The sequence below is a fragment of the Struthio camelus genome, chromosome 16, assembly GCF_040807025.1.
Source record: "Struthio camelus isolate bStrCam1 chromosome 16, bStrCam1.hap1, whole genome shotgun sequence".
Lineage (NCBI taxonomy): Eukaryota > Metazoa > Chordata > Aves > Struthioniformes > Struthionidae > Struthio > Struthio camelus.
Window position 1 is genome coordinate 12,144,088 of NC_090957.1, and position 243,793 is coordinate 12,387,880.

At 45.1% G+C, this 243,793-nt stretch overlaps 1 protein-coding gene and 1 long non-coding RNA gene across 3 annotated transcripts; both read left to right on the forward strand.

Annotated features, from left to right (window-relative positions):
- Positions 1 to 85,812: 85,812 nt before the first annotated feature.
- Positions 85,813 to 119,658, forward strand: LOC104146209 (uncharacterized). 2 transcript variants are annotated; one of them, XR_011134850.1, is made up of 6 exons: positions 85,813 to 85,975; positions 87,261 to 87,342; positions 111,585 to 111,686; positions 113,750 to 113,872; positions 117,789 to 117,920; positions 118,144 to 119,658. It is a non-coding gene; the product is annotated as an uncharacterized lncRNA (long non-coding RNA). The 2 variants fall into 2 exon arrangements; XR_694583.2 differs by lacking the exon at positions 117,789 to 117,920.
- A 3,284-nt stretch (positions 119,659 to 122,942) lies between these two features.
- On the forward strand, positions 122,943 to 243,536 carry CASTOR2 (cytosolic arginine sensor for mTORC1 subunit 2). The gene is made up of 9 exons (XM_009678153.2): positions 122,943 to 123,343; positions 186,579 to 186,649; positions 231,037 to 231,230; positions 232,057 to 232,189; positions 234,166 to 234,289; positions 234,905 to 235,015; positions 236,359 to 236,441; positions 238,080 to 238,174; positions 243,290 to 243,536. The coding sequence occupies exons 1-9, from the start codon at positions 123,231 to 123,233 to the stop codon at positions 243,353 to 243,355; spliced, it is 990 nt and encodes a 329-aa protein (XP_009676448.2). The 5' UTR covers positions 122,943 to 123,230; the 3' UTR covers positions 243,356 to 243,536.
- Positions 243,537 to 243,793: the final 257 nt, after the last annotated feature.

Here is a 243,793-nt window from a genome sequence, read left to right on the forward strand (position 1 = left end):
ATTGCCCATCTCCCTCCTGCTTGGGCTTAGCTGTGCAGCCCCACGGCCTCCCTTTGGTGCTGCCTCTGGCATCTGTCCCATCTCTCAGGGAGCCAGCTCAGCTCACTACACCAGTGGAAAACAAGCTTGTTTTTGCAGAGTTTTCTCCCATTTTAAACAGGCTGAAACAGTCAACAGAGGATCAGACAGGAGCACACACACAGGAGAGAGATGGAGCAGGATCACCTCTTTCGGCCATAAACACGCTCAGCCTCTCCCTCATCTCACCTCATGTGCATTTCTCATTACGTCCTTGCAGTTCAACCAAAACGGGTGCTGATGCTCAGGCACGCAAAGTCCGATGCTTACACACAGCAGCAAATAAAAGTCAAGCATCTACTGACAGTTCCAACCACGTGCGCAAGCTTTCTGAGGCATTAGGTGAAAATTAAGAGGTAAACACAGGTTAAGAAACATTTGATTTTATTCTCTTATACACGACAAGCCCGCAAGTGTTACGTAGTTGAAGTATATCATTTAATGGTGACTTGGCAGATAAGGCCCATGATGCAAATGCTTTCACTCTTAAACAGTGAAACACGTTTACTGCAACCGCCTAACAACTGCATCTCTTGTGTTAATGCAAGCTGAGCCACAAAATGAAAAAGCTGCAAAAGGAATGAATTGCAAAAAAAAACAAAAGGAGTTGTATTTACAATGGTTCTTGGTTCTAATTATTAGATTGCCTCTAGCACTAAAAGAACATTAAAAAAAGTTGTTTAAAAAGAAAAACTTTCTGCAGAAGTTAAGGCTACCTACTCAAAAACACTGGCCTTTGTATCAGAAACCATAACAGCAAGCTGTTGTTGTGCCAAGATTTTTTTACGTGTAAACAATTCGGTCACATTGTAAAAGCATCATTTTTCTTTTATAAATACGCATGCAAATTATTCATATTCTTACATAACAGCCAGCTCCATTCATTCATAACAGCCTGCCAAGATGGCTCGCTTTTATAAAGATATAGAACAAAAGAGAACAATAGTACATAATTGCTTTACAAATGGCTTTATAGAGTAATTATATCATTAGTCCTGAGTGGTTCCAGCTTCCAAGTGTTCTGCCACTAATCTTTTGAATACGTTTTTGTCAGGAGCTAAGTGGATATCACTGGGGAAAAAACTTGCATAGAGTAGCACACGTGCCTTTACACACGTGCCTCCAGTTGCTCTTAGCTATTGAAAAGGCATGATTTCCTCTCCCCACTGCCCTCAGGATAGCCAGAGGATGAACATCTGGCAGCTGCTGCTGCGTACCAGTTTCATAGTAACTATATTCCCAAAGCTTTATACCTTGAATTTCATTTGCCCTAACACAGCCACCTGCGGACAGAGGACTCCCTAACAGTCTGCCTGCCAAGACTTAAAACCTCAAGAGGTCAGTGGGAGACAGGGATTGAAACTTCCTGTTAGATCTGGATGCTCCCCATCCTTCATCAGTCCAGTCCCCAGCCCTCCGCAGTCATCCCTGCGGGGACGTCACAGCAGTCCTGGCGCCCAGATCTCTGCACCTTCCATTCCCCCTCTCCTTTGAGCTTCTGGATAAGGTCAATCATCTGCCACTGTCTGAGCGCATTTCAGAGGTTATAGTCAACACATCTGCAGCTACCGCAACCATCTGCTACCTGCTAGTCAACTACAACACACAGCAAAACATCTGATTAACCAAAAATAGCTAGCTAGTACGGGGCAGTACCTTTTAAAAGCAGCTAACAGTTGCAACTCTGAATAGAGCCTTTTCACAGGGTGAAATCAGTTCACACCTGCTACTTCTTTAAAGGATTGACTTTTAGGAAACCATTCTTTCCCTCCACTGCCAGCTATAAAGCAACACTTCAACATGAGTTATTTTTGTTTCTCAGCTCCCTTTTCCTTCTTCTGAACGTTATCCTTTCAGATTGACTTTTTGTAAGAAATAGTCCCTCTTTTGCTCACCAGAACAGATCTAAAGCTGCTGATACTACTGGTGACCTACAATGCACTCTAGTTTGCTTTGCTTCCCCCCTCTGACATGGGCCCCTTGGCATTGTCTCTGTATAGGTTACCCCTTTCTATAGGATGCAAACAGGACAAGAACAAACACCTTATTAACAACGTAGGTGCTGCTATTGTTTTTTTCTGAAAAAATATATTGTGTACAATTGTATAAGCTAGTCATCCCCGCTCGGAAAGCGAAACGCCCAAGTTCTCTTGCAGTTACTCAGCACAGAGTAGAAAACTTCTTCACAACCCAGTTCCAACTCCCGACGCTCTCTGTCAACGCTTACTCCCTTATTTCAGCATAAGAACAATATTAATCACATGCAGCTCACCATGACATAACAGCCAAACTTAATAAGCTACATTTTATAATCCCTTACTACAATTTATCAGGTATGCGATGCTCAGGGAGAATACGAATTGTTTGCTTAAAAAGAGAGAACAAGTATCACTTGCGTACAAATAGCTTCTGGAGTGAATACAGATATCATAGAATCACCGAGGCTGGAAAGCACCTCTGGAGGTGACCTTGTCCAACGCCCCTGCCCAAAGCAAGATCAGCTAGAACACGTTGCACAGGACCGTGTCTAGTCAATTCTTTTGATCACCCCCAAGGATGGAGACTCCACAACCTCTCTGGGCAACTTGTTCCAGTGTCTGGCCACCCTCATAGTAAAAAGCTAGTGATTTTTGTTTGTTTTTTTTTAAATATTTAAGTGGAAAGTCCTGTATTTCAATTTGTGCCCCTTGCCTCTTGTCCTGTCAGTGGGTACCACCAAGAAGGATCTGGCTCTGCTTTGCTCCCTCCCATCAAATATATGTATGCATTGGTAAGATCCCCCTGGAACCGTCTCTTCTCCAGGCTCAGCTGTCCCAGCCCTCTCAGCCTGTCCTCATATGATGGATGCTCCAAGCCTTGCATTGGAGAGGGCCACCTCATCTTAGTGGCCCTTCTCTGGACTCAGTCCAGCATGTCTTTCTCTCACACTGCAGAGCCCAGAACTGGACACAGCACTCCAGAAGCATCACACCAGCGCTGAGTAGAGGGAAGGGATCACATTCGTCAACCTGCTGGCAACACTGCTGTTAATGAAGCCCAGGGTGCAGCTGGCCGCCTTTCCTGTAGGGACACATCACTGGCTTATGGTCAACTTATTCTGCACTAGGACTCCATGAGCATACATGCAGGCCTCCTGCAGGATTTCTTGCTCATCAGGATGAGCCACAGCTGAGCTTAGAGGAGGCAATCCTTGAAAAATCAACTAGCTTTCCTGGACCTCTATTCCCTGAAAGGCTGTATGCTATAAGATTCTTCCAAGTAGGTCCCTGAACAGGCCAAAGCCCACTCTCCTGAAACCTAGAGCTGTGATCCTATTTGCCTTGTTCCCTTCTCTCAGGATCCTGAACTCCAGCATCTCAAAGTCACTGCGGCCAAGGCTGCTCCCACCTTCACATCCCCAATCAGTTCTTCCAGAGTACCTCCATTTGTTGGTTATTTGATCATCTGTGCCATAAAATTATCCTCAACGCACTCCAGAAACCTCCCAAATTTGTGGCTTGCTTTGTTGTCCCTCCAGCAGGTATCGAGGTGCTGAACGTCTCCCATGAGGGCCACAGCCTGTGAACTTAAGGCTTCTTCCCACTTGTCTGAAGGACGCCTCATCTTTACTTCTTCCTGATAAGTCTGTGGCAGACACCCACTAAATCACCCACATTGTTCTGCCCACTAGTCCTGACTCACAAGCTCTCAGCTGGCTCATCATCAGTCCTTGGGCAGAACTCCATGCCTTCTCACTGCTCCAGCACATAAAGGGCAACTCACCCTCCTCACCTTCTTGGCCCATCCTTCCTGAAGAACCTGTATCCACCCACCACAGCACTCCAGTTGTGTGAGCTATCCCACCACATCTCTGTGATCCCAGTGATTCACAGCCCAGGAAGCACACACCAACCTCTAATTCCTCCTGTTTGTTCCCCATGCTGCATAGGCACCCAGTCATGATGATCTCCCAGAAAAAGTGAGTTTCCCCCACCATGCTGTCCCTTCTCAGCACCTCCTCATTATTCTAAGTCATTTTTACAGCAATTAAATAAGACCCCTGGGGTATATCACTTTCAATCACTTTGATCACAAACTAAAAATACTTCACAAGCACTGCTTAATACAGCTTGTACCTGACAGGTATGAAGAGAGCCATTATACTGTCACATTCAATCCTCTAAAGCCATTAATGCAGCACAACATAACTATGTCAGAGGCTTACTAAGGCATGGGGGAAGGAAGAGCGGCATGCTTACGGTCAAGAAACCTTTCGGGGAGATGAGCTGAATCAGTTTGCACAGGTGCAGACAGCAATCTCAGAAATGCAGAACACACAACTCAGGTTAGAGACCTAACTGGGATTTTTTCAGCAAACTATTTTATAGACAAGGTATAAGAGGCAAGTAATTGTGCCTTCAGACCTCCTCACAACTCTGAGATAGCAACTGACCTAATTGGTATGTGAAGAGAAAGGTGTACATGTTGATATGTCTCAGCATATAAGGCTCGAGTCATAGAGAAAGAAACAGAGGAGTCAAGTATTTTCACAAGTAAAGCAAGCCCAATAGTTCAATCCCCATGCAGATTAGCCCTTTTAGAAGGTTTTAAAAAAGAACCCACACTGAACACTAGGAAAAAAAAAAAAAAAAAAAAGACTGAATGCTGTTGGGTCTACTCAAACCTCCTGCTTCACTGAAGAGAGCCAAAACTTTGTAAGCCCAGGATGTAAACCTATAGTCCCAGCAGTATTTGAAGACTTCTGGAGGTTACTAACCTCAGCAGATTGTGCTCTACTCTCAGTCTTAAGCCTGCAAAAAGTCTAAGGATCTGACTCAACAAAATCATGAGATAACCTAAAAAAAAAAGTAAACAAAAACTACAAAATGCTTTAACTGCTTTAGTGATTTGTATTCTTAAGCTTTTATCTCCAATTATCTGAAATTTGAAGTTATTTTGATAACGGTAGACAAATCAAACCATGCAAATTTAATATTTTTCTATCATTTGTTAGAAACATGTTGTTACTCATTCTTAGACTACAAATTCTTGATAGCGAAGAGTGTCTGCTCTGCCTTCTGATTTAGAAATTCATAAAAATGAAAACCAGCACGCAGAACATATCAAAACAAAATATTTGTTTGACCTGACACTTTTTTCCCTTAATTTAGGAAAAACCATTGACACTTTGAAGCTTTAATGACACCCTCCCCCCCCCTCAAAAAAAAAAACCCTCTGCAGACCAGCAGATTCCATTCCAAAGATCAATGGGTCTACATTAAGAGTTATTCTCTCAACTTATTGGCCCATGACTAATGGCTATGGAAGTACACCTAACAAAAGTGGGGCTGCCCTGTGTAATAGAAAGCATATATAACCAGAAAAATAGACCTTTAAATAGGTCTGCATTCTTAAATTCCATTTCTGGTTCCTGTACAGACACTTCACTTGTTATGTCTCAGGTTGCTTTTCCATAAAGTTACTTTTGCTGTTGATTTACTTTTTAAAGAACTTGAGGTTCCTAGAGAGAAAAACCAGCACAACCCTACTGAAGTCCAAGAAGCATTTGTCTGAAATAGGTTTGGCATTTCATGAAACGCCAAAAAAGAAAATTTTGGCTTGAACGTGACTCTGAACTAAATATTATTCTGGTTTATATAAAAAGTTTAAACCTCATTAGTTGATAGGGCACGTGGCTAGTTACATTTCTGTAAGTACTAGAAGAGCCAGGATGTTTTCACATGAAAGATTACCCTTTTCCTACACGCTTTTAATATACAGAAACAAGCAAGAACCCAACATACTGAGTGGCAGCCATACTGACAATAAGAAATGGCCCCACTGTTTTTGGGCAATTTTTTTTGTATTCCCCTAAGTGGTAAGATAATACACAGTCTTAACACGACCTCAAGTTGCTGCACATACTTTCACCACATCATAATTAAAAGATACTTGAGGAATCCCTGAAAAACATCTATCTAGCATTACAGTTTTTATTTTTTCCCCTGCTGAGAATACAGGCACAAACTGTATCACATAAGACTGGCTTTGCTATGAGAACAGTAGCTATGAAGTTACCCTTTACACCAAGTTACCTGGGGCTTATCCAGAGGAAAGGGAACAATGCAAAAGCTAAGAAATAACCTAGTTGGTAATTACAATTAACATTTAGCACTTGGAAGTCTTTACACTTAAGTGTTTTGAAAACACTAATTATTAAGGCAGGAAAAGGAAAATAAGCATCATGACATTATGTAAGCAAAAAAGTGTGCTGTGATATAATGATTGATGTGTACGTACCACCATTTATACGTGCTACTACCTGAACCTTTTCACGTGTGTATCCTGAATTGCATGGAGGATTAGAAATTATTCTCAACTGTTAATGACAGAGAGCATTTTTGTAATCTTCATCCTACCCAAGTTGCCAAATAAGGGCTTGTAACAGTAAGCAAAAAGTAAACCTTGTCTTAAGATAGACTTTAGTAAGCCTAGAATGAAGTTTCCTGAGGCTCTGCATTTGTCAGAGTGTAATATACTCTAACGGCCCAAATTTACACAAGGTTTTCAAAGTAAATGAGGCGACATGTAACTCTTTCCACATCAAAATGCTGTACGGAAATTTATGACAGAATTTGCACGGAACAATCAGCATTTCCAAAAATGGAAAACTATAGTTAGGGTCAAAATTGATATTTAATTATCCAAATAAATGCCACGAAATTAGGAAAGGCTAAGAAACCTAGAAAGCATTATAAATATAGAAACTAGTACTACTACTTTTCATCAAGTTATCGTTGTGTTCTGACGTCAGAACATCAAAAGAAAATTTTGGTATCAGCTTATTTTCCCTCAGGCAAAACTCTCAACTGAGAATTTCACAGAACACGGTTTGTTTCAGATAAAAGTGACCCATTCTCAATGAAACTGATGGAAGAAGAGAATTTCAGGTAGCTTTTTCATTCCTCTGATTGATCAAGGCATGTTTGATGATAAAGGAATCATCAAGGGGATAAAGGAATCATCCTTTTAAGACTTAGGCACTCATCTCTCCTAACCTAAATTAGCTCAACTTACCTCCTGTAAAGAGGCCTATTTCCTCCTGAATCTGTGCTTATTAGACCTCAGAAACACCTTCCTGGGCTATAACCCCAATAAGATACACAATGCAATTTAGGCTGCAAGTCCGCTGCAGAGTTTAGCCTCCCAAGTTCCCAAGGAGCTTCACCTAAATTCAGGTAATACTTAAACTTTCTAAGTGATAGAATTAAAACGGGATACTTCAAACAGCAAATGGAGTTTCCACCCACCGCTCTTCACAGAAGCCTTCTTAACAAGGTGGGAGCTCTGACACTAAGTGCAGTTATCAGTGTTTTGCTTGTTATCAATGTCTAAATTCCAACAAGATAGATACTTTATAAATACACTGAAGTATATCAGGATGGAACCAGAGATACTTACTATTCCTTCCACCTGGGAAGTCTTTTCCCTCTCAAGATTCCTTCAAAACAATTCATTTCCAAGCTTAAACACATGGTATGGCTTCCCTTCCTGTCATTTTACTATAGATGCTGAATTTGAAAATCCAAAAAAATCAATACTTCAAGCTTGTTCTCATTAGTTTTCACCCTGCCTGACACTCTAAACAGTCCTTTAAAGAGAGAAAAGAAAGGAGAATTGGTCTAACTTAAGGGAGTCACTATAGTAAGATTTGTGGTTTTTAACAGCTTACAGCCATAAGCTGGGAGACCACAACAGTTGAAGTCCACTCCTGTTTTTCTATAAGAGTGTCAGAGAAGCCCAAATCCCTTGCTGCCCCTCAGTTCCTACCCCCCACTGTCAGTCTGCTTGCGCTCAAGTTAATCGTGACACTGCAGAACAAGTGCATGCTTGAAGCACTTTGCATTAGCGATAGGATACTGAACTCCCACTCAACTCTACCTGCAGGTCAGCAGCGTCAGAAGATGTTGAGGGCACAAAAAAGCAGGCTGCTACAGCTTACACTGGTGAGAGATCAAATCAGATGATTATTTAGCAATAGAAGCTCTTGAATGAGAGCTATTTCTTGGTAGTGTTATTCACTCAGTACAGCAACGCTTCAGATCACTAAGTACTGAATTTGCCAAAGCACGCACAGGAGAGGACTACCCTTATATATATCCCTCGTTCCTTACACTCTTTCCCTAAGCATTTGCTACTTAGCATTCTTAAAGAGAAGATCCCGGGGCTTTTGTCTAACCTAACACAGATACTCACAAGTCCTAGGCCAGATCCATGAGAGTTTGGGATGCCAAGAGGGCTGTAGTTTTCACACCTCCACAGCCTCTTAAGTACAAAGACCAAGAAAGGATGAATTAAGCAAACCAAGTCCAACACTTTATTCCACATCATTCAAAATCTCTTTACGTATACTCCCACAACAGAAAGCTCCACTTGAAGCCATTTCACAGAGGAAACTCATAAAATCTCTCTTTCAATATCTTGTCAAAATCAGCATGCTCTGTGACTAGACGACTGTCAGGGTGATCTATAGCCCCCAGCTAGCACCGTAATATAAGCTAAATTGCCTGAGTCACAAGCAATGATAGAGTCATTCTACAGGAAATTGGAAATCAATTCTTGTCATCACTGTACATAACTCCTTTATCAGAGTTCCAGTTCACCAGTGTAATGCAAGGGAAAGAAGCTGGGAACTGACAATCACGACAAGTCTCACGCACACATATGTAAAGCACAGAAGTCCTACGGCTGGAACAGCACTTCGCATATGGTATGCGCCAAGTATGAGTAGCCTGGCTAGTAAGTGGTGGTCATGCACTGGTAAGCAGATAAACCTGTAAGCATGTTGCATCCTGTGGCGTTAAAAGGAAAGATGCACCTGAGGATTTGAGCCTGAAAACTGAGTCCACAGCCAGCACAGTGCTCTTTGTGTAACAAGCCCAGGTAGAAAGGGAGAGAAGTCCTTCTGCTGAACTGCAGGTACACAGAGAAGTCCTTCTGAATGGAACTGGGAGATCTGATCCTGATCAGTGCTTCAAAAACCAAGGTAGCAGAATCAGCATGAGCAAGCTTATTCACAAGTTTGGCAATTTGCAATGCTTTTAGTCAGGCCTCGGTTACTGGAATCATGTGTTAAGTCAACTTTTGTTACTAAGAGGGGAGATTTTAAAAAGAAAGAACTAGCTCAGTTCTAAAAGCTTAGGATGGAGGCAGGGGGAAAGACACTGCAATGTCCTATTATTCTTAGGGCACACAATCGCTTGTGGCAACGATGTTATTCTGCATATATAAAGTCAGTAGGACTGTAGTATGCCCCATTTTACCTAGACTAACCATCTAATTTCATTAAAGTGAAGTAGCAAATTTGTTTTAAACATACACAATTTTAAAAATATCCTCCTTGAAACACATTCTTTCATCTTTCTGAACTGTCTTGAGCAAAAACAAACTCAAGTTGCACTTCAAAATACATCCAGGAAAATCATAGCTGTTTCTTTAGACATACTCGCTTCCAACTGCTTAGCATTGAAAATCCGGGATGCAGGGATACGGCCAACACATGCAGGGTCCAGCACGGCATGTTTCTCAGCTTGATGCAGAAATCCTAACCTAAAATAAGGACTCCTACCTACAGGTTCAAATAAAAACTAATATGAGCCATTACATGCAAAGAGTGTCAGAAGGTTTTTTCCATCTCTCTAGCCTATTAGGGAAAAAACGTAGTTTCTTCACATAAGGAATGTTTGTTATTGCACAAACATTGAGGATTCCTCTCCACGAGGAACAAAAGGCACCACTGCTACTGAGCAGAACATAGACCATGAAGCAAAAAAATCCAACCACTCCAGCAAAGGACCAGCCCATTCCCTGCAGTCACCAGTAAGACTTAGAAAATGCTACAAAGGGTCTGTTCATCTCTGAAAGCCTGGTTCAACAGTCACTGCAACAACGTCTGGCATTAATCAAGCAAGCAGAGAGCCAACAGGCTATCAGGAAACAACCGAGAAACTAAATGCCATCATCTTGGGTTAATTAGCTGAACTCAGTTTACATAAGCCGCTGATCATTTTATCCTTGCAGCACTACAATTCAAAGTATAATGTTGTTTTTATTCCAACAGTTACATCTGGACAAGAACTCTTTCATAATGAACTTCTGAAGTGTATGAAAACTTTTCAGCTCTTCTCCACCATTCAGAAATATGACTGTTCCCTTCTTGTTTTTTAAACGTAGAGAACAGTTGGAAAATGAAAATGTTTGCACTAGTGGAATAAACAAATTTAAAATAGTAATCTTTGAAGAAAAAATTAAGCTTTTTAAAACAAATAAGTTAAAATCCATGATATTCCAGAAATACACACTTCCACTGAAAGTCTTATTTCAGTTTAAATACACTATCCATCCTTAATAATATTCCATCATTCACTAAACCATTACAAAATCAGTCTGGTAGATAGAAATTCAGTCAGATGTTTGTTTGTTTAACATCATTACACAGTTTTTAACCCATGAATCAAAGAAAAGGGGCTTTTAATTAAGGCATGCTGAACAAGAAGGGCATGAAATTAATTTTCAGAGTACAGCTACACAACGCATATCCCTCGGTGGCAAAGCCAGCATGAGAAATCCCTGCTCCGCTCCCACCTCTGCTTGCTTGTTCCCATTAAAATACTGCATTTTCCTGCTCTTCTCGCCAGTCCTGCTGATGTAACTGTGCTTTGGGATATAAATTTGGCATTGCAATAATCTGGGCTATCATTCTCTATCCTTGCAACAGTTTTTGAATCCTTTCCTCTGGAGTCAAACATCTCACTGAGAGCAGGCAGCAAACACCAACCTGGAAACAAAAATGACTTTATACGCAAAAAAACACTCCGTAGTCAGTGTCCATAAGGTATCATTGTGTTAATATTGTCCTGGTTCACTAAAGGCTGGTTGGTACATGGCTCTAACAAAATAGGCTGGTATGATGCAGCTTGTTCTTTACCAGCACTATATTAGTCCCCGGATTCCTAAAGTATGCCTATGAATACACTGGCTTTGAAAGGGCCAAGCCAGAAGTTCTCTCTAGTCCATTACCAATGTGACTCTGGGCCCACCACAGTGGAGAGAGGTATTTGCTACAATCTCAGATTTGGAAATATAGACCTTGCCTAGCAGTTCATGGTTTTTGTTACCGAGGCCTCTGGCTCAGTCTGCAAGTCCCCAAAAACATGACAACCCCCAGAGAAAAATGTGACATTCATATCACCAAGGAGGGGTGGTCAGCTCGGACTAGAAATTCTCTGCCAGCCGATATCTCATTCTCAAGGCATGCTCTTGCACCCACCAAAAGGGCATCTGTAGCTACCAACAGAAGCCAAGGTAAAGAACCAATAAACTATAGCAATCACGAGCAGATTGAGAAACCTGTAGAGGTCTGTAGACAACGAAGGATTAGAAGCCAACACCACAAGTAGGCAGAACTGCAATACTGTAAGCACCATTACTTACACTGAATAGTGTATTTGCAGAGTCATCCAAAATCCGTATCATCCTGCAGTACAGGGTCAGGGCATCACAGTCCACCTGGTGTGAATCCCTAACAGGACGTATCCCCGCGCGAGCTAGCTGGAGAGGCTCAATTGCAAATTTCTTAATCCAGAAGGATTAACCTCTATTAACTGAGCAAACACACCAGTCTGGCTAGCCAGGCAGCTGTTGCAGGCTTATAACTTGCTATATACCATCTTGTGACAACACAAAGGCAAAACAGTATTGCCTGCTAGCATGCATTACCGACACAGAAGGAAGGTATGAAAAGATCCAAAAAGTCTGACGGTGTTAAAAACAGCTCAAGCAACAGGGGGCTATGGCTTATGAAAAACTAACAGAAAAAGGAGCCAGTAGCGTTAACTATATTCACTGTCTGATCCAAAGCTCTCCAGCACTCCCTCTCCAAACTGAGGCTTGCTTTACGTTATCAGTTAAACAACCCAGGAGTGAACTAGGCCCTGAAGTTTTGCAAGTCATGAATCTTCTGTATAACTGCCATTATAGCCATGGGAAAATATTTTATAGCTGCAATAATCCCCTTTAAAGGATATTACAAAAGTTAACAGCCATGATTGAACAGTAACTGGTCCCAGCTTTGTTTCAATCCTTAATTTAGGCACTGTTTGTTAACTGCTAGTTACTGCTGAAGCACAATGAATTTTGCTTAGTAAATCATTTTAAAGAGTGTTTTTCCATATATTAAAAGGCCTGAAAGAGAGGTTATGAAAACCAATAAACTTAAAAGTATGGAAAGCTACAGAGAGACAATCTTTTTATCAATGCACAGCATTGTAGTGAGACACATCCCAACATGAAAAAGTAATTTGCATGTTTACCGATGCATTGTGGATATTTGTTCAAAGTCTTTAACATAAGCTGTTAGTTACGCAGCACTGATTCATTTAAGTTTTGATGATTTCTCAAAGTTTTAATTAGTTCTGAGAAAATGTTTTATGTAGAAGTCACAAGTCACCGTGAAATAGAGAACCTCCCCTCCCTTCTTCCCGTGATTCAAAACCTCAGGGGAAAAGTCCTACATGTTGGACTCGAGCAGAGAATGATAACGCTCCTTGAACAGAGAGCTGCAGCACTTCGCTGGCTGCCGCGCAGCACCCTGCATCTTTAGCTCCCAAAGTACCTTACAAAGGCAGCACGTCCATCCCCATTTTATAGATGGGCAACCCAAGCTGCTGAGACATTGGGTCATTTTCCCAAGGACCCAGGAAGAAACTAGCAACAAAGATTTTCTAGATGCAAGCACAGTCACCTGCAGGACCGAGTCCCACGAGAGCGGCAGGCAGGCTCGCAAGGCCCCTGCTCAAACCTGCGCCCCACAATGGCATCACTGCAGGAGCCGTGCCTGGTAGCAGCAGGGAGGCTCCCATACGTCTGTGGTTTGGTGCCAACATCTTCTGACCAGGACTGGGATTCCTCCTCTCTGCCAGCCACTAGTCCAGCTGCTGTGGCACCTGCCTTCATTGCTTTGCGCCTCCAGCTCAGAGCACAGAATATTAATGCAGCGCTGAGTCCTACGACGACCCAAAAACCAATCTATTGGAAATGGACGGTCTTCACTCAAGTTCTACCAGTAAAGGTTCGTTCTTCAGGTTCCCATTTTATCTCTAACATCTCACTGCCTTCGTTCTGGTGAAATCCTATTGATGGTATTGAATGTTGGGTTCAGCACATGTGATCTGCTAAGAAATGGACTTTCTGCAAGCCTCATTGTGTTATTTTTTCCTTATTCTCTTATTTTACGCAGGAAAGTAATTGGAGTACATACTTGTAGCAATTCAAAAGTAAGATGACTTGCACCTAACAAGATGAATTAAGTAGAGCAAAGCACTCAAATGCTTACAAGCCTAAATAAGTGCACTTCATATACCTGCTTTTAGAGTCTTCTACAAACCCTCTGACATCTGAGTACTATCTTTTCATTCTTGTTTCTCCATTTGCTTTTGTATTTCCATCTCCTATTTACAGATCGTATTAGGACTAGAGCCACAGAAAGGAGAAAAATAGCTTGTGTCTTGTCTGTAACCTGTTGACCGGGAAGCACAAGGAAAGTCTGGCAAGAAATCATGATGCTGCAAGAATTCCCTTTCTGCATCAAAACAATTGAAACATGCAAGTCTGAATAAGCAGCCCACCTTTCTGGACACTTATCTTAGCTGAACTAAACCTTTCTGTTTTGCCATCACTGTTAACAAAAATTATATTGTAATTATGCATATATTTTCACAGCTTAGATACTGATGCTAAAAAATCCTATACAAAGAGTAAACTCCCTGACAGACAAGATTAAAAGCAAATTAAAGGTTCTTTTAATAAGTCTCTAAAAAAACTTTTTCTAGTCTGGAAACACACATCTTATGCCAGCCGCAGTAGTGATTACTTATCAAGAATTGGCATGCTAGTTACATCGCTAATTATATATCAGTGACCTGAGTACGCAGGACTGAGGTAGAATCCCTCTTCTGCCACCTCTTTTCCCAAACCCAATGCAAAATCTCTTCTGTTCTTGTTCTTCCTGGATCTGTTCTGAAATCTCTTATTGCCTACTCATATAACATAAGCATTACTAACACAATTCTAGTTCTATTTGAACTACCTGTTCTGTAGTTTAACATGCAATTCTTGAACATTCGATTTCCAATCATGTACAGATTAGATTAGGCATTTCTCTGGCCTCTATTATTAGCATGTTCAAAATTTCAGGCACAACAGCGGCATACTTTCTTTTTCCCCACCCTCAATCAGGTAACAAAGTATTCCATTTAAAGGACTTATTTTCATACGCAATCGTTACATATCATGCAGCTGCTTGGAGGCACCTCACTTGCTCATAATAATCTTTCCTTCCAGCAAGTGACAAACTTAATTCAGATTACAGGCATAAGCAACACAATGTCATCATGGGCTTTAGTCTATCCTACAGTAATCACATCGCTTCAGTCTTTGCTTGTCATTTTACTATTTCAGGAACTCTGACACGGCATCACTATTCACCTAAAAGATCCTGAAGCGCTCATCTAATCCTGTTACGTCCGAGCTATATCACCATGATTACAGACATCTCTCAGCAGGCTTCAGCTATCGGTTCAAAAACATTCTGTAGGATTTTTACCTTAAACCAAATTCTCTTCTCATGTTTCCATAAGCAGCAAAAATATTGCTAGGATTCCCAGTAAGATATCACACACAATATGCATGCACAGGCAACATGTTAAAAAGTACTACTATTAAACTCCATTATGAAGTATTACTGTTATTCTTTAGGCCTATTTATTAGGCTGATCGTTATTCCTACAGCTCTACTCTACCAACCACATACAATTTAGGCTTTGAGTGAAATTTCAGTTTAGATTTCTGAATTTGATTTCAGCACAGATTCCACAGTAAACATACGAATGCGACAGAGCAAGCCCTCCACTTGCTAATGTAGCAAGACATTTATAAACTCAAGCTCAGCAATTCTTAACTTACAAAGCACTTGCAACAGAATACGTTATCTTTTCAAACTTAATTATTGATCACCATTATAATCTGGACTAGATAATTCTCTGTGGACCTGCTGCTTTCATCCTATCATTTTCGAAAAAGCCAAGCATCCAAAAGGTGAAAATCCCAACCCAAATACAAAAAGCAAAGGGATGAAAGCTGTTTGCCACCAGTTTGAATGAGCTCCAGAAAAAAAATATATGTATGTGATGCTTCTTCATTATCATAAAACACCTATAATTATTTAGTACCTGATTACGCATATGCAGCTTTTTACATTGCTCTAAAAGCAATATTAGGGCAAGTACTGAATGCCATTACAGGGCTCTCAAACTGCTAAAGAAAACACTATCTGCTACAGTCTAACGAGATGCGATGCTAGTTTAAAGCATTCATGTGCATTGGCTAGGAGCACAGAGATGGTCAGTTGCTGAAGTTTAGCTGATGAGTTACTTGCTAAGCCACAGGATCACTCAGGATCCTGTGAATAAATGCTAAGGGCTGACAGCTCCCCCACTGAACAATCAAGGTGGCTCATGGCCCTAGTTGCTTTGAATGCTTTTGATAATTGACCCTGGGTAGGAATTGTGCTCTGAGACGCTCTAAAAGACACCATGTTTTTTTCCTAATGTTTCTGTGGTGCAAAGAAATGCGTGCAGATTGCTTCCCCCTGCTGGGCCTTGACCATCTGCTGATGTTATACGCTTCCATGGGTCTTCAAGCATGTGGCTTTTGGATGATGCACTGAGGACTGCAGAGTACTTGCACAGGCTGGAGGGAAGAGTACCAAACCATTTTATGGGACACCTTCCCTCTCCATACATTGCAGGTGGAGTGCACATATCACAACAGTACAGAGCATTCAAAAGGTTAAGGTTATCGCAAATTCCTCCAAAGAACAGATTCTGTAGCACCAGGCGTTCTTCACCGAGGGTCTCGCTCTGCGGAGCAAGAAGCAGTTTTCTTTCCGCATCGCTGCGATTCATGGCCAGGAGTCCCAAGTGACACAGCACTGCAGGGCTAACATTGCTGATGTATCTAGCTAGAATGAAAGTTCAATAATAGCCATGTCAAAAGATTTTATTTACTACAGCAGGGACAATTTCCGTGAAACCACAGCACCATCATCTGGTAAAATGCCTGCACTGCTTTTTACCCTTATGTTATCACCAGATATTTTGAACAGGAATGTTAATATCTCAGTGTCTCATGGTGTTTTACATTATAATGTAGCAACTGTCCTGTAATTATAATTTGGAAAAAAGTAATTTGCTCAGTATTCCTTTTGCCATTTTACTATCATTCTCCCCATCTTTCTAGAACCAGTTCTGTTAATTGCTCCTTTTGTGTAAATCTCTCGGAAGGGGATTTTCAAAAGCAATAGATCTTTCACGGGAGTTCTGGAAAAATCCCTCATCCAGAAAAATACAAATAAATCCCTACCCAGCTTTGCTAGTACAGTGAGAAAGATGAGCATAAATCCAACTGTGACTCAAACACCGTCTGTTTACAGCCTAAGGAAAGAAATCTTTTGGAAAGGAAGACTGATGGCTGCTTTAGTGCATTTTACCTCTACTATTACTTAAAAATATTTCTTAACCACTAAGTAAGAGGGACACTGATGCTCACTGAAGATTTAATTCCGTCTCCCTTGCAGTCAAGCGGGATGTGACGACTCCATCCTCTGCCTCATTATCTGAGGCATCCTATGGACCGGCACGTGAGCACGTGAGCACAGAGCTCTTGGCCAGAGGAGTGAGCCAAAAGCCAGCAGCACTGGTTAGAAGCTGAGCAATGAGGAGATGAAACCCCTCAATTCCCCTCAGCACACGGAGGAAGCGGCACTCTCCTTCCAGCTTCTATAGCTTGTTCTGCCACCACATCGCAACCCTCCCTCCCCTCTTCCCCATTCAAACACATATCACAGGACAGAGAGGCAACCAGAGGATTTTCTCATCCTGCTCTAACAGAGCTTAGAGAAATTACTGCAACCCACCTTCCTGTCCTCAGCTCTAACAGCCTACACACCCAACTGCGTTCACTGCACTCTTACATTAACTCAAGAGTTAACCAAGATCAGCAGCTCCCTGCACGCAGCACAGTACACACTGTTACTGGCATTCAGTCACTCCCCCTTTGGAAAAAAAAAATATATATATGTATATACACCTTTGCAGCCCCACCACCTTGTCACCAAGGCCACCAGGCTCTTCCACACGCATTGCAAAGGCCACCTCCCATTTGCATTCACGACATCCATCAGGTTCCTAAACTTTGGTCCTCTGAGCCAGCCTCTCCCAGCATTGAGGTGCATACTGTGCTAGGGAAATGTAGTAGTCCAGGTCACCACTAGCTTAGTGATCCCCTTACTGTGCTAGGGTTTTCCAGTATACGCTTATTCTGCTGTATCCTTAGAATGCATGTATAGCACTAGGGTCCAAAATAGGTACATTTGAGGTGGGACGAGCAACAGCACTAAGTCTCTTTCACTACCATCAGTGGCAACCACACAACAACTCCTTGAAAATATATGAGCAAACTGAGACAAGGGGAGGGGGTTGTTTTCTTGTTTTTTGTTTTTAAATCAACTGAAGGATTTAGATGCAACCTCCAAGCATTAAAGTACTACCTGTTTACTAGCTGGTAGCTTGTAACAGCACACCACCACAATTTAAGTTATGAATGAGAGCAGGATTCAGGCCTGAAGACTTCCTAGTAAATGCATAAAAATTCAAACTATTCACATTTTCAGGTTTACCAGTAGCCTCCATTTTAACCTGCGAGTCCACCTGGATACCACCATTCTCCAAATAGAGCACAAAGCTCTACGTAGACATACGTCTTCTGCATTAAAAAGGAGAGGTGGATACACAGAGCCAGTACTGCACAGAGCTGTGCTACAACCTCAGGGAAGCTACACACAGGTTAGAATTAGTGTGGCCAGTCCTCTGGCCTTTCAAGTTGTCCAACGGGGCATAACCAACTGAAAGCCTTTTATAATACCAATCCAAATCCTGCAGCAGGCTTTTGGTATCTGTTTGGGACGCATCTGAAGTAATAGATCATCCTGGTTCAGGACTGCTTTTAAGAGCCTGATCTGGATTTCAAGCTGTTGCTGTTGAAACTTGCTTTACTTTCCTTACTTGAAGTGCCTTCCGAATTCCCAGGGCATAGGGAGCGCAGCACAGTGCAATATATATCAGGCAATATTAAAGCACCAGAGAACTCAACCCAGACATAGGCATTTGATGAACCTTAATCACAGAGGACCTGGACTGATGAACAGGGATTGCATGGCTAATGAAGTTGCAGTGGGGCATTTACCAGGTGATTTTTAAGTAAACATCATTGATTACCATGCTGCAAAACATAGCACCGCAGTGACTAATTCAGAAGTGGCTCCACTGATATGGCCACTGGAAAACAGCAAGGTGCCAAGGATAGCAACCTCATCAGCAACTGCAAGCACTGCAGTCTCTGCCCATCCATCAGAACTGCAACCTCCCAGCAGATTTAAGGCCCTTTCAATGAAGCAAAGCAAGGACTTGAGGATGGCTGTCTTCCTTCCTGGGTGAGCACACTCTGACAGCCAGGCTTTGGACTGCTACAGGGTGCATCTTTCATGCTCAAAAGGAGGTTTCACCTGCCTTAAAAGTTTTAACAAAGCCAATACACTTAAAGAAATTGTTTTCTCATTTTGGGAGACTAGCATTTTCTAACGCAGAACAACATCACTGAAAAATCTCCAGGCAGCTCCAGTTGTTACACTATTACTCCGGGCACCTTGTGTGAAAGTCATCATGTTTCTCAAACACGTTCAAAACACACATGGCTCTTCCCTCTTCTCTCCTTGGCCCCTCTGCTCTCGTGCAGTCTCCTCAGTCAGCAGGAGCTCAGTTCTTCCATGGCAGAGGAAGGAGAACTGGCTGTAATTTCTAACCGCAACACACTCCCCTGCCCCAGGAGGCTGCTCTTCACAACAGAAGGCGGTTTGCAGTTCCCCAGACAGAGTAAATGTTTGCAGTCAACTACAGTCTCACTCCCTTTCCCTAAAGAGCACAAGCTACTATCAAGTCAATTTTTTTTTCCCCTAATGGTTTGCAGGCTCTTTAGAACTGTTGCACAAGTGGGCCACAAGGTCCAGTTCACACATCAGTTTTTCAGTATGGATTTTTTTTCCCCCCTGGTCTCACCTAAATCAACTGAATTACGTTAAACTGAGTCACAAATGGATAGAAGTGGTAGAAGTGAACAATGTCCACAATGAAATCACAACCAGACCAGACCCAGGTAAAGTTACAAAGAACAAATTGCTGCACAGCTTTTAGCTTAGAAACTAGAAGTCCCAAAATAAAGTCAGTTAATCCCCTTAAGAATAAGCCCATTGCTGGAACAGACCACAAAAATATAGTGCCAAAAAAAATCAACAGCTGTATGCTTGGGTATTTCAATGGATGAACACTTTATTACATCCCAAAAATGTGTTACTACTTGCCAGTCACCAAAACACATTTAGTAACTGGGAACATTTAGCAATGCGTTTAATAGCAGGAACAAGACAACTATCTTGACACAGCAGAGCTCATTGTTTTAGGACAATTGACAAGACTCCAGTGATGCAGATTAAATGCAGCTGCAAGGCCCAAATGGACAAGATGGACAAAGTGTTGAGGAAAAGAAACAGAAGAATGTAAAATTCAGCAGTCGTGTTATTCGTGAAAGACTATTTAGTGAACATTTGAACATGCATCTTTGGTTATTAAAAGAGAAAAAGAAACTAGGTGTAAGATTTAAATAAAAATTCATGAAAATTAAACAAAGATGCAAAAAAGCTGCTATGCACTAATGGCTATTAAGAGATTCTCAATATCAAGAGATTACACTGAGTACCAGCCACAGTCGTGATGTTTCAACAATAAGTGAAGGATCAGTGATAACTGAGTTGCAGTGCTTCTTCTGGACAGATTTTAGAGTCTGCAGGCATTTATCTCAACTCACTAAAGCAAGTACAACTGTCTTTTGCTATATTAGAAACTGAAAAGCTGCCAGCAACACTTATGCATACTGCAGAAAACATTCTGCATGACTTCCATCTGGTATTCATCAGTCTAACTGGATGCAAGAATGGCATATGTTAGTGTTCTCCAACAGCCTAGAGAAAGTAATCATCTTGCCATTCTTAATGCAAATATCACTTTTTGTACAAGATATTTTTATTTAGTATATTTTAAAATATACTAAACTCTTAGATTGAAAGAAAGCTTCTTAGGCATTCCCAGTGGAAACACTAGGCCATCAGATAGCATTATGTCTAGTTCTTTCCATAGAGTAAGTCTATCTGCAAGCCCATGAGTCAGATAATCAGGCTACAGAGAAAGTTCCAGGTGTCCTTCACTGATGCAAACCATTTGGGGCTGGTGCTCTGCCCAGAGTAGACATTACCCTCTATGTGAATAAAAAACAAGATTCAAACACTTAGCTTTCCATGATGAGTAATGTTAAATTTGCTGCAAGCCTCAAAAAGCCACATAGCCCAGCTAAATCTTCCAAGATTGAGTCAATAAAAGTCCTGATTGCTTTATTTCTTTGTTAACCAGTACTTTCTACCATTATTGACCGTATAGACTACCCAGCCAACTTTTGTAAAAAGGGAGATGGTGGCATCTATGTGAAGTGAAATCCAGAGGTGCACACATTTGCTAAAACATGGACTGAACATTTGAGGGATTAACACCACTGCATTCACAAGAGCAAGGAAACGAATGATCTAGCTGAACTGTGAGATAACACGAGGGTTCAAATTTGTGACTGATAAACCACCATGACAAAGACAGAGCAAACTAAAGGCCAGTGAACTCATGGCAAGATCCCCTTCGACATAAACGGACACCGGATCAGGTGCCGGGCTCAGAGCGTGACACAGAGCCTGCTTTCTCAAGTTTCAACTAGCAGACGCGTAGCAGAGCTCTTGTTGCCAAGGAGGCACCAGCTTGGGTTTTGGAGGTTGTTTTTTTTTTTCTCCCTCATTTCTTATTGATTTTGAAACTACTGCTATTAAATAAATTAAACAACAAAAGAAACTCCAGACAACGTTGAAGACGACAAAGAAAGGAATTCAGCAACTATTAAAAACCAAAAAAAACCTCTTGGTGTTTTAGATTCAACTGAAAACAGCCTCTTTTTCTCCCTCAACTATTTTCTTTGAATCTGAAATCCCAGTCCTGTCCTCTGCATTCCACAGTATTAGACTCCTCAAAATTGAATGAGAAACACACAAATCCAAATACCAAGCTGGCAGCAAAATTGTACCAACTACAGGGAAATATAATAAAGCTTTCAACATCACCAGCCAAGAACAATCCAATAAGGATTATTTCTAGTGCTTTGCATTTCACAAGGAAGGAGAGTAATTTTTCGCCAGCAAGGCCAAAAAGCATAGTGTGAAGGGAGCACCAGCATGGAAAACCCGATCCAGATTGTCTTTTCTGGCCTCTCCTACTTTCCCCAGAGTTAATTGTGTATTTATCACTGTAGGATGTTCTTCAGACATTTAAACACAAATATTTGTCTCTGAAAACAGACTTTGCTGAGACACTAGACTGGTGAGAGAAAAGCCAATTTATCTAAGAGCATGCTGGCAGAGCCCAAAGTGTCACATAGCAGACACCTGAGCTCACTCTTTCTGTCTCATGTTATGAGCTCTTCATTCCCCATATCATTCCCATAACCCTTGTCACCTCTCCCAGGGGGATTCGTCTTTCTTGAATGAGAAATCAGAATGTTTTTCCACTGCCTTTTAGATAAGGTCCTACCCACACGTTGGACAATGATGGTGTTATAACTGAGCCTTGTCCCAGTTCTAAACAACATACGGAGAAATGTCCAGGAGAAAGACTGATATTTAACAATAGAATTGTTTAACAGAAAGGTCTCATAACAAAACGGGAACCTTGCAGTCACCTTGCTGCCACATGTGGGTGATGAACCCTGCTGAATCCAATCCAGTGGCAGAGGGGCTTGCCCGAGCTTGCCACCTGCAACCTTTTGGACAGGATGATTCTGCTACTGATGGTGAAGGTGCAATGCCTCCTGGGAAGGAGAAGCAGAGAAACTTACCTTCAGGTGCCCAACCTCCAAATCTACTGCTTGCTCAGTCAAGAACAATTGCAACAGGAAAAGGAGAGAGCTACAGATTAAGGACATGAGAGAACATAATCACCTAGTCTTACTGCTTAAAGCAGAACAGGAAGTTTCAGCAGTATATTCCTGCATAACTCCTGGTTGTACTTCACTGTTTCTTTTAGAAATAGGATAACTTGAACTCCTCGATGGAAAGCTCCTCTAGAGGAACATTGTTCTAAGGGTTAACTGATAAAATGATAAAATTTTACACCAAATTCCCAGTTTTATTACACTGAGCTTCAGAATCCCAGCCACTGAAAAATTAAGCCAACTATTGCAAGGAAACAGTGAAAGCCATTTTAGGAGCCATATAATGTGGCTATATTAATTACTAGTATCCATATTTCCTTAGCTTTTTACAGTAAAAACTTCAACCATGTCAAGTGTCCTCCAAAAGCACAGTCATCAAGAACTAATGCCTCTGAGAGAAAAGCACCACAACCTATAGAGAAGCAACTCCACTGCTGCCCTCAGTCATCCCAAGCAGCCCTGTTGACCAGAACCCAGGAAATGCAGATCTTGGCTCCCTGCTTTTCTCAGTTGCAAGAAGAATTCCCGCACGTTCTTACTTCCCATACTTGCAGATCATTTTATGCATGTGAGCTTGAGAGAAACAGCAGAAGGGTAATTTTCATACAAACATGGCAGTCTTCCATACATATACACCTTCTGTAACCCACTTCTATTTTTCATTCGCAGAAGAAATCAATACTGCCTATGTTTACTTTTACCATACTAATGTTTTGGAACAAAAGAAACAAGAGCTATTGATTTCATTTATAAGTGTCCATTATTCTGTTTTCAGCATGACATACTTCAGTAACATGAATAAAAACAGGAGCAATGTTTTATAGCAGAACTGTTGTAATGATTGGAAGACTAATCACGAATTATCGAGCTGCTAAGTACAAGCAAGCCAAAAACATAAAAACAGAAGATACAGCCTCAAGCTGCATATTTGGCCAATTTAATATACACACTATTTTTACTTCATAGTAGTATATATGTTCAGTAGTGTACTTTGTGGAAGTAATTAAGTCTTACTAATGGGAGACCTACCTCTGACTCTCTGCTGTTTTACCATCTACGTTTTATATCGAGCAAGTAATACCAAGCTAAAAAAACACTGCAAAAGTCTTTTTAACCTTGATAGTCATTCTCATTGTGAAAGTCAGAATAGATCAAGAATTGCCCCCATATTTCCAGTCTTGTCTCCCATCCAAACATATGGATTTAATGATTTACATGCCTATTTATAATTTATTGGCGAATTTGCAGCTCATATCATAAATATAGGCCTAGGCTGCAGGAAAAACAATGACTAACAGTTGAAAGAGAGCCTTCCAATTAGTCAACATGAAGCACGCCCATGCTCACCGCTTGGTGCTCAGGTGCCAAAGTCCAACAGGAAAGTCAGACATGAAATATGTCATCCAGAGAAATACATCCCTTTCAAATGGCAACAGCAGTTATACCAGAGACAGTGATTTTTCTCTCCGGGTACATACCAATAGGGAGACTTGTTTTTAAAGAAGTTCCCAAAGATTTGAACGCGCATTAAGGAGGCTGATGGCGGGGGGAGAAGCTGTGCTCCAAGTTGTGTTCTCACCACTGGGACACGCTGCTTTCTGCTTCAGAGGAAGCGTGCCAGGCTGTATTCTCTTTTACCCATTTCTGTGCGAGACAAACCCTTACAGCAACCAGGAGATCCTGCTCCCTAGAGGCAAGTTGCTGCTCATCAGCCTGCCTGTGTGAGATCGGGATCCTGCTCTGGCCACATACGCAGGTCAGCAGGACGCTGTAACGAGAAGATGCTGTTTCTCACAGATATTTCTCCTCTCAAGATGTGGCAGCCTTGCCAAACGCCATTCAAAATTTGCCTGGGTGCTATCTTTGGCATCACTGCCACAGGCTACTGGATCCTTGGATTAACAAGCTAGAAAATACAGGCACCTCCTCAATCAGGAAGCATTTGCAAGCTCTCCAAGCCAGGCTTGCTGAAAAGGCCTTTTGCGGCAAGACTGCTCAGCTCCATGATCCTTCTTCCAAGACACAGAGCAACTCCAGTCAAAATCCAGACCTTGGAAACGAAGAAAATTCTAGAGCTTGCTTATGCTCTGTAGGCTTACAGCAGCATAAGGCACTTTGCAACCCAAAATTTTAAAGACACAAAGCAGAGGCAGATTTACCTGAGGGCTAAGGGAACAGCAGTGTCTTGCCTTTTCTCTTCCTCCTCCTTATTGCTAGTAGCTAGCTAAGCACATGCTGCATCACATGGCACAGCCATGGTCAGGGGCTGTGCAACCATGCTGTTTAGATGAGGACCATGCCTGCCTCAGTTTCCAGGGGTGTACAGTCACAATTAACAGCTTGCTTTGGAAAAGCAAAGGGACCTTGGAAACAACACATCTGGACAGGGTCTCCCATATGAAACAGTCTCTTTTGTATGGAAGGAGTTGCACACGAGAGTACTCGGCATACTCTCTAGTAGCCCTGGTAACAGTTTCTTTGGATTTCAGTACAGGCCTTATTTAACCTCCTGTTTACAGTCCAGGGTTCATGAAGTTTGAGGTACAGCCTGGTCAGTTTTAAGCCAAGCCCTTTTTCATTATCTAGCCATGTGGCCAGGAAGAAGCAAAAGGAGAGAGATTTGATGAATACCAACAGCTATCTCCATTCAAATAAGTATGTTGTCTTGCTCTCTTTCTGAATACATTATGTTAAATCTACATGTAAATGAGAAATATATAAATAGAATTGGGCATTAACTGACATTAGACTTTTTTTTAAAAATGGGGAGGAGGTGGGGGATGCTGTTATTAAAGGAGTTAAATTCTAACATCTGTTTCTAATTCTACCAGCTTATTTGTCTGTTTATACCTACAGGCTTTCAAGACATCATTCAACACTGCTAATTAAAGCTGACAAGTTTTGTTCACTGCAATGCTTTCTTGTATCCCTGCAAGCCACTTACTCATGTCACTGCTGTCATTGTAGGTGACACAGCTTCCTGATGGAGAGATGACATTGGGCCAGAGTGCCCCCACAAGGGATGAGAAGAGGTTCACCTTGTTCCCTGTCAAGTAGCGGAAGGAAGAAGTGATGGATGGCAGTGACCATCACTGTCCGCAAGTCTTTGTCTCATCGCCCAGCTGGGTCATAATCCTCCAATTTTCTACTGTAGCCAGATTAAAACACAAATTCATGGCAATATTTTCTAGCATATTTCTAAAATGCCACAGAAACAGGACCCCAATTTAATAGCATGATTCTAATTATATTTGGAGAAGACATGCCATGTTATAGACACACAGACACATTCTGAAGTTACTTAGCAGTAACAATCCCAGCTGCAGTCATGCCCTAAGCTATTTGCGGTTCAGTAAAAACAGCACACTCAATTCAATAGAGTAGTATTACCTATGCAAGTGGTCTGGGCCTGTAAAAGCATTTGCAGAAGGGGCTGATTTAGTTCAGATACAATGATGCATCTTACAGAAGTCATCGCAAGGACGAACACCAAGAAGTTATTCATTGCTTCGTGGTCTGGATTTCAGCCTTCATAGATAGAGCCATAAACATTAAAAAAAAAAAAAAAAGGACAACAGGACAAGAAAACAAAACCCACCATGCCACCACCCACACACTGAAAACACTGGTGGAAGGTTAGACAGGCAGGCCAGGGACAGCCAGGAATACAACCCGTTTCTGAAGTCTTTCCATCGCGTAGGCTTTTCATTATAGCAAGCACAGTACCTCTAATGCAAGAGGCATAAGGGTGCTTGCTGGGATCAGCGCAGGGCTGAACACACAGACACTGAAAAAGGAGAAAATGCAGAGTGATAATGAGCCAATCAGTAACTGCGCACATCGCATCTCACTCATTTTGCCACACAGATTATTCTTTCCTCCAGGAGTTTCACAATCAGAGTAGCCCTTTTTTTCTTTTTGGAAATACCAATGTGCTTTCAAGTGTATGTTTAAAGCTCTTCCAGTCTGGAAGCAGCCTTTTGTTACGTACACACACGGTGCTTACTACCTGGGGGTCTGGCTCCCTGGGTGATGTGTCTAGACATCTCTGCAGTGCAAGTAACTGTGCAAGCTACCACTGCATTGAAATCCACTAGTTTTAGCATTAGGAGTAAATTCATGCCCCGGGTTGCCGTAATCAAATGCATCTGTTGCATGAAAATTATCCACTGCCAGTTTGAGCACAAAGCACAACATACCCAAATTATCTGTGCTGTCAAGATCAACTTGACCTCCTAAAAGACTATATTAAATACCACACAACCAAACAGTCATCAACAACAGTTACAGACATACCAACACCCATGAGATTTAAGCAGATCTAAAAGACCTCGCTTTTCCTCTCTGATGAGGGAAGGACTTAATTCTGAAATGGTTGTTTTGACAAGTAATATTCCAGCAACCACTGTACTACATATGCTAGGAACGTAAAAATTATGTCCTTCAAATACTCCCACAAAAACAGATTAAAGCACTTCTGGTTCTGAGAGGATTGAGAGAAACAGTCATAAATAACAAGAATTTAAGCCAATGTTTAGCTTCGTTTGTCTACAGCGACACTTTTAAAGTTCAATACACAAAAACATTATGACAGATATGCAAATCTGATATTTTCAGGCAGGAAAGGTGAATTCCCTCTACGAGAAAGGTTGCAGTCTGATCTTTAAAAGAAGCCGGCAGCTGCTTCCTGTCATCTCTCCTCCTCTCCTTGATTCAATAAGCAGATCCATATCTTCAAGAAAATGATTTTGTCTACACAAGGAAAAACAGAACAGATCTCTCCAGATTCTCCAAGAGTTCACCTTTGCTTTGTGGGGAAACTCTTTGGCACTTCACAGAAAGAGCACAGTTTTTGGAATATCAGGACACAAGCACATTTACTCTTCCCAGTCAAAGGAAAATAAAAATTCTTCAGCTATTTAGATACAAACATCAGCTCATTTTCTTTCAATAATATACAAGCAATTTCCCACTTGGTTTCAGAAACATTTTGTATTTGTTTCCTGCTTTATCAACTTCATCTAATGTAGCATTGATATTACTTTGCCATAGTGACTGGACTGAAAGGGGAGATGTTTTTGCACCTGCCACTTTTGCTCTACGGAATAAAAGCAAATATTCTTTTTCCTCACTCTTATAAGATGATTTTTGTATGGTCTTCTCTGGCCTCAGGTGCAAGATATGCCATTACCTAATATTGTTATGTTTCTCAGGTCCAAAGGCTAAAAGCACATAAATCCTATTTTTTGGAATAAATGTGTGTGTGTGTGTATTTTTTAAGCTCTGCTGATTTCTTATTCTGAGAGCCTCTGAATCACTCCTGCACAAATAAAAAAGGCTGTTAATTATCCAAAGATTTTGCTCACTGCAGTTTTTACATTGCTTCCTCAAAACTGGTGGAGCTGGGACGCTCTAATAGAATAACCTCCCCAAGCAAACCCAACCAGCAGCGCACCATCAGGAAGCAGAAGTACAGACGAGCCTGTTCTTCAGCTAAGAAGCAAAACTGAGCTCTCTAACCATCTTGGAAACTCAGGGTCATCAGGCTTGCACTGTGGCCAACCCAAACGAACAGGACCTAGCAGGCAAGCTGCACCAAACAAAGCCTCTGGAGCCTTAGTCTACAGACTTGTGGACACAGCACATTCAAACACAGGTCTCAGGTCACGCTGCTATGATTATACCCATTAAAGGGACAGGGGGGGAAAAAAAGTGTTATAGTTGTAGGAAAAAGTTCCTTGAAGAGATGATCTTGAACATTTAAAATACAGACTTAAACTTAAATACAATGTTATCAAAGAGGGAAAAAAACACACATAGGCAAGCTTTCAGTCTACAGCAGGCAACAGAAAACCAAAGCACTTCATTTTAGAAATGCTTTGGGGATGTCAATGCTCTGCATTTCCTTTTTAAATGTTGGGTTGCCTAATTTAAATGCAGCTGATATAGCACCCAAGCTCACTTCTGGATCACTAAGAAATTGGTCCGATTTGAAAATGTCAGGATCTGGTTAGCAATTCAAATGACCGCAGCGGTAATTACGCCTTTTCATGTTCCAGCGTGTTGCACTGCATCAAAACTGACACAAATGCCTGGTTTTATAATATCACAGCATGGAAATAAATGTCCAAAGCGATATGAAAATGTACTAGTAAGAGATTAATAACTGCTCTTCTAGGAAGAGAGATGGCTCTTTTCAACTAGTATATTAAAAAAATGAAAAAAATAAAAAAATAAAATCTTCTCTGATAGCATCTCTCCTTGAGGGGAATTGAATTACATTATCACTCATAAGCTATAATCACTTCTGTCAGCACCAGTCAGAATATTTGAAGGAAAGGGGAGGAGAAACAGAGAAGAGGCTGAGGGAAAAAATAGTGCAATCTTATAAATAAGTCCAGAGAGATACTACTTAAAGGTTCCCCTCCAGCATTTTGTTCTCTCCCACCCAGCGGAGTAGAACATACTTCAAGTGTTTTATTTTGATCATAAAGTGGAAGAATTATGTGGATAGGGAGCAATGCATCACGTGCGATGTGCTCTGCTCTACAGTCTTTGGTACCAATATGGCATTTTGAAATATGAGCCTAGAGTAATAGAGGTAAGGGAAACTTTTTCTTTCTCTGGGAGAAAGGAGGAAAAAAAGGTCTTTTGAAGTCTAATATGCCCACAAAAGTCTGTTTATGAAAAAGTAGGCAATGTCTTCAGTAGTTCTCTTGTATAGCAGCCAAATCGCATACCGGAGTTATTCAATTGCCTCCTAGCTTTGGGATGATTTTAACAGAGATAAACATTTAGTACATCTATCTGTCTTTTGCAGAATGTACGTGGGGTGGAGAGACCAGTGAGCACACGCCAGGAGCAGCTTCAGCCCTATTTTGTGTGTTGTGTGATCTAGCAGAGTACACTTCAGTCATACCCATGACAGCACAGCGTCCGCACCGGCTGCTACGTCCTCGCAGGTCGACCAGAGCCTCGGAGGCAGGCCCTCCTTCTCTCCGCAATCTCTTATTTTCCTCTGACCTACTATGAGGTATGGGCTGAGTCAGTGCATTTAGGCTCGACAGGAGGAACCCAAAGTTAAGATGGAGAGGTGACGTTGTGCTAGAACATGTTAAAGGGATGCCAAAAAAACACATCCTTTGATCTACAGGGGCAGTTAAAACTGATGATCTGCTAACAAGATGCTAGTCACTTGTGTCCAAAGAATTCCTTTCTTGTTCTTTCTGCTTTTTACTGACTGAAAAAAACTTTTTTTTTTTTTTTTACCCATACCTAGAACATTCCCTGAAATTCTGTAATTAACGGGAAGCACTGCAGCTCCCTTGGCATTTTATCCCATCATAACCAGGTATTGATCCCAAAAGGAGCAGTTTTGCAGTGCCCATGTCTCTGGTGCCTCTTTGCCATTTCTGAAACCTCGAGCCGGGATAAACGTTCTTGAAATTGCACCAAGATCGGATCAGAGAACTGATCGAGGTTCGGACAAAGCAGGAAAGCAGAGCAGAGGAGACTGCTAGTTAGGTCGTTTGTTGGGTGGCTTACATCAGCGTAAAGCTGCTGGCCCAGGAAAAAGGAGTGGTCAAAAGCAGAACCTCTCCTCCCATAGCAGTGCCAACTTAAGCCCCAGTAAAACCCTTCTCTGAGCGTAGCAGACAAACCAACAGTCAGGGAATTACTAGTCCCAGGTGGTTTCATGACCACTTACAAGAAAACAGGTTCCTCTGCATAGGCTCAATACCATGCAAGAGACAATCCTACACCGGAGCACTCAGATCTGTGCTAAGCATAGAAAACAATCCTAAAGGAAAATGAATGTTTAAGTCTACACCTTATAAAAGGACACCCTTCAGATGATAGATTTAGCACCAGAGAGATGCCTTCATTTCTGACACTGAGCCAAGACATGCTGTAAATCACAAAAGACAATTTCCCTATTTCTAGAATAGTTGTAAGCCTGTTTTTCTGCCTTAATGGTGTACTTACAGAAACGGATGGTACCAAGTATTCTCTTCCAACATAAGCCTGAAGTATTTTCCCTGTTGACCATCTGCGAAGCATAGCTTTCACCAAGACAAACAGTAACCAAAGTTAGTAAAGTTCCCCGACATGCAGGGATATCATAGCAAGAAAAGCCTCCAGCATGTCGCTCTTACAAGGTTTCGACACGCTTGCCCAGTATCTACTGACTGGCTCCCTGAAGCAGTCAATTAAGACCCTGCCAAATGACCACCATGTAGAAATCTAAGTAGCCTACAGTAGAAAGACAAGTAGCGATCCTAGAACAGTTCGCTTCCCTCCATATCAAGTACAAGGGCAGGCCTTCAAGAAGCACAATACTGCATTGAGAAACATGCCTTTTATTATTTGAACAGCAATAACAGTACATCCTTTAATACTTAATTAAAACAATGCAGCTTGAGAAAGTTTGCAGGAACCAGTTCATCTAACTCATTAAAATTAGCTGGTGAAGTTTAGTAGGTACACCTATTTTGAAAAGTGGGGGGGTATTTTAACCTGTGAAACTTCACACACGAGGTGCAAGAAATATGCTCACAGCCACACACTCGCATCGTGATCAAAACTTACAAACCATCACTACGACCACATATGATCGGACTTCAAAGAGCTCTGAAGATGTTAGGAAGTGACAAGCGTATGTGCGCTGGGGAAACGACAGCGCGTTGCAAGCCAGCCCACAGGCCCAAATACGTTCCAAAGGCTTCTCCGAGCTCCGGGTCCTCTGCCACTACACAAGCTCAGGTAAAATCTTCCCCCTCAAAACACACACACTTATTAACTACAAATGCAACTCCTTTGAGTATTTTGAATCCAGTTTCTATGTCACTGAGAAAATAGCTAACCCCAAGCCTCCTTTGTTTACGGGAATGGGAACAGTACAAAAGTGAGAAACGCCACGCGTACCGAGAGCGTTCAGGGATCTCTAAGTGCCATACAAAGCATGGATCAGTTTAGAGCAGCAGGAGAAACGGGCTGCCTAACGGGTTTCTCCCCAGCCAAGGGGGTGTTAACACACGCTATCATCCGAAGAACATTTTCCAATATTTTCACAAGGCAGATAAATTTTGTAGAGAACTGACTGCTAACTTCATAGCTCCTTCCAGACTTGGAATGGAGAGAACTACAGCCAAGATAGAAAACAAGGCTCCAGCCTAACAAGGCACAGCAGCTTAGGTACACGCTCAAACCAATCCTACCACTCCAACTCAGCAAGAAAATAAGGTCTTATTAGGATACAGCATCATACTGCCATGAAAACGTAACATCAGCTCTTGCATTTAAGAAAACACACCAGTCCCAAAATATGCCAAACAGTGACTGCACAGGGAAATTAATGAACTATTTATTACTCCCACTGCAATCCAAAACCAGTATTTTCATTCAGGCAAATCATATCTTATACACACTGCAAGCAGATTTCTTCTGTCCAAAAATCCAGGCCTTGTTCTACAGCTAAGATATCGTTGCATATTGATTGAAGATAAAGCAAGGAAGACTGGGGAACCAATGTGACGATGCAGGGGGAGGCATGCTCATCTGGCACAAAGTTTAGAGCATTTCTTGTCTTTACTGCCTGGGAAGTAAAGCAAAAAAAAAAAAAAGCAGCCTCATTTCTGCTAGGAATGTTTGTGTTTGAGTTGTGCTCAAAATTTTGCTCAGAAAATGAACGATCTACATGCTCTCTAAGTCGTCTTCTTCTATCTTTATTTTCAGATATAGAAGTGAAAATATTTAAATCTCAGTTCGTAAAAAATAGTCTCAACGTGTTTAAAAAAAGAGACTCTCCTACAGGTTAACATTCTTTTTCAATTTACACAGTAGTTCTCATTGATTTGTTTCTGTTTAATGCTTAAATTGTCACAATGAGAATCATCAAATTATTCCTCCCCATTTCAGTTCTTGAAAAGGTAGATTAAACATGAAGAGAGTACTAGAATATATTGCTCAATTACCTGGGAAGACTGGTCTCAGATCAATGCCTTATGTCTTGGCAGTTTCTAAAAGCTCTGCTCAGAAAAGGAGACTGAACAGGATAGAGTCAAAAATAAAATAAAATCAAAGCAATAGAAACTACATCTGAGAATACAATTTTAAATGGATTTCTTCACATCAGTATTGCAATTCAAATTCCTTACAAAGACATTCATGTAGGTATGAGAGAAGCAAGAGCATGAATTTATAAAGAGCAGACGATTTGGTCAAAGGGTCCTGTTCTGATCCCACTCCCACCTATTTTAGGCCACCTAAGCACGCTGAACTCAGCGGACTGCTAAGGTTTAATATAGGCCACTGCTTCTACACACAAGCAAAATTCTCTCTACTCCTTCACTGAAAAAGGATTGTCTCAGCCTAGAAGTGACTAAAAAAACACTATGAAGTTTGCAATTTATCTGCTGGTCCTTTCAGCTATATATGAACCTGAACATACACAGTATTACATAGGATTGTCATCTAGTCTAACAAATATGATCTCACCTGTCTAAGTACAGAGAGAAACGCATTGCTTACGTGAAAGATGCTCTTGCTATTGTTAAAGGGCCAAAATCTGAGGGCCTTCACTCAAGCAAACTGCCAGACTCAAGTCAGAACCTCAAGAGGCCAATTGTGCTCCCATTGTAATTAGCAAGAACATACTCAGGTAGGAACTACCGTTATTTTGCCATCAAAAAAACATTAAAAATTGTAATTTGAAATAACATATTCCCTTTAAAGGAGGCAATCGTGTCTACAGGAAAACCAAGCGAGAAGTGTTAAGGCTTAGACCATAAGCTTCTCGGAGCAGAGACTTTTCATACAAGCCACAGCTTAAGAAGGGCCTAGGCTATGACAGTCTCATAGGTGCAAGTTACAAATAATAATAGCAGTAGTAATAATAAAAAAAGCAAACAGATTGTATTCCCAGTGGAAGAACCTAGTCTAACAATTTACAATAAACACATGTTTGAAGTCAACTTCAAGTAATATGCTAACAAGCGTTTTTACGTGCATCTGTTCTATGCTCCCTGAGAATAGCGCCATCAAAACTGAATTCAAATGTTTCAAAGCCACAGAGAGCCTGAGCATGCCTGACTAATTAAAATTAGCCACATTGCTGAGGTTACAAGCTTACCCCGTTGGACATTGGTTAGTTCTGGCTAAGATCACTTTATCAAACAAAATAATGAATGCTTGGGTTCAAAAGGCATGCACAATACATTTATTTAACATAGTACTGCACTGAGGGAGATTTATGGAGTCATGTGAATTTTGGAAGACCCACCACAGCACTCCTCAGCCATAATGACAGAGACATAGCAACATGCGGTTAAAGTCAGGTTAACACCAGACCTTAGCTGAATTATGAATTAGGCTATTGCCTAATTCATTTGCCAATTTCAGTTGATATGAAAACAGCTTTCTATTCACTAGTATCAATTCGCTTTCATTTCATTTAAATTAAATTAATTTACATTTCACTTAAAATATTTAAATTCCGATAACTCTAAAAGTTTTCTCAGTTTAACTCTGTTTTGAACATATATTTCTGGGACTGTTGCATCTTCAAGTTCCTTACTTGAATTACAAATGTTTTCCTAAGTCAAACAAAAAAAGGGAGCAGAGAATCAGGAGGACTAGTTTCTAAACTGAAAATTCTTTGAGATACTGTAACAGGTTACAAGTTTTTCCAGCCTTCATTTTTGTATTTAAAATATAAAATTGGAAAATTAAAATCATGACACAGACTACAGACTAGGTTCCTCAGTCTGCACTATGCAGAAAACCAGACTAGCATATGGTAATGAATTACAATTCCGAATCTACCAGTGATGCTGTCCTAACAGACAGGAGATGTTGAGAGAGCTTAGAAAAGGTGTGCAATTATCATCAATTGTCACTGCACCAGCAGCTCCACTGCTCAGTGCAATTGGTTCCCTATCAGGACGGGCCTCCGGGCATCATTGCAATATAAATAAATGCTTAGGTGAGAAACTGACAGTTTTAAAGACCATTATTTCCTTTGCAAGGCATGGAAATCCATGCTAAAGCACTCCCAGTGGGATCAGTCCCTGCCTGAACACAAATTTATTATGTCTCTACTGTCCCACATGAATATCAGCAATTTTTTTTTTTTAGCGTATCAGCACTAACAAACTCTGAAACCTACTAAGTGAAAATAATCTCATGTCACAAAGTAAAAAAAAAAACCTCATTTTACTAGGCACTGATCTAATTACTATATGAATAAAGCTAATCCGTGTAATTACACAGTTTAAAAGTGCATGCTGTGGACCCACAGATCAGCACAGACAATACTTCCCTTGGTGCCAGCTGTGCTTCAGATCTGCTAGAGTTTTCTATAAGTTCCCTTTTTAGAATAATATTAAACACTTCTTTCAAATGCAATTATATAAGAACAATTGAGAAAAGTTCCCTACTGTTCGCCTTCCAATGAGAACAGGTAGCCGCCAAAAGCTTACACTTTTGAAGACGAAGCACAACAATTTCATGCTCTGGGGTATTATGTCAGCAAAAAAACTGGATTTAGAAATCCAAAGTCCCCTTCTATGGTCCTAAGGAAGCCAATAGTTGGTTTACAATACTACCATAACATGGATATTATCTCCACTGTGTAATATTTTAACATTAAGATGTAAATCTGCTAAAGGATCCTAACCAGAAGAATGCTGCTCAGGGAAGGGGAGCAGGGGGAAGCATCCCACAGGGTACCCAGCAGCTTTGACTGAATAACCAGGAGCAGATCCGATTGCACTACTGTCCCTTCCGTGGAGGGCATTTTAAGAGAAAGAAACAGAAGGGTCAGTGTGATGTCCTTTTTATGCCCTGGGGCAGGAAAAATCTGGTTTAAGACTTTCTAGAAATTCATTGTATATGATCTGGGAACTCTAGCTTTACCTTTAGCCAGTTAATCCAGTTTTGAGCTGAAGAATCAATGACAGTCTCTTGCACATAGGTTCAGCAGTAGAAAACTACTTTGACATTTCTGGCTGGGTACCCTGCCCTCAACAAATGCATTTGATGCTCATGTATAGCCTCTTGGCTCCTTGCTTCCACAGCCATCTGTCAGAATGGCAAACAGCCTGCTTACTAGGTGACACGCCAGTTTTACTAGGGCAGAGATGCCAAGAATAGGTGGTTTTAAATACACAGCCAACACATTAATTCACTGCCATCTTGCGTTCAAGTCCCTCCTCCACGATCTCATGAAGGCAAGAAGAGCCATACAAGAAGTCCATCTCAAGCCCTGACTCCTGACATTGTAGGTCATTAGCACATGCTTCAAAAAGAAATGAGCATCAAGTGCTGAACAATTACAACATAACCTGCCCATCAAAAGCCTGGAAACACCACAGCTGCGAACGTGCATATGGGCTTGTCTGCAGAAAGTGCTATAAACCCTGGAGTGAACCCTCTCATTTAAAAATGAAAATGCCTCAATGCTGTTTAACATGTACAACAAATTAAAGCCACTCCAGCTCTAATGTAGCACTTGTGTAGAGATGTTTAACACATTTAATTTAATACACAGTTGAAGTCAATTTGAAACAACTTTTCTGCGTTTCCGCAATGAAGATGAGATTTAAACTGAACTACTTTACTGCTAGAATATGATCAAAAGGAATATAAACACAACTAGTTCTTCTGTGGCTTCATCCCTGTGGTGGTTAAAACCTGAGAAAAAAGAAGTTTACCTTCGCATTTTTGTGGCTGTCCCTGTAAGTCTTCACACATCTCCCTCATCCTAATACAAACATCAAACAAGCTGCCTGCATGAGTGAAGACTTCGCAGTACGTCACAGGCAGGGAACCTTTTGGCTGGCAGGTCATGCAGCCCCCAGTGAGAAGAGGCGTGTGTTCCCAAAGCTCCCCCAGCCCATGGACGGGACCCAATTCCATTTAGCCACAAGGTGAATGAACCTTCAAGAGTGTTGGGAGGGACTGTGTAAATCACTTCCCACTCACATTTAAGGACTCAGCAAGGAAAAGAGCAGCAAAGAAGTTGCAGGCTGGAGAAATTGTAGCGAGAGGACTTGGCCCTTGTGCCAAGCTTCACGCCACTGCTCTACATGAAACGGTGGGCAACAAGGTGGAGAGCATCATCCATTGTATGTCTGCCTAGCCTCAAAAGCCATCTGACAGGCAGGCTCTATATTGCTGGCACAGGCAGAGCACGTATTAAAAATTAGCCTCGAGGCTAACAGCAACAACACAGGACAGATCAAATCACACAACATTAAAAAGTGAAGACGACGGTGTTCCAATACACACACCGGGTTCCTCTGAGGAGGTGAGATCCAGCCAGCTCACATAAATACAACTGACCTTTTTGGCAGAGAAGACATTTTTGTAAATATATTTGATTTCCCCAGCTACACGGCACACAGAGGTGCCAATTTTGAAAAACATTTGAACACTGAGCACAAAACAGGCTGCTTTCCAGCCCTGAATTAGGAGTTCTATCCTATTTGGACAAAGCCCATTTGAAAAAACTTTATTATCCTGCTCAGACCTCAGAAATGAGGTATCTTCTCTCTGCTCTCCCTTATATCTTCATCTTTGCTTCTCTCTCTCCCAACCTTTCCCCCCACACTCCAAACACCTCTCTTCTCAGATCACTTAGTACCAGACTTCCTGAATCCACTCACATTCATCAAGTCAGCAACAGCAGACTCCCACATCTCTCTGTTGCACCAGAAAAAGTGCTAATTGGAGCCCACAAAGTCAGAAACAGCAGCTGGTTTAAGTCCACTCAGCTCCATGAGGCCATGCTGATTAGGAGGATTTATCCCAGGAACAGAACAGTGCCAATTTGCACTAGCTGAGTCCATCCTGTTCTGCCAGCACTTGGAACCAGAGGATTTCATGTCAAGTGACCTCAGACTACTTAGCCTGAAGATTAGGTGCATTAGCAAACTATATGCCAATGTCCTGTTTGCTTCATAAGCCCATGCAGTAGTTGCCGTTATTTATGGATGTTTCAGCTCGTTGCTGCACACAGTTGAATGTTACTGACTGCACCTCTCGAATGTTTCAACAGAAAGCCACTTCCTCTCATAATTTATTTGCAGAAAAAAAAGTTGTGAAGAATACCTCTATATTTGCAGTTCTAGTCATGAAAAAAAGCATTTTAAGTCTTCCCACAATTGTTTTATGCTTTTGGGTGTCAGGATGAGTATACTAACTTACACCAGCCATTTATAACATCCTTTTGTTTCCATAGTATCACCTACGCTCTTGCCTTTAAGCAGCTACATGCAGGCCCTCCACAAGGTCCCTTGCCAGTGACAGAAAAGGGCCATGCACACGCCCTAACTGGGCAATTCAGTTCTCTTAGCAGAGCAGAGGAAGGAGAGGTCCCTACAAGGCACAGTGGTATCCATCTGCACCTGCTTTTGGCTGAGCTGCTAGAGCAGACAGGAGGGGAAAGTCTCTGGAAACGCTCAGATGGTTCAATAGCTAACCAGCGCCATTGGCAGGTAGCTTGAAATCAGTGAGGCTAATCTAATTTGCGTCCAGTACCAAACTGTGCTCCTGAGCCCCAGGATGAGGGAAGCAATCTGGCATATTTGTTTCCCTTTTGGCTCAAGCTCTGCTCCTGGTCCTTGGACAGGACAAACAGAGCTCACTTTCAGCTACCTCTGGCAAGAAACAAGCAAGTCGCAGGATCTTCTCTCATCTCTTAAAAAGATGAGGTGAAACTCCAAAGCATCTCTTCCAATACTGCCTCCCTAAGGAGGGAAGCACACACTCTCCAGGCCAGGATGTAATTTTCATTCAGTGTATGTGGTTGCTCAAGTCATGCAGTTTCCTGCAATATCTGTATTTATCTCCCAATTGAAAACTTACTGCACATTAAGCTAAATTCCTTCCATTCTTGCTATTTCTACACTATAATTACATTACAGATTTCATAAGCTAAAGCTGTGAAAAGCAACAATCCAGCTCTGTTTGAATGGGAGCAGATTACTCTTGCTCACAATTCTATAGAATGTGTTTATGTTTGCATGATTTGCAAACCGTTGCGGGGAAAGAGGATTACAGTAACCACCATGTTTGTCTGATTTTTAAAGTGCTTGTTTTTCCATCATGTAGCAGATAACATCTGTAGTCACCATGCCGTCTTACACTGAGCCTCCACGACAGATAATTATAGCAGAGAGAGACAAGATACGGCTTGTTGAAATATCTCTGCTGATGCATTTCCATACAAGCACAAAAGTCTCCTTTGCTGTTGCTTATAGGCAACTCTGTTAACTTAGTTTCTCAAGTCCCAGAGAAAAGAACTCCCACCACTTCCTCTGGAAAGCAGTTAAATTTTTAGAGGATTTTTCCCCAAAAAGAGTTGATATTTTCCTTCTTTCAAGCCCTTATGACAGGAAGCATCCCAATTCTAGGGAGCAATCGCAGAGTCACGAGTCAGGCAGAGGCCGAGCAAAGCGTGTTTCCAAGTCAAAATTCCACTTCCCTTTTTGTTGAGAACATCAGTTTGCTACATAAGATACACCTTTTTCCACCACCTGCAGCGCACTGATCTTTCAGTGACCCTCCTATTTGTCAACTAAAGCTCCAGAAACCCTGCTTAGCATCCTCGCTTCATGGAGTCATATCCTGCCCAGAAGCTTGGCAAGGCTGCTGCTTGGAGGCTCCCTCTGAAAAGGAAATTGCATGTGCATACTTAGGATGGAAAAAAAAAAAAAACACTCATTTCAAGGCAGCATAAGGCTTTGCAAAGCAATTGGGAAGTGCCTGTAATCACATTATCCAACCTAGAGATTTAAATGAAAAATAAACTCTACAGAGAACAAAATCCAGAATACTCATTTCTAGACAATTGTTTTGTTTTATAGAAGTTATTTTCTCCGAGTGATGCCCCTCAAAGAGGCTTAGTATTGCGCACACACACAAAAAACAAGCAATTTTGACAAGCAGAGTTTCCAGAACAAAGTTTACATTAGTGCTGCTAATGCAAAACACACAGAGACAGATTACACACAGCTGCATGTCACAGCCTGATTTGATAGCTTCTTTTTAGACCAAAGAGCACAAGCAAAGCTTATAGGCAGAATACAGAAGATGCTATACAAAACCAGGCATTAATATATCCATTAGCCACAGATAGGTGAGGAAGAAAAGTCACTCAGAAGGATGCATAAAGCAACACTGTTCAATACATTTAATAATGCAATTATGGAATTATAAGCTAAAACAGAGTATTAAAAAGGTAAACAAACATCTTTTAATTTAATATAAGCATTTTAAAAAGCTCTGCAAAGCAGGCAACGTGTACAATAAGCATCTCACTATTGTATCTAGTCTGTCTCTAAACACAGCATCCAGCAAAACAAGGGAACCACCAATTCCTGGTAGAAGCAGAAGCACGCGTTTCACACATCTCAAAAATTCAGAGAAATAAACTGCAAATTGCTCTGTTAATAGTGTGCCCATGTCCACAGCGATGCAGACTGGCAAAGGGCAGGGTGACAGAAGGCATTTTACCTCAGATCCCTGTTTTGAGACCGAGAAGGATCCCAAGCCATCGCACTGTTGTACACTGCAACACAGAGGGTAGCAGCTTTAATGACAACCCCAGGAACACCTGTGGGTCCATGAGCTAACAATGTTGTCTTTTCAAACAGTCAGACATGGGATTCTTGGCCTCCATGCCATACGTGCTCAGGGGTTTGAAATTCTCCTGAAACTTCTACATGCTAAGTTTAGACCATCTTTTTCACAGACCACACTGAGACATTCATGGTAAGTTATTCCCAAGAAAGCTGTTTTTCAAATATTCAGAAAAAGACTCGAGAAACAGAGGCAGTACTAAAAGTGAGAGCTTTGAACATCTTTCTCATACTCCTTAAAAACTAGGACCGATAATTTTCCCCTTCCTATGGGGTAACTGACAACACGTACAATGAAATACAAAACTTCCACTAGCATTACTGGGAGCAACCCAGGAGAAAGCTCCATTACTCAGTATGGGAACCCAGTACATCTCTTACCTTTTACTCTGCTCAGATCTTATTATGATGGTTTGGATTTTGCAGTCTCTTCTTCAAGGAAATTCTTAAATGTGAAGGGTGAAAAGCTAGCGATAAGATTAATATATAACACGGGAAAATGTTCCTTCTAAGTAACATCTCTAAGGACTACATTTTCACTTAGACACTTCATTCTTTCCTGTTGAGAACTTGAAAAATTTCACCTAAATATATCCAACCCCACTGGACACATTTGGGCTTGGAAATACCGTTTCAATAACCATAAAGCCATTAATACATTAGTAGAACTAGTATTACTACAGTAATATAGCACTGCCAAAAGTAATTGCACATTACTTAGTGTATAGTCCCTGCAAGAAATGTTCATATTACTATACAAATTGCCCTTTTAAAAATAAAAATTGAGCTTTTATTCCTCCTTCTAATGGCAACAGTACAGGCCCTTGGTGCATTTAAAAAGGTTTAAATCAACTCAACTTTCCCAGAGTTTAAGTGACTTCAAGATAGCCCCAGCAGCTGGGCAAGAAAATAGAAATTTAACAGCTATAATTACAAGTAACTTCATTAAAACAAATGAGCCTGGAAATAACTATCTATTCTAAGGAACATCAGCTTATAGGCAGCATCAGTACATCTATCCCAGACACCTAGGAACGGCCAAAAAGACCATCTCCCAAAGGAAGTTTCCCATATACGTAATCCCAAACTCATTCTGCATATAAAAAAAAATGGCATCATTAAAAAGAGAGGAAGCAGACTTAGCATTAGATAAAAACTAGGCTAGTTTTTGAAAAGAAGTTAAAGGAGGCAGGTGACCATTAAGATTAAAAGGAGGGTCAACATATAACAACTGTAACTACCTCTGAACATTACTAAAGGTAACACATTTTCTATTCACAGTTGCCATTTTGGGGGCAAAAAAAAAACCAATCTATAAAATACATATGTAGAACTCATTTAAACTCCCAGATTCATGGCTTCTATGATATAGAAAGGCCATTTAGGTCCAGCTCCAGCTATGAAAGCGTGTTAGTTTTTATCACTTCCATATTCTCAACTCACTTCAAAACCACTTTTCCAAACTATAAAGGCATCAACACAGAAACGAACAAGTCCTTCACAGAATCACAGAATCACAGAATCGTTTAGGTTGGAAGGGACCTCTGGAGATCATCTAGTCCAACCTCCCTGCTCAAGCAGGGTCACCTAGAGCATATTGCCCAGGATCACATCCAGACGGGTTTTGAATATCTCCAGCGAAGGAGACTCCACCACCTCTCTGGGCAACCTGTTCCAGTGCTCTGTCACCCTCACAGTGAAGAAGTTTTTTCTCAGGTTCAGATGGAACTTCCTGTGGTTCAGTTTCTGCCCATTGCCTCTTGTCCTGTTGCTGGGCACCACGGAGAAGAGGCTGGCCTCATCCTCTTGACACTCCCCCTTCAGATACTTGTACACGTTGATGAGATCCCCTCTCAATCTTCTCTTCTCCAGGCTGAACAGGCCCAGCTCTTGCAGTCTTTCTTCATAGGAGAGATGCTCCAGCCCTCTAATCATCTTGGTAGCCCTCCGCTGGACTCTCTCCAGGAGTGCCATGTCTCTCTTGTACTGGGGAGCCCAGAACTGGACACAGTACTCCAGGTGAGGCCTCACCAGGGCTGAATAGAGGGGCAGGATCACCTCCCTCGACCTGCTGGCAACACTCTGCCTAATGCACCCTAGGATCCCATTGGCCTTCTTGGCCACAAGGGCACACTGCTGGCTCATGTTTAACTTGTTGTCCACCAGCACTCCCAGGTCCTTCTCGGCAGAGCTACTTTCCAACAGGTCAGTCCCCAGCCTGTACTGGTGCATGGGATTATTCCTGCCTAGGTGCAGGACCTTGCACTTGCCTTTGTTGAACTTCATGAGGTTCCTCTCCGCCCACCTCTCCAGCCTGTCCAGGTCCCTCTGAATGGCAGCACAGTCTTCTGGTGTGTCAGCCACTCCCCCCAGTTTAGTATCATCAGCAAACTTGCTGAGGGTGCACTCTGTCCCTTCCTCCAGGTCATTGATGAATATATTGAACAAGACTGGGCCCAGGACTGACCCCTGGGGGACACCACTAGCCACAGGCCTCCAACTTGACTCTGCGCCATTCACCACAACCCTCTGAGCTCGGCCATCCAGCCAGTTCTCAAGCCACCTCACCGTCCACTCATCTAGCCCACACTTCCTGAGCTTACCTAGGAGGATGTGATGGGAGACAGTGTCAAAAGCCTTGCTGAAGTCCAGAAAGACAACATCCACTGCTCTGCCCTCATCTACCCAGCCAGTCATTCAGTCATAGAAGGCTATCAGGTTGGTCAAGCATGATTTCCCTTGGGTGAATCCATGCTGACTACTCCTGATCACCTTCTTGTCCTCCAGATGCTTAGTGATGACCTCCAGGATGAGCTGTTCCATCACCTTTCCCGGGATGGAGGTGAGGCTGACAGGCCTATAGTTTCCTGGCTCCTCCTTCTTGCCCTTTTTGAAGACTGGCGTGACATTGGCTTTCTTCCAGTCCTCAGGCACCTCTCCTGATCTCCAGGACCTTTCAAAGATGATGGAGAGAGGCCTAGCGATAACATCCGCCAGCTCCCTCAGCACTCGTGGGTGCATCCCATCGGGGCCCATGGATTTGTGGATGTCAAGTTTGGACAAAAGATCTCTAACCCGATCCTCCTCAACCAAGGGAGAGTCTTCCTTTCTCCAGACTTCCTCTCTTGTCTCCAAGGTCTGGAATTCCTCAGGACTGGCCTTAGCAGTGAAGACAGAAGCAAAGAAGGCATTCAATAACTCTGCCTTCTCTGTATCCTTTGTCACCAGGGCACCCGCCCCATTCAGCAGCGGGCCCACGTTTTCCCTAGTCTTCCTTTTGCTATTGATGTATTTGAAGAAGGCCTTCTTGTTGTCCTTGACATCCCTTGCCAGATTTAATTCCAACTGGGCCTTAGCCTTCCTTGTCGCATCCCTGCACACTCTGACAACGTCCCTGTATTCCTCCCAAGTGGCCTGTCCCCTTTTCCACATTCTGTACACTTCCTTCTTCTGCTGGAGTTTGGCCAGGAGTTCCTTGCTCATCCATGCAGGTCTCCTGCCCGCTTTGCTGAACTTCTTCCTCAGAGGGATGCACTGATCCTGAGCCTGGAGGAAGTGACGCTTGAATATTAACCAGCTCTCTTGGACCCCTCTTCCTTCTAGGGCCCTACCCCAGGAGATTCCCCTAAGTAGGTCCCCGAAGAGGCCAAAGTCAGCTCTCCTGAAGTCCAGCGTTGCAATCCTACTCATTGCCCTGCTCCCTCCTCGCAGGATCCTGAACTCCACCATCTCATGGTCACTGCAGCCAAGGCTGCCCCCAACCTTCACCTCTCCAACTAGACCTTCTTTGTTCGTTAGTACAAGGTCTAGCATTGCACCTCTCCTCGTTGGCGTCTCCACCACCTGGGTCAAGAAATTATCATCAATGCTCTGCAGGAACCTCTTTGACTGTTTGTGCCTAGCTGTGCTGTCTTCCCAACAGATGTCAGGGTGGTTGAAGTCTCCCATGAGAACCAGGGCCTGTGATCGTGAGGCTTCTTCCAGCTGTCTGTAGAAGGCCTCATCGACGACTTCCTCCTGATCAGGTGGCCTGTAGTAAACCCCCACAACAGTGTCACCCATGTTACCTTGCCCTTTAATCCTTACCCATAGGCTCTCAACTTGCTCTTCATCCACCCCGAGGCAGAGCTCCATACATTCTAGTTGCTCCCTCACATAAAGAGCAACTCCACCCCCTCGCCTTCCTGGCCTGTCTTTCCTAAAAAGCACATAGCCATCCATGACAGCATTCCAGTCATGTGAACTATCCCACCATGTCTCTGTCACTGCAATGAGATCATGGCCCTGCGACCGCACACAGATCTCTAACTCTTCCTGTTTATTCCCCATGCTGCGCGCATTGGTATACAGGCATTTGAGAGAGCCAGTCAAGCACACAGGCTTCCCAGAAGAGGTGCAAGAGGATCCTCCATAGCCATGTTGCATGCTGTCTCCCCTGGTTGTATGCACCCGCTGGAGGCATCCTGACTTGAACAGTGTTCTTCAGTCCTGTTCTGACAGATTGCCCGTTCTGCCATAAAATGAGCACTTTTTCCTGCTTCTCCTGCAGTCAACATTTTCAAAACTAAAGTCTTCAGAGTGGGAAATGGCTTTTTGGTTAACAGACCACACTAATGGGGCCGGGGAGAAGAAATCAGTAAAACTGTGCAAAGGAGACAGGACACCATGTGGTTGTTTGCAGAGGGACAGGGGGTTGTTTGCACCCTTTTCCTGGTGAAACAAAACACAAAAGGAAAAAGCCACAATGTTTAGAGGTTTAGGTGAGAAAGGAAGTTTCAGATGCTAGCTTACATTTCAAAGCACACCTAATTTAAATCACTGACAGAAAAGACACTGACAGCTAGAAAAAAGTTTCAATTCTCTTATTCTTTCAGCTGAAACAATTCAAGGAAACCAGCACAAGTTCTTCCAGATTTTGGTCTAAAATAATATTATTTTGGGAAGTAAATAATCCTTGTTCTTCCACTGCTATAGATTTTTTAGCTGTGCAAATAGCTCTCTTGAATCCTAGAACAGATGCTGTAAAGTAATAAGCTTCTCATTTTCAGAGCGCAGAACTGCTTCTGCAGCTTTGAACCTCCATTAAAATACATCCTTCTAACAGGCCCTGTCCTCAAGACCAAAAACTCAAGAATTCTGAATTACAGAGGCAGAGATCAACACCTATATACCACAGAAGTGAACGTCAACTTACTTTGTGAGATGGAGCACCAATATACTCCCCATAATGACATTCCAAATTTAAAGAAATATTCTTATTTATATGGCTGAAGTAGAAAAACCTATCCAAGCAGAAATCACTAACTGACCATCTTAAATCAACAAAGTTCTGTTTCTGTCATAGCCTCTCTCCAGTAAATAGAGGAACTGGTCTTCCTGTAGTCAGTATAAAGTAATTTTTCACATTTACCGTAAGCAAACAATACATGCTACAGTTAAATGGCAGTAGCATCCTCAAATGATGATTTCATTTGTCAGCAGAACACTGGGACCTAGAATCAATCTAAAGAGAATAAATTGTTAGCCTTTCCCACTTGAACAAAGCTAAAGAAATCCATTCCCAGCTCAGAAAATGAGACCCACGCAAGCCACTGTGGATGTTCAGGACATTGGCAGCAATGGCCCCACAAGTCAGCAGAGGACAACAGGTTCCCAGGGGCCACATGGCAGGTTGCTCTGGGGATCAAAGTCTGTCCCTCTCATCCCAGGAAACTCTCAGCAATTCAGGCACTGGACCCACATGGCCCTGACTTTCTCCACAGGTAGCCCCATTCTTCATCTTCCTCATTTCTGCACCCCAAACTCTCCTCCTGCAAGGATATCATGCTCCCCCAAGTAGAATATGGTTTAGCTATTTTAAAGCAGAATGAGTATTTCAGATCTATGTGTCCAAACAAATTGCTTAATTTTGTACAGACAAGGAAAATTTGAAGCGCTAGAAGATATTCAGCATTTGCAACAAAGATTCTTATGCTACGTTCTGTCTAACCCATACTCAGTATAGACCAGCACTTAAAAGGCTTTAACATCTTTTGAGTTATGAATCAAAAAGCTACTGTAGTGATCTTCTACCACGTTTTCAGGGCTTCGTTTCTCAGGCAACAGAACTTGCAAAAAAGGCAGATGAAGTAAAACAACGGCTTTTAATCCAGCTGAACACATGCCAAATCCACATCGCATCTTCAGGGACCCCTTGTAGCTAACATTTCACACAGGAAATAGGCATTTAAATACCAAACAAGAATGTTTAATGTTATAAAGGTGAGAAGAGTCACTCCTCAGGGCAAATATCAGTCCCTAACCACTATGGACCAGGGAAAGGAGTGTATTCTTGTACCTTATTTTAAGGAGGGCCACATGCTCTTTTGTGAGCAGGCTCAAGGGCGCTCCAGCCATGCTCCAAGCTAGTTGGAAAGCACGTAACCAACCATACTAGCCTAGCACTAAGCACCATCTAATAGTACTTATCTTTCAGCAAGGCTTCTTAGCTCAGCTTCAATGCGAGTTAACTCACTAAAACTGTTTCCAGCTCAGAGTTGATCCGCATGTGGTTTTCCCAGTCTCACTGCTTTTAGATAGATCTCTGATCCAGAAGAAGGAAGGGTAGGAAACCCTGGAAAGAATCCTTTGACAGAGCTAAACCTGCTGATGTACACACTGCTAGCAGACAAGAACTGTCTCATGGGTTGTACATGCTCTGTGTCTACCACTTTGATGCTGATGGCATTTAGAAATGCTGCACAAAGCACTGCAACAGGAGAAACTCCTCAATAACACAAAAATCTCTCCTCAGCCTCTCTAGTAAAAGCACACGTACTTGAACATGTTGTAGGCAGAGTAGGAAGCATTAGGAACTGACTTTCCAGATAGGTAAGCCACAGGTCTGATCCTATGATCACACTGAACCTTCTACCTTGGCTTGCATAAGACACATCAGAATTGCAAGCTCCAGAAAGCACAGTTTCAGGCTGTTGGCTGCAGTGCCAGAAAAGGTTAGTCTGCATTTCAGAGCACAGGCTTGAGCGCTTTCCTAGAAAGTCCCCTACATCCTGCAGGTGGATAGGAAGGAAGATTGCTCACTTAAGTGTGGGGTGTTTGTTTCCCTTCCCTTTCTTCTATATTAGCATACCACTCTAGTACCTTTTTTCTTTTCCTTGACAGCCTTTTCACAAAGAAAAACCTACAAAGGCTAAGCTTAAAAGTAGTTATCATTCTTTCATATATGCATTCACACTAAGGTAAGTGTTTTCCCATAACATAAGCTTCATACCAGCAGGAAAGCAGTATCACCATAGATTTAAGTGCTAGGAAGGCCAGTTGGTCTTCATAGCCTGGACACAAGGCAGAGCACTACTGATTCACTAGTGTATCATAAACAAAGCTTCAAATGCAGGCTCCAACACGATGATTAAAAATCCAGGATACTTGACTGACAGATTTAGGAGGAAAAAAAGACCCAAAAGGTTGAATGCTGGTCCTTGCCAGAGGTGGCGTAGGGCTTCCACGTAACAGAAGATGGGGAACTACCTCTGCAGACAGCAGCAACTCAGGTTTCTCTGTGAGCAGATAGCTTTTTTCATTGTTGTCAAAGTGACAGTTCCCCCACGCTACAGGAAAAAAAGCTCTATGTTTTAGAAGACTTCAAGAGATGGTCATTGAACCAGGTGACAATGAAGACATCACTATCTAGAACTCTAAGAAATGTCAAAGCACCCTGGAGAAAATTCAACTAAGAGTTTGCATTTCTAAAGATCCCAGAAGGGAAACATGCAGAGAGGATGCACGCTTAACACCTTCCATGAGGTAGATGTTGCAGCCCTAAGAGTTTGCAAACTTTCTCCATCCAAACAACTGATAGCAGTCATTTTTGGCAAAACAACTTTAGCCAAACATTTAAAAGCATGAACTTGCTAGATATATTTCTCTACTGAGCTACACGAAAACGCTAATCAAACACATTCCTCCAGATTGCAGTGAACTGTTATCTACATATGGTTTCTTGTTTGCTTACAGGAGCAAGAGCCCAGTTGTTAAGAGTTAGATTGACCAAAAGCGATGGTTTCTATACTCTCAACATCAGGATCAAAACTGAGATACATACACAAACACATGCAGACTACAAAGCAGCCACACTTACCACTTGCACATGGCGGAGCATGGAAAGAACAAATGGCAGTTTCCCAGCTGTAAAAGATTTCCCTTTTTAATTCATCAGCTCATTCAACTGCCACATTACTTAATTGCAGTTCATATTGAATACAATTAATCACAAACGTTTTACTTGACTAAATATGGAATAATTTGTAGCAATTTGATCCAGAAGACAATGATAAAGACTTTAATATGGCCTTTTTTGTTATTAGAAAGCACTTTTATGATAAAAAATAAAGTTTCTTGACTTTTAGTAATTCACCATTTGGTCCTAGTGATCTTAAATGAAAAATTCTTAGAGGTTTCAAAAGGCCTAAAATAGAGAAACATCTGCTAAAATTTAGGAGCAGCTGTTTAGTGAAGAAGTCCAATGCTAGAAAAGCCAGTACTTAAAGCTCCCTCTGCAATCAATAAAAATTCTATTAAAAATGTCATGGAACAGGGTGGAGAATTTGCCCAAGTTCAAAGGGATTTTTTGTTTTTAAAGCACTGGCATCTTTTGATCAAAACTTGGAGGGATTTTTTTAATTTAGCGTCACACAGGTGTTTCAGCCAAAGTCTAACTAGGCCATAGCTTGCTGCTTTTCTAAAGCAGTCAGAGTTGTTCTATTCCTAAGCAAAAAGACCCTCAAGGCATTTTACCCAGTTTCATTTTTGGTTCAGGCAGCCTGCTTAGACTAGATGACTAAATTTCAGTGATGAACAAAACAACTGTGCAAGCGTATTACCAACTTCAGGCTCTGTATAGAGTAGTTAAAGCACCTTACATGGCATTACTACATTGTTTTTATATCGGAAAAAAACTGAATGATATTGAGATAAAAGACTGACCATGTAAAACTAGCTTTTTTCTTTTTCTTTTTCTTTTTTTTTTTAAGTTAGACAATTATAGTCCTTGCCCATGGTTTTTGGCACTCCCCTTCAAAGTTGTTAATTTGCATTTTTAATTGAACTTGAATTGAAGGAGTTAGACAAATTTGACAGGTTTTCCAGCAATCAGGTGAGTGATGTTCCTGTTGCAAAGTAGATGGACTGGTCAAATGGAAAAGTTGCACTTGTTACGGTTTCTCAGAGCAATCTGAGCAAACCAGAAACAGTGAAGAGAAAACACAGGAAACATCAGCACAAAGGTCACATCTGCCTACCTAATGCTATCTAGTGACTGTAAATATAATGCATATGTGAAATATGATAAAGATAACTTTAATCCCCCATTTATACAGGCCAGGTTAAAAGCTGTATTTAACAAGGTAAAAGAATAAAAGGTATTATGCCCTTGCCAGGTATCCAAATTAACACCATTGGATCAAAGTTCCAGATCTTGTGACCTCAGTATTCGCTATATTGTTTGTACATCTCCAAGTACATCATCATTTAAAATACATCACTGCATGGTTGTCAGAATTTCAAAACCTGATCAAATTTGAAAAATTCTTTGCTTCTACTGGAAAAGGAAACAATAAGCATTAAAAACATAATTCAGGACCATAATGTTGGTACGCAAAACTTCAAGCCTCCCAAAAGATTTAGGTGGGTCTTGATTCATCAAAATTCTTCGGTTTGAGCTCCAGCTTGATCACATCAGGTTTCCAGAGGAAGAAGAGAACCACTTTAGCCCTTCTCAGTTAGCAAACTGGAATTGTGTGAGACAAAAAACTATTAAGAGTATATAGCCGGGGGGGGGGGGAGGGAGGAGAAACGCACACAGCAAATTGCATGCTGTTTCCAAGCTGAAAGTGAGCACAAGTCTTGTGGTCAGTCCCTGTGTGTCTTCACCAACAGGGCCATAGACTGGGCCCCTGCCTTCCATCTTCCCCATCTATTTGTCAAGAGGCATTCTGTAATATTAGGAAACATTTATGTTGCCTTCCTTATGTATTTTAGAAAAACACTGACCTAAAACGTTGAATGCATTTTAAGGAAAGACTAGTAAAACAGGTACAGTTTTTAGACACGTCCCTGTCTAAGAACTAGGGAGCTTCAAGGAGGACTGAATACAGAAGAGGCAGACAGAGGTAGTCAACCACACATATGTAATTCAGCTCTGGAGCTTCTTGCTGCAGGACACTGCAGGTGCTTGTAGCTTACACAGGTTCAAAAAGCAAGTAGATGAATGTGCATGTCTCAGGAAGGCTCAGAGACCAAAAAGACTGATAGAGCCACTTCTGAAGAAAGTCACTACATGCTTGCAATGTTCCTGTATGCTCCCCCAGGTATCCATCACCAGCCTGGGCTTGAGACAGAGCACAAATTCAACAGACCTTTTATCTCTCCTGGCACAGTCCCATTCTGGAGATCTCCCATCAGAGGAAACTTGGCAGACAAAAAAGAGCTAGGGACATGCAAGAGAAAGTATGCATCTCTTTGACTTTTCAGATTAACAGCAGGGGAACTGAAGGAACAATTTTTTTTTTTTTTTTCTCAATTTTGGTCAAATGAAAACAGCCTCTCACAATTAACCTTACTACTGTACAACGTGCGTCTGTGAGGACAAACACTACCCAAGATATTTGAGTGACTTTTAAAAGACTTTTATGGATATTCCACTCTCAAAGGATGCTGGACAAGATCAATGGACGCCAACAGAGATCATTATGTATGACTTACCTTGCCCATTTCCTTCCCTTTCTGCCTTTGAGGCTCTTTTAGTGCACTGAATGTCTTTCTGGGGAATTTCATTTAATATCTTGGCAGCATACTCAATTCCTCCTGTCAGATCCTTGAGGCAGTCCTATAAATAAAGGGCAAAATGCTTTATTACTAGAGTCAGCAAAAGAATTGTGCACAATGATGTCCTTACTCATACCACAACATTATTAAAATGTACATACTGTTTCTGTGGTTCTGGGAGTCAAGCAATTGTAACTTAATGGCTTCAGCTCCTTCTTCACTGGGATATGATACATGCAACATTTTGCATTTTGAATTCTCCTCCACATGAGCTGCCATCTCTGCCTCCTCCACTTCTGCTCACTCACTCAGGCCTACTTCTTGTTGCTCTCGCATAAACCTCCACACACCCTTGACTGATGTTTAATACTGCTTTGTAATTTTGTGCCAGAGGCTTCCAATTGCTAACTGTGCTCTTCAAGTTCTAGCAAGTGGCAGTCTGCTAGGACGTGCAGTGCTATATTACTGTTAGAGCATGCAACTCCCAATCACTCTTTGTATTTCCAGTTGCCCCTAACATGCAAGGGACCTGAAGAAGTCACTCGGGCTCCTGACTTCATGTCTACTGGAACATACACAGACAGTTGCTGCAGAACAGTAGCTTCATAAAACTTGGATCCAAAGTAAAGAGGAAGCAGGTCATTGCTAAATATAGTAATTTTAAAACAGCCTACTTCAAAAAGACTTCAAAGTACTTGCTAGCTTTAAAAAGCAATCCATTCAAGGATGACTTAGACACACATTGCAGCCAGACTCATAATTTTATCATGATGCTCATCCTATTTGTGTGCACTGTATCGATGGGCTTACATGATCACACAGGAATTTGAGTTTTCACTTTTTAAAAAAGAGGTGCTTCTAAAATGAAGAAAGCACTAAAATATGACCAGAAATGTACTATTTAACCATTTGGAAATTGTGCAAAACTAACATCAAGACCTTAACAAGTTTTGAAGTTGGCAGACTTGCTTGATGTATTTTCAACATGAACGTCTCCAAGTATTAGATGTATTCTCATATTGTAAAAAGACCAAATATTGTTATTAAAAGTTTGCAACTTGACATTGTCTGATAACACATCTACAGAGACTCTGAAAAGCATCAGCAGAATCTTACTCAGTTTTAAGGCAAAGTTTAAAAAAAAAAAAGAAGTTAAGGCTGAGTTTTTAGCAGCTCACCATCTTTCCAAGGACAAAGCATATACTCATCTACCTAGGAAAAAAGTTAGAAGCAACAATATTCTTGACACTCAAGAGGAGTATTACATTAAGAAATTCATTTTAAGTAGTTTATAGAAATCACTTGAGGCTTATAAAACTTTAGCAAAACATTATGTCCAGATAGCAATACTGTGCAGCAAACGCTCCTAACGGTTAACATGGAGTTTCTTCCGAGAGAAAGAGTAGGAAGAGACTTGCTCTGCACAGAGACCTTGTGAAGTTAATCCTTGGTACAGGGGAACGAGCTGAGATTATCAAATTTAGTTGAATTGATGACAGAGCAACATATGTTTAAACCAGAGTACAGCCTTCTAGAATGAGCAGTAATTCCACCAGGCCCTCTCCTTACAATGGAGAACACCCACAAAACAATGTATTTTCACTACACAAAAACAGCCTGCACACACCTCTCCATTTCTCTCTCATTCTAGTTGCTATCAGAAGTTGCAAATGGCAAAAGACGTGCTCATGTTCTTATTCTTGTCCTCTTGACTTTGCCAAAATTGTTAAACTGATGCCTTATAACAGAATTTTATGGGAGGAAAAACAAATTCAAGTGGTAATGAAGTCCTGCATCACTGACCAGAATATCTATATTTGAGTGAGGACATAGGGAAGACCCATTGGATTAAGTCCTGGGCCAGTTCCTTGGCATGAGGGGGACTGGATATAGATGCTTGCAATGGCATCCTACAGCCGCTGCCTTTTTGGCTTCTGCTCACAGACTCTTAACAGCAGAGCTGTGAGGAGATGTTTACATGCTTTTGCTGTGTTGTCTGCTGGCAGGGAAGAGAAAGCAGTGTTGCAAAAGGTAGACCTTCCAAAAGGCCCATAAAACATCTTTTCAGATGTACCATGCATTACTGAAATGATGCATCTACTTAGAAGAAAAATACTTAATGCTTAAAAGGCTCTCCTCCATTTGTGCCAGGTGGCTTCCTGGATTTTAGTGTAGTCGTTCTTCTCTGCCTGACAAGGAGAGTCAGTTCCACAGACCTGATACACAATAACAGGCCACAAAACACAGTATGCCTATCACTGTGGTCCACCTTCAGCAGCACAGTTGCCAGGCATCTCTTACAGCAAGTCTGACAAATTAAGCTTAATTCTCAACAGCAGAGATCCTGGTATTAAATCCAATACTGAACTAAACATCCCCTCTTAAAATGCTCGTGTAGGCCAGAATGAACATTTCAAACAGTAAATTGTCGCTGGCCTAGGTTCTTAACTGATGCAAATCAATGACTCCACTAAGCCTTATTCATTGCTAATAAAACTCATTCTCTTCACACCAGTCAGTTTTCTCAATATACGTAATAGCATTCAAATTCTAAATTTTTAATAGCACGCTTCCATGAGGAGTCCAGTTTTAAGAGTACTTCATTAAAGTGCAGTAACGTAGTTCAAGTAGCCTTCGCTTACGCACATGGACGGTTTTTGTCACACAAAGCCAAGGGCAGTAAGCACTATGTAGTAGTGAGCACTATGACCAGTAGTGTGATTTAGCCTATACTAAAGGCCAGAATCAAGAAAAACTCAACTATTGTAGTACTACAAATAGCAGCTGCCATCCATTATTGGAAATCAAAACGCAGGAAAATAAAAAGCACCATTACACATAGCTTTTGATTATCACAAGGCACACAGTAAACCTACATAAACTGACATTATTTGAATTGCATCCAGATTAGCTGCACATCTGCTACATAGATCTGTGGCACAAAGGCAAAGGACTGCCTATCTCAGAGCTAAAAGAAAGATCTTTGGAACGGGCATCTGCTGATGGCATGTAGAAACGCTGGTGTCATTTCTCTTAAATATGGAAACAGCATCGAGGTCTCAAGGAAAAAAAGTTTGAAACAGCTTCTTTGTCTGAAAAGCTAAAAAAATATTGTAGGTACAAACTAAGTTATGCATCCAAAACAAGATTCATTTAGCAATGACAAATGCAGGTATTATACACAAGCAAGCAGGATGTTCACACAGTGCTAAAATACATATATGCATAGGTACATATGTGAAAAATACATATGCGTGTGCATGTATATGTTCATATATTTGTGCGAGTGCGTGTATATATGGAAAAGCTTTCAGAGTCAGGAATTAAACTTGTAGTGTAGAGTGGACTGCAATTTAGATACTAAGTAAAAAAGAAAACCTGTTAAAATCGTGCACAAGCATTTTTAAATGCAGGCAGGCAGTAATGTTCCTACATGTCTTTGGAACTAGTCTCAATGTCAAATTCAGGGCTGGAATGTCATTGCTGCTGGCAGGGCACTACTGCGAGGACACTCATGTATGCAGTGGTCCCACTGACACTGTCAGGTGGTGTTTATCCATGATCCAAGTCTAGATGTCAAAGCAAAGCAGAAGGAGCCAGCAGGGAACATACCAGAGAAGAAAGGAGTAAAAAGGGAAGAATTAGCTACACAGATACTAAGAATTTTTCCCCCCCTTTCTTCCAAAGGGGAAGTTTTACAATAGAATCTGTGTTTATGAGAATAATCCTGATACAAAAGACTTGATGTTTAGGCTATAGGAACACTCAAGAAGCTAAATTGGAGGTGCTCTCCTACCAAAATATTTACTTTCAGCATCCGCAAAAGAAGTGAGCTATATCTTACCATTAGTGTATAAACCAGATTTTACTGTGTTCTGCTAAAACATAGATCCTTCTTGCCAGATGAAACCACCAGAATATACATTTAAATGCGTCCCAGTTTTTAAAGTGTGCTGACCTGCATGTTATTTCTACTCTCAAAATCTGTATGTACTTTTTATTTGAACCATGGGACAACTTTAAGGAGAAGAACAACAGATTAAGAGAGTAGATGTCTCTAAAACTGTTCTTGGAAAGCACTCAAGTACTTTCCCAAAGGCTTATTCTTTCACTGCACAAAGAAGCTAAACCCACGTTGCCAAAATGCACTCTGCTCTTCGGACAAGATGCACCAACGCGAACAGCAGTTTTACTACTGGGGAATTCAAAGCTTTCCAGGAAACCTGGATTCCAACTTCTGGTATTCCACAGAGTTGCTCCCCCTCCAAGGGACCTACAATAAATTATTTGATTTCTCTAGGACTTAGTTTCCCGTAAGTAGATAACAAGTTTCTTTGCTTCCCCTCTCTGCTTGCGATTTGGATTTTAAGGTGTTCGAGGTAGATTTTTAAATTACACTTGTGTAATGCTCCAGAATCCTGATCAATTCCCATTGATATAGGCTAATAAAACATATACAAAGCCTTCCCTATCAAAAAAGGAATTATAAATATATATTCATTGATCTAGTGGAGTACACTATGTTAAATTTCCATAGAGGAGTCAAGACAAGACTACTGTAAACATACTTCACTCTCAGGTAAAATATAACAATACATTAACTTGGCTAGTTTCCCCTTACCACGATCACACCAACCTTCCATAATTAGACATATACTGACAACCATAAGAGCTGAGATTAGCCTCAGTGTAGGGTGCATGCTTATGGGAACAAACTAAAGTACTATTAACCATTAAAACTGGCCAGAGAACAACTGGTAGAATTATCTATGCAAAACCAGTGCCATCTTGGGACAGTTTCTGTTCCTCCGTCTCTAAAATTCACTAGAGTATTCATTAAAGAGATGAAGGTGCATTAAATGAAGGCAGAAATTAGAGCTAATTTTAAATATGCACCGGTTTAATAGAACCTTGTAATCTGCTCAGGTGCATTACACTTGTGATTTCCTTAATGTTTCTTTAATGATTTCAGAAGGTAATTCTCTGTTGCACTGCAAACCAGGTCTGTTCAGACACATTCAAGTTTTCCCCACAGTGGGGTAAGCAAGTTATCAAGAGAACCAATTAGCTTGACCTTCTGTTTGCCCAGTAATGAGAAGTGCATCAAACAGGTCTCTCTTTTCATGTCCGAGTCTGTCAATTAAAGCTCAGGCTTTCTATTCATTGCACTGTCCTCAGGAATACTTACCACAAGCACAGTCAATACAAGCAATGCCCTATCCACTCACCTCTTCACTCTACCAGGTAATAGCTTCGAATTTTCTTCGGCAGAGGAAAACAGATAGCCATAAACGAAACTTCCTGTGCAAAAGCCATACAAGGTCCCTATGAATTCAGAGTTACTGAAACAAATTGAAAGCTACAGACTCAAACACCAATGGATCCTACAGCCAAGAACTACACTCAAAAGACTAACCACATGTATCCAGGAATGCAGGAATTGCTACATTTGAATTAGATCCCAATTTCTCCAGCACACTAATAGACAGAGCATCTTTTCACATTACCCCTCAGCTCACATTCCACCTCCTTTTACAAATAAAGCAAGCCATAAAATAAATCATACAAAATTGGTAACAAAGACCTGAGGACTAACAGGAGCAGGAACTCTGATGCTAACTATCCCTCACGTTACTCATACAAGCTTATAGTGGTCAAGGTTGCAGAATCACAGGGGGGAAGAAGCAGAGAACTTTCTTCTGTGTAGGCAGTTAGGTATTGTCTGCCTTATTCCTACTTTAAGATAACCCAAAAGCCATATGTGAAATTCCAGTAGTTTTTGCAAGATCCCTATATGACCACAGAAAAAAATGGATTTAAGATCTAAAGCAAAGGCCTTAGCTTTCCATACAAGATCTGAGGTTGTGAAATGTTTGTGGTATCTTATGGACAAGCCAAAAAGCCTTGTAACACAGCATACCTTGATAGTTTGTCATCTCCTCTGCTTGTTAAAAAAAATTTCTAGATCTGCTGGATTCAGAAATCTCTACTCATGTCCTACTGATGTCCAGTCATGCTTATTTTCCCAGCACTCCAGCTTTTCAACCCTGATTAATCTCCATTTCATAGGCATACAGTCAAAGTACAGAGAAGCCAAGAACCAGCTCTCCAAAGAGACTTGCTGTAATGAGGATCATCAGACACCTAACCTGTTCTCCCTAGTGCCATCTATCACCATGACCGAGGCTCTGCTTCATGGAAGTCAATGCCTCTAAACAGTGGCTGGTGCTCACAACCACCATCATGAGTTTAAACGCCATCTAAATATTTTGCAGAACAGAGCATATCTTGCATCTCCTTCTCCAAGAGTCTATCCTTCTCTTTTAGTTATTCATATACCTGGCCACACTTTCACAAGCTGTGCACTTGTTCTCCTGAAAAACCAATGAGCTGTCTTCCTTCCCTCTGAAACACAGCTGATAAATGCAGTCACATCTCTCATTCACTCAAAGCCCTAATGATTGGAGCACAGGCTCAAGATGTGGGAGATCCAGTTTCATTTTCCTCCTCTGCTTGAAGAGGTTCAAACTCACACCTTTGACCGCCCTACCAGCCAGGTTATAGCCTATTCTAACACAGGTGGTCTCTTTCTGCATTTTACACAGCGATTTCATAAGCATTAACAAGCTTGGAGCCAGGAAGTGACTCTAGCTTTCCCTGATCCCAGTGAGTGCCCAAGCCAGTGAACTAGAGTCATGCTTCCTCCGTGTATTTGTTCCCTCCAGTCCTGAAGGCCTTCAGATTTTTTATGCACAATGGCAGAGCTTCAGCATAAAGGTGAAGGCATATCTTCACCCAGTAGCTCAAAGCCTGGGAGCTAACAGTCAGTCCTGGGCAGAAGATGCAGATTTGACCATAAACAGACAGATGGGAGAAGTAAATTTTGGGTTTTCCATATGCAGGAGACTGTCCTAAATGTTAAGCAACATATAAGAGAACATCACCATCTTTCCATGTTCTCCATGTTCTTCCCCCCCCCACCCCAAACACAGCTCCTGCTGAGTTTTGCATCGAGTTTTAACTGATCTTGTAGTATTTGTTATTATGTTAAAAACATATGCCATGAGATATCCCTTGGAGGTTGAAAGGCTGCAAGCAGCTTAGCAGATGACTAATGAGATGCAGACAAAAGGTACTGAGCTACTCTCAAAGCAGTCTAGAGCACATGCACAAGTGGGACCTTGCAGAAACTCCCTTATGAAGACAGATGCCCACAGACTAACAGAGTGGATTTTCAGGAACACGCTTCTGGGCTTAGAAGCCTCAGTTCTGCATATATCCCACAGTGCAAGCACTTTAGCGCCTTGGGGGACTGTCTCTCAAGCAGTTCCTAAAAGACTTAAGAGATCAAAACAAAAAATTGAGTGCCAACCCCGGCACTTACTACACTACAGTAGTACACTACTTTTATTCCACATGCACATTGCTTCCTGAAAAACACACCACTGAAAAAGCAAACAAAGGCATTAACTTATATGAACTCAGCCAAATCACTTCTGTTTCCAACAGCTTCTGGCAGCAGGCAGTAGCTGATCAGATATTATTGACTATGTAGCAAGAATACATGTCAAGCTTTGGACAAAAATACCAGGCACTGGATTTCAACTGGTGTTCAACCAGTTGAATTGGTAGTGACACCTCGTGGGCAGAGCACTGTGTGGGAACCGAGTCTCTTTCCTAACTTGGCCTCAGACCTGCTTTTAAGCCTTAGGGAAGCCATCAGTTCCTCTTTCCTCTGACCTTTTCTCCAGTTGATAAATGGAGATAAAGATATCTCTGTGGTAGCATGCTTTGAGAACTACATAAAAGTAAGATTATGTTATTACTAAGGGGTAACCAGCATCTCATAGTACACACTCCTTCAAACCACTGGCGAGGAACCCCCAGCACTTGAATTGCCAAACAAAACAAAACCAGATAATTACCCAAGACAAGTAGCTGCCAGAAGGCACTTTTCTTCAGTCACAATTTCATGCAACTGCCACAAAATCTGTTGGTTTAAATGCTCTGTTTTCCTGATATTCAAAATGTGAGCCGACTCCATCCTTTGCTCTTTCGGGCATCACACCACCCAGAAGTTGATGCTGACTGCTCGGAGTCTGCTCGCGGCAGAATATACTACATGGTCAGAAGCAACCCTGAGCCCTTAAGCACTTTTGCTCAAGATATGAAAAGAAAAAGCCTAATTAACACCTTACAAGAGAAAAATAAAATAAGTCACTAAATAGAAAAAAAAACACAAGAACATTCTTGCTTTACAATTAGTGAGTAGTATCTCAGAGGAACATGTGGCAAGGGCACCTGTCAGCACTATACAACCTTCTCCCTCCTGGAGATTATCTGCATCATTTAATCAGAACAGACAACCAAGACAGCTAGGTCAGTGCGCTGTTAGATGACAGCGTTTGATAAGGCAACTACATTCACGTGGCATCGTGCAAGTTAATGTGATTAAAAAAAAAAATCAAAGGGAAGTTTTCTCTCAGTACTCATCCATTCAAAACTACTAACTACTTTTCAGTATTTGTATGGTGCAGGAAGGAAACAAAAGAGAAATTGGAAACAACTTTAAGATTATAATACTCATAACATTAGCTGCATAATCAAATGACAAAAATAACTAATTACATCAGTATTTCTTTTTTAGTGTCATAAATTAAGCACATTTCTGGCAGTCCTTCCTTGCCAGGAGAAAATCTTTTATTCATGAGCCTGCTTATTTTAAGGGTTGAATCTTTAGAGCCCATTAGAAAAACATCATCAACACATTTCGGTTTTTTTTTAATGCAAGGAAAGAAATGTGAAGCAAGCTGCTGTTCCCATTTTTCAAAATAAATCTGTTCTTCTCTCCCACAGTTGTATGCCAGTACACAAAACATTGATTTCAGCAGAGTTGCTTCTGATTTACATGGCTGCAGAAGCAGAGTCAGAAACCCAGAGCATACATAAAAATATTTCTGTAGTGCCTCCTTATGTTGCTGAGTCAGCGTGCATCTAACCAAGGACAGCAGAAGAATTTAAAGTGCTGTTATGCTGCAAGAGGAAAACATGCCTTGCTTCCCAGGCTAAGGATTATTACTCATTTGCCATGGTGCCCTAAGATCAAGACCCAAAGTGCTAGTTGCTGTACCTATCTCAAGACAGGAGATTTTCCAAGTATTTACAGCCTAAACAGATAAAAGCAAAACCAGAGTCAAGAAGCTGAGACAAAGCTCCAAAAAGGCTTCTTCAGGGTCTCCCAAAGTGTCTGTAATGGGCATAAGTGCAGCTTAGAGCCACAGCTCCAGACTTCATCTCCCTTGGGGCTCCTTTTGAATAGGACAATGTCTTGTGCTTCAGTCTGGCATCATCTTCCCGAATCGCCACATAGCTATATAGCCTTACCTTTTTTTACACGTTGCATCATTCTTCAAACATCTGACATTATTCTTTTCACTTATTTGTGGGGGCAAATCACCTTAATGAAAAACTAACTCTTCTTCACCTTGGGAAGTGCACACGAGGGCTTGCTGATGTTTTAGCTCTCTCCTTGTAATGAGAGACAAACAGGAAAGGAAAGGAGGAGAAACTCTTGATTTCATAGCCTTTGTGTATGGGGCTTTCCTGTAGGCAGGTAGTATTCCTCCACAAGTCCTTGCACTAAATGGATTCAGTGAGGCTTTGCACTTTATCAGGCACTTTCAAGAAGCGATTTTTTAGGCAGTCATGGAACTTCTGGCTAAAAACCACACACTCCAACTGGCTTGGGCACACTTAAAACATCCATTTCCAATACTTCTACTTCCAATATATCCAACTTGCACTGCAACCTCAAGGTACCAATGTCACAGACGTCACCACAAATAAAAACTAGAGTTTTAACTGGAAACAGTCCACTAAATCATGTATTTGACATATGCCTAAACGTGCATTTGAGTAGCTCCAGGCTGTCTTCCCTAGTATAATTAGCTGATGCATAAAAACAATTTCACTTAGAACTCAAACTGGGCTACAGGTATACACATTTCTCTAAGCTAGACTACTGTAACATCTCCTTCCACGTGGACAGCAGTGACAGCAATCTTTGCCACTGTGTTTTTCCTGTAACAGGAGAGGGGCGATGAAAATATTTGCTAGGACCATTTCTTAAAAGCACTAGCTAAACAGACCAGTCAGGAGGGTCTAGTTCACCCCTCTCTACCTCCTGATTCAGGTCAGGAGAGGCAGGCCCAACTTTACCCACATCTGACACAAGCAGTTCAACAGAAGAAGCTGCCACAGCTCCCCAAGGAGACATCCAAAGTTAATGGGAAAGTTCCACAGACATCAGTATCCAATTCTTCCCGTTTTGCTGCCTGACTTGAACAAAGAATATTATCTCTGCCTGATTAATGTCTACATACATGTAGAACAGAAACCCACGTTACCCTTTTGTAATTAGAAACTGTGCAACCACCTGCCAGACTGTCTGTGCTCCAGCAACTCAGCAGGTGCCTGCATAACTGAGGTGCAAAAATCACTGGAATGCTGCATGGGGTGACAAACTGCAGTAAATATCTTACAGGGAGGCAGTCTGTTTACTTACATCTAGGACATAAAACCCTAGATGTAATTCAAACAATACCTAGTGCCAGAGAAGAGAAGAGCAGACAGCAGCAGTGTTCTCCTTCTTTACTATTTTCTAGACTTATTTTCTACCTTATTTTAGTTAGGAGATAACATTTTAAAAAATACATATTTTTCAGTCTGCAGACACTATGCAGAGATAAACACTCTGTGGATGTTTACATATTTTATAAACAAACAGTAGAATTAAATACAGTTTTCCAGATTGACCCTTCACATAGGAGTGCTCAATTTGAGAAGCATTAGAGGAAGGGAGTCTCACTTTCGAGACACCTCTGGGGGAAGGATGTGAGCAGGAAGAGAATAAGGCTGTTTAATAAATCTCTGCAAAAAGCCTCAAACAAAAGGTTCAGAGTTCACCCACTGTAGTCCTGAAAGTGGACATGGACTTTTTGTCCACAAGGCATCTCGGAAACATCAGTGGGACCACTTATGTGCTTAAATGGCTTTTTTTTTTAAACCTGGAGCAAAGGCCAAAACTGCTGATTTCAGTGGGAGTGAGGAATTTCAATGAAGCAGGAAGAAATCTAGAATATTTGAAGAGCTGAATACCACTAAAAATATGGCCTGAATTCTTCAATTTTGCACTGAGCAAAAACGGCAGTAACTGCAGCAGATCTCTCAGCTTTTTCAAGATGCAAGATCCAACCTATTAGATGAGGCACTTACACCCACCTTGGCCACTTCAGGCAGCTCCATCCCTGCGCCAGGACTTGTGCTGGCAAGACCACACTGCTGCAGTGTGCCTACGTGAAGGGGAACCTGACCATTCACATAGTTACAGCAATGGTCTAAGGGAAATAAATGCAAGCAAAGCACCCAAAAAGGAGGTCAAAACCAGATCATCTCAAGTTAAAACATACACACTTGTAATCCAGAAAACCTAGATTTCAAGAAGCAAAACACACATCTAGACCAAGTCTTTCCTAAATTCAAAAATCAACAGTTACATAGCTAACTAGATACCTCCCCCAACTGTAGGACTCATTCTAGCTCTGCAACCAAGAAGCCAGACCTTCCACAGTTGATTTTTCTCCTCTTTCCTAAAGCCAAAGCTCTCCTCCTTCACACGTACACAATGTAAAGGCGTAGCTAAACAAAGGCTAAATCTAAGTTTCAAGAGAAAACTCAGTTTCCACTTCACCTGGACCTTCAAAGGCTATCCAGGTTCATTCCTATCAGAGTGCCTATTACAGCTAGGCAAGCTGGAACTGAAAACAAGTTCAGCTCAATTATTCCTAAGATTTAGTCATTAAGAATAAACATCTTCCTCTCCCACCACCCCAAACACACAAAGAGGAAAGAGGGTCTTCTAGTGTAATCCCCGATCAGCTTTTAAATTCTCCAGTTTTCTAGCGCTGCAAACCATCCTGCATCAAATGAACTACATCTCCACCTTCCACCAACACTCTAGACAGATTGACTTCTCTTCACAAGTACAACTGAGCCCAACTTTTATTTGTCCTTATTTTATAAAAAAACGTTAGCAAGGTTAAGCAAGAAAACGCTTTGAGGCAAAACAAAAGTTCAGTATAACTTTGTGCACTGATTTTCAGGCCATAAAACCTTATAAGAGCACTTGCTAGCAACAGAAATCAGAGTATACACTCTAAACTTTATCAGTGATTGAGGTACGTGCCTGATGCAGGTAATTTATTAGCAAGGAGCTCAAGACAGTAGCTACTTTACAATATCTTGAACCTAGATCACTGGTAATATCTTATACAATTCTCTATATTGGCACAACACTATCTGATTCTTTTTGCTAGGCATGGCATTTTCAGAAATAACAGTAGCAATATATCACTACTTTTGGCTAACGCTCAGTGCAGTTTTTTGGGCTTTCATTTTTTTAAAAACAGATTCTTTTCCCCATAGGAATCCAGCTTCTCTCTGAAGTCTAGGAAGCTAATAATTAAAACAGAATTCAATCAGCTGAAGCATATTAGGTATTTTCATCATACATGCAAGCACACATCCTCTTCTATTTGGGTACAGCAAGCAGAGAGAGAGTAGGAGCTGAACTCAGATTCCCGATGCTCAGCACCACCCATACGTTCCCACAATATATTGCACCTTTGTTCCCACTAGCTCACTAAGCAAAATTCATAGCAATTTCACTAGAAATTGGGTCAGACTCCACACCAAAAGTTGTCTGCAGTGAAAGGTGCACATCACTGTTGGCTGGCAACATTTGGCCCTAAACACCACTATCTACCAAAAAATTAGCAATCAAGGTGTTCATTCTGCAAGCATTGCCAAGTTTGACCTTTGGTTTCATTCTGCATCAGAACAAAAACTAGAAACAGGAAAAAAGGGCAGAAGAGAAGAAGCCTAGTCTTTAAATCCTCTTTGCAAGACACTGACCTGGAACACAGGAAATCCAATTTCACTAGCTGCTCTCACCCACCTGAAACAGGGCCTTGAATCAGCTTTTTGCACAGTTTGAGCAAGAGCCATTCCCCCAGCCTAGCAGCTCTTACTCTACATCGGACACTTTTTTTGAGAAAAGTCTAGCCTAAAGTCAAAAAATCCCCCCCCCCCCCCCCGACTGAAAACGGTTTTCCTGAAAAGTTACCAGCACATTCAAACAACAGATACACTCCATATGCAAAACACTTACATCCTTCGCATCACTCCAGCTACTGCACTTACAGGTGAGGGAAGTTATCAGCCCATAATCAGTCCATTGTCCTTTGTCACATCCATTTTTATTAAGCATCTATTGATCCAAAGCCCCGAGTTCCTCCTGTAGGTGGAAATACCCTCTCCTTTTTGGCTGAAGAGCAACTAGCCTATTTAGGACACTGACAGAGAAACAAAGAACGGCAATAATTTTGACTCATCTATTAGGTGCAAGAGGTTTGTCTTTGCAAACAGTCCAAGTGCAATGGATTGGCCACGTGAACAGGAATTTTCTCTGTACTGCTTTCAACTATTCAAGTTGGAGGTGATGAAGCACATCTGAATGGGGCAAGTAACAACACACACGAAGCCTGAAGGGGAAAGCAGGCAAACGTAAATTGAATGCTTGCAAGAGAAATAAGTGAACAGATTTTTTTTTGTAGCAATGCCTCCTGTACGATAATTGCAAATACAGTGTATTTGACTGAAAAAGGAAACCTGGAACAGTTGCCAGTCATACACATTTGCATCAGGTAAGTAGTGTTTCCCAATGCGGCTTCAACAATAACCTCAAGTACTATCTTATATCGCCCAGCATATCTTTCCCTGGCTAAGACAAACTCTAACCCAAACAACACTTCAGCTCTGCTGTGTGGAGCTGAAGTTCAAAAAAGGATGAGTAAACACTGAATTGGACAGAGGAAAAAGGTGTAATACAAAACAGATAGACCTGTATGTAACCTCACTGGTGGATGCTGATATCAGGAGCATTATTGTAAGTGATGTGCCACTCCAGGACAAACTTTGTAATAAAATACATGCATGACAAAAGAGAAAGCTCACTCCTATGAAAAGGTCCAAGCTCTCACCTCTTTGAAGAGGCGAGAAAACACACATGGAAGAAGGCGTTCAGTGCCTTGTTCAGCACAGGTGAAGAAAACTAAAGCTGAGTCTTACAGAAACCCTGAGGAACTGGAAGTACTGGCAGCATCACCACGGGCAATGGAAAGTTCACATGGCTTTAAAAGAGAAGCATGCAGACAGGACATCAGTTACTGGGTACTGTTAAAACTTAAGTAATAAGCTCCAACAAGGTGACAAGTTCACAGGTGTTAAAGGCTAGTTTCAGACACAGCCATTATTCAAACAGCTTTCTGCCACAGAGGGAAATTTATTAGGACTTTCAGTGCAATTGTAGCAATATGTAAATTGGACTATTAGAGCAAGGATATATGGGGTCGATGTGTGGTACAACTTACCAGCTAAGACCTGGAAATAGGAGGAAAAACTTATGTGATTACTTTGGCCAAGCACTCAGAAGGCCTTGGTTTAACAGATTAAGATGTACTCCACCCAAAAAAACCCTCCAAAATATCATCGCTCAATAATAAAGCATCAGTCTAAAGTACTGAGCTATGGAGTACAGTACATTGAAAACAGATTATTATACAGACAAACACAAAAGAGGAAAGAAACAGATGAGTATTACAGTCAAGAAACTACAAATTCTACCAGCAGTAGAATTTAGCCAGAGAAATTTATGAAACTATCAGATTCATGTTCCTAAATAGTCACTCTTTCATCTGTATTGATGTTCAGACAAGGAGAGCCATTTACACAGAGCAAGTGATTGTATGCTTGACAGAAACTGGTAGGCACAAAAACAGGTAGGCAATATTAGCCGGCATTACCTGACAGATTATTGGGCTTTTTATTTATTCTTTTAACAACTGCTCTATTTTTAAAAACTATCCTCTATGAAGAAAAAGAGCAAAATTCTCTTACAAAACAAGATCATTCTCAAGTTACTGAGAGCCGAAATGTACAGTCTGAGAAAATATGTTTAATGGCCTTCATATCTTAATGGGGATAAAATACACATACAGGAACTATTAGATTCTTCCCTATTATTAGTCAGGCACCTTATCAGATCTTTATTTGCATAGGTACCAAGTATTCTCATCTTCAAAGCAGTCTAGAAATGACCAGATATCTCACCTCCATATCTGCATTTGATCTTACATACAAGGTAAGTGCTGACTATGCCTGTCATACCCATATAGGAACAGGAAGGGCCCTGCATGCATAAGGTGCCACAAAACTGCATCTTGAACTGCATGAAGATACCCAACACCAGGCAACTGTAACCGCAAGGAAAACACACTGCAAAAAAAAAAAAAAAACCACAAGTGGGGGCTGCAAAACAGACATATCCAGATTACAGACCCAGCTTAAATCCTACAGAATAGCACTTCACAGGCAAAAACAGATCTTAACGTGGAGAAGTCATGCTGGAGTACTATCTAGACACCTAAATCAAAAGGGCCACCAGACTAAGTTGCAAGGAGAAAACATGGAGACATCTCACCAGTTCCTCCATGACTGTTGCCATGTCTACTTGATGCTTCCTTCAGCATTATCGATCTCACATTTCAGCTGGCCAGTTTTCATCCAGATTATTTGCAACTACAGCACAAAACAAATCCAGTGGAGTTTCACATCATCCAATATATTAATACTGCTGTTCACATCATTTCACAGCCTTAAACAAGGATGCCCACATGGGATCCTATCCCCACTACAGGAGAGGTAACCCTCAGGGCAGATGAGCAATCACCCAGAAATTTTCAAGTTTTCTAAGGAAGAAAACCAGACACGCTTGAGGGCTTTTAATCTATCCTTACCAGGGTCAAAGAGACATATCACTGTCCTGATATGTCCTGAAATCACATATTTCTAGTTCCATCTCCCATGAAGAACAGAAGGTTTATTTTGGATCTATATTTGATCCAGTCTTTAATGTCTTTACACTCAGAGAGGCACAAGAGAGCTGAAATAACATGGTAGAGCTCCCAAGCTAAATCAGGTAGGATCTAGTATGACGCAGAGGGAGAGAGAAATTGGTGTCTTGGGAGAGATGCTTACAACCACAGTATTGCTTTGGTATCCCAAGAACAAGTCAGAGGAAAACTTCAAAATATAAGCATCTACATTTTTACAAACAACTTACACTCGTTCTCCTGGCTTAAAAGCGGCCATCATAGAACAGAGCTTTTGATGCTTTCTAAAACATGGCTCTTTTAAGGTACTTCAAATGAAGCTGACTAAAAGAAAAAAAATTTGCAGCAGCTACTACTGAAAACTGAAAGTGGAACATAGGCCCCAATGACTGGCAGAAGTCAAAATAAAAATCAATCACAATAGTGAACTACCTTCCAGGTCTTCTTTGGAGAAATATAAGAGTTTAATCCAGACTGGGATATTTTGAGCAAATATACAGGCTTGCTTAAAGTCACCTTGACAGCAAAGAAAACTACTCCTGACTTCGGTATTTATAGTGAGATTTAGCATAACCAACCTAAATACGCAGGTTGAGAAAGTAATTTGTTCTATGAGCGGGTTCCTCTTTAGGGCCATATTCACACAGCCTAAATTCCACTTCCACGAAACATTATACTTCCTACTAGCTGAGTCAGAGTAGACCACGGCAACATAATGCATTTCAGCCCTATGAGTTGTTTTTCCAGAGGTATTTCCCTGCGTCTGGTCAGTGGCAACAGGGAAGTTACATGATTTCAATCCATCTCTCAAAAAAAGTTGTATCATTGGACTTCCAGGATCATCTTCTAAGCACTATGGGGCAATGATCATGACTCACCACTGCCTACCTACACTTCTAGTCTCCAAATGCCTTTTTTAAAGAAATGATTTCCCTAAACCACTGTCACCAAAACAAAAAAAAGCATAAATGCATATTCCCTTTAGAACACAATTAAGCAGAGCGCCTGTACCCTTCGACCCCAAGATCTCAGGAGTGAATCCTCAGAAATATCACAGCAGTCTTATCTGTTGTATCCCATGGCTGAATGACAGGGGAGAAATCATAACAATAAGCAGTACCTTCAATCAGTAGCACATTCCACAATCACAGATTGCTACTATGTCTGCAGAAGGATCTGAAATGCAAATGATCAAGAGGCCATTAGAGACATTAAATATTTAGCAGATGCGTGTTCATCTTGTTTTTATTGGGGGGGGGGGAAGAGACATTAATTTCAAAGAAATAGATAATGAAATACAGTGACCATATTCAGCCTTTCACAGAAGAGTTATGTCTTAAGAGTATTCTTATCATTTAATTTTTAGTGTTTCACATAGGTAAAAATATTAAAAATAACCAACCCCCATTCAGCCTTAACCTTAGCAACTTATTTGCATCAATGATTTTGCTTACAGAAAGTCAAAGAAATGGAAGGCTATCCCAGAGTCATCTCCCTATAGACTAACCTTCAGATGACCTTCCATTTAACTTGGACTGGCCACACACTCTCCTCAAAAGGAGAGAGCCTCCCATATTGTTCTGCTGCACAGCATCAGAACTGGATAAGGTGATCTTGCGATACAGATTCTCCACAACAAAGAAAAAGCATGGAAGCCTATTCCTCTTTAAAGGGCATACCTGCAGTTTACTGTGGTAGAGAAAAATAATCCTTCATTCATCAAACCATCTGACAAACATCTATGCATGTATGATAAAAACTGAGTGAACTTTCAGGGGATTGCTTTAATTTCCATATCCGGCCATCTTTATCATCAGCTCAATAAAGGTCCAAAAAATCTACTTGCCAAATAAAATTGGACCTATCAGCTTCTATTTTCAGTCTGCAGGCTTTGGGACTGTATTATTGTCACAGTCACATCATGTTATTTCTACCAAAACAGCTGGAGGTTTCAAGTGTAGGAAGCAATTATTATGAAAAGTGTCAAAGTGTCATTCTCCCCAAGTCAAATGCTTAACTTCGTGTTATAGCATTTGACAAGTATCCGTCTCTTAGCCTCCACCAGGAAAAAGAGAGAGAGTGCACGCGCATGCAAGAGGGCAACTCACAAGAGAAAAAAACAGTTTATCCACTGCTACGCAAGCAGAATTCGACACGGTTGACTGATGTCACAGTGGTGGTGCATTACTGGAGTTTTAATTGCTTTATGGAAGGTAGATTTAAGTCTGTGTGCATGAATGAGCTCACTGTTTGCCTTGGCCTAACAATACACAAACAAAGGCATCAGCTTAAAACAACATGCTAAATAATTACACATTCAATGAGTGGCACAAGCTATTGAAGAGGTGATAGTTATGAACTGTGTCAGAGAAGGGGGAGGAGTGGGAGGAGAGAAACAATGTCCTGCCTGTCAAACACACAACAAAAACAGACTTAGTCTCTGATATCTTCCAGGCCTGAAAGACTAAGCTCAACCACTTGCTACACAGTGTGGGTACAAAGAACCCCACACATGCCTGAAGCTTCCTGGCAGGGTATCTTCTCAGGATGTGCCTACATAAGAAAACAAAGGTGGGGCTGTAACCTCAAGTATGTATGTCTATTAGCTTAACCCATCTAGTGTGGGCAGTTGCGTCTGCAAGTGATAAAAGCACAAAACTAGCTAAAAGAACAAGTTTGTCAGGGTCCTGGCTACACAGTCCCAAAGGCAAGCAGACACCCCCCCTGCCACATCTTCCCTACTACTTGCTGGTTAATAGGTAGGTTCAACTAGCTCAGTGCACCTGAGCACGCTGCAAACCAGCCCTCCTGCAGGGTCACAGACAACCTTTGTGTCTTTTCCTGCCATCCATCTCTGCAGAACCACTGACACCATGGCTCATGCCAGAGTCAGTAGTACATTGGGATGGCTGTTTTCCTGGGTCATGGGCCCAAACCATTGATTCAGACCCCCTGCACGGATCCCAGCCCAGATGCAGAGCTCTAGGGATGGGTTTTCTTTCAGAAACCTGCCCAAGGTGGACAGCATATAGAAGAAGGAAGCCCATAGCAATATGGTAGCTTGGGAGCAAAAACCATCCCAACAGCCTGGGCTGCCAATGACTTTCTCCCATTACGTTTTCACTCCGTAAGGACCACATTATTAATTTCAAAGCTAACAATTTGTGAAGCAGTCAGGGGGAACTTCACCAACAAGTACTTCAATACTTTTAAGCTGGAGTCAAGACAAGAGAGTGATACAAAACATATGAGGTCCTGAATCCCAATTTCTGCTTTGAAGAGGGACTCCCCTGTTAGTATAGTATATTCTTCAGCTGCATATGGTATATTAAATTAATGGAAACTCTGAGCTTTAGCATATGCTTAATAGCTAGTCTGGTTTTGAGAGCAATGATATGACTTTCTTACTATATACAAAAAACACATATGGATGCATTTATGTCAAAAATTCCCATGCAGGCTTTGATATTGCTCAACATCACATATTGGCCATGGCTAAGCAGTGCTTTAGGCCATGCTGAGCAACTCAGAAGTAAGCTGGTAAGAAGTACTCCAGTTCCTTAGAATCTAGCCAAAAAAAATCTTAAAAGAAAACTCACAACCATCAGGCAGGAGAAAAAACATTCATCCACAATCTGTTCAAGTCCAGTGAGCCATTGCTACTTCCACAGTAGAGTCAAAACAATAGCCTATAACCCAGATCCCTCCCAGTTGTAAAGGGCTATGGGACACAGCAGGACAAAGGCAGTTTGAGTTGTGCTTTAGACTAATTACATAGCACTGACAGGTTGCCTAGACAAGTCTGGCTAACACTTGGTGACAAGATCTGAATCAAGAAACCTGGGTATAAACCCCAATTTGCCCCACCCAAAAGGGATAAGGGCAACATTTCCACATTTGGAAGGTGCTACATCCAGATGCAAGAATTAAATGTTGTTCTTAGTGCACCAAAATAACTGCCTTTAATGCAGAAACGTAACTGCTTACTCAAAGTTTAATCAGACATCACACACGGGGAAATCCCAGCAGCTCTGTAAGTCACAGCGTTCTGCCGCACAGACCCTGTATGCGAATGCGCCTGAAAGATCCCCATTAACTGTATTAAATTTGTGTTCCCAAACTCAGCAACTTCAGGCAGTTGCACATCAAACACTCAACCACAGGAACATGCTCCTGTTTTCCTCCCACGATACACACTGCTGAAGCAAAACACCGTTCCCGAATGCAGGACCGCCACGCCAAGGCAGTGCCCAGGGAGCAGCACACAGAACGGGATTTCTCAGCAAAGAGCTCTCCCATGAGCCAAGACTGACATCTGGCGGGCCTTGCACCACGGCACGCAGGATTTCTTTGTGTGGAGGAATGAAGCGAGCCTAGTCCTGGGGCCCCTTGCTGCCCTGCCAACACACCAAAAAGCTTTGGCCTGGACAGCCCTTTGCACAGACACACAGGCAGGGAAGAGGTGCCTCATGTCTGGGCTTTAGACCCAATACAGCATTGCAGCTTGGAAGGGAAGTGGGCAACGTTACCACGATCAGAAACGCTATGCTCACCTACCCAAATTCGCCAAGAGGCTAAAAAATTGTTCCAGGATAGGAATTTCTACTGCAGTGTCTAATGGCTGACTGCAGGCAAGTAATTTTGTCACCCTGGTACTTCTTTCCCCATGTGCATAAAATGGGCAGTTATTTACAAAGTAATCCCCCATCTACTGATGAACAGGATTACAAATACCATTTCTGAATGAATAAAAGCTATTTTCTGAGAATATACGATCTGGAACAGTTATTTTACAGAAGTGACTAATTTAGGAAGACAGTCATAATGGAAAACAATTAATCAGGTGTCAGCAGTGAGACAAGGCAGCAGGAAAGGCCAATGGAAGGTGGAGGCATCAGAGAGGAAGAGCCGCTAGCTCCCCCTTGACACAGACCTGACCCTGGTGCACCAAGACTGAACTTCTGCACATTTCATTGAGCAGTCAGAGTCTTATAAGCCCTGGTAAGCGTTTAAGGTCAAAAGGAGCCATTCGTCAGCAAAGGCTATGAGAGCTCAATATACACATTCGGTCTGATGAAGATCTCTAGAGAGCTCAGCAGAAGAAAAAGCTTCTTTTCTACAGGAAGTAAAGGAGCTGCATCACGCCACAGCACGAGTCAGTGGTCTTTGCTCTTAGGTCTCAGTCTGGGGCATCTTTATGGCATCGCTCCTACACAGCTCTTCAGGATTGCATATAGCAGAGGTCTTGCAGCAACTGTTGGGTTGTGAGCACATTTTAATAATCCCAGGAACTCACTCCCAGCCATTTCCCCTCAGCACCAACTTCAGCTGGACTCAGTTCTGTGTTTTTTGAGGAAAAATGCTCAGGACTCAGACACCTCAGTCTCAGGTGACACATTTCCCACTCCACTCCAGAAAAAGTAAGAGGAAGGGAGCAAAAGCAGAGAGAGGAGGGGGAGGGAGGCAGGGGAGGAGATGAAGTAATCACCATGTGCGGGGAGGTATCTCGGCTTCGCATTCTGCAGCTGTAGCTACAAGTCTGTTCAACTGCAGGAAAGGGAGTGCACAATAGTAGAGCATTACTGCCACCTTGTGCTACATGAGATCTCTACAGTCAAGGGTTATTTTTACAACAAAACCAAACATCAAGGCTTCTACTAATCCATCTAAAATAGAGGGTGAGCAAAATACTCCATTCTCACCTAGCAAAGGGCCTGCTGTTGCCTTTCAGCTGCATGCCTGGGTTGGAGAGAGCAGCTGGCTCTGCTCTCTCCCAAAGCCCAGGGAGCAGCTCCCTGCACGCTCCCAGACCAAGCAGAGGGACCCAGCCTTCCCACAGGACCTCTTCAGCAAACCACAGACACAGCATCTCAAGGTACCAGAGGTTCTCCCCAGTCCCATTTAACTGAGAGGCAGCATTATTCATGGCCACAAATACTTAACGTGGCATTGCTTCCACTGTCCTGACAGGAGGCAAACTGCCTATCATTTACGGTAATCAGAAGTTCTGATTCCAGTTGAAACTAAATCAAGTGATTAAACACCAGCAGTTCCTTTACAGGGACTGTTGGTTTGGCAACATTTGTGCTTGAGCACAGTTTGGATAAAGCCATATTCCTATGGAGAGATTTTTCTTACGCTGAGTTCCCAGAAAGATGTTTAGAGGATGATATTCCAGATTTCTGGCAGGTAGACACAGGTCCTTTATGGAGCAGACCCACAGAATTTATTATAGATTAAATTGAAGACTTTCTGCATAAGTTACATACAAAAGCCTATAAAACAATAATAGAAAAGACAGATATTCTACAGCATGTTTAAACCATCCCTGAATGCTTAACAGAGGAAAATTAGAAGAGTCCGGAGGAAAGAACAGGTTTTCCACAAGACCCACCTCCTGAAGAATGGATGTCTGGATGTAACAGTAACACATCTTCACTGAAACATTTGTCTCCGATACTTGACTGCTTTTTAAATGGTTTTTGCTATCTATTTCTATTGACTGCTTCCAAGATCGATTTCAAATAAAAACTAGTTAAATACATATTTGGGACTTTTCTCCCAAAGGAGTTTGGTGTTCACATAAAAGTTATACTTTTGTCCAAAAATGCCAAAATATTTTCACATACTTCAAATATCAGTTCAGGCACATGCTGTCAGAGATGGAAACAAATGCAACTGATGAACTAGAAAATAAAGGAGACACTATTTACACCTCTACATTCAGAGGAGATCTGATATTTCATTTCTGAACCATCCTGCAGCCTTGACTCCAAGCAGGGGGCTGGAAAGGGCCTTTAAAAACCAGCTTAATGGCTGTTCTCTGTGGTTCTTGCACTAGAAAATCTTTATCAGAAGAGGATCCCTAGAGGCTCCTCTTCCCAATGGCACAGACAAGCTGTACAGAATGTGAAAACCCCTCACATAAAATGCTGCCCATCTTATCTGACAAAAAAAAATTGTCTCTAACCAGAGTTGTTCCTTATCCAGACCTGATCCTGGCAGGCACCAGTTCTTTCATAAGACTAGGAAAGAAAACCTAAACCTAGAAACTTTCACAGGATGAATTGTTTGATGTTTTCCTTTCCTCCATTCCTCTTCCTTCTTCTGTGCTAGACTGACTTTCAGCAAGACAACTTGTTGTATATTGTACAAAGATCCATACAAAGAGGTAACTTTGCTTCATCTTCTTTTCACCTGTTTTTTCTCATCCACCCTTAATTTTTTATTCCTGTTTCTGCTACCAGCACTGCTCTTTCTCCACACATTGTTTCTGTACTTCAGAAAAAACAGCATCTAAGCATCTTAGGGTTATCAGGATGTGCTGACCAGGGAAACAATAATTCTAGTCCCTGATCAGCCTTGTTTCAAATAATGTGGGATTAAAAGACAAAAACCAATACACCCCTCACCCCCTCAGGCAGAACAGAGACTCAAAACGGAGCACCCCACATGCCCCAGACAGTAACGTGTGGCTCCAGAGACACGTGTGTCTGCCTTGCCTCAGTGCAATTCTGCTTTTATAAAACTTTTTCCAAAGCAGAGTGAAAAACATGAAACTATCCTACTTCAGCCAGGCTTCATCTTAAACCACCCAGCCACCCAAAGGCTATGAAAGGTTTTCTATCACTAGGAACTTATTTTAATATTTTGTTAAAAGATTTTTTTTTCCTTACTTTCTGCTTGGGACTAGCAGTAGGACAGATGTGGGCAAGGTCAGAGAGTTCAGGCAAGCGAGTTGCATAAGGCACGGCCAGAGCCATCGTGCCTCTCTGGCTGCAGCCCTGCCGTACAGATGAGCAGCCATTTTGCACTCACTTCAATTAAAGGCAGTCCCCAGCGCAACTCTTCCACAGCGAGCTCGCTGACAAAGATCCTGCATTCGTTTCCAACCTCGAAGCAGTTCTGACACAGCCTCCAAACAGCCTTTGTGCACGGGGGAGGAAGGGGGCTTCGCATTACTGTTCACATCCATCCTCTAGTGAACACATAAAGCATATGTGTTGTGACAGCTGCCCACGATGGGGCTTGGCTCTCTCGCTGAAGCTGTCGGCGCTCGTTGTTTTAGCTCCGGACTCCTCCGGTTCTGTCCCGGCACACAAGCCAAACCTGTGGCTGCAACACAGACATCAGGGAGTGACCAGCAGCCAGGCAGCAGTCTGGAAAAAAGCTTTTAATGAAAAATAGCACAAACATCCTAAAGAGACACAGTTTTTGGGCTGCTTTTAAATAATGGAATTATAATTTTACTCTTGCCAGCTGCTGAGGAGCAACTCTGACAAAGTGGTGACATCTCTGGCACAGCTATCTATCTGACAGGCAACTTTGCTGCGTTACGGGCTCCAACTTAGCTTTTTCATTATGGTTTTCAATTTTGTATTGTAGCTGTGTAGGCTCTATTCAGAAAGGTCACGCTCAGCTTAAAACATTTGTCTCCTAAAACAGGATAGGAATAATGAATATTATTTTAGTTGTGGATTAAGTGTGTTAATAGAATACCTCACCCTAATCCTGTTTTCTGAGCAGCATGGCTACTATCAATCTCAAAATGAACTGTATAATGAGAGCAATTTCATACAGCGTCAAGCTCCTACAGGGTTTATACAAACATCACAGACGTTGCAGCTAACATCCACAATTGATGATCTGATTAAGCTTGCTCTGAGTGGTAGTGGAACAAAGTATGAATTAATTACCGTCATAAGGGTGAAGGGTCGAAGGTGGTTAGAAGTTAAATCTATCATGTTTATCCAAATAAGTCAGGTAAATGAACACACTGAAATACTTTGGTGCTCAAAAACCAATTTGCTTCTGTAGAAAAGAAATCAAATTCTGGATACAAAACAGTAAACTAACACACATGAAGCAGATTTACATTGCAAGAAATACAACTTCCAATGCCCAGCTTTGGTTATTGCCATAAATTCATGAACAACTACCTGCATACAATGCTTAATTCCTTTTGAACGGTATCATGGGATACAGCAGTACACACTGAACTAGTTGGTGCAGGCAGCTGGGGAAAGGTGCTAAAGCTTGCACAGGCTTCCTTTGTCCAAACACCCCCAGTGATGCAGGTCATACTGTGATACTTGTAATTGCAATGCACTATTCCAGCCATTCCTGTCCCAGATAATTAGTGAAAACTTGTCCATCCCTGAGCATGTAGGGAGATAGGAGAGCTATAACCACTTAAGTGATACCAGTTGACATACAAATTCTAGGGTAATCATATTAGGGGCTGTCAAGCTATATTCCCCTGAACTCTGGCTAGCCACACTGAGTTAAAACCACCCTTACACTACTAAGGCAGGGAGCAGCACTGAGTGAGGATGGGGCATGGTTTAACATAGCCCTAAGCCCTGGGAATCTTCATGTCAGAAGCAAGGAACTGCGTCCAGACTTTCTAATGGAAGCATATTGAACCAAGGGGCCATTATGTTTTTCTAGAAAATCGCTATATCCTCCTATTATCAAACTTTGGATTGAAATTACCTTCAAGACAACTACTGTTTTCTGGATCACAGCCTTGCATATCATTGTCGGGAAACAAGATCCACCAAGATCCCAATAACTTATAACCTGTCTGGCTGCCACGCTCTATACAGGATAAAACATGAACACAGATGGTCATAGGGCTTGAGGTAGCCACACGTGGAACTATTTCATCAGCTGCCATGAGATCTGGTGGGTTACGTTTCCAGGAATCCCAACCCCAGCAGAGAAGAGAACCACTGAACTGTGACCTTCTTCGCAGGCCAGCCCCTCCCTCCCCACACACAAAAACAGGGCATGAAAGCAAACAGCAAGCACCAGCTTTTGCCCTCTTCCCCAGAAGCAGAAACCACTGAAGGACCAAAGAAGCAACAACCACACATCAGCCCCTATACCTACAGCCACCACCTGCCACTGACCCAGGTATTTTACTGTATACGTGGCCCAAATGATTTTGTTTTTCCATTTATACACACCCCTTAATCACAGATATAAATATTTAGCAATGAACTGAAAAATCTCTACAGCAAACATTTTAAAGAAAATTATTGCATATAAAATAGCATAGGAATAGGAAATAGGAATGCCTAGTAAGAGCAGATCACACAAACTATGCATTTTGCTCAAGAGAGCAAAGTGTGGAATGATGTTGGAGTAAACTTGCATCTAATATTTCATAATCCAGATTCATATCACTTTCCCCATTGTGAAGAAAAGCGAAATCTCCTATCCATTTTGGACAATCTGTGGGCATGCAACATCAAAAAACCATGCATAGGCCTTGTAGGTGTTGAGATCCAAGACCTCTGTAGACCTATATGTATTATCATTAATATATGAAAAACAACACACAAGAACCCCAAAAGCACATTTGCACAAATTGTTTTTAAAGCTGTGATAACTGGCAGTTTGGGGCTGGCTTTACTGTTTAAAGGTGCTGAGGTTAGTCTACTCTATGCACTACAGCACCAGAAACCACAGAGCTACAACAGGTGCTCAAGTCAGGACGGTCCCACTCAGATGCCAGATCCGAACTTGCAAAGGGATACAAAGCCATTACAATCTGATGCAGCACACAAGCTAATCAGCTCTACTTCCTCCCCTAGGACCAGCACAGATAGCACCATGGTGCTACTCTGCACTGGCTAGACATAGCGTGGTTGTCCAGAAGAAAGCAATTGTGAGAGCTTCTCAGACAAAAGGGCATTGCTCAACCCAGTCTTCCATCATCTGTGCTGCACTCTACTGCAATTCTCCTGCTGTTTAATTCAGAGCAAGCAAGCCAGCTGCAGACAGATAACGACAAGGAATGATTTAGAGTTCTTATTTTATATTTGTTCCAAGTTAACAGCAAATACACAGAGCAGGATCGTGCATTTGGGTACCATTCTTCCACAGGCAGCTTCTTCATCTCATAGCAGGATTAATATCGCAGTCACCTCTCCTAAGCACACAGAAGCAGCCAGCAAAGAGCTGGTTTCAACACCGCCTCCCAGCCCTACACTGAGACTATCAAAACATCTGCTAGGAAAAGGTAGTATCTGCAATAAAGTAAAACACTTTCCAAAAGAAAAAAAAAATACAGCACACACTTTAGGGCTGCTCCTTGCAGCACCAGGGAAAATAAGTTTTGCTTCAGCCAGGCTGTAGAGTGGCCTCATCCCCCTCCCAAAAATCTTTTTTTCAGTAAATAAAACCCTCCAAGATTGATTTATATGAAAAATTCTCCCATCCAAAAACCCCACAATTTCATATGCGGGTTTAAACCCCTCCTTCCAACCTCACACTGCCCAAAGCCCGTTTTCCCCCCTATACCTCACATAATACTTGTCAAGCAGCTTTCTGCGAGCACTTCCACTGGGGTGGTGTCCCTGGCATCAAACCTGCTAAAGCTGTCCCTGAACATGGGCTGCAAACCCCCATAGAGTTAAAGACACCAGGACACTAAGAGGTTGTAGTCTACCTGTCATGATGTCCAAGTTGTTCCCAGTTCAGACTCCTGCAACAACCCCGGGGCTCCCTGAGCCAGCACAGCTGCAACACAAAGGGCCCCATCCCTGCCTCAACTGGTCTCACCTGTGGTCCTTAAAGGATCCGCACACAATAGCATCCAGCAAACAAAAGCTCAAAAACTTCTATTTCTGTCCTGCCCTAAAGCTAGGCACATAGAGTTTTGCTTGGGATTTTCCCCAAGTAAAACCACAGCTATCTGAGGAGCAAAGCACAGGGCTAATCTAGCGAGTTCAAACCTGCTTCCAAACACATTTTGCTTCACACTTCAGTCCTTACAGCCTTGGCTAGCAATACTCCTACACCAGCAATTTTCACCCTGTGGTTCACACTTCTCTGGGGGGGGCAGAGAGGGAAATCATGACCTGTTGGTAAGACACCCACAAAAGGCAACTAAGAAAATCAGGTTTGTGCATGCTGTACAGAAACCCACACACGTGAAATTTCTGATGAGGTCCACAAATCCTTTGACATTTAGAGGGGAGGCTCCAAAAGCTGAGAGAGATTGGAAACTACTGTCCACCATGATAGTCCAATGTCAAAAGAGAGAAGTCACTGGCTTAAGTCTTGAGATCAAAGTTTTGACCAGCTCTGTCCCTCCTGCATAGTTACAGGCAGGACTTGTCACTGTTCTGTGCACCAGTTTCTCTACATGCAAAATAAGGATGAAGCACCTGCTTTTTAAGGAGATCTGAGACCTACCTATAAAAGGTTATTTGAAACACATATGTTGCTACAGCAGTGCATACTACTCTGCCTCTTAAGTTTTCCTCCATAAACCTCTGCTCAGCACATCAGCTCGTCACCTTGAATTCCTGCGTCTCCTATAATCAAACACTGGGATTCAGCACTGGATGCCAGAGAGCTATAAACCAGTTTGACTATATATCAATAATGGTTATCAAGTTGCTTTGGTGTTTACACACAAAAAAACACCATAATATTCTGCTAATTGCACCATAAACATTAATGTAATTGGTGACAGTCACACCATTCTGAGTCATACGTTTGCCATCAGTTGACACACAGAGCCCAGTAAACAGGATCACATAAAAACAGAGCAGGACTAGAACGCAGAAAGCATCAAAATAAAAAAAGTTTTGACTTCATTCTCCCCTGCTAGCATCACAAATCAAGGGAACTGGATGGGCTTTATGCACAGATCAACACTATGTCCTTCCCCTATCCATTGCATCAGCTGCTACTTCCACAGTGCAAGCAGTTCACTCCCAAATTTGCTCAAACACACACACTTTCAATATAAAAAGCTGTAGCTGAGCCTAACAGGTGAACAGGAAACAGGTCACAAGTTGCCTCAGCCAGGAAGAGCCCAGCCCACAGGTACCATTCACCTTTCAAAGACTGTGCCCAGGTTTGCCGGGCTTATCTGTACACAGAGACAAACCCAGCAGCATTCTCTTAAAGAGAAATAAGGACCTTGGCAAAACAAGCAAGGATGCAGAAGAGAAAGGAAGCACCAGGGAAAGCTTTTAAAACAACGAGACATCAGTTGCAGTTGAGATTGCAACTCCCATCCTAAGCGTTTTGGTTAAGTCTGGTATGCTGGACTGCTTGCTCAGCAAGATCAACAGTTGTGCAGTGTCCTAATTTAGGAATGCCACAATACAGTTGTGCCACATCTCCCACTGCTGTGGGCAGGGCAGTGAAGGTGCTTACACTGTTATAAGCAATCTCTTAAGGGAAACAGTTAGGGAAAAAAATAACACTGAGAAAAACAGCAGGCTTGTCACAGCATTCCCAGGAAACATTCAGACTTTAGTATTAAGTTTTTTTATCCTGAATTAGAATGAGTACTTAAAATTTTGAACACTTTATTTATGACAGAAATCAGAACTTCTTTCAAATGCATGATAATCAGATAGCTTTCATTCGGCTGCAGCACTGCAAAACCTACCATATTATGCAAAACCTAGTCCAGGAACAGGCAAAAGGAGTTATTGCCGAGACAGCATGCTTCTACCTCTGAACATCATTTCGCCACAAATGATGTAGATGAGTTTTCCGCGTTTGGTGAAACTGCAAGGATCAGCATATTTGAAATACAAGGCATTAACTTCACCCTGGGTAAACCACCTTTCTGATCAGTGTCCTCTTTACCTGAACCAAACCCTTGGAAAGCTGTATTGATAGAGGTCAGGAGTTGACCTGCAAGGCATTACAGAAGTACAACTCCCTTCTTACCAGACTACCACCTTCCTAGGTGCTTTGCAATGTACACTTTACCAGCTCATACAAACACCTAGCTAAGCTATTGGTTCAGCCTCCCAAACAGGTCGTCTTGCCATTAATGAGAATCGCTTTCACATGCGAGTGCCATGAAGTATGAAATCCTAATGGTACCTTGTGGGTGAAGTGTCTACTGTAGACTACTTAAAGCCATATGTAAATCTTCCATTTGAAAAACAAGTTACCCAAGTGCACAAAGTTATCTTTTTGCCTTGGGATAAAAGAAAAAGCAGCAGAAAGGGGAAGGCAAAAGTGCTCTACGCTTGCGTTTTGCTCATTTTGATCATTTGCACTTCATGGTAAAATCAACTTGTGCTGCTCCTGTTAGACTTTAAGAGTTCACACTTCCTTCCATCTAGCCACCAAATTCTTCTCTAATTGTCCTGTACTGCCCATCTCTGAACTAGTGCTCCTCTGGGACGGTTTCAGGATTCACAGGCTGGGACTGACTAATGCAAGAGATTTGTTTTGGGTGGGTTTTTGTTTGTTTAAATGTCTTTTTGAAGGAATGAAGCTGAATGTTTCACACAAGAGCAATGTGAATTCTATCTTTAAAATACCTCAAATGAGTTAAACTTGGACAGCCAAATATTCTTATTCAGCAAGCTTTCACCACAAGTTGGTAGGAAGCCAGAAAACAGGGAATGGATATCTGTGTTAGCAGCAAAATGACAACTTGGCTTGCTAAATCAACAACTGAGAGTTCTTCACAGCAGTTAGCATGATCAGCAACATCATGCTGCTATTAACATTTACAGTATTGCCAACACAAAATTTGAACAGGATTACAAAGCATATAGAAACTAAAAAATGCTTTTAAATATCGCATTGTGCTAACTTTATACTCAAGAACGAGAGAAAGCCGCAGGAAAGGGATACTGCCGTGTTTTTAAGTTACGGCACAAAGGTCACACAGCAAATACTGCTGTCACCTAGGTCTAACGAGGTACCATCCAGACACAGCGCTCTTACCACACTGATGATCTTACAGAATATTTGTTACACGCGTTTGCTGATTTTACTAGAGGAAGAAGCGTTTTCCTCAGAGGTTTCTCTGTTGCTCACCATTACTGTATAGTTTGTTGTATTCTATTTATAGCTACCAGAACATACTGCTTCATTAACGCAGAAAAATCCTTAATCATTGAAAAGGTCTAAAAAAAAAAAAAATATATATCCAACCAGGAGAGCCTAATAAAGCACCAGAAAGCTGTCAGGTAGAGGAAATAAAGGTGAGCTGGGCCTTAAGAAGAAGGTAACAGCACACCACAAAGCACAGCACTACTAACTCATGCTGTGTGGCAAAGGAAGAGCTGCAGTTGGGTGTTTTTTTGTTTGTTTGTTTTTTTAAAATCCTGCTCTCCTGGCAAAGGCAAATTTTTCCACATGTATTTTAGGCAAGTTTTTCCACATGTATTTTAGGCATCCCCTCTCATTTACCTCAGGCTGAAGCCTTCCTCTCCTGGATCAGCACAACAGATTGCAAGAAAGGTCTCTTACAACAAAAAGCCAGTAGAGAGGCTCTTGCAAACAGCCTCAGTATCCAAACCCCCAAAAACAGCCAGAGCTGGGGGGCAGAGCCCTCTTCTCCCCACACAGCAGACACGAGCAGCAGGTCCTAGCTAGGAGAGAAACCCCAGCAGAGCACCACAGAGCACACCAATGTCAGAGCGGGGAAGAGGCCCAAGCCTGGACCCCAGCACTCCCCACCACCATTACAAAGAAATAGTAGCAAAAAAGAGTCAGTTAACAACACCTCTGAGGGAAAGCAGGCCCCAAAGCCCCCCCTCGCTGCCTACCTTGCTGCAGCCACACAGGGCCCAAGGAGAGCATCATGGCTGATTCCCCCCCCCCCCCCCAGCTATTTGAGCCCATGAGGCAAACAGCCATAATGCCTTCCCCCAGGGCTTTTATAGGGCAGTTTAACAATAAGTGACTGCAAACACACCTCTCCTGTGTCACATTAAGCATCTATGCAGGGCAGGTGGGAGCAGTGAGCCTCTGCTGGAGAGGAAGGAAATGGCGTTGCCCTACTTACAGGGCTGTAGGGCTGGGTGGAGGGAAGGCGAGATGGCGGCGTGCTGGGGCAGTGTGGTCTGGGCGCCCCTTTCCACGGCAGTGCCGTGGGGTGCCGCTCCTGAGGGGAACGGGAGGGAGGCCTGCAGGGAGGAGGTGGCGTTGCCTGGGCCGAGGGGCTGCCTCTTCCTCTCCCCAAGGAGACTAAACCCCCTTGCACCTGCAAAATGGCTGCTTGGGGTGTTGTTGGGGGCCCCCTGTGGAGCAGATTGTGTCTCATCTCCTCGTGTCCTGACAGCAGAGGCACCGCCGCAGCGGCTGGAGTGGCAGAACCAGCCCAAAACTGACACCAGCTACGTAGGTAAGGGTGTTTTTTTGCCTTTTTTTTTTTTTTTAATGCCATGGGTAGCTTTAAGTATTCCTGCCTTGATAACCGCAATAAAAGGTCATGGCTGTCAGGGGAAGGCGAGGGTGTACGGCTGGCGCCGCTAGGCAGGAGCCTGCGAAGGCACGGAGATTAACGCCTCGCTCCACTGAGGAGCCCCAGGCGGACAAAGGCCCGTGGCCGCGCTTGGCTGCCGTGTGGGTCCGGGGTCCGCTCGCGGGTCTGGGGCTCCGGGATCCGCCGGTAACACAGCGAGCGGCTCCTGCGCCAGAGCCGCTCTGCCCCGCGTCGACGGCTTCGCGGGCAAGGCGTGCGTGTGCCGCTGGTTCAGGCCGAGTTCCTCTCGCCCAAGGGGCTTTTGTCGTTCCTCTAGCAGTCTTGCTCCACCAAACAGCACGGGCGTCTTCTAAAACACGCAGCTCAGTGGCTGGGTGCAGCCTAGATGCAAACAAGGAAGAAATGAACTGGGGTAGACACTATTACAGGGTTTTTTTGTCTTTTAATGCTTGAAATCCAATTATGTATGAAATGCTCAATTTGAGGGGTTGTTTAAGCAGCAGTGCAGGCAGTGTCTGCACCCAAGCAGCACAGCTGTTCCCGGTGTGACAGACTTCTCTTACACGTGGGTGCTGCTAGGCCTGATAATAACTCATAAGCTGTGCAGTAAGCGCTGGTCTCAGGCTTATAACCTGCAAAGACGTCTCTCGGCATCGATTAGACTGGTTTCCCGGAGGCGGGAGGTCAGATGCTCTTTCGTGACAGCCAGCAGCGCGTCTGTTGTGCGCGGAGGAAGCCCCGCAAAGAGCGCTGATCGTTTTCTAGTGCTCGCCCGACCTTTTCGCCGTGCCACGGTAAGTACTAGGGAGAAGTGAAAACGAGCACGGCAGCCAAAATAACCCCAGGTCGCCAGTGTGATTTCTTCGTGAGGCTTTTTTGACCTTCCTGTGCTGCTGCCTCTCGTGCCAGTCACCTGGCCTAATTCTACAGGCAAAACATGTCTGTGATCTGTGTTTCCCTTCTGCCCAGCCCTGGAAGGGATGTTTCACTAGCCCTTAGCCATTGTCATATCATCGTATATTAATTCTATTTTCCTGCTGTAAAATGCAAAATTAAAATAAACGGCCAGCAGGCAGACAGCACAAAAAGCTTTAGTGCCAGCAGGCAGACAGCACAAAAAGCTTTAGCTTTTCATAATATTTCAGTTAACTTTAGGAGAATCTACGTAATAGGGAAGGAGGCGCTGTGGAAATTACCTGTTTTCTCCATTGAAAATTCTTCTCCTCCTCTGTAGGGCACGGGTTATTTTTTCCGTGCCTACCGTGACTCCTGCCGTCCCTAGGCTGAGAATGCTGAACTGCGAACGACTTCCCAGCCCTTCGCGGGGTCCGGCAGGTCTGAGTGACGATCGCTTCCATTCTGAAGACAGCTGCAGCGAGGAATATGTGGCACTGCTAAAGATTCCTCTGGCTAATAATCTCTCCGTGTTTCTTCTATATATGGCAGAGTGATGTAGTTGTTTGTATGGTATGAGATGTTCTAGAGCTCGATGGCCCAGTGAAGAGGTGCAGCAGGGTAGACTTTTATTGTCTTCACGTGGAACACCTGTATTTAACCTATAGAATTGAAAAGATAGTCTTGGGGTTTCATGTAAGCTATTAAAATCACAACTTTCATCAGGAAAGCAACAGAAACTACCGTTGCTTGCACCGGTTGACAGCTTGCTGATTTATTCTAAACCGAGCACTGTTATTTCAGCGTACTTGTGAAACTCTGAAAATGTCTTTTTAAAGCTGTGTGCAAGAGTAGGCCAGTCCCCAGTGTGCTCATCTCTCCAGTTAGCTGGCTGTAAACCTGTTAAGCTGTTCAGCTGTTTCGTATCCATATTGGGAAAGAATCATGTGTTACTGACTCAAGCCTAGGGCTGAGGTGTGTAACTGCACTTCCAGGCACGCTCTTGGAAGAAGTATTATTGTACGGATTACTGTGGCATGCATTTCAACACATGGCATGGAAATGATTCTTCCATTAAGAAAAACGGTAAAAATTCTTACCATTAAGGAAAGCTACTGTGTAAGGAAACATCGAATGTATACAGCTGCTTTAACAGGAAAGCTTGCTCCGCTGTTGTTCTCTATCAGTTGAGAATGCTTTGGAAATTCATCTCTTCCAATAAATTCCACTAAACAAAGCTGTCAGCATAATTCACCTACCTGAGAATAATTCACCTTTCTCCCATGGCTGCGGTATAAACTACTGGGGTGACCTTTTATGAGCTAAGACATTATATATTTCTGATGCTACCCAGGTAATCGTGTGTGTAAGAGCAGCTGTTGTGTTTTAAATTGGTAGACTGAAGCTCCCATCCCATCACTTTGCTGGCCTAATACAAATGTTTCTGTTAATCACTTTAGCATAACACACCTTTAAAAATATTTGTAAATGCCTCCTCAAAGTCATTTTGCAGATAATATTAATTCACTTCACCGATAGGATATTTACTTTTTGTCTTCCATCATTTGGCAAGGTGTTCTATAGGACCTGGCAGTGTCAGTCAAGATGAATTCAACTTGCCCTCCTTTATTAAAAGGGTTTTGCATTGTATTATTTTGTTTTCAGAGCACAAGTGATACTTGTGTAAATTTGCAATCAGTCATGTTTTGTCATCTTTAGATAGGCCTGGCTGTTACTCTCCTCCAGGAATGGTCCTGTTGGCATCAATAGCTCAAGTGAAATACTGATTAGTTTGACTATCAGTAGAGGACTCTGAACTTTCATTTGAGTTCAGTGTTCTACTTTCCATCCAAGCGGTGTAGCAAAACTTCAGCCTTCCTTTCTCACGCATTATGTAGCCGTTGCGGATTAGAAGAAGTATATATCAAGCCATAGACGGGCCAGAAAAGAGCTTGCAAGGTCCTCTGATCTGTCTTCATCTTCCAGAGAAAAATCATCGCTACTCTAATCGCACGACATGGAAGATGATCCAAGCTCTGTAAGCACCCTCCACAGTCGGAAGGAGGAGTATCTACCAGAGACAATTCTCTGAGGTAGCTGTGGTATTTCTAATTATGAATTTTCTGTCTGTTTTGCCTAGGTTTCCTATGGTAATCACCTATTGTCTCTGTTACTTTCATGTCTCTGAAGATAAAGGTAGCTCTGCTATTTTGGGGCCAAGCCATGAATCCTCTGGCAAGCAGTTACCCACTGACTCAGTGCACTGGTAGTAAGGAGATTGCTTACCAGTGCAAGTAGAGGATTTGCAGTCTGGACATTTCACAAGTTACACTGTTTGACCTTTAGCTTGGGTGGTCTGACCAGTCTGCCTAACTCCCGTTTAGTGTGGACGAGCTGTGCAGTGCAGGATTATGCAAACGTTTATCCCCGAAACTGAGGGAGCGCATTAGTGAAACTGCATGCACAGCATTGGCTAATAACGTCACTTCTGCTGGTGATGGAGTCAATGACTTGAAAGGGATTATGTTTGTTGACACAGAGCACATCTGGCTGCCGTACAGCCGGGCACTCCAGAGGTCTAATTCTGTCCTGATTTACTCCCCATTCAGTTCATGGCTCTAACTCTTCCATATGTGCCACGTGTTGATAAATGTAATTCTTTTATCAGTGACTAAATCAGGACAGAACTTGGCCTTCTGTTTGTGCCTGCAGATTTTAACTTAACTTTAGTGATGCACTTAGCTTTAGGAGGCTGAGTATAAGCGCTTGCTGTGTCTCTAGATCTGAAATGTCAGTGCTTCTTGACCTGAATGCACAAATGTTTGGAACAGGGCCCTCTTCATTTCCCTTGCTGTATTTAAAGGATGTTTCTTTCTGTTTAAAAAGTTTAATTTGTAGGATAAAACAGCTGCACTGTAAACATACATATACTACTACTAATAATAATAACAACCCTTGACCACCCAGGAAAGTCTTTTTTTTTTTCCCCACAGTGTTGAACATCATGATTGCTCAGTGTCACAGCAGGAATGGAACTTTTTTTCTTGAGACAGGGCTTTTTGGAAGCCTTTCCAGTAGCAGTAATTGTTCTCAGGAGCTATGTTACCCATTTGAGACGTATTCATGGATCTGATAGAAAGCAGCAGCATAAACTGTTCTAATCCCCCTTCCCCCCTCCCCTCCCAAAAAATAAGCCCTCAGAGTGATAACACTTATAAACATGCATAAAACACCCTTCGCACATGCTCAAATAGGCAGTTCTTGTACTAAAGTTGTAATTAAATGTACCGTTCACCTGCATCACCATTCCCCACAAATACTAAAATACTTATGTATTTTTGAAGATGATAAACTCTCATATCATTATCCATCTCCTAGTCTGTGAGACATCTACAGCTTCTCTCAAACCATGTTACGTCCAACTTCATTGCACTAGTTCCTGCTGGCCAAACGTGAACAGGTATGAGTCGAGTTACAAAGGGTAAGTTACAACTCAGCTACCTACCTGTGGACTGCTCTTTACTGAATGTTGTGCGACTTAGCTGATTGATCTAGCTTGCCCTGTTACTGCACGAGCTCTAGTGCTGACCCAGGACTCCTGATAGGAACTCTCCAAAGCGTATCTATCTAGCAAAGTTGGGTGAACGCCATTAGATGAAATGAACTGAACCCAAATGACCCCCATGAAAAAAATAATATAAATCTCTGTGTATAAAGGTAAAAACATGGCCTAGAATTTTTAATTATTAAGGCAGGACATTGCAGCAATGTATCAATCATCTGTAGGCCTACTTGGAAAATTGTTTTCGGTAAATGCATACTGAAACACCAGAACACTGGTAAGCTTGCTGCAAAAAGAAGCTTCGTTAGAGGTGAAGAGACCAAGACAGTTGCGATTCTACCACAAAGACATTGTTCTGGACTTTTGGAATGGTTATTCTGTGTCTTGGGCTTACAAATAAATCATTCTGTTTAGTTCAGCTTTCAAAATTAAGTTATTTTTGGAAAATGTTTTATCATTTGTAGATATAATCAGTTTGGAGAAGGTAATGTCTTCATTCTGGTTTTATTTGTTTTTTACGATTACTGAAATTATTTCTCTTCTTTATGAGAGCCCTTGTAAGCTGCAAAAGGAAATGTAGCTAGGACATAACAAAAGAGCTACAATTACAAAGCAGCGTATCCACTTTCCTCCATACTTTGAGTGGTTTCTTTGTGCTTACTTATTCACCTTAGCGTATTTAATCTAAAGAAAGCTTTTGTTAAATCTTGTTTTGCGGGTATGAATTCACAGCTTTCCTGCCAGCCCAGGAAGTCAAGTGAAAATCTGATGGACTGGCAGGAGAGTGAGAGTGCTTTCAGCTAGACAGAGATAATTTATTGAATTTGGGGAGAATGTTTTGATAAATGTGTTCCACTTACTTGTACAGTTCCTATGGCAATGCTGCCCTTTTGGGCCCTCTGGTGTAGTAGAGAAGTGTAGCTATCAATTTTACAGAAGCAGCAGCTATTTTTGACAAATGAGTGAATTGACAGAATCACATAATAGTTGAGGTTGGAAAGGACCTCTGGAGATCATCTAGTCCAACCCCTCTGCTCAGAACAGAGTTAACTAGAGCAGGTTGCTTTACTGAATGAGTTAACTGAGTTGCAGGCTGCCCTGCTCGTTAGTGTAGTTTTCATCTTTCCTATTGTATTTTGATAGAATTCTTATTTGCTTCACTTTGGTAACCACAGGGCACTTTGTGTATTAGCTATTCTATTTATCTCTATATATTTATATATTATATATAAATATATGTATCAAAATATTTCTTATATTTCTGCTTATGAGTTACTGGTGCATCTCCTTTGCATGCATCTATTTATTTTTATTTCCATACAGAACTGAGATAATGGATCATGAATCTAGGAGAAATTTAATGGAACTCATCTGGAAAGCATGAACCAGAGGAGTATGAACCTTGAGGAGGTCTCAAACTTCTGAGTTTAGTTTAGGTGATGACAATGATTAACTCTTCTACCTCTTTGTTTTCCATCTGTAAAACAGGGATAGTTATGCTTATGCTTTTCTCCAAAAGCATTGAGTAGCTTAATCACTACATTGAATGTCAGCTGCTAATGTGGGTGTTGCATCATTATTTCTCCCATTGCAGCATTTTTTAGACTTTCATAAGGATCCCAGATTTGATAAATCATCTTTTTCAGATGGAGGATATTCTAGAAAGTCTTCAAAGCTTGATTTCTGTTTCTTAAGTTTTTGTTTTTGTAAAATGTTAGCAATGTACATATATGCTGTAACCTAATTTCTCCACTATAGTTTGCTTATGCTGAAGGGACTCATTCTTCAATGACCAGACTGGGCAAGCTTGCAAAGTAGTTTATACAGCTTGCTACTCTGAATGAAACATAGCTTCCTGTTATCTAAGAAAAGTAATGAGGACACACTGGAAGACTTGGAGCTTGCGCTTTTACCTATTCACTTTGTTCCAGCAGCATTTTGCTGCCCTTTGTTGGTTTTCTCTTGCTAACCGTCTTGTCATATATGCTTCCTACCATATCATCTCCATGCAACCAAAGAGCCCGCAAACCAGCTTCTGTCCCAGGAGATGCAAGGACATTCATTGGCCATACTTTAAAATCACCTGCCTCCTTCTGTTCAGCAACACACAAAAACTTTCGGTTGGAAGGAAGCACAGCATGGAGGTTTTGACTCAAATAAGAAAGAGAACCTAATGCATTCAAAGATCTCATTAATACAATAAGCTGTGAAGGTATGAGCTATAGAGGAAGGGGCAAATGGCTGTGCAAAATCATGAAGACAGGGCCCGAGTCTCCATCCCTCTACTCAGAGTTCAGTTGGTACGATTCCCTTGATCTCACGTGAGTTGTGTGTGTGTGAAATAGCGTAATAGAGCAGAAAATCCTGCAGAAGTTTCCAGTAAAATCTAAATGATCCTTAAATGATTGCTGTGGGCCTCCCCAACAAGTGTGGCAGTACACGTAGTAATGCTGCCCAATGCTATCCAATTTTAAATTGGATAGTTAACTAGAAATCTAACCAACCTTGTCTATTTGGAAAGTTATAATTCCCATGGCAGAGAAGGACTCAAATGACCAGAAGCTGTTTCCATGCATATAGCACTGAGCTTCTTTCAGCTGCCATCATTTTAAGTTCTCCTTTTGCTGCTCTTAAGGTCATACTTAACCAATACTTTCTTCCCTTTCCACTTCATAGACACACACATTAATTAAAATAATAATCCAACGAGCCTCTCCCCTGAGGTAAGTCATGATGTATTTTACAAGAGTGGGTTTGTTTGGGGTGACCAGAAATGATGCATATTCTCTTAGTTTTGAGATGATTATTTTGTTGAGAAATAGAACAGTTTTGTACAGCTCCCAGGTGTAATAGGCAGCCTCTATATGTCATCAAGGACAGAAGGGGCTGGAGCGGTTGCTTCCCCCTTCTGTTCTGACCTGCTTTTTCCCTGCTAATGGTTATTGTCTCTTAGACAGTAGGATTCCTTTAGAGAATCAAAATGAATTAGGCGAGTAGTTTAAATGCTTGGTTTCTAATGCCTTGGTTTATCTTCATCAAAAGTGCAGTTTAACCTAATGTTTACTTGCTAATACAAATTTTTTTTTTTTGGGGGGGGGGGGGGGAAGATGGCAATTAAATATGCTTGTGGCTATCTCTGTATTTGCATTACTTACTGTATCCTCCTGAATTAATATAGGCAAATATGCATAGTAAAAATAATTGGTTTGGTAAAAATGTAGTTGATCACACTGTTCAAAGAAAAGATCGTTTGGGCTCCTCTGCTCATGCTGAGGAAGAGCTAGCTTTCATAGGTGCAGTTTTGATGTGATCATTTTAACCCTTGTCTCTGTAGGCATCAGCGAACTGTGCTACTTTATTTCATTCCGGTCGAACTCGCAGCTGAATCCCGGTTGCTAGATCCTTTCTATCATTGTTAATAGGCAAAAAGACCATCCTACCTAGAGTAAATGTATGTGCACTGTAAAGCTGCTTTTGCCTGGGAATAATATGTTTGCAAGTGTCTTGTGTAATGAAAGTGACAGGTTGCTTTCAAGTAAGGCGGTCGGTAAGGGCTCATCAGCTCAGGGCAGTGCAGAAGGTAATGTGTTTTCTGCACAGATAACTAGAAAGGAAAATTGGCTGGATGCACTGCAGTGTGGATCTCTGCTTCCCTGCTTGGAGCAGAGATAAGTCTCCTGGCCTCTGCTGTGCCCAAATAAGCTGACAAACCTGATGAATGGAAAAGCCTCGTATCTCAGAGTCACAAAAAGCACCGAGGTGAACTTGGCAAACGTACCGTTCTGAATGCACTTGGATTATCAGCCGCAGCCGAGTAAATGGCTCGCCCTTCAAAATACGGCCTTCTGAATCAAAGCCAGCGATGTAGCCGTGGATGTATTGGAGTCAAACGGGTTATCTTGCCTTAGAAAAGTGATGTCACTAGCAAGATATATCTGTGATACTTACAGGGTTTGCATCTGTTCTTTAGAGAGGAATACTGCAAAGCTCTTGAGTGTTTAAAACTTCTTTCAGTTTTTGTTGAGGTTCTTGCCCTCTTCTCATGGCAGCAATTAAAGAACAGTGTTTCTCCTCAAAGTAACTATGCGCTCAAGAAAAGCAACATTGCCGGGTGCCTGTGTAGTCTTGCCAGCGTTCATGTTCCTGGGAGCACCTCTAGCCTCTCCTGCAGAGGCAGTAGTTTGCTGAGTGTGTATTATATTTGAGAAAAACTTGGAGCAGCAAGTGCATTCCCCTGCCTGCTCCACGGGGTACTCCAACAGGGAGCAGGAGGGGAGAGATGAGCAGGTGATGAACTACAGAGACAAAGCTGATCATTAGAAACATGCTTATACCTCTATAACGTAAGCACCCGTAAGTGTGCGGTGATACAGGTCATATGTATGAAGGAGGAGTAGGGGCTGGGAGCTTAACAGTCATTTGGGGTTTTGCTGTATGTTTGGGAAAGAAAATTTTCAAACTGGAAATTAAAAAGGAGCGAGGGGGTTAGCCCATTTTAATGCTTCCACTAAGGATAAGAAACTGATACCTGAGAGGCCTTTATACCTTTTATTTCCATTATTTATTTCTCTTTATTACTGTTTGTGTACGGTAGATACCAGTGAAGTAGCACAGAGTGTTTAAGGAAGACCTGATGCCAGCAGCCGTGCGGGAGCTTTGCAAAGGCTGCAGAAGGAAAGAACGGCGGCAGACAGGGCACTTGCGTCATCCTTCAAAGTATATAGAGTAGCATTGGTGTGCCCCTTATTGCCTTCTCATCCCCCTTCCTATCTTGAGCTCGGTACACCCCGCTAAACTCTTCCCCGTTTGCGTCTCATTGAATGTGTGCACTGCCCCTTGTTTCACGCGCTTTGCACAACCTTCTGCCTTTGCTCTGCCTGTTGCCCCTGCGTTAATCCCTGCAGTGGCGATAGTCTGAGGTATTACTCAAACTGTGGAAGCTGGGAGGAGAAAACCGGGGGCCTCGTACCCCTGGCTGTGCCGCTAGCTGCCAGGCAGGCTTCAGCGCTGCTAGTTCACAAGGCAAAGAGGGCAGTTTTGTGAGTTGCTCCCTCTGCTTCGGCATTGCCGTCTCTTTAAAGGAAACAAGTATTTTGCAGTTGTTCAGCCTTGTTCAAACAAACCGAAGAAGATTGGAGGTCAGTTCATTCAGACTGATTAAAATTCACAGGTGGGAGAGGTCAAGCTGCTCTCAAAGCAGGAGAGAGACGCTTGCTTTTTTTGACCTTTTTTTGATTTCAGCTGCTTTTGGCAAGGGAAGCTGGCCGATAACACAGGTGCCCAAGAACATGCCTCTGTCAAAATGAGGATCTTCCTCTTGGTGAGATTGTCTTCATTTGGTAAATTAAAACCTACCATTCACAACCCAGGGCATGGGAGGAGGTGGCCTCTTCTGTTAATGATTTTGTTGATTACAAGATCTTGGTGTTAATTGCGATGTGTATGACTGGTGCATTCCAGGCAAACAGTGTGTCTGTCATCAGAGCATCTGGGGAAAGGGAGTTGGCTGCTCTGCCAAGGGGTCACGCATTTTTTCTTCTTTCCTTGCTGAGATCTATTTTGTGTGTTCTATGTGCATGCACCTTAATCAATGTCAGCAGTCTTTAATTACAGTCAAATGATACTTACCACTTCCTAAATCAATGTGTTTTCTAAACTAAGTGCCTGCTTACAAGAAAAACTCCATGAGCAAAAAAAAAAAAAAAAAAAATCTCTGCTTTGCACTACAAGTCATCATCTCCACCACCTGGTGAAGTCTCACCTGGTCTTTCAGGCAAGTGGCCTTCAAAGGAAATAAAAACTATTTTCCTAACTCTGTGAAACAAAAAACTGATTTGAAGCCAAATGCTTTTCTGATCTCGGGAACCAAGAAGCGAACACAGTGCTGAAGTGTCTTTCAGAAGGCAGTTTTCAATACATATATTCAGTGGATGCAATGAACTGTGGTTGCACTTTGGCCAAATTCCTTTGCTGCTGAATGTATGTCTATATGGGGGATCAAGCGGAGGCTTGCAAAACGGGGTTTCATGACTATTAGTTCCAGTGCTGTGCTCTTGGCTGCCCTGCAGCAGCTGACTCTAGTTATCCGTAACAGTGTTTGTGTAGTGCAGTTCTCCCTGCTCGCTGGTGTTTTCGGGTGTATAGCATGTTACTTACGTATATGTGCACCCTGTTTTAACTGGAAGATTACAGGCTCTAATCACTGTGAAAAAAGTAACTGGTTTAGGCTGAAACAATGCTAGCAAGCAATGTGTAGATATTGTAAATTAACATAATCTGTTACTTACAAATATGAAGTTTATTGCTTACAATGTTATGGTCACTCCTCTAAGTTGTTCTTCTTTGGAAATCCTTTCCCATGAGCTGATAAATATTTTAAAATTCAGGGATGGCTTTGGATGTTTGAGATGTTTACTTTAGGTAACTGTTTCCTCTGTAAACTGAAGGAGCGTGAGCCTGAACAAATGCAATGCTTGTTCTGAAAGTGCAAACGCTTTCCCATCTCCCACAGCATCTACTGTGCTCTTTATAGGATGCTCTGCAGCACAAAGATAAACGTGATGATAGTTTTGAAAAAGCACCAGAATGTAGCAAGGATTGGCTAATATTTTTCACTCAAACTAGCGTAGTTCAAAGGGAGGTTTTTTGCAAAGAAGTGGAAGGAAAAATGACTTCTCAGTATCTCTGAGTTTTAAAATTCTGCAATATGGAAAAAAACAGCTTATTGAAACTCTGTAGCCCTTATTTACACTACTAAATAATTTCAAAACATGACTTCTGAATTGAAGCTGGCTAGGTTTAAAGAAAATAAAAAATGGATTGCCAACAAAAAAAATCACTATTTTAGCTTTTAATTTGCTATTCTGCTTTGAACCATATCCAATGGAGAATTAGTTTAAAACATATTGGTCAATTGTTTTTTCAAACTAATTTAAAAATCACTGAATTTAAACGTACTTGGGTGTCCCATGTTTAGGCTCCATGCAGCATATGGAGAATTATTTCTTGGTTTGTAGTTAAAACTGGTAGTTCAGTTCTCTGTGCCTTTGGACACTAACTTGTACCTAAAGAAAGCAGATGTACCATCTTGCCAGACCGGATCGGTAATGTTAGAACCCTATATAGTGCTGTCCCTCTGCGCTGGGGAACTGAATACAGGCGAGGGTAAAGGGTTTTGTTTGTCTTCTGGTGCGACCCAGAAGGAAGGTTGCATTATCTTCACGTGTGGATGATTCTGTAGGGTTTTCTTGCCCTATACCAGCTTTTCCAAAATAATTCTAGTTTCAGAGTATAACGTAATGTTGCCTAGATTAACAAGGGACAGTGTGTGTGAACCCTTTCCAAAAAATTAGTTTATTTTTCTACATTTTTCCTGACCAGCACTTGTCAGAGCATAAGGTGACATTTGTGCATGAGGCTTTCTCCCTCCCAAGGTGCTCAGGGCAGCTGCAAGTAGTTAAACTACATGATAAAATACGTGCTTAATAAGGTGTGCATGTGTATATATGCATACGTGTATGAACAAAATGAAGGCATGGAAAAAAGGGAGAAAGTACTGAGGTTTTTGACCAATATATAAGGAAGTCATTAACTGTTCTCCATGCCCTTTGTGGCTGTAACATCCTCCCACCTTGCCCTGGCCGTATATTACATATGATCAGGGGTTTCTGATGTAGCACTGCAGCCTCTTCCCTGTTTGTTATGACTGGATCCAGCTCTGGGACGTCACTCAGCAATAGTCTTTGCTTAGAGTTAAAGCTGCTGAAACAGTTTGCCTGGCAAAACATACAGTAGGGTGCTGCCATCAAAAAGCTGGTAAGTAAGCAGTTAGCGAAACATCATTGCAAGTTACTGTCTGCTGACAGCTCATGACAATCTGACGCTTTTCAAATGCACATTTTAGAAGCGTGCTTAATCCTAGCACGCAAAGGCTATAGGAACAGCTCAACTTAACCTTTACAAACAAGCGCATGCTGTGAATTACAGCAGTGAGGTGTTGTAAGGCTAGTGGTGTGACTTCTAAGGCAAGTAACAGTGGAGGGAGGCCTGATAGGCTTAGTGTGTGCAAAGAACTTACTGAGAGGGGCAAAGGGGGAGAGGTGATTAAATTGTCCTGCCTGTAAGAAACACTAGCTGCCCCCCCGCTAGCTGAATCCTAAGCGCAGATTAATACAGCTAGCCGTAAACGCTGGGGATTTCAGAAAAACTTTGTCAGGTATAAATCAGAGAGAGAAGCGGTTCTCTACAAGTTAGTTGTTCAAATTGTTTCATTTGGGGAGTATTTTGTCCTGCTGCAATCCCTGCAGCTCTGTGCAGGTTTAAAACGTCGGGAAGCGCGAGGCAGCGTGTGCATGGTGCTGCAGGGGGTGAGCGGGGCTGCGTGCCTAACCTAGGGGAGTTTGCAAGTCAGGCCTGTAAATACATGAAGCCATACTGCAGCCTGCCCTATCTGACAAAATTTCGGGGACCAAAGCTGCAGGACGTGTTGCTGAATAGAGCCCTGCTTATGTGCCACATCTCCTCTTGCTGCCCTGGAGTATCGTAGAGGGATTAGGATCTCTGGTCAAGCAGCTGTGTACAGCCATTCATCCCTGCTGCGTGGTATTTTAGTTCACTAGCAGGAGTTCATGATTCATGTTAATGTGAAATATATGCTTGCTAATGTAAGTCATCCGACTTGTGCCAAATGCAGGGTCAATACCATTATCACTAATGCTATGAGGGGAAATGCTGCTAATGTGATGAATAATCTTATAATGAATAGTCTTTAATAGCCTCTGGTTTTGTATCTCATCCAAAAGGCAGGCTGGTTTCCTGATAAATTAAAGGACTGCCTCCTTCCTGTGAAGGAGGTATTACAGAAGTTTGTAATTTGCTTACCCAATATTAAGCCAGCTTCCTTAAAAATTCTAGATCAGAAACCTTCACTCTTGCATCTCCTGCCCCTTACCTGACTGCTCAGGGTGCTCTTTCCTACCGCACCACTCGTTCTCCCTCTCCTTTCTGTAATGCAGTGGCCATCAGCAAGGATCTGCAGAATTGAGAGCAAGCTTAAAATGAAATAAAATGTTCCCTAGCTGGAAGCTAACATGCATTCGCATCATCTGTGAGTCGCGCAGAGGGAAAAGCAAAGTATCTTGAATAGTGACTTATATCACTGCCCGCTCTTGAAGCACTGAGAAAGTGGAGATTTAGGCTGAGGAAAGCATTATGTGCCTTACTGCAAGTTGACTAGATAGTGCTACATTTGTATTTGATGAATTTACGTATTACCTTGCTTACTAGTACAAAACTAGTATACATTGGCTATTCTGAGAAAGTCCCTCCCTCCAGATAATTTGAGAATTAATTTGTGTCAGACAATGCTTAAGCCATTGTTGTCTCATGGTAGTTTGTATCTACAAGATACTAAAAATGTCTTTAATGAGGCCCATAATAAAACTAATGGATTACAATGACTTTCTGAATTTTGCTCCTGGGTGGAGAACAGAAGTGAATTGGAAGTTAGAGGCTGGAATTTAACTGTTCTTTGTCACTCGCTAGGATTGGCATGACCTCCTCATATGCAGGTTGTAAAGGGGGGGGGGGGAGGGGGGGAAGATCAACAGCAGGGAGACTGCTGAGCGAGACTGGGAGTTTAAATAGAAGAGGTTCAGATCTATTTGTGTCTACCCTTAGGAATCAATGTTTTGCTTCATTAGTGTCTACTGACCCTCATTTTGTCCCTCTACAGAGATGGTCTCTGCCAGGTTGGGATCTGGAATTCACAACAAATATCACTGCATCATCCTGAGGCAGAGAGAGGATCTCCTCCAGGTTTGAGAAAGAAGTGAACAAAAACTGTTTTGAATGGGAATTGTTCCTCAACAGGAACTGGTGCAAGTCCTGCTCTGAATTCCACTCTAATTTAATAAACCTTAAAGCAAACAGACAGGATGTTGTGGATACCAAACATTTACATGGCTTCAAAAAGCAATTGGACAAATTTATTAAGGAAAAACTAATCAAGAACTAGTGAATCCAAGGTATCACTGTTAGTTTTGGAAGCCACTCGGGCTGCGGAAAGCTGGAAAGATTCTGGGATGTGATGCCATGGTTCCCCTCCTCCTGCATTTTCTAGGACTGACCAAGTCTCAGGGTACCAGACTAGCCGTACAGGTCTGCAGAAGAAGCATGATAGGTAGATGCATAACTTGTACTCAAAATGCTGTCTGTTTTTTTTAATATTGCCTAGCTTTTACCTCAACCCATACAAACTTTTATCATTCCCTTGTTCTTAGGGGAAAAAAAAAAAATTTGTGCCAGTGTGCTTTGAGTCAGCTCACTTCTCTGCAGGATGGATTTTTTTGTTCACCCCTTTCAGGATCCGTAAGAGATAGCCAAAATAAACTTCAGATCTTACTGTCTGCTCCAGTAGGTCTTTTGTTATGTTAGTTAGGAATGAGACTAATTGAAATCTTTGTCAGTTCAATTCTTAATGAGAGGCCCTGTGTGACTGATTATTTTTAATAGTTGCTTTATGACCCTCTGGGAAAAATTTAATTTCTTAACTACATTTATAGCAAAAGGTCTCCATGTGAGCTCCAAGAATTTGTAAGATTTGAGTCCTAGATCTAAAAATTAATTTTTCTAAGGTAGAGTAATTTTATTACAGTGATGATCTTGTCGTTATCTTAGTGGTTTTTTTCCTGAACCCACAACAGTGCTTTTCTAAGATTCTGAAGCGAGCTTTGCTAAACACTAATCATAGCAGAGCCTCTTTCCTTTTCTTTAGTGCCAAATAAAACCTAGCTGTAAGCTATAGAGACTCATAGACTCATCAGTGCCTGGGCAGAGAGGCAATCCATTTTTATCTTCTGCTCTATATATTCCTTAATGTCTGAACAAGCTTCAGCAAGCTAACTCGCCACAGGAGTGCTCATCTGAATTTATGTGAGGAACTGTTTGAAGTAGAACCGAGGTACTGGGAACCAGGTGTATCTCCAGGGGAGAAGTGCTGATGCCTGCACAGCACCTCTATTCAGCAAACTGCCCCAGTCAGCCAGTGCTACTAGAAAACAATTTTCCCCTCACCCATCAGATTATGCATGTGCCTTACATCAAAATGGTATCTGAGGCTGCTATGGCAACCTTCCATGAGATCAGATTGGATGTGGAACAATATCCAAGTTCTTTCCACTCAATTAAGAAGGATTATGGACTAAGGTTGGATGTTTTCCAGATTCCTTGAACTCCACCTTACTTTGTCAAGAGTCCCCTTGATTTGAAGGCAAAGAGATTATTCCACTTCAGTCCCTACAGAATTTTGTTCTTTCACCCGAGCAACACATTCCTAGATAAAGTTCAGGGGGTCCTTTCTGGGCTAGTTTGCATGATACAAAGGAAGTGCATAAAACAGGTGTATTTAATGGTTCATGATTTTTGTATGTTAGTGGTAAAACCTGAATAATGGATAACCTGCATCATCTTGGTGCATCATCAGGATGCACCTCAGCCAGGTTGGCTATTGGTGATCCGGGCTGCCAATCCATGGTCTCTTCCTGCCTACCATGGTATCATGCCAGTAATAACATAGAGACTACTCCTGCTTAATTGCTTAAGAAGCACAGGGGATTCTCCTTCTCTTCTACCTGGCCTGAACGGCTTGAGACACTGTGAAGCCCTTCCTACTGGGTGGCTGTGGTGGGAGCATACCTTCTCTGTTATAGCAGTGGCTGTGTGCTTTGTCGGGCTCCTCTCTGCACATGCTGTTTTGTTAGGTTTCTCTCTTCTCTTCCTAGTGGTAGCATGGCAATGCCCTGATCATAGTCTAGGACTATGCTGGAATATTGGGCAAAATCAGATTTCTTCATGATAAGGGGGCTACTTATGGGAGAATGGAGGCTCAACAGTTCCTGCCCGAAACCAAATGTGCTTTCACTGTCCATACTATTTATTACTTGATAGAATTTGATAAAGAGTGCAAACAGGAGGGTACCTCAGTTCTCTCCTGCAAAGGCAGAAATGATCCCACCAGAACTACCATGTGTGTTTCCAGGGTAATGAGAATTTAGTGCTGATTCTGGTGGAAATCCAAGGGAGAGAGCTAATATGATGCAAGGAAGGGGAGAACCGAGGAGAGCTGCCACTAACTGGAATGGAAAGAAAGGAGTGAATTAGGTATTGAGAGAAGACTGCAGCTTCGAGTAGAAGAGCTGTAAAAGCCAGAGGCTGCAAGTCTTCTGCAGGCAGCAGTAGATCTAGAAGCGTGAATGAGAGTAAGTGTAAATTCATTAGGTGGATTATATGCTATGAAGGACTCGAAAGTGAATATTCTCACTGGGATGGATTCTCTACCGAGGGGATGAAGTTGATTGTGTTGTACTGCCTGATTCCTCACAGAATAGGACCTCCTCGCTTCCAGGGCTTAAGGCTTTAGCGTGTACAAAAGACATAACGGAAAAGATTTGCTTGACTGGGGAACATGCAAGGACTGGGGAACATGCAAGAACTGGGATCAACTTCTAGTGGAAACTTTGCAGCATGGAGATAACTCATGCCTACCTCTTTCTCTGTGCATTAGCCAAGAATATTTGCCTCTACAAGCAGACGTCTGTGTGCTTATTAATACACAAGGCTAAGGTGGCATTTCATCCTTGCTGTCTATGCCCCCTTCTCTCTGAGTGAAGGGACCAAGTGTCACAAAGGCATTTAGAGAATTCCTTCTTTTTAAATAAGGGAAGGATGCAGGGGGGAAGGCCTTCGTAAATTTAATAACTGAGTAAGAAGAATCTCAGATAAGCCACAGTGGGAAGTGAAAGGTGCTGAAGCATATGTGATGTTCACAGCATGAAGAGTGAATAATATTTGTTCCCCTGCTAAGCCAAAACTAATCTGGAGGTCAAGCGTTCACGGATTTGGTAGCAGTTCTCCATGCAAGGCTGTAACTCTAATAGAAATTTTCTTTTAACTCATGTGAGAGTTAGGTGGAAGGATATGGAGTTTGAAGCCTTGCTGATGACTCAGCTGCACAGGGAATAGATGGCTCAGTGCTGCATGTGGGTAGATTTTGATCTAGTTTCCACTTACCTTGTCCACAGAGAATTCACATTCCCAATAAGGAACTACAGCTAAATGAAACTACTGTTCTTCTTTGTGCTCTCCCATCGTTCTGTAAATATGTTTTGTTTGTTTTTCGCCTAGTCATCTAAAAATCTCTTCAACGTTTGGCGCAAAACTTGAGCATTTAGCTGTTCAGTAACTTTATTTATAAATTGTGCTGTCATAGCAGCGGCTGATCCATTGTGCTTGGACACATGACATTTATGTTCCTGATTAACTTAAGAACATAAATGACTGAAGGATGACTTCAGCTCTTCCATAATGGAAAAACTCAGATTTTGTATTTATATGTACTAGTGCACCGCGATTCCCCTACCATATATATTTTGCATTATGGATTTCAGGGGGAAAAAAGCAAAAAAGAAAACATGTTATTTTTTCTGCAATCCATTGCTCTCCAGCACTGTGGGCATCTGTGGGAAGTTCTGTATATGCAACGCTTGTTTTGGAAACCTACTTCCCTTTCAGAGTCAGAGCTTAAACGCTGTGGACTTTCTGTGCATGTTGCTTGCTGAGATTTTTCAGTGGCTGCAAGTTGTCGTTCATGTTATGTGCATAGATTGTGATTTTTTTTTTTTTCCTCCAATGACCGCTGTGTCAACCTAGATTTTTCTGTAAGTGGTGGTATATGAGTTCTTTTTTGACAAGCATGTTATACAAATTGGAGCAAGTGAAATACTATCTAAAGGTTGAATATTGTAAATGACTTTTTGTAGCCTGTCCTTTTCATTATTAAGTGAAAGGTATGAAAGGGTTGTATTGCCCCTTTTGGAGCAGGGGTTAATCAATTTTCTTCTGCGTATATGTGTGTGTGTGAGTATCTGTGTATTTTACTAGCAGAGTGATTGAAATGTGAAGGTGTAGGCAAGTGTAATCTCTACTGGCTCTTAATTCTTGGGCCCTGTACAAGCAGGTGGGCAACCAGAGCTTGCCTTGGTTAGGAGTTACGTGTTTGTACACGTGCACGCTGCTTTTTGCTTTCTGATGCAGCACTAGCAAAAGCTTGCCAGTCGTCCCATTGCTGCCTGTAAGCGCCTGATAAGGAGGAGGAAGCACTAGAAGATAAAGAGCTGGAAGCCGCCACAGTTTTCAGCCTTGAGCGTTTGAAAGGGCAGCCAAGTCTTACCTTGAAAATTGAGCGCTATTTTCTTGTAATACTTCTTGGAGAGGGAGGACCTTAGGAAAATGATGCTCTTCTCCGTCTCGACACTTCAATGCAGTTCCTTGTTCAAAAAATATGTACACTGTAGGTAACATATGATAAGCTCAAGACTTTTTGCTTGGGCTTCTTATATGACCCGGTTTATGGACTGAAAATAACATAGTCTCATATAATTTGCTGAGATATGTGATCGTCTAGATATTTGGCTCGTTAAAATGTTTTTAGAGCAAGAGAGCACTTGGTCAAGTGGAGAACTGGACAGTTGCACAGCAAAGTTCAGCTACGTGCTGCCAGGAATAGCAAGCAAGTTTGGGGATTGGAGCCCCTGGGTCTGCTTTGCTGTTAGCATTTCTTGACCACTGGAAGAAGGGTGTTGGGGGGGCCCTGGTTAAACAAGGTGCAGTGCAAGGGGTCCCAAGCACTGCGCTTCTTTGCACTTTGTCTTTCAAAACACAGGAAAGTCAATACGCAGCCTGTCCTCTTGCTCACTGTTTGGCATGTTACAAGAGAGATTAATTCTTTGTTTTCCCATTTAATTCAGTCTACTAAGCGAAATCCAATTAAACTCAGTGGAGGCTGTGAGGCCCAAGTTCAGTGTAACACAATATTAAAACATCAACGAGGTCTGTGAACCTTTTCAGAAATGTCTGCTGATGTAATTATTTGTAAGCTTGTCACAAAAAACTGGCACCGTTAGGTCAGCAGATGTTCTACTCTTTTTATTACAGGCAGTTACTATCAGTCTGTCAATACAGATATAATCTATTCACAGAGGCTTGGGAATCTGTACTAGTTCAGGGGTAGTTACGTTTTCCACGTGCCAGAGACTGACCGCGTCGCCAAGCAGCTTGTTGTACTACGTAGCACAAATACAAGGAGAGCAAATATTCTCCCTTCCTTTAGTTCTTGCTTCTGTTTCTTATGTATTTTCTCCGAACCATGGGTTAGGTAGTAGTGTAGATAGTTCTCGGCTTGGGCCAAGTGTAAAACAGCACTACAGAGAACAAAAATAAAGTTGGACTTGGGCAGCCGAGCCTGAGCCCTGATGGGGATGGACGGATGGTGGCATGTCAGGATGTTGCGTCTGGGACAGTCCCCGAGCTGAAGAAATTTTCATCAGCACACTTACTCATGTCACAGAAAGACTGTTTATCTCAGGTTCCACTGGGATTTGCCCAAACCAGTACAAATACCCATTTTTTGTTTTTAAATCAAATAGGGACAGGCCTGCCACAGGGGCATGGCTACGCTATTTGTGTCTACGAGCTGAGATAGTAATGTCCCATCATGTTAATACAGTTAGGGGTGAGAAAGGGGTGCCAGATACTTTTCTTTTCCTTGATTTAGGAAAGGAAACAGCAATTCTGCTTCTTTAAAAATATATTAATGTGTTTATTGGAGAACAGGCTGATGAAAGCTGCTTGGAAGTGTCAAGCAGTAGCTAACTGCCTGGGAGGAGGCTTTCATCACCTATTTGGAACTTAAAAATGTGTTTCAATTCCACTTTGGGAAAAAATTAAAGACTGACAAAAAGGATCCATGAGCACTGATAAAGGAAGAAGTGCCATGAATCATTTTTGCAGACCAGTGGGAATATTATCACATTATTTTTAAAAGCCAGCCTGCCATTTTGCTTCAGATCTCTGCTCTACAAGTGCCTTATTGGCCCTGCATTTACTTGGGGAAGAAAGGGAAACACTAATAGGTCGGATAAAGCGTTATGTCTCTCAGAGAGCAATAAAGGAAAGAAGAAATCATCCCTGTTTGTCTCCGAAGCTAGGGGGAGATCGGGAGTTCAAGGTCAGCCATGGATGCCGGCTGAAAGATGAACGACTCGGAGCGGGTTGGGAGAGGGCGTTTACTGCGGTGCTCAGGTTCAGGCTGGGCAGTCACAGTCATCTGTCTTTCGCAGGCCTCCTGGACAGCCACGGTGAGGCCAAGGTCACTGGAAACTGCTTGGGTGATAGAGGTTTTCCTCCCAGGAAAAGGCAGGGAGCTGCTGAATAGGAGAATGAATGGGGCACTGCTTGGGAGCAGGAAGATGGGAGGGAAGAGTCAAGTGAGCTTTTCTCAGCAGAAAGTTTAGCAGTGCCCCTTCACAGCAAAGGTGCTTTCAATGCTGAATTGTAGAAGGCACAAAAAGGGAAAACTTAACAAGGCTTTCAAACTGAAATCAATGTAGTTTGCGTCAGGGTAGGTGCAAGTCTTCTGTTAAGCTGGCCCTGTATGCCCCGTTAACATGCTACATTTTCTTAGCTAGCCAGACCTGGAAACCACAAGTTCTCCTAAAGCTGACACATGCTAGGTGTATATGATATATTCTGAAAATCAAGCCAACACCTCCAAAAAAAAAAAAAAAAAAAAGATTAAAAACCCTAATACCGCTACTAACCTAGCTTATGTACAATGGAAAACAAACAATGAGGATAGTTTTGGTGCACACTTACAATTACTGCCCTCTTACATTTTTAATCTATTCCATTTTTAAAATGTATTATCTTGAACATCTGCTTTAAAGACATTTGGAGTCTCCACATGTGAATTCAAACCAATGAGATCAAAGGAAGAAAAACACATTAAAAAAGAGTGTTCACTAGTGCACTTTCATACCACATCTTATAGCTAAGAATTACTTGTACACTCAAATGAAACTGAGAATCCCAGGTTTTCTGGATGTTCCAGAAAACATTAATGTTACGTTTTGCCTAAGCCTGATTCCTCAGTCCCGATATACATCTGAAAGTTCATGCAATGAAATCAGTGGAAGAGAAGGAGCGCCAAATACATTCTTGCTCTTTCCTAACACTGATTTTTGTGGCCATTTCATGATTGTTCCCTTAAAAAGTGAAGTTACAGAAATCGGCATATTTTTCTGCCAGGGAAAATTCTTTGTGGTTTAGCCACTGCAGAATTAACTGTTCTAGCATAGCTTTTCCTTCTTCAATCCTTAATTCAAAATTAAAGTGACTTTTATTTTGTAGGACTATATCTGGAGCTATTCTGAATAACTAAAGTACACTGGAATGAATGTTGTGAAATAATTATACTGTAGTAGCTGTGTAGCTCTGTTTCCCCTAGGTCTAGAGAAGGCCTTAGTGCCTTCAGCATCTATGGAACTCTTTAAATAAATCAACAGATCGTTTCTCTGCCTTGAAATTCTGCAAAAATGAGTCTGAAAATCATATGGGGTTACGTATACAGGAGTTATTTTCCATCTATAGATTAGGAAAATGATGTATATTTAAAAAAAGCCTTAAAGTAAATTACTTGTAAGTGATCTTTAAACAAAAAGGCCATAATTAAGAGTATGATCTAGAAATATTTTCTATTAGAGATCAGAAAATATTCTTGATGTTCTATAAAACCCTTTGTCATCTTTCCTTCCCAGCTTATACATACTGACTCTGAGTAACAGATGATCTCTGGGTATCAGAGAGCTCATCCCAGATGATCTCTGGGATCATCTGAGTAACAGATGATAAATCCTGGGTTTTTGGTGAGTGGACAACAGCCCCAAATACCCCATTTCTGAGGGTTTTATGTTAAGCCTTCTGGAAGATGTTTGTTGTCTTTCATTGCTCCTTCAAAAATAACTTTTCAATCCCTACAGACTGCAGTTCCTCTGACCGCTTTTAGGCACGTGCCTCGGTTTGTGTGTTCAACAGAAATGTAAGGTGCATGTGTAGGTCCCTTTAGTATCAGCAAGACTTTAAGAAGGGGTTAACGCTAAGCATATGCTGAGAGTGGTGGTAGGCAAATGCTGATGGTTGCCGCTGTCGGGGTTTGGACACTGTTGCTCAGAGCCGTCTGTGGCACTTCTTGGCCAGAAGCTTCTGCTAATCCACTGCAAAGGCAGCAGAGCCACAAGTGGGCCGCATCCTGAGCCAGAGTTAGAAACTAAGCAATTAATCTGGAGCAGCAGTTCAAGTTAAGACGTGCAGGGGTGATGTGCAGCAGCTCTAGAGCCAGCACAGAGGTGATAACCCCTCTGGCAAAGCCCCTGGCAGGACAGCCGGGGCGGTCACATCTTCCCTAGTTGGGACAGATGGGCAGTGCTCATCTTCCAAGGCTCTTCACGCGCCTCGGCTTGCATCTCCGGCTCCTCCTTCCCATTGCCTGCACCAGAGTATGTGATTAAACTCAGTGCCTGCACAGTTTGTTTTGCTAGCATCAGGGAAGCTCAACCTATATGAAGAAAAACTATTTGTTTAAAAGGCTCTTTAATGAAAGATGACTGCAATAATTGCAGGCTGTTAAATTTGCACATTTGAAGGTTAATTCATGTACTGCACTCGAACACAGCCAAATATCCAGGACAGACGATTCTGTTTTTAGAAACACATTGGTTATGACAAAACAAACAAGTGAATATAGATGAAAAAGCAAAAGCCCACCTGATTCTAGTGCTATAAAAATCTCAGTGCCGTACAGTAGAGGACCACAAGCCAGTTTAACTCTTGCTTGACTTCTGGAAGCTGACAGCAGTAAGTCTCTGCAGAACAAGTCTTAGGCACTAGCAGCTCACTAAGACGAATCCAAATCAGGTCTCTATGTCTGAGCTACTATTTTTTTTTTCTGGATGCGAAACTTGTGTGCCATCTTTTGATAAAAACAGAATGTGGACAAGTCAAACAATTGGATGCATGTCCAAGGTGGTTGTTCCAATAGGACTTCTTTAAGGCTTTCACTCTGAAAACCAAAAGCTATATGTTTAAAAAAAAAGAGAGAGAGAAAAACATGTAGCACATCAGGGGGAGGGAACATGTTTCTTGCAAATATATACACATGTGTCTATATGCAGGGACCTAGCTGTGAAATGCTGACCTTTTCTTTCCCCCTGCAAAGTACTGGCAGTACTAGCTTCTTCATTTCCTTTTTTGCTGTTTTCTGTAGGAGCTGCAGCAGTGTGGCCTGGCTGCTACTTTGTAGTTTATGCTCAGAGAGCCAAATATTAGTCCCAGTGAAATTAAGGGAGTTCTGCCCTGCAAGGGAGGGGTAACCTTTTTGAGGAAGATTACAACTTGGCCTTGATAATATCCAGTAGATTAAGCCAACAACATAAATATAAAGCCTGAGCTCTATGTTTCCTTCTAAACGCTGCTCTGGGGAGGATTAGTCGGTGGGACCTGCATTTGTTATTGCATTTGTTAGATTATATAGTCTTGACAGAGGGTTTTTAAAACCAGATACTACATAGCTCTTGTGTCTGTTGCTTGTGAAGGTAATAGACCATTGCAAGCAGCTGAAGTCAGATGCAGAGGCAGGGATATGACTTGGCTGGCTGCTCACTGAGCAGAGCATTTCCCTGGGAGCGCTGGCTGTGGTCAGTATTAGTTTTCTGTTGATAGGGTGTGTGGGGAGTATATGCTTTCTGCAGTGAAGAGGAGGAAAGGTATTTCATCTTCAGCTTTCCAATGTACTTTGGCTTTTTCCATGGTTGTCGCAACAGCAGAATTCACTCCCTCTGTCTTCATCTAGATTATTACCCGTTGGTACGTGATGAAAGGACCCTTCTGTCCCCAGGGAGTGGGAGGAGAGGCGAGATTGGGAGCCGCGGGCCAAGTGATTAGTTAACTCTCTTGCATTTATCGGGCTCTAATCCTGCCTTATCTTTCTTTGGACTGCTTGCAAGTATCCAGCAGCTCCTGTTCGGTTGGGAGAAAACCACAGTGACTCTGTAGGCTAGTGGAGCAAATGCTGCCATCTGTCCTCAAAGACAGATGTTTATGCGTAACTTTTAATACCGAAAGGACATAAAACTTAGTGTGGTTTTCCATCTCACCACATTCACCTAATGCTAATAACATTTATAAGAATGCAGCTGAGATTTTGCCCTTTGTGCCTGTGCTGACCCTTCTACATCTCCCTTCCTCCCAAGATGGATCCACTTTCTGAAGAAATGCGTGCTTGGACCCACTAGAGTGATCTGCATTAGCACTGGTAGAAAACAATTCATGGTTATGCAGAAAAACACATGCTTTCCATTTCCACCAACACTTTAGGACTTATTTTTTTCTTAACCAGGAAAAAAAGAACTACCCCAAAGCTGTTGCAGAAAACCAGCTTTTTATCACTGCAAAGCTAGCTGTTGGTTTTTTCTTCTAATAAAAAGTTTCATGAAAAATTTTTGACTTTCTCCAATATAACACACAGAGTGGCATCAGAAACATTTCTGTGGCTGACACAATGGAATAACTGGTTTTGCCATCATTTATTTATAGCAATTATATTGTCTTCAGGGCCTGAACCTAAGAAGTGCTAAACCTTTTCTGTATTTGATGTGAGTAGGCGTGTGAGATTTTTCTCAATGTTGTATTCCTAGTATAGTTTCTGAGACGAATTGTAAGCACATCACTAAAAGCAGATGTATTCCTGATGTGTATGGCTTTAGGTGTCTAATCTGTCCAATTCACACTCATGCGTGCCTTCTTTTCTTCCTTCATTTTTTTTAAATGAACAGTAACAAGGCAGAATATAATATATAGCCCACCTGTCTGTTGTTCTGGGAGACAGAGCTAAAGACTGTGGTTTGCAATGTATGCCGGCTGTGAAAAAGAGGAGAAAGATGTCTCCTACAGAGTTGAATGACGCTTTCAAACAGAGGATTTGACAGGGTATCCTTGATGACACTTTGACTTTAAAATATGTAGGGGAGTGTTCACGTCATTGTCATCGGACTATATAAACTTCTCTTCATCGGATCTACTGCAAAAGTGATGATTTAGAAGTATATTGATGCTCATCTGGCAAGTCTTTGGAACTACGTAATTGTGTAGGTGTTACTAATGTTTTTTTTTTCTTTCCATTCTCTCTACTCATCTAATAATTGCATTTGTCTTCTGTAAAGATTTTTAGGCGTCCTTTTTTTTCTGCTGCATAGTACAACGTGATAAAAGTAGGCAAGCCCATACTGAGAGAGAGAGAGTTTAAGCCATGGAGAGAGATGATGTGTGCATCTGCCTGGAGAAGGAACAGGTGGATGCAGGAGTGAGTAGTACATCCTACATTTGGGTGCAGGTTGCAGCATTGTTTTTTGTGGATTTGAAATTTGCAGGAGCGGGGAGAGGAGAAACTAAACTGCAATGCGGACATTTGGAGGTTGCGATTAGGTCTGGTTTGTTCTCTTGCACGAGATTTTACAATATTACCGTTTTACAAGTCATTGGCGTTAACTCTGGAAAATAGTATAACGCATTGTTAAATCATCTTTAGTGGAAATTTCTCATCATGAAAATATAATTGAAGCTATCATTTTCATGGCACCTTAGTGTTATGATGGCAACGTACACCAGTGACTAGTGGAACCTCAAGATCCACTACGTGCTCATCCCTTGCATCCTTGGGAAAAGAACATAGCTTCACATACAGCCGCGTTCTAAAGAATGAATTTAACTCAGCGTGTATCATCCACACGGATAAAGAGCAAGAAAACTTGGAATGGGTATAAGCCTCTTAATGCACTCTCCTTATCCTGGTTGTAGAGCGTTCAAAAGGATATTGGGGTGACGTGACGACAAGCCTTTTCCTCAGTGCTTCCTTTGAGGTTGCCAGGGTGAGTCATGATGGAGGAGGAGGCAGGTGGCTTTGAGCACATACCTGTCTCCAGCATGCTACAGCCTACTCGTACCGTAATTCCAGGCTCGTAGATGGTAAGAGGATGCTTCTTCCTGAGAGGTTACTGGAAGGAATTAATCAGGAATTTCTGCTTGAAATGTCCATGTTGTAAAACACCAATTCCCCAAATCCAAAGCTGTTTTAGGAGAGGGCTTGTTCTGAGGCTATCCTAGCACATTTTGTCTCCTCTCCTCCCCCCTCCCCCCCTCCCCGAAAATTGTTGAACCATCCATCTCCTTTGAATAATTTATTTTATAAACTATGCTGTCTTTGAAGCATGTGAATGGAACTCTAAACTGAAAAAGATAAAAGCAAAATGAACAGTTTCAATGAAAATATTGAAGCTGAATTTTTCATCCCGATTTAGATGAGGAAAATATTTTTTAAATATCACATTTATTTTGGATGGAAGAGTGTTTCTCATTTTGTTCTGAAAAAAATAATGGATGGGAAAATATCTAGCTGAAAATAAGGGAACAGAGCAAAATAACAGTTATTTTCTGCTCTTTGTAGAGTGAGTTTAACTCCTGATATCCTTAGATTAGTGTATGATGTTATAGTTAATAATTCCTGGAGTATTCTCAGGACTACAAGAGTCTCTACCAGCATATGCCCTCGTTATGTTTCTGCTTGTGCATGACCTTTTAAATTGAGTGCTGCACACCTTAGTGAAAATCCCATGGGAAGTTCAGCTTAGTAAGGATTGCAGGTTCAGTACTAAGGATTGCTTGCTGCTACTCTGCAGTAAATCTCTATTTCTAGTGTAATTTCAGATACAGCTGTCACACAAAGTGGTAGATCATCACAGCAAGAACTGCTCCTCCAGCTCAGTTAGGATACTGTGAGGGCAAACTAGTGGTAATAGGCAAGCAGTGTGTAAATCAACAAAATATGGGACCGCTACAGAAAGATGCGAGTATTTTCCTTACATCTCTCATAATTGTTTCTGCGCATCTTATTGGTAGTTAGAGAATAACTCTGAAAATCAAAACTGGTGTAGATTAATGTTATTCCAAAAAAGCCCAGTGGAGTTACACTATTTCACACTAGCTTCCTAAGATGGACTTGTACAGAAATGACTCTAGAAGAGAATGGAAGTGATAACCATGTTAACCTGGTTGTCTAAATATACTTCACCTGCTGCTGGAGCAAAGCAAAAATATGTAACATGAGCAATCCACTGAAAGTGGTTTCCTCCAAACTTCTTTGCAGAAAGCAGCTGGAGCTATAGCAACATGTTTCACATTTAACTGCTGCCTTTGGGATTATATTTGCCTTAAGGTCAAGAATAAGGAATGGAAAGAAAAACTTATTTTTTGGAGATGTGCTCTTATGCGAAGTACAGCCTTGGTTTATGGCCATTTTCAAAAGCAACCACAACTCAACTGCCTTGCTCTTGCATAAGAAGGTATGTGGACTGTGCTATGGCTGGGAGGCAGCCTGCTTTGTTTGTTCAATGCTTTAGCAATGCCATTCTCTCCAGAGAGATTCTCTTAAAAAAAAAAAAAAAAAAGAGAGAGAGAGAGAGGGAGAAACAAACTTATAATAATTTCTTATAATTTACAGCAAAGGCACTTGCAGCCTTGCACAGAAGTTCCTTTTTTCTTTTGTGAAATAACAAGTAAAAATACAACTCTTTGGCCTTGCAGTAGTGATCTGAGCACAGTAATTCTCCTTGTTATCAAGCCGTTTGTGCTCAGAGAATTTGAGTCTCTAACTGGCAAGCCCGCATTACTCGCAAGATGCTTTTCTGATAAAGAATCCTTGTTTCTGTGTTGAACAACAGCGTAACAGTAATATTCTTCTTGCTTATCTGATGAAGCCTTCTGTGATCATCTGCTTGATGCATATCTTCTAATTTATCATGAGTATTTCTAGGTTTTCAAGGAAATGTTTAGACTGGGGGTTAGGAAGAAACGGGCCTTACAGTGTCAGTGACTCTAAATACAGAGATGGCAAGCGTGCCAAAATCTGAACCCAAAATGGGACTGAACCAAAGCTTACAGGACTATACTACGGATCTTTCTCCTACTGTTAGCCAAAAGGCTATGGTCAAGCCTTAACCTCGTACAAAACTCGTAAGTAGTTAGACTGGATTATCTGAGCAAGTGGGACATTTATATTTTCAGAATAAATCTTACAAAGCAAGTGGAAAAATACAATAAATTAGTGATTGGCTTCAGTCAGGCATTTGACATCTGCATTTTAGAAACATAATCTTTTAACAGTACATGGGGTGACAGATTTGTTATTTCTTTTCTAGATGTACTTTTTTTGTGTCCAGGATAGTACCGAAGGTGGATGTGTACAGATTGCTAACAGAACCATGGCACTCTTGACAAGCAGACCCAGATGTTTGGATGCTGTAAGTCAATATCCTAATGGCAACTGTGGCATGAGGAACTTTGTATTACTTACTGTTTTGATGAGAGCTGGTTTCCACAGACCTTCCCTTTGGCAAATAGCCCCTCCTTCTCACCAAATGGTTCTTGAATTTTCTTGGCCTTTTTTAGCCTTTGAGTTTTACAGCTCAAAAACTTGATGGGAAAACACAGCCTGGGACCAAAGTGTCTCTGCTTGCTTTTGGTAATTGCCTGGGAAGGTTTGATGACGCAGCAGCATGCTTTAACCCCTCTCGATGCTCTGTATGTGGCTAACGGGTGGATTGTTGTCGTTTGCTCCCTGGATTTTTCCCCCGGAGCGCTTGTGCATCAGCAAACCCTCACGGGCAAGGCATTAGCGCTTGTTACCACCAAAGTGGTTGCAATACAGCAAATGAGGGAAGTAAAAACATGATTCCTGTAATGCTGATCCCCAAATGAAGCTAATTTTGGGCCAACAGAAGTACGTACAATAAGATTTGTCGTGGTTTTTGAAACAGCCATAGTTCAGCTTTAATCATAACTGTGGCCTCATTTCAAGGTGGTTGTGGGCTCGCAGCTTGTTCGCGGACTGGTCTTCCTTGGTACTTGGATCCACAGTGAATTTAAGCTAGACTGTATTCCAGCAGGCAACATCTGCGAGACCTTGTCCTCATCCTCTTTTCATGGCCCATGGCTTCCAAAAAAACCCCATTTGTAAAGGGTGTATTTTACAGCTAAGCACAGAATGAGATTTGAGAAAGATCCTCCCTGGGTTTCCCATCTGGGCTAAAAAAACTAACTTCCTGCAGTTCAGCTCTTTCAAAGTGAATCTTACTGCAGCCACAGCATTTAAGCAGAGGGGCAAGCATTTCTAGGCAGATTTTAGGGCTTTTAAACATGAACAGAAAAATGCAGCTACTGCTACTCAGAGGTCTCAGCTTGCACCTTGTTCCACTGATTGAGTGAAAGGGGGATGACAGCAAATCTTCAAGTGCGCATGCAGGAGAGACGGCCCCTGGTCGAGGGATGGAGGGCGAGGCAGAACTTCTTCCAGTTTAACTCGGGCTTAATCCGCACGCTCAGTGCTTTGTAAACGTGGTGCTATCACATGGGGGCACGAGTTTGTGTTCGTTTGTTTAGTTTTCTTTAACTAGAATAATTATCAAATCCCTAGTGTGAGTGCAGTATCATTTGCGTTAAAACTAGAGAGAGTGGGAGCCAGGTGCTTTTTCCCAAAAAGTTTAATGCTTTTTTCTTTTTGCTTTTGTTCCCATTCTGGAAAAAAAAAAAAAATCGAAACACGCACCTCCAAGCCCCTTCTTGGAAGGAGGGAGATACTAAGACGGGAACTCCCCCCTCCCCATACAGTAATAGTCCAGAGGGAAAGGCCAGGTTCAAATACCTCTTTTAAATCTGGCCTTCCACATTACAGAGGTTGTCCTTTCTGGTTTGTGTCTGCATGTCTGTCTGCTGGTCTGTCTTTCTCTAATATATACACAGTGCAGAAGTACCCCAGAAGGAATGCTAGCCGTGCCTGGCTTTGACCAGCAATTGCACTGTGAGCATGGGAACCTCTTCCCAACTAATATTTCATTGAAGCTGATGTTTTTTTCCACAGAAAGCTTTGGTTTCAACAAATCAGCACTTTCCAATGGAGGAGTGTTCTGCCCAAAAAAATTCCCCAAATATTTAGTTGTGGTTGTGGTAGCTCCTCAGCAGGGGGAGTTCTGGTATGCTTAGTTATAGATTCATGCCCAAGAATTTGGAGACCATCACAAAGCGCTTCCCTGAGTGTGGTTGGTATACGAGAGGAAGGAATAAAGCCACCAGGATTTCTGCTCTTCCCTAGGCTGCCTTAGCTCTGTTCTGGTTTTTGCACGCTCCTACATTAAGCAGATACTGTGTACTAGTATTACTCCATCCAGATTTGCCTTGGGACAAATTATTCCCGTGCAGGCACCTTTCTGCCATTCTTTCTACTGGAGTAAAAGCAGCAAAATCTTCTGGTGGCTACGTTGCCTTATCTTCAATTCTGTCTCTGTTTGCTCCCCAAACCTATTTATAGTGTTATCCCCGCCGCAGAAGGTTATCCCGTTTCCAGTTCTGCCCAAGAAGCAGATCACAGAAGCGCTGCCTACTTCAGGAGTGAGCAGAGAGGTCAAGAGCAGGAGTTATGCGGGGAAGAGAGGTAAGGAAGACAGACTCGAGGTCACGCCAACAAAGTGGAGAGCCGTAGTCTTCAGGTGACACGAGCAGATTAGGAAGCGGGTGTCTGCCTAGCTCTCTTCTCCATGTTACTCCAATTTTGTCCTTCTCTGCTTTCTGCTAGTGAGGAGCCGCAACGCAAAAAAAGGAGCAGTCTACTGCTGGGCCTGTCCTCTGGGGCTGGGTTTCCCACCCTCGTGGAAATACGACCCCGCGAAAAATCAGCTTCCAGTTCAGACACTAGTTTTCGCTGTCCCTCGACCCGAAAGCCAGATCTGCTCAGCCGGAGCCGCCCTCCCGGTGCCGTTTGCCAGGCCGGGCGCGCGGGCCGAGCCACGTGTGCTCTGCGCGCGGCGTCCGCCCCGGCTCCGCTCCTCCGCTCCCATCCCCTGCGCTCCCCACCCGCCCTCCTCCTCAGACGTGATTACATGTTGTTTGGCCTCATTCCGTTTAGGTTACTTTGCTGTATCATCCTGAATTTGTGCTTAGCACAACAGCTCCAAAGAGCTCCTCGTTTGAACCAAATGATAGAGTAAGCAGAGTTCATTAAAATAAATAGCAGCATAGCATGAGGCGCAGCCCTGAAGTAATCAAAACTGAAATTTAAAAGAGCAACTCGGAGTGTAAAGAAGATTGTTACCTGCTGTCCAAGCCGGGCAGAAATGGGATCTTGGAAACAGCCACTGTTTTATATGCTCTATTTAAACCTGTCAGCTCTTCAGACAAAGGCATGGGTGGTTATAGCAAGGGGAAGAGACAGCGGTTGGGAGGGGGAGGTCTGTGACCATACTGTAGCATGCAGCATATAAATTCCTCCCTTGATCCCCAAAGCTGGGATGTTCTTCATGTTGCTGTTGCTGTTGTTATTTATGGGGGTCAGTGGCAGAGGAAAGCTGTGATTAAGCCTAGAAGTGAGAATTGTTTATATAAAGCAAACTTTCTATGCAGTTAGCAAAGGCAGTTGACTGTACCTCCTTCCGCTTGCTCCCCTGTGTGTCTCACTGTCCCACTTCTTTACTCGGCTTGTTTTCAGTGTTTGTAATGCTCCGTTTTAAAATATCACAGTGGTTTTCCCCCACTGTCTTAAAGAGCTCTTTGTTCCTCAGTGCAGCTTTTCTTCCTCAGGGCAGTCAGATGACTACTACTAAAATTTTACTCTTAAAATAAAGGTTCAATGCCCAAAGAGTGCTTTAGGAGAACATGAGTTTTTGTACGTGTTAGAGGCTAGACAGGGTGCAGCAGAGGAGGCTGCACAAATGGCTTATTTTGACATTCTGCATTTGCTGCTGTCAGAAGCAGGATTCGAGGCAAGATGGTCCAGTTCTGCAGCTCTGCGTTCATCACTGAATTTGCTTCGGCAACTCCTCCCCTGTGGTATCTATGAATCTACAAATATGGTGTATAAACCAAATAAAAGTATTTACTGGTCATCTAGTGGAACATGCAACCCCCAAAGGTGCAAAAATATAGTTCTCTGCAGACGTATCCTGTTCATGGATAGGTGAGATTTCCATTATTTTTGCACTTGCAAATTGGAGCCTGAAGCAAGCACTACAGAAGCAGACCTTCTGCAGGCAAATATGTGTGCATTTCCTAATTGTGCAGCGATTTTCATGTCTTCTTTCTCTGTCCCTCATTTTGTTTTGGTTTATCTCTAATATTAAACTCTATGCAGAGCATGAGAGTAGTTACTGTGTGTGCTGCTGTTTTCAAGGGAAAACAATGAGTTAAAAATCTTATCCTGGTTTGAGCAACAAGGGGATGAGAGTTTTTTCAAGTATTTGCTGGAATGTGTCATCCGGAGTCGAATGGGGCGAGCTACTTGAAGAAAGAGCCCACATCGGAGACTACGGGAACAGCCCAGCTTTATCTGCTGAATCACTCTGGGAGGGCTCATTTATCTCAAAGTAATCATGTAAAAAGAGTCTGCTGAAGAAGACAAACAGGAGGGAATGGAGGAGATGGTGCTGACAACGTGCCAGAGGAAACGGAGGCTGCTAGGGAGACAGGGCTGCTTCCCCGTTGGAGCTCCTGCGGAGAAGCCCGGGCATGCCGGCTCAGGCCCGCTGCCTTTCGCAGACCAGTGACCAACAGGCTCTGCTTTGTTCCAGCAAAGCTGCCTTGCCGAACCAGAATTCCTGCCCGCTCGCCTCCGCCTCTCTTAAAGGGGGCAGGTCATAGTCAGAGTGCCTTTCCAATATCTTCTACTTCCTTCTTGTTAATTTTCCATCACAGGAGCTCCCTGTCCATCTGGAGCTAGAGAGAAAAGCATGGACTAGTCCAACAAATATGTAGGAATTAGTCTCCGAGGGCAGGTTGCAGCTTCTAAAGCTAGCTTCAACGGCACCAAGTACATCACCACAGCCAAAAACGCCCCAGCAAGGAAAGAGCAAAGCACGTGCAGGCCCACATCCAAAATTAGAGGAGCCGCAGGGCTCATCCTTACCCAGCAGCTATGCCAACTTCAGCAGCTTCAATGGGTCCTCAGGTGTAAATGGCAGTCCTGAGCAAAACCCTGTGGGCCTGGCTTAGCTACACCAGTCGTAACAGAAGAATAGCTTGGTCAGAAGGGTACTGCCTCCTGTGCACATAAGGCTACTCTGCAAATACATGGGAAAATAAGGCCTTCTCCTCTTCAAGATATAGAATATAATTTATTTGGATAAATTATTGAGAATGTGAGAGGCAGCATGCAGGGAATTTTCCCAAGTGATATTTCGTCCAGAGTTAAACCTCGTGGATGACTAGATCCTGCGGACCAGCAGAGCATATAGGATTTCTTCCTGTGCAATAGGATCTTCCCAGAATATAGAAAACAGCTGTGGAAGAGGTTACTAGTTTATGCTTTGACCTGCTCTTCAGGAGTCTCCAAATTGCTGCGGAGTCATATACCTAGTCTACCACTCCCTGAGTATCTCCCGTGGGTGTTGCAATCAGGAAGAAGCACGGTATGTTCTTCATATGGAGATGCAACAAAAGGCATTCAACAAGATATTGATCTATGCTTTCTCATGAAATCCTGTCCCTACCAGCAGGCGCCTTCTTGCAGAAAGAGCATTGTCTGCTGCTTTCTGAGCTGCCAGGAGCTGGACTCTTTTATTGCGCTAGGTTTCTATAGAGCAGTGACAGTGTTTGCTTGATTCAATGCAAAACAGCAAGGTTAAGGGGGAGCTGTGGATGAATTTCACCCGAGTTTCTAATCCTTAATTTGCGGATCATTAACTTCACACTATAACCTTTTGAGACAAGGTCACCTGCTTCATGGGCTCAGAAGGTGCTTTTGCAAATAAGGGTGTTTGTTCAACATTGCTGATCCCTGCTGATCCGTTATGAAAGCCACATTAGTTATTGTATCCACACATTATGTACAGTCATGTGATGCTCGAGGTCTGAAATGCGTTTAGCAAGTCAGAAGAGATAAGGCAGGCTGCAATCTGGCTTTCTTCCCTTAGGTGTGCAGAATGTGTTTGCAGATGTGTTGATCTTTAAGAGGCTGGCAGGATAGGAGAGGGGGATATTTTCTTGAATTTAAATACCAGAAGTAAAGGAGAAGATGAGGTCATCTTTAACACCTCCTAGCAGCTGTGAAGACACCCCTCCCACAGCCTGAGCCACACTGTCTCGATTTTGCATAAACGATGAGTTTCAGCCTTGAGGAAGTGGACGTGACTTTGGCCACTTCACCTGGCTTTGTGCAGAGCCAGCAAGCTGAACTGGGTCCATACCAATATGCTGTTCGTTACAGCAAATAAGTCAAAGAAGCTCCCCTGGTCAGGAAACCAGCGTGCGATCAGCATCTTGGCAAGGCATCTTTAGGCTCTAAGGTCGTATAATGTTTTGGTTCAGCAATACCTGCATTACCTTACCTCTCTTTTGTTAATAATTGTTTTCCCTTCCAGACTTTGAATGTTTCCAGTAAATTTATGGGAGCAATGTATTAAGGCATCTACTCATTACTAAGAATAAGGGATTCGTGAGAGTGTTTGAATCAAGGACGTGAACAAGTCTTGTCAGTCGGTAGCTAAAGAGAGGTAGGAATTGGACTGAAACTCCAGAATCAAGTCTTTAAGTTTGGCCTCTCACAGGCCAAGGTTGAGCAAATCCTGCTTGCCTTGCATGGGGATGGTATTAGCCGGCCGCTTTGTGGTGGTCTGAGGTTCGGCGAGTTTTTTGTATTTGGTTCATGTTGCAGTTGGTAGTTGCTATGTCTAGCTGTACGTGATAGCTATGTCCTGTTTCATCTCTTCTATCCAGAGGCAGCCACAAGGATCTGCTGCAGCCACGAGGTCTCCTCCTCACCTCAGCTGCCCTGGGAGCAGGAAATGTCCAACCTGCTCAGCCTGCTGTGTATTTCAACAGTAAATTAAAGGTCTTCGTTAGCTTATTTGATAGTTGAATAAAATGCTTTGAAACACTGGCATATTAACTGCAATCAAGTTTTGAAAGGTCTCTGGTTGCTACAAGGAAATTTGCTTGATAAATTGCTCTTTTCAATTAAACAAATGGCTAATTTTTCATGAGCAAGCCCAGAAGCTATCATTTGGGAAGGGAGGGTTTTTTTGGCTTTTTTATTTTTTCCATTTTTACATATGATATTTTTCTTAAAGGACTGATTTATTCAAAGATACTAATTGTCATTGAAGTCTAAGACAGCAGTTTGCACACCCGTCCCGTCCGTCCGCCTCAGACAGCTGCACAGAAGTCTCATGATCAAGCAGCAGCCTATGAACTGCATCTCTAAAATGCTAATAATTCATGAAGTGACCTTGGTTCCTTGCCTGCCTCTCTGTGCCTCTATTTACCCATTTGGATGAAGAAGCATTACCCTCCCTGGGTCGAAGAGGCCTGTTTAACTTAAGCAAAGAGTCCCAGGATAATTATAGTTACTAAGTAACTTTCATCTCAGAATAAACTGGTTAAGGCTGTTAAGAAAGGCAGTGGCTTCCCTTTTGGTCAAAACCAGTGACTGACCTGAAGATACCTCCAGCCCTCAAAGCTTTCAACGCAGCCTGCCTTCAAAAGCTCTCTGAGCTCAGAAGCTGAAGCAGATTGTTGTGTCCCCTATGCATCGAGACTGAAAGGGACCCCAGAAACACACACTGACCTCGGTTTCACACCAGAGCTACAGACGTGCTAAGGACCTCATATGCTCCATCTACTGTGGAAAAGCAAATGCTAGGTTAAACAACTGCGACACTGGCTTCATCTTGCCTTGGGCATATTTATCCAGCGGGCTGGCATCACATCATTCACGTTAGGATTTGTCTTATTTGCTATTTTAGACCTTAGAAGCTGATATGAGTCCTAGTCAGAGGTGAAGACGCTGTTGAACTTCAGATGTTTCTGAAAGAGAAACGTAATTCTGCCAACAGTAGAGCAATATTAGATGTGCAACAGTGCAGTGTTGGACAAATCATGTGAGAGACTTCAATTTAAATTATACTTATTTTCTGAAAATGAGGCTTTATTGCCAGGAATTTAGATACTGCGTGCTAAAATCCATCCTTAAAAGGCTTCCGTAGCTTCATCTTTGATATCTAAGTAGGGTAATTGGGGGCTTTTTTACAGTACAGAAGAGACCACAAATGATTTAAGAACTTCCTTACACTATCTAAATAAAATAATATTAAAATATCGAACTGTATTTTGGAGTAACTGCATAAAACATAATGGCTCATGTGATTAGAAATCCTCCTTTTTCCTTCTCTGTGTACAGTGCTGATCCTGGTGAACTGTTCATCACTGTGCGTAATTACATTCTTTTCACCTAAACTGTTTCTATGTTTTTCATTTATTTTTCCTGAAATGCTGATTGTTGTCGAGTGTTTCAGTTTGGTTTGGAAGCAATGTGTATGTAGAGATTTGAGTGCTGGACTGCAGTATGCTTTGGGAGAAATTTAGCATTCAGGTGAAAGACTCGTGATAGCTAGAGTCTCCCGAAGGACAGTTGGTGACCTATAGCTGGCTGTACGTGGTTGCTCCTGAGATAAAAGTCCAAAGCCAAGGTAGCGTTCCCCCAAAACAGAGCTCACCTTGTTGAACTACTGGTTACCATAAAGCGTTGCATTCCTAGGACCTCACTTCTAGACGGTAGGTGCCACAAGGCGAACAAGAGATAGCTGCGCCCTGCTGCGTGGTGAGAAGGTCCACGCAACCACGAGCAGAAGCTGAGATGTCTGAAAACTGCCCAGCTGCTCGAGTACCGTCTGCATGCTCTGCTGAATAGGGATCACTGCCAGCTCAACCTCAGGGCTTCCAAGCCCTGGTTTTGCTTAGTGTTGTCAGCGGTCTCTGACATAGACCACTTGCTAGTCTCTCCTTCTCCAGATGGCTTGTAAGTGGTCTGCTCTCCATCCAGGTGGGAGGTGACTCATGGTACCTGGTCCTCATACTGAGGTTTGTTTTGCTGCTCTCTTCACATTGGAAGCTGTATGGGCAGGGAATGGTTTTGTTTTTAATAAAAAAGCGTGGTTACATCATCTCGCACAAAAGGTCCCTCCTCTGTGGCTGGGCCAAGAGAGTCCATGTGGGCTGCAAAAATATGAAAGACTTGGAAGGACAATAATAAAAAGATGTTCTAGTGTGTTATTTACAATAACAATACATTCCACTCTGCTCCCTGCATGAAAATTCGCAGGTAAAACTGGCAACAAGGGAAGGACAGAGGTCTGAATACTCACCGCAACCAGAGGAGAGGGCACCTAACAGTATTTTAGCTAATTGCCAGGCTGCCTGCTCTAGAAAAATTTGCCTGTGCTGAAATAGGCTTATTTTTGGTGTGTAGAAAATGGGGTTGGGTGCTGGTGGGACTTGATTTTTTCCCTAAAGCTTCCCACAGTCGACTATGTGAAGGTTCACATCGCCATGAGGTCTGTGTCTGCGTTTCCAGCTCAGAGAGGCCTTCAGGCCTTCTTTGAAAGACTTGGAAAACTCTAGCGGTCGATCAGACCCAAGAAAGAAATTGCAATTTTGGAGAGCACCGGATGTAAACTTAACAAAACGAAGAAGTATTTTTTGTGTTTTGTGGGTTTGGGGGGATTTTTTTGCTTGTTTGCTTGGTTCTTCTTTTTTTAGTAAATCCAGATGACTTCACTCAGGGCGTCTTTTCTCCTTCCCTGCAGGCAGAACAAGTCTCTGATGATCTGCTTGCTTCAAAAGTTCCCCCCGGATTTTACCTTTGGGTCTGTTCTACCATCTCTCGTTGTTACATGTAAGCATTTTCTGCGGTAATTAGACTGGTAATAGCATAATCCCCGGTGGCTTTCCTGGAGTCTCTGGCCTCTCTGGGTTGAGAAAGCTCTGCTTGGGGGCAGAATATTTTTTCTTTAAGTGGGAAGGGGAATGGTTGATACTGTGCATGTGTCCTGGTTATGATGGAAAATCTTGTAAAAGAGGAAAGTTTTGCAGCATTTCATAGAAGCAATTCAGGCTGCGTTTGTCTGATTTCCTCTGGAAGCTCACAGCAACCTTGACGGTGAGTGTTTTGTCCCTGGCTGCTTCCTTCTGGGCTCTGTGGTCTGCACGGTCCCCAAAGAGCAGATATCTGTGATTTGTAGATGCAGGTGCCGGCACTTTTTGTAGCTGGACACAGATACATTCAGTGCTTTGAAGACCAAGGCCTTGAATTATCAGTGGAAGCAGATTAAAAACCCTCTTCAGTTTCCTAAATTGCAGTGCCTGCAGTCGTCTGAACTTCTGTGCAAGCCAGTGAAGGAAAATAACTCCTCATTTTTTAAAGGCCTTTTAAAAATAAAACAGATAGTTGATATTTTTTCTTTGCCGCCTTTGCCCTAAATGATTTCAGACTAACTACAGGTATGAATGCCTCTAATTTTCAGTTTCCCCTTTGGGGATATAACAAGATGGTCTCTCGGAAGCACGGCCACAGGCAAAAGAAGTGCAGTCACATCCAGAGGGGGAAGTACAGCCGTCCCACGGGAACTAACCGAATTGAAACGGTGTGGAAACTCTAGTTTCAGAGGCATGTCTCCAGAGTTGAATTTAATGGGATTTCTGCCACGAGAGCACAGGCCAGCCCAAAAAATCTGACTTCACAACCGCCGATGCTCTCCTGTCTACACAGGGAAGAAGAGTGGCCTGGAGAGGGGTTCGGCCGACTGAGCTCTGCCCGTGCTCCCTCGGACACAGTCTGTGCTTCGGTTTCCCCATCTCTACAACACGAGTGTTGTTACTGATGGTCTTTATAACGCCTGTTGGAGATCTACTGATGAAAAGTGATCTAGGTATCATAATGATCTAGGTATTATTATTGTTGTTGTTCATAGCAAAATCAGTTTGATACAAATTCAGAGCGGGTGGAAGTTTCAAATCAGGTTTTCAGCCCAAGTCCTCTTGCAAGAATATTGCAAGCCCAGCCTTACTCCCCATTTAAGCCTCTGTGGCATGGGGGTGCATCGCGGCGAGCCCCCATTTCCGGGCGCTGGGTCGAGGGCTCGTCCGCCCCACGGCAGCCTCCACATGTGGCATCGCTGGGGGCCGTGTGTCCTTCCATTTCCCCGGCGTGAACGGGGTGAGTGGACCGTCCATCCTTCCTTCCAACCTTACAAACTGTCACACGCCCAGAAAGCCTGTCTTCACCTTCTTAAACAATTGTGCATTCACCTCTGTAATACTTTTAAGCAAATTGCATTTTGGGGGGGGTATACATAGAGGCAGTCCAGGCCTCCTTATTAACGGGGTTTAGCAGAATGAACAAGGTAAGACGTGAATATTTCCCTACTTATTGGAACCTTCCGAAGTTGCTCTTTGGGGCTGTGCGGGGTTTGCCAGACCTCTCCCACCCGGGTCGAATTGTAGGTGCAATGAAAGAAAAAAAAGAGGCGGTCACTTACAAGTTAAAAAAAAAAAAAAAGAAAAGAAAAGAAAAAGGGGGTGGGGGGGGGGAAGCGCGGGTGAGAGCCGCCCCGGAGGCAGAGGGCGGGGGCGCGGGGCGGGGGCGCGCGGGGTCCCGGGGCTGCCGGCCGGCCGGCCCGTCCCGGACTACAAGTCCCGGCGTGCCGCGCGGCGGCGCGCAGGCGCGCTGGGCCGGGGTTGAGTGGCAAGTTGTTTGTTCCAGGGTAGCACCAGCTGCTCGGCGCTCGGGCTCCGGCTGCCCGCCCGCCCCGCGCCCCCCCGCCCGCCCCCGGCTCCCACCTCGGCACCCTCGTGTGCCCCCATCCCGCCCCCGCCGCCTGGGACGGCGGCCAGGAGCAGGAGGGGAAGGGGAAAAGGCACCGGCCATAACAGCCCCCCCCTCCTCTTCTCCCCCCCCCCTCCTCGCCATTCAAAAACACAAAATAACCCCCAGGGATAGATGAACTACAAATGAGAAAGAGGAAAAGATGGAACTGCACATCCTAGAGCACCGGCTGCGGGTGGCCAGCATAGCCAAGGAGAGCATCCAGCTCTTCACCTACGGGCTCATCAAACTTGCCTTCCTCTCCTCCAAGACGAGGTGGGTGCTGGGGAGCTGGCGGCGCGCTGGGGGGGCGCCCCCTCCCTGCGAAGGGGGCAGGGTGCTGGGGGGGCCCCCTCCTTGCAAGGGGGCAGGGTGCTGGGGGGGCCACCCCCCCATTCCTGCGAAGGGGGCAGGGTGTTGGGGGGGCCCCTTCCTTGCAAGGGGGCAGGGTGCTGGGGGGGGCCACCCCCCCATTCCTGCGAAGGGGGCAGGGTGCTGGGGGGGGCACCCTCCTTGCAAGGGGGCAGGGTGCTGGGGGGTGCCCCTAATCCTGCAAAGGGGACAAGGTGCTGGAGTGGGGGGGCGCCCCCCATCCTGCGAAGGGGGCATGGTGCTGGGAGGGGCGCCCCGTTCCTGCGAAGGGGCAGGGAGCTGGGGGGGGCGCCCTCCTTGCAAGGGGGCAGGGCGCTGGCGGCGGGGGGCACCCTCCTTGCAGGGGGGCAGGGAGCTGGGGGGGGCACCCTCCTTGCTGCACGGGGAGCAGGGTGCTGGTGGCGGGGGGCACCCTCCTTGCAGGGGGGGCAGGGTGCTGGGGGGGGCACCCTCCTTGCAAGGGGGGCAGGGCGCTGGCGGAGGGGGCACCCTCCTTGCAGGGGGGGCAGGGTGCTGGGGGGGGGGCACCCTCCTTGCAGGGGGGGCAGGGTGCTGGGGGGGGCACCCTCCTTGCTGCACGGGGAGCAGGGTTTTGGAGGGAGGTGGCCAGATAGACAGCAATCCCCCCCCCCCCCAACACCCCGTTCCCCCCGGCCTGAGCGACGGCGATGGGGGCCAGCCGCGGAGTTTGGAGCCCCCCCCCCCCCGTGGGGGCTCCTGCCCGGCCGCAGCCCCCCCCCCCGGGGCTCCGCGGCTGCAGGGGAACAGGTGGGGGGGGCGGGGGGGGCCGGGCCGGCTGCGGGCGCGGGGCGAGCGCCGACAACAAAGGCACCGGCGGCGGCGGCAGGAGGGTTTTTTCCTCCCCCCCCCCCCCCCGGTGTTATTGCTTGCAGCACTTATTTAAAAAAAAAAAAAAAAAAAAGCAAATCGCCTAAACGCGTGTTTGTGTTAAAAAGGTGCTTTTCCAGCATGGGGGGGCGGGGGGAGCGTTGCGCTCGGTGCTCTTTCTAAAAATTGTGCCGTTGAGTAACATGGGTTGTGGTATAATAATAATAATAGTGGAAGGCAGCGTAAAGACATTTTTAGGGAGAAAGGAGTTGGGGGGGGAAGGCAGGCTCTGGCCGCTTGATGGGATGGATGCGATCTGCCTAGGCCTTTCGGAGCAAAACAACTTGAATTGCAAATGCGTCTGCTGAGCCTTCGCTGGGCTTGTTGACTTTGTGGGTCTGTTCAGAAAGAGGAATGGGAATGTAAATAATATAAGGCAAACTCTTCTTGTTTTTCCAGCTTGATAATTAGTATCTCAGTTCCCCCCCCACCGTGTCTTAGCGCTAAAATGCGATCCTGGGCGAATCCGGGCAGATTTCCTTTGGCAGCAGGAAAATAATAAATAGACAATAAATTTGCTTTTTATTTCTTAGATTGTTTTATCCCGGACTGTATTTCAATCTTCTCTCTCCAATGACGCTTACGGATGAATGGACCTATTTGTGTTGTAATTTGATTACGGTCCCTTATCTCACAGTTAAACTTCGTGCCTTGAAATTTCACTCTGCTCTGGGGCTCGTCCCACTTGGCTGGGGCTAGCGCTGCCTGCGGGGCCGCCTTTACCGCTGTCCCCGCGCCCTCGACGGGGCGTTCGGGGCTCTTGAACCGACACCTTCTGTTTCTTAATGTGTTGTTTCATTGCTAACGGAAAGCGGTTGCTGATTTGGGTGGCGGCGGGGGGGGGGGGGGGGGGGTCGCTGCTAAGCAGGACGTTTTATTTCTCGATGCTTAAAACGTCAATATTGATGTCAGCAATGACATCTTCAAACCCGTGGCTTCTAACGCATAGATGGTTTTCTTGGGTGTGTGGTTTTTTCGGTTTGTTTTTTTGTGTAGTTGATTTTTTTTTTTTTTTTTTTTTAGTTCAGGGACAATCCTGTTATCTTTTTGCTTCACGCGACGTATCTCACCCCGAAGGCTGGAGAGTCGCGAACGGGTGAGGATGACACGCTGTGTCCTTTGCACTGGGGTGTGACACCTTGTCCGCAGTTGGGCGCAGCCCTGGCGGGTTCGGTGTTGCCTCTGGTCACTGTAATACCTGGCCCTCTGCGTGCCCGGCGCCAGCGATAACGTTTCTGGTAGCTTCGTGGGATCTCGCTTGTCGGGGACAAAAACTCGGTTTGTGGGAAGTTTTTGTTTGGCACGGGAAGCTTCTCTTTATTTCCTTTTTTGGCTGTTTTGTTGTTTTTGCGGCCAATAGGGATGTAGGGTTGAGAAGGGAAACCTTGTTTGTGCCATTCTCAGGACAGCTGATAGTACCCAAGCGTTGCTTTCTCTTACGTGTTTTTACATGCCGTGAGGCGAATAAGGACCCTGCCCCACAGACCTTCCCCTCTGGTGGACGCCATGCAGATGAGGAAGGTGAAGGTCTCTGGAGCATGTAACTGTGGATCTATGAACACGCTCTTTCTTCTCTCTACTTCTTTAAGAAGTGAATGTGTCCAGGAGATGAGAACCTTTTATTTGTGTGCAAGACAAATGTCCCCTCCCCACCCCAAGACAAATGTCCCCTCCCCACCCCCCCCATCTGAGAAGGACCAGGTGGAGGATGTCGAGGGAAGGTGGCCTTCAGCCCTCTTAGTCTTCTCTGCTGAGATAACAAAGATGCCAGTCACTTTTACCAGCTATGTTTTTCCCGGTGAGACCTCAAACAGTCTTTACCTGCACTGCAAAGCTGCCAGGAAGAAATAATAATTTGTGGGACAGATGTGCTCCAGAGAGGTGGCAGTGACCTCGCGGGTATCTTAATGTGAGCAATGCAAAACTCTGCAATGTTACATTAGGCTCTCCCTTGCGAGGAGCCATCTGAGAGGAATTTGAATGTTTTTCGCGTTCTCATATGCTGGAGAAAAAGTTGGGAACAATTTTTAAACCTTGTACGTTTTTCTTAATCCTCTTGGGAGGGAAAAGTAACAAATCTCCCTCTTTTTAGTTGACCTTTTGCCACTCGCAGTCTGCCTTTGTTCATGCCCTGAGTCTTTTAATTTAGCTTCTGTTACAATAGCAGTATTTTTTTTTTTTTGAACAAAGAACAGCAATTTTGGAACTATTCCTATGCCCAAAAGCAAGAAAGCAGTTACCGAGGTGAAGAGGTGAGACCAACAGTGAATAAAATGGTGGGCTGATCCGCGCTGAAAGAAGAACACTGCTAATCGTAACTTTCAAGTTATGCATGAGTTAATTTATGCAAAGTTGCATTAAGACAGGTTGTCCGATAATAAGTAGTAGCGAAGCTCCTAAGCAGTTACACTGAGCAATGATGCCCTGCTTGTGTAAATAAGCGCAGACCTATTGATTTCAACCTCGCTCTGCCGGGCACCGTAGCAGAAAATCAGTTCCATGTAATTTTTAGTCGCATGCTGCAGACTTGCACGTTTCTAATCCTCCCGCTGTTGCGCTCATCGTCATCCTCGCACTTTACCCCGTGCGTTGGCCTGACAGTTCCTTGGTGGCAAGGACCTTCGTTTATTCCAAAGGTGTGCCGCGTGTTTGAATGTGCAAAAATAACAACTGCTGCCTGGTTTTAACAATGCGTCCTTTTCCTTCTGTACATGCATTTGTAAATGTTAGTTATCTGGGACGGGGAACGGTGCTGGTCTGTGAACTACCACCTTCAGCGACCTGCCTAGCGCTGCAAAAAGACCAGCCTCCCTCCCACCAGAGCTCCTTTCCATTTCCTTGGCCAGCTGTAAACTACCTCTTGCTATTGGGTGCTGTGCCACAAATGACCTGTTTGAGGATTTGATAGACATACTAATGTGCTGCCACACTCCTGTCTTGGATTTTTCTTCTGCTTGCCGAACAGTTTTAACTACATCTCCTTTTAGTGGCAGGGAATTAAATCTGACCGGAGCAGGAGGAAAGATATTTGTGAGTCTTGGTTAATGCTTCCAGCAAGCCACCAGTGCATGCACTAGAGAGAGGGAAGGTGAGCCTGACCTTGTCTTTTGAGTGTATATAAAAATATATATAGCTGAGTTTAAGTCCTGGAGAATAAAGCGGGGTCAGGGTTCTCCCAAGCCCTGTGTCTGTATAACGTGATTATCCTTTGCTTACTGACTTCTGGCTAACGCTGTGGTAGACCCTTGAACATCTAGAGTCAATGAGTTAACAAGTAGCCTTTCCTTTCTCAGCTCCAGTGCATAATCTAAAGATTTGGAGGCAAACAGTGAGATAAACTAGTTGAGGGAGAAAGGTATCTTTTAAATTCTAACAACATTAAGCTGTAATTGGGCTGAAGTTGAGAGGTTAGTTTGTTCACCAGGCTGCATGGTTAAAATAATTGTAGGTCGTGGATCTAGCATGGCAAATCTTAAAATCTCTAACAGAGCTTTCTGGTACTGTTTGCTTTGAGATGGCCCTCGTTATTCCTGGGCGCCGAAGAGAAAGGACAGGTTCCCCATAGGCAAGGACAGGAGCTTGATCACGAAGGTGTCCCAGGCAGCTCTTTCAAAGCAGCTTTCAGCTTGGTTTCTTCTCCAAGACGCTCGGCTCCTCTTTTCGAGGTGCGTTGGCAGCCTCGAGCAGAGCTGTGAGCACTTTGCAAGGCTGCAAGTTTGGCGCTGGGTGCGAGCAGGGCTCTTCCCCCCCCCCCAAAGCCAGAGGGCCTGCGGGAGCAGGGCTGGGCTCTGCCCTGCCGTCGTCCCGCGCTGCCTCTGCCGTGGCACCAAGGCTGCTCCGAGGGAACGTATCCTGCAGCGGAGAGGCGCTGAGAAACATTCGTTCTAATCAAAATGTAAAAAGGAGTAAACAAGGATAAACCGTTCAGAATGAGCTGGATGTTTTTCAGTCTTTGAACAAATGGCAATGCTGCGTTTGTTATCGTTGCTAACTTTGTGATGGTATTTTTGGTAATCTCTCTCTTTTGCTTGGTAATAATTAACAGCAACAACCCACTGCTCATAAGTAGAGGTGTCAATATAAGCGTTTCTCGTTCCCTGATCACTTGTGTACTGTCTAGGAGTCCCGAGACTGGAGATACCGTAATAAAAGGTCTATTTAGAATTTCAGAGCATAATAGGACAAACGAGTGCTTAAAATGTATCTGCGCATCATTTGAGGACATTCAGGAGATCGGTGGTCCATTTCTTTTGGAATAAACTTAGGCAAATGAGAGTTGTTTGTTTTTTTTGATGAAATAGAGACTGATCTGCAACACGAGGTGATCTTCTGGCAGACGAGTTTTTTATCGTGGTTAAAACCTTTTTTCTTAGCTCCTGTCATCTTGCATGTCCTAGTAAGAGCACTAAGTAAAGGCTTTTGCAGGTTATAGGACAGCATTTACTCATCTAAAACACGTCATTTGTCTTTTCTTTTTGATGTGGCAAAGACTTCTCTACGCCTTGGTTGGGGGGGGGCATGAGGAGTGTGCGATATCAGAGGTGTAGGGACTTCTTTTTCTGTCTGGCTTGTTGCCCATCTATTCGGGAAGGATGCGAGTGCTCATGCCCATACCCCATGGGAGGCAGGAGGGATGGGTAACCTGATGAATGAAACCTTCCACTTGTCCTTCCAAAGTGCTGTGCCCCCATATTTGCATTCCCATGTGCGTGTATGGTGCTGAACGTGCTACTGGATTTTCAGGACTGGTTAGAGCAGATGAGAATGAGATAAGTGAAAAAGAAGAGAATAAACGTTACTTATTTGGGCCTAATGAAGGACCTAAGCTCTTTAGTTGTGAATACTGTCAGTCTGTGCTTGGGACTGCTGGGTGCTCCAAATGGTGCTGTGCTGCAGGGACCTTCTCCAGTGTTTTAATACACAAAGCCTTGGGAAGAACAGATTTCTTTCCTGGTGGTTCCCTATTGTTTGTCCACGAATGTCATTTCTTAGCCTTTTTATTTCCTTTTCTTTTCTCCTTCTGACACATGGGCTGACCATTAGGGCACTGCCTTGTTTTACGTCTTTCTTTGTCGGGCAGTCCTCAGCCTACCATGAGGTCCCATCAGGCGAGGGCTGATGCCAGGGCAGAAGCGGACAGGAGCGCTTGGAAACTAAATGCAGTTTAAAAGGTGAAACAAAAGCACTGGATCAATCTCATGACGTGATGCAGGGGAGGGCCTTGTTGCTGGAGAAACATTGGTTTAGATGTTGGTCCTTGCTTCGAGGATATTTGTTTTTAAGATCTTTTTCCCCTCTCTGAACTTGGATGTTTGCCTTATAAATAAATAAATATCTGGCTGTAGTCTGAAGCGGGATGGTGATTGTTGCTTATTTACCATGCTAAACTGTTTCTGTATATTGGCAGAGCTGTTGCATGGACGTAATGCATCATCTGGGGATGAGGTACAAGACAGTGGTGTAAAGGCAACGTTGATGCCTGCTGATGTTGAGCTGAGAAGTAGAAAAAGGGAAAAAATATTTTATCTTTTGCCCTGCAACTCATTAAAACACCCTTCAGCTGTACATTTGTTTATTGTGTCATTTCAGATGAAAGTCAAGATTTAAATGAAAAATGTGGCCTTTATTAGTTCCTAGACAACAACAACTGCAAGCTTGGGTGCTCTTATGTTTTGGCAGTAGAGCGATAGTATTGCAGGTCTGTTAAGGAAAAGTATTAACTATTGGGCATTTGTCATCAAGATGTAACGTTTGAGTTGTTCATTAACACAGTAGTTTGAATCCGCAGGCTATTCCTTCCACTGAGTTACAAGTTAAATTAGGCCCTATTTGATGGCTGGAACTATTTGACAATGCCCTGTTTGTGCTCCATAAATATGTAAGTCTTTCCACTTAATTCTGCTCTTTTTTTTGTGCGTGTACGAGTGTGTTGAGCACACTAACTCATTTGTGTATTACACAACTCCTTAATCGTCCTGCATGTTTCAGTGTTTTAATATATTTGGACAAGGGCTACAATTTCTGTTTTCAGGAGGAAACAGTGCAGATTTGTTCTTTTGTTTATTGCCAGCTCCCAAGTAAACTCCGGCTCTGATCTGCTGATAGCTGAAGGCTGGTGAAGGAAGAACGATACAACAGGAATGTGAGGAAGCAGCTCCATTCATTGCCGTTCAGAAGCAACAGAGCCAAGCCTATAATTTGCAGTTATCATTTCAAAGCAAAAAGATCTCTCCTCCCCTCAGTCCCTGAGCTTAGCTTGGTTTTGTGTGACTAACACTAAGATATAGTTGTTAAGAGAGAAAACAATTAACAGATAAAAGGTTTTAGTATGGCACGAACTAACTAAAGATTGATTAGGCTTTTTTGCATGTGTGACTGTGCGATCCCCTTTTAGTTTCAGATTTACTGTACAGAGTTGTACTGTGCTGACCGTGGTAACAGAGACTCGGACTTCATTTTTGTGGTCTGGTATATAATAAACATTTTGTACTGGTTGATAAAGTTTTAAATTTGCATCACAAAAAAAAAAAAAAAATAGGCAGTGAATGCCTAAATTTCCTTATCGACCAGAATCGACTTCCTTACTTTGGTCCGTTAAATACGTTTAACTAGAGATTAAAATAAAAAGTCTCCTTCTAAACTGCAGCTTACTCGAGAAGGCTCCCAGCAGCAAAGCTGAGATACTGGTTTTGCTGTTCAGCATGTGGACGAGTGGTGAGTTTGGTGATGGCAAATCATTGGTTAATTTTTGAGGGGCTTCTGAGATGTTCTTTTTTGGGGACATCTCAGTGGGCAAAGTGGTATTTCTTGTTTTTAAGAGTCCTTTCCAGTCCACCACTCCATTTAAGTTTCCCTAATGTGATGGAATAGGTGTTTTAAAGATACTGTGCTACCTATTGGCCAGTAACTGTGGGGAAATGTAGGCTGTCATTACTAGTAGGCTGTCCTTGACCCAAATTCTTGAGATACAAATTGTTTATAAAGTAGGAGCCCAACCGTTAGGTAAGTGTGAACGTGTGTTTGAGCAAGATGTGCCAGTAAAGAAAATGTTCCTTTTCGTTATCTGCAAAGTTGCAGTGCCCCTGCTGCGGAGGGTACTAGAGATGTCATGAGATGTTGCGAGCCATGGCACTTAACTTAGAGTAAAATGCAACCTTTAAATCTTATATAAAGTATTCAAATAGGTGAATTAAAAAAAATGCTGGGGGAATTTCTCAAGACGGGAGGGGAAACCTTACAAGTTTTGACATGGATTGAACAGTTAAGACGTAGGTGTGAGTCTCCCTCGCTGTTTTTCTGTTCAAGGTTTTCAGAAATATTATGTGTCGGAGAATCTGGGTAATGATATGCGCTGGTTTAGTGATGCCTGCTTATTTATCCTAGTGCTGTGGTTAAAAGATCAGTATTCAACCCTCTATTATGCCACAGATGTATCCTGTTTTACAGGGCGAGTTGGTTGACTCAAATGGCCTGTGTTAATCTTGTTTCATATTTGTAGGTTTTTATTTCTTTTCCTAAAGAAAGGTTGACTCTCCTCTGTTGATAACATGTAAAGCACTCACTCGCAGATAAATGTAGCCTTGGCAGAAGGAAAAAAGGTTATTCCTAATAACGAGAAGGATATACTCTGTATGCATCTAAGCAACTGTAGACATTAACATAGACTTACTCAGCCTATATGCTTTTTTAGAAAATGATGGATGACTTATTTATTACATGATTAATCTTTTAGTTGTGATCTTTTTCAGGCTGCTTTTGGGTGGAAATTGGAGTGTGATTATAACATGGAGAATGAGCGTTTTCACTTACTGTTTTTTTTTTTTTTTAAACTAATAAGCAATGTTACGTGTGCTGAATACTTAGAAAAAATTATCTGAACCTATTTCACGTTTACAGCTAACCAGTTGAATATGATCTGTGCTCGATGAACTAAACTGATGTGACTTGTGCCTATGCTTGTCAAGACATGAGAGCTGGTAGATCTCGGCCTCCCACACCTCCTTCTTGGTCACAAACTGGAAGAAAAAAACAAGTTTACTTGCTTTTTCAGTTCCTAATTTGTTTCTCAACTTGGAATGAACTAGTGATCATCCTGAACTAAACCGAGTAATTTGAAATGAAATGTTCTGTCTCCTTGCAGAAGATGCTGTTGCTGTCAAAATCTGGCTTATTGCGTAAATGGACCGGTTCCAGTTGCTTTGTCACTGATTTCTCCCCAATTGACTTGTTAAATATTCTTTGAGGTTTCAGCAGCAAACATACTTGTTTGAATTGTCTTCTGTACGCAAAGGTTGACATCACTCCAAAAATGACTTCAGATAGCTTTACGTCAGGTCTTCTGAAGTTAACATTAAAATGTGCTTTTAATTGTTTTCTTGTCCGAACTCCTTGACTGTAAAATGGGAGTGTTAGAATTAACCCGTCCCGCACCATTGCGGGGATAAAGACAGGACAAATTATGATGTACTCGGATGGTGTGGTTTGTGTTGCATGTACTTAGCCATTTGGCATTTTCATAAGTCTGGCAGAGTGTAAATGTGCATGGACTGTTTGCTTCTGCCTGGCTCGCGGTACGTGAAACCATAGCCCAGTGGCACCTTCTCTCCTGAGCCCACCACCGGTTTTGGAGTAGTTAGTGCTTGGTTTCCCGCGGTGTGTGATGGAAGCGTGTGTTTTGCAATACTTACATTTTATGGACTACGGGGACACAAATTGAGATGGATGATTGTTTTTGTTAAGTGGCCCTTTTTTTAAGCAGAACTCTGCAGTGTAGACTGTCTGTAAAGATTTCTGTGCAGAGGAAATTAATAGATCCTCCTGGCATGTGAAATGGATTTGGGTTACCTATGCTGCAGGCGAGGTAATGATCGTTACAAATGCGCGCAACAACTGGCTGCCTAAAGAACAGAGCATTATTTTCAACATGGGGATTTTCTTGTTGTGTTTGTTTGTTTATTTCCAGTGTCTCTGGCATACAGGTGTCACAATATTTTGATAGTTGCCAGGAACCAGTTCATTAGACGAGAGTAAAGAGCACAGAAGAGGTTGGCAAGAATTCAGCTTGACCAAAGCTGGCTTTATCCTTTCCTTGGGGGGGGGGGAGGGGGGAAAAAAAGGAAGATGGCAAAGCATGAGGTTGACCTGGTGAATGAAGGTGGATGTCTCATAACAACACGGGAGCTTCATGCAGGACTTTGACAATGCTGTAGTGCAGTCTGAGCCTTGGTGTGTTGTGCTCGCCCTAAGCCTGGTACCATGTTGTCGTCACAAAACAAAAAATCCTCCTGGAGTGGTTGAGGCTGGAAAAGATCTCTGAAGATCTAGTCCAACCCCCAGCTCAAGGCGGAGTCAACTAGAGCAGGCTGCTGAGGATCTTGTCCGGTCAGATCTTGGTACCTGATGCCGTGCACGTGGCTTTGCTCTCATGTGTGTTGACAGGTCATTGAGCTTGCTGGCGTTGTTTTGTTTTGTTCTGTTTGGTATCGCTTTCTGTATAGCGTTGTAATTTGCAATTTAATGTCTCATTTCAACAAGACAGAGGATATGAATGTAAGAATGAGATTATACAACCGTTCAGCTTATTTTGGAGAGAGTTGTTGGTACGGAGGAAAAACCGTCCACTGTGCCCGTATGTATGGAAAGCCTCGTGTCTAAGGGAGGGTGAAAGTCTCCAAGGGACGGGTTTGTGCCGGATCACTGAGCTATCCCTTGTCGCAAGCCAGAAATACTTTTCCTTTGCACAGGGGTGTGAAATCAGCCTGGGATGACTAATGTAAGAGGACTTTGTGTGTCCTGTACCCCTTTGAAAGGCTTTGTTCGTGTTGATGGTGCTTGAATTGTAATCTTGGGCAATAATTTAAATATGAAACGGTTCTGAAACAATATGGTTATCTATTAGCTTTTAATGATCTTGTGAAGCAGTGGATTTTGAGTGCCTATCCCTTTGTAAAGGTGATAATGACCCAATTATTGGGGGGGAAAAAACAGGAAAAAATGTCAGGAATAATAAACAGTGTGCATGCATATGCATAAAATGCTTTGTGTAAGTTTGTCCTTTTGAGATGTACGTGAGCGTATGCTTTAAATTCTATGTTTACAGTATTTTTTTTGAAGCTTGAAACCAATACATCCTTGGCTGTTAACGCGCGTTTGATAGCGTTGCATGGCACGTTACTGCTGTTCGTCTCCTTTTGAGCTTCCGCCGACTGGAACGTAACCATGCGTTTTTCGTACGGATTTTTAGATGGCCATGGTGCTTAAAGCAGGTAATGACCCTATCTTTAGGTGTAAGTGAGGGTGTAGTTAGAGGATCATAGTGAAGCAGTTGATGAAATTCCTGGCCCCGAGTCAACAATTCCCACCTCCAGTGTTGTGGAGGTTGCTGTTAATTTGCTGAATGCAGTCCAAGTTCAGAGAGAGAAAAAAAAACCCTGAAAAACAAAAAAACAATTTTTTGAAGCCAAATCATTTTGATTATCAATTTATGGCGCAGACCCAGAGATGGTTACAGTGGCACGGCTATGGGATGGTTAATTTAGGTGCTGGAGTAGAAATGATTGTTTGACTCTTCCGCCTTTCCTTGCTGCCCAGGAAGATGATCAGATGATTAGGTCTTGTTGTGGGGATAGAAGTCATTTATTGGTAAAGATATGGGGTGTGGGGATAGGAATGGTCTTTGCCTTGTTCCAAACTATAGGGCAGGCTCAACCTATACGTGCTGCTAGTGTCGTGTTTTGAATGTTACGTTTGCTTATTTTGTGTTTTTAATTCCAAGAGTAACGATTTTTCCCTTTGACTTGAGTTTTGTGTTTGAAAAACCCAATGGCAGGAATAGACTAGTTCCTGGATTCAAAATAGAGTGGTACTTTTCTCTTGGTTTGTTTAACCATATTACTGATTATATATTCCTTGCAGGATCAGCATAGAGAAAAGGACAAAGAAAGAATTTCATGGTGCTAATTAAATGAATCTTATATAAAACAAAGTTCAGAATGAATTAGGACCTACCTTTTAAACACTTGCCAAATGTTCCCAGTGTCAGGTTTTCTTCCCATTTAGTGCTCATCCTCTATCAAATCTAATGTGAGGTACACAGTACTGTTTTCAGAATCACCAGTCCCATTTTAAAAAATGACTTGAGCACCCTAAGGCTCATCAGACGCCAGTGGGGCTTAGGCTCTGAAATGCCTGTTGCTGTCAGAGGGAAGACACTTAGGGGCTTTAAAACTTTTTCTTCCTGGAGCGACTAGCTGACAACCTTGCAGGACCAAAGCGTGGTATGAAAAGCACCGAGGGGGAGGCACCATCATGCAGGCAAGAGCGAAGATGTAATCTTCATCTCTTCTGATGAGAATGAGTTTAGGGAGTCCGAGCGGGACTCTTGTTCCTCTTCCTCCCCGTAACCACGCGGTTCGGGATTGCGCTTAGCCCCGTCTCTCCGGCACTGCATCTCTGCGAGGCAGGGAGGCACCGCTGCTTTTTGCTGCCAAGGGGGGAAACTGAGGCACACAAGGGGTAAGTGCCTTACCCGTCTCCCAAAGCAGGTCTGCAGTGGCACCTCCAGGCCCTGCACTGTCACCACTGGAACTGCCGCTTTTCAGTAGGAGTGATGAAAGCCTTCCAGCCCGTGCTTGAGGTAGCCACCTTAAATCCTTGTTGTCTAACTGCTGGTGGCTCCTTTTTTTGCCTGTTCTGTTCCTCGTTGTCCTAGGTTCATTCGTGGATGTGTGCTCTGTTCTTTTTTGCTTATACCTTGAGGGAGAAATGTCAGCAGGGCTGCGAGGCGACCGTTTGGGCTTCCAGGAACGACAGGAGCCTTCCTGAGGATCATAAAGAAAACACCTAGGAGTGTACCCGTATATATGTGTAGCGTTTTTATATATATAATATAGTTTGTAATATACGTACACCCGTGCGTATGTCTACACATACACATTATATGCATGCACACACGCGTGTGTGTATATGTGCATATATGTGTCATTCCAAAGTCAGAGTGCTCTCGAGATGGAAATTCTCCCTGCTAGAAATGAGAGGTAGCTCGTGGTGACAAAGGAAAACACATGTTTTTTTCAGGGACTCTAATAGCTGCGCTTCAGGATAGAGAGTGTTGCGCTTCCCAGCATCCTTCGGATGACAGCTGCCCCGACGGAGGCTGGATGCGAGGAACGTGTTTCCAGGCGGCTGTGTGCCGGGCGCTGCGACGCCGGAGGCTCTCGGCACAATAGCAGACCGCGGAGCTGCCAGCAGGGCGTCCGAGCGGACGCGTATAATCATGCCGCGCTCAGCTTTCAAGGAAATTACAGTTCGCGCGCTGCCTCGCTCATAATAGCCATGCATTGTTTCGCTTAATAACTTATCGGCTCGCCAGGAAGCGGCGAGCGATGGCTGTCGCCGTCCCCTGCTAATCAGCCTGCTGCCCTGCCGCCCCGAGATGAACGAAGCACCTGTGTCACCTCACCTACCAAACCGGCAACTGGAGCGCGCTGTAGGTTTTTTTTTTTTTTTTTTTAAAGCCAGCAGGAACAACATTGCCCACCTCTTTTGTTCTGTTGCTTTGTCCTTATCTTATTGCATGTGGTTGTGCCGGGGTTGGTGGTTTGTGGTGTGCGGTTTTCTTTCCTTTTTTTTTTTTTTTTTTTTAAGTGCCAAGTTAAAAGCTGAGTCTTGAAAGGACGTCATCAAATCGTTGCTTTTTGTTCTTGCTGCTTTCTCCTCTTTCCCGTTTGCAGAGTCTTTGTGAAATTGCTGCTCTCGGCGATAACCGCTGGGGAACGGAGTCGGGGATCTGTTTTCTTTATGAGCGTTTGTTTTTCGTTCAGCGTTTGGCGGGGGTGATTTTCTGTGCCGCTCGTCTGCGGTATGTAGGCTCCTACCTGCCAGTGGTTAACGTAGCCTGACCGCGGCCCTGTGCAGCAGGAAAGAGTGATTATCCCTGTTGTGCAAATGTGGAATTTAGGCACGGGAAGATGGTGTGATTTAGCCGCGAACGCGCAGGGAGCCGGAGGGAGGAGGGCGACTGCCCACAACCAAGTGTCCACAGATAGACACGCAGCTTTTACTAGGTAATACATCTAAATCCCTTCTTTAAAGGTGGGCACGGAAAGCGAAAACTTCCGATCTCGAGACCAGCCATGCTGCAGTAACGTGTCTCTAGCTGGAGCGAGGTAGCCGGCATAGATCTGGTGCTGCAGCCACAGGAGTCGGTGCAGATTAAATGCCCACCTGTTCACTCGGGTGGATTTTTGTAGCCGGTGCCGGTCTGGGCTGCTGCGTAGATGAGAGCTGTTTCTTCCCTCGCCATCACCGCAACAGTTGGCTTCCACGTGCCAGATAAAACCTTTGTACACGGAGTCCTGCAAAACGACTTTGTCCGCCCGCTGTTAGAAGGGAGATCCTAGGATAGTGCAAAATGTCGAAGCTGTGGGGGCACCTTCTGGTGGTCAGCAGCGCGCAGGTCACCCGGGGAGGCCATAGACCTGCTCTGTGCCTGGGGCTTCTCCGAGCCACGCAAGCAGCCATACCGCAGCATCCTCTCGTCTCGGGGCTTGTGCAAACAGCGGAGTGAGCTATTTTTATTAGACCAGAAGGGGTACGTGGGGATTTAAATGACACCTAGAGCATTCCAGTGTTTTTTCAGTTGTTTGGGGTGTTTGCTTTGGTCTCACCTCTCCTGTGTCTATCCTGGCTTGGGAAAGACGATTGCATCTCTGAGTCGGTGATGGCTGGAAGTGCAATAGGAAGGAGCCTTCTGCTGCGAGACTTGTTGCCTGGCACGTCTGCGTTGTCTGCTGAAGTGTCATCTTTCTCTGTGCTTTGAGGAGGTGCTGATTGACTCCATCTCTGAATTGCATGAGAAAACATTTGGCCACGCTTATTCTTGTCAGTTAATGGATTATTATTTTAGCTCAAAGGACACAGGTCTTTGTGTCTAGTGTTGAAAAATTTAGGTCAGCTTCTGCTAATGAGCAGAAAAGATCAGGTTATTGCAAAACAGTGGTCTGAACAGAGACTTAGCTTTGCGCGTGCTTCAAATGAATAAACTATTTCTGGTAACAAGAAGAGAGAAAAACGCTGAGTAGGTATGTCTTGTCCCCAAGATCAAGATTCATAATGAGGAAATACTGAAGATTACAGGTGTGGCTTTTTCTTTTCCATGGGAATGTTTCCCACTTCTCCAGGAGCTTGCTGCCTTACTTCTTAAACAATTGAACGTTGTTCAGGTACTTTCCTGCTGCCAAAAACCCATGGCTTAGTGGCTCAGCTTGCTCCAGGGCCAACAAATGGCGTTAGGCCCCACGTCCGAGATGATACCAGTTAACTGTATTTCGCATTGTACACTGAGTTCAAAAGCATTCCCAGGTTTAAAAAAAAAAAAAAAATCATCAGTTAGGTTTCTGGCTTTGCAATTCAAACGTGAAATAATGCCAACGTGTACTTTAAAACAACATAACCACTGCATAACAAGTCACCTTAATGTTACATTGAAATGTAGCTGATTTTATAGTTATGCTTGACCAAAGCTTTTTCTTGCAAAAGGTGTTTCTTCCTTTATCATGCCTACATAAAACAGAGTGAGAAATTCACAGGAGGGAATGTTTCTGCAAACTTATTCATGCAAATAAGATATGAGTAGGCTTGAGGTTTCTGGGAAAGTAAGCCTTTTAGCTGGGTGTAGCATGCATTAGGATCCTGGGGTCCTTGGATCCTTAATTCATGTTGCATTAAAGCCGGCTCTTGATTGTCTTTGGGTGAATGATGTAGATGGTGAAGTTCCTGTACAAAGAGGGTAGGAACACCCCCTTTAGATGCAGGTGAGGCAGGCTGAGAGCAGTCTGTTTTACTGGGGCTCTCCCATTCCACAGTTCTCCTGGGTAATTCGGGTTTGCAGCACTCCCACCCTGTTGCTCGGCAGCTCCAGCATGGTTTGAAACCATCAGTGAGTGTGAAGATGCTGATACTCTGTGCAAAGGTTGCCAAAGCTGCGCTCTTTGACCTCTTTTCCTTTTATCATCGCCCTTGTGCAGCGAGGTTGTCTGTTCAGTGGTAGTGTGCTGATGAAATAAACTCTGGGGTGACTCTGTGCCGTAATTTCAGAGAACGGCCCTTCACCAGGCTCTTGATGGAAAGTGGTGAAAAGAAACAATTTTACTCCTTGGGCTCGAAAATGCCAGCTAAGAGTTTAACTGGCCCAGGACTAGCTTTGACTAGCTTTGAGTCCAGCGAAATAGAGATTTTTGGCCTCTTTTTTAAGACACAGGTCTGCACCCTCAATAGTTGTTCTCATAGATGTTTAGTTCACAGCTGCCATTCCTGCTCACAAGCAGAAAGTGATGCCTCATACTGAGAATAGCCCCTGAGGCCACCAAGCATCTCTCAGCCATGTTGGGGGAGGGAGGGTGCTGGAAAGGAAGGGTGTTAGGCTTAACCAAGAGTCTAGGAGAACTTGCATACGAGTTTTGTGTTGAGCTTTGTTTTAAAAGTTGAGGGGAACATCACTACACATCTGTTGTCCAGGTATGGGGAAGAGGCTTATCCATCTGCAGCTGGGTGCTGGTCACAGTAGTGCTGACCTCCTTTGTGTAGACCAGAAAAGACTGGTTTGTTAATGCTGAATAATTGCAGATAAATCATGCAGGAATTACTTCTTCTCTTCTCCAGATCTTCATCCTCTTTGTAATTTAAGAGTCACATTTGGCCCTTTCATCGGGTACGTTGTATAAGTCCGTTACAGCTGGCACTGAAACACGCTGACTTCAATCAAGGCAATACTCACATTCAAGGAAGAAGTTAACAGGAGCAAGCCTTGAGATTGAATGGGTTTGGTAGGCTACAAGCGAGCTAAGCCCATTTAACAGGAGAAATCTTTCCTCCATAGAAAGCAGCAGCCATCTTGGCGTTAATGTAACGGAAAGTATGAACTTTGTCCCTATCTGCTGATAGATTTTTGGTGTTGTTTTCTTGCTCCAGCACCCTTTATGGCTCTTTGTGGTCCTGCCCGCTGTTCACACAGCTCTAGGATAAAGCTTTAGGCATCAGCTACAACTCCACAACAGTTGCAGCTTTGCTCTTTCCAACCTCAGAATCAGAAGTTTGTTTTACAGAAATCCAGTGAATTTTGACTCTTAGGATGGGTTGGCAATGATTGGCTTGGAAACCTTGCTATGCTATTGGATTTCTGTTGTGGAGAAAGCTTGTGTGGGTTTTAACCTAAAAGATATCCAGTGTTCTACTAGTTATTAATTTAAGCACAAAATTATTACTATGACATTGTGTGACCTGATTCCCATGAAAAATAACTGCCTGCCCTGAGGGAGAGAGTAGCTTGGCACTGTAGCTTCCCCAGGAAACCTGTCGAAGCTGCTTCACCTTGGCCTTTCTCCTTCCATATGCACAACATGGCTATTAAACTAGTAGCTGACTCCAGGACTGAATTTACAGTCTAGATTTACTCTGTCCCTAGGCTTGCGCAACTGACAGATTTGAAGCAACACCTCCATAAAGCCATTTTTAGTATTTTTACCTGTGGATTAGTACACCAAATGGCACCTCCTGAAATGTTTGCATCTGTGGAGCAGCTTTCCCATTCTGCAGGTGACAGACTGGGAACATGTTTCCTTCATGATGCCATATAGAAAAGTAGTGTCATTGTCATTACATTTTTTTTTCCCCTCACGGTTACACTTCACCAAACTACAAAATCTCAGCTCTACATCCAGAATTGAGGTATGTCATTGTGGGAGATTGGCTTTAGTAGAAGACATCTGTCGTTCCGGTTACTTGATGCATTGCTGGCTTTCTCAAAACCCCATAATACCCTCTGATCATTTTCCTTCAGGATTAATCTGTTTTGCTTGGTCTAGACTATTGATCGTTGAATAATGACATTCTTCATGAAAACAGTTTCTTCTGCATAGAAAAGATGCACCACAGACTGTTCTTCTCTGTAGGCTCATACCAGAATTTGTTCTTCTCATTTTGGTTTGTGCTGGTGTTTTAATAAGAGTCCAGACAGCTTGGGGATTTAGGGATTGTATTTATTTGTTTATTTGTTTTCAGTACAAGATTTGAGTCCCTTTGAGCAGCTCGCTGCCTTTTGCAATTGTCTGCAAATTCTGCACTGACGACCCATCAGTCTGTCGTATAAGATGAGCAATGAGTGACATGACTTGTTTCAACATACCATAAGCGTTCTACTTGCTCCCTCAAGTCCTGTAAAGTCTTGTTGTGTCACTGTGTGTGGGAGGACGTTGTATATATTTTCTTTGTTGGGCGTTCTTCTTTTGAATCCTTTTTCTTTTATGCCTCAGACTTTGGAGGAATTGGGTTCTTTTTAAAAAGTGCTGTTTCAGAGAAATGCCGCTTAGGCTCAGCTTTGGTCCTGGCGCAATGGGATTGGTCTGAAGCAGCTTAGTAAACTCCTGGGGGCAGAGATTGTGCATGAGAGGGCTCAATGCAGGATGGAAGATGTTGGGATACAGACGGTGGGAGAGCAGGCAGGATGAATGCTGGAGCTTGAACAGAAGTTACAGGTTTCATATCAGAATTAGTAGATCAGTTTTTTTCAGCCTAAGTTTTGCAGAAGGTCAAACTAACAACAGGATCTTTCTTTTTTTTTTAATTTTTGTGTGTTTGTTTGTTTCTCTCGCTAGAAATCATCCCTTCCCTTGATCTCCTCCGTTGTTCTTCCTTCTCTTTTTAGCTTGCGCAAGTGGAATTCCTGCAGTAAGACCGACCCCGGTAACGCTGGCGCGTGACACTCGAGTAGGAGCCGAGCTACAGCTGTTTCATAGTTTCCAGCACAGGCTTCTTGCACGGAGCTGGTGGGAGATTCCCGAGCCAAGCGTTGCAAGGGTGGTGTGTCTTCTTGCCGGATCAAAGTCCGGCGGTGTGCATGAGCGCCGAGCACAGCAGCAGGCCACGTGCAGCTGGAGAGGCCGAGCGTGACGGCGCCATGTCGGTGGCAGCGCCTGTCCAGCGGGGACGGACCCGGGAACCCAGTTTCCCAGCTCCTGTTCGCAGCTCAGTAACCAGTTCATTGCAAAGCCTTTTGCAGATCATTCAGACCTAATCCTTTGTGTGTAGATGCCCCCAATGTCCTTTGGTTTTTCACTGGGGACATAGGATCAGCTTCTTAAATGCCTTTTTTGTTTTTTCCTTCACTCTGTAGACTTGTGAGAATGAAAACCATCATCTTCATGCAGAAAGTGTGATTGTTTGTAAATGTTTGTGAAGCAGCAGCATGGGCATCACTGTGTGACGTGTGTGTGACCTGGCGTCCACAAAGGGGACTGATTGATTGCATTTATCAACTGGGCCTTTGGAGCATGGGATTTCTGGCCTGTCTCATCCGAATACAATTTTGTATGATTATGGAGGATAATGCTGGAAATGCTTCCGCCCTGGGCTCGCCACGTGTCCAGATGGCGAGGTCAGCCTTGCGTGGACCTTGCTCAGCCACTCTGAATGCCAGGATCAGTGCTGCTACTTTCTTCTCTCTTCATGTCCCTGGCTCAGCTGGAAATCATAGGACTCTACGGCTGTCGATAAATTCAGGGAGCTGGAAATTAATGCCTACAGTGAACTCTGCTTTCGCTGGCCCGAAATTAGTTTCCCACCCTTTTGCAAAAGTGAATGGGAACTTTGGTTTTGTATGACACTTTCAGTTTAAGATAATCTGAGCTGAAGTCTTAAAATGAAGTGAGTTAAAACCCTGAGCTATGAATTAATTTCTCGAGTATCTTGTAAGATGAAAGGGCACAACAAAAAGGGTCCAATAACATGCAAAAGCCCTACCTTTAAATTTAACTCTGCTGTATGTTATAGCTTGTGCACTTCTCATATCTGCTGAGTGTAGCATCTTACTCTACTTATTTGCTTGGTGCAGAGACAGAGGTGGATTAATCTATCAATTCTTGTTGGCAAAAAATAGTTAGCAGGCTTTTTGGTGGAGTATCAACCAGAAAAGGGGCAAGTCTGTCCCAGGGCTTATGTATATTTGACTAACAGGGCTTTAAGGTGGGCAGGCCTCGCTGGGTGGATTGCATAGGTAGAGCAGGAGGCAGAGGAGTGGATGATTACCTTGCGGACTGGGACAGCATCCTCCTTTCCTCTCTCCCCAGTGAATGAAAATATTGTCTTGACCTTTACAGCAAGCCAGTTCTGGGGGCCAAGAGTGCAAAGGACCCTGGCAGCCGTAGTCCGAAGCTCGAAGATGGCTTTTAGTTTGTGAGCTACGGGCCTGTACATTTAAATCTGTGCAGAAATTCATTGGTTTCTCCCCAGCTTTATAGTTTTTATAATTGCCTTTGGCTGTGTATGAGGCAGCGGTCTGGAGCTGCTGCCAGCGCTGGTGATTCCTGGTGCTCTTGGCGCGTCGCCAGCTGGAGCTGCTAAAGCCCCTGCAGTACCCCAGAGCTGGAGCAGACGCGTCCCCAGGGACCCCTGAGCCCACTGCGCTACGCTTGTGTCTGTTCCTCCCCAAATAACGATGAACGTCGCCCCACTGGGGACAGTCACCTTGCAGTCATGCTTTGGAGCCCTTGCGTGCGCAGCAGGCTCCTGCTCTTCGGTGAGGTCCCCCTCATCTTGTCGCTGGGTGTTTTAATGCGTATCCTGATGCGTTTTCTCCTCCTCGAGGTACGGGAGCCCCTTGCTTTGCTGCCTGCTCTCTCCCTCTGTCAAATGCTAGATCCCTCCTCGCAAGAGGCTCTTGGAGCCTGGTCGCTGCTGCCGTGCCCGAGGGGACCCACCACCCTTGGTGGCAAAACACGGGACTCGGGACGAGCTGGCTTCCTCATCTCGAGGGCTGGGAAGTACATATGAGCTTCCGGTTTTCTTCTCCCTTCACTGTCAGAAAAACAGCCAGGAAAAGTGTTTTTGCCCCTCTGTGTAGGTACTGCCCTAGAAGAGAACCTGAAGATGTGCCTAATTGTAGCCCAGTGTGGACGACCATTTTGTGGACTTGTTGCTTTTAGAATTTTGACTGGAGTTTGCCCAAAAACTAAAGAAGGCTCTTGGGCTCCTTTGTACACTCACGACTTTGTTTCCATGATTTTTACTGTGTTTTCAGCCATGAAGCAATTTTTCTTTTTTTTCTTTTTTTTTCATTTTATGTTCACTTCCTTTTGCTGACACTAGAGCATCATATGATTTAGAGCTTTGTTTTCAAGCTTGATATGAAGGCTAGTTACTTCCTTCTTGCATCCTCCGAGAGAGAAACAAACAAACATACATACATGGGACTTATCTTCCTTGGTTTTCTTTATTGCAAAAGATCTTTTTGGTGCACAAAAGTTTTTAAGTCCCTAGGTCTGAATTGACGTTTTTCAGAGAGACATTTTTCATTTCATTTCTGCCTGTGCGGGCACAGATTTCCACTCAATTGTTTGTCCTCCCTGGGTCTATTTATGTATTTATAATTCAGCTTGCAACTGAGTACTTCTAGTAATTAGGGGTACACTGGACATTTGGATGTTTGTTTTTAAAAAAAAAACAAAAATCTGTCCTGTTTCAGCCCTGTGACTTGCTGTGATTATTCATGGTCCTCTAGATAATTAAGCTCTGTTTTCTAACTGCCCTGTTTCCTCATGTTGTTACTGTCTTAATTTGATAAGCGGGGGAGAAACTACAGCAGGAAATTTAGACGCATTAGTAAGTTGTTTCAGTATAAAAGTGTGTGACAGTGTTGTACAGAGATGCCAGTTTAGGGGCATCCTACTGTCTGGGCAGTTGGGGGAGGAAAAAAGTATTTTTGCTTTAATGACCCTCATTGGGTATTATTTTAATATAACCAGGAGAACATCAACTCTTGGACCACTGATGTAATGCAAGACTGATATAGCTAACGGGAATCATTTCACTTCTGATCAAAGCAGTTGCTATAAAACTTCTAGCTAAAATTTCCCATAATGCTCTTGCCAGTTAATATCTATACGTAATGACAGAAAGTACGTATTAGAAAATGTAGGACTCCCCAGTAGAGAGTAAATACCAGCTAGTTTGGGAATGCCTCTGAAAGCAGTGGCTGAACAGGAAGGTGCTGCTTGCAAAGTTGGGCTGTGTTGGATGGTTGTTCTTTCTGCGGGGGTCGGCGCGTGGGTAGCTCTCGATATCCCTGCTCCATCGGCATGCCTTGGGGCATGCCCCACTTCGAGCACGTGAGTCACTCCTTTAAAACGTCTCAGTTAGGTGTGAGATTAAGTAACCTGATAAATTGGGAATGCAAGTTGTTGTTGGGGAGCGAGGTGCTGTTCCTCAGCCCTTCGGCTGGCTGTTGCCCCTTGTGCGGTGGCACAGCCACAAGATTTGCTTGCTTCCAGGTTCTGCTCAGGAGATTTTCCAAAGCATGGACCTTCCTTTGGCAGAAGAAAAGTCCCGTGATTCCTTCTGAGACAGGCTTATGGCATTACAGGTGATAAAACCAGAAGGCTTTTTCTAAAAGCAACTAACTTCTGTAGAACATAATTACAAATAGCTTCTTGTCCATGGTTGTGTGAACCATCTGTAGCATTTTATACAGGGGGCTTGCAATTCCTTAAATACTTTACAGAGATGTTAACTTTCTGTAAGTGCTTATGATATAAGACTTTTTCAGCAAGGTACAGAAAGGATATATTACAAATAATAGTAATTCTGTCTGCAGTAGTGACCTACAAGCTTTGTAACAGAGGAGTTTGTACAACCTAATCATGCCTGTGGCTATTCTCGTTGTAGGATTCTAGAGTTTAAAAATGCAAGATGGATAGCTTTAAAATTTTTCACTTAGATCAGCTATACATAGGCAGTCAGCCCTGCAAAGACAGTGAAGTTGATTTTAAAATCTTAAGAGTTTTTTTTAAAAACAAAGAATTGAGTCATTTTTATTTATGTTCCAGTTTGAGCCTCTGTAGTTACACATGCATCACGTGTACTTTTTTATCTCCCTCCTGTTCAGATGCCTAAAAAATATATATATAAATATATATATATATCCTTGAGCTTTATATAATTTATTTTTATAATCTGGAGTTTTAAGAAAAACACATATCACAAGATCAGCGGCAGTAAAACAAAAGATTGGCAATGCTGAATTTTATTCCAAGTAGAATCCCAAGTGCAGTCATCTGCCCTTGAAAAATAAAAGTTGGAAAGCGAAAGAAAATAAGATTTTTTTTTTTTCTGAGACTAACTGTCTTAACTGTGTCTTTAGTTAAAGAACAGGCTCAGAGCTGACTCGGTGACAGAGGCTGTTTGGAGCCTGTGTAGGACTTCTTACGTGACTCTCACCTCGATTTGGGGGTTTGGGTGGTGCTTCTGAAGGACTGGTCTATATGGACGTTCGCAGTACAGGGCTGCTTTGTTTGACCTTGCCTGCCAGCACCCTTCAGACAAATGGCAGTGATTTCACAAATAAATTATAGAATGTCGATTCTGCTGGAGACAACATTTAGACGTTGGCGTAGGCATTTGGATGGGAAACTGTTCTGGTTTAATGTTTAACCATCTTTTGCTGTCAGGTGAACATTCAGATTATAAAAGCTAGTTTGTCCTTCTAAGCAGAAGGATGGAAGAAGTAGAAAAAAAACCAGCACAGTCCAACTTGGACAAGTGCTGATGGTGTCTGTGCAAACAGGCCAAGACTTGCCAGAGGCCACGTGGAAAGACTGCGCTGCAGTGGGCTTGCTGGGCTGCTCCTCCATGTTGTGATGATGAAGGCTCCTTTTTCGGTTATTGCTGAGTGCAGTATGAGTGTCGAAGAGGTTCAGAAAGCTGACTGCTGGCTGGGCCTCCCCTGGCTCCTGTTCGGTGCCCGTGGCCCCAGGTCTGCAAGGCGAGTGGGCAGAATCGGAGAAGGTGCTGCTCGGAGCCTGCATGGAGCCAGCCAGCTATTTCAGGAGCAGCGTTACCGCAAGCTCTGAATAGCTGCCAGAGGACCAGCAGCGTTTGGTAGATGGTGGTTAAGCCACAGCACACCTGTGCGAGGTAGGTGTGGGCTAGGCGCTCAGATTTCTGCAGTGACACATCCCGATAGCCACAAAAGCAGGAGTCCAGGCCCCACGAAGTAGGGAGACTGAGTTTAGAAGGTGAGTTGTATTTAAAAGTACTGAATATGTGTTTCATTCTCTGATTAAGTCCTAGGCTTTCAGTTTTAGATTTGTCTGCAAAAAAGCCGGGACCTGTTTGTTGCTTTATCTTCAGTCTTGCATAATCACCTTATGCTAGGTAGAGCTTTGGGGAGAAGGTACCAGCTTCCTTAACCAAGTTGTGAAGAGTGATGGCCAAGTAGCATGCAGGAGGCTGGAAGAGGCGAGTTGTTCATTCCAGAGCTGCAGTACCCCAGCGATTCGCGTCCTCTCTAGATTTATGGAGATCATTCACGTGAATGTGATCCATTGCCTTTGGGAAAGAAAGTTCTCCCTTGTCCCTAGCTGTCCCTCTACACCCCAGAAAGGCCTTCATGTAAACTCTGTGCATGAATGTTTCTTAAGAAAACTGATAGGCTTTGGATACCACAACAAGGCTGATTAATTGTCTTTGAGGTAGGAATAATGAACACGTGGCTCTCGTGTGACAAAGGCTTAAACTAAATGCTCATGGCTGTATAAATGATCCTGCTTGGAAGACTTATGTGACATCTGACATGAAGAGCTTTTATTTCTTGTCTCAAGCCAAGTTTTTACAAAGCCTGGAATTTCCTGTACAGGCGGCTGCAGGGACTTGGCTTCTTGGTTTGTGATCAACATGTGAAGGAATAACTAGGTTCGGCATTGAAGCACACCTATTGGAAAGTCTTCCTGGAGTAATGGTGCCAGACCCTGGTCAACAAGCAGAAGGAACTAAAGGAAGGAAATGCAGGAAAAAGGAGGCTTCTCTTTTTGCCTTTGGAATAGCCATCCTTGCAGCTTCTGAGCCTGCGCAGCTGAAGGTAGTAACGGTTCCTGCTGTACTGCTGGGCACTTGACTGGATACACGGCTGTACCCCTTTGGATAGTGAAAGATCAGTACTTGCTCTCTGCACAGTAACTTCCATGAAATCCCTGTTTGTAAGGGCTCCCAAGCTGAGCCTTGCAGATAAGTTTCCAGGGCGGTGGAGAGGGCTGAGCAGCACTCGGCGCCTGCAGCTGCTGAGGGCAGGGCCGGCACCGGGCTCCCAGCCAGCCGGCGGGCAGATGCATGCATGATACGCCTGCAAAAATTTTTCGGGGGCCTTCGGAGCCGCCTGTGGGACCTTCTCCCTTCTGCAATAATTATTTTCTCCTTCATGTCCTTGATCTGCCTGCTTGCTCCAGGAGGTTTCATACTGCAGTCCCAAGAGGCTTCTCCTGCCTCAGTATGGGGAGAGGCACAATTCGCATCGCTGTAGCAGAGTGACAGATCTCCTCACCATGTGTTTCTCCTCCTCGGAGAAAGCCGGTGGCTGCGTTACAAGACTGTGCAGCCTGCGTTGGCTCAGTGTTTGAAGGGGAGCAAGAAACAAGTGAGAAAAGGGGAAAAATAGAACCGGAGAGTTGTAGAAGTCAGAGTGGTACTGGGACAAAATAGGCCATGTTACCCCATTTAATACTGGGGAGGGTGCAAATGTGGGCCGCTGTTGAGTCAATAGCGTGTGATCGCTCATAGGACTCTACTTTGCGGTCAGGTAATGCTTGAACAGACCCCCCCACGGCCAGCGAGAGCGCAGAGCGTATCTCGGTGTGAAGGCTGCTGATGGATGGCTGCGCGGCCGGGGCAGGCAGGATGGTTGGTTGATGAGGGCATCTTGTTTTGCAGTTGTTTTCCTTGTGACCGTCGTTTATTTTAAAGTCACGGTCAGTCTTTCTGGCAGCTTCTGTGTCACGTCCAAAATGGTTGACAGGGCGTTTGCTGCAGTTGGGCTTGGAGCGATGTAGTGGACCGCTGTCCTCTCCCTGGTCTGGGACTTGCCTGGTTCCCGTTCCAGGCTGGAAGCTCGAGCCCCCGACCCAGTATGAGCATGGGTCCTGCTTTCTCCTTGTAAAGAGCCCTAATTGGAGCGTAGTTCTGTTATCGGAACAACTCCCTGCACAAACATACACCCTATAGGCAAGATTTAAACTGCATTTGTGTGTTAATGTTGTTTGTGAGCCTTTAATCCAAATCTCTCTTCACCCGTATCCTGCGCTATACAACTTGCTGTTGGCCTGTCTGATGAGGCAGCTTTAGGGTGATGCCAGAGACCAAAAGGTTGGTTTTTTTTTTTTTCTTTTGATACCAGGCATTTACAAAATTGTATTTTTACACAGTAGTTTCCTTGTCTCAAAAATGGACTGTTTGGTACATGTCCTCTTAGCAGTCGAACCCTATACGATGAAACACTGTCCTGTAACTCAGCTGCTTACTGCATTGTTACAGTGGTGAATCACCTTTCTACTTTGAGTATCTCACTGGCTTGTAAGATATCTTCTTTCCAGTCAACTTGCACTTTTGCATTTTCTGGTGTACTGCCCTCAAGTGTGCTAAGGAGCTTCACGGGCCCAAATCAGGAGAGAGACGGTCCCGGCTATAAGGAGTGTGCAGATCGCCGAGACCTGTCCTAGCACGCGGTTTGGGGAGGAGATGCGTGTAGCTTGGGAAGGCAGTTTCCCAGAAAGTCATGTTGAACGTGTTCGGAATAATTTTGTGACGTGGGCAGATCTTGAGGAAATACTGTTATTCCTCAAACCTGTTCTGAGTTTTCACTTGTTAGCCTACGTAAACAGGCCGTTTCAAACAGAGGAATAAAAACAGCGCTGCCCTTAAACTCCTTTTCCTAGCTCAAATTGGTAAGTTAAAAGAGCCTTTTCCCTGGCAGTAATTCTGCTGCGTGTTTGGGGTCGCCCCTACTCCTTCACAGCACGAGTCTGCAGTCAAGAGACCGGCAGATATAATGGAAAACTTGTGTTTTCTTCAGGCTGCTAAAGCTGTACAGACTGTTCCCTACCAAAGCACTATCCTGGGAGAATTGCACAGGTAGATGCTTCAGGCAAATCCCATCCATTTTCCGTGTTTGCAGGATCATGGCAGTCTGAGTGTTTACAGCTTTCAGCAAATAGTCTCATGGCTCGAGGTGATCCCCTGCCTGGGATGAGGAGCAAGGCTAGCTCAGGAGTGCCCTTCCCCATTCGCCAGTCCCTCCGTAATTGCTCCGCGTTTCCAACATGATCCTCTCCTCTGTCCTCCTGGTTTCCACCCTGACACTATGCAATGAGTTCATCGGGGCTGAGAAACGGGAGGCTGTGCAGCTTGGTTTGGCCTAGAGCAATGCCGTGTCCGTGGGCTCAATGCTAGGTCAGGCTATTGGGTGTCACCTCTCACGAGGTTGTGTTTGGGGATGGGACTGATGAACTGATCCGCCTCTCCTCTCCAAAATGTTTTTTGGGCAAGGATTTTTCTATCTGCTGTGGTCCCTTTGGAAGGGCTACAAGGGGCCTTGGGGGCCTGGTGTCAGCGTGAGCCCTTACTCAAGGGGAGGTCTTGGGGAGGGCCTGCGGTCCATCAGCCTGTACTCCAAAACTGGAGAACCAGGGAAAACCTCTCACTACCCAGTAGAGCTAATCAATTAATTAGCAGGGGATGAAGTGCACCAGCCAATCTGTTATGCCAGATGGATGCTTCAGCGTTAATTCAAGTTTTTCGAATAACTGCGCATAGATGTGCTCGGTGCTGTGGCCTGATTCTGCTTTCATTGCTCTCGGCGGTGAAAATTCTGTTGGCTTTAGTTAATCCAAGCGCGTAGTTCTTCAGGAAAAATGTGTTTTGGCATACATCAGTAACATTAAAAATGAAATGAATATAAGCTGTCCAGAGCAACGGACTTTACCTTCTTAACAAGAGATATGTTAGTGCAAAAACCAAAGTTTTGCTATTGTCTTCCTAGAGCGTTCCTACTATTGGAGTGCCGAACAGTGAGTAACTTGTTTTTTGCTATTTTGGTTCTTTCCGATAACTTTTGAAGTATTGAAGTAAGGAAGACTGAACTGAAGCATAGTGCTAGAAAAGTGAAGATGTACATTGCCTTCTATTTGAAGGCACCGGGAATGAGATTGAAAGAAAAAAGCATTTGAAAAAGCCATGGTGGCAGCTTATTCCCCCATCCTTTTTTTCAAATGAAGGAGGCTAACTGCAGATTTCCTCCCATATTTTTCTTCCATTCTTTCTTTTTTTTTTCCTCCAGCTTTTCATAGCCAAAAGTTGGCACACTCGGCAGATTGGTTTCCTCTGAACTGCCAGTTGCCGAACCACAGAAATCGCCGACAATCTGTGGTTAGATTTTATTCGAAAACTGCAGTCTGTTACTGCTCGCTGGAGGGAAAATGCGGACTGCCACCTGTCTGTGACATTGGGGAAGATTGCGAGTTAGACATCAGAGGAGCCATATGACACCATACCAAGAGTTGATCCACATTTTGGCATGGATCCACATGAATGGCAATGGGTTTGCCGTTTTCTGTTGTGCTCTTGCAGGGAGGCAGGTATCTATTTAGGGTGTTATTTATAAAGCTGGAGAACAGACATACCCAGGAGGAGGGAAGAAATTTGAATTTTTCTGATTTTGCTTCACCGAAATTGAAAATATCGATGTATCTTAAGAGTTTTGGACGCTAAAAATACCCCTTACTTTCTATGCTATCCCTTACCTGTGTCCAGATGCTTTTTGATTATTTGCAAGATACATTGTGTGATTAAAAAGCTGATTCAAATCTCTCTTCTTGCTTCATTAGCATGCTTTAAAAATAAAACACTGTTTAGTATGCAGACAGTGGTCCCACAGACTTCGGTTCTGTTTCCAATGTTTAACCAAAACATTGAATTACTTTTACCTTTGTGATACTGTTAGGATAATTTTTAATTAAGTGAAGTGTTTTAACATGCTCTAATTTGTTTTTCAGCAAACGCGTCTAACGCTCAATAGAGAGGGGCCGGTTCTGGGAACACGACGTGCTCTGTCTTGCCTTGTAGATCCGAGAGCTGGGTAAATACTCCCAGAGGAGCTGGGAAGGAGAGGTTATTGATGGATTAGCTCCTACATAGCCATGTGCAGACCCCAGACTACCTGTGTGTAATATGGGGAAGAGACAACGTGTGCAGGTTAAATGCTCTGATATAGAGTTGTGTTGGAGGAGCAGCTTATTTCCTCAATAAGCAGTGCAGAGCGAGGCTGGATCAGAGCAAGCTGTTAGCTCATTCATGCTCCCGTATGTACTCTCAACCTAGTTTAAGGTTGTATCCAAGCCTGAATATATATTTCCCTGAAAAAACATGCCATAAATAATAAACTGTTTCTTAAGCAAAGCAACACCATGCGAGCAATTCTGTGCTCTTTAAAACAAGGCCACTAAGGCGTGCAGGGAGTCAAGCCCCCAGCAAGCTGCCAGTGCCCGGCTCTTTCTGCCAGCCAGGACCTGAGGACAACCCTAATGCCCTGAAGGGGGTGGTGGTCCCATGTAGGGATGTTGCACTCAAATACCCTTTCATCACTGATGATTTTATCAAAAGGGCAGGTGACCTCATAGCATAGGGGGAATCGTGAGTTTACTTAGCAAAACTTGGCCTGAGGGGGCTTTAAGTGGGTCTCTACACATGGTCTTGGCCTGACTGTAGAGTCACTTAATCCAGAGGAGGTTTGAAGGCTCTGGAAAAAGAGGCTACGCAGCAACAGGCAGAAGTGTGGCAAAATCTGGGAAACTGAGAGCAGATGCGTTAACCTCATCTGTGCGTTGCAGTGGGATTACCTCCCCTGTAGAGTGGAAGAATCAGATTTTCAGAGAGCATCTAGGTCTTGGGCAGAGCTGATTTGTAGCAAGGCTTTTCAGTACCTTTGACACCGAGACTTTTACTTGTTCTTCTTGCCTCCTTCAGGAAAACAGAATGGGGCTTAAGTTAATCCTACCCCCACATCCCCTGCTTGCTGCAGGAGTCGCCTTTTCTTCTATCCTTGTTCTTGTCAACTTCTGGTCTGTCTCCTTGTCTGGCAGTAAGGTCAAAGCTGAGATATGTGCCTACCGTGCTGGGACCCTGTGCTTTTGCCACAGAGCGAGTGAGGTTTGCGAGAACGAAATCTGTGTTCGTTTGTCTATTCTACAATTGTCTAAAATTGTAGAATATTCTAGTCCGTTGTCTGGTCTACAAGTAACATTTTGGCACAGGAAAAGGAATATAGGATGTGTCTAGGAATAAAAATTTGCCAAGCTGGTTTATTCCCATTTTAGGTGCAAGTAGGAAGTTTACCCTTATTTACTTAAGCTATATTCATGACGCCCCTGAATATGACTTTTCTCCTTCTGTGCCAGCCAAAGGCGTTTGAGCAGAATACGCAACCAGGTGGAACCTTAATTTTGTTTTTGTAGCTTCCAAAAACTCAAAGCAGCTAAAGAAAACTTGTGTTTGCTGGGGTTTTTTGTGAAGCGGAGGGTGAAAGGCAGATGAGAAGTGTTGATCTTGTAAATAATACTTAGAGAGGCAGGGTTACAATTCATGTTTATAGCTACCGAATGCCAACTTGTTCAATAAAACCCCTGTTAGGTTTCCAAGAGTATCAGGAAACCCAAGGCAGTGTTGGGAGAGGGAAGGAAAATCAGCTGCTTTTTATAGATCGGGTTGCAAGAAAACTTGAGTTGCTGTGCAGTTGTATTTGTTACCATAGCGGGGAGGGTGTTAAGTGCAAGCAGACAGATGCATCGCAAGTGATAGCTGGAGCTCTCTTCTAGCATGGGGACTAAGTGAATGAGTGGCAGCTAGATCATTTTAAGAAATGATGACTTCCCTTTGCTATGGGATTATGTTTTCTATCTTCCTGCCCAAGCCATCTATGGCAGCAACCTATGCACTGGCTCGGTGCATAAAGCTTCACAACGGCATGTAGCCCTCTGATCTACTGTAATGCAAAACCCGTGGGCTATTCCGAAGGAGCCGTTTGGCTGTCTCCATAGGAGCACAGAGTAGTTCATGGTGTCTGCGTCAGGCTATATTAGAGCGCAACTTTTGGAGCTACACCAATAAATGCAAGTACCATAGTTCAGCCCTAATCACTGTACTGTGGCAACACAGCTTAAAGGTATAACAACACATCTACGGGGGAGAGCCTAGAATTACAGAGTTTATTCACTTCACAGGTGGGAAAAATTGCTCTCCTTGTGTGTCTCCTCTATGGCTCAGCTGGGATTTATTGCCATAACTAAATAATTTTGTACTAGCAAGTAGCCATTTTCTCCCATTGTAACTTTTAAATACTTATTTGGAGGTGGAGAGGCAGCCCTGAGATCTCCGTGGCTGTGTCTTTTCTGCTTTTCCTCTCAGCATGGCGGGCCGAGTATAGCACAGCATAGTCAGGAGTGCTGTTGTCCCCTCGCTGGGGGCAGCAGAAGGTGCCACAGGCATGGTGGCCCCATCCACTGGCTGCTCTCTGCAAGCTGCCCCCGGCAGAAAGTGAAGACCTTCTGGTTTCCTCTGTGATGGGAACCATGTGTCCTGTTATTCCCTGCTTTTTCCTTCATTTCCGCTTCCAAAATAGCAGAACTAATGAGAACAAGCCTGCGAGGGATCAGCGGGATCTCCTCTGCTGCAGCCTGGTGGGGAGCATGAGGAGAGTGTCCGAACTGAGCAGAGATCTTGTCCGTGCCAGCAGAAGCTGGGCTCTGTCTTTGGGGTATCAAACAGGGACTCGCAAGTGCTCCTGTAGGCCACAGAGGGAGGACTTTGGTTAGTTTTTTGGCTGGGCTGTAGGCTGTATTCGGGTTCTGCTGTTTGAGCTGCTTCACAGGTTTCAAAAGCGACAGCCCAGCTCTGGAGAGCAAAACCTTCTTCAAAGCCGCACTTGGGCGTTTCTGGTCTTTGTTTTTCTGTCTCCAGTCCCTGTCTGCAAAGCAGGATGGCTGTCCTTCCTTCTCCACACTTTCCTGCCTTGCCTGTCTATAGGTTTAGATTGCTATACATATAGATTGTGGTTTTATCTTTTATGCGTGGGCCACGTAAGATGCATCTCCCAACCTTCCAGAATGTTATCCTTCAGCCCTGGGGACGTGGCCAGCAAGCCAAGAACGATGTCGACATCGGGGCTTGGTTCTCGCAGTGCTGCTGTTGTCGCCCGGTCCGTTATGTTTGTTTGTGTGTTTTCCCCCTTCTTGCTAATTATGCTCATATTTACTGCTCAACAGCTGTAGTCTGGGAAGGAGAGTGGTGAGCGGCAGGCTCTGCAGCTGACAAGCGCCTTGTGCCTTGGCTGCTTGTCAGCACAGGGCCACAGCTGACTCCTTTTCCTCTGGAGAAGGCACGAATCCCAAGGAGACAGGCCACCAGTGCTCCTCAGGAGCAGGCCACCCCCTTTGCCGCAAGCTGCATGGCCCATCCCGAGAAGCGGGGTCTGCCGTAGTGTAAAGCTGCCCCAAAATGAACGCTTGGGTAGTTTCTGCATAGATGAAGCTGTCCTAACTCCCGGCCCTGTATCACTTGCTGTGCATCATCGGTCCAAGGTTCATCATGTTTTTCCACGGGTATTTCTGAGGATTTCTGGACCTGCTGGCTTCACAGCAGCCTTCCCGCTACGTTCTCAGTCTGGAAGACGATTAGGCATCAGTACTGGAAACGCTTCTGGTTTGGAGTCCTGCGTCCTCCAGCTTCCAATGTGATGCTGTCACTAAAAGGGGCCTGGGTGGAGTGACCGAATGGTCTTTTTTGGAGTTAAACTATAAAATTCAGCGTTGAATAATGATTTGCCACTTTTCTGATTCTGCAGTAAAGCCTGTTTTATCTTTTAAAACACATCCATGCTTTCATGACTCTATTTTCAGGGGTCACTGTCCTAATTCAAGAGCTCTTAGGTTTGCTTGGTGGTGGTTTCCAGTTTCCATTTCCAATACTAGAAGCGCAGAGGAGTAGCAGGAGAACTGCGCTCCCTATGGACAGATACAGAAGTGAAGAGGGTGGGATGTCCAAGCAGAGCACAGGAGCGCCATCGAGATTCATGTTAAAATTGGCTCTGATGGTTTTACCCCGCTTCCATGTGTGAAGATGGAAGGAACATAGTTAATGATAATTTACACCTGTTTGCTTCAGGGAAATGCGAAGATCTGTTTGTAAAACCCATTTGCAGACGATGCATGTCCTGAATTGGCAAATACCAGGCAGTAATGGGAACTGGTCTGCCGAAAAGCCGGTGAGTGATCCTGGAGGCTGCGGGTGCTTGAGGTGTTGGCCTCAGAGCCCCGTTTTTTCCCTGGCAGCATCGGGCAGGAATTATTCCCCGCTCTGGTGGCCGCAGGCCATTCGCCAGCGCAGAGCTGTGTCCCAAAATCTCTTGGCTGGCATACAGTAATTGGTTGTTTTTAAATTTCTCCTCTTTCTTTAAACAGGTCTTCAAATGCTGCAGTGTTGCCACAGGCGTATAATTACGTAAACCATAGAAATGTACTGCAGTGACCAGTCAAATGACTTTGTTTTTGCCAGTAGTTTAAGCTTGCCATTTATTAAGCTGTTGAGGGAATATAATTGAAATTCATTGGGGAGTTTAATTTTATCAAGCCTGCTATAACTGTGTGCTTTTGCTGTGCGACTGCGTGTGTTTGGGTTACCTATAAATGTCTGGTTTGCTTTCATAAAGGAATTTGCACAGAGGGGCAGCTGTGTAAGGAGCAACCTCCGATCCCAAACTGTGCTGTTTGAAGTGCCCACGTGTGGGCATAAACACGTGCAGAAGTGGCCTCTAAGAATTAGGTGGTGGAAGGGTTTTCTATTTTTATTAATTTTGCTGTAGTCCTTTGCCTTAGTCTATTTTTGACCATGAAGACGAACACTGGAGGTTCAACATAATCAAGAAGCTTTTTATGGCAGCTCAGAGGATGTTACTGTACCTCTGGCTCGTGCTGGGAGGCGTCGCTGCCTTCAGATGTTGCTTGGCCTCCGTTTGGGGCTTTTCTTGCCTTCCTTTTGCACATTTCCCAGACTGGGAGCTTGCCTGCTGGCTGTGTAGGTGGTCAGCTTTATCCATGGTCTGGCGCGTGGGGTTGTTGAGCAGAAAAACACTGCTTGGGCAATGCAGGGAGACCTCTGCAAACAGTGGTTGGTCCCCTGCTGTAACCTGCTTTCTTGTGCAGTCCCACATGCCTGTCCGTGGCTGCCACGCGACCCCGTACCCTGTGTCCCCCCATCAGCTGTCTTCTGCGTTTTGCTGCCTCTTCCCACATGTAAGTTGTGAGGTCCAATGATGTCTTCTGGCGCTCCGATGTTAGAAGGGAGGAGTTGTGGGACTTGCGTTTCTTGAGATGTAGCAAGCCTCCTCCGCTGGGATTTCTATAACAAGGAAATCTGGGGAGGAGTTAAGGCAGCGCTCGTCTGATCCGAAGACACGAATTAGCAGGAACCTTCTTCGCCAGCTCCCGCTCTGCAGAAAGCGCTGCCTCGACGTTAATGCCCGAGTGGAAACCTGCTGCCCATCATCTCAGGGCTGGCCAGGCCCTTAGGTGTTGTGACGGTGCTGCCAGCCAGGAAATAGGTGTGCTCATCACGTACGCTGACTTGCCTTCTGGCTGCTAAATATGTAACCACTGCTATCCCCATGGAAACACAGGAACTTTTTTTCCCATATGTGATACGGTCTGGCCTGGATTTTGATGTTTTGGCAGTGATGCTCCTTAAACCGGTGACTTTAGCTGTGAAAGGTGAGCGTGGGGCAAGTGTCCAGTGAAGGAGACCTGGGCAGTAGCTCTTGCTTTGGGTTCTTTCTCTAACAGGCTTCAGGCACCAAGTTCTCCGGGAGGCTACAATTTCCCTTGGTTTGCAGGCGGAGAGGCAGTAGGAAGAGCACCATGAACGGGCTCAGTTCTGCTCCTTGGTGTGAGTAGTGGGCTGTGGAGGAGGGGGCTCTGTTATCATGCTGTGTTTTTGCTTCACTTGGACTTTGGGGCAATTTTAAAGACATTTCTTTGATCTGACTGGATTGTTTCTGCTACTGCCCTTGTTTGTCTGGCACCCTTGCAATTTGTCACGCTCTAAAACAAGCTGATAGGGGCTGTTAAAATGGTCTGAGCCCAGCGCGGTACAGAGGTACTTCTCCGGAGTGCAGTTGCCTTCCCCTTCTCTTTTAATCAACCTTCACAGCCTCCTAATTGCTTTCTAGTAATTGTGCTGCAGTCTGCTGAATCCATCCCTGAAAGGGCTCAGCCTACTTGCTTTGTACCAGAGCTGCTGGGCTTTTTGGTGAAGTGTCGTAATGCCAGTCTTTCTCAGATGGTTTTTCAGAGGTAGTTGTGAAAGTGCAGCTCTCAGAGCAAAGAGACCATCCTAAGACCTATGGTGGCAGCCTAGGCAACTTCAAATTCTCCTTTATTTTTTTTTTTAATTTTATCTGCAAAATGCAGAAAATACTATTCACATACCTCACAGTCTTCTAAGGGTGGATGTCTCCAAGACAGTTTAGAAGGTGAGATATTACAGCACCGGTGACCATTTAAATATGTTGTACTCCAGGCTTTGGGTTGCTGCTGTAGTGCAAACAGGCTCCCCAGATTTTTGTTGCCCCAGGGGATCGAAACGCAGCCCTGCGTGCAGGGCACGTGAGCCTTGGGTTGGTCTTCAGGAGTGCCTTTTATTTGAGGATGCTGCTCTAAGCACTCAGCAAAGCTGTCCCCCGAGTGTGCACAGGACAGAGAGGAAATCTGGAGGTTGTGCTGTACCCAGAGGTTTGCTGCTTAATCAGTAGGTATGGCTTGGTTTCCACCTCGGAAGTGTTAAAAAGGCTGCATAGTAGGAGGTAATAGAAGGGAATAAGAGGTAATGGGACGGGGACGGGGGGGGGGGGGGTCCTTGTTAAGCAGCCTTTTTCTCCATAAAATAAGAGCATCTGTTACAGGGGAGAGAGTGCCGTGTTTAGAACAGTGCTGCAACTAAATCATGCTTGTAAGGAGCTTTGGGATAGCAGGAGCATGAACAGAGTTAGTAAATTTGAAAATCAGTCTCTGTTCTGCTCTGTGCACGTGGTTAGGTGGGAATGCTGCTAAGCAAGAGGATCCCTAGCTCCTGGTGGCTTTTTTTTTTTTTTTTTTTTTTTTTTTTTTTGCATTGAGCATGGGCTGTTTTGCCTTTATGCACTGGGATGCTTAAAACCAGGATCAAAATCTTCATGTGGAAGCGTCCAAATCACAAGAGTTTACCCTGAAACGCTGAGCATCTCTTTCCCCGCGGAGGTGCTGAGCGATCACGCGTCCAGTTGACAGCAACGGGAATTACCGGTAGCTCAGCGCTTCTGGAGAGCCAAAGTGCTCCAGGACGTGCAGGCAGCTGGAGGTTCCTGCCCTGGGCAGCCAAGCTGGAATTGCTGGCCTGAGTTTGCGCGGCGGAGAAACATGAATAAATAGAAAGAAATGAAGCAGGGCAGAGAGAGAGAAAAAGGTTCGTGGTAGCCTCTCAATAAACATAATTTTATGGGAGATTAACTCATTTTCTCTAACTGCGTTTAAGATAGCAGGCAGTAGATGTGAACTGCAGTGATGGTAAACCAGTGGTGGAGACTTGACGCTCAGGAGTTAAGAGCGGGGCTGCCTCGTAGCTGGGTATTACATCGATCTCATTCGCTCGGCTTGTTCCAGCCCAGTGAATCCCCAGCTTTTACTTCTGATTTTCCCCCTGCTCCCCCTGGATGGCCTAACCTTCCTCTCATTAAAGCTGATGGCAAAATCCTCGTTCTCACGCCTCTTTCCCTGCCATTGTGTTATCCTGGCAGGACTGTTCTGCCTGAGTTTGCAGAAGACAGGGAGAGACTCCAGACTTTTGGTCTCTTGGGTAGTGGGACCATTTTAATCCAGTGCCCCTATTGCTCTCCCATTTGGAGAGCAAGTCGGAGGAAAAACTCTGTTCATCAGGAATGGGGCAGCTGTGGTCTCGTAGGAGGCCGAACCTATCCCACTGCCTCTCCAAGTAACGCATGGGCATAAAAAGGGGCAAAGCTCCTTCCGCTGCCTTGATACCCCCTTGCTGGGAGCATCACGGGTGCCAGCACAGGGGAAGATATCACGACTGGGCTACCCAGAAGTGCTGAGTGTGAGAGCGCTGCTCTGCACCTAGCAAGTTTTTCTTATCTAATAGCAGGAGGGAGCTCTAAGAGAGAAAACGTATAGGCGAGCACTTGATAATATAATAAGCTTTGTGCTGAAGCAGCAGTATCCTCAGAGGTGCCCTAGTATATGCCTTGCTCTTATTTTCCTCCTCCTCTGTAAGAGGTGAAGAACAGACATAGAGGGAAGTCAGGATGCAGCTTAGTGGGGAAGCTGGGCCTGGTGCTACACTGAAGTGCAAGAGCATATTGTTATTTCTATGCAGAAATATGCAGTGGTTATATTTTAAGCCCTAACTGAATGTATCTGGAAGTCCTTATTCTATCTATCCACTCTCCACACACCTTATGTTTATTTTTTGCCAGCTGCTCCTCTTTATGTGCAAAACCTGCTTAATTCTCTCCACAGACTTTTCTCAGCACCCACCGCTGCGCATTGGTCTGGACAGCGGACTTTTACCTGGGGAGATAGTTTGGCTCACGCAGATCTGTTGCTTCCATTAATATGTTCTCTCTCTTCAAGTGATCTCCAGATCATTTGAAGGGAAGAAACATCTTAAAGCACTCTTCCAGATCTCCGCTGCTCAATAAACATTTGCCCAAGGAATTATTCACCGAAAGAAAATGAGGGCTCGTTTCGTAGTTGATGAACACGGTGCTATGGCCATGGCGGTGGTCACGGGTAGTCAGGCCCTGGAAAGGTGTTAGTCGTTCTGCAGGGGCTTGTTAGCGTTTGCTCGTTCCCTCGTCCCTCATTTTTAGGTGAGAGATGAGAAGTAGGGCTCATCAGCTGTGGACTTTATTGCTGTTGAATGTAAACAAGAAGCAATTTCTGGTGGAAGGAAAGTGAACGTTTCGGGGATACTGATGGTGCTCTGGCTCTGGAGTCGGCATCTGGCTCTGGTTTGTGGCTTTGGATGCTCCCTGGATATTGGTCCAGTTATACACATACGTTTTGGAGGGCTGACTTCCTAATTTCTGCCTGGGAATCTGGGGATGGATGCAAATGTCCACTTGCAGCGTTAACAACGCATCGTATCTCCACAGATGAACATAACTTGGCATCCAGTTTTTGAGTTGTGGGTTAATGCCTCGAGACCTTTCTCCACACCTGTGAGAGTTAGATTAGCTACTTTATTTAAAAGGGCCTTTTTCTTTTCTTTTTCTTTTTTAATGGCACCTGATTTCATAAAAACTTCAGCAGTTTCATTTTCCGGTTATATCGGCACCAGGGCAATTGTGAGATCTGACAATCAAAAAACCATGTAAATTGGGCAGCTTGGAGCAGCAACAAATTACTGCAGTTTGGTGAAGACGTTACGGAGGGCATTGCTTTCACTGGCTGATATTTCTTCACCTTTATGCCAGCGCAAGAGCAATTCCCAACGTGTTGGTGCAAGGGGCAGTCTGGGCACACAAGGACAGTAAGGTGCCGGATTAACCAGATGTCTTTGTATCTGGTTCTGGTTTAATAATACACCAAAGCTTTGCTTCTTCCACCTACCCTGCTTCCACAAAAGCATCTGATGCCTTTTTTTTTAAAAAAAAAAAAAAAAAAAAAAAAAAAGACCTTGTAGGTGCAGTCTTGTCTTTCCTTTCATATCAACAGGAGTTTAACTCGGTGACGCAGAGGGACAGTACTTGGCCCAAACTGTGGGCTTCTGACCTGCGTCCCTCCATTTATTTCTTTTTCTAGCAGCAAAGGCAGCTGGTGTTATTTAAGTCAGTAATAGTATCGGAAGCACGCCTGGAAACATCTGATGAGTTGCTTCATTCCTCTGATAAGAGGGCAAGGCAGAGAAAAACAGAGCCTGGTGTAAAGTTTATTAAATGGCAGAGCACGTTTAATCTTCCCAGCCCACGCATTCAAGCCAAAATTCAGCATTTGTCATCAGCAGTGTCCCCAGCAGCACTACTAAAAACTGATTTGTCTCCGCCACAGCGGGGTTTTTTTCCTCTCTCAGATGGACACAATGGGTCGTTTGTTCTTTCTCCTTGGGCAGCTGAATAATATGTGTGCAAACCCACCTCCCGCCTTCTTCAAAATTCATGAAAACCAGCAAGTTGCACAGCTCCCCACTTTGACAGTATGGTAGCCTGCTGTCAGCGCTAATATTCGTTAATAGGGCAGAGGCAGCTGTTGGTGTTTCAAAATGAAGTATTTGACAATTGGTGATAAAATGACATGAACGTGAAGAAGCTGCATCTTGAGGGACAGGTAGGCGAACGCTCAGGGCACGTACAGAGGCGCTCGCGTGCCCGCTGTCGAACGCTTCTCTCCTCCTCTCTGCCCCTTGCCTTGGCAGTTCAGTGCACTTTATTTTAATGAATTTTAAGGATGATTGCAGACTTGATGAGGAGTGAGTTAAAGTCCTGAATAGATGGATTGTCATAAACCCCTACCCAAGCAGCAGTAATAGCAGAAAGCGTAATATGTTACCCCCAATTGCATACGTTTTCTGCTTGCTGGCTTTTCTTCGTGTTTTTAATGTTTTTCCACATCTGCTGAACCATCATATGAAAAAGAAATAAAATAAGTCAGCTCCCTGATGCTGGGTCAAAAGACTTTCCCTGTGAATTGCAGTGCTCCACCGCAGCTGGTGAGCTCCGAGGATACTTGAGAGGTCGGTGTGCTTTTTTTCCCCTTCCAATTTACGTTGGAATAAATATGGGGAAGAGGAGTTTTGGCAGCCAGCCCAAAACACATCCACGAGCACGTGGGGAAGCCGCGCGCTGCTCTTCAGAGCCCCGAGCCCGGCGTTGCCGCTTCGTTAGGTTTGTTCCCCGTTAGTCGTAGGTACAGATTAAGGCGTCCAGGCTGGTCTCGGCAGCGTGAACGACCACGTGCGCTCCCGTACGCGGTGGCACTCGTGCGGCTGTTTGAGTTTCCTCTCTAGCTTTCTCAGACGTGTTCCTTTTTATCTAGGCAGAAGTTGAAGTTAGTAATTTGCCTGCTCCGGTGCTCGAGAGAAAAAGCCTTTTCAATCCCCGGCGTAAAGGAAGCCGGGAGGAACGCGGGAGCGAGCGCTGCATTCTTATTTTGCAGGGACGTTTTCCTGAAGTGGAGGAGCTGGCCCTTTCCCAAGGGAACTGGGCTGCCCTCAGCCTTCTGCTCTTGAGAACAAGAGCCCTCACACGCGCACACTAAAGCATCTTAAAAAAGAGGAGTATCTTTTGGGGCTTTCTTTTCTTCACGAAAACCGCAGGACCTTGTTCCAAAGGACCTGGCACCTGTATGTGCCGTTGCTTTCCCACACTCGGGACGCTGTGCTTCAGTCCGAGGTTTTGGATTTGATGTCAAACTTGGCCGGCTTTTGTTACGATGAGGGTCAGTCAGGAGGGTCTCTGCCTTCGGCCCTCAAAGCTGGCTTTGGAGGGAGGACATGCCTTTGTGAAACCGTTTCGCCGTTTTGTTTCTGGGGTATGTAGCTTGCAGCGTAAAGCCCATCTGAATAAAACCAAAATGAATTTATTTGGTCGCATCAAGTAACAGAAGTAGATGCTGGCTTGTGTTGACACAGCAGATTAGTCCTGCAGCTCCTCGATGATATAAGGGGTGAAGAATGTGCCTTGCTAAGGAAAAACACCTTCTGTTGGTCCGTTGAGCTTCCTCCTCTCGATCACTCCTTTTATTGTGTTGGTTTTCCGTGCAAACGCTGTACCTGCCATAGAAGGGCATCTCTGCACGCAGCGCTGATTGCGGTATCCACCCAAAATCCGTCAGGGTACGAAGATAACCTGGCTGATTCCCTGTGATGCAGCATGCAGGTAACTCTTATTGCCTCTGGTCTGCGATGCTGCCCATGAATGGTGCAGAGGACAGGGCACTTTGTGTGGGACCTGGATTTTCTGGATTTTATTAAAGGTCTGATTTATATACAAAGGATGTTAAAGAGATTAGTGAAAACAGAGGAAGACTGTAAGTCATTTCCATATGCATTAGTGTGACTGGTATGTTTAGGCATAGTGATGCAGATGTGGATTTAATATAGGAGGACGTGAAGGATGTTTATCTAGGAGAAGCAATTTATTTTCTTGGGAAAACGAGCAAAATTTCCGCTCCCTCTCTTACCTGAAATAATTCACTGCTACAGAGGGGAATTTCACATGGCGAACATGGGTGCTGAGAGAAAACTAGCAATACTAGATTCAGTCATGGCTTTAAATAAGAGACAAAAATATAACTACCAGTCACCTCCACAGCTTATATTTAGCATGTCCATTTAAAGATCTGCAGCTCGGGTATATCTGAAACCAGAGCAGCAAATAAGAAACCGTAGCACAAACGAGTGCAGGATGACATCCTGTTCCATGTGTAGCATGAATGCTTTTGGCACCGCGAGCTCACTTTGATCTCACTTGTTGTGTCTTCTGCCTCCTACCAGCCTGGAAGAGAGCTGGAGCTGTGCCTTACCCAAATTAGCACAACGTGGAAGATCTCCAATCGACAGGGTTTATCAAACTTCTTTAACTTTTGTGACAGCAAGGATTGCTTAGATGGGTTTCCCCCAGCCTATAGCCGGTGCTTGGTGATTCACCGTGTCTCAAAATGTCTGACACAGCCGCTAGTGTAGTCCATTCTTGTCTTACTGGGAAAGAGACCTAATGGTACAGCATCGCGTTGGGTGGGAAAAGGATGATGCCCACGCTTACAGGGTGAGAACTAAGCATCATGTATGCAAAGCAATTTAGGGCACTTGGAGGTTACTCATATGGATTGTCAAAGGTATTGGAGGGCCTGACCCCTTCTCTGCATCTCTTAAGGGGATGGACGCTCTGGAAACCTCACAGCCGGTACCTTTAGCAACCTTGCCTACCTTTGAAAGTCTAGCTGCTCGGGTTTAGTTTGGAAGTTGGCTGACAAGCCACTGTGGCGTAGTGTCTGCTGTCGGTGGAGGCAGAAGCAGCTCTAGGTTGGTTTCCCCTTAAATCCATGGCTAAAATATACCTTCCCCCAGTATCATTTCTGGGAGGTTCTTGTCAAGCTGTATTTGCTCAATGGCTTATGAAAATAAATACGTAATGATGAAACCTGAAATTAAGTCAACCTTGTCAGAGTAAACAGATGGCCATTTCCAAGGAGAAGGTACTAAGCACTCTGTGCAGGTTTTGCAGCTTGGTTAAAATCCAGGTAACGGAAACAGCCCTAAGTGACGGCTGCTTTATATTGGATTCCTGAGTCATCAGCTATCGATGCAGAAGATGCTGCTACCTACGCTTTTGTGGTGATGCTGCTAAGTAGCATTTCCAGCCCTCTGGGCAATGACATCAAAGGACAGTGAAGATAAAAACAGACCGCTGTTGACTTTGAGAGACATGTTATATTTATACAGGCATACATTGATGTAACTAAAAAAAACTTTAGACTGCTTTAATGAAAGTTTGCTCGTCCTCAGCCTTGAAGAATTGGTACTCGGGTGTTTTCTTTCTCCCCTAAAATCACCAAAGTGGCTTTGTGTGCCCCTGCCTCTTAGTAGAGGAGAGCCCTTCTGAAATGAAGGTGCTGCCAGGAGGGGAGGCAGGACCTACTGGGATCCGACAGGACAGGAGCGTTGGTGGAGCCCTTTCCTTTGCCTGTCGCGGCAGCCTCTCCGAGCAAGCCTTGCCCGCTCCACCCTGGCAACTGCCAGCGTCCCGCATGCGTGTGCGGGTGCTGAGTCCGTGTCGGTGTAGCCTGCTGCCTTTGGGTCTGGTCTGGTTCTCTGCTAGGCGCAGCCCGGGCTGGCGGCTTTGGTGTATTTGTGTTGCCTGTTGGGGCACTGGAGCAGCCGTTGGCTCTGGCCTGCCAGTGCGGTAGCTCGTGGGCTCTTGCCTCAGCTGGAGACGCTCACTGCTGGGTTTTCCAGCCCCTTCAGGCAGCTGAAGTAAAGAAACTCCCCAGGCTTTACACAGGGTTTCTGAAACACCTGGGACTCTTCCCAGCAAAGCACGCCCAGGCTGCAGACTGGCTGGAAGAGCAGAGCCACAGAGTGAGCAGGACTGGTTTTCTCTTGTTTTGTCTTCTAGCAAGACTCCCCGGAGTCAAACACGATGTGACCCCTGAGTGAAATTTCCTGTGATTAGGACATGCCCCTTATTAGACACCAAAGGACGCATAAGGTTTACACCTGCGTTCCAGCCTTTTGCTCGGCAGTGCTGCAGACAGGCTTTCCTCTACCGTCTGGCACCCGTTTGAATGAACCTTATATGAATTTAGTACCTTTGAAATCTCCAGCTCTGTCATGTTTAACTGAATAGATCCAAAACTTACAGGGAAGGGACAGATAGATGTAGAGTGATTGCATCAACCACCTTTCTCTTTAAAACTAGGCTCAGAACAGTGCTCCTTTCCCAAATCTGTAGGGCCCTGTCCGTGGGAAGGGGGTTCGCTGCCTCCTCCAAGTGCCAAGTGTCTTTCTGCTGCTGTGCAAACTCTCCACTCTGTGGAGAGTGCACACTCTCAACTCTGTGCACACTCTCCAGAGTGTGAAAATAAGCAGAAGTTCTCACCTTAGTAAAATTTTAGTTTCTCCAGTGAGTTGCTGCTTCTCTTCCACTCCGGCAGCTTCAATGATTCGTGATTTGGCCGTGTCTACCTGCACGGCAGCTCCCTGGCTCACATCCAGTTCATCGCTCTCGGCAGCTGCCAAGTAACTGAAGTAACATCTAGGTGGGTGACCCTGGCTCGCTCTTCATCTGCCAGCGCGCAGGCAGAACTTCTCCGGCTGCCTCCTGGGCATCTCAGCCCTGTGCTGAGGTTAAACAGTGTGAATGTGATTATAGGGAAAGCAACAATTAAAAAATTGCGTTCCCAAAACATTGGCATTTCTGACCTACAGGTAACAGCACCTGCCGGCTACCTTGCTGCTCCATCGTGGACCAAATTTTTGAACCCTGACTCACAGAGAATAGCACGTAAATCCAACAGGTGAAGTCACTTGCTTCGAGTGCAGTATGCTGCTTGGACTCTTTGGTGTGATAGGCATTGAGAACTTTGTGTGTCAATCGTATCGTACTGTGGTTCACGGAAGTACCCTTTTTAGCAAGGGAACAAAAGGCAAAATGGCAAAGAACTCCCTGGCAAGTGAGTGAGTGGTAACGTCCCTCTGTTGGATTTACTCAGTTCTCTGGGATATAAATGTGTTCTTGATGGCTAGAGGAATCAGTCATCCTGCATTAGGAAATTTGACTGATGTTTTCAGCAGGCCTTTATGAAGGTCTGTGTAAGTGGATCTTGAAATAATGTGCAGGGAAAAATATGAAGTGGTCTAGTTCGTTTAATACACAAGTATTCAATTTTTGTTAGCTTTGCTTTTATTGGTAGTTAAGGAAATTTTAATCATACAGACTTACGAAAAATAACTTACCTCATCCCTCCAAAACTCCCCTTATGAGACATTAATCACCCCCCAAACTAGTATGTCTCGAGCCATGTCTGCGTTGTAATCACCATATCGTTTCAAGTTGATCTCTCCGTTACTGTGACAAGATCAGAGGGGTTTAATTATGGGACAGGATCCTGCTCTCTTACAGTGCTGTGGCTTACGGATAGCGCTTGTCCCAAGGATGTTGCATCTGAAGAGCTGGGCTGCTCCTCTTCCTCAGTGGTCTCTGTACAGTCTGCACAGCTTCCAGTCCCTGCAGTGACGGTGATGGGGAAGGGCTGAATTGCTGCTGAGCAGAGCTCGAGCAGTAGGAGAAGGTACATCACGGTGGGGATGCAGTAGACCAGAACTGTGTATTGAGATATTTTGGATCGCGTGTGATAGCAAATGCTCTAGATTTGGACTATGATGGACGGACTGGAGTCTGAGGTCTTCTATGTGACATGTAGGTATATTAATGCATTATTGTGAACTGGAATAAGCAAGAAGAATCTGGGGTTGGAAACTGGGCACGCTGTCATAGCCGTGGAGAAGGTTGTTTTGCTCGTAGCCTTCCAGTGGGATTTGAATGTTGGCACTGAGTGAATAAAAGCTTGTGCAATAACCAGTGGGCTTCCTAGCACCTTCTCTGTTGTTCCTCCTCTTGATTTATAACTGCTCCAGAGACCAGAGGTTCGTTTATGATTGTTTTCTGTTCTTTGAGCAGCTTCCACCCCCTCGCTCTTTGTCTGATCAAAAAAAAAAAAAAACCACGTTGTTTACTTACTGACATAGGTCAGCAACAGCAGAAAAAAAATGGTGACTAAGCCAATTAATTGCTGCCAGAACAAAGCCTGCGGGCCATGTCCTGAAGCACAGGCTTTACAGTAAAACCTTTGGCCTCAGCAGAAGCGTAGAAGACTGCACTGAAACGGAGATGTCCCTGTGCCGGACTGCCCTGCGCTCCGCTCTCCCCACCCAGTGCAGTGCAGTCCCCGTCCCAGGCAGTTTTCCTATAAAACCCTCGATGCAGCGAGCAGCCCGTGTTCACAGGAGCCTCCTGCAACAGAACCACTGGCGTACGGCTTTCCTCGCGGCCAGATTCGGCCGGAGACCCCTGCACTGCATCACACCTTATTAAGTGTCGCTCCCAAGTCACGCTTAAAAAAAATGTAATGGATGCACATCCTCTACGCGGGACTGAATTTTATTCTCCAGGCGGTTAGTTCCTTTTCCAGCTTCTACGCCACTGCTTGGGCCGCTCTGTGAGCGGGGATGTCGGGGTGCCGGTGGCTCGGCATCCTATGGGACCGGGCTGTCTCCTGATCTCCTCGCGCAGGGACAGCAATACCTGCTGCCCATGTCCCTGTTTCTTTCTTCTGTGGAAAAAACAAAATTTCAGCTTGAAAGCCGAGTCCTGTATATTGCCAAAGGCTGCGCTTCCCGTATCCTTTGCATAGGTTAAAAGCGTTCTTTAACTGGGACGAGCTGTTTGTTCTGCTAGTGGCCTTGCTGGAAGAGCACTAAATGTTCAGACCTGTCTGAGCTGTGTGAGGCCGGAGAGAATTACTGCTTTTGTGCTTTGTCCTGTAAAGCCAAGATGCAATAAAAGCAGATATCGATAGTGACTTTCTCTAGAAAGTGCTTTGGGGTCTACTTGTGAAAAGCAGCAAATAGGAGCCAGGTGGAATTGCTCCTTTGTAAGAGTCTTTTCTTTTGTTCCTGGAAGATGGTAATTTAGTGATTCCTTATCAGGTCATCCTGCGAGCTAGCAATAATCCCTAGTTTTTATTCCACTTGTGATTGTCTTAGTTCAGTATTGTATTTGGTTTTGTATCTTCTTGGAGGATATTTTTAACAGAAGGCTTTCTGATGGTGCATGTCACAGGTATTTGCTGGCTCTAGAGAAGGGGGAATTGTGTTACGAGGGTCGGGCTATGAGCTCTCATTGATACGTTTGCACCTTTTTTTATACTACCCTAAGTTCAGGGTTGCATCTCACCCTGAGGTGTGTGGTGGGGATTTTTTGTTTGTTTGGTGGGTTTTTGGGGGAGGGAGGTGTCATTTACCTTAACTTTAATTCCTTAGCAGAATAGGCTTTTCGTTAGACTTCTCAGGATGTCTAGAGCAAAATTTAGCACCTAGATGAACCAATAAGCCCCTGTCTCGGGATCATGCTTGGAAGCATTATGATTGGCAAAAGGCACAGACGATTGAGAATCCTCATCTCTATCCTTAAAGTGGGTTTTAAATCCTGACTTGAGTGGAGATGGATTGCTAATATCCCTCAAACACATCCCTCAGTTCACAGGACTATGCAGATCTCGCAGGCTGTGAGATCTATAGATTCATCTGTTCTGCACAGATTTGTTATCCTGGCATCTTATATTGCTGAAATACTTATATTAAAAAATAAATAAACCCTATGTGTGGCTCAGCAATGCTTTGCAAAGCCCGGCTGCATGGCTGCGCAAGGTGGCCTGCCCAAGTCTAGGCGGGCCAACCTGGAGCTGGGGAGAAGCAAGTGTCTAATTGCAGCTACTTTCCACGGGTCTCTGAATGCTTTGCAGTCTCCTTAACAGCACCTAACTCTAGTTTGTTCAGGCATGAGCAGAGGGGCAAAGCAGTTAACTGTCCTGCTCCCGGGCACCTGTGCTGATCGTGATTTCCCTTTGCGTCCTAGAACCTCCTTGCAGGCATCTGGAGGTGTCCCACCTTCCTTTTTTGAGTCATCTGATGGTTTAAACTTTCTCGATGAAAGGTAGAAGCAACATCTGATCGTGTATCTTCTGCCGTGTCCACTTGATCATTTACTGGTTGGAAGGAAGAAAGAAGCCAGAAGTATTCCCAGGTAGTTGCTGGGGATGGAGGAGATACTGCTTTTGCCCCATCTTACCCTAGTTCGGTTTTGGTGGGCCTCAACGCAAACACACAAAAAAGATCCAGGACTATTGCTCATTACTTTTTCATACTTTGGAGGTGTCTTGTAATGATCCTGGTATTGTTCTGAGAGTATTTATTCTTATCCAGACCCTTAAAAGAGTGAGATGTTTTTTTTCCCCAGCCAGTCTGAGTGATTTCGCAATCTTCATTTTTTGTGAATCTTTGACAGCTGTTATTTTGTTGCTTTAATTTTTTAATCTATTTTAATTCTTATCCTGGATAGTATTCAGTGAAGACAGGACACAGATGATTACAGCCTGTTGACTTTTCATAAAGCCTAGCCGTTTTGCAATCTTTAGTTGGCTGTTTCCAGAGAATATGTTTATGGGCTGTGCCAGTTATTCAAGCAACTACTCTTTCCTTTTCCCTTCCTCCCTTTCTCGGTGGGGAAGCAGGGAATGAACAATGCTGGAAGAAATCAACTGAAATGGTGACCTGAATTTAATGTGAAGGGCTATTAAAAATGTCTCTGCACTTGATTCATCTATGTTTTAAAGCAAAGAGGGTAGGGCAAAGGATAATCTGTTAGTTAAAGCATTAAGACCTGCCTGGGGCACAGCATTTCCTTTCACTTCCAAAAGGCCTATCCAGGCTGAGAGGATTGGAAATGGAAAGCTGTTGTCTGTGCCCTCGGGCTGTTACTTAGAACTACCTTAACTTCTTCTTAGTCTGCTCGTGGAAAGGTTTTCTCAGCATGTTAAATGCATTGTATTTGTTCCCATGGACTTTACATGTCTATTTAAAACACTTGCGCACCACTGCCATTTAAATGCTTTTCAGGCTGGCTAAGATAACAGCTAACATTGCTCTATGGTGGCTGAAATCTCTGAGCTGTTACTAGAAGGCCAACTTTTTTCCTCTTGTAGTTCCTTCTTATCCCCCTTCCCCAGCAGACATCCTCTTGTTTAAAAAACAAAAACTCTATGACATTAGTAACCCTGAGAGCAATGCAAGAGGAGGATATTTCTTGATAACAGACCTCACCCGTTTCTCAGCTCCAATTCCCCTTCTGCCCATCCTGAAACATATGAACTTGAAAGTCTGGCTTTGAAAATCAGGAACTGAATCGTGGCGTTACCTTTGGTTGTGTCCGAGGCCCTGGGCTCTGATTTACATCAGCTAGAAACTTAACCGCTGCGGGTTTTGACTAACTTTAGTGCTGGTAGTTCTCGCCTCCCCGCTCTGGGAAAGGGCTGATGGATTCCCCCAAGGGGGCATCTCTGCACAAAGAATCCCACTGGGATATGGCCCAAATCTTGGGCAGGCACAATAACAAGGGCAGGGCTTTGTTCGGTGCCCGCTTCTCCTTGGGGTAGCTCACCTGCATGCCGGTTACCTGAATGGCTGTAAACGTCAAACAAAATGAGCAGAGGTTGACAGAATGGCACGAGTGCTTCCGTGCAATTCAATGAGGATTGAGACATGCAGATTTTCATTTCACACTTATTTTTTTTGCGCGGCTCATCCTTGCTTTGAACCGTGCTAGCCCATGGAATGCCAGAGTCGTTTCAGAGCAAAGCCGTCTCACCCAGCATTCTTGTCTCCCATAGCACTGATGGTGGATGCTTAGGGATGGGAAACAGGTCCTCCATGCGCACCCTGGCACATCCTCCTGGCTCCTGGAAGCCAGACGCGTAAGAGATTTCCTAAATGGAAGATTTCAACTGGGCCGCCATGTTCACCAGAGAACATTGAATCCTTGAATCCATCTCTTCCCTTTGTCTTTTGGCTTCTGCGTTTTTGTCTGTCCATCCTTCTCGCGCACACAATCACGTGTGGTTTTATAGGGAGAACTGTGCTGCTGGATCACTTTATTGCATGCCCCTCTTCACACATCGTGAGACAGTGTAATTCTTTGATCACCTTGTCCATAATAGGCTTCTCCCATCATCTTGCACTGAGCCATCACTTCTTGAAGCTGAGCAGTCCTGGGTCCATAACTTGGATCCCCCTTGTCCCTCTTCTCTATGTTTCTTCCTATTCAATTCCAGTCCATTTTGTAGCCTAAGGGATGGTCAGAACTTCATGAAATATTTCACAGCTGGGTGTAATCTAAATTTGTGCAGTGGGGTAATGAGGTGTTATGCCTGTTCTTGCCTCCCCACCTGGATGCTTCTGATGTCTCCTCGGCCTCTTTGGCAACCCCTGACCGTTTCAGAGATCAGCCCACGATGACGCCAGAGTCTTTCCTGCATGGTAGTAGACCTTTTAAAGCCTGTCATTATTCATGCAGAATTAAGATTATTTTCCTCCCAGTATGCATAATTTGCATTTATTGACTTTTGAATTTCACCTGCCATTCTGTTACTCAGTCACCAGGCGTTATAAGATCTTGAGGTGGAAATGGAGTTTATGGATCCTTGGCTTCAAGCAGGTAGACTGAAGAGCCTTGCAGAACAATTTTCCTGTGGCATGCTTTCACATCAGTTAGGTGAATGCGCTCTAGAAATGTCTGAGCCTCCTTGCGCTAGGTGCTATACAGACAGTAAGAGAGAGTTCTTGTGTTGAAAATTTGAAAGCATCAGAAGCCAAATAATACGAAGGCACCGCAGGTACTGGAAGGTGAGTTTCTCTAGAAATTGTGCTGCCTGGTAAAGCAGCCGTTGAACATATCCAAAGGCCCAGATTGCGGAGAGAGAGAATGAGTAATTCCGTGAGTTGCTGGGGTGCCGAATCTGCTCAGGTTTGTGTTTGTGCTGCTTTTGAGCTCAGTTTGAAACATCTCGGGCTGCAGGGGTCGGACGCAGGGAGCAAGGACTGCTCGAGTGGCTGTGACATCCCTTCGGGAGCAACCAATGGAAATGGCTCCACGACTGTAGAAAATTAGTCAAAACCTCGTTTTTGTCCCACATGGTTACCCACTCTGCGTTATTCGTAGACTCCACTTCTCTAGCAGCTCTGGTTTTTGCTTGGGGCGTTGATCTGGCGGCTAGCTTTAAGTAGTGACATTCGACAACTGCAGGCTTCAATCTGTCTCCACGCTAGGCTTGCTCATTGAATAATTTCCCATGTTTGTTTTGGTGCTAGTAGGCTCTGAAAGAAATTTGATGCTACCTTTACCATTGGCTCTTCCTTCTCAGCCTGAAGAGACTGATGTAGAGAAAGACATTTTGGAAGAGCATTTTTAAAAATAATACTGGCTGACATTTGCAAGGCTGAAACTCTGTGGGTTGTCAGTATTGACTTATTTCAAAAAATAAAATTCTTGAAATGTGTTTTGCCCCTCTGCTTGTGTTTATAGGAATCATCGTGCGGAGAACAGAGTGAATTGGTACAAGAGCAGCTTCCTTTGGCTTTGTTTGCCGAGTGGCCTGTCCAGGCCCTCCGAGCGCTGTAGATTTAGTGAAAAACCTGAACTTCAGTTCATGGAGAGATGACTGCTACGCTGTCCACACCACTATCTTGGGCACGATGTGTCCCCTTTAGAGGAACGTGTCCACGGGTGTCATAGCGCTCCTGGAGAAACGAAACCCACCTCTGTGCTGAGGGGAAAGTTAACAGATCTCTCTCTATATATATATGTGGGGTTTTTTTCATTCAGGCTTGACAATGGCTCTTAAATTTTTAATGTACATTAAATTTAGGTTTGACTCGCAGACTGCACTCCCCCTCGGATGGAGTTAGCTCGGGCTTTTGGCCGGGCTCACAAATGGGAGCTGATTGAGACTGATGAGGACTGAAATGTGCTTCTCCTGCTGCTCCGCATCGGTGGCGGGTGGCTTTGCCTCTCCTCCTCCCCTCAATCCCCCTGCCACACATGTTCTCAATTACCGCCTGAGCTGAAGCTGCAAACATTACTTGTGCATCTAGCTTTCTATATTGAGCCCTGGAAATATATTTTAGTAATTTGTGGGAGAATATTATGTCCCATGCTGGGAAAATTGTGTTTATGGTTTCTGCAGGGAAACAAGTTCATCAATTCCAGTCCACAACAGTTTTGCTATTTCTTCCTCCTTCCTTTGTATCTTGGAACAATATCGTAAGAACCTCTCACCCCTCTTGGATTGAGCCTGGGTTTCTCCCATCTTTGAAATAAGAAGCACATGCTCCGCAGTCTGTGTTTTTCAGTGTTGCCCACACAATAATCATTGGGTTTTGGCTGAACACGATAATAGCTACTATGTACCCCAAGTATTTGGGTTTGGATGTGCAGTAGCGCTCCACTTATGAAAACTCAATTGCATTTTATTGCTGGTAGGATTTCAAAGTCAATAGTCTGCAGCAGAGGGTATTAAAGGAGTAATAGAAGAGGGAATCAAACTTGCCAGGGCTGAGGTACGTTGTCTGATTTGGAAGGGAAGAGGAAAAAGGGCTTACTTTTCTCAGCGTTTGCACTGTCCTTATAGGATAATCCTTCTGAATCTAGTCCGTAAAATGTACTCACGTGCTTTTGTACACTCAATCATGCATTGTTGTCAGCTGCAAACCTTAGGTCACACACCCATATCTGCAACATGTTCTTCAGTTCAGCTTCTGATCTGTAGAAGATAATTTCGTGGTTAAGGAAAATTCTGTCTTATTCCACCTCTTTTTCTTGCGCTGAAAGTAAGCTCAGCTCTGACGGTGAAGGGCTCCATTGGAGATACTGTTGCTGGTGTAAAGTTTTTAAAGCATAGTTACCTTCTGCTTAAATAAATGATGGAGTATTTCAAGTGGAAAGAACTGCCTAGGTGTCTCTTGTGTGGATAAGTTGGCTCTCAGCGGATGGACTTTTAAGAATTTTGGCTGAGTGGGAGAGCAAAGAGAGAAGAGGAAAAGGTGTGTCTGGATGCATTGGTTAATTGTTAGATAATAATGAATCCTTTTCCAATGCACACAAACGAGTTTTCCTTTTCATTTACTGCTCCAGCTTCCCCTTCAGAGAGTTCATTACAGTATTCTTTCCCAAAGCAAAGAGACTTTGCCGTTTTGATGTAAATGTTCGCTGACCCTCTATGGAGATTTGAAAAATGACTTCTCAGTTGTTAACAGTGATAAGACTGTAAACAATATAGCTGAAGACACTTTGGAGAGAAGATTAAGCCAAAAGGAACAAATTAAAGGACTTGAATAAGAAGGTGCTGTGCAATTTTAGTCATCTTTGGAGAAGGAAATGAGCATAGGCAGCACCAACCATTAGACGGGGTTGTTTTAGCTTTGCAAATAATTTTGATTTTTGCAAGTTCTGGGATTCAAACATTCTGCTATTGGTTTGTTTCAGATATGCTGACTTAAAAAGCGGAGCTGGAAGAGTAACAGCAATAAAACATGAGCAAAGGGATGCCCAAGCTGCTTATTTTTTCCCCATTAGCACAATAAATGAGAATATGATGAGGCTTGGTTTGGTTTTATATCCCCATATTTTTCAACAGGGATAGTTTTAGATCTAGTTTACAAATGGGAACTTGAGTCATAAGCAGGCCCGTAGGAACAGTACGGAGCAAGGTGTTAGATTCAGGGCTCTGGGGCTAATCACGTAACTTTGGCTGTTGCGGGCTTTTGTTTTGTTTTTGTTTTTTTTATCGGGCAAGATTCTTGCCTCCTTTTTCCCATTTGTAAATCCAAAGACGTCGCAATCAAAATTAGCGAACTGAACTGATTCCTGGTGTAATTTATGATTCTACCTAGAGGAAAGAGAGCTTTCCCTGCTCCCATATCAGGTAAAGGCAGTAGCAATGCCAGCAGTCTTTCCTGAGGTCTTCCTGGCATGTGGTCTTCTACTGGCGAAACTTGTTATGGTGCTGTCACATAGGTGGCTACGAGGTGGATGCTTCCAGGAGCATTAGGGGCTGAAGGTCTGGTTACGTCGGTGCCCGCAGGGGTGGGGCTGGGTTCTGTAACCTAGTCGGTGCGTTTCTGTCCTGCCTTCTCCACGAACAGAACTGGTCCCACCTTGCTTGGCCCGCGGGTAAAAGTGCAATCAGCTCTGGGGACTTTCACTTTGAAGCCGGGATCTGGATGTGTGTTCACAGCCTGGTCTGTGATTGTCCTCACGGAGGTTGGTGGCAATGACTGGAGGAGTGTGTTAGCTAAGGCTACTTTATCTTCTCACCGTTTCTGTTACTGCTCTCACACTCACAGGTCTGAGGGTTGTGACACCTTTGTTCATGCTGCTAGTGTCTTGGTCCCTTCTCACAGGTTTTCCTAACAAGTTTCTTTGGAGGGGGACGGAGTGAGGAGGATATGTTTAAATACAGATGTTAACAGAGCAGAATGCGCGCAGGGGCCCTCTGGGCAGTTTTTGTTATGCTTAAAGCACTCTGGGCTGCTCTTGAGAGGGGTCATCCTTGTTCCTCCTGAGCGTTACCACCCTCTCCCATCCTCTGGAGCTAGCGAGTGTGTGGGTGTGGGTGTGGCACGCCTTGCTGCCACTCCTTAAATTAGCAGAAAATGTCTTTGGCATGGCAGAGATGAGTTTTTTCTGCTGGATCACCAAGCTAACTGGATCTGCTGGATCATCAGCTAACCACGATGGAAAAGTTGTGGGACTGCACAGCTGGGGGCACGATGATGGCCGCAGGAGATCAGCCTAGGGCAGGCAGCACTGTGATTGGCGCAGCACTTGGTGAGACCACAGCCTGGCTCCACGCGAGGCTCCTGATGTTGCAGATGTTGGCTGTGCAGCCCTGCTTTGCTGTGGGCAGAGTTGTGGGTCTGGGGTTTTCACCGGTGCTGTGGCTCACCTTCTGCCATAGCATGATTTGTAGATCATTTTATCCAGTGCTAGTCCTCCAGGTATTTCATTTTAACATTGAAGAATTAGTGAGTAGTTTTTAGCAATCTCCAGACTTTGTGGGCCTGCTGATCTCCCTGGTATCCCTCAGCGGCTCGGCACCACCTGTGGCAGGAGCTACAAAACCCTGTGCAGTGCCTGCGATGAAAAGCTCAATGCAGACAGAGCGAGGAGATCGAAATTGGAGTTGCGTGTGATACAGAGGCCTGCTACTGCTGTTCTTTCAGATAATAGTGTTAAAGGCAGATTTCTATAAAAGAAAAATATCCTGTGCTTTTGCCCTTTGCCAGGTTTGTATTGAATAAAGCTAGCACTGGGGTAGATGAAAGTCAGAAGAGTTGGGAAGCGAGTCAGAGCAAACCACTAACTGTATTTGGTGAATTGCACAGGCAAAAAAAAATCCACACTTTTATGGCTTCTTTTTAAGTCAATCAGAAAACCGTGTTAATAATTCCTTGGGCTTTTTTGGTTAGATTTCTGTGAATGTTACAAGCTTATTGGTTTTCTTTTTTTCCTTCTGAATTCAAATTTGCAATAGAGTGGCTCTCCTTGAAAGTTCACTTTTCTAGTTGAGTTTCTGTAACATGATGCAGGCCAGTCAGTGACTGGGGGAAGAAGATTTATTCTTTTGTGTTTTGAACAGTCAGAACAAAAACTTACTTTCTTCATATCGTTTGTCTTTTGGGGAATATAAGCAAGAGCCTTTAGTGACCCCAAACCGACTCCGGGGCAAGCCAGTTCCGTTCCTGGAGCTTGCAACTAGGTTTTGCTTATATGTCCCAATAACTAGAAAGAGGTGAACTCATGAAGCTAAGAGGCACTAAGCTGCTTTGATTTAAATTCCCTTAGTTTCCTCTTACATTGCACGTAGAACTCCTGAAGTCTCAAATAGAGCTGTGGACAAGCCAAAGGAGGCTCCTTCTAGTGAAAGGTCAATGACACCAGCCATGGCTTGGGTTGCAGGGGAAAAAGCAGATCCTGAGAGCACAGATCATGAGAGCCAGGACTAGGAGAGGTCACCAGCAAAAGCCTCATTTTAATGAGGTGTTTCAAGCCAGAAAATGTGACAGTGATACCCTAACTGCACTTCCAGATCCCCACTGAAAGCCCAGCATGATGCCAGGGACCGAGGTACCCCTGGGCACTTGGTGCCCCACTCACGTCCACGCAGTGCTCATCCTCCAGGGATGTCCAGCAGCTCTGCTATGCGCCCCAGGGTGCTCTGGCTGCCCCACCGGAGGGGAGAGCGTGCAGAGCTCTCAATTGCAGTCGTAGCCGTGCCTTCTGGTTTGCACGGTCTCTCTGCTCCCGCTCACCACATCCTCAGCACAGCACAAAGGGAGACCTATCAGTTGTGCCACAACTCCTTTTTGCCCCTCTGTGTGCTTTCCCCAGCAGCACAAAGAGTTTGTTCCTCAAAGCTGCCTTCGGATGACTGTTGCCTTTGCCATGGTGGAAATAGCACAGAAGAACGTTTCCCAGGGTAAAGCATGCGTCATCCTAACGTGACTTAGTCCTGCAGGAGCTGAGGAAGGCTTTGTGCTTGCGTGGACACTTGTTCTAAAAATGATGTAGGCATTTGGGCGTTGCAATGGAAACCACACTTGTTGATGCCCTTCCTCAGTTTTGGGTTGGTTTTGGTGGTGAGCTTTTGCCGATGAGATACCATGCCAGCTCTGCAGAGGTACCTTGTTGTTCGTGGTTGCTGATGGCCCGCCTTTGAGTCGGCAAGCTGCTGGGTGCTCGCCAGCACAGCCTGCCGGGCAGCAGCTGTGCCATGCACAGGCTGAACCCCGAAATCCCGCGTGCAAGGGAAGCCGTTAGCCTAGCGCCCTGCCTGCCCTGATCAGAGTCCCTGAGGGACCTGGAGTTCCCGGCGGGTTGGCAAGGTTCGTTCAAAATTGTTATTCTCGCAGAAATCGGAGTTGCCAACAAGAAAAATGAGAAATCAATCGGAGTAAGAGAGAGCCTTTATGGCTTTCTGTTTCGCTGCAAGCAGTCATGCTGATGTTTCCCACCTAGTCAAAGGGACAAGCTACATAGTTCGCCCAGTTTGCGTTCACTCGTTCGCTGGTGAATTCAGGCTCAGAATTACTGCAGAATGACAGGAAAAGAAAACTAGTATCTCGCAGGTAGTATTTAGCAAGAGCTCTCAAAGTCTGTGAGAGCAGCAGCAGATGAATGCCCCGGTGGTTCTCTTCTTTCCCATCTCCAGTGGTTTGAACGCAGAAGACGGCTGCTTTCCAGTAGCCCAAGGGAGTGGCTACTCCCATCAGCTGTCTGACGCCTAAACTTTTGCCCCTATGAATCTAGAAAGTTCAAATAGTAGTCGGGAAAGTGAAGCCTAACCAAACCCATCTTTTCCCTCTCATTTCACTCTGCCTCCAGCCCAAGGTCCCCGTTTACTGTGGTCCCTACTTACGTAGGTGATAAAAGTGAGTTTGCCAGGAGAGGGAAAAGCTAGCGCCTGCAATGTGTGTAAGCCTGGGAGATACCCGATGATGCTGGCCAAGCTTTGCAGGCGCTGGCCAAAAGGAAGGTGCGCGCGCTGAGCAGGCTTGTGCAGCAGCTGCGAAACGCAATATGGTTTCAAGGGCCCAAGAAGAGAGCATAGGAGTGGAATCCAACATGTGCATGTATCTATCAAAACGCAATATTTTTATATTATATTTTTACCTTTGCGATTAGCTGAAAGAACTTGTTCCTGTCCACAGCTCTGAACCGTGACTGATTTCCTCCCACCGCTTTGTTGGCTGCTTCACCACGATAAATGAACGCTTCTCAACTGTAAGGCATTATGCAACGAAGGTGTATAGGATTAAGATTTGAGAGGACCTGTTGCCCAAAATGGGATAATGTCTTCCATGAAATGTTTGTTATTGGCATGATTAAAACCAAAAGGAACTGTTTCAACTTGAAACTAAACAAAAAAAGGGGGAGGGAATTTTCTTGTTTTGATTTATCATGAGTATAGTTGCTCAATTTCTTTTGCCTCTTCATGGGAAATGAGAAGGAGAAAAAGACAAAAAGAGATGAAAGAGAAGTAGAAATTTCCATTATTTTTTCCAGATTACCTGAGGAAAATTGATATTAAGTTGTTATAACTCTTTTAAACCATGTTATTTTTTAGACCAAGAGGTTCTTCCTCTCTGAGCACCAGACAGACCCTTCAGACACATTGTATCCACCAAATCCTTAAGTGTCCTAGGATCCAGCACTGCTAAATATCCTGTAAGAAGCTAAAAGACGAAGTTGCGTGGCCGTGCCAAGTGGGTCGCTGCATGGGTGCAGAGTCCCGAAGGATCCCGTCCCTGTGCTTTGCGCCCTTTCCCTTGAGAGCGATGACGTGGTACCTCGCAGACTTGAGTCCCAAAGAGCAAATGAGCCTTTTGGAGGTAGCTTGGTGACTGCTCCCGGAGCAGGGAAGGAAGGATCCCTGGCAAGCACCTGGCACGTGTACCATCTGGATGCCGGCCAGCACAGTGAAGCACAGCTCCAGGGTTTTGATTCAGCCCCCTTCACTAATATAGGTGGTGAGTGGTGACGTTCCCGGTAGAAATCACACAGCAGAGCTCACTTCAAATAATTTATGACCCAGGAAAAAAAATGTGTGCTAAGAATAACTTCTAATTACATCAGGTCAGTAAATTATCCCGCAGAGTCACGCCCAGGACGAGCCTCGGGTATAGGAGACGTGTTAACTTCAGTATGTGCACACCTCAAATTGTTTGCTTGTGTATCATTCTCGTTGAGTTTAAGAAAACACCTCTATATTTAGCTCCTTCAATGGACAAATAACAGATGAGCACAATAATACTTGCATAGTCTTAAACTGCAATAAGGCTTCCTGCAGTGCATCTCTGCTCAGCACTGCGGGCTCCTTGCCTGTTGGCATCATGCTGGGACAGGAGAGCAGCACCTTTTGTGTTGGTCGGATGGGGTGGCTTAATGAGAGAGCTGTGCTCAGGTGGACCGCAGACCCCTTCATCTCCCTTGCAGTTTCCTTCACTGAGATGAGCTTCCTGCTCAGTTCCAGCATGTGACGTGCCTTCGTTTCTCACTTGGTGTATTCTTTTACTACTACTGTAGTGTAGTTTGGCTTCTCTCTTTGCATTTGGCAAGAGTCTATTTCTCTGCATAAGTAGAGATGAAACAGATTTTCTTACAGAATATTCTTAAATATGTTGGTGGAAATCTGTTGAAGGAGAAGAGGGGGAAAAAAAAAAAAGCTCCAGCCAAGTAGCAAGTTACTTTCTAATTGTTTTTTCAGGAAGTATTTTAAAAAAATGCTCTCAGGGCAAATGAAGGAAAATTTCAGTTGAGTACCCCAAGGAACAATTTTAGAAAGCAATACTGCAAACATTGTGCTTTGACTGGTGAAAGCATCCTGACTTGGGCTTTGCTAGTCATACAAAATGAACTCCAAGTGTGTGTATAGAACCAAAACCATTTCGCCAGTGATTATGTTGCAAGATAGCTGTTGAATGTTGTACCTTTGTACCTGTTGTACCTCAGCAGCTTGGGAAGTCTGGACTGACTGTGTCTGACTCCAGAAAAATGGAAATCATATCAAAATCACTGATTGGTATTGTTCCAAGTTACTGCTAATCTTTCCTTTGCAGCAGTGGTTGGATTTGCATAGGCTCTTGCAGTCCAGACCACATGGAACTGTTTTGAAGAAGACTCAAATCGCAGTTTGATAAGGGTTTAGTGAAAGCGAGGAGGGCAGACACCCAGCTGACATTTTAGAATAATCCTTGTGTATATTGTTGCTGAGTGTCCTGGTTTTATCCGTAAGCTGCCCTTAATAAGATCAGTATCTTTGTGAGCACATCCACATCTTCTTTTTATTTTTTTAAATTGTCTGGGTGGTGGGTCGTCCCTTTTGCGCTTGGTCTTGATTTCCATTTCTTCACTGATGCAGATTGTTTTGCTATTTTTCTCCTCCCGGTCATCTGAAAGCCTGAATAAATGCTCTAGATAACTTCCCCAGCTACGCAAAAGAGGCAAGGAGAGAGGTGGACTGAAGTTCCCCCTGTTTAACTGTCCACAGTATAGCCTGTGGTCTAGGCTGTCATTATTATTATGGATTAGACAAGACCATCAAGCTTATCATGGAAGTTTTGGCACAGCACAGGCAGAAGGACTTTTCTGAATTAATGTCTTGTGCATGAAGACTTGCTTTCCTTGGCCACAAATCTGTTAGTTTTGTTCTGCGTTGTTTTTGAAAATCATTAACCTTCTGTAACGAACCGAACTCTGCTATCGCAGTGACTCTTTAGGCGGTCCCTGGTTGTGTTTGCTAATGTCTCCATCTCGGCTCCGAGCCCAGCTAATGACTGGAAGGAATGTTCCCGCTGTCCTTTGACCGTTCCCAACAGTGCCGCGACATCTTTGGTGTTTCTCTTGGTAGGGATGGAAGCGGGGAGTTTGTTTAAACGGCTCGTTTGGACGCTGCTCCTTTTAGCAGCGTAGCAGCCTGCTAATACCAAGCTGCAGAGGCGAGTTACTGTAGGAAAGATGAAGCTGCCACTTCCAGAGCTGAACGTCGAGTGGAAAGCCGGCCGACACCTATCGCGAGGGGCTTTGCTTTGTCTCCAGAGTTCAGCTAAAGCTGTGTTTTCTTCCTCAGTCTTGCCAAAAAGATGGCAAAGTGTTTTGGCTAACAAACAAATATGTTGTTTAGAAAACACCAGTCACTTCACTGTTTGCAATTTTTGGTGCCATTTGACTGCATAGTCTTGTAATTAGATGGTGTAAAGTACTTAACATGTTACACAAATATGTCAAAACGCATTAACAGCACAAGTGTTCTTTACTGCTTTCCTAAATGCATTTCACAATATGTCGCACTAGAATCCACCTCTTGTCATTATTTATAAAACTGCAAAGAAGTTAAGATCACCAGGAAGGAGATGATTAGCATGAGACTGTCTTTCTGTACTATCAATATATATTATCGTGGTAATATACGGAGTGAAGCATACAAATCCCTTCTCATCTAAAATGAGAGGACAGCCTGCAATAAAACCCAACAAATTATGTTTTTCATATTCACTCAGATCAGCTTGCTGCTGCTGCTGCTTAATTCCCATTCAGATCGCCGGCTTCTTTGCAGACTTTTGGGTTACCTCCAGACTTTGCATTTGAATGCCTTCTAGTCATTATGTTTCTTTGAATGGCTCTCAGTCCTGGTTGTGACATGTGGGGAGAGGCCGGCCGGCGGCGGCCCACCTGCTTCTGGGAAGGACCTTTTTCCTGGGACAAACAGCTTTGCAACTCTTTACCCTGCCTTGGCAACAATTAACTAAGTCGTTTCCTTATAAACAAGAAGACAGGACTTGTGGTTTCCATAAAGACCATCATCTGTGCTGAATTTCCAAATGACCCCTAGCAGTATTCCCACAAACATGTGCTTTGAGTGTGACCCAGAACCAGTGGAAGTCGCATTAGTTCCAGTGTTATCGCCCCTGTGATCTAGGCAAGCCTGGGGAGCAAATATCTCCAGGAGACGTTTCTGGTGCAGACCAACAAGGGAGGCCAAGCAGTATGCTTTTCTGCCTGCTTTCTTCTCCCATGGAGACTCACGTGCTGTTTGCAAACTGAAATGATGCTCTTGCTGCATCCTACACATGCTTTCCTGCTCTGGGCAAGCTTCAGTATTACTTCCATACACAGCGTAAGCTCTGCAGTTTCAAAGATCTAATCTAATAATAGTTTGATCTACATTTGCTGCGTTGCCAGAAAAAGACATATGTTGTCAGGCAGTCGAAGTCAGCAGCAGTGCTGAAGTGGAAATGTGCTGAAACACGAAGAAGGCAGAAATCCAGAAGAATCTGTCTGAGGTTTGGCTGTTAGGGAACTGAAAGTATTTTCTTCCTACATATATACTTTCCACACATGCTTAGAGAAATACTGTTTGCCTGATGTCTCAAACCTATTAAAGGGCAATTCCTTTCCTTTACTGGCTTCGGTGTGAGAACAGAAGATGCTGTTGGCATGCAGCTTTTCCAGAGCTGGTTTAAGGGGAAAGAGAAATGATAGGAGCAACTTGAACGGAAGAGGCATGTATAGGATAGTGCAGGAGAGCAATACAACGTTGGGATTCCTTCTGTTGCTGATGGTTCAAGACACACAGCTCTTGAGTTGCGCTCGCGGTGGCAGTAGATCTGTGCGCATCCATGCTGAGGAAAAGTTTTAGGGCTAGGGCTTGAGTTCTGCTAGTGTGCGATGGTAAGAACATTTTTTCCATGCAGTGTTTTATTCCATTAATGCTTGCGATTCAGATTCTTCCTTTTTATCTTTTCCCTCATGAAAAATGCATCGCTGGAGTAAAATAAGTGAATATATTCCACAAGGAGCAACGGTCTCTTCTGTGCTGGTGAAAAGACTTTGTGTTTAAATTCAGATGGCTGTATGCTGCTGACCTTTTCCAGAATGGCTATGAGGAGGGAACTGGGCTTTGTGCTGATATATGAAGATGTGAGGTTTTGACATGCTTTCTGAGCCAGCAATTACGGGATTTAGTCGGTACATATCCCTTACATATCGTTGCTTTTAGATGTGTGCTAAGAAAATGGTATCTATCAGGTTGATACTCTCTCTGCTGGGTCAATGTCTGCATGCAGACGTGTATTACAGTTCTGGAATAAAATTTCTCTGTAAATGCCATGGCATATCAGGAAAGCTGGATTTTTAATATTAATGTTTCCTTCTTTAAGACCACTAGTTTCTCTCCAGTCAGCATGTGTGTGACTAGGAGAGCTGGTGGTAGCAAAGAATTTGATTTCAGTGACTTCTGCAGGGAATTTGTCCACTGAATAATAAAAGTGCCACCAATATCTCCTGGGATCCACCTAGAGCAGCATCCCACTTTGCCCAGCACAGCTCTCCTGCTTGGGTCACCGCTCTCACGGGGACCATCCTTGTGCAGATCAGAAGTACGAGTGAAAAATTTGGGCTGCTACTGTTTTCTGCTTCTCTTGGCACTGTTCCTGGAGAGAGTTGAGTTAGTAAATGTGGTTGTCACAGTAGCTATTACCGATGACATAAAATAATTAAGTTGTGGTTTCTGTTGTGGTGGGGCCACTTCTGTGTTTTGTGGTGATACATCTGTGCTAGGAGGGAGAGTGTCATGCTTGATTGTCATGACGGATGCTTCTAGGGAAGGAGGACGAGTCACTTAGGACAGGTTGTCTGATACTTTCTATTTACTTGAAATCCTTTTGGTTACATGGCAGAGCACCATTAGAGCTGCATGTTATTTCTTCTCGTTCTCGTGATGAGGTGATGGGGAGGGCAGTAGCCATCTCATTTTTCTTTCCATTCGTTCTTTTCAGCATGACAAAAGAAAGCTGGAGCCTCCATGCAGGAAGTATACTGTGAGCCTGCTGTGAATTCAGAATATTTTCTGTAGCTGGCGTCAGATAAATGTGTTGTTATTATAAATATAACTGCAAAATCCTGCTCTTTGGTCCTTATAGTCAGAGGCTTTTCCGTGAGCACCCCAAAGCAGAAGCTTTCCTGTTGATGCTACAGTGGTAGCATCTCGTGTCTTATTTATTTTATCTTTCGTGGTAGGGGTGACACTGTGATCAGTGCTGAATGCAATGGAGGGGCTGTTTCTCACCTGGCCGACAGTGTCGAAAGATGAGCGTGGAGCAGATGTGAGGCAATAGGAGATGAAGAGGAGGGCAACTTGGCCTTGTGCTCCTGTGCTTGATGTTTGCAGCATCATCTGGAGGGCAGGGGAGGGTTGGACAAAGGCAACGGGGATGCTCTCCTCCAGCAGGAAAAGGCTCTGAAGCAGGAGGAATGGATACTGGGGCTTCACTTGGGAGGCTGGACTTAGAAGGCCTTGACATGGCAAGAAGCAGAGGGGAAATAGGGGAGCCAGGTGGGCACACATTGATTGCTGGAGGGCTTTATGGAGGGTGTTGGTGTCGCCAGTCAGCGAGCAAAGTCTTTTTGGCTCTGTGCGGTACAGCAGGTCCCGCACTGTGCCTGGAAGCTGTGAGGAATATGGTAACTAATAAAAGTGACTAATAACCAAGTAATAAAAATATTAAGTGTTTTACCAGATCTGTTCATCCCTTGGGCAACCCCAGACGCACCAAACCGTGCTCTTCTTCGCGGATGTGGCTGGGCTGGGTGAGGGTCTCTGTCCTGAGTAACCGAGTGGGCTCTGCTCGGCCCGGCAGCTAATCCTGCTCTCCTGCTGTTTGCCTTTGCCAGGTGCAAGTTCTTCAGCCTCACAGAAACCCCGGAGGACTACACGATCATCGTGGACGAAGAGGGCTTCCTGGGTAAGTATTGGCATGTGCCACTTCACTCTCCGTCCTGGAGGAGGAAGAGGAGGGGGGGAAACGTGTCATTTCTCACTGAGATCGTAAACCCATGCGTTTGTAAAACGAGTCTGTTTGTAAATACTGCCAGTACACTTGTGAGAGGTGCTTTGATCACTTAAGCATGCTGTCTTTGCCGTATGAGGCATTTCACACGCAGACCGGGGTGGATTTTGATGCTGGGAGAAGGGCATGCATGAGTTTTAAAGAGCAGCTTCTTAAGCATATTTGAGAAAGCAAAGCCATCTGCGTGTTGTACTGCCGTCGCACATCGTTTTGCTGGGCTTCATCCTCAAACCTCCACAGTCGCTCCACGTCTTGTTCCTCCAACTCCAAGGTCTCACCATCCTCCCTCTTTAAAATAAACCCTTGAAGATGAGTATTTTACATCATCCTCACCCCCATCAAAATGCGATGGAGTTGCGAATCAGCTCCTTTGCCTTGTCACCGAAAGCCTTAGTTTATCCCCTTTTCTCCCACTCTGTGCTAAACACCCTCTTTGACCACACATGGGGGCTGGATGTCTCTGCCTGTGCGCAGCGTGGGGTCGATTTGGTGCCGAGGAAGGTGGCTCGCATGAGTTTGGGAGCAGGAGATGCTTGGTGTCCGGTGAGCCTGACGGAGAGAACGGTCTGGCTTTGGCGATGGAAACAGCTTGTAATAAATTTATCACACGGGGTGGCTGTGTTTGTAGCAGAGTTATTTAGGTGGTGGAATGAGGAAGTGTTGCGCAGCTGTTATTATTTCTATGCTATTGCTACTTTTTGCAGTCGTTTTCTGAAGTCTGCAAAAATTTACTGGTTTGGAGAAAATTCATTAAAGTTTGAAAAGGGCAGATTTAATCCCCGAGTTAGAATTAACTGTCGAGTAGCCACTTGTGATACTTAATAGTACTCAGTAGTTCTGTAACATCAAACCCCTAAGGAGAAAACAGGAAAGTATGCCTTCTTTATTTAGTACACAGTAAAAGTTTTATAATCAGCTGCTTTGCTGAATTATTCCCCTTTCTGTTTCAGAAGTACTCATAAACCTATAATAGAAAAAATCATTACATTTTAGAAAACTATAATGTTGGCATAAACATTTTCATAAAATAATCACTAGGTTGAGGATAGGTGACTGGATCTTTAGGACATTTCTCTTTGAAATTTGGGAGTTGTTGGTTGTGATAGGAGCTGTAAGTCACGTGTCCTGGGTTTTGTTTCCAAAAGAGCTAAAGTGACCTTTATGTTCCTGCTTCCAGAACGCGTATCCCTTGTTGCATTTGTTCTGGTGGCGTCCGCATGGAAACTTTATTACTGCTATTGGTAGCATCAGCTTTTCTATTATGGCTGGTAGCTATGGGCAATCAATTCAGGTTTGGTTTCCCCGTTGGAGCAGGATACCAAGCCTATCTCTAAAGAGCTTGATCTAACAGAGAAGTCAGACTAAAGCAGGAGAAAAGGGTTTTTTTCAAGGGTCATGGCGCGTGGCAGAGCAAGGAAGCTGGAGATTCCCACCCTACGAAAGGAGTCGGAGTCGCTGAGCCATGCTGTCCCTGCATGTTTGCTGTGACAGGGGCACACTCATTTCCAGCATTGCGTCTGTGGCTGTGATATCCGTGGGGCTGACTTCTCTGCCTTGTTTGCACAAGCCATGTTCTTCATTTCGGGGCACTGTGGCAAGTCTGGATTGCAACCATTGCTGTACAGCCTCTTGCATAAGCACCCCAGCAACTATTTATCTCTTGAGAAATTATTCCAGCTTCAAGCAAAGGTAAGTTCAAATAGTTTTGCTCATCAGTAGTAGGAGGTTGCGTTGCATTGGTTGTCCGTGGTTGTACTTGAAGCAAATCCCAGGTCTAGGCAGACCTCTGTTCTCCAGCAGTGGCACAAACTGCTGTTGCCCCAGGTTATCCCTGTGAAGGGTGCTGCCACCCTTCAAAGCAGCAGCACACTCTGGTTGGACCCTTTTGACTTTGTTACCTTGGCTCTCGTAGGCACGTGAATTTACTGCTGATAGTTAACAGTACCAGTGCAGCCTCCTTTGGGCTACCGTTTGGGCAGCATGCAACATCCCTTTAATCAAATACACAGTGTGCGGGTTGAGTGTTAAAAGCAGAGCTTTGCAGGAGAACGGATCATCTTCCCACCGTGCAGGGGAGGGAAGGAAGATAGGAAGGAGCACTCCAAGGCGACTCTTGCCTACAGCAGGGAGCGAAAGCCAGGCGCAAAACCCAGCATGAGCGGTAGCGCCACAGAGCTGGCCGCTTGATGGCCTCTCCTCTGCCCTTCGCTAGGAAGCAATGATCTGCTGCTGAGACTTGAATGCTCTCCATCCTGCACCTTGTCCAACCCTTCCGACCCAGCCCATGCTCCCTTTGGGTTTGTGTCCAGCACATGCTCTTCTTCTGAACAGTCACCACCGCATCCTAAGCTTTCTCTCAGGTTTAGCGCTGACTGGGATCCCCACTGGTTCTCTGTCCTTGCTCCTAGTTTCTGCATGCTGTAAGTTTTTTCAGACCGGAGGAATTCAGGATCTGCCAGCCTAGGATGACTTGTGAAAGTGCTCTGTTTCACTCTCTTCCTCTCCTAGTCTGGGTCCAAGCCTCCGAGAAGGAGGAATCTCACTTGGTCATAACATAAACATGGACTTGGAGAGGAAAAAAACCTGTAAGAATTGCTGCATCACACTTTCTTGCAAAACAACACCCATCATCTCTGCTCAAGTGGATCAGATACTTCTTGACCTCACTAGTAAGGTGCCAAGGTTCAGCTCAGGGATTACAGGGTAAATCTTCACCCATGGTGAGCGGTTTAGGTAGAAATTCCAGCAGCAAGAAGTGACGTTTTATTCTTTCCAGGTAACTTTTGTGCTTGACAAATTCAATACAAGTCTGGGAAGGACAGGCTTTTCCGTGTGCTGTGGCAGCCATGAGAAGGCTGCCCTCTTAGCTGGTATCTCCCAAGTTAGCCGGCCCCCTTCTGCAAAATAACAGCACTCGGGGTGGGGGGGAAGGAATAGGCTGGAGAAATACTGGCACTTTCAGCTATCCTTTAGGTTAACACTTCAAACATACTGACATGCGGTAATCGTTCTTAACTGTTTTGTCCAAAAATAATAATCCTCAGGCTTGTTTCCGTGCGAGTAACAAGTGAGACAGGCTGGTAAAGAAGTCATTATTTCTTTTCCCCAGAAAATGTCTGCAGTGCAAAGCTGTAACCTCTTTAGCATTCATTGTGCTGGAAAGGAACGGTTGCAGCCTAATTCTTTGCTTTAATTCCACAGTGGCAAGGTGGGAATTATATCTGCACAGAACCTTGTTTGTTCCCGTGGCTGTTTCTTGGGCTTGGGCCTCTTAATGAGGAAGAATTTTATTCTGCAAACAGTGAACAGAAAACTCTTTTCCTGGCTGATATTGAGATGAATTAGCAGAAGGAGTTTGGCCGTGGGCCCTCCTGTGTGAGGACAAGTGTCTCAGCTACTGGGGTGCTTGGACAGCCATGTAAAATCCTCACATTTATCCCCTGCCGTGCAGTCGGCACGTGGCAGAAGAGTTGAGAGGCTACTGCTCCCTGAAATACAGGAATTTTTTTGTTTTCTTTCAATTTTGCCTTTTCCCCAAGACTTGGCTGAAAGCAAGAGCTTCCTGAGCGTGGTACAGATAGCAAAGCCCCTATGTTCTCTCCAAAGTCCGTCTCTTTTTCAAAGGGCTGCAAGGCCAGCATCCCTATGGCTCCTGGCAGCTGCACCAGCCAAGCTTTTGCCTGTGGTCTCATTGTTCCCAGCAGTTTCTTTTCATCAAAGGTTTTAGCTTTCACGCTCGCTGAAAGGAAAGCAAACGACAGTACACCCGGAGGTAGCTGTGCTCTCTGAAATCCTGAGAACGTGCACTGGGAAGCAGTTGCTGATGTTGCAGCCCTGTCCTGAAGGTGTCATCGGAATAAAATAATGCTGTTTAGGGGGTGGGTGGGGTAGCAACGTTCAAGTGATATTCCAAGTAGCTGTCACATCACAACTTCCGTACCAAATATCCAGAGGGGCTTTTGTTGGAGGAAACGGGTCAGTTTGGGAGTTTTGTTTTTTACTTCTCTTTTCTAGTCCTGATCTCTTCAGCTGGTTTGTCTGCAGTCCTAGTCATCCTTTTTTCACTAGGAAGTCCACTACTAGGTTTAGCGATAGTTCTGCTTGGGTAGCTCTGAATGAAGTGCCGTCCATCTCACATCCAGTTTTATAGTGCTTCTCTGTAATTGCACAGCACAGTGTGAAATGAAGAAGTAAAGCTCTCCCTCGACCACCTTCATTCTGTAAAAGCCTAAAGATGGATGAGCACATCCAATGTCACGTATATGGGTTGATCCAATTGCAAGGAGATGAAGGACTGTTATGGTACACCCTCTGATATGTCTTTGTCTCAGTATCTCTCGCACCCACTCGAAAAGAAGCTGATCTGTTTGACAAGGACCAGCTTCTCTTCCATCCTGAATCCATCCACCACCACTGGTACTTATCTCCGTGCTGAAGGGAGAGGGAGCACCTCTGTAGTACCATCCTTGGGGCAAGACAGTTCTTTTGCACCTAGAAGGCAGCGAGTTGTTCCAGTTGAGTTTCTACCCCATTTGCGCTGTCTCCCTACTTGAGACCTTTTGCAGGGCAGTGGATGGAGTTTGAAGGTGGTTTTCCCTGCTGAGGAGAGATCCCAGAGGGCTGTCCCTGACCTGGGCTCCTTCTGGTACCTTGGCAGCTGTTGAGTTGCTCTGTGAACATCTGCATCAGTGGGGACTGTGACAGTCTCTCACCCAGGTGAAGGAGGCCTGAAGATAAAAGGCCGTAAAGCAACACACTGCTACCATTTCCCAGGTGAGAGCACTCCTTGTCCAGCCTTGGCCCTTGTTTGCTGGCCCTTGCATGTGATCTTTTCCTGCAGGCAGTGACCTTGAGAGAGATCGGAGAAGGGGGGGAAAAAGCTGGGGTCAAGGGAGGAATGAATCCTTGCGGTTTCCAAGCTGGCAAACATGCTTATTCCAGTTTCAGGGAAACTGGAGAGTTGGGGGGTGAGGAGGGGAGCAAACAACCGTCATGTACTCTGGACTTCTGTCCTGTAGAACCAGCAAGCCCATTTCATGTAGGTAGCTACAGGTAACCAACCTTAGGTCATGACTGATCTCTTTGAGATTTGAACCAGAGAGGAAGGTCACTTTGATTTCAGTACTGAAACAGGAGTGGGAAATACCTGCTTTCATCTCCTGTCTTTACTGCAGACCCCTGCATGAACGTAGAGCAAGACTCTCTGTCTCCCCACACAGAGGTTCATTTGCAGGAGGAAGGTGACAGTCCTTCATTTATCCTTCTTGTGTCTGCCTAGTCTAGACAGTAACTTTTCTAAGGCCAGAAATCCATGTATTTGCAGTTTCTAGAATAAAGAGGCTTCTAATCTCAATTCAGATCCCACAGTAATCGTCCAATGCATTAAAAAATAGAACTGTTTTTAAAATCTAAACTAGTTGGAGTGGCAGAGAAATTTTCTCAGAATTTGTAAAATGTTGACCTCATTCTAATAAAAAAGGGATTTAAAAAAAAAAACAGAAAAAAAAGCCCTTCTACTGACAGTGCTCTGTTTGGATAACCATCCTCCTCAGACAACCTATTCCCTACCTGACCTTGGATTCAGGACCGTCATACGCTTTAGTGCCACATCAAGTCGCTTTTTCAATACCATCAAAATGTTAAATTGCTTTCAGTATCCTCTCTCTTATCCTGCATATAAAATAGACAAGAATTAAGGCTTGTAAATAAGTGCAAGCACAGAGCCCAGCTAGCTGGGAGTGGTCTGTTACTCCGTTTAAAATGTGGAGGGAAATAAGCTAGTAGATGCATCTGTTCTTAGAAATATTTCTCCTATAAACTATTTCTCCTTTAAATCTTTATTACCCAGTGACGAGGCCTTTGTATCTGAGGCACGGTGGCTTAATTTGCTGCCTGACATTTATAGTGGTGAATTCCTTCCCCTGCTCGCCACGTCCTGACCGCTAGGAGAGCCTGCCGGTTGCTAGGCAGAAGATGTTTTCTCTATTAAGCACATGCACAATCTCTCCCTTTTGGATCTCTGTATTGGCCAGACAAGGCGCGCTCAGTGGTTTTCAGGTTTTTTTAAGTGATGTGGTCCTAATGACCTAAATGCAAATTAAAAACATGGGGACTTGAGTACGGAGTAATTAGAAATATGTATTTGATTGGGAAGGTCTTTCCCGCAATGCATGTATGGTTATATGGATCTGGATGCGTGTTGAGGAGCTGTTATGTATATGTGATTTCCACCCTCTCCCGAGAGGCAGTATAGTTTGGTAGTTAAAGCTTTTGAGGGAAGGGAGGGGAAGGATGAGAAATACTGAATATTGCCAGGTCTGGTTTGTGTCCCCTAGAGAAGGAAGCTCGTCAGCTTCTCCTCAGAGCTTGCATGTCAGTGGATTTGCAAATCTTGATAGCCCATGTTATTCCTTGTGTTTGTTACCTGCCACGTGAAGTCTTTTGGTCCAGTTTCTCCGCTCCTATTTAAAGAAATACTGCATAAATAATACCTATTTTTCACCGTTTCCTCCAGCGTTTGGGTGTGTATCGAGATCTATTTTTGTTTCACAATCCATGGTGAGAAAGCCCAGACATCTCTTCCTAAACCACTTCACTGGCCATGATTTCCTCCTTTAAATTTATTACGTCTTAGCTGTTTCCTAGCGCTTTCCGAAGTCTGAGATAGATGAGCTCTTATCAACCCGCTTTCACAGGTGCAGAACCTTAAAAATGTTTTTCTCACTGAAATGAAGAAATGATTCACTGAAATTTTAGGTTGGTGTCTAAGAACAAAATACAGCTGAACTGTTAAGTAGCAGTCCTGCTTATTTGTTTCAATAGAGAGCATTTGGCCATTTGCGTGCTGTTCCGTCAGTGGATTTTTTTAGGCAGGACTTAAGAGCAGTCGGTTGCTCTGGTGATTTGCCATGTGTTTGGAGCTAACCACAATCTGCCAGCTTGGTGGAGATGAGCCAGGCTAGCAGAACGGAGCGCTCCATGGCTAGAAGAGAACAAGCCTGAATACATTTTGTGAGACTCTTCGAAGCGTCTGTCCATTGTAAGTAGTTGTGGGGCTGTAGTTTTTCCTGCCTTTTAAATGAATTTTATATGGAGCACCCTGTGCAAGATGAGGAAGTACTGTTATCCCCCCCTTCACAGCTAGGGGACTGAATCTGAGGGAGAGCTGAGGGACCAGCGATAAAACAGGGACATGAACCTCCTTTCCCAAGGTTGAAGGCGTTCAACCCTCAGTTCCCAAACTTTGCTAGCTGTGACCCCACTTTAAGTTTCAAGTCCAGCTTCTCTCAGGTTCATGACCTGGCTACTCGTGTTAGCAACTGCATTTCCAGCTACCTTGGCATCCTTCTTGTAAATGCTGTGACCCTAGACTAGAAATGGTGAGCCTGGAATAACTTTCCACAAAACAGTCCATCATCCTCTGCAAGCAGAGGAAACATTTCTTTGCTGATTAGCCCTTGCCAAGTGCCAGCATGTCACAGTCCCCAGAGTTAGGATCTGAGTAGATTTGCCAGATTTCTTTTTTTTTTTTTTTTTTTTTTTTTTTGGTGAAGGAGGATCTCGGGTTTCCCAAGGATCAGCAGTCACTTGTCAAGGCGAGACAATCTCCATCTCTGGCAGGCTTGGAGGACCCTCCTGGTAGTGACCTGATAGGGAAAGCCAGCCTAATGTCCGTCCTGTCTGCGCCTGGGCAGAGATGATGAGTCTTGTGCCCAAGAACTTCACCAATGTTATTTTCTTCTGGTGCAATGACTGGTCTTTTTCAGCTTTCTGCCAGCCTTGGTACAGGGCCTCCAGAGCTTAGGAAGGTTCAAGGGTTGATGTGGTAATCCTGGTGCAATGTATCTAGTTTTTTTGGCTTTCACTAGAATCCACTGAATTGGTGAAGGGACAGGGAATCAGAGCCCTGCGGAGGAAGTTTCCATGTCTGCTTCAGGCTTTTCTGCTTGACCTTGGACTAGTCTCTCGTTGTGGCTCAGTTTCCTCATCTGAAAAATAGGGATAATCCTATTAAATCACCTCATAACAGGCATTATGAAGACTAATTAGTGAACATGTGGAAATGCTTTGATAATGTAACAGGCAAGGTAAATAGTAATTGAGGTAGCTCCTGTCCCAAAGGATTCCCAAGGCCTTTTACAATGGGTACTCTTCCAGATCTACTCAATAAATCATCCCTGCACTGGAGTAGATTGGAGATTATGATGAAAAAATAATACTGTTTTATGAAAAAGTTGCATTATCTTTTACAATCTCATATCTTTGTATTTAATCTTGCATAGGAGTAAGTCACACAGCCTCAAGGTTACACTTATACAAGCTGTTAAAGAGTTTAGCAGCTCTATCTTGAAGTCCTGTTTGAAATGTAATTATTTGCACTGTTCTTTCAGTCCAGTGAAATATTGTTTGAAATGTAATTTATGAAATAGGGGGAAAAAAGGTTTCTGTGTTATTTCATTTGAAAATAGAAAAAGAATTGAAAGTGTGAGTCAAACCATGTCCATTTCCTTGTTTTATCCTTTTTTTTTTTTTAAAAAAATCTCTGCGCTCTTAGATTTTGGCTGCGACATGTTCTGCACTTCTCCTTGCCAGCAGTAACCTGAGTCGCCCGCGTCCCCTCCCAGCGCTCCTCTGGGCTGGGTCCTCCCCACCCCCAGGCGTGCAGATCCTGCGAGCCCAGCCTTTGCCAGGACTTTTCAAAATACTGCGAAAGTTTGGTCAGCAAGCGCAAAACCCACTGATTTCTGCAATTGCTGCACCCTGATTTCCATAGACAAAATCCTCAGTTCTGCCAGACCGTAGAGCCCAGTCGGTGGTGGGGCAGGGAGAGGGTCAGGGCAGCCGATGGGGCCGGAGGAGCAGTGAGCAGCGCTCTCCTGGCTGAGCACGGAGCACCGTGGGCAGCAGGTCAGGAAGGACCCGGCGCCCGATCGTGGCGCTGCACATCGGCAGCTCAGAGAGGGAGGGCATCAGAGGCAGCGCCGTCGGCGGGCAATCCAGCCCCGAAGGGCAGATGCATCTGAAGGCATCTCAGGATGAGCGTTGACCCTTCCTTTGCTCATCCAAGCAAAGGCCGGTTCCTGCTCCTTCCTTCTCTATCACAAGCAACCTCCAGTTTGCGGAGCTTGGATCTGGTTTTGATTTTCCAGTTTTACTCATTATTAATGATGCGTTATGCCATGAAGAGGAAGGAAGAGAGCAGCCTGACCTCCTGACAACAGACTGTAGCATAACCTGGGTTTGTCTTGCTAACCCGTTTCTCCAGGGAGGGTGGACATAATAATTATTTTTGGAGTTTGCCTTACCATGTTCCACATTTTTAGCCAAACATCATAATAATGCTTTGTGTTTTTGGAGCGCGCTCATGTTTCCTGTCTTATGATACCCCAGTGAGGTAAGAATTAATTTCTTTCTCCCATATACAAGGAAACTGATACACAGAGACCGAGTGACTCGTTGAAGGCTGCACGTGCGTTTTGTGGTACGGCTCAGTTTTTGCCTTAACTACAGGCCCGGATTTCCATCTGCTTGTCTGCACTTCAGAGCTGGACGTTATTTACCACTGTGTTCCCAAGAATTGAGCGTCTCTTCTAAAGCACCCCTGCAAAAATACGATTTCCTAGCGACCTTCCCAGTAGCCTGTAGCTAGTCACTCTGCGTTCGTAGACGGAGGAAAGTGTGCTTTCATGTTATAACGGCTTCTGCATTACGACTTGCCTTTTCTTTGTGCAATGCCGTTTATTGCTAAATCAGTGTCTGGTCTGACAAGAACTCGCCTCCTTACTCTTCTGCTGCTATTAGTCGGAGCGTTATGTTTCGCACAGCAGAAATCACAAGCAGGAAGCTAAAAAAGGAGGCCACCATAAATGCATTTTCCAAATGGACATATTTTTGTGCATTTCACACGCTTACACCAGTCTCGTTGGAAAACGCGCTCCTCTCTTTCTGTTTAATTTTTAAAAAGTCGCTGGAAAAGTATAACCAGCTTAGTTTCTGTGTTGCTGTCAAAGTTTAAAGTTACAAGGTTTGCAAGAGGAGCAGTGAATTGATTGAAAATGAGATCAAAGCAGGGGGTTCTGCGTAAGCGTTTCCTTTTATCAGTCGGCAGCTGCTGTCTTAGTGGGCGCTTGTGCTGAAGTCCTTTGCTCCAGGAGGTACTGATAGTTTAGGTGGTACAAAGGCAATGCCTGCACTTAACGTATGGATTCACAAGTCCCCAGGCTTTTGAGGACTAGCACATGAGCCACTCAAGAAGGACAGTAACGTGTTATCCTATGGCTTTATAGAAAAGAGTAGCTGGTCATACTGCATGCCCTGGTTGCGCATAGTCCCTTGGAAAGCAGCGGAGCTAGCTGTCAGAGTCAGGATTTCAGAATCGGGCTCTGTGTTTGTACAGCTTCATTTAATTCCAAGTTACCCTTGAGTTATTTAATTTCCTGACAGCTGCAAAAACAGCGTTCTCGGATAACAATGGCCTCTAATTAGGCAGCGTGCCTAAAATGGTCGGATGTTTTATTTGACCGTGGCACTAATATTTTGCATGCAGCTAACACATGAGAAAGTCGAGCGAGTTGTGTTTCCAGCCCCCCACCCCCACCCCCCCGGCAGAGATATGACTATCTTGTGATACTCAGTGCATAATGCTAGAGGCATGCCCGTGCTGCTTCTGCCCCCGTGGTTAAAACACTTCTTATCCTTTTGGACTGCGTCATCAGTAAGTCTGTCTTTCAACTGCAGCCACCTTCCAGGAATGTGTTTTCTCAGCACAGCGAGGCTAACAGGACTTGCCCAGCTGGGGCTGCGGAGCGTTTTAGGGACAAGCAGGCAACAGGAAAGCACATGAGATTTGTCTGTAGGTGGGGGCTTGTAGTTTCTCGGGGGTCGTAGCGCGCTGCAGAGTTGTCCGTGTGTTGTCTTTGTGGCGCGTGCACTTAGTACACAGTCAGGCGGTGATGGAAATAAATGTACAAGTCAACTGTTCTTCCAAATCATGTATTCAATTTGGAAAGAGTGTTAGCATCAGGTTATGTTAATTAGATCCTGCCTCATGATTTGTGCTTATGAAAGCCTCATGCGTCGAGCCGTGCAAATTGAGGATTTCTGAATTCCCTCCTGTGACAGCAGGAAGTGCTTGTTTGGGGCTCCTTCCCCTCCTCTAATTCTTAGACTTCCCTTGAATCCAAAAAGGAAATAGATTTTTTTTTTCACTGTTTTACTCCCTATTTTAGGACCTTTCTAGAGCTCATGATTCTGACAGCAATTCCCATACCTCACCATTGCACTTCTTAAAGCTCCTTCTTTAAGCTCCTGTTTAAATAACCGCCAAGCTAAATCACAATTCCTGATGTGTTGGATACCTATTTAGAAGTGTTGAAACCTGAATTAGATATTTCTTAATCTGTAGTCAGAGCTTATAATGGCTGTTTAATTGAGCAGTCTTTGTATGCGCATCCTGCACCATGGAGCAGAGGCCTCCCTTGAAGAAAGGTTTTGGTATGAATTCTGTGCCTCCATTTGCTTTTAGGTGACTGATATCCTGCTCAGACACAAGAACGTGGCGGAAGAGATATTGCTGCATCAATTGCAGTGTGTACTAACAGCAAAAACGTCTTGTCTGCGTTAACCTGTACTTACGCAGTTCTGTGGAACTGTTGATCTGCCTGAGAAAACTGGGGATGTCAGCTGACATTGGCTTGTGGCTGCATGAGCAGCGCCCATGGGAAGTCCTCTGCGTAGGTTCTGCAAGGACAAGCAAGAAAGTTCATTTTGTTCCTTCCCCAGTACCGTTACCCACCAGCCAACAATCTAGGGCTTCCTAAATTCCAGGTTGAATCCACATTACCATATTTAATAGCTATGAATGTACCAACTGGCAGCACAGGCTGCATTTAGCAAATTTGTCTAAACCCCTTTTAAAGCTATTTCATTCTTTCGATCTCCGTGACATCTGTTGCAGCACCTTCAGCAGTGTCAGTATGTGCTGTATGAATTCTTACTTCACTTTTTCCTCTAAACCTAGTCCCTGATAATGTGATTGGGCTTCAGGTCATGTTTATTAACGCTGTGGAATAACAGTGCCTGCTGTCTTACTCCCAGTTGTCTCCCTCACGCTTCTTAAAGATCTATTTGCCTCTCCGAACGTTGACTTGCTGTTTCAAAGAACTGTCCGCAGTTCTCCAAGACTCCTAGGAAAGGGGATGAACAGAGCCTTTGCAAAATAGCACAGCTCCTGCCGGAGGCCCTTGTTGGTCCCTCCTGTGAATTTCCCTCCATTGGGAAACTGACTGTTTCATGCTGTTTTTCTTAACAGTCCAGCAGAGGATCTTTGCTCTTATCCCTTGGTTGCCTGGTTGGTGACCTCCCATGTTGATCAGATCTCTTCTCTGTGTTTGTTGCCTCACTCTAGGAGTCTAATAGACTTGGGAAACACAATTTCTGTCTGCAAAAATTCTGCTGACTTTCCCCCTCCCTGGGATATCATGTTTACTTCTGTGTCTTCCAATTTAGCATTTTATTATACTTCTTCTAGTTTGTCTGATATTCCTGGGATCGATGGCGGAGGTGGAAGCTCACGGTTCGAGCATGTAGCACAAGGGTACAAGCCCTGTGTAAGGGCTGGTTTTGTACCTCTGCTAGAAGCTGGCATGTGAAATGGTCTTTAAAGGCAAATTCTGCTCAGCCGACGACACTAGTCAACTGTGAAAGTCAACAAGGAGGCAGTCTCGGTTTAGATGCGTCTCAGGAGGTGGTTGGGTTGGCAGAGGTCATTCTCTCGAGTCCCTGAGGGTCCTGTTGGTGTGGTTAAGTAGTTCCTCTGTCTCCTGGGCCTTCCTGGGCTGCTGTCTCTAGTGTGACGATACAAGAAGCCCAGGATACATAGGTGTAGGTTGAGCCCTGAGGAACGCGCGTTGGCATCTGTGAGATGCTGCAAGAGTTCAGAGGCCTATTTGGGGATATCACATCTCCAGAGGACTATCAGTCTGAACCTGGGAGAGTGTTTTATCACTTCCTAGCTAGGAACATCAGACAGGTGGCCAGGCTTTGAGTCCTGTCCTTCCTATGCTGTCCTTCTCTAAAGACTGTGTGCACGGCAGTCTGATGGTGGTCCTAGGGAAGGTGAGAAAGTTTGCAAGACATATCCTGCCTTTTGTTAAGCAGTATCACAGTATCTTTGCTTAAAATCCCAATATTGAGAACTATGTTACTGATAGAGTACTCTTAATTTGTTATTATTTTACTGGAAAAAGGCATTTTTTTTCTCACAGAGAAATAAAATTTGAAAGTAAGAATGCATAATGCATCAGCCTCAGAAGACAAATGGAAAGAACACCTGATATATTTGGGTTCATACATGTATGTATATGTTTATATATGCGCTTATGTATATCAATTTACATCTTTTTTTTTTTTAATCTGATCTCTTGACTTGAGGAACCTATTGTAAGTGAAAGCTTTTGGTTGGCAGTAGCCAGCTTCCTTCACAGTTACACATAAAACAAGTTCCTTTCCCTTCTCTTCCGTAATCCGTCTCCTAGCTCTTTGCATATCACCTAGGCAAAAAGCTGGTAGATATGTCAACAATTTTGCATTGCGTGAGTTCTGTTCATTCTCTTTCGGGTTTACTCTCAGTGGAATTTCCGTCACCATGTCCTACTGAAACATTTTCATCGTTATTTTGTAAGACTTACTCATCCCTCTTCAGTTCCAGTTTCCCTACTTCCACATTTATAGAGTTTCTGAAGTTGGAATGAACCGTTTCTCCACAGTCTCAGGCTGCATTTATTTTGAGTTGCTTCTGGAGTGTGTGAAATCAAAGAGTTTTTTGTTAACACATGCAAAAGGCTGCTTTTCTAAGGGCCGAAGGTGTCGGGAGCACCAGGCGTGTGGCTGGCGTGCCCTTGAAGGGTTCCTGCCACCTTGATTTCTTTATCTTTGCATCTTGTACGTTGCTGAGCAGATTGTAAGCACCAAAGAAATGGTGATCTCTGGAGTCCTGCTGAAATAAGACTGTGTCTGCACGGTATTTATTTCACAGTTGTTTTTCTCTTCTGCTTCTCTGGGCTTGGGTTAGATGTTTATTTACTGAAGCACTTGGAGCTGAGCTTGTGTAATTAAGAGCTCCCTTATTTTTATATGCATATATATGTGTGTGTGAGTATACACATATTTGTATGTGTGTGTGTATATATATATGTAATCTGTATTTATTCAGCGGTACAGAAGGGGATTAAGCAAAAGCATTTTTCAGCTGTTCTTTTTCAGAAATCTATCCTTAAACTCTGGCTTAAGACTGCAAAGTATATTGTTTTTTCAAGCTTTAACATATCCAATGAGAGCATCTGGCAGGAGTCAATAGTCCGGGATCAAACCAAGGTTTTCTTTAGTTGGGCAGATCGTAGATTGTTTAGTAGTTCACAGTAGTAGTGAAATGGGCAGATCGCACATAGGTTCCCGATGTCCGTAACGGAGGAGAGGTCAGCAGAGGAGGGGATCCCCAGGAGCCGTGCAGGGCCGTCTGCCACCGTGCAGCTGAAGTCTTGGATGGCACCAGGTTCTAGGTTTGGTGAATCAGTTTAAAAAAGAAAAAAAAAAAAAAAAAAGCATGTGGTGGAGGAAGGTGGTTATGATTTTGTACTCTGTTTCTCCTAGTGCCTAGACGTTAATAAGAGAAAGGGAGCGCAAACCCCCCGGGAACTCGCTGAGCTCCCCTCCCGCAAAGCGGCTAGTGGGAGCCGGGCTCGCATGCAAACCAGCCAGCAGCGCACACCGGTGCACCCGGGCTAAAAAATACTTAGCTTCGCCTCGAACGGTTGGAAAGAGGCTGTGGCGTCCTGGTGACGGTTTTGTTGTGCAGATTTTTCCGAAGGGGCAACGACTGAGGCAGATCAAAGGGTTTTATGCTGCGCGCGGGAGCTGGAGCCGGCGCACGCAGCAGTAGGTAGCGGGGAGGAAAGGGGGGGGGGGGGGGGCAGGAAAATTCCCGGTGCGTTTCTGCCGGATGGGAAGCCAGCTGCGGGGGCGGGAGGAGATGAGAGCAGCGAAACGTGACGCGTGACGTTGGCGCGGATGAGAGAAGCCGGGCTCCTCGGAGTACCCCCCGGGGAGGGTTTGCCGGGGAGGGGGCAGGTTGGGTGCTGGCGCAGAGCAGAGCCTTCGCAGATGCAGGATGGGGAGTTCTGTGGGTCATCGTGCGGCTCGGCCTCTGGTCGAGGTCTGTTTTGGCGTTTCAACCAGCGAGCAGAAAAGAAACCGGCTTCTCGAACAAACCCTCTGCTGTTTGCAGCAGACAGGGGTGCCTGCTCCGGTGGATGTTTACCGCGTCTCTTCACGCTCCAGACAGAGGAGACAACCGTTTCCCTCCAGACAAATTCATTTGTAGCATTTGTACAAACAAATTCCTGACCTCGATGAACGCTCCAGCATGCCACGGTGTGCCCGCTTTTAGCGGCTCGTACGTACCTTTACAAGGAAATGTATTTATGTGTCCAAGCATCAGGGACGGCCTGTGCCAGCTTCTCAGATTGCCTCCCAGTTGGATGAAAGGAAACCACAAAACAGAAACCAGTTCGCTTTTAAAAGCCCAACCTGCCTCTCCTAAACGCGGAGTCGAGAGGAGCTGCCGCGTACGCCGGCCCCGAAGGGAAGCGCGCTCGGGAGCAGGGGCGTTGCTAGCGAGGCTCTCTGTGGAGCGCTGGCCGCACCTTGAAGGCGTAGGCACCCGCTTTATTTTAAGCGTATATGTTCTGCCTCTGGGGCTTCGTGCCGAGGCTGAACGTGGCCGAAAGGCCCGCGTAGCCCCGTAAAAGCGTACGCCTTCAGGGGGTTGGGGAAGAGAAGGCCGTTGGAGGGAGCCCAGCTCTCCGCCGGAAGGGGGCTGGAGCAGGCCCAAGGGGCCACGCGTGATGAGGGCGACGCGGGCCCGCGCCCTGCTCGCGTGAAGCCTGCTTGCCTGAGCGCGTCCGACTCGGGTTAGCTGGCAAGGGGAGGCGACGGTCTGCGGGCAGGGCGACGCGCTGGCTTAGAGCAGGGCTCCCCGGCGCGGCGGGCGAGGAGCGTATTGCTGCACGGCAGCTGCCGTGCCCGTAGCAATGTTCCAGCTGGCATTCGTCAGCCCTTTTCAGGGCTTTCCCAGCTGCTTGCAAAGTTATCTCCTTGTGAAAAGTTGCTGTAGGGATATTTCATAGCGCCCCCCCCCCCCCCCCAAAAAAAAAAAAAAGCCTATTCTCTGGAGATGCCCGTGGCTCGGCGTGGTACGGGCACGGTGGGGCTTGCCAGGTGGGGGACGCTTTTGTTGCCGGCGTTGATGAGTTGTTACTGACGCGGGGCGCGGGCTGCTGCCTCGCTGGAAAACGGGAAGGTGATGCTTAGAAAGCACCCGGTGGAAAATCGAGAAAGGGGAAAGAATTAGACGCTCCTTTTCATCTGTTGCCTTTAAATTTCTAGGGGATTTTTTTGTTTTTTATTTTCCAGTGAGCTCGAGACAGCTGGGCCCTGGCCCATGCCTAGGTCTCCTGGCCTTCGCCGCGGTACAATTAATGATAGTAGTTGGTTCAGGAAGCAAAAAGCTGGAAGACACTTGTGGGTTTGGCGGGTGCTATTTTCCAAAGCAGCCGTTGCAGCGAGGATGTTCTCGGTGGCCAGGAAGGCTTTAAATAAAGCACGCAACAAGGCATCTTATTTCCAACACGAGCGCAAGGCAAAGAGGCTTAATATGAAGAATTTCCTATAGAGAAATGTGCTGGCTCGACGGACTGTTTGTTAATGAGCAGATCGAGTCCCTGGTGCTGGATGATAGCAACAAGACGTTACGATTTCTATTCTGTAATTTTCGGTGGGTAGACGTGCAATACTCTGTCGTCGTTTTTCTGCCAGCTCCTTTCTGCAGTTCTTAAACAGTTTGACTACCAGGAGAAAATCATGGGATTAAAACCAGTCTGGCCTTTTTCCACTGAGGCGAATGGAACAAGGCAGCCCGTTGTTAATGTAAGTCTGATCTGACCTGGTCTTCTCGGGGTCGGTGAAGCAGTGGGATAAGAGTTGGCATCACTGATGCGCGTTGAATAGGTGGCTAATGCGGCCACCGAAAACGTGTAGCCCTTAGCGGGGTGGGCAGCGCTTGATAAGGAGAAGGCCCTTGTACTCAGAAATGCCGAGGAGAAATTGTGTGGAAAATTCTTTCAGCTAATGGTCTGAAAAATATTCTGCAAAGGCTATTTTCTACCCTTACTTCTAATTACATCTTAAACATTAATAGCCTGAGCAAGCGGAGAATCGCACACACTAATGTCACAGTTCACTTGGAGCAATTTGTTTTGTGAGATAATGAACTGTGTCAGCAAAAGTTTAAAACTTCTTATAGGTGGGGCTGACAGCGCTGCCTCGTATTGACTGTGCCCGGTGTTTCCCATAACAAGACCCTTTGCCCGATTCTTTGCTGGATTTCAGGAACCTGGGATGAGATTCTTCATGCAAGGGGACCTGGCTTTTTTCAGTTTCTTTCTAATACAAGGCAAAACGTATTTGAGCCATTCTCAGGGCCAACTTCGAGGAAAATACTACCAAATATTGACAACATTGCCTTTGGCAAGCTCTAATCCTCTCGTATTTTGACAGGGAAGATATCTCTGCATCAGGAGGAACCTTTGCCTTCCTCACTGAAGCTAGTCAGCCCAGCTATAGTTTTTCTGTGCCCTAGAAAGAGAAGAAAAGGCTGATGGGTGTCGGGCTTTGGAGGACTGAGCAGAAATCTGTGCACCTCAAGCACGCTGTCCTCCCAGTGCCGGCGAGCACACCAATGTCAGTAGGTATCTGTCAAATTCACCAGCAAGGTTGTATTTCATCCCACGCTCATTCTGGGCAGCGTAAAAGACAGGCTACTATTCCAGTTGCTCCCCCTGCTAGCTCACGTGGTGGTGGGTCTAAGCGGTCAAGCCCTAAGGCAGAACCATGTGCAGGGCATGGTGGTGCTCTGTGGTGGAAATGCAGTTTATCAGTAGTTTGCAGTGCCCAAGCTGGTAGATGTACTGATTTGTTTCTGAGGGTACAGGTCAATTCTGGAACCTCTTACCTCCACAGCACTTGATATTGCAGCACTTTAAACAACATTTTTGTGTGTAAGATACATCCTTGGTCACTATGTTAGAATAGGTTGGCTGAAGCAGGCTGAAGAGCTGCAGGCTCTCGGATGGCGGGTTGGGAGGATTCCTCTGCAAGGAACCTCTCTTTCCAGCTCCAGGTGCTAAAAGGGTCCTTAAACTCCACTGAAGGGAGTAGGATTTGGGCACGTGTCTTAGTTCTTTACTGACTGTCAGTGTGGGCACGTTTGCAGGGCAAGCTGTCCCACCAAGGATTCACCATGTGCCGCGGGGCACAATCCCTGAACATCAGTGAATGTATCACCTTCCCAGCGTAGATGAATCCCCCCCAAATTGCAGGCCACCACTGCATGCTTGACCCTGTAGAGAAGCTCTGCAGATAAAGTCCAGCTACACTGAGAGGAGGGATCACCCTTTTCGTTAAGGGCACGTTTATAAATAAGGCAAGTTATAAAAGGTTAATACATGATATATAAGTAGTTAATCAATGATTAGAGTCCAGCAGGTCAAGAGATTGCTTTACCTGTCCGAAGTGCATATTGCTCACCATGGTAATGAATTCACGGTGTCTGTTAATTGTTTAGGAGCCGTTTACAGAAGCTTGACAAATGTAACCCTAAAAATGGGTGAAAACGGCTGGCGAAAGCATGGGCTCATTCACTGTACGAAGCAGCTGGAATATGTGGAGTGTAACTCCTGAAAGTACTTGTGAAATATTATCACTGGGGTCATGGACTGGATCTTAGCGTATCCCCCACAACACCAGGCTGGGACCAGGCTCTCTCTCTCACCCAGAGCTGCTTCCGCTCCCCTCGGTCTCTTGCCAGGGATCATCCCTGCTATGCATGGGAGAGACGGTGCTGGAACAGCCCAGTGTTTCGGCTTTTCCTCAAGGGCTCTTGCTCTCTCCCATCTTCAGGATGGGCGTCCTGGGGGTGGAAAGTCATCTCCAACCCTGTCTGGTTCAGAAGAAGTCCCGATTTGTTTACCCTCGGAGGGAGGTCATGCGAGTCCAGCGGCGGACACAACGCCTTTGTTGGGCAGCAAGCTTTGCTTCTATGGTGTCTTTCACGCCGCGCAGTCCCATGGTGTTTCGCAACAACAACGAGGCACAGTGGAGCTGAAGAAGTTTGCTGTCCTTTCATTTGTATTTTTAGGACCCCAGACTGGTGTTGCTCCATACAAATTAAGAGTTTAGCTGTGTCAGGAGAGCCCTTTGGGAGTAGGCTAGGGGAGGACAGCCCGGAGAAAAGGCAGGTGTCTAAGCCAAGCAGCAGGAGAGCATCTGGCCCGTCTCCCCGCAGCTCAGCCTGGCAAGGGGGACGGCCGTGCTGCCAGGCCAGCTGCTCTAGCCTGCTCGGGTCTGCATCGCCGGGATGCCTCCGGGTCTGGGGCATCAGTCATCTCTTTCAATCAGTTCTTTCAGAATTTGCATTTAAGTAAAGATGTCCATTTTATTTCTCTACTCAAGAGCTTGCGCTGAACTTCTGCTACGTCCTGCCATGGGATTTCCTTTTGCTTGTGATTACCCGAGATGTCCTGAAGTGTTCCGCTTTCCTCTTATCTGAATATGTCTTTAGGAATGAATTTCAAGTATACTGTCTCTGCTTAACTCCATTACTGTCCTACCATGTCTTGTGCAGTGGAAGTAACCAGAAGGCGTTTCTGCTGAGGTGCTGTGTCCTGCTGCGTCACATTACCATGTAAACTTTTGGGGGGCAAGAACCATCTTTTTGGAACAAGTGCACAGCCTGTCAGAGTCCGAGTCTTTCTGATCAGTTGATTGCAAGTAAGTGATGAGTGAAAACTTGCATTGAGCAGGTGGTACAAGCATTTAACATAAAACCGCAGGATAAATCAACTGGCACGCAGCTGTGGAGACAAGCTGAACATACTGATATCCGCTTTTCTGCCAGCTCTGTTTTTGTTTTATTTCGTTTTTAATTAGCACCTCACCTTCCTACGCAGCGTATCCGTTGCATCCAACTGTGGTGTCCCGTAGGTTGCAAGTCCTTTGGAAAGGATGGGAGGACCGACTGCCCTGTTCCTTGACTTTTAATTTTGCTATTAGGCCAATCAAGGACTGAATTCTTCAGCGGCACTTCGATAATAATAGCAGAGGGAGGGAAGCGTTAGCTCTGTCCATAAGGGAAGGATGCACTCGCTAACGGCGTGTAGTGGTGGGTCACAACAGCGTGCCTGAATTTGGGAGCCAAGGTGGGACCAACGCTGGGCAGTCAGGTCTCCCAGGTCCCTCGTTCTCACTGCCGCTCTGCAGGTCTTTTGCCCTCTTGAAATGGTTGGTGCTTTGGCAGAGTTTAGATGAGCACTGTTTACCCGCTTTCTGTCATGCAGAGCAATTTGCAGCTCTTGTAACGGGTGCCATTTTCTGCACTCTTACGATTTTCTCCCTCTTTTTAAACATTTGCTCTTCTGTTGGTGATGTTCTGCAGCAATGCAAACATCTCTCCCTGCATCTCAGGAGAGAGTAAACACTTCTGTAGGGGAAGTCCTTTTATTTTTTATTCAAATTTGAATAGAAAGCAACATTTTACTAATCTTTGAAAACTATCAGCTTAATTCGCTGTTACGTTTGTCACCAGGGTAACCTCTTGTCTCAGTAGCCTTCTGGGCGATTTGCAGACGGAGGGACGTTAACAGATATTTTGCTCCGTACAGGTTGGCAGGGGCCGCTAGCTTGACGAAAGGGTCGGCGCTGCCGCCCCAGCCCGGGCAGGTTCGGCACCCCGGCATTGCAGCGGCAAACGCAGGCGGAGCGGTCGCTGTTAGCGGTTTGTGGCAGGAGCTGCTCAGTGCGTTTGCTCCACAGACTATTAAAGAGCAGACTCTCCATCATCATGGAGATGATGATAATGGACTCTCCATCATGGGTGGTTTCAAAGGGTGCGTTAGACGGGATGAGGAGGATCTAGGGATAACTGGTTCTGTCGTGGGCAGGAGGGCTGCGTTTTGCATCGAGATCTCGTTCAATCCTTTTTTTTCTCCGATTGTCTCCGTTTGTCGCATGTGTTGCAGACGGATGCAGCTCTCATCCCCAAACGGGATAGAGTTGTTTTACGTGCTCCACAAATGTAGGAAGAGATGGACCGTGCTCTGAAGCTTCAGATTAATAAGCTAGGCATGCATTAAGGGAAGGGTGCATTACTCCAGTCTTTACAGGTGGAGAACTGAGATGCAGAGATGCTCTGCAAAATAATCTGCGACGGGTGCCGATCCCAGCTCCCAGTGGTCGTACTCTGTGCCCCAAATGGCCTCCTCTTTGCCGAGCTAGTTTAAAAATACATGTCACTGAAACAAAGCTTGCAGGCCTCCTTGGCTGGGTGCCAGCAGCTAATCGCTGGAGGTTTCACAGTGAAGTCTTTCAGAGCGTCTGTTTGATTAATGGTTCACGTTTTGCAGATCTTTGGCTTTTGATTTTATTCTCTTAAATGTATTACATGTCATTTATACGAGTTAAATATATTTTAATTCTACCTTAAATACCGTGGAGCAATCTTTAGGCTGCAGTTGGGTTTTTTCGCCCCACAGCTGCGTGTTCGCGGAGGCTCGCGCTGGGTGGAAAGGCAGCCGGGTAGCTGGGATGCTTTGCGCTCCTGTTGCACGCGTCTCGTACAAGTGAAAAACCCAGCGAGCTCCCAAAGGGCATGAAGCTGAGCCGCGGTGCGTTATGCCTCCAGGGAACGAGGGATAGCCGTGCTGCTTTCGCCGGAGAGGGCACTGCGGTGTCGGGCTGATGCGAAGGCGCGTGCAAAGGGAGCCCGGGGGGATGATGGCCCGTTTGGGTCTGTGGGAACGTGGAGGTCCCATGGGGAAGGCAGGGGCTGCTTGCTGGTGTCACTCCTGGGACACCGGTCTGCTGGGTTAAGTGCTTTGGGTTCGGACACAAGCGTACGACTATGGCAGAGCAGGAGGTAAGATCCAGGAGTCCTTTCGGCAGCGTTTGCTGCTCTCCCTTCTGCCCGGCCCTTGGCGATGACCCAGCAACATGCGTCTGCGTCACGCTAACGCCCGAGCCGTGTCACGTTGGGCTTCACCGCGGTCTCGTCCCTGAGCAGAGGAGGTGCCCACGGAGCCCTTTCTGAGCAGCTTTCGCCCTCGCGGCTGGCTGGGACCGCCGGGGAGCCCAACAGGGCAGCGATGCTGATGGAGCGGCAGGGCTGCCCTTCTCCCGGCCTTTTCGAGTTCAACTGCTTTTCTCTGGCCAGACTTGGAGTATTGCAAATCTAAACCTTGGGCTTCTAGTCGCTCGCGCACTCTGTGCCCTGCTCCCCTGTGTTTCCGCCCCGAGCCCTGCGGCGTGCTGCCGCCGCGGCGGGTGCAGGCAGGCTGCTCGCTGCGGGCTCCGGCAGCAGCGCTGCGATAGCAGCTGCAGTCGGCTCTTTGATAAACGCTGCCCCGACCGTATGTTCAGCTGCTGATTCCTCAGGACGACTTTTTGTTGTTGTTTCCTTTTGCCTACGTGCATGAAGGAGATACTGATGCATAGGTAGGGCCATGCAGAAGGGCTGGTTAACAGGGGATTTAGCTGTGTGCTGTGTTTGCCTGCAGGGCTCGGATCCTGAGAAGGACACTCAACGGCAGAAACAGCAGTGCATCCAAACCCGTATCAAACTCCCTTATCCCCAGCACCTGGGGCTAGGGGACCTGTGCAGGTTTGAAACGAATCAGGAGCGTTTCTCCGGAGATCCGTGAGCCTTTGTCTCAGTTAAGGTTGTTTTTGCCATTTCCCGGGGCTGCAAGTGATGGGTTATTGCAAAATCTCTGAATGGCTTTTATAGGGGAGAAGCAAGCCATGACAAATGCAAGAAAACTTACTGGTTTTGCTCGTTTTGACACTTGGTTCTCTAGTATTTCCAGTCCTGAATGACAAACTGCTGGATTCAGTGTGGTCAGCGCGGACGCCTTGCAGAGCACTGCGGAGCGGATGTCTCCCGCAGCCGTTGTCTGCAGCCAGCTCCAACCCAAGCAACTCTTGAGGCAGCTTTTCCAGCAAGTTACTTTCTTCCCAGCTTAATTATTCAAGATCAAAACAGGTGACAAAAGCCTGTGAACTAAAAAGCTAAAAAAAAGGAAAAACCACCCCTAAAACTAAAAACAAGGCGCTATTCCACATAGAGCAATGTGCCTCAATAAATATAACTAGTTTTCCTAAGCTATTCCTTCCCCTGCCACACACCCCCCAATAATTTAGCCCGAACCTGGCACTGTCAAGCTCATGGGACTCCTTTTGATTCCTTCTGCTCTTCCTGTGTCCTGTTTTCTAGGGGGGGGGTTGCCCTTTGCTGGGAGGTCCAGCTGCACCTCCCGTTCCTAGGAAGAGCCCCGCCAGGCACTGCCTCGGCTCCGGGCTGCCGTTGCTGCCTTGAGAGCCGCTCGCAGCCCGCTCCGAGCCGCGAGAGCCTGTAAAGCCCCCCGAACGCCCCTTTGGACTCCCTCGCGAGCAGCTGCATTTGTGTTTCTCCTTCTCCGCTCTCTATTCAGGCTGTTTTTTTTTTTTTTTCTTTTCCCCCAGCGACGTGCTCGGCGCAACGCCCGCCCGTCCAGGTAGCCCGGGGTTTGGTTTGCTTGTAAAGCCGGCGCTGCGCAGGAGAGCATCGGTGGCGCGGCGAGGTTTGGGGCGGCGGGAGAGCGGAGCGGTTGCTAGCCGAGAAGCGGTTCTTGGTCGCGCGCTTTCTTCCGGTCTTTCTGGACTCGGCTCAGTCGTTTCGAGGACCACTGGCCCCAAAAAGGCAGAATCACCGAGGCGGCTGCGTTCGCCGGAGAGGCTCTGTGCCGGGATAACAAAAGCCGCGCGAGCCGTTGCCTGCGCCGGTAGGGTGGCGTGATGCGGGAGCTCGCGTCGGGCCACTGAACTCGCGTTTATTTTTACGTTCAGGGGCAGAGCGCTTGCTTCTGCTCCGTGTAGATGTAGAGAGGTATGGACTCAGGCAGAGGACGTTGTTCGAGCTTTTGAAAACTTGCCTCTTTTTTTCAAGTAGCACCGAGTCGGGAAGCAGAAGCCTTTGTTGCTCTGCCAGTACGGCTGTTCGGAAGAAATGATAAAATATATATATATATATATATATATATATATATATATATACACACACGCACATATTTTATATATATATATATGTGTATGCTGGGGAAGATTTTAAAGGGGCACCAACTGGAGCCGACCTTGCCAGCAGACAAAGAAACGCTCCTTCGGTTTTTGCTCGTCATCTTTTACGTAGCGCTCCCCCCACCACGCTTTATTTTTGTCTTCTGAGCTATCATCAGCAAGAGATTAAAAGAAAAGAAAAAAAAAACGAAAAAACAGCTCCGGTGTTGAGAAATTTGGTGTCTGCACAAAAATCACAGCCTGTCCCTTTAAACTACAGATAAGCCTTAGTGGAATTTCTATTCTGGGAATAGTTAATTCTCTTTGAGGTTGGGCAAGCGAGACGCGCTCACAGGCTCAGTAACAATATTTTTACTCCATTTGATTTTTCTGCTGAGGATTTGCCTGCCTCGTGTGATGGAAAGCACAATTATTGATCGATTCCCCACTAAGGAGACGATTTAAAAAAAAAGAAAAGAAAAGAAAAAACAAACAAAAGCAAGCCCGAAAGAGAGCATTGGTAGCTGTAGCGCTGTTATATAATAGCTATTACGTAATGCCTGTTGGTGCCAACTAAAAATACACTGGAAGATAACTTCCAATTCATTGAAGCGTTTAACTAGCATCGTCCCAGGGTTTCTCTCTCTGGATGCAAACCCCTCTGCAGATGTTGAGAAGAACTTGCCGCTCGCGGAGGCAGCACATCCCGCCTGCTTTCCAGGCTCGGGGTTTTTTTCCCTCTGCCGCCTGCAGCTGCAGAAAGGGCAAAAGCCGCCTCTCCCGCTCGCTCATCTCGCTGCCAGCGTTTGCTTTTCAGGAAGGGGGGAGCGTGGAGCAGAGCGGGGAAGGGGCTTTGCAGGCGCGCCCGCCGTAGCCGTCTAAAGCACAGCAGCGCTTCGCAGGGAGCTCTTCTCCTGCAGCTGAGCTTTTCCATCCCGAGCCAGCCCGGACCTGACACCGGCTCGCAAACACCCAGCCCAGCTGCAATTAATTTCTTCCTTTAGACGAGCCCCACCGACGTGGAGTAAAACCCCGAGGTGCTCTTTCCTGCCGCTCGAGAGATGTGGTTTTGCCATGTTCTGCCCCGACTTTTTGCTGCAAAGCACTGCCGTGGGTTTGACCGCGGAGGCTTTGGCCCCCGGGGCCCAGCCCTGCTTGCCCGGGACCTGCAGCCGGGGTCCCCCCGGCTTCGGGGAGCCGAGGCACGGTTAAACAACCTCTGTTGGGTCACACCAGGGTTCAGAAAACAGAGCCTGGACTCCCAGCCTGTTGCGGTAATCAAAGGATTACGCTGCCATTCCTGTTCCTGATCGCTGGAAACAGAGTCATTGCGCCATTTAATACCCAGGCACTAAGACCAGCATATGAATTTGACGGCGTTAATCTGTAGGCAGGTTTTTACCGTAGGAGATGCACACCTTCTTTATGAACCATGGCATCTCTGTGGTCAAGGAGACTGATTTTTCCACGGGTGGAGTCAGAGGTGCTGTCTCAGGTCTCTGGAGATCACGTCTGACTGACTAAACCCTGCAGAAACACTAGTTCAGCCTCCAGTAGGATCTGCAAAGAACTTCATTTCCAAAAGGGCAGAGGTGGGCTCTGTGGGCAAGGCTTACAGAGCCTGTTTTGTGCAAATTCACCCCAGAAGCTTCGCGACTGCATCGGGGGAAGCATTACATATATCATGTGGCGCATTCTGCTCTTAAAGGTGCAGAAGAAGTCATTAGTGCCCAGAGTAATTATTGCTGGTGCTATTGCTTTATTACAGCAATATAATGAAGTATGAGCGGAGTTAACTCCTGGTTAAACTCAATTTCCTCGGCAGGAACAGAAACATTGACAAACTAATGAAGGGAACCAACGGTGCTTTGCACTCCAATTGGCTCTGTATCAGCTGCAGTGACAAGCGCGGTTATGTTGCATCCAGTTTTAGGGAGGGGAAAATCCCGATAAGCAAAGCGGAGCTAGGATTTTGCCAAACAACTACTTTTGTGTGCTTGCTTTTAACAAAAGCTGCCTGCTTTCTGCCACATGAAGGTGCTTAGTGCCCCAGCACCTGGGCAGATGATTGGAGAAGGCTTTCTCCTGGAAATATGGAGGAAGGGTTGGGTTGGGACTTGCAGATCGCAGGTCCAAGTCCTGACCCCACCATGCAATACCACATGACCAAGCCGCTTACCTTGTTCTGTGCATTGATACTTGTCTCTGGCAGATGCCGGGTAGAAAGATGTGAATGCTTATTCCAAACCACAAGAAATTAGGCAAGCGATAATTGTTTTGCACTATAGCATAGAAGTTTAGGAGTCTACGGCCTCAGGCCAGTGTAATTTGCTTTATGTGGGGTAAGATAATGTCTACAGTGTGCCTCTTCATGGCTTTGTTTGTATAAGGAGGGAGAGAGGGAGTCCACGCAGAGTGCGTGCTGCTGAGGCGTGCATTAGAGGCCACTAACCGTTGTCTTGTGCCAGCGCCTGTTAAATGCCAGGCGGGAGACGCTTTGAGAAGAGCAACACAAAAGCTGGAGGAAAAAGAACCAGTGGCTTTAACGAAGCTTTGCCGGCACAGCCCAGCCAAGTCGGAGCGATGCTCTTACTTTGGCTCCCTTCCCGCGGTGACATCAGCAGCACATTAACCCAAGCTGTGGCCATGAATTTTTTAGTGCTGGCGCAGAGCTGAAGTCTGAAACGCTGAGCAGGTAACGTAAGCTGCTGCCCCACGGGGCCTCCCCGGGGCGCTCGGTGGTGGCTCGCCAAGCTGCCACCCCGCTGCGGGTGATGGCGACGCAGCCAGCTGGGCACCACGTGGCCGCTCATCGCCTCAGCCGTCCTAGCAAAGGGGGCAGCCCTTGCGATGGGAGGTCCTTGGTCACCATCCTCCGTGTCCTTGCGATGGGACCAGGCTGTGCAGTTCCTCGGTGCCGCGGGCTCATGGCCACCTGGGAAGACGCATTGAGGAGAGCGTTCATTAACGCTCTGAATGGGCCCACGTACACCCGGCGGTATTGTATCAGCGTCATCGTTGGGTGGAATTGTTATTTACAACAGCGTTTCATCTGGAAGCTTTTGCCGGCTCTTGGATTGGAAATCAGCTGGGTTTGTTATCGTGGCTATGTTTAAATTGTGTTTTTCTCTTCTCATCTCTCCAGTCTACATCTTGCATTAAAAGAAGCACTTAATTTTATGACCGGAAGATGCCCTGGCTGCTCCTGCAGCAACTGCTTCACCATCGGCTGTGCCACAGCCATTAAATCGACCCCTGGGGTGACCCGCATATCTTTGAGTATTCAAATGAGTTCTGCAAATTAGGCTTTTAGGATTAGTCATCGAAGATTTGCAGCATCATTGGTGTGTTGCCAAGGCCCCCAGTTTTGTCACCATGACTACTAACGTGGGGTTACTGAGAAACACAAACTGCCTGAAAGTTTATTAAACAGCAAATTCACGTGCCAGAGCACAAGCGGGTGGACGGTGCGGACGCAGCCTCCGTGCCTGGGGAGGTGCTTGGCTGCTAATACCACGGCAGCAGCTTTGAGCTGGGCCTTCAGCGGAAAGGAGATGCTATTTTCCTCCCTGGGAAGATCACCAGTGTCCTGATTTCTTGTACAGTCACCCTACCCAGTCACTAAATAGTGCATTTTGAGAAGCTGGGAGATGCTGGGAGGTAGTGAGGGCATGTGCGTAGTCCGCAAAGAGCTCTAATTGACACCGAATCACAGAACGGCTGAGGTTGGACGGGACCTCTGGAGACCATCTAGTCCAACAAGCAGAGTCACCTAGAGCAAGCTGCCCAGGATCCTGTCCAGATGACTTGGGTGGTGAGAAGACTCCTGCGAGTCTTGTTGCTTTCCAGGAACAGCTGTACCCCGCAGACTGGGATGCTGTAGGAACGGCGATTCTTCGGTCAAGTGTCCGTAACGATGAAATCCTATGATGCTGTGTTGTGAGATCAATGGGCATGAGCTATCAGACCCTTAAGTCCTTTCTGATTGGTTAGTTGGCTTTTTTTGTTCCTGAAGAACAGCATACTGTGGTTTGGTTCTCCAGTATGAAATGCACCACAAGTCTTCTCCACTGTCGTCTCTTTGGGTGCATGCCTGCCTAGTGCAAGAGAAAGGGCCTGGCCCCTCTGTCTGTCTTCTCTTCTAGCCCTTTTCAGACATGGGGGAATTCCAGCTTTAGGAATAGGAGTTCTAGAAACTTCAAAGTGCCATTCTTTCTGGATTTGTGCTCCTATATCATTTTGAAATCCAGCTCCCTATCTCGTCTTTGAAAGTACAGCCCCCTAGCCCTCTTTTTTCTCTCCCTCTCCCTTCAGATGTCTTCTCCTATATACAGCTGACCTCTATACACGTGAGTTTGCTTGGGAACTCATTAAGAGAACTTATGCATTTGGTACGTTAAACCTGGCGTGTTTTTCCCTGCGCTACTGATGCACACAGCTCTTTCTCGTGTAGTTGTGTCCTGTTCCTCAGCCTTGCTTGACTTCATCGCAGGGACTCAGGACATCCTGCTCCTGGCTGGGTCTCTGTTATCACGTGCCTCAACGAGACTATGCTATAAATCATTAGGGGATGTTTCCTGGCACCTGATGGCAGTAGTTTCTAAGTTATTAAACATCTTCTGTAGTCCTTGGAGGGAGAAGAAAATCCAGACAACAGTTTTTAGTTCTCCATCGACTCTGAAGGCACTTTTCTCCTGCCATGGGTACTACGGATAAAGTGGCCTTCTAACATGCTTAATGCTGGGCGATAATAGTGTCTCCTCTCAGAGGGCATTTCTCCTTCTGAAAGAATTCATCTTTTTCCATCTCACCCCCATCCTTCCCATCTCGCCGGAGCATTGCCAGCGCTTGTCCTGGGGCACTTTTCCAAAGCCTCTCATCTGTGCCCTGCTGGATTCCCATTCGATGAATGGTCCGGGGGTGGGATGACGAGACCGCTCTCCCACTAGGGAGAGTGGACCATGCATTGCCTCCTGTTTCACGCCCCGAGCTTCCTCTCCATGCTTTCTCACAGGACCCATCAGCGAGCCTCTCATTGGGAGGTTGGCTGCCCTCTTCTCTTACTGCCAGTTCTCAGCCACCAACTTACCGTCTTGGTTTGGAGGTTTGGGTGGATTTTTTGTTTTCGAAATAGGTTATTTTAATTCAACAACAAATTTCTGGCACAGGCTGCTGACAGATCATTCTCAGTGAGGGCTCCGTGCCTGGGACTTTCTTTTCTGTGGTCCTTCTCTGACCTTTCAGCAACGACGCCAAAAACCTCCTTTGTGGGTTACAGATCAAAAATTCATAAACAGAATGAACCAGCACACTGGGGTCAAAAAGCGGACAAATGTTGCTGATGCCAGCTCGCGTGTGTGTGTGGCCTGAAGACAAATCTCCTGTCCCATTCAAAATTGGTCTGATCTGGAGGGGAGAGCGTGGCTGAAGCCCATGGAAGCTGGCACATGTGCACATTATGTAGAGGAGTGTGTACACACACACACACACACACACACACTATATATTTACATGCTCACAGGCCACCGCAGCCCCACTGCTTCCTCAGTTTGGAGGTTTCCCACTTAAACCATTTTGGTTTCCCTTGGATGTGTTGTTTTTACCTCCAGTTTCCCACAAATGGGCGGTCAGGGAGTTCTCCCTCCCGCTCTCCTAAAGGCTGGCTTCCCCTGCACTAAACTGGGGGTTCACTTGTGCAGCTCGTTAGGGGTCTGTGTGGGTGACTAGATGCTATTTGTTTTCCCATAGTCAGTCCTGTTCTGTATTTGTGTTTGTCTTGAACGTTCTGGAGAAGCAGAGGAAAAATAGGTTTTTGCGTAAGTGAATCTTGTGCTTATTTCTTCCAAAGCCAGCTGCGTTGATCTCATGGTTAAGGCAGTGGAAATAAAGAAGAAAAAGCCCAAGCTATCGTAATCCTGTTTGGGTGAACTGGCTGCCTCCAAAGTATACAGCCAGCCGTAGAGAGAATCTCGTTTTAATTACTCCGCAAGCGGCCATTCCTGTGACACTTGGCGGTGCATCATCTGAAAGCCTGGCTTTGGTGAGAGCAGCGGCGTTCTCCCGAAGCAAGCGGGATTTATGCATGCGCGAGGCGTGAGCGTGTGCCTCTCTGCCTGGCTAGCTTCACCCAAATTTGGGTGAAATGGAGGGCAAGGAAGAGCTCTCAAGGATTGTGATTCCTACCACAGTTGTGCAAATCGATGAGTGGGAAAGGGGAGACCAACGTCTTGGTGCATCGTGTCCCTGTTGACACCTTCCACCTGCAGGAGACAGTCCCCATGGCATCTCTCCCAGCTTCTGCCGTTGGACCCGCTCACTCTGGCAAGAATTGCTGGGAGATTTTGTGCGGTGCCTCGTAGTGTAATTTATTGGTGTGGACTCTTGAACCGTCTTGCTCTTTGTCACTCAGCATAATAATGACATAGCCCATCTTACCTTCAAAACGCTTGGCAGCTCTTCATCAGTCGTCGGCCTTCCCGACGTGACCGGGTGCGTATCCCCCATATAGAAAGAAGGAAAGGGAGACAAAGAAGGCAGCGACAAAACTTTCCAGAAAGCGCCAGCTGCTCCGAGGTGGCAGTGCATGGTGAGGCTGGATTTGCAGCCTGGTACCTCCCAGGTGCTGAGTCGCAAAGCACCACCAGTGCCTTCGGGCTGAGTTTGGGACTGGCACAAGATCCGGCTCTGCATCCCTCGGGGTGCGTGTCTTGGAATTCCCTGATTTAGGAAGTTGGGTGAGGACTTGGAGCTGTTTTCCTCCAACTGGGAGGCCTGTTTTTGCGGGAGGGCTCTCGGCAGGGAGCGAGCAGGCAAGTTCCCGCGGCGGCGGAAGGGCAGCAGTTTGCAGCTTCCTGCATCGTCTGCACAAAGCGCTGAGTTAAAGCGTTACCAGCAACCTGCAACCAAGAGATGGCTCAGGTCTTTGCTGAACGCCAACCAACCGTACAGAGGCAAGAAAGAAAACCGCTGCCTCCCGTCTGAACTTTGCACCTAACCCGTGTGTTCTGGCCCTTTTTCTTACTAGCCGCTGGCCTGCTCGCCTGCCCTCTCCCTCCCTCTGCGTCTCTCTGCATCCTGGCGAAGGAAGTGCCGCGGTCAAATGTTAACGCACAGGAAAACCTAGCCGTGAGCAGCAGCACTCGCATCCCACTGTTTCGCTTTCCTTGTCATGGGCTGCGGTGGACCACAGTCCAGGCAGGCGAGCTTTCCTCCCAGCCACGGAAACCGTGATTGCCTCTCCCTCCTGCCGAGTGCTAAATACGGGCAGTGGCCTATCTCGAATGCTCCTTATCGGGCACCGGCTTTGTTTACTTGCATAATTCCCTCGGCGCCTTATCAGATTAGCGTGATTTCAAAGTGTTGAGAGTGTCAGTGCCTGCAAGAATTTTGCCCTTGGCTTGCGTGCGTCTCGCCACGTTCGGATCAGATGCAAACGCGTCCTCGAAAATAGAAAACCGTTCAAACAGAGAGGGTTTTCCTTTCATCAGGGATTAATAATAGAAGCGTGGAGACCGGTTAGAAAGGAGCAGCGCTTTCTTGTGTAGTTGCTTTAATCTTTGTTACTGCTTTGGTATCTGGAGTTTTGCAGGCTGCTGTTTGGGTGGTGGAGAAAGTGCCCTCATGCCACGTGGGAAAGGTGTGGGACCTCCTCCGCGGGGCTCGATTCCCAGTGGTGCCAGCAGGCCGGGATCGGGCCCCGTCTCAGCAACTGTCCCGTTTCTTCCGGGTGAGTTTGGAGGTTTGATGTGGTTAAAGAACGTGCATGGACAAGGTCATGCGGCAGCTAACCACCGAGCCATCCCTCCGTCCTCCCTTCTTGTTCACCAACAGTGACAGTTACGCACAGTTTATGTACACTGACCACATGGGAAATAACGAGATTTTTCCTGTTCTTAACAGTGGTGACAATAATCAGACCAACGTCTTTATAACATGCAGAACGATGAGCGCTTGTGCCCGAGGAACATGGTTTGGGAGAGAGACTCAGACCCTGCAAAGATGCTGGCTCCTCCAAAAGGGGACGTTTGCCTGAGCCTGGGCCTGGGCAAAGCTCTAGCCAGGGTGATCCCTGCTTGGTATCCACCTGCCTTGTTGCCACTTTGCACCTCATGCCCATCCACGCATCTAGCACAGCCGGGATCCATCTACAGAGGAGTTTCGCCTTGCTTGGAGAGCTGCGTAGAGCCGAAAACAGGCTAAAGCTTGTCTTGCTGTACAGCTGGGGGTGTCCTTAGCCGCAGCTAGCCGCCTCGGTGAAATCAGCTCTGCCTTCCACATCCACGGATCAGGCCCCGTCTGAGCAACTATCCTGTTTCTTCCGGGCGAGTTCGGAGATTTGATGTGTTTCAAGAACACGCATGGACGAGGTCACTCCACAGCGCGTTCCCGCGCGCTCGGGAGCGGTCGCGGTCGCGGCCGCCCCCTCCCTCGTGTGCATCTTTCCTTTCCCCCTTTCGCCAGGCTGCACAAGCATCGGACGGCAGCGCCTGTATCCTAGTTTGGAGCCAGCCGGTGCCGAGGATGCCTTTCCTAACGGGAAGGGTCTGTTGTTATTCCTTCTCGCCAGCCCTCCCCTAAAATCCCCCCCTCCACCGCTTGCTGGATCTGTCAGGGCGCTAATTGCCCCGCGCTGCCATCGACCCGTTGGTCTGCAACGCAGACGCTCTGGAGGTGATTTTCTGCCTGAGCCCGCCCGCGGCTTACGCCGGTGCTGGTGTTTGTTCCCTTGTTTTTAATTTCCTGCAAAAGAAAGGCTTTTGTGTTGCTCTGCACGAGATGCCTGTGCCTCTCTCCCTGTCAGGCCACGTGGGTTTCGAGGAAAATTAGCACTAACGATACCCACTTCTGGTATAATTGAAGCACGCGGGTGGGAATTGCAAGTCCTGCTCAGTCATGTCCTTCTAGCAAGGCTGTTGGCCCACGTCTGTTCCTTGAAGTAGCAAGTGGCTTCTCTTGCCCATCTTTAGTCTTGCGTTTGGGACAGATTGGGAGCAATTCAGGCTCATTTTGCTGAAGATAAATACTTGTTCTGGTAGATAAATACTTGGAGACCAGGGACATTGATTTTGCTCATCTCGTAGGATTCGGGCTTCCCTTCTATAACAGCTAGCCACAAAAAAATGATACGGGGTATCTCAGCCCCTGGCGAGAGCCGCGTGTGTCACGCGCAGCAAAGAGTTAATTTTCCTAGGGCTATTGCTTCCAGCAGCCGTCAGCAGAAGCGCTCGGCTTTCCTACGGCTGCTCCGGCGACGGGGTGGGCGCGTGATGTAATGTCAGCAGCTCCCGGGGCGCCGCTGGTAGGAGGCTTTGCAAAAATAAACCAATCTGCCTGCTTTTCCAGCCTCGCCTTGCGTGCGCGGGTTCAGTTTACCTGGAGGACTTGCTCTCCTACCTTTCAATAACACGGGCTGTCGTTTTGCTAACCGGGCAAGAGGGCCAAGGTCTGGCTCCAGCTGCGGGACGGGAGGAAGGAGAGCAAGTGCACGCGCGCGGCCGAGCGCCGGTGGGCTGCGAGCGGCGAGGTGCGCCCCATGGGACGGGACGGTTTGGGTGTAAAGAGCAGAACGAACTTTGCATCCAGCTCCTGGGAGCAACCTTGTCTCCAGGGCTCTGTGTGTGTGCCAAGTAGAAACGGGTCGCAGTCGTCCGTCCCTGAATCGTAACCAAATTTTGGAAGAGTGAAATGTAACGTAGCACCTATCTCCCTCCGAAAGAGCAGCCCCGTCTTTCTTCAGCGATCTGTTTGACTCACTCGGACCCCTTTAGATGAAGGGCTGCAGCCGGGCCGGATCAGCGGTGGAGGGCTCTACGGTGTGCCTGTGAGCACGCGGGCAGGAGTGGAGATGTTTGTGCCATCTGCAGTGCCGGCCTCTTTCCAGGCCGGCTGGTGAATCCCTGCCCTGGGGCAGACGTGTTGCTCAGGCAGGAGGGAAGGTTTGCTCTCGGCCGGCGCCTCGTGCCGCGCTCTTGCAGGGATGCTGGCTTGCCTGCAGTAAGTCATGGCTTTAAGGACTTTTCCTCCATAAAAACGCTAGCGTTGCTTGTGCTGCTGTTTGAAAAGGATGCGCCCGAGTTTGTGCGTGTAATCCTGCCACCTGCGTACTTGGCTTTCCAGAAACGGCGAAGATTTGTAGCAGCTCCAGGAAAACTCAGCGCCTCCCGGCCGAGGAAAGACTTCTGCGGTGGAAGCAAAGTACTGCAATACCCCCTCTGCCACTCCACAAGCTCGCAGATAAAGTAGGAAAGGGGGAGGTAGAAAGAAAAACATCTCACAGACACGACCCGGACAGGGGGCCCTTGAAGCACACGAGCGCACGACCTGCTGAACACCGACCCAGCTAAGGCAGAGGGGCGCACATGAATTCGCGCCAGTCTTTGGAGGTTTGTGCCGGGCGTCTCCGGAGCAGCGGCTCTTTGGCTTTGCCCTGCAGCGGGTCCCGTAGGTCTGCAGCGCACCGCGACGCCGCTGAGGCTTATCGGCGGTTAGCGTGGGGCACGCGGATGCTCCACGCTGTGTTTCTGGCCTCGGCCCGCAGCTCCTGCAAGGTGCAGCATGGTCCTTAGCAGCTGCGCGGTTCAGCTCTCCGTCACTTGGACACGGAGGCGCAAATTCGCCGCTGGAGCTTGAAAATGGGGAAGCTGAGAACGGGAGGAAAATTCACAGGTTTGATAGCAAATATAGCTTGCTTCACCTGGCTAAAGACCTCTCTCCTGCAGAGCGAACTTGCATGACAAAGAGATCCTTTCCCTTGGGAAGTCCTGACCTTTCATTAGCGAAAGGGGCTCCAGCTGTGCTCCAGATGCAGACCAGAGGAGTCCCTTGTTTTAGTTAGAGGTTGGAGCCTGACGGAGGGAGAACAAAGCAAGCGATTGGGTTTCTGCAGCTGTTGCTGGTTTTCCTGCCTTCCAAGCCAAAGGGAGGCGTGGAGACCCCGCACGGCAGTGGCATGGGCGCTGCCGGGGATGCTCCGTGCGGGCACGGACTGCTTCGGGAAGATGGGACAGCATGAGACAACCAGGAGAAAAATAAAGGCGAGCTGCTTCATGGAAGGCACAGTGTGTCGTGGTACCTGAACAGACACCTTTGCGTCCGCTTGCTCTTCCAGTATACGGTCTGTATTTGGGCAACCCTTAAGGCAGCGAACAGTTCAGAGAGGAGCAAACACAAAGTCTGGAAGAAAGAGAGATGCTATCGCTGCAGCCGGAAAGAAAATTCTTCTTGAGAGTTGGCTGCACCAGGAAACACCAGTACTTCAGTGCTGTAGGAATTAAGCTAACAGTTTCATCTGTCCCAATATGACGTAGAGGTGAAATCCCCTGTATTTAAAAGAGAAAGAAGGAGCGGAAACGAGGAACAATGTATTTCATTTATTTGTCTGAATATTGATAAAAGTTAGCATTTTGTGGGCTTCCAGCACCCTATCAGCACACCCTTCCAGATACAAAAATCTTCCTGCCTGCAGCGTACTATATTCATCTGTTAAATGTCGTTGCTCCCGTCTCCCCTAAGAAGCTTCCATGAACTCGTGCGAATATTTCTCGCCGTTCAGTGGCTACTTGGATAGTGCCCAGCTCCCGGCGCTCGGCAGTACAACGGTGCTGTGTGCTGCCGGAGAACTCCTGGCCGGAGGCAGCGCCTGCAATAGCCTGCTGCAAACCCCTCATCTGTAGGCCCATTGCACAGGGCTCCGCGGAGCCCCGGGGCATTTTTCTCCGTTGAATTGAGAAACGGTGCCGCGTTGGAGCTGGTGTGTGCTCGAGCGTGTCCGCGTTGCGGGCTGCGGCAGGTGTAGGGGTGAAAAGCGAATCTTTTTTGCCCCAGCTTCTTAAACTCTGAAAGTTTCAACCTGCCTTTTGCTGGCTCTTTGCATTCGCATCAGGCTTTAGCAACGTTATGCAGATGATTTTTAGCTCTTGCCCAGGAACGGGCCTTTTGGGTTCTGCTGACGAGTTTTCCAGGCAGCGGAGGCATCCTGAGCACTCGTGGTAGGTGAAGGTCCCTGGTTTGTCTCCTCCGTCCCAGCGCGTGCCAGGTGTGTGTTCCTGCTGGAACTGGCCCAAACTCATGGCTGTGCCCTGAATTGGGAAGCAGGGACTGGGGTGAGCAGGGGACTCCAGAGGTGTAACTAAATCAGTCGGCCACATGGCGTCATCTCTGCTCTGTGCAAACGCAGCTGAGGACGTGCTGAGCCGAAAGAGTAATTTTAATTAGCACGTACTCCTTCCCAAGCTGCTTAACTAGTGTAAATACATTGCTATTTCTGCTCCTCCTCGTGGACCAGCATCTGCCCTTTCTCCTGCCGCGGCGTCCACGTTCGGCTGTCCCAGGGGCAGATCTCTATCAGCTTTGCTGAAAAGGGGACGCGCCAGCTCCTGGAGAGGCAAGGAGAAGTGGTCATGAACCGAGCTCCCCTGGGTGTCCTGGAGCGTGGGCTTTGAGACTGGGATGTCTTTTTGAAGAAAGATTTTTGTACTTACTGCGTGCAAATAGCGGGGCAGATACAGAACGGAGAAGCTACACGCCGCTCTGCCGCTCTCCCTTCCCAACAGACTTTTTATTGAGGTCTTTCTAGAGAGCTAGTTGTTAGTAGCTCCTGCAGAAATTATTGTTATACCTGATAGCACATGGGACTGCTAGAAAAGCTAAATACTTTACATGGGGGCGAGGGGTTAAAAATTTTCTTTTGGAAAGCAGGCAAAGGAAAGCTTGCCGTTGTTTTGAAAACCGAATACGTTCGCAAGATCCTGCAAATTGTTTATGGGGCCACGGTGACGCTTCAGCGAGTCTCGCTGAGCCGACACGATCCCTCTGCAGCGGTTCCCGCGGCGGCGGCAAATGTTCTTCATTAAGTCGCTCGATGTCCCTGGTTGGGAGCTGTTTCTCTCTCTTTGACGCCGCGGTCTGAAGAAATGCCCCCGGTGACCTAGGTGCTCTTTGAAGGAGCTTTTTTGAGTCTCCCAGTTTTTATGAAATCGAGGTGGGATGATTGTGTTCATAGTTTGCCTGCAGTGAAGGGCGCAGGCTGTAACTCCCTTGCCCGTGAGTAATAACGGCGGTTTCTGTCAGACGGCGCCGGTACCTGGGGTCACCGTGGGTAATTCCCTGCGTGTGTGATTTGGACTATTCACCTGGACGGTGTGAAATTCGAACTGGTCATTGCACAGGGTATATTCTGAGTTGAACTGTCAGGAAAGCATGAGAAAATTGCGCTGGGTATGTTCACCCGTTTTGATGTAGACCCATAAATAGTCTTTTAACTAATCCTTAACTGAATGAAAATCTGTAGCAGCCCGCGAGGACCAGGATGAGATAAATCTCCCATGAGAAACGGGTCGAGATTGCTGGGGGTCCTGCTGCCAAGAGCCGGGGAAGGAGACTTTGCCAGGCTCCGGGTGCTTTCCTCCTCCTTGCTCCTTTCCTCGTTTTTCTTTCTTTCTGTCCGTCTGTCTTTCCCTTACAGTCGTGCTGTGGTGGGAAGTGCCAGGCCTCTGCCTTTCAAACCTGCCTGAACGGCCCCGGAGCAGCGGCGGCGCGGACCGCGTCCCGCCAGGGCGCTGGGAACGCACGTCCCCCGGGAAGCCACAGCAATTGCCCTTCTCACCCTGTTTTCTGATGCTTAAATCTTTGCCAGACTCCCTCTTTGGGCAGAAATTTTCCATGCTGCCTCTCTGCCTTCTGCTGATTTTTGCATTTTGTGTTGTGAAATGGGTATAAATCTCAGCTAAACAGGTCAGCTGTTTTGGGGGAGCGAGATTTTGGGGGGGGGGGGGTTGTACCCATTTTAGAGATGGGAAACTGAGGCACATAAACATTGAGGTTGAATATATAAAATGTCAGGCTGTCATTGCCTCGCTGCCGAGTGTTGGAGTTTATGAACCCAACAACGTTCTTTTGACAGTTTTGTGAGTGGGATAATACCTAAATAGGGGAATGAGATGACAGGTTTCACAGCTTCCCTCTTGAGGGAGTTTATCATAAAAAGCCTCCGTTTTGCATGCTCTGTTAGGAGAGCACGTCAGAAACGCAGAGGCACACGGTTAGCGATGGCCAGGTTCCCCAGCCCTGCAGAGACGCCCGGATGTCCCGTCAGGAGCACATTTAGGAGGCACAAAGGAGGACAGGGGAGCGAGTGAAAAAACAGAAGGCTTGAGGTTGACGTTCAGCTGTGGTCCTGGAGAAACCCGCTGCCTCGTCGGCCGGCGGCGCTCGGGACCCGATGAGCGTTTGCCCCGACCAGCTCTTAAAAAAAATCCCTGCGGTGCCGCTGCGTGCCCGCGTGCCGAGGCGCCGTGCCGCGAGGTGCGAGCTGGCCCCAGGGCCAGCTGAAGCAGAGCTCGCGTCTGGGTCGAGGCTTAACGGAAAAAATTGCAAAAGCAGCCTGGATGCGACAGCACCAGCGTGTTCCCAGAAGAGCTGCTGAGCTCAGCCCTGGGTTGGGATGGGGAGTGATTTCGGCTGAATCAGAGCTGTGGCATTTCTTCCTTCCTTCTCTCATGCACGAAAGCATTAACTTCTTGGACCTAATCATCTGGTTTCCCAACCCTCACCCGCACGGCGTGCTTTCATCTCGCCGAGCTATTGTCTCGCCGGATAAGTCACCGGGGCGGGAGCTAAATCGGGTGCTCGGATCGCGCCGAAGCCAAGGGCTTTCTGCCTAGCAGCCGCCTCGCGCCGCGCTGCGAACCGCCTGCTGTGTTTGTTTGGCGTTTGGGTGGCAACAAAACATGTCTCTGCTCCCAGGTATTAAGCGAGGAGCTGGCAGCTTAAGGGTTTGGAGGCAAAAAGAAAAAAAACCCAGCATTTGCAGCCTCGCCAAGGTTAGGATTTGCATTGCGACGACCCCGAGGCGCTCGGTCGGCCCGCTGCCCTGGGGTCCCTGCAGAGGAGGCCCAGCGGTGCAGCACAGCACAAGGACGGGCATGGGCAGCAATAGCCACCACGCTTCCAGCAGAGCGAGGGCTGGGATGCAAAACGCCGGACATTGTACTGGCTTCAAAGCTCTTTCTGGGGTTTTGCATGCTATGCAAAGCGCTAGATCTCTTTACCGAACTTTAACCCCTTTTGTGTTGCTTTCTGGTAGTGAGAAGAAAAAAAAAATTCCGTGCCCTCGCATCAAAGCAGTGTTTTCCTAGCCTAATTTCTCAAAAGGAAGGAGGTTTATGCAGTTCTCCTCCTCCCATCCTGGCCCCCTGGTTTTAAGCGTGCGTGGCCAGTTTCCCGCGGGCGCTGCAGCACGAGCCTCCTCGGAAGTACAACGTTCCAAAGAAGTTTTCTGCGGATAGGCTTCTGGTTCCCGCAGGCTCTTTAGGACATGTCGGAGAAACCAGAGGAGCCAGCGCTGGAGCGCTGCCACGGGCAGGCCAGCTCCCCACGGACCAGCGGCCGTTGCGCGCCTCTTGGTCGTACCGAGCTGTGGCGCCCGCAGACCTCTGGCTGCTTGCGTTTTTTGCAAAATTTTCAACTTTGCAGAGCTTTTGTTTTTAACGCCTGGCCATTCCTGCTATTGCAGGAGCCTTCTGCCTCTGTCGTTTCAATACAAGTCCGATTCTAGCCGTCACTTTTGCAGAAGGAGGCTATAAAAGGTGAAATAAGAACAGTGCGTGGGATCTAAAGCCAGAAGGCTAATAAAAAAACACAGCATTTTTTACCGTGGTTATTCCTTAACATTCAGAGTTAGCGATGGCTGCAAACATAAACCCTGTAATGATAAACTGAATGAGCAATTGGTTCATTCTCAGTACCAGAACCAAAATAAATCAATGAATAACAGATCACACAGAGTACTCTGCTGTAATGCAGAAATTTCTCTACTGAGTGAAAAGAAGCGCTTTTGAGACCAGCATAGCACACCAAAGAACCGGAAAAGCTTGTTTCCCTCCGAGCTCCACAATAAATCCATCATATATCTACATTTTCGCTTGAGAGGTGATAGGTGTCCTCGGGTGGGTATCTGATTGCTGTTAAGTTGCAGCTAGCTCCGTGTGAAACAGCTCAGCGTATCCCTGCGAAGGAAGGCGATCGCTCCCTGTTTGGCCGACCTTAGCGCGGCGCTGATCCGATTCTCTGGGTGGGCAGAAGATGTGCGTTTCCACCGTGGAACTGTTCGTTTTCCAGTCACTGTTGTGGACCCTTAATTGTGGCCCTTTTAGGAGAAGTCTAAACCCCTTTAAATTAGGCACCGAGAGGAAAAAAAATTCTGATGTTGTTCCATTTTCACATAGCGTTCTGGGTGTTTTATAGCGCTCTTTAGCGGTCAGGCTTTCTCCCAGTGTTTTGTGTTCTGCCACGTTGGCTGCACGAGGCTGGCAGACCTTTAGCGTGGCTGTCTCCAAAACGTGGAGAATAAAGACACAAAATACTGATATTTTCCCGTGGTCACTCAGGGGAGTTGCAGAACCAGCTCGTAGGTCTGGGCTGGAAACCAGGGGACCTTCCTTCCCTGCTTCTGGTCCCCTTAGCTGCTGACGGAGACCGATGTGGTTGGAAGCGTCATCATCTGGCTGGTGTTTTGCAAAATACGAGTTTTGTAAAAGTGCCGTGAAGAGCAAAAGGGCTTACAGTGTTTTGTAGTGCTTTAGAGGCATGAGTTCAAGCCTTCGTTGGACCTCAGCCAACGTTTGTTGTCCTAGCTGGAACCGGGATCGATTATTTGAGCTTAGGAGCCAATTACGGCCCATCTGATGCTCCCCACCCCATGTCCCAGGGTGCCGTTTGCTGGGGAGGCTGATCTTCTTCGACCACACGTGCTAAGTGGGCCACTGAGGCTCAGGACAGACCTTGGGTGTTTTAAATCCCCCGCAGTGTGAATAAGCAGTTTAACTCACGCCTCTAAATTTTAATTTGACACAAATTTGTCAGGTTTGGATTGACCAGCGCTTGGCGTCCCTTTAACATCTCCCTTGGAGGAACCGTGTCCCATACAATGTCTGTCTGTCTGCTTGGCGACCCTGCAGGTTTCATGCACCGCGGGGAATTTTGGATGAGAGAAATTGCTGTGCCAAAGGAAAGCGGTCTCATGGACTATCCTGGCTCAAGTCTCTGACTTCTTATAGGGCATCCTCAGCCAGAACAGGATGTTCTCCATGATCAGAAGCAGGGAGTGACCTGCAGTCTGATGAACCAGCTGTGGGAGGGTCTTGAGAGGCTGATGGAGATGGCTGCATGGATTTGTGCACCGGCCCCGCGGCCAAGGACGGGGAGCCCCACGGGGCCAGGACCATGTCTGTGGGGCACTCAGGGCTCTGCTTCCCGGGGGGCCACTTGCTCACCATTCCTGGGTTTGTGTTCCCCCATCCCTCACCCCGTTATTGGAGCATGACATCTGTCCCGTGTCCGTGGGTGGGTTGGTGCCGAAACACGGGTGCTCCCTTAATTTACTATTTGTTTATTATCTTGCTCTGCCTCATCGAGCCTGCATTAACGTTACACCTGGTGTTTTCGGTGCTCCTCATGCTTGCATTTAGCAGCTTCCTGGGGAAAGTGTCTTCCCACGTGGCTTGCTTGATGCTATTCAAATGAATTTGTGGAGCCTCTAGTCTGCGCTTGTTTCACTAAAATTCGGGTTGTGCTTTTCCGTCTGGCTGCCTTGTGGAAACAGCATCCCGAAGCAGTATCTCAGTCACTTGCTCTGTATTTTTTGTAACATTAATTGAATTATGGGAAGCAGGTTACTTAAGCAAACAAAATGGCCCTTGTCACACTTCATAGGGCTTGTTAAACCCATTTAAACCAACGTTATCAACGCTTCCCAGTAATTACAGCCCTAAGTGGCAAATCAGCCTTTCCACCCCTTGAGGAAGAGGTCGCCAAGGGTTTGGCGGGGTGGCCTGTTGCAGCGCTGCTCCCGGCGGAGCGAGACGGGAAAATGTGTCCAGCCCCCGTGAAATATTGCGTCTTCTGCCACATCCCTGACCCAAAAGAGCTTACTAGTATTTAATGAACTGCAGCCGGGTCCACGGGTCACCCATGGAAAGCAGGACTGTAGTCTGCTCTGCTTCTGGAGAGGGAGATGAGTTGCGAGTTCCCTTCCAGTCCTGGTAAGGAGCCGTTAACGGACTTGGGCCACCCTGAAACAGGCTTTGGGATGGGTTTGCAGCGAGGCACAGTGACACTCGACCCTTCCGTGATTTCGTAGCCTGGCTGGTTTAACAGCCCGGGGATGCGGGAACTGGAACTGCAAATACTGCTGACGTGCAGGTGGCCTGGCCTGAGCTTGCTGCTCCAGGCTGCCAGGGAGCAAATATACGGCCAAAGAAGGAACACGTCCTTTTTTTTATTTTTCTTTTTCCTTATTTATTTCACAGGCAAGCAGCAGAGATGGGAATAGAGGGAAAAAGACATCAGCTGTTTATTAGATCAGTGCGAGTTGTTTTGAGCCCTAGCTTCTCCATGCCAGTTGGCATAGTAAGCTTTGTTTTGGGGGTGCTTTTTTGATGCAAAAGGGCATCTGATCGGCAAATGATATTTTGCTGCAATAATTTTCCGCAAGCAACTTGCACTGGTCTCTGTGAAGTAATATGCTGTTGATTAACACCCAAACTTACCCCCTCTCCCTGGTGTCTAGTTTTCGTTCCATGCAAGCTCTGATTGTTCAGTGAAAGAGAAATGTTGGCCTACGAAGCTAAACAGCCAAATGCACCAGCCAAACCCTCCCGTGTCCCAACTGTTCACCCTGTGTTTGCTCAGGGTTATTTTCATGCCACGCACAACTGAGGTTTTTGGGGAGAGCAAAACAAACAGTATTTGTTATTCAGTTCATTTAGGATTTTCAGCACTGTCGTCTTGCAGCAGCGGTGCCTGGGGGCTTTGGGGGAGCGAGGTTATGAATTTATTACGTGGTGTCTGGAGCTGTACAGAAACAGCTCCTGAAGGCCGTACGGAAGAAGGAGGAGGAGCCAGGAGTGGGTGGATGGAATCAGAAACTGGCTATGGAGACAATATAAAAATAATAATACCATTCATGCAGAGGATGTGAGAGCTGGATGAGATTTCTGCAAGCCTGGTTCCCACTGCTAGAAAAGGGAATTGAGTTTTTAAACAGCATCGGTGCCCTTGGAAGCTCTACACAGTGTGCTGGGCATAGCTCTAATCTCCGTGGGCACATCCACGGTGATTTTGGTGGCTGGGTTTGCGTCTGAGGTTGAATTCCTTAAGCCAAGCAGATCTAACCGGGATTATGGGTTTGTGAGATCTGGGTCTGAACTGTTTGCTTCTGTAATTTGGCAAACCAAAATCCAAAGTTCAGACGATCTTGGCGATGTTTAGGCCTTTGTTCCAGAGTCCATGTTTGATTTTATGGGCTGTTAGTACATTAAAATTTGTTTTAAATGGTTAAGAATTGTTATTAAATGGTTTAACTGCAGGTTTTGAACTACTTAAAAGCAAGAGACAAGAAGCAAATGGAATGGACCTGGGTTGTTTTTAAGATTTCTATTACCTTCCTGTTTGATCACCTTGCAATCTCTAGTGTACGTCTCTATCCCTTGCAGAGCCATGGGGCTCTTATCGGCTGCGTTAGAGATGGGGGCAGCAGCCTCCAGATGTGCAGGAAGCTGTTGGTGGAGCAGGATATCTGCTCTACATCTCCCAAGTCTTGGGCCAGTGCCCAGACTGCTCTGTCAACCTGCATTTCCAGTCCAGGAGAACAAAATTTAAATTGGGAACAGTAAAACTAAGTAAAACAAAAGAGAATAGAAAAGCCTGAGTAAAGCAGTTGGAAAAATTAGGTGAAGGAGGAGAGAGATTCAAGTTAAGTCAAGGAGCTCAGGCTACCTCCATGGGGAGATATCAACAGTGCTGGTCACCAGCATCCTAGCAAATGGCTGAGGCTCATATATTCCTTGTGTCATCCTTGAAAATCTTTATCAATCCTGCAGTTGAATTTGATGCAACGGGCACATCTTAAAAGGAGCATGGTACCAAGCTGTGAAGCAGTGCGGAAAGCCAGGGAGGTCACCTGGGTGAACGGGCTCATTTCGTTCCTTGCGCTGAGGTCTGTGCAAACGACATATGGACCAGACAGTGGACCTGGCTCTCTCTGGCTCTAAAACAAGCCCCTGTCCTTTCTCTCCGTCTCTTTGCAGAGCTCCCTTCCTCAGAACACTTGAGCGTGGCAGATGCTACATGGCTTGCCCTCAACGTGGTGTCCGGCGGAGGTGGCTTCTCCAGCTCCCAGCCCATCGGCGTGACCAAAATTGCCAAGTCAGTAATAGCACCACTAGCTGACCAAAACATCTCAGTGTTTATGCTCTCCACCTATCAGACGGACTTCATCCTGGTAAGCGGACATGAGAGGACCAGGCAGCTTGCAATGCTGCATGCTCCGCCAGATGAAAGTTCAGCTGGGCAGAGTTTTAGTGACACCCCGGGGGACACATTTTTTGAGGAGCAGCAGAAATACCAAAATCTGCTTTCCCCAGAGCTCTGTGTCTTGCAGTTAGGCTCTCTGACATGTCAGAAGCTTTTCCTAGGGAATGAGGTATTTGTTGTGCCGCTGTTGCGTGGGTTATCTGCTATCTAATGAAAGCACTGAGCCCACACTGCAGTCTCTCCCTTGCTGGAGGCACTGGTGGGATTTCTCTCCTTCACTCAGACGTTTGTTTTCTGAGAACTGTAGGAAAGTAGTGTCTGCTATCAGATTGGTTGATGATGGCCACGAGGCTCCGAAATTATTTTGAGGATGAGCACACTGGCTGTGTGTCTCACATGTGTGCGCATGCATACATTGGGCACAAGCTTTATTTCCTTAGGAAACAAGCTTCAGGAACAGGCAGCGCTGAGTTGTTGATGGGATGCTGGTAGAGAAAAGGTGAAACACATTCATCTTAGTAACCACAAGCTGATTCAAGCTTGCACAAGTCCACTGGAGTCTTTCCATAGTTCCAGAAGCGCTGTGGTGCTTAATCCTACTGGTATTTGCCGTTACGTCACTAAATATGCTTCTCCAAACACGCATCAAAATGATAATAATCTTCATGCACCTGCCAGCTCAAGCAGGAGTGATAGGTCTGCTTTTCTGGACCCTAAGAGTACCCAACCTCCACTGCAGCGTATTCTCATATCTGGCACGCATTGTCACGAGCAAATCCTGTTGTCCCCTTCAGGTACGTGAGCGAGACCTGCCCTTCGTGATGCATACACTGGCTGCTGAGTTCACCATCCTCAGAGTAGTGAACGGGGAGACGGTGGCTGCAGATGACCTTGGGATAACGAATGGCTTTGTCAAACCAAAACTGGGTAAGGACCAGAATGGGCTCAGCTTTCTGGGGAGTTGATCTCCGTGTTAGATGGGGGTGAGGGATCTGCCGAGTACGTATCTGCAACATCTCGGTGAATATTTATCCTTTTGTAGGATAATAAACCATCTTAGCACATGCCTGAGTCTCTCCCAGTTCAGCAAACGATTTGAATAGGTGCTTAACCTACACAACCTCCTGGAAGCAATGCTGATGAGCTTTGCTGAACTTGAGTCTTATAATTCTATTTTCATGTCTCTAGACGTCTAGGCGAGAATTCTGTCTCACCTTTTATAGAACGGAAAGTTAAAATACAGTTCATTTTCAGTAGCAAAAATAGCATTGTCTGTAGCCCACAGCTCCATGTTTCAGCATTTCAAAGGCAGATAGCTTATATAAAAGCTTGTTTAAGCATTGCAGTGATTGGTGCACAGAGAAGATTGCTATTCAGCTTTCACACTTCAGTATCAGTCAGGGTCACGGCCACGGTGAGCTCAGTGCCATGCAAAAATTGAGTATGTTTGCAGTTTGCAGAAAAAAGTATCAAACAAAAGGCACAATCTGGAAAAAGAAATGCTTAAATACATGTGTTTACCCACACACCTGAGTGTAATTTTGTGCCCATAGCCAAACAAAGCAGGGATCAGTTGTTAGGACGTGCCACTCAGCCTAGTCACTCGATAGCTATAGATCATCTTGTTTAAGAAAACGAGCGTTATACAAAAGTGTGAAGGAAGGGCACAGTGACGCAGGTGTTGATGCACAGGTATGCAGTTTGCTCTGTCGCCGTGTTTAATGATCGCATGCATGAATACCGGCTGCCGCTCGGCCACCAGCTGCAGGCGTGTATTTGCCAAGCCACTGCACAAGGGGCGGTTTTGATTTTTTGTAGATGTTGTTCCTCCTTGAAGAAGGAGAGGAAAAGGGGCAGCTTTGTGTAAGGGGCCAGGGGTCTGATCCTTCCCTCCCCCGTGGTGCACCGCACTGCTCTTCTGCGGAGAGCAAGCGCTCCTCCTGCGGTGAGCGGGCACGGCTGGCAGTGGAAAAGGGGATACAGCTGAGTCTCCCATCCTTAGGTGAGGAATTCCTTTCAGGGTTAAGCAAACTGACAGTTTTCCACAAAAATGCCATTTTTTGTTTCCATCTTGCCAGTATTTTGAGATGGACACCTGGATTTTTTGCATTTGCTTTCAGAGGTTTAGACTGCCAACAGCCAAGCAGGAAAATGCCTTCCATACCCCTGCCTTTAAACGGCAGAAGCCTAAGTGTATCTGCTCTTCCATTTATCCTGCCACCTCCCGTAGATATCCCTTGTGTCGTGTGGATGCACCCGCTGGCTTGAAAGCCCCTGTGAGCAGAGAGCCGACCATTCCCCATGCTGGGTAGGGTGCTGCGGGTGGCTTCACCCCATACGCCCGTGAGCCCAACCCGGGGGGCAGGTTGGCCACCAGGCTCCTCAGTGTGGGAGGCAGGCAGGTGTGGGAGCCTGCACAGGGCCAGGCTGGGGCTGCGCCAGCCTTTGGCAACAGTAAATGGCAGGCGTCGCGTACTCGCTCGGCGAGGGAACCCATCCCTCTGCACTGCACGCTATCCTCGAGCCTTACAGTTCAAATAGCTCTTAAAAGTCGTGCACAGGCCACGCACAGTGTTCAGGGATCCAAAGCTCACCCTTTCCTCCATGCTCTCCCTAGCACCTGAGGCCGCTCAAGCACCTTCTTGCCGGGGACGTGCCACAGGACTCCCGGGTTGCACCCTCGCCTTCCCAAGGAGGGAGAGGGACGGTCTGTAGGCATCAGCAGTTCAAAGCTGGTTCCTAGCAGGAAATTTCTCCTTCCATCTCTCGTGCAGTTGAACTCACAAACATCTCTCAGCTTTCTCGGCAGATGCTGCTAGTGCATGGCTAACGAATGTCTGTTGGGACGTGAACCTGGGGCAGACTTGGCTTCATAGCTGTGTGTGTCTGCGTGTCTCTTGCAGTTCAGAGGCCTGTCATTCATCCCCTTTCCAGTCCAAGTAATATGTTCTGCGTCACCAGCCTGGATCCAGATACCCTTCCCACTGTTGCTACACTCCTAATGGATGTCATGTTTTACTCCAATGGGTATGTCATGCCAGGGAGCGAGGCTCCTGGGGGAGGTGCGGGCAGTGTCTCAAGACACAGCTTTCCACTGCTGCTTCAAGATATCCAGGGATCAACTGTGGCGTTGGGGTGTCCTGCGCTTAGGAAGGGTGTATTCACCTGCCTGAGAGGGGAGTCCTGCCAGGTGGACACCAAGTAAGACCTGAGAGTGCCCAAAGGTATTTGCCAGCTTTGTAAAGCTGAGCCTCTGCAGGTTTAAGCTAAGAGTAGCAATGCAACCCATGTGCTGCAAATGCGTACGTGCCACCCGGATGGAGTGCGGGCTGGACGGCTGGCCCACATACAGCAGGCATGCTGGGCCAGCATGGAGAAAGCTGGGGACCCATGCTTGCCAAAGACCTCCTGCTGGAGGAGCATGCTTGGGGTAGGGACCGGAGAGTTTTGTCAGGAGTGGAGGGGCAGGTATTTTTTTCCCATACAAAACCAAAACAGGAGAAGCAGTATAATATAACAGGAGTCGGGTCTCTTCCCTAAGTCAGCGTATGAACGTCTCTGATTTCAGTGGCTAGATCTGCTTTAAAAGCTTTATTTTACCCTTCCAGCTGCAGTTAACGCTGTTCTCTACTGTCTCTTCAGAGTAAAAGACTCGGTGGTGGGCAACGAAGACTCGGGACATATTCGCTTTTTCTCCTTTTCTCTCATTGAGGGTTACATCTCCCTGGTCATGGATGTCCAGACACAGCAGAGGTGAGCCTTGGTCTCTTGGGCCACAAAAGAGCACCTGGAAAGTTCTCAAAGGAGCAGGAAGTTATTCAAGCTCATACATGTTAATTCTGGGGAGCATCTCTGGGGCAGTTTTATGTGCCTGTAAACCCTGTCACTTTTCTGAGTGAAGTCCAGCATGGAGAAAGTGAATTTTGAGCTTACCTGTCCAAGCCCTCAGTCTAATCAAAAGCCAGTGAATTGTAGGGTCCCAAGGGTTTTCTCGCTTATGAAGGAGAGACATTGGAGCAAAGTGATTTTGACATTTTTACTCAGTTATTCATGGGCTGAACTCTCAACAGCAAAGAAAAAAACAAACCCAATGTGCATGGTTGACGTTTTACTGCCAAAGCGCAAAAGTGGGGCGGGGACTTCAGTGACATTTTCCTCCAGCTTCGCTTTCACACATGGCTGGGCTTGGTGCGGAGTCTCGTTGTGATGGTAATGTACTGAGTCATCCCTGTGCAGCAGGAGCTCGTGACTCGTTTGTCTGGCAAGGCGAAAAGTCAGCTAGGGAGCAAATATCAGCCTGTACGTGTGTATGAACTTCTCCAGCTTCACATCGCTCGCTGGGCTCTGGAGGCTAGGCAGGATGCTGTACTGAGATGCAGTTCATGGATTTGCTTTTTAACATGCGTTGCTGTGTTTGGTTTTGATAGTTGCCTGCCCTAAGGACTTGTTTGGCTCTCTAAAGTCCCTTCAACATTAATTGGAATAAACCTCTGTCTGCCTTCAAGGGTTAGAGCGGTAGCCTGATACTTGGGGAGCCCCGGGAGCCAATTCCTTCTGTCACAGACTGCCAACTTGACCTTGGGCAAGTCACTTTGCTTCTGGTCTTCTTTTCCCTACCAAGAAATGGGGATGTCTACAGGACCTCCCAGGGGTGTGGTGGAAATAAAGCACTGAAGACGCTCAGATGCAAACACAGTGGTCACTATTCACACTCCTCAGAAAGTTGTGGGGGGGAAGCATCTTCTGTCCCCAGGTGTTCCTACAACACAGCTCGGATCAAGCCGTCAAATTAACAGTCTTGGGGTCTGTAAAGCTGGGGCATAGCCGGTATCATGGCAAGTTTCTTCTGTGCCTCACTGAGTGCTTATGGAGACTTTCCAGCGTCACATGCGTATTTACCATAGGACATCTGGAGGGGCAGGCAGGTGCATCTGTGCCACTTGCCTTGACTTCTTGCATGTTCACTGAGCTGCTGCTGCTGCTTTTGTTTGCTTCAAGCAGCATGGGGATATAGGAACAGCAGCATCCCCACCGGCAGACTTTGACCCACTGCTGTGTTTTAATTGCCACATTTGATGTTCCCTTTTCTTTTGCAGATTTCCTAATAATTTGTTGTTTACAAGTGCATCTGGCGAACTCTGGAAGATGGTGCGGATTGGTGGGCAGCCGCTTGGCTTCGGTAGGTAACATTTGGGGGATCAGTTGGTGCACAGGTAGTCAGTCACCGTGGAGTTTTCTAAAATGATGCTAAAACGTGCAGCGGCCGGTCTGGGGCCTTTTAAGAGCCAGCAGCTTAACATGACTTTGAGAGCTGAGATTTTCGAAAAGGTGGAGTCTGACTCCTACCTAATAGGTCAGACTTCTAAATAGACTTTTGAAAGTGTTACGTGCTCAACAGTGCCGTCTAAATTGCATTCATCTGCTGGACTTGGGGAGTAGCTACAGCTAACTCTCTACTTGAAGAGAAAAATTGGCCTAAAAGATAGCATGGGAATGCTTTTAGATTACTAAAACCAGGAGTCAGAAAGGGCTGTCATACTCCAGTGCAAATCCTGGATGACTCTGTAGCTTTGGCAGATTTGGTGCTGATTTATAGCAGTCCAAGTGGGAGCCCTGTTCATGGACCTCAGTTTCAAATCCAGAGCTGCAAACGTTTTCTCTAAGCAAAAGACTATTGGATCGAAATAGCAGAGAGCAAATGTTTCACATCTGCAGAAGTGACTTGTTTTTGTGTCCCCTGTAATTCTAAGGCTTCCAGTCAGAATAATGTAACAAAGCCTTGGTTTTCAGAAAACACTGGGGATCCTTCCCATGAAAAACATCGGTCTCTGAAACTGTTCCAATGTACAGGCTTCAAGAAAACTAATTATCCCTGAAAAATGTTTGGCCAATTTTTATATTTGTTCCCTATTTCATTGTTCATCAGACATCTACACCAGGCAAACTAATTTCGGTAGCCAATTCCTAGGTCTATAAAAAGAAGGAAAGTTTCGTGCACCTTGTTTTTATGCATCTTCGGGGCAAAATATGTAGAAATGGCATGCCATATTTCATTGATGGGACGTCAGGACATCTGCCAGTCTCCTAAATGTGCAGCGTTTAAATATGTTGGGTTAGAATTGAGTGAGAATGGTAAACTTGGATCAGGGAAACTCAGATTTCACCTGGAAACAATGTACGACTGGTCTCAAAAGAACAGAACAGATGAACCATTTAAATCACCATGAAATCCGGGCTCAGTGGCAGTGGCAGTCTGTGGCCCGGGAATCGTGTGGCCAGGCCAAACAGCTGTTCAGCATCTCCTCTCTCGGCGATGCAAGGCAGATAGTTTAACATCAGCAACTAAAGAGAAAAATGAGTTTGGCTATTTGAGGCAGTTTTTGATGCTTCCATCCTGAATCTCGTTAGTTGCCTTTCTTTGGACTTTTGAAAATCCTTCCAGTTCTAATGTTTTGTGCCTTTGGGAGATGTACATTTCTCTGGAAGAAAAAGGAGGCGATAAAATCCATTGTGCAACGCGCTGTGATTGCCCAAAGAGCCGGATTCTGCTGCTGATGCATAAACATCACAAACCAAATATATACAAGACGGCTTTTTGTCCAGTGGGCTCTGTACTGCAGTCCTTCCCCTGATCCCACAGGGAAGTCAAACCCCTGGCATTGTACCCCTGGAGCCTGTGGCGTGAGGATTGCTCCACAGGCTGTGGGCTCTAGTGGTGGCCTCCGCTTGCTCCCTGCGCTGGCGAGGTGCTGGCGAGCCCCGGGGCGACCGACGGGTGCCATTGGGACAATTACTGTTATTCTTTGTCTCCCTCCAGATGAATGTGGAATTGTCGCTCAGATTTCTGAGCCTTTGGCCGCGGCCGACATCCCAGCCTATTACATCAGTACTTTTAAGTTTGATCACGCGTTGGTGAGTATCAGGGTAGCTTGTTTGGGGAGGGGGGGGAATTCATTTTCCAGGGAGAAAAATGATGGTGAGAGCATCATTTCTCATTAGGAGAGTTTGCCACAGGGACTTTGCTCTGACGTGGCCCAGCACAGATGCTTCGCTCCAAAGTTTCTGGTGTATTAGAGGTTGGGTGAGGGTGAGACCGTGCCTGCTCCTATCTGCTGTGCCTTGCTGCATCCTTGTGTTTAAGCCCGGGTTAGGGCAGCAAGTCGGGCTGGGACAGGAGCAGGCTGTTTGCAAGGGCTAGGCTGGCGCTGGCAGCAGCCTGGGGCCGAGGCCACAGAGGCCGCAGTGCCCCGTTCCCTCTGCAGCGCCGGCACTCCCAAATAAACAGCCTTTTGGTGGTTACTACCCGTGCCAGAGGCTCCTGAAACGAGTCCAGCCCTACCTCAAGGCAAACCCAGGTCAGCGAGCGTCATTCTTGCAAAGGGCTGGTCTCACTCCTTAGAGACCAGCAACGGTGATGACTTCATGACCTGCCCTCAGCCGTCCCTTCTGGTGCAGCGCTGTCTGTTCTTTTAGTAGAAGTAGTCGCAAACCCTCTCCGTTTCCCTGCAAGTGAGGTCGGGGCTGCAGGCTCTCAGGAGGGTGGCTTTGTGCAGGAAGGGGGACCATTTTGAAGAGTCTCCCAAGAGCACACCTCTGCCTTCATCTCTCGGTCCCTGTGTGGCCCCAATCTTCTGCATTTTGAGATCCGCCTGGGAGGCCCCGGTTGGCGCTGCTGTTTCTGAAGGATCCTCATCATGGTGTGCAGGAACTACAGAGAGGTGGATTCAGTTGTTTTGCTGCGGCAGTTAGCATACCTGCATTCTTTGCCCGTTTTTAGAAGCTTTTTCAAAGGCTCTGGAGTGTTTGAGCGTGCCACTAGGCCCTTCTGTGGTTGTTCTTTTTGTGCATTTTTGTGGTTGCAAACCTGAGTCAGTTCTGGGTCCCGCTGGAGCTGCGCTCCCCGCCTTGCTGAGCACATCTGGTTTTTGTGAGGGTTTGAACTGGTTTATTCCTGGCAAAAAAAAACCCAGCCTGGCTGAGCACAGCCAAGGGTTTGAGACTTGTTCTCAGACAAGTTCGCAGGTTCGAGGCTCTGCCGTGCTCTGGGAGGAACTGGCCACAAAAGGGGCTCCGTACGTGCCGGACCCACGGACAGCCTGCTCAGCATCCCCCTGCTTCCAGAAATCAGACCTCTGCTGAAATAGCAATAATTATTATTATATCACCAAATCACTAGTCAGAGGACTAACATGCGGTGCCTAAACAGTCTTTTTTACCGTGTGGTGGAAGCATAGAGGAGTGGATCTGACGAGCCACGTAGCAGCAGTGGCCTCCGGCTCCTGCGGGCACGCGGGCCCACGTGCATTGTGGTGGTCTCACCTTGGGTTTTACCCCTCACTCAATTGAAGACTGCTTCTAAAGTTGGCTTTTTCCCAGCTCCCTTTAGGGCATGGCAGCACAGCAAGCGAAGGTGTTTTTGAGGCAGAACCAGGCTTTTTATTCTGTTTCTTGTAAATGCGCCCTTTCCTGTTTGCATTATACTTCTCCTTTCATCACTGCAAACTCACTGCCCAAGCCTTACTTTTGACCTGTAAAAGTTCCAATGAATTCAAGGGGCTTTTTGCACTGTTTTTTTTTTTCCAGCTAATTACTTCAGTTTTTCACAGTTGGCATAAACCATTTGCAGCGCATAGGTCATATGTGTAGAGTAAAAGTAAATATTATCCCAGATAGCAAAGGTCAAAGTGTTATATATGTTTGTCTTATTTTCTTGAATATTAACTGTGCTGATAAGATAAGCCAATAAAACATCGTTTTAAAATCAATGCTGTTAGCTTTGCCTCCCATTCCTACCTGTTGTTGTGGCCCCAGGTGCATGCTCCGTGCAGGGCAGAGGGTGCAGAGTACTTCTAATTGTCAAGCAATATCTGGAGAGCTAAGCTCTGCTGCTTAAAATAGATATTTCATTTAAAAATGGTGCCATCCAATTGTGATGACTCTGCAGGCAGCTCCACCTTTTAAATGTGTCTCAACCTGCTCCATCTAAGACCGGCAGTTCTCGGCTTCTGAGCAGATGTTCAGGGTGTCATTGGGGGAATGCATTAAGGTCTGCAGATCTTCCATGCTTGAATCAGTATTTTTTCATTTTCCTTGCGACTTCTTGTTTTCTTTCTTTGCAGTTGTAAATGCCTGAGCAGTACTATTCTAGCTGTCAAAATTTCCTACCAAAATGTGTTAAATACTCGTGCATTTCAAGCACTCCCATACCTGACTTTGCTCCAGAAGCTGTGGCTGGGCTGTGTTCTTGCTTGCTCTAGATGGGTTTTGTTGGCCAGGACTCTCACCATAGACTCTCACGTGATTTCCCTAACTTCACGCTTCCTCTTTGCTCCCCAGACACCTTGACTTCTAGCAAAATTTCCCAAGGTTTAAGTGCCTCTTGAGTCCATTCTCTACATCCTCCCTCTCTTTCTTTGAGGTTGTTCAGTACCTGCTGTCAACCAGTAAAAGTATTTTGTAAAAACTTGTTTTTCCCTTCTGACCTGATCTTTTTTCTCTCATGCATCTTCAGGTGGTTTTTGTTGTTGAACTTTTTATGTGCGCTGGGTGTTAATAGATGCTCTTCCTGGGATGCTGCAGCTGTAGTGACTGCTGAGTCAAACAGCTGAGTTTGCCCTGGCCCTGGTAATTAGGAGTTGCGCTGGAGAAGAAATCCCTTTGGGAGACAGTGCCAAGGCTGAACCCTCCAGGTCTCTAGTGTGTCCCCTGGGTGACGTCCGGTCGGGCTAGAGGGAGCTGTGGTTTCAGCTCCCCCTAGGGTACGTCTGGAGAGAGCTAGTGAGAAGATCCCTCTTCCTCTTTCCAGCTGGCTCTCTGCTCTCACTGCCTCACGCTCTCGGAGGTGTTGCCCTTCTTCACAAGGATTTTGCATCTAATAAGGCTGAAGCTAAAGAAGCGTCCGTGACATAGTTTGGAGCTTTACTTTGCCTTTCACGGTAGATGCTTTGATCTACCCTCTGGCTGACAAGCGGACATGTAGCACCAGTTACACTAGTACAGAGATCTTTTCTGAGGGGCAGAGGGACAGGTAGGACTTCTCCGTTGGTGGCAAACTAGGACATGTCCTACAAATCAGAACTGCTTGCACCCCTGCCCTGGAGAAAATCCAGCGCACTCCTTCAGTGTGTGATTGGTAGCGTTGCTCGGACTTCAAGGGAGTCATGCATTTTGCAGTGAGTTACCAGTCTGTGTAAGCAAGGAGGTGGATCCGTGCACGTCAAAGCCAGTGGGCCAGAATTGACCTGCTCTGCCTTCACATGCTTCTGTATTGCACTGAAGGAATAGGTGCAGAGAGAGGCTCGAGGTCTGCTAGGGATGGCTGAGAAAATTTGTTTTGCAAAATTGATTCCTATGTCTTTTCCCATTATCTTCAGGAGAAGCAAGCGGTCATACAGCTGCTTCTGCTCTAATCTGCAAGATACTGGGGAAAATGATGGAAGAGAAGCAGCAGAGACTCCTGTCTCGTGGTCCTATTTCATACGATGGAGGCTTGCTTCTTAATTGGGAAGAGCTGGCTGTACGGTTGTCTCAAGATTATTTTTTTCCTTTCTCGGCTGACCTTTGGTCTCACATCATCAGAGCTAGTGGCTGCATTGTTCCACGGGAAAATTGAAAGTTCTTCTTGCTGTTTCTCATGTATTTTTTCATGAGTTTTGTTAAAAGCCTTGTAGAAAGTCACAATGCAATTGTGTTTCCACTGTATGAACTCGAAAGGATGTCTGATGAATGCAGGTATTGTGCTTCTGGTAAAGGACTCCCATACCTTGCATAAGAGGCAGTCTCTTCTTCAACTCAACATGAATTTTTTTGGCTTCTTGCTGCAGCTCACAGATAATTTATTTTTCCCTTGGTCTCCTTTCCACTTTCCTCTCCTTCAAGAGCTGTTAGCTGCCTGTGCCTTGCGTGTTTTGCTTGACTTTATATAATGGTTGGAAGCATCTTTTCTGTCCGATGTAACTTTACTTGTGATATTCTTTTCTGTGGACAACAGTCGCTTTGAGAACGAGGTACATGCATCTTCTATTACAAGGGATACTTTCTTACAGTAGGTATGAAAGAGACACAGTAGTAATTTTGATTATGGGCGTTCTTACGTGGTTAAGTTTCGTCGGCAAGATAGGATAACAAAACTCGGGTGCTGCTGTATGCTCTCTGGGTCTTCCCACCACCAGCAGATGGGCAGTCCTCTTCTGTTGACGCTTTTCCCCTTGTCACCCTGTGTGGTCTCACCACCCACAGTCACGGGTCGCAGGCTTGTAAGCCCTGACAGCCTCATGGGATCTCATGTAGTTGCATTAATCCATCAGCCCAGGGCACCTTGCACTAGTGAACTCCTGGTGTACAAGTGCTTTGAGGCAGGAAGCAGGGCTCTTGCATGTTTGTGGTGGTGCGTAAACTAGCAGGAGTCTTGGAGCTTTACCTGGGCATCACCTTTCTGTGAAAGCCAGATTGGTGATTGCAAGAAATAAGGTGCTTACTTGGGTGGGCTGTGGCCCCCTGCAGCCTGATCCAGTGCTGGAGCAGTGAAGTGTCTCCAGGGCTGTCATGTTTCTCTCTTGCCTGACTGTGTGGGCGGTCTTGGGTGAGGTGTATCTGCTCCTCCATCTGCCAGCCAGGATGCAGCGAGAGAGAAGGGAAGCAACGCAGCCAGCAGCGGGGTCAGTGTCACTCACCCAGAGGAGGTGCTTTAAAAAAGGAAGGAAAGGAAAAGAGAGGAGAGGAAAAGGAGAAGAAGGACAGCGGAAGGGAAGGAGTAAACCCAACCAGTTGGTCTCCCTACCAGTAGACACCATATTAGACGGCAAAACTGCCAGCCGTCGCTTAGGCGGTTTGCTCATATGGGGCATCAGCAAACCCTTCTTAACACTTTTGAACTGGAAGGTAGCTCTGTCTCTCAGACGGGTTTTGTCGGAGGAGTTGAGGTGCCCAACGATACCTGGGTCCTCGGAACGGTTTTAGCGTTGTCTCCGTTGTTGACCTTCTCTGGCTTTTTCTAAAGATGTGACTTTTCTTTTTGTTTTCTTATAGGTACCTGAAGAAAATATAAACGGTGTGGTCAATGCACTCCAAGTCAGTCAAGCTGAAAAGCATTAGAAATCTTCTGAGCTGGTTCCAGATGCTTTTTATTATTATAATTATTATTATTGTTATTCTTTTTTTTCTCACAGTATTTCTTGAAAAATCTGATTCCAGAGAGTGACATGAAAAGACTGTGGAAAGATGAGCGGAAACAGCTCCAATAAGCCTTTGTTTTAATTATTATTATTATTATTATTATTATTATTATTGTTATTTTATTAAATTTCCTTATGAATGAGGGGCAGGAGGAAAGGGAGTTTGGATGGTTTCCTGATGTTACAACTCCAACGCGAAATGTAACCTGCCTGCTTTGTCGGCGCGAAAGGAGCCGCGTGGGATGTCCGGTGTTCCCTGAAGCGTGGCGGCGCGGCCGGGCTGCGAGCGCGGGCGCTCCGGCGAGAGCTCGCGGCACGGCCGGGGTGCACGGGCCCGTTCCTCCGAGAGAGCCCTGAA

Bases quoted from the DNA above. Each gene is read 5' to 3' on its own strand.
- CASTOR2 (XM_009678153.2), top strand. From the start codon at position 123,231: ATGGAACTGCACATCCTAGAGCACCGGCTGCGGGTGGCCAGCATAGCC. The intron at 186,650-231,036 runs GTAAGTATTGGC...GTCTCTTTGCAG, and splicing joins GGACGAAGAGGGCTTCCTGG to AGCTCCCTTCCTCAGAACAC. The intron at 234,290-234,904 runs GTATGTCATGCC...CTGTCTCTTCAG, and splicing joins GTCATGTTTTACTCCAATGG to AGTAAAAGACTCGGTGGTGG.